This window comes from Sparus aurata, chromosome 22 (genome assembly GCF_900880675.1).
Source record: "Sparus aurata chromosome 22, fSpaAur1.1, whole genome shotgun sequence".
NCBI classification, from domain to species: Eukaryota; Metazoa; Chordata; class Actinopteri; order Spariformes; family Sparidae; genus Sparus; species Sparus aurata.
Genome location: NC_044208.1, coordinates 4,837,980 through 5,100,260, shown reverse-complemented (window position 1 = coordinate 5,100,260; position 262,281 = coordinate 4,837,980). Strand labels below are relative to the sequence as shown.

The 262,281-nt window shown below is 40.5% G+C and overlaps 4 protein-coding genes and 1 long non-coding RNA gene across 8 annotated transcripts; all 5 read left to right on the top strand.

Annotated features, from left to right (window-relative positions):
- Positions 1-1,278: 1,278 nt before the first annotated feature.
- Positions 1,279-3,692, top strand: LOC115573794 (uncharacterized). Its single transcript, XM_030404764.1, has 6 exons — positions 1,279-1,536; positions 1,630-1,725; positions 1,895-1,963; positions 2,056-2,115; positions 2,229-3,330; positions 3,603-3,692. Exons 5-6 carry the CDS (start codon positions 2,333-2,335, stop codon positions 3,610-3,612), a joined length of 1,008 nt encoding a protein of 335 aa, XP_030260624.1. The 5' UTR covers positions 1,279-1,536; positions 1,630-1,725; positions 1,895-1,963; positions 2,056-2,115; positions 2,229-2,332; the 3' UTR covers positions 3,613-3,692.
- Positions 3,693-3,754: 62 nt separating this feature from the next.
- On the top strand, positions 3,755-7,262 carry LOC115573793 (uncharacterized). The gene is made up of 3 exons (XM_030404763.1): positions 3,755-4,635; positions 4,722-4,857; positions 5,262-7,262. The coding sequence occupies exons 1-3, from the start codon at positions 3,784-3,786 to the stop codon at positions 6,323-6,325; spliced, it is 2,052 nt and encodes a 683-aa protein (XP_030260623.1). The 5' UTR covers positions 3,755-3,783; the 3' UTR covers positions 6,326-7,262.
- Positions 7,263-54,793: 47,531 nt separating this feature from the next.
- LOC115574183 (uncharacterized) lies at positions 54,794-64,889 on the top strand. Of its 3 annotated transcripts, XM_030405516.1 has the most exons (8): positions 54,794-54,861; positions 55,297-55,338; positions 58,025-58,131; positions 60,884-61,131; positions 61,745-62,667; positions 63,273-63,318; positions 64,371-64,524; positions 64,615-64,889. In XM_030405516.1, exons 4-8 carry the CDS (start codon positions 60,939-60,941, stop codon positions 64,745-64,747), a joined length of 1,449 nt encoding a protein of 482 aa, XP_030261376.1. In that variant the 5' UTR covers positions 54,794-54,861; positions 55,297-55,338; positions 58,025-58,131; positions 60,884-60,938; the 3' UTR covers positions 64,748-64,889. The 3 variants fall into 3 exon arrangements, with proteins under 3 accessions (XP_030261376.1, XP_030261377.1, XP_030261378.1); XM_030405517.1 differs by lacking the exon at positions 54,794-54,861 and having other exon boundaries at positions 55,193-55,338; XM_030405518.1 differs by lacking the exons at positions 54,794-54,861; positions 55,297-55,338; positions 58,025-58,131 and having other exon boundaries at positions 60,621-61,131.
- A 40,227-nt stretch (positions 64,890-105,116) lies between these two features.
- LOC115574188 (uncharacterized) lies at positions 105,117-108,813 on the top strand. The gene is made up of 3 exons (XR_003982440.1): positions 105,117-105,225; positions 105,906-105,978; positions 108,067-108,813. It is a non-coding gene; the product is annotated as an uncharacterized LOC115574188 (long non-coding RNA).
- Positions 108,814-132,870: 24,057 nt separating this feature from the next.
- Positions 132,871-261,613, top strand: lrfn2b (leucine rich repeat and fibronectin type III domain containing 2b). 2 transcript variants are annotated; one of them, XM_030405509.1, is made up of 5 exons: positions 132,871-133,354; positions 196,737-196,846; positions 212,319-212,418; positions 247,328-248,724; positions 257,228-261,613. In XM_030405509.1, exons 4-5 carry the CDS (start codon positions 247,349-247,351, stop codon positions 258,198-258,200), a joined length of 2,349 nt encoding a protein of 782 aa, XP_030261369.1. In that variant the 5' UTR covers positions 132,871-133,354; positions 196,737-196,846; positions 212,319-212,418; positions 247,328-247,348; the 3' UTR covers positions 258,201-261,613. The 2 variants fall into 2 exon arrangements, with proteins under 2 accessions (XP_030261369.1, XP_030261370.1); XM_030405510.1 differs by lacking the exon at positions 196,737-196,846.
- Positions 261,614-262,281: the final 668 nt, after the last annotated feature.

The following is a 262,281-nucleotide window of genomic DNA, read 5'->3' as shown; positions in this document are numbered from 1 at the left end:
TATAACAGTGAGATTACAATTGTTACTGTATAATAACCATTGTGTTTGGTTGTGCACAGGAAATATGAAGAGGTCAATTAACTTCTTCCCAGGTAGGATGAGGGTGTCCTTCAGGAAGGGTCCATCGGGCCACCTGCGGCAGGACCCCTCAGATGAGGCCATGAAGATAAAAAAAAGTCCTCTGCTTCAAGACAGGTCCCCGCCCCAGAGTCACGATACAGTGAGGACGAACGCCCTTACTGAGGTCTTTCAGAGGGGCGGTGATTCCTGTTTAGGAAGGTAGAAGAGGAGGAGAGAGACGGGACCTTCAACCCCCAGGGACACAGTAAGGACAGCCTGCTGTCATTTCTGGACTACGCCAGGAGTTTCCAGGAAGTTGTGGACCTGAGGGACTACCTGTTCTCCCGGAAGCCTGCAACACCTGTGGCTTCAGAAGGCGACAATGTGGTCGGCTTTGGAGAAAGGGCCAAGGACACCTGGAAGCAGATCTGGGAGAGCAAGGCTGATGGTTACGCGGATTTCATCCTCAGAGTGAAGTGCATCCCGAACAGCAAGATGTTCAAACTGCAGCAGTACATCAGGAAGCAGCAGGCTGCTGAGTCCTGTGCAACACCAACTGCAACCTCAACTACATCAGCTGTCTCCGTGCCACCATCCTTCACTATAGGTTAGTGGAAAAATATGCAAATGCCGATTTATGTGAACATGTCATTTACCTGATGCATAATTAAGGTTATTGTTTAATCTCTCAGTGATGGAGGAAGACGAGGAGCTGGAGAGGGAGATGCTGAATTTATCCCCGTCCAAATTTGACACTGATCTAAGTAGGTGGATTCTAGTTTAATAAGAGAAACCTGTCCAAATAATTGTAATCACTTCTTAAAACTCTCACTGTACATGATAAAATTGCAATAACATCACATGTGCTTTCAGGGCCACCAGCAGCAGTACCCAGAGCCACAGCTGTGCCCCCATCTATAGGTTTCTTCATCAGTGTGGATGGAGGATTCGGTTTTCACCAGAATTCACCTGCCATCAACTAGTTTGTTGTTTTGGCCGTGTTCTGGCCTGTTCTGATGTGTGTGTGTTCTTTTGCTCTCGCGCTGCCCTAAGGAATTAACATGTCGACGATGACGGTAAGTAGTTTGGTTTTTGCATGCTTTCTATTTCGCTGTCATTCAAGGATTTGGCTTGTGAAAAAACAAGCCACATCTTTGAATGTCGAATTGTGTTTTTTGATATGTATAAGACATAAGCATGGATGTCGTTTCTGTGCTTTACCTGTTTTTAGAATGAAAAAAATCATTGTGTATTTCCATATCAAAAAATATTCATTCACAATTTCATCAAAATATTCAGTCCTTGCTAGCAAGTAGCTCCAGAGAAAACAGGTAAAGACAGATTGTGAAGCATAAACAAACTTCAGTGTGAGGAAAGTGACACAGATTGTCTTTACAGCACACAGCAAGAAGCCGACAGCTACTGCCGTCTCTGGACCTGCAGAGCTTCGTGGCAATACTGTCTCTTCAGTGAAAGGTTGTTATATTTCGAATTCTAGATTTGAACCAGTCGTAAATATAATGTTAATTGTACGATGTTTCGTTATATTTTCTTCTTTTAATCTCCCAGCCACAGCGAAGGCCCCGTTGCCAGTCCCTCCTCAGCTGCTTGCCATCGCGCCACAGCTCAGGGTCGAACATCAGGAGCCCAATGTGTTGGGACAAGGTATGACACTTTCACATGAGCACTGCTTTTATATTTCACAGTATAACTCACATAAATATCAGTTTAGTCTTGACAGATAAAAATCACATTTTCTATGTATTTTATAGTATTCAAGTGTTAAGTAATGAAATGTAAGTTTGTCTGATTCTGTTGCAACAATTTTTTATAGCGCACAGAAAACCAGTCTCCCGCCATTCTTTAGAGCCTGGGCTCATAGCTGCTCCATCTCCTCCTGAAGGTAAATGTTTGTTTATAAAATGCTCTGAGAAGGAACATCTTAAGCAAATGTCACCAACACTTAACTTTGCTGTTTGTATCTCACCATCCTAGATTCCTCATCACAGATTATTGCCCCTGTGGAAGCACATAGAAACATCATCCTTGATGAAGGTATGAATATCTGTCACAATGTGTAAACCATAGCAGTCACTGATATAGAGCTCTCCTTCCTTTTCTCTTACTCTGTATGTACTGTAACATTTTATTGTGTTTGTGTTTAACAGCTCTTCCATGTCCAGTGCCTCACAGCAGGCAGCCTGCAGCTTCTGTCCCAGCATACGATCAGGATGTTGCACAGTGGAACTGCTCCCGCCAACAGAAGTTATGGATGAAGACTGAAATGGAGGCATTGGGTCTGTGGCCAGGGTCACGTCCAGTACGTCACCCCATGAACATGCTGGCCCTGTGGCGTTACCCACCTCAGCCTGAGCTCATTGACTCCATCACAGAGCTGCCATCAGTCAAGTTCTTTCAGCTTCATCCTTTTTTCATTTGGAAGCCGGAGCACAAGCTCATGGAGAGGATGAAAAACAACTACATCCTGCCCTGCCTTCATGGTTGTCCCACCCCTCAAGTAGCTTCTTCAGGCGTTGGGAGGCCCAGAGTCATCATCGGCACCGGCGGTCAGTACTACATATTGGCCTCACGTCTCACGTGCAAGGCATGTAAGAGGTACTGGCATGCTGACAAGCCCCAGTGGTTGGAGAAGTTACCAAAGCGCTTCAGCAACATTGTGCCAGCTTTCCTGACGCACAAAAAGGCCATCTGCAAATCCGTGATGGACGAGCTGAGGCGCAGTGGCAAATCTCCAGAGGACATGGCCAAGCAGTTGACAGAGGTGCTACATCTGAAGTATGAGAGGGCTCATCTGGCCTACCTGCTAAGTGTCCAGAACATCAGGGATGCTGAGGCAGGGGTTTATGGCCAGAGCACCATCACTGGGCTTCTCAGACAGACAGACACTCCTGCTCCGTTTGGCAGCTACTCGGATGCTGATGGCTGGTGTGGAGTGTCTGTGTCTTCACACTATCTCGTCAACTGCCTGGGCCATGAGTACCAGAGGCAGAAGGAGTTCCTCACCCTGCTGCTCCAGGGGACCTTTGGACAGGCACTCAGGTCAGATCACACCCGCAAAGTAGCTAGGAAGGTTGTGCTTTCATCCGGCACAATGTCTTCCTACGCTATCATGAACGAGAACTGGATGATCCTGAGCTGGGTGATGCTGCAGTCCGAGTGCGACCGCTCACTCCAGCCTATGTATGAGGGCCTTGCTCAGCGCTACGCTGCAGCTGGAGTGAAGAAGGCCGGCTACCAGTGGGTGGACAGGTATAAAGAACAAACGCCACATCTAAACTGTACCAGATTTGTTATACATCACATAGTTTTTATATGGTCTTTGTGTCAGCTTTCTTATTTTATTTGCGCAGATTTTCATTCTGTAATCTGAGTCCATATAAATAACAAACAGTATTAATAGACAGTGAAACTATAGCAAATTGTGTTTTTTTGTGAACATTATTATCATTTATTATTATTAATTTTGTACAAGAAATGTCAGAAATGTTACAGCTCTAATGACATTTCTTTATAATGTTTAGGGACTGCTGAGCTGCCTTCAAGGTCCTGGATCCTGGGGCTCAGGACCACCTCCTGTGGGACTGCTGGAGGACCACAGAGGCCATTGTTACACAGGCCACTTCTGGAAACCTGGAAAACACCTGTGCCTCAAGGAGCAAGTTTAATCAGGACATAACTGTCAAATTAGACTTGTTCCACTGCATGCGGCGCTTTACCAGGGAGTGCGTCTCAGAACACCATCCTCTGTTCAGCTCCTTCTGCCAGTTCCTCTCTGCAGCTTTTGTTATTGTGGACCAGAGTGACCTACAGAATCTAAAGGACGCTTACACCTTCTGTGGGATCTCTCCTGCTAATCCCACCAAGCAGCACATCAGGGAACACTGCAGGACAAAGGTGCCACAGAGCAGGGAACTGCTGCAGAGAGTAGAAGATGTTCTCCATCACTTCTACCTGGCAAAGGATGCAAGTGATGTCCTCCTCTTTAAGGCGTCCATGTTGAAGGTGTGGAGGATTCAGCGCATCCACATCTTGAGAGGCTGCCTGAGCGACCCTGAGGTGGGTGAAGGAATCCTATACAGGTATGGTGGCACCTTGCAGCTCAATTACACCAAGGGCGAGGGTGCAGCTGTACCTGTCTGGATCCCTGTGAGAGGCACCTCTCAGCAGGAGGGCTTCCATTTTCATCAAGCCCAGTGGGTGACAGGCAACCGGGTGTCCTGCGAACTTTTCCAGTCCCAGGCCATGACTGGAGTGGTCCGCTGGAACTTTAGGAGACTGGTGGACTTGAAGCAGCCTGATGTGGAGCTGCCAGCTGTGTTTGACCCCTTGTTGATTTTTGAACTAAACAAATGCTCTTCAAAGGTCACAGGAAAGGTCAAATACCCAGCTCTGCAGATCTCACACAGTGACACAGGGGAGAGATTTGGACTGGAGTATGTGGAGCCAGGCTGCCGTCCAGTTCTTTTCAACTGGGACAAGGAGACACAGCCACAGTCCTCTTCCCAGGATGATGTTTGCCACTCCTCTGCTGCTGTCGTGGACACAGACACTCAGGTAATACAGATGAATCACCTTTTGTCGATTCCTGACTGACCAACAGCCTGAGTGACTAAATCACTACATTTGATGCTATATTTTAGGAGACCAGTGGAACTGCTCAGGTGGATCCCGTGCCGGTCCTGTCTTCCCAGGAGTGCTCTGAAGCCCAGTCCCAGCCACCCTTGACACCAGCATCTGCCGCCATGAAAGCTGAGACGCAGTCTTTCATGGACACAGGTCATTCAAATTACCCACATCCCACCCCTCATACAGAACTAACAGTTAAACACAGGCATGGACAGTTAGGATGCAGTTAATATCATGATGGTTATATTAATATATTGTCAATAAACAATAATAAGTGTAAGTAATAATGAATGTAAAATGTCTTTTCTTATATTTACCTATAAGAAAAACACGAGTAATTCAACAAATTGAACCTTTAATGTTTTCTTTCTTTTTATTTAACTCGTCACATATGTCACACAGAATTGTTGTTGCAACTGCAAAAGTAAAACTTTTAGTGATCACTGTGTTCGACAGAACTGTGCCAAACATATTACTGCAGTATAATAAAAGTCTTCTGAAATGTGTCAAAAAACATCATAATAAGCATATGCTTGATTTATTTTATTTTTTAGGCCTTCCAGGGGTAGCACCGCTGCCTGTAGCCTCCTCTCCTCGGGCCACCCGCACTGGACCCATCAAGGCAGGAGGCCTTGTCCAAGTCCTGGACCACAGCAGGTGGACGGCACCGATGACAGCTGCCATTGATGAACTTTTGATTAAGCATAATGGAGCTAAAGGTCTTCTGAAGAGGGTCGATGCAGATTATGCTGCAATGGTACACAGGGCTTGCACTGACCCCAACAGCCTCCTGCATCCCACCACCTGCCAACATATCTCCAGATATGTGAAGCATCTGGCAAAACTGAAAAACACCAGCTCCTCCCTCAATACGAGCCCAGAGAAGGTTGTGGAGACGCAGCAGCTTTGGCAGAGTTTGACCACAGGCAGCCAAACTGTGAGTGTGCCTGTCACAACCCTGCCTCCCGCAACAGTTAACCCTCCTCCCGTTGCAGTCTCCCAGGACGTGTCACTGAGCCGTGCCACAGTGGAGAGGATTGTGACAGACATTCTGGAAAAACAACAACAACAGCAACAACAACAGCAGCAGCAGCAGAAGGTGACCAGGAAGTGTTTAGCCTGTGGTCAGCCAAAGTCACGTTATCTTGCTGATGGCTCTTCAGTTCATTTTTTTTTTCAAACATCAGCAGTCAGATATTTCTACTGCTCCACAAAGGTCTTCAAGACCTATGCACATGAAGGCCTCACAAACAGTCGCATGTCATTTGAGGATTTTGCTGCAACTCCATTTTTTGAGCGGGAGCTAGAGGCTGCCAGAAAGAGGGGTGCCGAGTGGAAAAGGGTGGCAGAGGAGAGGGCTAAGAGGAAGTCTGTAGTAAAGCTGCCAACTGGTCGTCTTTGCAGGTTCTGCCACCAGCCACTAAAGCAGGGTCTCGGCAGCCCTCACACTCATACCTGCTTCCCCGGCGTGCCAGGGAAGTACATCTACTGTCCCTCCAGAGTCTTTTCCTTATACAAGGAGCAGGGCATGGTTAAGGAGATGACTTGGGGAGACTTTCAACAGTCCCAGTTCTTTGAGGCTGAAAGGGACAGATGGGCTGCAGAAAAGAGGAAGTGAGACAGTGTGGAGGAAGACACTATTTACTGTATATATTCTGTTTATCTGTTTGAGCCTGTTGGTTTTGATTGTGTTTGTTTAATTATTAAGAATTCTGTTATTGTTAGCCAAGAGGTGGTTGAATGTTAACATAGGCTTTAAATACATCTATTAAATATGTTGTTCTACGTTAAAAAAAAATGTCCCGATGTCCCAAGGGAATCATACTTTTCCATCTTTTTTTCAGTCACTGATCAATCGGTAATCAATAAGCAGTGGAATGATAAAAATGTGTCAGATTCTCTGTGTTTATAGAACCTGGATGGATGTGACAGTTGTAGACTTTTTTAAATAAGTGAAGATGTGAAGAAATGCTCCTCACACGCCTTCACACAACAGCCTGCAAAATGTACCAAAGTCATGAGTTCAATCCAGGTAACATCCATTGATTTGACCTTACCCCACTTCTTCCAGGCTGGAAGGGACAGGTGGGCTGCAGAAAGGAGTAAGTGAGACAGTGTGGAGAAAGACACCATTTACTGTATATCTGTTTGAAACTGTTGGTTTTGATTGTGTTTGTTTAATTCATTAAGAATTCTGTTTTGTTTTTTTTAATGTCATACTCTGTATATGCAGTCAACATATTTTCATGGTCATAGTGGGAAAATGCGTCTGTACTCGTGCGGCACAATGTTTTTCCTGATGTAGGAATCAGCTTTGCCACAGACCACACACAGATTCTCCTTCGCCGTGAGATAATAGTCCTGTTGGGAGTCGGGATGTCCCGACGGCTCAAACAGCAACCTCACGGCAAAACGATCTTCACTCTAGAGAACTCCTATTCCTTTATCTAGGTACCATTTGGCTTTCTTCTTGTCGCAGGTACACAGAGGCTGGTTATCTGGAGCATGGAGGAAACAGTTATCATAAAGAGGACTTTTCCTGGCAGATCTGAAGATATGTGTAAAAATATTTGTTTTCATCAGTTGTTTTAAATAAATATCTTGAAAACATAATTCTGTCTTTCTTTACATATTAGTGTCTGCAATAGTGATAGAAAATAAGTGATAAAGCTTGCCTATTCATGAGCTCAGGTGTAAACATCTCTAAAATAAACAGTTGTTATCCTTCAGAACTAGTATTACTAGTATTTGGAAATTAGTCTTACTTCCATAACTAATTAAATGGTGGCAGCTGTTTCTTTCTTAATTGTTTATTTTAACAATGGTATCAATAATAATTACCATGATATTTTTTGTATTATAGATATAACAACACCAATAATCATTGTAATAGTAATATTCATTACTATTATCATTCCTATTCTTGTTGTTGTTAAGTTTAATTCAACCTTGACCAGCAGCAGCATGTAAAAGGACCATTCTTTTAAGTCGCATGATTATCTGTCATTTAATATCAAGTGGCATTATAACCATCCTAAAGATTTATTGTTTCACCATGATTTATCCAAATATCTGTGATCAAATATCTCAATAAATGTTAGAATGGATCGGATGTGATAGTTTTTAGTTGTGCACACACGCTGTAGCAAAACAAATCCGAACCAAATATAAGTGTTTTTGTTCGGACGAGGCGGGATGCGAACCCGGGTCCGTGAAGGTGGTCCTTCTTCGTTGAATCGGTCCTCTACGCCTATCCGCGGCTGGCCTTCGCGTGTGAGGCGAACGTGATAACCACTACACTACGGAAACTTGCAGGTGCCCTTTCTTCGCAGGTGCACGCGTTCATGCACCTCCTTACTGAATGGCACGGTTTGCGGCACGACACATTCAAAAGCGATAAAAGAACTTGAAGTCTTCAGTACTGTAAATTCCAGAGCAATAGCAGAAGGAAAATCTATGAAAGTTTTGAGTCTTTTAGTGAAGATGCTAGTGCCCGTGTGTTGCCTTCCTTAGCATGTAGAACATATTAAGGACGCAGTGGCAGCATTGGGGGGTTTTTCCGTGTGTTTTGTCCAGTGTTTTGAGTCTTTGAGTGGAGACGCTAGTGTCCGTATGTTGCCTTCCTGTGGAGGATCTTTGCTGCTGGAGAGGTGTAAACGACTGTACTCTGAGAGTCGTCAACAGCAGCTCCGCACTAACGAGTCAGCCTCCTTATGGACAGGTTTCAGACAGATCCCCAACTACAAAGCTCAAGCTCACCAAGCCGCTAACGACTTGCTCCGGGCCAATGACCATGGTGAGTTCTACTGCTGTCCTCCTGTTCTGTCCTTTCGCTTCCTGGCCAACAGGACCTCAATTGGGAGCATAACATCAGCTGAACATTAGCAAAAATGCGTCACTGTCACCTCAGCCCTTGCCGGTAAATCTAACCACTACACCATGGAAACTTGCTGGCGCCCTTTTTTCACAGGTGCACGCGTTCATGCACCTCCTTACTGAATGGCAAGGTTTGCGGGACGACACATTCAAAAGCGATAAAAGAGCTTGAAGACTTCAGTACTGTAAATTCCAGAGTAATAGCAGAAGGAAAATCTATGAAAGTTTTGAGTCTTCGAGTGGAGATGCTAGTGCCCGTATCATGCCTTCCTTGGCATGTAGAACATATTAACCCATTTGTGCCCAGATTTTCGGAGTTGTAAGGCATATCATTTGATCAGTTGAGTCCCTCTGAATCATGTTATGTATTTATTTTTTTCCATTTTGTGCTTTGTACAAAATGGAAAATTGGCATTTTGCATTTTTATGCAACAATTGTTGCCAGTAGTCACACAGCTTGTCACTAGGTCAAATGTCACCTAATAATAATATAGAAATAATAATAATAATAATATAGTAATAACAAAATAATAATATAGGCATAATAAATAACAAAAAGATGGAGGGGGGGTGGGGGGGTGTAAAACAAAAAAAAAAAATGTAAAAGTGTACATGGATACCACTGGATATCATCATCCCAGGAAGGTAGCTAATGATCATGGTTCAACCCTTGGTTCCCCCTGTATAAAATTCAAAACAACAAACAATTTGAACTGGTTTCTTTATTCATAAATAACCTTTTTATCAGATATACATCTCAGCAGTGGCGTGCACAGACTTTTCGAAGGGCAGGGGTGAAAATACAGAACGTTCTTGCCACTGAAGAGGGCTTCCAAGAGGGTACCTTAGCGCGCATTTTTGCCACCCAAGGGGGCAGTTCATCATGTTTTAACCAGCCAAGGGGGCAGTTTAGTGTGTTTTGCCAAGCAAGAGGGCACTTTAGCACGCGTTTTGGCTCCCAAGAGGTCACTTTAGTCCTCGTTTTTGCTCCCAAGAGGGCACTTTAGCGCGCGTTTTTCAACAATTGGATCACGAGGGGGTGGTGACTGCCCCCCCCCATAACAACAAAAGGTTTGAACACAGGCCTTGAATACCTGTGAATTTATTTAGCTATGAAGAGTATTCTAAGAGGACTAAAATGAGCCGTTGTACATCATTCTACAATTTGAAATAAGTTAATTATGAGCAATCCTGCAGACAGTGTTTTCCTTTAGTTAACGACAAGCTATGTGCCCACTGGCAACTTTTGTTGCCACTCACAGAAATAAACCCATGAACAAAAAAATATTCAACCCAGGTACAATTTTTTGGGGGAAGGTTACTCTAGAGACTTGAATGATTAAATAATTATACATATGTTTGGGGGGAAAATCATAAGAAATGTATGCAAATTGCCTCTTTCCAGGAGGATTTGCATCAACCACGTCTTCAGCCAGAAGTAGCAGGAAGCAGATGATGTCATGTGATAGGAAGCACTTGGAAAATATGTTTTATAAATCAAAACTTTTGTCTAAGTTGTCTACTAGCATATAAGTGGAAAACGTTGCACAAGTACCTTTAAGATTTGTTATTGTGAGTAGAAAATGACAGTGATACACTTCGACAACAATTGTTGCCAGTGGCAGGTGTGTTGCGTGTTGCAGCAGCACCTCTTGCTGCAACACGTAGCAATATAAAAGCAACAGAAAGTGGAGTGGAGCAGGTGCATTCAGGTACGCCTCAGCCAATGGGAGATAAGAGTTTAGGTTTGAGTCAACCTTGCAACCAGGTGAGGTTTACTGGACCACAGGAAGGGGACAGAGATGTCAAGACACAGGTTAGAGGGGCTGATCTTATCAGAAGTATGGGCAACCTCTACATCACTATCCTCCACTCTGCTTCCATACCAGATCAACAGGAGGGCCCAACAGAGGAACAACACCTGGAGGAGTCCTGCCATAACCAGGATAGTCAACAGCACAGGCAGGCAATGTCTGTAAATAAGGACACCTGATGAGCATGAGCTCTCAATGAGCTGAAATAGCAGGTTTTTTTTTGCTATTGCTTCTTAATAAAACTGATGTGACGAAAGATTGTGGGATAAGTCACGAAAAAAAAATAGTTGTTTTTTTTTTTGTCTGTAATGTGAAAACACAGAACTTATACTGTAAATATAAATCATAGTGAGAAAGTATGAAAAGAACTAAACATTACAAAACAAAGTCCATAAATAACAAAAAACAAATGCAAAAAGAACATATACAGAAAAGTTACAGTATATACTGGCTTGTTTATAGGACCCAAAAGTGGACACTAAGACAGGAAGATGAGAAAGAAATGTATTTTACATTAGTTTCCTGAAGAGGTCGAGGAGAGACAAAGCTAGCGGAATTGCAAACACAAGAAATGAGAATCTTAGATAGTAGCACTAACTGATAGCCCATGTACCACAGCAAGGAGACAAAACAATTGGGCCGCAAGTATAGAGAGTAGTTGAACCGGCACTGATGATCAGATGTGCTGCAGGTGTGTGAGAGTGAGAAGCCCCAGCCAGCAGGAAGGCCACGCCCAGCCTTTGCAGAGCACCCTGAGAACAGAAAAGCATATAAGCACACGAAACAGCCCCACAAAAAGTCCTAATCGTGACACTTATGACATCTACAAAGAAATGGAAGAATAAGAAATGACATCATGAAATTAAAAATCAGTTATGCAAGGGGAGTGGGGGGTATTAATACTAAGTAAATCTCTAAAAGGGATGAGGGAGGGGACAAGAATAAAATGACTACAAATCATTTTGGTCCGCACCCAAGCGCGATTGATGTGTTCACACCTTCACAAATGAACTGCACCAAGAGGGTAAATGCTCCAGGGTTCGATTCAACCGAACTAAACAAGGCAGGTGTGAAAACGCCCTTAGTTACAGCTGTAAGGGGAGTACCACAAGTTGTGCTGTGTAGTTGTAAAACTAATAGGTCACCTAAAGGCAGGAACACACTGGCCCAACTGTTGGACGTCTGAAACGTTTGGAGAGACTCAGACGAGGTCAGGAACAAATATGTTTGGTGTGTTCAGCTCTGTCGGAAGCTTTCGGGGCCGCGCGGACGTTGTCGGCTCCGATTGAGCATGAGCCATTGGATTCTCTGATTGGTTGTGTGCCAGCTGAATGGCCGTTCTGATAGGCGTTATGCTAGCAAATCACCGCGGTGTGTGGGAGGGGCGGAATACTGTGTGCGCTTTGTTTTTCTATGCACTTCGTTCCGTCATTCCCTGTTTTCATGTTTTGCGGTATTGGCTCGAGAGTAGTTGTTATGTCCATTCAGGACGAATTAATCTGTGTTCGTTTGGTAATGCCTCGCTGCATGTTTAGTATGCAGCTGTCTTTGTATGAAATAGTTAAGTTACGTTTTGATCGAAAGTAAAGAGAGTTGCTTGCATAAGCCTCTCGTTTACAACTCACAACACAAGCGCCACCCGCTTATTGCATCTCGCGCAAGTGCAGAACGTACACATTACTGTGGAGTAGGCAGCACGTTGAAGCGGTGTGTTCAACGCCGCTTTTCTGCCTAACGGATCAGACAAGAGGCAACGGAGTGGTCGGCGAGTGGTCGGATAAGACAGTTGGATGTCTGGGCGGTGTGTGGGGGCCTTAAGATGCGCACCTCATGGGATAAAGAGAGGCGGATGTGGATCATAATTCTAGGCTCATCTTGGGTTTCCTGCCAAAGCATTACACATTTAGGATCCAAGAGGGTGAATAGTTTAATCCATTCAGCCGAAGCTAAACTGATCTTAATGATGTTGGGTACTCACTGCCCTTCTCTCTACCTCTATGCCGTCTTTATGCCAAAAGTTCCGCTGGTGTCCCAGAATTATCAAAACTTAAATGTCAGTTTCCAAAATTAGCTGGCTCATTGCCACTCAATTAATTAAGAACATTCATGCTCCTCAAAGAACAAAATGCCTCGCCCCAAAGGCACTTAGAATAGAAATCATCAATGTGGTGTTTGTTTTGTTGCAGCCTCCAGGGAAACTATTGGGGCTTTACACTGTTTGTTTTTAAATTTACATTGAAAGCCTCAACAGAGCACTGTTCAGTATTCTCTTTTTACAACAGTGCTAAATCTATCTGAGTGAAAACATTGCAGCTAAAGCAGTGGAGGGTGTAAATAGAGCCTGTCCTCAGACAAAACACCACTTATGTTAAAAAATCTAGCAGGTAATTACGACCCATGTTGACATTGATAGTGAGGCAGTGACCTCTAGTGGCTGTAGTAGTTATCAAAGCTGTAGAGGAGGAAGTGAGGAGATGCTGTATTAGGAATGACAAGGCCACAATGGGAGGGGTCTAAGGCAATCTAAGTAACACTGACTTATATTATTCTGTTTTACCCAGGAAGAGGAAGACCATTATTCAATCAGCCATTTGCCTTGGAAATATTGTGTAAATAGTGAAAATTAAGACTAAAAGGCTAATGATGAATGATAAATCCCCCCTTTCCAAATGTCTCAGTGTGCTTCATGGCTTTTCTATGAGGTTTGTTTTCACTGAATGTAAACACCTTTGTAAATTGGTTTAATTAGCTGTTAACTACCTTATGCTGGCATTGTAGCATTAGATTGTGTACAGTAAATGCACTGAGTGCAATCTTTTGAATATAGACTGTGTAAATGAGAAATGTATAGCCAATCAGAGCAAATATAGTTATACTTAAAAAGAAACAGCTGGGGTGACTTCTCCATGAAAGAGAGACACACACAGACTGAGTGGAAAGTATCAAGATGGGCCATCAGTGAGCCTAAGCGTTACTTAAGAAGTATTCTAATTAGGGCACCAGATATAATCTTAATTATATCGAATGTATAAAACATACCTCAGGGTTTTCTGCCTCAATAGGCGTACACACCACAAAAAGTCAAACGAAAAGGTTTACATCTCTGGACTGGTTAAGGAAAGCTGGGAGGAAGGGCCAAACCCAAGTAAAACTGAAGTCCAGTACATCCTGGACCTTATAGCAGAACTCCACACACTAGGGCAGCTATCACTGGAGAGTTTCCTTAAGGCCCAGGAGTCAACAGCGCCTGTACAGCAGAGGAACGAGATTAAGATAGTTTGCACCAGGAGATAAAGTGCTTGTATTACTCCCATCAGAGGAGGCTCGTCCATAGAGGCAGAGGAGGTTGGTCCTCCTCTATTTTTGAGAGGCAAGAGGAAGATCAATTTTTTTTTTCTAAGAAAGTAACTGGTTGAAATAAATCATTACCAAATCTCAGTATCATTTATAAAATATCATATATATTATATCATAAAAAAAAGTTTCTTCTTTGGAAGAAAATCCACTTAAAATAGTTCAACCGTGACAGCTGCAGACGGAGGAGACAGAGCAGTCTGTGAGAGGAGCAGGGAGCAGGAAGGTGGGGGCTAGAGGAGGACGGAGGGCTTCTGTCCTCCGTGGGAGGGATCTCCTTCCATTCACTCAATGCATTTAGGATTTTTTCATGCTGATCTATGATTGGCTAAGACACGTAAAATGATGCACTAAGGGAGGACGTCCTCCCTTACCAATCAGCAACCAGAATACAAGATTGACAGCAGGTTGGTCCAATAACAGTTCCCAAACTTCATTCTCACATTTATACAACCGTAAACAAAAAATACTTCTATGTATTTTACAGCTTTCACTGCCAGCCATGCTCGGACAAGAAATATGGAGTTTTCAGCAATATTGGAATCGGTTTCAAAGGAAATATAAGCAAATTGCTGAAAGAAAAAAAACTGTTCGGAGAAATCAGAGAGAAGCAGTCAGAAAGATAATTCATAGTTTTCGTTTCATTCGTCCTGCTGGAGGACATGACGTTAGCGGCACGACCGGGACACACAACACAGTTGTTTTGGGCGATTGTGATGAGTGATGAGTGTGATGTTTTGTGCTGTTGTGAAACATTTACATTCACTGCACTGTTAGCACAGTGGGTAGAGCAGTTGCCTGCCACACAGGTACCTGGGGATCGAATCCTGGAAGGGGTATACATTGGGTTTTTTTTTTGTCTTGTATATTATTATGTTTTTTAAAGAAGTTTTGTAAGTCATTGTTTTATTGCTTATTTTTCATTTAATATAAGAAAGTAGGGATAAGTAGTTGACTTGTATAAAATAACATGGCACCGTGGACTGGTTTTCCTCCTGTCCTCCCCAATTTTTTCAGTCACCAGCCGCCATGGACTCCCATAATCCATGAGCGTCGACTATGACGTTGTGTATTCTGACAAGGGAGGGGCAACACAGATTTACCACATCAACCTACTCAAAGCCTTGAGTGAGGCGGAGCCTGTTGCCGTGGTGACAATGGTGACAGAGAGAGATGAGCTGGGGCCTGAGGTGCCAAAGTCCTCCAATTCTGCCTGGCTCCTCTGTGGTGACCATCTCACACCGTCCCAGGGAGCAGATGTTGCCAAGTTGCAGCAGTGTTAAGCTAATGTGTTCTCCCCCTGCCAGGACACACAGACCTCATACAGCACCATATCGAGACGCGCCTGGGTGTGGTGGTGCATTCACGGCCCTATCAATTACCAGAACACAAAAGAAAAGTGATCCAGGAGGAATTGGCGGCCATGTTGGAGATGGGGAGAATCCAACAGTGCCTGGTGTAGCCCCATGGTTCTTGTGGCCGAGAAGGATGGAACTATCTGGTTCTGAGTGGACTATCGCAAGGTGAATGATGTTTGACAATTTGATGCCTTCCCGATGCCACGGGTCGACAAGCTCCTGTATCGGTTGGGCATGACTCGCTTTTTCACGACACTGGGTTTGACCAAGGGCTACTGGCAGATTCCCTTGTTACAAGAGTCAAAGGACAAGATGGCCTTCTCCACTCTGTATGGTTTGTACCAATTCATAACACTTCCGTTTGGGTTGTTCGGGGCCTCGGCCACCTTCCAACACCTCATGGGCCGCGTGCTGTGTCTGCATGCTGCGTATGCAGGGGGCTGGGGGCTGTTTTGTCTCAGCAGGTGCAAAAATACCTGTGTCAGCAGAGGTGAGGAAGAGTAGGGATTGTATGAGACCATGAGTCCATGGGAAGACACTACCAGTTTGTTGGACACTCAATGCTTAGAACTTCAGATCAATTGTTCATGGACTTTGTCCATGTATGGTTAAGTGCTTTGAATACCGGCAAATAAAACTCCACTGCACTCAGCTTTGAAGACTTATGGTGACTTTTTAGATTTTTGAAACGTTTAAAAACCTTTTGACTTAACAAGAATATAGATGTCTTACCACAACAGTAACACTTACCTCTTGTCATCTTACCAAACTCCTCTGGCAATGACTTGATGGTAGTGGTGTGCAAATTGAGTCAGTTATATGTATATTTCCGATCCAAAATGTCTGTGTTCAGGGATTGATTTTCACATTAAAAGATCAATATTCAAACTCAATAATTTGGGGTATATGTGTGCTTGCAGGCACACATTAGAAAATAACTACACTAAAGCCCTATTCGCACAGGACTAGTATTACCTGGGGACCTCATGTGATTTATAAATTACCCTACTACGTCTGTGTTTTGTGCAGCGCATTCGCACAGGATAAGCATTGACATTATCCCCCGGATATGATGTCAAGGCTCTGCGTAACCTATGTGTAACATTCGCTTCCTGGACAACAAGAGCAATTGTTGCACAAAAAAAAAATGTATTATTATATTTTTAATATAATAATTATATTTTTAATATAATGATAACTGGTGAGCCTGTTGAAAGATAGAAAAATGTTCCTTACCGCATGCTGCCATGCATGTAATCCATCTAATCACCTTTCGAGCTTTCGCTCTTCTCATGGATTTGAGCTTGCTCTTTCTGCAAATGGGTATCCATGCTGTGTACCTAGATAAGCCTCCTGAATTTGCACCCAAAATGCTGTCAAATCTTTCATTTATAATTGTCAACACAGCCTCCATAATTCTCTACTGGGAAAAAGGCAGAAAAAAGGCGCGGGAAACACAAAAAACCTTAAAAAAATAAATAAAAATGACCCCAAATCACAGAGATGCCGATTCGCACGGGACTAAAATTATCACATGACCTCTGTGTTTGGCGAAATGTGGTAGGTAATTTGCGGTGGAATGTTTACTTTACTTTACTTACAAATTACGGAAATGGCAAATTCGCACGGGATTAAGATCACAGACGACCTCCGCAATTACAACAAATTACCAGAGGTCCCCAGGTAATACTAGTCCCACGCGAATAGGGCTTATCACTGGTTCATAATGTAGTTGAAATTACATCTGGTTGGTAAGAACTCCTGTTGCCTGTCACAGTGACCTGTCATGGCTCATGAGGGAAGTTTTTTTTATTTCAGCACTGAATTTCTTATGTGTGTGAGGAACTGTAGGCACTGTGGCAACACGACGGAAACACATACCTATGTGGTGGTCGGTAGCTCCATCGATCTTTGCTACATTCAAAGAAAATTATTATTTTTTTGTCTCTATACCCCCTCCTACTGAAGCATGATTTACCTACGATAGAGGGGCACTTATCCACATAAGGAAATGTGGGTATTAGTGGAGTGCAGCAGACTGCGAGTGGATTTCCACCAGCAGCATCTGCCGAGTGGCCATTCGGACCAGCGGGACCAAACTTGTCAGAGAGCCTTGGTTAACCCCTACACACTGTATCAAGATGGATAGGCACACCTTGTTCAGAGCTGACAGGTCACAGGAGTCTGGTAAGAGCTGAGGAGGAGGGGTCTGTGTTTACATAAATAACGCTTGGTGTTCAAATGCAATTCAAGTGGATGATATCAACCCTATTATCTGCCCAAAGAATGAACTAAAGGTATGGCAGGTGATTAATAAAGTTACAGGCTATATAGCAGGAGCGCCGCCATCAAGTGTGTGGCCACATTACCAGATGAAGCTATCTATAATTGTTAGGGCATTACACAACATTTAAAGGAAAATTAGGTTCAATTTTGCTATCATTTATAATTACTAATTACGGATTATTATGAGATAATGTGTAATTATATGAAATAATAAGATCTAATTTATATTAGATCCATGCGTGTGCACCACCCTTGTCGAAGGGAAACATAGCCAATACATTGGTTCAGTCTCAAAAAATTATACTTAGCTGTGAATTTGTAAATCAGATGAATTATTCATTTAACAGCTAAAATTACCATGACAACAGTAAAAGTCCAATGATTTGTGAGATTTTCTGAGTAGAGTTTGGCAACATTCACTCTTTATTTTACACAAATGACGAAAACATACATTCTACAAACTAAAATGAACTATACACAGATTTTGTGTGGGTGTCTTGAGGAACCGAACAAAATAGTTGGTTAGGGTTCAAGACGCCATTCTATGGCATTGACAAAGGAAAACTAAAAACAAATTGGCTGACCAAAGGGAACTACAATGTGGCCAATGAAGGGTCAAGAAGATGGCAGCTCACCATGTTTCTTTGATAAGAAAGAAAAAGAAACAATGGTGGTGCGCAGTGGCGTGCACAGGTAGACACTAGGTGGTGCTAAAGCACCTGCCCTTTGCCCTCTGGACCAAGCAAGTGCCCTTTTGAAAGTTATTTTTTTCTTTTTTATTTTCTTTTTTGTGGTCCATGCTGACATGATCATCTATAAGTGCTTGTCGATTAAAAGCGTGTGATAATAATTAGGGGTGGTGAAAAAAATAGATTATTGATTAATCGCGATTATAACATTGACGATTATGATTCGATTATTAAATTTCCAAAAATCGAATTTAAAAAAAAAAAAATATATATGTATATATATATATATATATATATATATATATATATATATATATATATATATATATATATATATTTTTTTTTTTTTTTTTTTTTTTTGAAATAGTAATACAAACTGGAGTCCTCTTAATGGCTTCCGCTACATGTTCCACAGTCTGGAGCCAAGATATGTTATTCCATCCTGGAGCTTTTTCACACTTAAATCGATTCCAAATCTTTACAAGGAGACAAAGCTTTCCGTGCAAGAGTCCCTCAACTCTGCTCACAGGGTAGCAATAACCTGCGATGCCTGGACATCCAGAGCTACAGTCTCATATGTGACCGTTACAGCTCATTATGTCAGCAGTTAATGGAAGCTAATGTTCTACGTACTTCAGACGGAAGCTATGGATGATAGCCACACAAGCGCAAATATGTGTGAGTTTCTCAAAGCAATGGCAGACGAGTGGGGAATAGAGAAACACGCCCTGGTTCTCGTCACCAACAATGCTTCTAACAAGAGTCCGGCTGCTGAGCTTGGCAGCTTTCTTTTAACAGTGAAACACTACATTTAAAACAAAGTAAAAAATAATAATTTTGATATTACAGTTACACTATACAATATTGAAGCTGCTGTGAGGTGTTACTCAAAAGATAAGTGAAATAATTCAGCAGCTGACTGATGTTAAATGGAAGATCAATAATCGTTAATAATTGAAAATCGAATCGATAATTGTCAATAATCGAAAATCGATTTGTAATCGAATCGAGACTTCAATAATCGGAATCGAATCGGGAAATTGGGCCGATTAACCACCCCTAATAATAATGCCCCAATTAATATTCCCTCCACCCTCCACCCCCCACCCCACCCGCACACACCTCTGTCAACGTGAACGCGCAAGAGCGGACACAAACGGAGGCGCGTTGTAGCAGCAGACAGTGCACAGCTGCAGCCCAAACACACCTCCTCCCCTGCCCACCAGCCAGGTAACACAGAAATGAATCGAGTCGAGTGTGTTGTTTGCCCCCTAAGCCTCAGTTGTCAGGCTATAACTTGCATTTATTTGTCTCTGTTGTGAAGTAGCCTGTCTTAACGCCACACAGCTGGGCATAACTTAGCCGACTGCTCACCTGCTTAACAAGCTAGACGCTACCCAAAATCAATAATAGATATGACGTGATGATGACCACCGGTAGAGTTTGTTATTGGTATCCTACAGCATGTGAATCTATCAGTATACTTACTTAAGATGAATATTTAGTAGGCTATTGTGTAGGTTTACATTAGGCTACATAATTAATGCTTGCAGTAATTTATTTGCTAAATGGCACAATTCCCAATTGCCTGCAGAAAAAGTAGCCCTGTGCCTTGTTGAAATAAAACCAAACAGTCTTATTCATAATGTTGGTCTCTTTTTATTTACCAATTGCAGCATGATGCCTAGAAAGGAGAGGATAAGAAAGGAAATGAAAGGGAGCTACAGCAGGCAGCCCAGGGGAGCAGCTCTCTGCTCTCCTGGATAAAAGCATTAGGGCTGAACGATATGGACAAAATTTCATATCTCGATATTCATGCCAGATATCTCGATATCGATACGATACGATATGACTACGGGTTCGGTGAAAACCAAGCATTTTTCAGAAAAATAAAGAGATTATTTTAAGCCATATACAAATGGTTGATAGAGAAATCTTTACTAAATAATTACAAACTCACTACAGAGACAAATATATTTGAAGTAACAACAGTAAAGGGAGGGAGAAGATCAAACGAACTATGTGCATTTTTACAAGTTGAACGATGACATCCTAATCTGGAGAGAGAGTGAAGATCGAGACTCAGCAGCTTCAGGTTATCGCTGGTAAAGTACCAGTGGAATTTAGAAAGACTAAGAAGTCAGAGAATTACCGGATCAAAACAGAGTAGACGGCAGCTATACGGTCTCAAATCCACAGAGCGAGCGGCAGCAGCGTCCGCTCCTGCTGCCCCAGCCAGCCCCCGCTGCCCCAGCCAGCCCCCACACACACATCTGCCGCCTGCAGCCGGGTGAGAGGACAGAGAGCCGGCGCTGCTGCAGGGGAGCCGCAGACTGTGATGACTCTCAGCAGCAGGAGAATTACAATATAATATATTTCTCGCCTTTCCCCTGATGATCTGAATAAGTCGCTAAATTTGTTGGTAGTCGCTTTTTAGAAATAAAGTCGCTAAGAGGGTCTGAAAAGTCGCTAAACTAGCTAGAAAGTCACCAAGTTGTGTGTGTGCGTCTCAGTCTCCGTCTCCCTCACTCCCGCCCTCGTATGTTTGTCATTGGTTGGCTTCAGCTGTCGATCCACAGCAAGCATGAAATAAGCTTTGTGATTGGCTGGCCTTAGCGGTGCATTCAAGGGCAATCGTAAAAAGGATGTTTGTTGTGACTGCCAGGGCTGTACGTGCAGGGCGAGTGGGGTAATCTATATCGTTTATATCGTTGCTTTTTCGATATGAATATCTTGAATGTTCCTATCTAGATATAGATACGATAACGATATATCGTTCAGCCCTAAAAAGCATCCACCAGCAGCAAGGAGGAAGAGGAAGATGAAGATGAAAGGTCAGAGTCAAGAGTCATGTTCACTGTTTAGGGCATTTTAAAGCTCAGATTTTAAAGTTGAACTGTTCCTCTAATTTTACTGAAATATCTTAAAAGCTGTCCACATTTTATTTTAACTACTGGTTTGGCTGTACTAAATTAGGCTATTTTAGCTAATTATATTATTTTGTACCAACAAGTTATTTCTATGTTACAAGACTTGCAGTAATCTTGTATTTACCTTAATAGGCTATATTCAACCTTAAACAATAGGCTATTACTAAAACTATTATTATTCTATTCTAGGCAGCAACAGCAGGGAAGCAGTAGGCTTATTCTTCAAATCTCGCACTGCTATAATAAGGCAGCCGTCAGTTCTACATACCGCATAAAGTGGCCTTATTTTTCACTGAGCACCTGCCCCCCAAAATGTCTGTGCACGCCACTGGTGGTGCGCACCATATGCTTCTTCTTGGCATGCTTGCAAAAATGGGCACATTTTTGAATACGTGTCCTACCAAAGCATAACTTGAAATGTGTCAATGTTTGATTACGCACTTTCTAATCTCGTTGGAGCTGTTGAGCCCAGAATGGTCAAGGAAATTATTTTGTCATTCTCAGGGCTGTCATTCTGACCGATAGCAGCTCAATACTGGCTCTCTGGGCAGTCTTTGCTCCTGAGTGTGGAGGCCTGGGAATTTCTGATAGACCGAGTTTAGTTCTGAGTCCATTTTGAAACCCTAACATCATTCAGAGCTTAAAATACTTGTAATGAAGTCACTACATGTTCACTGCAGTATGTTTATGTGTAATTAGAAAGCCTCAAGCAAATGTGCTCTGACTAAAGTTTTTAGGATGATATGCAAGTGACAATGACACTGTGACTCAAGATGTTCTCAGACCTGGTGTGAGACTCAACATGGTGATGCCCTGATGCTGAAATCAACAGCTCTCCCCAGCCGTAGAAAAGCAGAGGATTTATCAGAGGAGAATCCAATCTGATAGAACATATACATGCACTAGTAATGCGACTATCAATCAAATAATATAGGTGTTTTGACTATGAGAAATCCGATCCAGTCCGATTTTAGTCAGATTAAGGTGAATACATGCATCTTAAAAATCCGATCATAGTCGGACTAATCCAGTAATTCGATTTTCTTGAGTGTCATGTAAACACACTGACTGATTCACCCACTCAGACAAAACAACTTTTTCCAACTTCTACCCCGAGGTTAGTGACACTCTCATATCCCTCGAACATGAACTGTCTGCTCTGGATGCCAGGATTGCATTCATTGAACTGATACACTAAGAATTAAGGAGTTAAAACACAATTTAGTTCAGCTATGAGCAGATCTGTATATTAACTCGGACCATCCCTTCGACTCCACTGCACCTCCTCCTCCTCAGCTGGGTGAAGACACATCCAAGCCACCTGCCATTCACACCACGTCATCCCGTGGGCAGCTAACTTCGCCACCGACGCCTGAGCAGCTACAAATCCCACCGCTGGGACAATCCAGCGGCCCTCCTCGCGATCCGCGACCTCCGCTCAGGTGGACTTCCCCAACTGGACCAGGCGGGGGATCCTCCTGCTGGTTCAGCTACCACCGGCTCGCGTCCCTCGCCCACCGGGTCTCGACACATGGAGAGCGCACCATCCAGCCGGGATCCATCTGGCACAAACCTGGCGGCTCGTACCGCTGTTCCGCCTCCTCGCGCTGACGGGCTTCCCCAGCTGGACCTGGCTGATGCGGATCCATCTCCTTCGCCGTCTCCCCCCCGCTCCCTCTTCTCTCCTACCACTTTGATTGTGGGTGACTTCATTACCAGGTTCATACGCTTTTTCAATGCCATCACACACTGCTTGCCTGGAGCCACAGTCCCAGTCATCCTGGATAAAATACCTGGGCTGCTGAACTCACTCCCACCTTCTGTTAACCGGATTATAATCCACGTAGGTTCCAACGACTCCGCTCACGGGCAGAGTTGACAAAAAAGGATTTTAAAGAACTTTTTAGTCTTCTAAAAAGCTAGGGGAAGTCTGTTTTCATCACCAGCCCCCTACACTTGTCACGCCGCAGTACAGAGCGCTTCAGTAGCCTCAACTCCTGGCTCAGTCTGACCTGCAGAGCCACCAAAGTGTGTTTCATTGACAATTTTAATCTGTTTTGTAACCATCCCTCCCTTTACAGTCATGACGGCGCCCACCCTAACAGGCTGGGCTGTTCAATATTGAAGGCTTACTTACAATACCATGTACAGAATGCAATTCAGCCTACTCCTCATGACTGACTGTTTATACAACACACCCTCTCACCTGAATCTTCCTCTATGGTCCCCAAGAACGCCCACAGTTCCATTTCAGTGATTAGCTCCCCCTGCTGGCCACATCAACATTGGCAGCCAGCTTTTTTCCATGATGCCTCCCTGTTGCCACAGCCTCAGCTCCCTCTACTTGACATAAGGGTGGCTCTCTCTCACCCCCAATATTATTTTGATAGGTCTGCAAATCTGTTCTCTGTGCCTTTGCCTGTCCTCTCTGTCCACCGACCAATTACTCGGCGTAGACAGAGATCACAAACTCGCACCAGGTGTTTACTGACTATTCCCCTACAGTCATCTGTTAGGCACCCTGGCCTGTCACAATCAGTCCGGATAGCCTTGCTCAACGCCCGCTCCATTGCTAATAAATCTCTCATCCTCAATGAACTTTTCACCAGTGAGTCCCTGGATTTTATGTTTCTTACTGAAATGTGGCAAAGTGAGGGTGTCTGTCGGCTGCTCAGTTACTGGTGCGCCTCGCTTGGCACGCCATGGAGCTGGGCTCGCTGCTGTATATCGCAACATATTCTTGTGCAAAGAAATACATTTAGTTAACCACTCCTCCTTTGAGTCACAGATGATAAAGACTGGCTCAACTAATGTATTTTATTGTGACTTAATTTACCGCCCCCCCTGGCCCTGCAGGTGTCTTCCTTGATGATTTTACAGAGTTTTTAGCCTCCATAATTAAGTTGGAGAAGGTTTTAATCATTGGCGATTTTAACATTCACATTGATAAGGTCAGCTGCAACATGGCTGCCAACCTCCTGGCCATAAATGACTCTTTCAACTTCACCCAGCATGTCTCTGGACCCACACACACCAAGGGCCACACCCTCGACCTTGTCTTCTCCCTTGGTTTAAACATTGCCAATGTGTATGTAGAGGATGTGTGTGTTAGCGATCACAGTTGTGTTTTCTTTGACCTCACCTTTCCCTTGGATCCTCCTCCGAAAACGAGGGCAGAAAGGCGGTTTATAAATGAGGATGCTGTTCGGAAGTTCTCTGTCTTGTTCGACCCATACTCCCTTGTGGGATACAGTGATGCAGATGCTTTAATAGGGGCTTTTAACAGCCATTGCTCGGGCATTATAGACAAAGTGGCACCTTTGAAATTAAGCAATGTCTCACATAAAAATCATTGTCCGTGGATTGATGAACCTATTAAGAATCTCCAGAGAAAAGTAGAACGCCTATGGAAAGGTAGAACGCCTATGGAAATCAACAAATCTTGAAGTTCACAGGATTCACCTTAAGGAATTGAGAGCCTCCTTAAATGAAATCTTAAGAAATGCCAGAACACAATTCTCTCAGCTAATATCTTTGAATAAGAAAAACCCCCAAATCCTGTTTGACACCATACACTCCACAGTCTGCCCTACCAACCCTCAAATTCCTGTGTTTTCCCAAGCAGACAGTAATGCACTCCTCACTTTCTTTGTTGAAAATATCAGAGATATCAGGGGAAACACCTTACCACCATCTTGTTATGGGTCTGCCTGTGCGTTGTCACCCCCTCACACTTGGTCCTCATTTAACCCCGTGACATTACCTGATGTCTCTAACCTACTTGATAAAATGAAACCCTCCTCCTGCCCTACAGATGTCCTCCCTACAGCGCTGTTCAAAAAGTCTTTTAAGTCTATTGGCCCTTGTATTGTTGATGCGTTTAATTTATCTCTTTCAACTGGAGTTGTTCCCTGTGTCTTTAAACATCCAGTTGTCAAACCAATATTGAAAAAACCCAGTCTGGATCCATCACACCCTGAAAATTATAGGCCGATTTCTAAACTCCCGTTTGTGTCAAAAATCTTAGAAAAAGTGGTGGCAGAACAGCTCACTATACATTTAGAAAACCATGAGATCTTCGATAAATTCCAGTCCGGATTCCGTAAAAGGCATTCTACTGAAACTACACTACTAGTTTTTAGTGACATTCTGATGTCAGCCGACTCAGGGGAATACACTGCCCTGGTTTTATTAGACATGTCATCTGCCTTTGATACTGTTGATCATAATACTCTGATCAATAGACTCCATGATCTGGTTGGGATGTATGGTTCAGTTTTACAGTGGTTCTCATCATATTTGTCAGGTAGAACCTTTAGTGTTTGTGCGAACCAGATTATGTCTGATACCACTGAACTCTCATGTGGGGTTCCCCAGGGCTCGGTCTTGGGACCAATCTTATTCCTCTTGTACATACTCCCACTAGGAATAATAATCAGGTCTTTTAACAATGTATCATACCATTTCTATGCTGATGACATTCAGCTGTATTGTAAGTTTAAACCTTCTGAGCTCCATAAACTCTTTTCCTTAACTGACTGCCTGACCAACATCAAAAAACGGTTAAACGACAACTACCTGAAGCTTAATTCTGATAAAACAGAAACATTGATTATTGCGCCGGATGACAAAATCCCTCAGATCAGGCAATACATTGGTGATGTTTTAGGCTCATCTGTTCAGTCAAGCCTCAGAAACTTGGGAGTCATTTTTGATTCTGCAATGTCGCTAGAGCAGCACTCCAGACAATTATTCAGAAACTGCTTTTTCCACCTGTAGAACATTGCAAAATTGAGTGATATGGTGTCAAAAGCTGAACTTGAGATGGTTATTCATGCCTTTATCTCTTCTCGTTTAGACTACTGTAACAGCCTTTTTACCTGCCTAAACAAGAAGAGCTTAACCGTCTCCAGACTGTACAGAATGCAACTGCACGGCTTTTAACTCACACTCAGAAAAGAGAACACATCACCTCTGTTTTAGCTTCCCTGCATTGGTTACCAGTCCATTTTAGAATCAATTTAAACATTTTGGTGCTTACTTTTAGAGCCCTTCATGGTCAAACACCCCCTTACATTTCTGACCTGATTAAACTTCATGTACCTGCCCGTACTATGAGGTCATCAGGTCAGAGATTGCTGGTGGTCCCTTACACCCACTTTAAGACCAGTGGTGACCGGTCCTTTCAGGTAGTGGCACCCAAACTTTGGAATGCCCTGCCTCTCTCTCTAAGATGCTCCGAGTCTGTGGACTCTTTTAGGAAACAGCTGAAAACTTTCTTATTTAAGCAGGCTTTTGGTTAATATCTTAAATTGTTTTATTCATTGTATTTTTATGTTTTTACTGTTGTATTTTATTTTATTGTGAAGCACTTTGTGATTTTTATCTGTAAAAAGTACTATATAAATAAAATGTACTTACTTACTTGCTTACTTAACAGATCAGAACAAACAGTAAAAAAGCTCCATATAGTCACTCACAGCTGATTCAGTGACATTTACCAGGGACACTAAACAAATGAAAGAAACCATACTGGGCCTGCAACCGCAATCAATGTGCAGCATCCCAGAAACTCCATATTATTCCTCCTCCAACGTCCCATCCCACATAGTCAATCAACTCTCCTGCCACTGTGTCCACCTGTGCAGCACAAAAGGGCTGAAAACCCACATGCAGCCAAATTCGAAGCAAAATTCGAAGCAACTGACACCATGGCTGTACTAAAGCAACTGCTCAATAAGTCATAAGAATAACATATAAAGACACACCACAGTCTCCATGTAGGTTTACTACCAGAAATGTATGTACTAATCGCAGTCTAGTAAACTATAACTCAAGACAAAGAGGAGTAGCCATTCTGATTAGCCATACAATTCAGTTCACTCACAAAACCACAGGAAGACAGCTTCCTTGACGGTAGATGTAGGCTAGATCACCCAGACAAAACAGAATTGTATTACAGCAAGCAGTCGTATTTATGCAAGTAAAAACATCCAGATGGCGGTTTAACATGTGTCTGCTATATGACAAAGACTTCCAACAGTGACATAAATTACCCCACTAAAAATTACACTGCGAATTTAGAGAACAGAAAATTGAAATGACTTAAAAAACTTTTCTTATTGAAAGACTCAGAAACAATAACTACTTCAGTGTTTCCTCTAGGATTTTCTTCAGCAGCGGGGGCAGGCTCTCCGGGGAGCCGTGGCTGCGTAAACAAATGACACTTGACTGCAGATTTTACTTTTATGCCCAGCATAATCCCCCTTTTTACGGCTGGCATGGAAAATGGCTTTTTGCTAAATAAAATAAATAATTTCTTGATGGGGCTGTAGAATCAGTGGCAAAGTTTGCACCCAGGCTCAGAACAATGAATTTTTCTGGGTTTTTTATTGAAGATCTAAGGCTCTGTTGTATGGAAATTCTCCAAGAGGTGGCCCGCTGATGCTCAGCAGCATACATGCTGAACACAATTTTTTACCTAACCATCATGATTTGAGTCAGTAAAAGGCTAATGATAACTGACTAGCATCATCTTCATCAGGTGTCTTTCTCTTCTTTGAGAAATATTTGAACAAGCTCATCTGAAAATGCAGTCAGCAGTTACATCAAGGCGTGTATATATTCGCTTAACGCTATCAATTAATTTACTCTCGTTAGCGACACTCAGTTGAGTTGGCACCGGGCCCAATTAATTAAGCTACCGATATGTTACATAACCTTAGCTGGCCATCAATATTTTGCGAATGTCTATTGAACTTATAAAATCTATTATAAGTTTTCTTAAGCTACTTTGGAATCTACTCCAAAGAGTAGATACTGAGCAAGATAGTTATCTAGTTTACCTCAGCACTCGCGACACCCGACCCAGTGCAGGACTCTGCTGTGAAGTTGGATATATGATGCGGCGGTGGTGTATTTGGGACAATTGAAAAAAAAAAAAATAATAAATAAATAAATAAAAATTTGAAGGAGCGGCGGCTAGGATTTATGAGTGGCGGACCGCCACTCCTAAATGAATGTAGAGGAAACACTGTACTTTACATTACTACCTTATAGGGATACACCTACTTTACTCAAGTAAATACCTGACAAATGAAGTTTAGCAAAACAAGAAAAAATTTACTATTTCAGTTATTAGGGTATCAAGCCTCTATATGATCCTGATGAATTAAATTATGTATTTTGAAATGTCTACAAGCAATTGTACTCTTCTGATCATATTCCAAATATTGACAACATCCATACATTGTTACTGTCATGCCTCTCACTGGTTTTCTACAGAATCACTTCATTTAAAAAAAAAGGACAAAAAAAAAATTATTTACACTACTGCTCAATGAAAGTTGGATTTCACTCAGTTAAAATATCTCAGCATTTAAACTTTAGATAGATAGATAGATAGATAGATAGATAGATAGATAGATAGATAGATAGATAGATAGATAGAAAGAATTACTTTAACGATCCCAGATTGGGAAATTATTTAAACTTTGGGTCGTTGCATATAATCTGCAGCATTAAACTGATTTATGAAGGCCTGTCAGGTTATCTCTGGGTTTTTGACTCAGTTGCCAGTGGTGCATATGTGGGGAATTGCAAAGTGGCTCAAAGCAAAGCCCTTCTAGACAGCTTTTCCTGTACAGGGGGTCAGTGTGTGGAATAACAGAAAAAATTTATCACATTTTGGAACATTTCGAGTACAGGAACAACCGGCCTGGAATCTGTGAATAATGGATTTCAATTCATAACAAAAAAGTACTGAGAAGAACAGGCACGAGTCCAGATATCAAGAGGGGTTTCGGCCCAAGAAACCTTTTTTTTTCAACTCCTTTTCTTCTATTTTGGGTAGTTTTCAGCTAATTGTATAAGTCAACTTGGGTTACCTGGTACCTACAGTGTCAAAGTAAGAAGCATAGGGCCACTGACCAGGCTGCTGTATTAAGAATAATTTCTGCTCCATTTATCATAAAAATAGAAGTCCATTTACTGCCCACATACTTCCACACGTCCTTCACGTTGGTATGTATGTTAAGTAATACAACCACTTGACATTAGCTCAAAGGTCTCACACTGACTTCCACTTTTCCTTTGCCACCATCCAATCTCCTCTCAACTTGTCTGTAGAAACATTTGTCCCTGTGCCTGGGCAGAGTAGTTCCAGTATGTTAATACCTGCTCACCAGCTTGCACAACCTCTCCTTTAAAAAGTTCTGCCATTTTTTCGAACTTCTTCCTCTTGACCCATGGTTGTGTCTTGTTTAAATCATTTCAACACTGCCCCCCACCAGTACCAGACTAATTGTGCAGTAGGAATAGGAATGACATGAACGCCATATCCATACCTAATAGTGCATAAATAAGCCTTTAGACATGTTGGGGGTGAGAACAGATACGGAGTTAAAGGAGATTCAGGCAATAGGGGGATCCTGGGGGATCCTTCCCACTCCCCAAAAATGTTAATAACATGATAGAGCATGATGCTTTTTTATGCACCCTGGGATCTTATTTACATTCAAAGTACATGTCTTAATCATTGAATACATGACATGAGTGCCTAAAAACTGTAGTTTACTTTAATTTTTTTACATACATTTACAGCTCATGAGTGAGCCCACTAATGCACTGTTTCACAACAGAACATTCACTACTCTGCCTTCGATTAGTAGGCAAGTCATGGAGCTTGGTTGACTCAATTATGTCATGTACAACATATTTTGATTTCAAATTGATGAATGAAAATGTAATATTCACTTTCCTTTTAGCTCTGTCCACGATCTCCTGAGCTAAATGTCTCTCTTGAGCTGCTAGGTTCATCAGTCTCTGACTTTGAATGTCTTTTGTAGGAGATACACTACTTATACATTTAATTGTATTAATCACTTGGGATTAATAAAGCACTCGTGAATAGGGGCACCATCTTCGTTGACTAATCTGACTAATTCAGAGGAAATTAATCAAATTCGATTAAGTTCCCTTAGCAAATTAAACAAACGACAAAATAAACAGGTAACAGAAAGATGCTGAATCTATAATGATTAATGTAATGAGTTTATGAATGAAATATTGCTAAGGTGAAAATGCAGGTTGGTTGAAGCCAATTAAATATTAAGAGAATAATTTAATGCTAACAGAGCCCTCCCCAAATTTTTCCTAAAATCAAATAAATTAATTCAGAGCCAAAGGACACCACCCATATCATACACGTGAATCCTGCAGTATGAAGGAATGGATACTTGGCTGAGCGTCGGAGAGTCAGCAAGCTGCATGTAGTCATCCTCCAGCTGTCAGGGTCCGGGGACCAGGGACTCAGATGCAGACAAGGGATTAGAGGAAACAAGAGAATTTATTGAGTGAAACACAGAAATGGCTTGAGGCAATGCAGCGGTGGTGTCTGTGAAGGTTGGCGCGTCTCAGGCTCCAGGCTGGAGGTTTGAGTCGTTTGGCGAGGCAGGCAGGGTTCAGGCTCTGGGCTGGTGTCTGTGGCGAACACAGGAAAAACTGAATTAGCAAAACGTGCTAAACAAAGGCTCACGAGTTGTCAGATGGCTGGCGTCTTCTCACTGGAGTAGATACAACGATCCGGCAGGGTCTGGAAGGCTGCTCTGAGAATAAGTAGACGGGTTGATTGCCGGTGATGAGCTGCAGGTGTGTCAGCTGTCTCCTCAGTCACCACGCCCCCCTCAGCAGCTTCCAGAGGAGAGGGAGAGAAAGGAACACAGAGACAGACAAAAAGCAAACCCACCAGGCACACCAAAAGGACAAAAGGAAACACAACAACTACAATCACACGCAAACAGAGGCCAGGTCTAAGTCACGACCTGTGGGTCGTGACACCAGCGACCTTGGCTGTCCTTTAACTGAAGGATGGCAGTCTCAATCCAATACCAAGCTGGTGGCACAGCTTGGGTTCATTCGGGGCAGGGCCGGTTCGACTAGAAAAAAATGTTTTCGTTGGAAACCACTCACATGGTTTCGTAGTTCGGGTTTTTTGAAGTGGGGTCATATAAAGTACATATCTACAGTCAATCTGTTCTCTACCGTAATCACCGATCAGTGCAGCCTCAGTTTGGAGAAGTAGAGAGCAGCTCCAGCCCAGCTCCAGACGGGGTACAGAGAAAAAGCGAAATTTAACCACCTAAAACAAGACCCACCTAAGAAAAATCTATAACAGTTCAAGTGTAGGTTAGATAGAGAAAATTCACACCACTTTACATTGCCGTCAGACCGCCCTTTCTTTTGGCACTATATTTTCTCAACTGCAGAATCCCCGTATCCCTACGCGTTAGCGCAACTGGGCTTCACACAGTATTTCATCAGTCGCAGATCAGCTGTTTTCAGCGGTTTACGGAAGAGACAACAACAGAAAATAGAAATGAGTGACTATGACAGTGACGAAGAAATGCCGTTCACTGTGGGGACAAGAGGAACTTTTATGAACCAGAGAATACAGAAGAAGAACTTTTGCAGATGGAGACTGAACGGGCCGAAAGAGAAAGGGGGGGAACTTCTGAGGAAACCGGAGGCCATACTCAGGTCCGAGAAAGAGCCAAGGCTACCTGGTGGTGCAGCTGTGTAAACTGTAATCCCATGCCCACGGACCCGGGGAGCTACTGCTGCCATGAGTGGGACTTGGTTTCAACACAACTTGAGGATCTTTCTGAATCAGAGGATTCCAGCGCCTCACACACAGTCTGTATCACCAACCATCCAGAGTTCCCTGCCTTACTGAATCCCGGTGTCTTGCAGACCTTCTTCAGTTTTCCTAAGATAAACTGGAAAAAACGTCCCAGACCAGAGGGGCCTAATGACAACTTGTCAAGAAGACAACCAACGTTTCAGGCTATGTTTTCTTTATCGACGTAGATTACTTGTGTTAGCTTTTTGTATATGCAAACTGATCTGAATTCTGTTACATCCGCCTCAGCCACTCCCTCTACTTCAAGGGGTTAATTACCCCCTCCCCAGTCTCTCTCCCTGTGTGTGTGTGTCAGGTGTGCCGGAGACAGAGCAGAGAGGTGACCAACAGCTGCATCCCATCCTGCAATCAGCCGTCCTTCTTACGCTCAGCCCTGCCACCTCCACGCTGCCAGATCGTAGCCACTGTTAAGTCAGTAAACTGCGCTTCCAGCCTAGTACTTTGTTCCTAGCTCTGTACCGTCTGCTTCAGATTTTGGTCCCTGCTCTGCTCTCCGGCCCCCCCCTGACCCTCTGGACCCGCTTCCCTCGCCTGCTCTGTGAGCCCCGCCGTGGACCCAGCCTCCTGGACTGCTCCCCTCGCCTGCTCCGTGAGCCCCGCCGTGGACCCAGCTTCCTGGACTGCTCCCCCCACCCAATCTCCGATTCCACCGTGCTCTAATAAACTTTCTGGTTTGAACTCACCACCTTGCCTCCTGCATGTGTCCGCATCTGGGTTCCCTGTTTCATTGGCACGTAACAGATTCACAAATTCTACAGCCATTAGTGTACTGTGTTAACCTTAGCCTACAACATTTGACGTTGTAGTACACAACTGCTTCACAGCTTACCTGTGTCCAACTGATAATGATATGCCTACATATCAGCATCTACCAAATACAGATCGTGAAAGTACATACCAATTGTAACTACGTTATCCCTAGTATTTTATATTTTATATCCGGATATCAAACTGTATTAACAACATTTTGTATGATGAGAAATAACAGCACACTCTAGGACGTATATAAACGACTAATATTGTAGGGAATTTATCATGTTCTTCTGTAACCATTTTTAAAAATCACTGTTTTGTGCACATTAACTCACTATAATATTTGTGTTCTCTTTTGGTTCCGTTTCAGGCAATTCAGGCTGGTTGCTTACCGGGTTGTACTTGAGTGGGCCCTAAGAGGACTACAGCTTGGAAAAGGCAACAGGACAGTTTTACTATCATGTGTAGTGACTGAAATTAGAAATACATAGCCATCACCAAATGGGCAGCACGCTGGGTTCAAAGAATCCAAAGATGCACTGAATCTTGTTTAATTTTTGTACAACTTCTGATAAAAAAAATATATATAACACAGATCACAATGACCTTGATTTTTCTGATGTGCTCAACGCAAAATGTAAATCAACAACATACAAATAAAACTGTGAAACAGCACTTGATAAAACTTTATGATTTATTTACAAACACAGTCATCTTTTTATTTCCAACATGATGCAACTCAGCTTTGGAAACATGATTGATGTTGTGTCACCAATGAGTCTTTATCAGGCTTTGGAGTGGGAGCTGGTATGTTTGCTGGTGGATGGATGCTTAGCCGCTGATCGTCTTTCTTCAGCTTAGTGCCCCGTCTGCGCTGGAAGACACGCTCCACGAGGTCTTCTCTGAAGTCCTGACTGGTCGGCTCATATATCTTTCTGACCATCCACTGACTTGACAGCTTTAAATGAAAGACGGTGTATTTCTTTGAACCTTGGGTAGAAACAATATTGATTACTAAGTATGTTATTTCATTTAACTTGGCATGTTATTGATAACACAAAACGTATTGAATTACTGTTTTATATTTACAAAATAAAATTTCAGGACACAAAATTTTAGATTCACAGTCTGTGTTGCCGAAATGTTGCTTCATGGTCTTACCATCAAGGGTAGAAGCATGTTCCCGGCCAACATTGTAGTTGTGGTCCATGACACTGAGCTGAGTTCTGGCCTGCATCGAAGTGTGCTTGTAGTGCCTCCTCTTCTGTGCATACTTAAGCTCCTCTGAAGAAATAAAAGTGACCTCCTTGTTATGTAATTTTAAATTGTGAAACATTTTCATAGTGTCACAATTTATTTGCTCCATTGTTTTTTTGTTTTTTTTTGCTACCACATACTCCTACCCCCACATGACAAGAGTATTAGATGACTACTAATGTACTCCAGAATGCCCTACTATATAGTGTGTCACATAGTTACCTGTGTGCTTGAACAAGGTCATGTGACTCATGTCCTTCAGGAGGGTCTTGTCCATCACAATGTTCTTTAGGGCATTGTAGGCAGCACTTCCCTTCACCAGCCACTTCTTCTTCCTTTGGTCTTGTTCACTGAGGTCGTCATGCAAACAGCTGTACTCCTGTCCATCCTCTTCCCACTGGGTGACGCCACATATATGATGCAAGATAGAGGTCCATCTCCGTCTCAATTCCTGTTATTTCAAAGACATTGTATAACACAATGTTTTAAGACTTTTACTTGATAAATATAATCATACATAAAGAACCCTGAGATGTTACTTTACAAATTTGACGAAGTCATAAAAGCAGGCATCACCGTTTCATCACCCACAAGAACTGCAAGACCACCAGAAGTGATTTCTGATCGACTTGATCCATGCTTGCAATTCCATGTTCTCTCTTTTCTCACTGCTGCTCTTGCTTTTTTTCAGGCCTACATAAATAGAAGTTCAAGAAAAGAATATGTTTATATAGGACTGGGTCCATAGGCTGATATTTCATAATATCTACAAAATGTCAAATTATTAAAAATCTATAAATGCTCATTTGCGCAAGATAAATGTAAATTTCAAACATTTTTCATTCTATTAGAGTATTTTACCTGCCCTGCAATGTAATTACATTTCATAACTAAAACAGTCTACATGAAAATAGCTATTGTATGACACCAATATCATGAAACATTTGCCTTTGTTTTTTTATATTTTTTATATCAAGTACTTTTTTGTTTTCACTGATAAATTCGCATATTACATAAAGTTGGCTTAGAACAACACTGATCTACACTAACCTTTGGCTACATGCCATGGATCAAATTGATGTCTGAGGTCAGGGTAGGACTCCCTCATGATCTTCCTTATTGAAGGAGCACGGTCTGTAGTGACAACATCCACAGACACTCATAGGCTTGTAAACGATCCAACCCCCAGCGAAAGCCCACTGGCTCCATCATAGGTGAGCTTGTGGTCTCAGAAACCTGGACACAAAAAATAAAACAAAAATGCCAAAACACATCAATAATGCACCTAGGCAGACAAATACATATATCACATGTGAATCCAATCATCAAATCTGCTTGCAAAGCCACAATGAAATTAATTTTACCTGAACCAGATCAGACATAACTATCTTCTTTGTGGAGTCATCCATGAAAATGTAGCATGAATATTTTGCGCTGTAACCTGGGGAATCTGATCTGTTGGTAGAGAAAACACTGTTGTATTACAATAAATGAAATAAGCACATGATGTTTGCTAGTGCTGTTGCTTATACCCACCTTGCATCCCCACAGACATCAAACTTTCCACCGGCGCTTGAAATTTCCCTCATATATGTCAGCAGCTCTTCCTGCATTTCTGTATAGGCTTCATGAACCACTGGTATGAGGAACGCAGACCGCACTGAATAATAAGCTGTCTTCTTTGGCAACTGTGATTTCAAAACTTTAGCCCACTCTGAAATTTTAGTCTCTGTTGTGCCAGTGAAAAGAATGGCTGCTGAAGACAAGAGGTTGTTTTCTGGCATTCCTCTGACATCAGAACAAGACTGCCACACTCCATTGTTCCCAGCCAGACAGTGCGACTCTGTCCTTATCTTGGACCCGGAGCTGATGAGTTTCTTATCATTGATGACAACACCGCAATGATGACAATTTACAAAGAGTTGCAGAAGTTGGGGCTCAGCAGCTAGCTGTTCAATTTCTTCGGTCAATGGCTGGAGACAAAGATGGGGAGAAAATGATTGAAATAGAAATGTAATGTAACTGTATCATTATTGTGAGGGGTAATTGTTTGATTAGATGCAGCAAACTCATTTACACTCAGAATAGTCAGAATAATTATTAGATTGTTTTGTGGGAAAGTTGAAATACTTTCTTTTCACCAGTATGTTCAGTGACAATAAAAATGTACATTATGTATCACCTTCACAAGTTTTGTGAAGTAACAATAAAGTGCAAGTCAGCACCCATCAGCTTACCTCTAATTCAGACCTAACAGCAGGAAAGGCAAGGTATGCTCCAGAGGTTGATGGTCTTTTTTGGGGGAGGGGCTGTTCAGGGCTTGTTAGAACAACTAGCTGTGCTAAACTTTCCACCAGCACTTGAAATTTCCCTCATATACGTCAGCAGCTCTTCCTGTGGAGGCCTGATGGCTCTACTGGAGCCTTCTTTGGAGTGGATTGTAGGACCCCAGAAAACATTTGCTGTTCTTCGTTTACTTCTTCTGTTGTGCTTTGAGAAGTACATGCCTGTCACAGCAATATTGCACAAAATCATGAATGGGCCTAGTTCATTATGCATTTTTTAACAGCCTTTAGGCCAACATCTCTACAATAATCACAAACCAAAACAGATAAGTTATCCTCACTATAGCCTCTTCATTACATGTACAGTATAGCCTATATGTAAGTATGTGTTAGAAATCTGTGCTGCAATGGTATATTTGAAATTAGACAGGAAGAAAATCATAAGCATTTGTTTATTTGTTGTTTGATAATTCGTTTTATTTATTTGTAGGTCTTTTTGTGCCTTCTTACCTGACAGTAGGGTACAGCAGTGCTCTTCAAAAATTGTTTATGTGGCTTTCTTGGCAGTGGTTGTACATAATCCTCTACAGAAAAATGAACACTGCAAACACAGAGATTTCTCATTCGTGCTGTTGGCGTGCTGATGTCCATATTCAGTGCAACTAGCCACAGCAGTCTGAGGTCAATATCGACCAATGGTAAAGCACAAGAACGCACCATCCTTGAAGTCTTCAGAAAAGTTTGAATTCAGTCTCAGCTCGCAACTACACTTCACTACAAACTGAGGCTGCGCAGATCGGCGATTATGGTAGGAAACAGATCGACTATAGATATGTACTTTATATAACCCCACTTCAAAAAACCCGAACTATCCCTTTAAACAGCTGATTGCCATAACGTCTAAGTTAATGACGATGCTCTTGATGAAGATGGTGAATATGAAGAGGATCTTGATCTGTTGCTAATGAGTGGTGGTTGTTAGGCTCTGACAAACAAATTTAACTTATTGCTAAAATAACTAAAATATGCTTTTTCGGCCAATCGGGTTATCCTTAGTTAACTTGATACTCGAGAATTTCAAATTAAAGTTCATTTTCTTCAGTCAGATCACGATACTTAACTTGATAAAACAAATTAAAACAGAGCTTCGTTCTGGAAGAAACTTAAAAGTTGAAGGTGAAAAAAAAAAGTTTCAAAAATAATGCAGCTTCTCTTAAGAGTAATGTCTTGAAGAGAGTAAACTTGAAGTATAAAAAGAAAGAGCCTGTGCTTTAGGCATTAAAATACAGAAAAAGCTTAAAGTGATGAGTATCAAGAAGTATATAAAAAAGGTAGAATAAAGTGAAGGGGAGAAGTGAGAAGTGTAGAAGTGAAGTAAGCAGAGAGATGTCCCTCTGTTTTGTCCAGTCTGATAGCAGGCGTGACCCAAGGGGGCAGGGCTACCAGTCTTCCACTAAGAGTAGATAAGTCTGAAACCTCTAAACTAAAACATTTTAATGTTTAAATCGTGTTTCACCTTTCCCAGAATATCACCATGGCTTAATGTGGACCGTCTTAATACACAAATCACATGAATCATTAACATTCAAAAAAATAGGGTGGTAGAAATACATCCCCAGATCCACTTGAAATGATGAGACTAATCACATTTGTATTCAAGCTGGCAGATGCAGAACTGTAGAGGACTGGTTTGGAATCTGAAGTGCTGCAGGCGGCCACACATCTGTGGTCAACAATGGAACAGGAAACGTTTGCTGTTGTCGCATATGATGAGTTGCATGTTCAGTCCACAATTTGAAAGAAATGATACGCCCGCACATAAAATGATTGACAGCAGAAACACGGACTGCCGGTTTGATGGTTGGTAAGACCGTATCACTCCTCTATATTCCTTAGATATAGAAGGATGATTTTAGATAATGTATGTCACTTTGAAATTAAACTTTGTTGTTCTGCGGAGATATACTCTTATGGTGCTTTCTGCAGAACATAGCTTGACACATTCAAGGTCTTACATTAGGCATTGCCTGCATTGCAAAAGTCTAAAGAGGAAATGAAAGGACTGGTAACCTGATGCATTTAATTTACTTGACACTTTCAAAGCAGTCTGTCATTGAGCAGTGGCTCTGATGTGTTATTTGGCTCAGGGTGTATGTGCAGAAGAAACCAGTTAACATCAACTTCAAAGAAATGTGAGAAATTATGTGTATAATGATGCCTCTCACATTCAGATTCAATTCATATTACATCCCAGTTACAGATCCACTTCATCAGTACCATTTAAACCAGCAACGTTATTTGTGCTTGAGCTAGTGAGGCATAACGAATCCAGAATCACCTTTCATTTGGAAAAAAAAAGATATGAAAAAAAACACACAAATCTCAATTTAAAGTCTACTCAATATATTATCAGCACCGTCTCATCACATCCCTCAGTCCTGGGAGCACATAGATATCTGGACTATATGCTGCTGACTGATACAGTCAGTTGTGTAGCACTTACAGCTGCTGAAATGTGCGGATTGGTATCATTCAGGAATTGGCAGATTCAGGAAAGTCTATCTTGCTGTTTGTTGATATTAACGCTGAATATTTTTAGTCTTTTTATTTAAATGATAAAATAATTAATCATCCCTGGTAGCCTAATAGAAATCCAAAATAAGCAGACACACTTTCAAACGAGAGCTGAGCCCCCATAAAAGCATTAAAATCACACATTTGTAAGGGTCTTTGATACATTACCAACAAGCTGTTACACTTTTAAGCTTGAGACGAAGGTGAAGACCCAAATGCAGGAAATAGGGGAATAAAAAGCAAGCTTTATTAAACAAAAACTAAAATACAAACAAAACCAAAAGACCTAGGGGACCAGAAAAACCAAAAACAGATCAAAAGGACAAAAGTAGCGAAAAGCTAAAGCGCAACAAAGATAAAGTACAAATCAATGAAATAAAGAAGAGAAAGGAGAAACATACCAGGGCGAGACATGAGGAGAAACAGCTGGGAAGACAGGGCAGCGACACAGGAGCGCTGACCAGACACAGAGAACCAGTGTTGGGTATAGTTACTTTGGAAAGTAGTTAATTAGGTTACAACGTTACCATCAATTGAAAGTAATCAGTTACGTTACAAATAAAAAAAGTAACGCGTTAGAGTACTCATGCGTTACCAAAAACTAAAAGCCGTTTGCAGCGCCTCGCACATGCTGCAACTTAACTGACACACACACAGCCTCCTTTAAATGCACCGAGAAGTCGTGACAATGATGAATAACATCAGTCATCCAACCAAATTAACTCTGCAGGATAACAATAACAGGAAAGACAGTCAGCAATCTGCCACATAGCGTTTTATTAATTTTTTTTTTTTTTTTTTTGATCACAGAACATATGAATCAAAATTCACACCTACCCAGCCCAGGTAGCCTATATATGAGCACAAAAGATTAGGTAACTCCTGAATTATTGTTTAACCTGAATGCAGTTATGAAAGTGCATAAAGTGCGCTTTCTTGTAAACACAATCCGAGGTAAACAGGTAGCAGATTCAGATCCATTTAGAAATTAACGACCAGTCAACGATCTAACAGAAATTTTAACAGCTGCCTCTATGTCAAACAAAAATGATAACAGGCCGAATAAAATACCAGGGTGATAGAGTGGTGCTTGGACACAAGATGTTTTTTTAAATTTGAAGTGGAATTTTTTGCGGTCGAGAGAAGCTTTTCACCAACGCAGAGTGTGCATTTTACCGTTATGTTGTTCTTGTCCTTTTCACTGGCGAATTGAAAATAATGTGCGTACTTCCAGGATGCAAAAGCTGTCCTCTCTGCCATCTTGCCGGGGGTTCGAAAACACTCACACTCACACACACACACACACACGCACACAGGTAACGTAGGTCAGCAGCAGGGCACAGACGCATCACAGCGCTGTGCCTCTGCTGACACAACGCAGGTGGCACAGTACTGTCTGACAAAAAGCAGGCTGCAGTCGGGATTTTCCTTTCCTTATCTGGAGAAATTCTTAAAATAATGGATTTCTTTTAAAAAAAAATAACGAAGTTCCTGATTGCTTGACGCGCGAAACTAACGTGTTACGTTACACGTTACACGAAAAAAGTAATTAGAGTACTCTAACGTTCCCCACAACACTGGTAGAGACACAAACACGACTCACCCCCAATTTCCATTGGATACGGTCCGCTGCGTTGCGGCTCCGATCTGGTTTTGCAGTACGGTGGATAGCTGGCGTCACTAGGCCGAGGAGTTCCCGCGATAATCACATGATCACTCGTGACCGCAGTTATAGGTCTGTGTTATTTAAAATAACAGCACGAAGTGTTCCCGACCAAAGGATTAGCAGAAGAGCTTGTGTTTGTCTCTTTTTTGAGATTTTGTGTGCTGGTGTCAACACGGAGTGTTTTATTTTGAAAAGTAATCGGATGTTGTTTGTTATTTCGGCGCATGACTTCCTGTCTGCTCCATGCTAAATTCAGCTGAATTGCTGCGTCGTGCTCCGGGCTGCTGGAGCTGAGACGGAGCAGATACGCAGCGCAGTGGACCTGGTGGGGATTGACACACAGACTAAAGTGAAATGTATCTGCTCCACCAGCGCGGTGAAGATGCAACGCAGCAGAGACATATCCAGTGGAAATTGGGGGTCAGGCCAGACGAATAAGACGGAGTAACAGGGAACATCACGGAACAAACTGACAAACACCTGAGGGAGAACAAAGCCTATATACACAGGGACACTAACGAGGAGATCAATAACAGGTGAAACCCTGTTCTATAATATCCGCCAATACTGTGCATATAAATAACCACACATAATTTTAGTTTATGAGCATTTTGCCAAGTGAAGCAGTCACTCACATTGCTGTAAACATAGATAAGATGTTAAAAACCTGTTGACACATGTGTTTAATGCTGCATGATGGACGCATAGACTTGCAGATTTCAAGTTAGACTGTGGTTCACAAAATAAAGGTTGTCTGACAGTGTGCATATGCACAGATTTATGTATTTAATTATGTTTTGCTGCACATTATTTATTAGCCTTTGTGTATGGGTGTCCTGTTTGTGACCAAAACTCAGGAGTGATCTGTTTTTATGCAAGGTACATGAATGTCATAACTTACATCACTCAAAGCTAGGGTCTGTAATGTTGTTCAGAAACACATTTTGTTATACTGGGTGAAATGATCCTGCTATCCTGAGAGTAGTCAATACATTATGTATTCAGAAAAAGGAACGAAAATAATTGGACCTCTGTGGCAGCTGTAGGACTGAGAAAAATCTGACCAATCCGTGCTATCCGGCCCGAATAGCACGGATTGGTCAGATGCACAGATTAGTCAGATGCCTTCATGTCTCGTCCTCTGTCCCTCCCTCCTCCGCGTGTGCACACGTTACGTTTCACTGATGCCGGACAGATTCAGCAAACTCCTCTGCAGAAATACGGATTTGCTGGAGAAGAGGTTCATTTGGTTACAATGGCAGAGAAAATGCAGCCAGCGTTACTTGTAACAGCTCACCCCGCTAAAAAGGCAAGGAAAAGAAAAGCCTGAGGCAGAAAAGGCTGCCACGATAAAGGCTCTGGATAAAGAAAGAAGTCGGACCGAGTCAACATCCGTGCGGGGTTTGAGCGGTGGAGACAACTGGGGCATGTGAAGGGCTTGAAAAGTGATGCAGAGGTTGCTCTCTTTCTGTTGGACAGGTAATTATTTGCCAGATGCGCGTTCAAGTTTGTGGGGGAGTGGCTTTGGACGGAGCACTGACGGGATGGGGAGAGGGGTGGAACTTAGAGGAGGTGCCACTTTCAAATCTTGCTAGCTCTCTTGCTAGCTCTCCAGGATTGTAGACCCTAGCTTTAATGTTAAGTGAATCAAGTTAAGAACGTTATGTGACATGAGCGACGTCACTTAAGTCGAGACTGAATGTAGTTATTTTAAAACAAAAATATTATCTTTTTCTTAAACCTAACCAAACCCCAACTGTTTGACAACATTAATTAATGTCAAAAAGTCATAATACATCATAATGTGTGAACTGTTTGTCAGCAAGCTTTATTTTGAAAGTGTATTATTGCTAACTAGGCCGTGGAGCCCTTCAGGTGTCAAACTGTACGCACAAACAACATGTTCTTATATCCAACTCACTGAAAGCTTTAAACTCTACTCCCCCTCTACAGTCATACACTAAGCGTTGATCCTATATAGGTTTTATACCTTTTTCAAATGTGTTCCCTTTTCACAAAGTGTGTATCTGTTACCTTGTCTAGCCTGCTACTTAAGAGGTTGCAATGATTGGCAACTAACTGACCTCAAAATCCAACCAGACCATCTGCACAGCATTATGGTGCTAATGCAATGAGTTCATTAAAAAGGTTTATTCAGTGTAGACAAGGATTAGAGCAGTCTGCTTTTGGCAGAATCTAGCTCATCATCAGTGGGGGAGATATTTTTGGGCTCTGTTTCATAACAATCCATCAGTTCTACGCAGAAGGATGGTTTCCTTTATTCATTTATAGACTCCAGTATTGGATTTCTTTGTTTGATTTGAGACTCTGCCTTGAGTCATGATGATGGGGAGGTTATGACAGGTATTGCTTAAGGTAGATTAAAACCCCTTACTTTCCCTTTCTGCTGTGAAATGAATTATTCTCCATTTAAGTGCAAAGAGGAGACAGCCTCCAGTAACTTGAATTTTAACGACTAGTGGTATTTTTAGCTGTACCTTCATGAGCCTTACTTTGAACTGTTTTTGTGTTGAAATAACTAAAGCAAGATGGACATACCAGCACTAACAACATTTAGCCATCAGCCAAATCCTTCAGACATAGTTAAAGATAATAAAGGAGATTGAAGTGATGATAGAAATACATTATCATTCTTAAAGAGGGAGAGAGGACTAGAGCCCGAGATTCAGTGAAGTTCCCTAGCAGGATAGTTAGTGCTGCAGTTCACAGCTACAGGTACAGTTCCTGTCATCAACAGTATTTTTATCAGCAGCAGCCTAAAGCAGGGGAGCTATTAACAATTCAAAGAGGAACAGAGAGCTTGTTGGCTCCTCAATTTTCCATTATCACTGATCTGTTCAAGCTTCTAGAGATGGGATTTATGGCTCTTTGAGGGGAGCCAGATCTTGGTGAGCCATTCCTTTCAAATAGCCGTTCAAAAAACTGGCTCATTAGACTGATTTTTATATTTATGATGTTTTAAGAAGCCAGCCCGGTGGTAACTCATTTTATCTTGGAAATAATCACTGGGAGGTATGATGGGGTGAGATTTGGAACAACATAATACAAAATTAGGTATCCCACCAATATCTGAGTTTGAATTATTCTGAAATATTGATTATAACCTCATTTGATATGTGTGGACTAGATTTTAAAGTCTGATCTGGATTCATTGTAAATATTCCACAAGGTTGCGCCATATCACTCTGCTTTGACAGTGACATCACTATTTTGGATTTACAAATTGTTTGTATGTGTGTTAAGCTACCATGACTTGTTATTCATGTAACACCGTGACCTTAACACTTACAAATAAACATTAAAAACAGAGCAGGCTACAATGAATTTCCGTATAAAACAGCTTTTAGTGCAAACATTTACACACAATTTTACACTACTGTAATAAAGGCTTATCATAAGATTAAACATTTCACACAAGAATATTTTGATAGGAAAAAAAACACATTTTACAAAAAACATTTCAAGTATTAGAAAAATAGATAAAACTAGAACAAAACAACAAAATATTTACATACAGCCCACGATTACTACTAATATAAAATCTGCATATACTGGTAGACTGTCCTGGGGTGCATTTTGCTGCTTTGTAAAAAAAAAGTTTAACCCTGAGGAGGACTCTTGAACTGTCCTTGGGTGAATAGCAGCCTATACCTGAGCATCAGTGCAAATTCTATACAGTTATTATTTTTGTTCGAAAAACTTAGAAAACAACTTGCAACATGATACTTCAATTACAAAAAATATTTCAAGTATTAGAAAAATAGATAAAACTAGAATAAATAAGAGGAAAATATGAACATAAAGCCCACAATTACTACTAATATAAATTCTGCAATGGACTGGTGGACTGTCCTACAAGTGTGTACAAATGAGCTCCTTGTAAACAAATACAAAGCAGTTCCATACTTTGTGGTTTCTTCTACCTGTCCCTCTTGTCCTTTGGCTATTCCGGTGTAAGTTTAATCCATGGTCTAAATCACCGTGAAATTGTGTTACACTCCCTCTCGAGAGATCAAGTTAGCAGACCGCTAATTTACGGAGTTTTATCAACCGAGACAAATGTCCACTTTGTCCACATTTGAAGCAATGGTCACACTGTTCCCCTTTATTGGTGTCTTTACAGGTCTTGCAGGCGTCTCCTGCCTTCTCCCTGCTGAGCAGAGGATCTAGGAGACTCTTTTAATCTCCTCCACCTCTCCTTTTAACTGTTTTATTATGTTATTATGTATGTTATTATTATTAAGAGTTCAGACTCTGTATGAGTCAATGTTGGTTGTGTTTTGACTGGTTTACCTTTTGTGGATGTGGAGGATGCCCGTTCTTGACCACCAACTGCTCCCACTGTGGCCCCTGGGATTGGCTGTGCTTCCGCTCTGATTTCTCTCACTTTCAGTTCTTTACTGTTCTTCCGGAATTTCTGTTGTCTTTCCCATTCAAGACTAGCTGTCTCATTTGTCTTCGCAATCAACACATCATCAGTGACGGTTATGTCATCCAGATAGTTTTTGAGCTGGTATTTTACATTGTCACTAATGAGCCCTGTCCCCACTGCTCTAAGAAACTTCTTTTGCACCAATTCAGGGCTATATTGTTCATCTGCACCAAGTTCTCTCGATGCAACTAAGAGTCTCTCCTTTAGCTCTATTGCCCTGAAAAGAAAGTTCTGGGGCGACTCATTATTGTCCTGAGTGATGTTTATAAGGCGATGGTACAGATCAGTGGAACTATCTTCTTTGTAATGGCCCTTTAAAACGGTACACAGTTGGGAAAGGGTGAGATCAGATTTGATTTCCAGCATATCACGTAGGTTCAGGCCTGGGCTTATGGCTCTTATGACTGCTTCAATAATCTCTGCCTCACTATGATTTTTCCGTAATCCCATGTCAATCTGGTGGATCAAGTTAGAATATGACAGTTTATCCTTCTGTCCTCTTTCTCCAATTTGACCATTAATCTTAAATTCCCTTCTAATTGTCACTTCCTGTGGCTGGGTGACTATTGAGGGGGCTGGCTGCGGCAACAACACATTACTAGGTTGCTTTGTGGTCACTTTGGTGGTCAGCCTTGCCATTTCTTCCTCCAGTTTCTTTGTAGAGGCTAGGAAATTCAGTTGTAGTGCTTCATACTGTTCCTGGAGGCTGGCTAATGCAGCAGCAACAGGGCTAGTGCTATCCTCGGTCCTATGTGGTTGTTCTTCACCCTTTTCTCTTACTTCTTTAGCAGCTTTTATTAACCGGACCAGGAAATCAGATGCCACCTCCTCTTCTTCATCTTCTATAGCTGCATCAGCTGCTTCACTTATTAATCTGATCAGCAGGTGCTTTTTAGTCTGTTTTTCAGTGGAAATTTTTAGTTTGGTTTCAGTTACTCACACCACTTAGATTCTCTGGTAATTTGTGAGGATTTGAATCATGGATCTGATGTTGTCCACCTCTCACAATGAGACCCAGGTCTCCCTTGTAAAAGAGGTATTGGATTTCAGTGGGACTTGGTTAGATAAATGAAATGTCATCTGTTCTGTTCCATGTGTTAGTTTGTGATTAGTATCTCTTTTTCATTCATTCAGGACGAGTCTGATGAGCCAGAGCTTGATGGTGTTGCAGTGGGCCTCCTTACTGTCATCAGTGACCATGACACAATCCACTTCACTACCACCCTGTGAGTCGTCATTGAAAGGTATTAGCCAGGAAGCCAAAGGCACTTTTATAGCTGATAACAAAAGCTAATTTCATTAGTGTATTATTTATTATTGTTTTTGATTACTGATTATTTTACTGACTATCAGATTAGTTGTTTGGTCAATATCAGAAATTTGTGAAAAATATCTATTTCCTAGGGCCTCAAGTGACCAAGAACACATTTGGAAGGCTAGAATCAGAAGATTTTGAGTTTTTCTTCTTAAAAATTTTGCAAATAATCAGTTAATCTACTTCTTGCATCTCTACAATCTATTTTTTGTTCTATTTATTTTAATTTATAAATGTTTATTTATTTTTTTTGTTTAATTTTAACACTGAAGTGTGCTAAAAGGGAGTGGGCAAGAAAATACTGTTCAGTAGCAGATGTTCATGACTTTTAGATATAGTAAGTTTGTTAAATTCAGTGTAATTGAGGCAATCCATTGCCTCAAAAATTTTAACTTTTGAGTCACATGTTTTCAAGTAAACAAACTCAACATATGTGACTAATGTGTACATAAAACATTAACAACACAAACTAATAAACATTGAGTTTGGTTAAAATGGTGTGGTTGTGTACTTAGTGTTGATGTATCCATTTTAAGGTGTTAATTGTTACTGGAACTTCTTGTTGAACACATCATTACTTTAGTAAAAACAGTGTAACAAAAATATATAGTGTGTCAAACTATGTTGAAAAGCAGGAATTTATAGTGACGTTGAAATTTCAGCGTTGATTGGATTTGCAAAATCTAAACTAAAATCAATATTGATTCTATGTTGGAAAATTCACCTATGTTGAGAAACGTGATGTAGGAATGACGTTACTATTTCAACGTTGATTAGATTTGCAAAATCTAAACAAAATTCAACGGTTATCCAGCACTAGCACCTGACGTTGATTCAACTCGACGTTAAAATGCCAACTGGGACCTGGATTAATCAGTTTGTCCAATAATGTAAGACAGGAAGTAAAGGAGCCTGTTTAAGTTAAGTAAGGAGTGGAGCTCAGCATAACCCAACACTATTCAATTTAACCCAATTGCTGCGTTGAATAAGGACGAACCCCTTTTTTGGGTTATTTTAACCCAACAGGTTGGGTTATTTTTTTCGACCCAACTTTTGGGTTGAATATTTAACCCAAAAGTTGGGTTATGCTTAACTACAATGTTGGGTTATTTTAACCTAACTATTGGGTCAAAGAAGCGATAAATTGCGCAACCCAACAGTTGGGTTAAAATAACCCAACTGTAAACTACATTTACCTGACTTTTTGCGAAGGACATGTTGTTGGTGGACAACAACTTTCTTCGTCACCTCCGCCATTACCCTTTTCAACTCATATGTGAGTTTCTCGATTGATTTGGCCTTGAGCTTGCTCTCCTTCTAGAACGAGTTGCCCAGATGTTTGACGAAGCCAGAGACATTGAGTAGCATGTTCTTGATAGTTGTGGCTGCATATCCCTTACTTGTCAGGTAAGGGGGCCACCTATCGAAAAAGGTAAAGCAGTCACAACTCCTTGATTTATTGAAATCTATGCAAGACGAATTAAATAATAAAAGGGACTACTCACACACGCAACTTCTCCATGTTAAGGAGGAACAACATATTGTTCTTGCCAGAATTGGTGCTGCAGTTGGCAAGCATGTACTTTATAAACCGCAGTACATAACTGCGGGCCTGGCGAGCGTTGTTGCGATCTTTACGAGAAGTCCGCGGCCCAAGGCGGAACATCTCATAATCTGCTATGGCTTTTTCTGCATTAACGAAAACAGTATCAATTAGTCATCAAATCGCACAAAACTTCTATGTTCCTACAAGCTCCCAATGCTGAGTTAAAAGCATCTGAAATTGGCCTCCAGAATTTCATCTATGGACTTCCAAATTGCCATCTACCATAATGGGCATGTCATAGATGGAATTCTGGAATATGGGTTTTCCCTCACAACTCCTTGCATGAAGCACCTACAGACATGAGACAAGGCTTGAAAGGCAGCTCTTGGCATGACCTGTCAGAAAATTCACTTCTTCGGTTCCTACCACCTATCGTTGCCGGGTTAAAAGCATCTGAAATTGGCTTCCAGAATTTTATCTATGGACTTCCAAATTGCCATCTACCATAATGGGCATGTCATAGATGGAATTCTAGAATATGGTTTTTCCCTCACAACTCCTTGCAGGAAGCACCTACAGACATGAGACAAGGCTTGAAAGGCAGCTCTTGGCCTGGCCAGCTAGATAATTATGGTCCTATGTTCCTACAAGGTACCAATGCTGAGTCACAAGCAACAGAAATTGGGAAGAGGGAGAGACAAGAAAGACAAACTTACTATACAATGACTGCTGATCACTGAAGACCCGCTCTCCTTTCTGCGCTGAGCGGCCCTGGTGTGGTGGGATCTTTGCCGGCGCACATGGACTGGCCTTCGGTGTCCCTACAGCAGTCCCCTTCTGTGTCAGTCTAGCATCCAGCCTTTGCTCAAGAGCTTTGACCCTTTCCACGAGCTGGCTGCAGTTGCAGCTACAGTTGGCACAATTGGATGTGGTGGTCATCTCGCTCATTGAGGAGGAGGAGGTAGGCGGAATGGGTGGGTGGCAGAGCAGCATTGCCGATACCCGGCTCTCTGGATGTGGAGGGGGCGGCCAATTCAACAGCCAGAGGGGATGGAGAGGCGGAGTCACAAGCAGAATCAGTCGGTGAAACCACCACTTGCATGTCCACATCACTCGTGTCAAAGTCCTCAAAATCTGTAAATTATAAGAAACAATACATGAATTAGCCTCCTCTGCAAATTGGCAATTGGAAAATGGATTACTTGCATGAGCTGAATTTTGAAATTCTACTTACCATCTTTTCGCTGAAGTGAAATCCAAGCGTGTTGGGTCACAAAAGGTTTCCTATATATATATATATATATATTATGAGATATTGAGATACATTTTGTATTTCTCATATCTCAAACTAAAATTCCAATTTTCAATCTATATCACAATATTTTTAACTTACTACATAAAAGTGATATAAAAGCACAATTTAAAACTTCAAAAGTACACAAAGCAGCTGATAAACTTGTTTTAAGTCTACAATACACAATGTTAAACGTACAACAACAGGTTGAACATACTTTAAAAAGGGTTTTCATCAAAAATTTAGAGAGCTTGTGACGATCACTTACCATGCAGTCAACAGAAGCAGCTGTCTACCCATAATTCCTGTTTCTACCCATGACTCCTGTTCAGCCACTAACTCCACATTTCTATCTATATACCTCTACAACATAATATATTGGAATTTGGAAGTACAAGCTAAAATTACAATTTTCAATCTAGGTCAAAAGGTTTTTTTATTTACTACATAAAAGTAATCTAAAAAGCATAATTTACCACTTCAAAAGTACACAAAGCAGCTTATAAACTTGTAATAAGTCTACAATACACAATGTTACACATAAAACAACAGGTTGAAGATACTTTAAAAAGGGTCAAACTTACAGGGCGACTTTTAACAATATTTTTATTCAACACATAATAGAGATTTAAAGAAACTGATTTAATTTGATTTCTCTTCCTGTTGAAAGACAAGGAATTATACATTTAAGTCTAAATTTGGAAGGAGCTTGTTCAATGAAAAAAAATAAGTAAAACGATGTCTTACAAGATCTCTAAAAACAACATATTTGTATGCAATCCAGAATAATCATGAAGTTTATCAACGGTGTTCCATTGCGTACTTACATTATCTTGTTGTTTCTAACAACATTCAAACCAGAGAATTCTAAAAGGTTATTCAAGGAAATGGTGCCTTTTATTTGATCGCCTGTTGCCATAACTTACAGGGGAGAGTCAGAGAGTGAGGAAGGAAGTCAGCTAACAAGAATGAAAGTAACCTGAAAAAAACTTAAAAAAAAACATTACCTTTTTCATGAAAATGTGTGTGTAATCACTTATGGTTTTCATCAGCAATGGTGGTTGTGTAATGGTGTGTGCATCACCAGTGAAACAACGTAGGCTATTGCCTTGCAATGCTCCTACAAGTTTGATAGTGGGATCATTTGTGAATTGCATGAGTTGCATTGCAAGTGTTATTTGCCCAATTAGCCAGATTACTTCTTCAATTACATTACGCTCATGTTTATTAGTTTAAAGCTAGCAAACAATGAAGCACATCCAGGGTGTGTTTCTGTGTTTGGATTCAGTTAAGCCTCTGACTAAACTCAGCGCTCAGCATAGACTCTGGTTCTCGCTCTTCTTTTTCCCCTCTCTTCTCTGCAGAGATGGGACCAAGTCAGATATGTGCAAGTCTCAAGTAAGTCCCAAGTCATTTTTTCTTGGGCAAGTCAAGTCAAGTCACAGGTTATGTCAAGTCGAGTCAAGTCAAGTCCTGTACTAGGTCAAGTCAAGTCCAAGTCAAGTCACCTTATTATTGCAATTTTACCTGCATGATCTGATCTTAATAAAGTGAAACACAATATATAAGTAACTGTCAGTAAACATCAATGGCCAATGTGTCCAACCTGTTTAAAAAAATGACTGTCATGACTCTGGTTTTATGTCTTTGTATCTTGTCTCGTGTCTTGTTTTTCCCATGCCCTCATGTGTCCTTTAAGTTCTGTGTTTTTTCCTATGTTCTCTCTGGCTCCCTCTGTCTATTGCCCTGTTCCCTTCATGTTCTCATGTGCTCCTCCCCTTCGTTGTCTCACCTGTTGGTCCACCTCACCTGTTCCTCGTCTTGTCATCAGTGTCTGTGTATTTAGTCTCTGTGTTCCCTTCACTCCTCGTCTGGTCATTGTTCTTGTCAGCCCCTGTTTACGTCCATGCTCTCGTCCATGTTCTTTGAGTCCCGTCATGGTATGTTTTGGTTTTGAGTTTTCCATGTTTGATTTGTACTTTGCCTTTTTCTTTGCACTTTGTTGAACTGTTTTATTTTGCTACTTTGTCTTGCTGTTTTTGGTTGATACTTTGCCTCTTGCCCCGTTTTGTCTGCTCCTGTTTTTGTGTTCAGCTTTAAAATAAAGCTCGCTTTTTGTTTCCCCATATCCTTGCCTCTCGTCCGTAACTGCATTTGGGTCCACCTTCCCCTTTTCCATAGTCTTCCCTAAAACCCCGACCTGACAATGACAATACTTTGGATTTGCATTGTAATTACTGATATTCAGTAAAATACATAATGGAATCAAACAAAACAGAAATAACTTAATACAATTATTGATGGCTTTCAATCTAAACAAGATCACTTCTGCCTCACTTCTGCCAACAGTGTTTGAAATATTTTAGTTGCCTTGGAAATATCAAGAAAAAAGGCAAACATATAAAAATCTGAAAGAATAAATATATTCAGGGTTCGTAAGGGTGCTTGAAATCCGTAAAAGTGCTTGAGTTTCAATGTTGTGTTTTCAAGGTCTGAAAAGTGCTTGGATTTTAGTTTAAGTGCTTGAAAGTGCTTGACATTATGTCTATGCTAATGTCATATACTCTACGTCTTTCAAAAAATTGGGATCAGACTGGATAGTTTGCTTATAACAAGGAGAAATAAAATCAGTAAGAGATCCGTTTGTGGAGATGTTTCCTCCTGGGCTCCGCTGAGCCTCTCTGCTCCTCTCCGCGACCTGCCGGTCTGTGTGTGACCCCGCCCCTTTCGAAGAGAGACAGCAGGAGATGACAAAATGCCGGGAGGCTGTTGTTTTAACAAGCGTTGGCTTGAAAATAACTACAAACTATGGTTTAAGATAAGGACCGAATCAAAGAGTGGCGTCATGCAAGGTCTGCAAAAAAGATTTGCAGATTTGTGCGATGGGAGAGTCCAGTCACAAGAAATGTAAGTTAAGACTTTTTGAGTAACTTGGGCCAACACTGCACGTTAACACTTTATGTTAACCGCTAACGTTAGCTAAACCATAACACGCTAAATAATAATTAACACACCATTAATCACGTTAAGTGACCTCGTTAAGTTAGCGCCTGATTGTCTGTGTGTCGTTACACATGCAGACTGGTAGCAATAGAGAAGGATGGCTGAAGAGAAGGTCGAATTTGATGCACCAGAGCTGAAAGTGCCAGAGTCAGAAACTGACTGTTCAGTTTGTCTCTGTAACGTCACACCAGGCACTAACATACGTAAGAGCTTTAAGTGTGAAAAGGAAATGTTCACTTTTCTCCCAATTTCATGACTTACTTCTAATAAAGTAAGATTAGCCTACATTGTAAGGCCCTTTAGCTAATGTTTATGAAGTTTTTGTATGTTTTATCTGGATACAGACTGATGTAAAACAGATTGACGTTATGTCGCTGTTCTATTGGCTGATATATTATAGTCAGTAGCCCAGTAGCACTAACCTGTTGAGCCAATGATAGCTTACCTTGTTATTGCTAGCCTGGACGGGGATCTTGCTCACAATTTTTCTGAAAGACGGAGAATCCACTGTTGAAAGTGGCAGCATATCTTCGACAACATACTCTGCCACAGTCTCCTCACTTCTTGAGGTTCACGCATTGCAGAACGGAAGAATGTTTTTGCTGCTTAGTTTTTTCTCCGCTCTCATCCTCAGTTTGCTTTCTTTTGGTTACTAGCTTAATGTTAGTGTGGCACCGCTCTAGATGTTTCGTTAAATTACTTGTGTTGTTTCGCGAGGTAGAGAGATCTTTTGGTTTTGCACACAAAGTGCACGTAGCTATAATGTTCTTCACATCCTTGTCTCTGAGGAACTGAAAATAATGAGCGTATGTCCATCTTGCGAGTGTAGAGTGCAACTTGTCTGCTGCTGCAGTCGTCTTCTCCTCAATCAATAGTTCTCCAGCACTAACAGGAAGTTGTTGGCGAATTTGTATAAAAACAACACACCACTTAATTTCAGGTTTAAAATGCATTGTAACACGCGTTACTGGGATTTGTACCAAGTAAAATATTTTTTTTGTAATGCCTTACATTACTGCGTTACAGCAAAAAGTAATGCATTACAGTAATTGCATTACTTTTGTAATGCGTTACTCCCAACACTGCATTTTGAAACATACAAATTTATGTCAAAAAAGAAAATTACAGGGTGCTCTCAGGTCTCTCTTTGTCTCGGTGCGAGTGTGTCTGAAGAACACCAAGTGGCTTCCATTTTTTTGGATAAAACTTTGTGTTCTCCTTTAATTTCTAAACTTTTTGCTATTATGAAACATAATTTTAGAAGTTTACAGCATAACACAATGTAGGCTACATAATTGTGAAAAAAGTGAAAAAAAAAATAAAAAATGTGTGTATATATTCCTGTAGATCATGTATTTTACCCCAGCGACATGGTGCTGGAAAAATTTGAAAATGACCCTTAAAAGTGCTTGAAAAGTGCTTGAATTTGACCTTAAAAAATGTGTACGAACCCTGTATATTATAGAGCATCAGAAACATCTGAATGTGTTTCATCTGTATCATCTTGAGACACCAAAGCTCTAAACACTTCAATTTTAAACATTCAGTCCATAAAAACAAATAACAGCTAATTGTTCTTAGAAAAAGACTCCCTCACAGCGAGGATACAACATTAAACTTTGTTACATTTCACATGTTTCTGTCTGACTGCAGAGTCTATCAATAAGTCATTCCCTTTTTACAAGGTATTGCACTTGCTAAATATAAGACTCGAGAGGGTCCTGTCTGCAAGCCGAGCACGATGTGGCCTCATGATGACCCCACCATGGCTGAGGACCCTTTCCACAGGGGCACTTGAGGCTGGCACTGAAAGAGCTCTAGATGCGACAGGAAAAAGTGCAGGGAGGACGCCCCTGTTTGCATCCCAAAAGGACAGACAAGCCTGTCCACAACAAAGACCAAAATAGTTATTCAATTGTGTCTCTGGACTGCTGGGTGTGTTCTGCTTGCGACGTTTTCTGTACTCTGAGAATAACCCAGTGCTCTCTTCCTGCTGGTTCTCAACCTCTTGGAATCCAGGATGCTGGGGTGTTGTGTCAGGTGCCACCTCATGTAGAATCAGATCTAATAAAAACAAAGACAAAAAACAAGAGTTAATTTAAAAAGCAAGTGTGACAACAAGCCCATGATTGTTAGAAAGTGAGCTTCCTCATTCATCATTTCAAAGCTCAGTACGTTATGATTGCAGAAAAAAAAGCTCTAAAAGATTTTGATTCACAAAACATTTGTATAAATAACAATATGATAAATGTTTAATGTCCATAATTTGATAATGATAATGCAAAGACATGCCTAACTGTAAAGCATGTTGTAAAAAAAATACATTCACTGACCTTTCACCATGTCAGCAATGTCATTCTTTATGTCATCAGTGACGAGCACGTCATGCTGAAGCCACATCATGGAAAAAGTTGGGCCCATCACTGCTGCTCTGATGTAGAGCGGGTCTGCAAATGGCAGCTCTTCTCCTGGTGCCGCTGATAACATCTTCACATTAACAAATATCCCTCGGAATCTTTTCTTCAGAGAGCACTGCATGCTATGGATCATGCTTCCCAGGAAGCGCATTTGCTGTTTCAGTTTCTCCAAATGGTGGTTTAGTGATAATACACGGGAGGACAGAGCTGACCGTCACAATCTTCTCTCCCTGCACTGTAAAAAATGTCCGTAGAAATTACGGTAAAAAACTGTCAATAGCAACAGTAAAGTGTATATCACTGTAGTAAATACATTGAATTACCGTAAATCAAGAAACAGTAAATAACTTAAATTTTACAGCCTTACTAAGTAGAAAATACGGAATTTACTGTGAATGTTACACTGTAAGAAAAATCTGTGTATTAACAGTTGAATGATTGTACATTTTAACAGATATTGTCCATTAATGGGATTCACAGGTTTATTTCTGTAAATTTACATCCCGAATTGCATTATGGGATTTTGATCTCCCAACCAACCTCTCTTGGCGGTCATTGTTTGCAAGGGTCTGCATTTCGTTCGTGGTAAGGAAAAAAATAATTAATTAACAATACAGTAGAAATCAATCAATAATAAAGCAACTGTTTTATTAACAGTAGGTCTAAAGGAGTTGGAAAAGTTATATTCTGGAATAGTCAAAATACGGCTCAGATATCACGTTAATGTTTGCTAGCACTAACGGTAGCTCGCAACGTTAGTCTAACGTTAGTTATACTCTATTGTAAATTAAAACACTTGGTTTAATTATTTTAAATTTAGAAAAAGAGAAATGAATTAATTGTTTGCAAGATTAGAAACAGCCGCTTTGTAACGTTATATGAGCCTGTCTGTCGTGATAGAGATCGCTCGTCAGTTGGTCATCATCTGAGTTTACAGTATAATTTACAGTATTTTCTGTCAACCGCACGTGACGTCATAACTCAACCGCCTCCTCACTCACTGTGCGTCTGTCAACGCAGGTCCGTCAAGGTCTCACTCGGCCCTCTTCACTTCACCTCAAGGTAAGCCAATAGATTGAACTTTCAAAGTAATATTAAATACATAGGCTGTTATATTATATAAAGGTTCATGTTAGTAGATCAGAGTAAACGTTCGCTAAAGTATTTTACTATGGTCTCGCGACTAGCTAGCTACGTTAGCTTTAGCTAGGTTGGTCTGTTAGCTGCCTGTTGTCCCGTTGTTGACACATTACATTTTCATTTTGACCTATTGACCGCGGAAATATGGCTTTATTTCACCGGAGCAGACGGGTAAAGATTGTGCAGCCTCAGCTGACGTTAAGTTAAATAACATAGCAGCCTTAAACAAGAAAATAAAAATACGTCAGTAGTGTAAAGTAACACTAACGTTGCCATATTTTCCGGACTATAAGTCGCGCTTTTTTTAGTATAGTTTTACTGGCCTAGCGACCTATATTTAGAAGCGACTTGTATATCAAAAATATACGCTATGTCATCTATGACCACAAGAAGACGGCAGGGAGACTTTTATTTCTAAATCCTTCCTCATTCAGTAGCTCATCTTCATCCTCGTCACATGCAGTTCTCTTGCTGCGCTGTCAGACCTGGGTCTCTGTCTCCATTGCGCCGTAGCGCTTCACTCCCATTCGAGTCAGTTCAGAGTATTTTCACAACGTGCGCTGGTCTGTCTCTGTCTCTGTCTCTGGACATGGAGCAGAGACCCAGGTCCGACAGTGCAAGGCTGTCCCTCTCTGAAGCAGAGGATGAGGTCAGCTTCACACCTGTAAGTCTTAACAGACAGTCCACACAAGTTGAAGGAGTTTCGGATCAAATCCCCATCAGTTTGTTCCAGGACTGAGTTGTTTTTCTTTATCCTTTTTTCTTTTTTTAACCCAGTTTGTAGTGGGTTACTTAGTTCCAGCCTTTATTTGTTTGTGCACACAAAGCCCTGGCCATTATATGAGACCTGGCTATTAATTGAATGTCTCAAAAATAAATGCGACTTATAGACCAATGTAGGGCTGGGCGATAAATCGGCAAAATCGATTAATTCGAGTTTTCGGTTTAGGACGATTTAAAAAAAATGAAAATCGTGTTTTTACTTAACTTGCTCCGCCGCCACTCCTCATGGGTTCCCGTAGTTCATAGTCTGCTCCGCCCCCAGCATTGACTTTCCACTGATACACAAAATCAACAACGTGCAGCGAGCTCGTTCCTAACACGACACCGTCTCGTTAGTAGTTTGGTTTTGTAGCGTCGTAGCCCGAACAAACCACGGTCAGCTGCAAAGTTTGTTCAAAGGCTGTTGTGACTAAAGACAGCAGACCGACATTTATTTCAGCCTCTCAAACAGACGCATGTATCACAGTGGGACACTTGTTCACTACGAGAAGACCGCAGCAGCCCACAAATACCTGCTATACAGCAGCTAACATTAGAGGAATCATTTAATCATTGTGTCCAGTATGAGAAGAAAGGGTCCCGGTGGACAGTTGTTACAGATGCAGTCACGTTGCATATCGCTAAAGATATGGTGGAGGTTCATCCACACGCTAAAAATGTTCGACCCCAGGTTTGTGCTACAAAGCCACAACGGGTCATTATGTCTCAAGCCAGAGGAAGCAGACAGGCTCATCCTCCTGGCCAAAAATGTGTTAAAAACAAAGCAAGCACACATCTCATGTCCTGTACATCTACCAGCATGCAGTGTTTACTATGGAATGCATGCAGATGTTTAATTAAGTTTACATATCTTCAGGGATATAATATACTATTTGGAGACAAAAGGCACCTTTTGTAAAATAAAGTATTTAATAAAACTAATGTTAACACTTTATCAATACCAATATGGAAACTGATCTGTTTTTATAATAGCAAGCAATCTGACATGTTAAATATGTTTACAAAAGCATTTTATCAATAAGGGACACATTCCTTTTAAAAGGATGCACTTTTATTTATTTTTTCAAATGAGTTTCAAGCTGCACTCTTACAACAGCATGGCAAATTTGTTTAGAATCATAGCATTGAAATAAAATGCAATGCTTTTAATAATTTCTTTGTAATTTGAAATTTGTTCTTGAGAAGGATAAAAAAAATCGCTTAAAATCGTAAATCGAGTTTGGTGTGAAAAAATCAGAGATTCAATTTTTAGGCCATATCGCCCAGCCCTAGACCTGCGCGACCTGTATGTTTTTTTCCTCATCATGGCGTATTTATTGACAGATGTGACTAATACTCCAGTGCCAAATATAGTGCGGACAGAATACGGCACTCATTTTTACTACTGAATATCAGACTGGCATCAGAGCAGAGCATAATGTTATATTGGGCAAATTTTTATAAAAATGTATTTATTTTCTAATTTATTTATTTAAAATATTTTTCTTTGCAGCCAGTGCAGTATTTTCTTGTTTTTTTCTTTTCAGATAATTGTTCATTACTCATAATTGACGTAAAAAAGTTCAATTAATCTTGAATTTTGCCATAATCTGATGCAGTTTCGGGGCGGAAAATAAGGGAGAAGGTGAAAGAAACAACATTGGTGAAACCCTAATATGCTGCAATTCATTTCAAGTAACCTGGAACACTTTTTTTTGCAATTAAAAAAACCTGGTGCAGTTTTGGGAAAAAAATGTAATAGTCTGTGTTCAATAAAGCCAATATCAGTGTTTTCAATTCAAATATGAAAATATTTGTTGGCTAAAATTACTGTACTTGTTTTCAGGTGAACATCTACCCAACACAAACCTGCCACCTGTCAGTGTGCAAAAGTTCTTTGGACGGCTAAACCACGTGGCACCCCAGAAGCCAATCCATTGTGCCTCAGTGCAGGTACCATATGGAATACGAGGATCTTTCCACATTATTATTACTTTTTTCTTTTTGAATAATGGAGTGAACAGGTTTTGGACTCTACCATTGACACTACCTTGGATATCATTCTTTTTTTTTTTTTTTTTTTTTTTTACACTTGCTATGACACTTCATTGTGGTATCTGTGAGTTCACATGTGCCTCAGTGTCTGCCTATTTAAAACATTGCAGGACCCATAGAAACATTAGCCGGGCAGTTTTTCCTTGTGGTTTTCCAGATTGTGGAAGAAGCTTTACCTCTTACAATTCCTTTAATGTGCACTTGACCAGAAATCACCATGAGGGGAGGAAACAGTCTTTTAATCGTAACATATCTGTACAGTTGAAGTGTTCTTGGGAATTTTGTGGCAAAGAGTGTGGAAGCATAAAATGTCTTGTAGCTCATCTTAAGTTTCATATGAAAGAGGGTCTTGAAGTGACATGTCCTTATAGTGGATGTGGAAAGACCTTTAAAATCATATCTACTTTTACATCTCATTTGTCAAGATGTCATAAGCAGTGTGATGTTACACATATTTGTCAAGGTCATATCAGTGAGACAGAGTATGTACATACTGATTCTGATAATGGGCCAGGGTCATATATTGATGATGAAATCCACCATGATGATGGAGAGAGTGCAGCAGGGCAGCAAGATAGAGATACTAGCCCAGGGTCAGCCGAGGATAGATACACCGAAAACATGGCTCTTTTTTTTCTTGGCTTACAAGCCAAGTATCTTGTCCCGGCATCTACAATCTCAAAGATTGCAAGTGAAATGAGAGTGCTTCAGGACATCCAGCATGAGTTTACTATGGATTTGTTTTCAAGAGGTCTCCAAAAATATGGCGTACCTGATGAGGCTTTACAAAATCTAGGGCAACATGTATATGAGCAAAGCCCAATGCAGAACACACTACATACAAATAATGGCAGCTTAACCACACACCACAGAAGACTTCAGTATTACAGGAAAGAGTTCAACTTAGTTGAACCTGTACAGATACATTTAGGCCGTGATGACACTGGCAAACAACGACATTTTCATTATGTTCCCATCTTACAAAGCTTAAAAGCTCTCTTGGCAAATGAAGGTGTGCGGCATCAAGTGCTACATCCCATACCTGCCAATGAAAACATGCTACATGATATTGGAGATGGGCATGTCATCAAATCAAATGTTTTGTTTTCATCTGATCCGCACGCTCTTCAGGTCATGCTGTTTCAAGATGCTTTTGAAGATGCTAACCCCTTGGGGTCTGCCAGGCAAAAGCATAAAGTTCTTGCGGTGTACTACAGTCTAGCTAATGTCTATGCCCATAACAGATCCACTGTTGATTCTATCCAGCTGGTATTACTTTGTTTGGAGAGGGACTGTAAATGGTTTGGACCTGACACAGTTTTTGACACTTTGATGTCAGACTTGGGTGACTTGGAGACAACAGGCATTTGTGTTGAAGGGAAAACCTTCAGAGGCAGTATCGCCTGTGTTATAGGAGACAATCTTGGGTCCCACTATCTTGGAGGATTTACCGAAAACTTTAGCAGATCAGAATATTTTTGTAGGAATTGTCATGTCAGAAAAGCGGACTTTCAAAGAAATCCTCTTTCTACAGCCACTGAGAGAACACCAGCTAGTTACAGTGAATCATTGCAAGAGTTGCAAAATAACCCCGATCTGAAAATGCATCAAGGCATCAAGTCAAACAGTGTTCTCAACAAGCTCACACATTTCCATGTTTGTGCACCAGGACTCCCACCTTGCCTTGCCCATGATTTATTTGAGGGCATAGTTGACTATGATTTGGCGATGTACTTGCAGTTCCTAGTAAAAACAAGGAAATGGTTCAGTTATGATGTACTTAACAGCAGGATTGTGACCTTCAAAGGAGAGAGTAAGAACAAGGCCAATGTTTTACCTACCAGTGGGACAAAACTTGGCGGGCATGCTGCCCAAAACTGGTGGCTGCTTAGACATTTACCAATACTGTTAGATGACAGAGTCAGAGACCGCAAGGATGAGGTCTGGCAACTCATACTGCTTCTGAGACAGGTGGTTGAGCTCGTGTGTGCTCCCACACTATCAGAGTCACAGGTTGCATACATGAAGGTGCTTATTGAGGAGTACCTGGAAACGAGATATATCCTCTTCCCTCTTACACAGCTAAGACCCAAACACCATTATCTCTTACATTACGCAGATCTCACACTACAGTTTGGACCTTTAATTCGCACATGGACAATGAGATTCGAGAGCAAGCACAGCTATTTTAAGAGGTGTATTCGAGCAAGTAAAAACTTCATGAACATCTCAAAATCCCTCTCAGAGAGGCATCAGCTACTGCAGGCCTACCAAAGCTGTGGCAATGTGTTCTGCCCTGAGTTGATCATGTCTGACTGTACAAGGTTTTACTCAGACTTGTATGATAGTCAGGTTAAGGGTGCATTGACAGCGTTTAATGTCTCACATTCAAATGCAGTTGTGACAGACAGAATTACTGTACGAGGCACATGTTATGCAAATGATATGCTTGTCATTTTGAGCTGTGAACTTGGAAATGTAACTGTCGGGCTGATTGCATGCATTGTGGTGAAAGAAGAAAAGTCAGTGCTCCTTGTGCTTAGACAGAAAAGTGCAAGCCTTGATCCAGATCGTGGTGTTTTTGAAGTAGAGAGTGTGGGGGGTCCTTTTACTTGCAAAAGAATTGATGAGCTTCTTGATTACTTTCCAGTCAGGCATTACCATAGAGGTGGCAGGCAGCTGTTTGTACTTAAACACAGTCCACCATGGAGCATGTAAGGCACACGATCAGAAGAACACTGCTTTCACTGGAAGAAGAGCAAGTGGACATTGTTATCACAAAGTTGATGGACCTTGGAGTCACAAATCTTGACGACTGTACGTTTTTAAAAGCGGAAGACTTGGATGGGATTTTGCCACCAATACAGTCCAGGCGGCTGATCAATGCATTCTGCTCAGGTACTTTGTTTCTGTTGGTTTGTCTGTCTGTCTGTCTGTCTGTCTGTCTGTCTGTCTCCCCTCTCTTGTGTCTGGCTATCTCTGTCAGTCTGCCCCCCGCCCCTTGTCCGTGCATTTCCTCTCTCCCTCTCCCAAATTGAAACATGTATGTTAAACGAACACACACACTCCCTCACACACTCTCACTCCGTCACTCCCTCACTCACTCACTCACTCACTCACTCACACAAATTCTCACACTCTCTCTCACACACTCACACAAATTCTCACACTCTCTCTCACTCACTCACACAAATTCTCACACACTCTCTCACACACTCACACAAATTCACACACTCTCTCTCACTCACTCACACAAATTCTCACACTCTCTCTCACACACTCACACAAATTCTCACACTCTCTCTCACTCACTCACACAAATTCTCACACTCTCTCTCACACACTCACACAAATTCTCACACTCTCTCTCACACACTCACACAAATTCTCACACTCTCTCTCACACACTCACACACTCTCTCACAAAATGCCAAAACTGGGTTGAGTCTGCCTCACAAGTAGTAGGGCTGCTTGAATATAGTAAAAATAATGTTCTTCTCTTCTCCTCCAGTTGGTCCAGTTCCCAGTGGATCCAGTTCCACCGAGCATCCGATTGGGACACTAACAGCTACGACACACATGAATGGGACACCAGCTACAACACATATGAATGAGACACCAGCTACAACACACATGATGGGAACATCAACTATGACACATACAGAGAAGTTTCAAATCCCATGGCAGAAGTTCCCAGTTAAAATGATGACTGCACTGAAGGAGAGGAGGAGACCACAACCAAAAGATAGAAGACACATGATTAGGATCATCATGGAAGACATGATGGCTTCTGACATCAGGCCAGGCAGAAGCAAGTTGAAGCAGGTTGCACAACAGCTGGTTGAGAGATACCCGGATTCCTTCTTAGATAAGTGCGGGACAAATGTAGTGGGTCAAGGTTTTGCATCCCTCGTGGTACAAATGGAGAACCGAGTAGAGAATGTCAGACGGCAGTACGGTGTCAGCACTAGCTCTGAAGGAAGACCTAAGAAAAAACTCAAGTCATCAGACTATTATGGCTGCAGTAACTGGCAACCTGTGGCACCAAATGGCTCTGATGATGAAGAAAAAAAGAAAATGCTGCAAGATGCATATAAAGAAAATCTTCTATCTGAGATTGACATAAAGAGGGTAATGTCAGAAACATACAGCGCCCAACGCATCACTCTGAATAACCAAGACAACGTAATCAAAGTCATGGAAGAATGGCCGTACTTGTTTGAAGCCACCCATCTACTCGACCACACAGAGAAGTTGATCGGATTTCCTGTCCAGACGAAACTGCTGAACCAGATTGAGGAGAAGGGCAAGACCATCACTGAGTTCCTTGTTAGCAAGGGAATCACGGGAGTTACAGCAGACCCATTGAACCTCCTCTGGGGCCTGATCAAGTACCTTGGAGAGGATCCAAACGTGTTGCTACTAAACCAAGAAGTGAGTACAGCATACATAACCTAATTTATTTTAGATACAGAAGAAGGGGAAGCTAGATAACCATGTTACCACTCTTAAGCATTAAAGTTATAGTTGTTAATCCTGTTGAGATACATGATTTGTTATACTGGGAGAAATGGTCCTTCTATCCTGAGAGTTATCAATACCTTATGTATTCAGAAAAAGGAACAAAAATAATCAGATCTCTGTGGCAGCTGCAGGACTGACAAAACTCTGACCAATCCATGCTTTTTACTCTAAAAAGGAAAAACCAATCAGATGCCTTCATGTCTAGTTCTGTCTACGCCAAATCAAGCTGCCATCTCTCTCCCTCCTCCCATGTGCATGACCAGAGTCTTCACCTTTGTCCGCAAACGGGAAAGTCATGGTTTCAGAGAGAAGTCTGAGGAAAGGGGCTGGGACTTTTGACTTGTATGTTTTCAAAATGTAGCTAGTACTGTTTTTCCAGGCTCGCCAACCCTACCTTTAAAAGAAGCTTGATGTGGTTTCGACAGTGTCTTCAAGAATCCAGTATGCACTGCACGGAGTACGCCCTATGAGAGTGTTTATTTACCATATGACCATTCTGTCTTCACTTACAACAGGATGCCTCAAGAGAACTGCCAAGCACGCCATGTATCATCATCGTAGGTAAGTATGTTTACAGTATAGGTGTTGTATAGGCTGTTTATTTCATTGCTCATCTTAAATACTTATATCAAAAAACTGAATGTGAATCACGTAATTTGAAATTTAAAGTGAAACTCTCGCCAAAGAGCAACCAAGGCTTGATTTGGGATTGAATATGAGTCGAACCTTCGTGTGAAAGCATAATTAGGACTAAAGAGACACTTTTAAGATTTACCGTAGTTTCGGTTTTGGGCTCGTTAATTTTGAACGGGAGTGCATGGGGCATGATATGCTAGCATCAAAATCTCTATTTTTAGAACACTAAGAAGGCTCGACACAACATGAAACTTTGCTCGTAGCATCACCAGGGTCTCTACTCATGAACAAGGGCATTGAGAACGTCGATCCCCGAGTGCGACCGGACAGGCATGCTTGAGGAGCGGTTCACCATTACTCTCCTGCCTGTCCGATCACACTCGGGGATCGACACTTTTTGCCTGCCTGACGGCAACGCGCAGGAGGTGCAGCAGCTAACGTGAGTAGTTCAAAAACCTTCTTTTTCATAAACTCTATGTACACAATGTTCTCAATGCTCTTGTTCATGAGTAGAGACCCTGGTGATGCTACGAGCAACGTTTCATGTTGTGTCGAGCCTTCTTAGTGTTAGTGCTTATAAGATTTTGATGCTAGCATGTCCTGCCCCATGTACTCCGTTTCAAAATTAACATGCCCAAAACCAAAACTACGGTAAATCTTAAAAGTGCCTCTTTCGTCCAAATTATGCTGTCACACGAAGGTTTGACTCATATTCAATCCCAAATAAGTCTTGGTTGCTTTTTGGCGAGAGTTTCACTTTAATCGGTGAACTGCAATAACTGCATTTGGAAAAATTTATCTGAATAGCATAATTTTTAAACAGAATTCATTTGCTCTGAAACCTTATTCAGTTATGGCAATTCAGATTTGCTTCATGTCATTCAAATTGAGCAATATAAGTTTTTCAAATTCAGTCTATAGTAACATGCATCTCTGCACATAAAATGTGTGTTGTCTTTTTGTATTGTATTTTGCAGATGAAGGACAGTACAAGCTGGCAGTGGATCAGGTTATTTTTAACAAGATCATTAGCTGTCCACTGGTGGCCTTCAGCTGTATGTTCAGCATCTTTTATGTGTTAAACATAAAATACCCAAAAGAAGCAGCCCTGACACTGGAGTTCATCCAGAGGTATGTTTTGGCAATGCCCATATATCGTGTACTGTACTGTACTTAATGTTGCAATACCAAGTGGCATGATACATTTTGTGTTTGCCACAGGAGCCTGCTGGGTATCAATCCAGAGAGAGGATCAAAGGCTGAAAAAAAAGGTGCCAAACAGTACAATGTCCCCCCAAAACTGCTGCGATTCCTGTCGGATCTGAACGACTTTACGAATCCTTGGAAGATATAAAGGTTATTACACACTCTTCTTTGTTACTAACACACTCTCTCTCTTGTCTGTCTCACTCAAATCTTTGGTCACGAGTCTAAATCAAGTTTCAAGTCCCTTAAAAATTAAAGCCTTGTTGTAATGAGCCTTACGGTGGCCGGGAGGTGCAAACCAAAATTACAAAATGTGAAACAAATCTACATTTCAGAAAACAAATTTACATTTCAGAAAACAAATTTACATGATACAAAACACTTTTACAAACGCCGAAACAAATTTACAAATAAACATCAACCGGAAAGGGAATGTACCAACTCCGGGGTTGAACCGGAAGTAGTTCCGACTAAGCGATCTGATTGTTTAACAAGACATTTTGACCGTGCTCAAATCAGCATGACAGCACGCCTGACTCATTACTCAAAATATTACTCCGCCAGTCTGTGGCAATAGTGTATCCATCTCCATGGCAACATAGTAACTATCGGAGCTGGTACGGCTTGAAATTCAAACTTTCTGCCGTAAAATATGCAGAGGAAAAGTCTAGAGAAGCAGTCGCTAGACTTTTCTCTGTCGACCCCAAGAGAGTGAGAGATTGGCGATAAAAAAAAAAACGGAGCTGTCGGAGGAGGACAGCAGCAGGGCCAGGCTGCCGACTTTTCCTCTGCATATTTTACGGCAGAAAGTTTGGATTTCAAGCCGTACCAGCTCCGACAGTTACTATGTTGCCATGGAGATGGATACACTATTGCCACAGACTGGCGGAGTAATATTTTGATTAATGAGTCAGGCGTGTTGTTGGTACATTCCCTTTCCGGTTGATGTTTATTTGTAAATTTGTTTTGGGACTTGTAAAAGTGTTTCACCACTTGTAAATTTGTTTCGGCATTTGTAAAAGTATTTTGTATCTTGTTAATTTGTTTCCTGAAATGTAAATTTGTTTTCTGAAATGTAAATTTGTTTCGGTGTTTGTAAAAGTGTTTTGTATCATGTTGATTTGTTTCCTGAAATGTAAATTTGTTTTCTGAAATGTAAATTTGTTTCGGTGTTTGTAAAAGTGTTTTGTATCATGTTGATTTGTTTCCTGAAATGTAAATTTGTTTTCTGAAATGTAAATTTGTTTCGGTGTTTGTAAAAGTGTTTTGTATCATGTTAATTTGTTTCCTGAAATGTAAATTTGTTTTCTGAAATGTAAATTTGTTTCGGTGTTTGTAAAAGTGTTTTGTATCATGTTAATTTGTTTCCTGAAATGTAAATTTGTTTTCTGAAATGTAAATTTGTTTCGGTGTTTGTAAAAGTGTTTTGTATCATGTTGATTTGTTTCCTGAAATGTAAATTTGTTTTCTGAAATGTAATTTTGTTTTCTGAAATGTAAATTTGTTTCGGCGTTTGTAAAAGTGTTTTGTATCATGTAAATTTGTTTTCTGAAATGTATATTTGTTTTCTGAAATGTAAATTTGTTTCACATTTTGTAATTTTGGTTTGCACCTCCCGGCCACCGTAAGCCTTCCATCATCTGCTGCGATCCAGTTTGCTAAGAATACTGCACAGTAATATCAAAGGAATTCAAAGCATTTACTGTATACTGTTAATACTGTATGCTAAATAGATAAAGGAGTGATAATAGGCTAATACTATTATTATCACTCCTTTGTCTATAGCATACAGTATTGACTAGTTTTTTACCATATGCAGGCATGTGATTTTTCCGGAAATCCGGATTTTACGATATGAAAATGTGACCCTCGCGAATTATGCAAATCCGCTTTGACATGACCGTTTGCTGATAACTCATCCCCGCATGTTTATCTCAGGTTCCTCACCAGCCATCTTCCTCCCTCCAGCAGGCAGCCTGGCCCTGCTGCTGTCCTCCTTGGACAGACGCTCAAGCTCTGTTTTATTTTTTTGCCAGTCTCTCACTCTCTTGGGTTCGACAGAGAAACATGTAGTCTAGCTATTTTATGTGCACTGCTGATGTGATGATTTATCTAAAAAATAAACCATTAAATAACCAATGGCTTCCTGTTTTTGTTTTGTTTTTTATATAAAAAAAAACCCCCAAAAAAACAGGACATTATCCAGTATAAAATGGTCTTAATAGACCAATTTAAACTGGATAATGTCCTGTTTTTTTACAGTAAATGTTCAGTAAATTACTGAAATTAGATTTACAGAAAAAGTTTTATTTCACTATAAATACACAATTTAATAACAGAAAATGACCTGTTTTTCCACTATAAAAACACCATTAAATGACCACAAATATCTTGTTATTTCACAAGAGATAAACATTAAATAACTGAAAATGTCCTATTATTTTGCCTGTAGTTTATTGTTAATTGACGGTAAAATTCTGTTTTTTAAGACTGGTTAATTAATGGCAAAATTCCGTTTTTTTTATTAATGGTCAAAGTCCTGTGTAATGAGCTGCCAGTACTTTTACTGTTATTTTCCGGAAACATTTCTGACAGTGTATAAAAAGTTTGCTAAATTCACGGTAAAATACCGTAATGTCACAAGTGTGTAATTACCCTAAAATTGACGGTATCATTCTGTCTGAATTACAGATTTTGCTGATGTTTACGTTTAAATTTACGGTACACAACCATTAAATCATACCATCATTTGTATAGAAAGTAGAATGTTAAAAAGTATGGTATATTTAAGCAATACATCAGGACAGGCCGTGGTATGTGCTTATTATATCACAGTTAAGGGGCATTGTTCAGGCCGACACAAGCACTTAATGCAATAGAAAACTATACATGTTGTATTATTGTCAAAACACAGTGAATTAAGAAAAGATTAACTTTATTGTCCCACAGGAAAACATAGGCCTACAACAATCGTTAGAGTTTAGCATATAGAGTTTTATTGCAACATTGTTAACACATCCTTTTTAAATAATATGGAAGCCCATTTCCGCCACTTGATGAAAAAAAATTATGAGATACTAAGTCAAAATTATGAGATAGCTAAGTCATAATTATGAGATACTAAGTCAAAGTATCTCATAATTTTTGTCAAGTGGCCGGAATGGGCTTCCATAAAATAATAGTATATTTTATTTTATATCTTTCTTTTGTACAGTGAAAACACAATTTCTTTTTTATTTTATTCTTGTACATGTCCTTTTTTTATTATATGTAAAACATGACAATGAAAACGTTGTTGTGTTTGTAGTTGTTCGTGTCAATAAAGCTTTATTGAATTGAGGAGAGAGACAGAGAGAACGACAGAGAGAGAGAGAGACAGAGAGAGCGAGAGAGAGAGAGAGAGATGTCCATGGAGTTAACGGAAGCTAGAAATTTTGAATTTCAGTTCACCGCCATTTCTTCGCGCCCACAGGAGCAGTGTTTGTTGTTGTGACAGAGAGACAGACACACAGATAGATAGATAGATAGATAGATAGATAGAGACAGACAGACAGACAGACAGACAGACAGAAAGAGAAGAGAGAGAGAGAGAGAGAGAGAGAGAGAGAGAGAGAGGACCGCAAGTTAACGGAAGCTTGAAATTTCAGGTCACCGCCATTTCTTCGCGCCCACAGGAGCAGAGTCTCTTCTTCAGGTAAGCACATTCACAGCTCATTGAGACTGTCTGATTAACGTTAGCTAGCCGCAGAGCCACGTTAGCTCTTATTCGTTGACTTTCAAGCAGAGGAGTTCAGGTAGCTATATCTTAAAAGTTGCTGGACATGTCACTATCTGCTTTTTGCAGAATAAAAGAGTCACTTAAGGGCTCTGAGAAGTCGCTAACGTTAGCTACAGCTAACGTTGCTAATGCTAGAAAAATGTTTAGCTGTAACTTCTGTAGCAAGTCGGTTAAGACTTTGATAATGGAGAAACTGGTTTACTCTTAATAAAAGATGATACAAGGAGACTTGGATGTATTACGAAGGAAACATTTATTGACACTTGATCTAGGCGAATTCAAAGATAACATCACAAGTGAGAATGATGCCTTTAACACCTTAGCCAAACAATTTTTTAACAAATAATTTCACCTTCTCCACAGCACGGTGCAGCTGGATAATGCAAGGCAGTCAACTTTGCAGGAATGCGGTATGGCCAGTACTCTGATTCGGCGTCATCGTTATCAGCACTCAGCTTCAGTGAGTACATTTAAATAGATTGGCTTCTGAACTGGTGCTGCCATTAAATGTTTTTGTTTCTTCATACCTGTCAAATACTTACATGGCCACAACAATAATTATGTCTCCCATATATGTCTACTACCCTGTTATCTGGAGTTCCTTAAGGGTAAATCCTCAGAACTATCCTTAAAAAAATCAAAATCACTGATTCGATGTCAAAACCAAAGGATTGTGTGTTTTCAGCTGTAGTCTCCACAGTTTCTCCCTCAATCTCTCTCAATCTATTAGATCTGCTAAATCTGTTAACTGTTTTAAGCACCTCCTGAAATCATATTTATAGGATGGCCTTTTTATGAGATTTTTTAAACCTACTCTTCATTCACCATTTAATTTTTTTTCTGTTCCAACTTCTTTAATTAATGTTTTGTTTTTTGTTGTTGTTGTTGCGGGAAGCACTTTGCAACAGTGTAAGTGCTATATAATAATAATTATCATTATTATCATTAACAATTTTATCTTTGTTGTCTTTCTTTGTCTGGTTGCAGAGAGATTCATGCCAGTTCACAGTAAACACCTGATTGAAGACTGCTGGTGAATTTTCAAGCAGGAATGATGACAACACCTGCCCAAAGTTCCAGTTTCCTTAACATTGTAACATGTCTGTATGAGACTCTGTCCCACCTGTCTTCAGTCAAGTCTGGACCCAGTGACTCAAACACCAGTCTTGTCAAGGCTAATTAGAGGTAAGCTATGGTTTATGTCAGTGTAGCAAATGAGTAGATGCAAGCACTCAAACTACACTCAATCGATCTCCCTCAAGTGAACGGTACCAACAGCTTCATACAAACATACAGTAGAAAAAAAAAATCAGTATTATGGACAGGATTCAGGATTTAGGCTGCAATTCGACAAGGGTGAAACAAATACTGATGATCACTTAGTCCTGAAAAGTGACTGTTTCTACTTTTCACACTAATACAATAAAATAAATGAAATACTCCTGATGACCTGCAAAACTATATTCCAGAGTGCTGGTTTCATTCTATGTATAGCTCATTGGAGCTCAGTTTAACAGCAGAAGGCTGAATTTATCTCTGTAGGCATCATGCTCAGGCACTGCATCAATCTAACCTTTGCTTTGTTTCTTTTTTCTGGATGCAGAGAGGATCATGCCAGTCTACAGTGGACACCAGATGGACAACACATGAGTCTTCAAGCAGAACTGGTGACTGCTGAATGCTTTAAGTTCCAGTTTCTTGAACACCATGTCCATGTTAAGAGCCCTCTTCAGCCAAGTCTGGACTCAGTGACTCATTAGTGTTGATCAACACAGGGCAAGTGGCTCCTTTTTTCATGACGTTTATTTCTTCTACCATGGACTATCCTTCATATGTATGGACACACACTGTCTTTTGAAGATGTCAACACTGCCTTGTGAGTATACTGGACAAGTTCTGTTTTTCAAAGAGAATGTGTATATGCAAAGAGAGGTTCTTAAAGTTTATCAATTATAGTCTGTACTTTGGTTTACAATGGGCTTAATTGGTTATTTCCTTTATAATTTACCATTTGCATTTGCTGACTGTAAAATCTACGCCAACAAACTGTAATTCCATGTGTGTTGTACCATATTTTTTACGGTGAAATTCTGGCAACCACAGCTGCCAGTATTTTACCGTAAAGTTGAACTTTGCAATAAAATACCGTAATATATCTTACAGTTTTACCGTGTTTTTTCACTGATGGACTGTAATTAGGTTTACAGTATATATGTTATTTTTAAAAGAATTTACCGTAAACAGGTTTATATGATAACTGTTATTTTTACAGCAAATTACCGTAAACAAATAACAGTTCTCTACTGTGAAATTTACAGTTACATTGTGACCGTATTTTCTACGGTAAAGTTCTGGCAACCACAGCTGCCAGCATTTTACCGTAAATTCTACAGAATTTTTTGTGGGTAAGATCGGTGGCCTCGGCAAATGGCTGTAGTACATCACAAAGCTCCTTTATCAGATTCCACTCCCTAACTGAGAAGACCAGCTCGTTGTGGCCTGTGCCCTGCACAGCTCCTAATGACTGAATGACAGCACTGCTTTGACTTGGCGGAGAGTTGAATTCCACCGTGTGTTCACAGCAGCAGGGATCCCTCGCTGCCCAAACTTATCTTCAAAGATAAGAGACAAGAGAGCTCAGTTTGGAGCATTTTGCAAAGGTGCTGTTCATGATTCGTGCATCCTTGAGGCCATCACCAACAGTTAACTGCAGCGTATGGGCAAAGCATTGCTGACGTTTAGGGCTTCCTCTGTTGAGCTTCTGGTCCACGGTCTCCCATTCACCTCTGGATAGGTCTTCCCACAACTCTGCATCATCCAGATTGTCGTCATCAGTTACTTCACCGTCTTGCTCTTTTGGAAAACACACTGTAAATGCTCGCTTCAAATTTGCTGCATTGTCACAAATAATAAAGTCAAGTTTTTGTCGGATGTCATAGTCATCACAAATGGAATCAAAGGCTTCTGATATCCGTTCCCCTGTGTGAGCTCCTTTAAATCTACTGTAGTATGAATTCAGCTGAACTCCCTCAGATGTTGCCAATACATGGCCAGTGACTCCCAAAAAGCCACGCATTCTCCTGTCTGACCAAATATCCACTGTAACTGATACATGGTCTTCACCAGCAAGAAGCACTTTTATTTTCTCTCGGGTCTCTGCAACAAGGGATTATATCTTTAAAGTTATTGTCCTACGAGAGACAGGCTGGTACTTGGAGTCAAGAAATGTCGGAAATGCCCATTCTCCGTGAGTGAAAGAGGCATGCTACATCCTATCACCAGGTCTGTTAGAATGGCATTTGTTATGGCTTTCTGTCTTGGATGGTTAGCAGAATACACTTCCTGAGGACGAGACTGAAGGAATTGAGAAATTGCAGGCTGTGTAGAATTAGTGCAGACGTTTCTCGTCTTTTCATACTCTGCATATCTGTGAAACAGAAGCAAAAACAAGAATGGGATGTACTGTATGGTCAGACAGACATGCAACATACAACATAAGTGGTAAAAAAAAAAAAAAAAAGGAAATGTTCTTTGAGGCTTAACTGTAGTTGTTATTTATTAACTTGCTCCATATGAAATCATGTTTACATAATTCAGTTTTATCCTCATATTCATTGCATTAAAGCTATATATACACCTCATTTACTCAGCTGTTAACCCAAATCAACTTCATATGCTGTTTTTAACTAAAGGTTACTTCATTTTAAAATCCTATTTATTTCATGTACTGTTTACTGTTTAAACATATGTATTCCATTTTGAATTATATTTACTTACTTTGCTAAGTTTTAAAACCATATTTGTGTCATGATCTGTTTTTAAGTAGTATCTACTTTATTTACTAGTGTTTTAGCTTGTAGTAATTACTCAATTTAAGACAATTGCTTCATTTAGTCCATCTCAAACAGTATTCATTCAACTTCACAACCTTAGTTACTACTACTACTACTACTACTACTTTTAGGTGACTTCATCGCTGCAATATTTACTTTGCAGGGATGACCCCCGCGTACGCGCGCGCACATACACACACACACACAGAGGTAGCGGCCAAAATCATGCAGGCGGCCCACCATTGCTTATGATTCGGTGTTGGTGGGCTGGTATGTTATTTAGCTCATTTAACCCTGTGTTGCTCGTTTGCAAGACGTACCGCCAGTCTTGTGATGAACCGGTCGGAAGGTTCGCTCACGCTGTCTAGGGTTAATAAAAAAAAAAACAAGTTCCACCAAACCGACCCTCCCCACCCCCACCTCTGTATCATATCAAGCTAAAGTTAGCTAACTACCAACTAGGCTAACAGGATAATATTAGCTAAATGACAAGCACTTACTGGGCAGAATGGCTCTTCAAATGACGAACAAAGTTTGAAGTTGTCGCTTGGCTGTCCGAGATGTTTATGTCGCATGTCTTGCACTGTGCTGTGCGTCTTTTGCTGTCAAAATGGTAATTCCGAAAGCCGAGACGATGACTCTCAGCACCCCTCCCGCTGCCATGTTGATGCAGATCTGATATAAGAGGGCGTGTTGCTCAAATAAACATGTAAGGTACGTAGAGAGGGCATGATTGATTGACAGGGTAGTGATCCAATCATGACAATGCCATTTTCAGCTTGCGCTCCTATCGGGTAATCGATATATATATATTTTTTTCCTTTTAATTAATGTATTGATTTATATTCAAACTGAAATCGTGAACTGAATAACACTCAAGTCATTCAAGTCATTGTGTCTCAAGTCAAGTCCCGAGTCATAAACTTCCAAGTCCGAGTCGAGTCTCAAGTCTTTTGTTTTTTCAAGTCAAGTCACAAGTCATCAAAACAGTGACTCGAATCGACTCGAGTCCAAGTCACAGTGACTCGAGTCCCCATCTCTGCTTCTCTGTAATGTTACATTCATGCAGGCTCCAGTCAGCAGTCAGCATTACAGAATGTAAACACCTGGCGATGGACGTAATCTCTGCAAATCACTGCTGCTGTCAGGTTGATAAACTGAAATGAAGACAAATCCACTTTTTAATCCTAAAAGTAAAAACTAATCTTTGAGCTCTCCTCCTATTGATCAGGATCAGAGCAGAATCTCATGTGACTCTGGGTATTAGTTCATCTGGAAGGTCTGGCTCTACAACAGACTCTGTCCTCGATAGCTGGCCAGACCTGAGTGACTGAGCAGTGGCTCTTTGAGTGGTCAGTATACTGGAAAAAATGTAAATCTAATCAACTTCATGGTCATTTTGGAGGCTGTTTTTGTTGCTGTTGAATTGTATTCAATTTTTTTAGAGGTGTTGCTCTGTCACAAAGGATTTGCAATTACTGTATAGGGCAAATAATTAGTTTTCTTCGGCTCTGGGCGAAGCTGGTGAACTATGACTTTGACAAGGATCTGTAGAACACTTTCTATCATCATCCTCTGACAGGAACATGAAGTCTAGCCCTTTTACACATCATTATTCAGTCTACTGAACCCTCCTCCTCCATTTCCATTAATGGTCTCCTGATGACAAGTTCTCACATGGAGATCCTGCCAGCCAGCGACCGTCAAGAGTCAAGCACTGCAGTCAGAGTGTGATTTATTTATTAATGTGTTCAACTCAACATGAGCAGTTGTGTAATTGTGCTTTCAGTGCATTCTCATCATTTTTTTTCCTCCACTTGGCAGCCGCTCTCAGTCCTGCTTCTGGCAAGTTGCCTGGCTGGGATATTAATGTTTTGTGTGTATCAGTTTGACTAGGACCAGGAATAGAAATAAAGTATTTACAATGCTAAACATATTAGACACTATTCTACTTTTGTTTCAGTCATGGGAGGACAATACTTGGATGGACCTGTCAATGGGTACCAGGATAAATACATTTACTGCCTGAGAATAACAACATTTATATCAGTCTTGTATGAGTACAAGAAGCACATACACCATTGTGTTGAGCCTTTATATTAGTCTCTTCTATGATATGGAATCAATTACTGGCTGCTTTGCCATGTTAATGGTTCCTACATTGGCCCAAAGATCTCAACATACTACAGTGTCAGTAATCACAAATGATTACCCAAATCCAAGATTCGATTTGACTTGTGATTTTAAGGTCACTAATTGTTTTCTCAAATCTGTCCCAAGTACACCTCTTCCCAGAGTCAATAAAGGATCTCTGAAAAAGAAAATTAACCTGACATGTCTGACACAGTAAGAACTACTTCTAGTTAGTTGATCATCTTCGCAAACGTGTTTTTCTAAATATAATATCAAACAATTGATCATCTTTTTCATCACTGTACAAACTCAAATACTTCAAAGTTATCACACATACTCAGAGTTCATATTTGGCAATTATGCTTAAAACGATGATAAACATGTGTGTCATCGTTCCAAAAATCTCTATTTCTGCCAATCCAGACACTGAAAACAGACTTTCTCAATATCTTCACTCTGGAAGGAGTTTACCAAAAGCTCAGTTTTTAGTGACCTGAAACAGCATTTATGTCTGTACGTAAGGCTGGAAGGCATAGAAAAAAAAAGTTTAAATAATGTTTCATGTATGTGCAGCCTTAAATGTGCAGTTTCATTACACAGCAACTTTAAACTTACTTCAGTAATGTTACTTGCATTTTCCATTCTACTGACAGCTTAAAGCAATTTGCAAAACTTGTCACATTCATCAATTCACACACACATATTCCTATTGGCACCATGCAATGTGCCACATCTTGTGATAAGAACTAACAATCTTCTGATTACTGGATGACCTGCTCTACCTCCTGAGCTACAGCTCCACTTCCTCCAAGCTGGTAATCAATTTCAGTACCCAAAAAATGCAGAGCAGAGGCACTGTGAGTGTTAAATTATGTGACATATTTAATATACTATGTGCCTCCATCCCTGTGTCTCATACCCTTTTTGCACAGTTTTTTTCTTTTTAAATGTATTTATTTTAACCAAATTAAGCTTACCATACTTCAAAATATGGTCCGCTTTATGATATGCAGTTACTAAGCAAATTTTGAAGGTTCACTTTTAAATCAGGGCTGACATATCTGATCTCATACTGTGTATAGTTATCATATAGGGATAATTGATACTTGTTTTTATGAGTAGATTCTGAGGAAAAGTCAAATTACTTCACACCATGTTGACCATTGATTTATTTAGGATATACTAAAGGAGATTCTGCTTCCTGCATTTGAACTGAACTTTGGTACTTGATGTGATCTGTGAGTTGTAGAACGTGAATGCTATTCTACTGACTCTGAAAAAAATAAAATAAAAATTGGGGCAGTGTCCACCAGGCCCCTTTTTCAGTCTGAAAGCACTTGCGGGCTGCTGAGATGGAGCGCTTTCATGCTGTAAGAAGAGCATTGCATGCAGGTTTTATGTCTATGACAGCATCATCCTAACAAGAAAAGTGCAGCCTCTCCTGAAAAGTCAAAATATGTTCAGTGTGAAGGGCCTGAAGTAGCTTCACTAAAATGTCAGAACAGGCTTAAAAAAGACTGTGTACACACACTTGCACATCCACTGTCGCTTATTTGCATTACAAAGGAAACCAACGAGCTTATTGCTGGGGAAGAGGTGTTTATCCCACTGACTTTTACAAAATATGAACAGGAAACTGAGTGTAAAGATAGACTATGAGGATGAGAGAATCTTTGGTATAATTCTCAGCTGTAGTCACATGACCATCAATGTAGATTTCAATGATTTGGACAAATAAATTCACTGTAATGTGGAGCTGTTTGCTTTGTTTGTTGAGTGGAACTGTGTTTTGACATTGAGGGGTTTTACTTGCTATTCAATGTTTTCAGTTCCATCAGATACTTTACGCTGTATATCAAATGTATTCCTATGGCTTCTAAATCAAGTGTCTTATAACATCTAGAGCAGAAATCTGTATCTGTGGTTCAGAGGCCGCATGCAGCTTTTTTTGGCCCTCTGCAGTGGCTTCCCCTGCTTTGACATTTTACATGGAATTTTTTTTTCATCAGTGCTTTAATCCTGCAGAGATTCTTACATTCTCAAGTAAAAATGTGTAAAAATGCGCAGGCAACACACAGAATTGTATCTGCTCGATCAGGTTGTCATTAATTGAATGATCCAGAGTTAATATCATTGTGTTTTATGCTAAAGCCTGAGGATTGATTGCTGTATGTGGCTGAGGATAAAAAAAAGAAGGATTTGCTCACACTGCAATGTTTTTCTAAATTTATTTTTGCTGTTTTTAAATCTAAGCTGCTGCTATGTGATTTAATTATCGAATGAGGCTTCTTTTTATTTTGTACATTTTCACAAACACAGGGAGGACTTAAGTAGGTATGCATATATAATTCTTAATTGCTACTCTATTTAGTGAAGGCTCTTTTATTTCATAAATGTTCCAAAAACATGGCATCATTGCAATGGAAATCCAAAGCCCAAGTACATATGTTAATATATATCAATGCTCATTTAGCTCTGTTAATGATCTTTATAGGCTACATTTTGACTTTCTAGGCTGCATAACCTTCATTCTAAGGCACAATTATGTTCTAGACATATCTTTTTGGTAGTAAAGGTTGCTGACCTAGAGGGTTGGAGCAATGGTGTGAATATAGATAGACAGTTTAGAGGTTACCAGTCATCAGGCTAAAAATGTCAAGGTTAGTGTTAGAGAAAAGTTAATGGTGTCCATTCAGTGCAACACATCCATTGCATTAGTGAAACATATTGGACTTCACATGACCTCGATTTTTTACCAATAACAATATGACCCACTGTCCAAAACACATCAGCCTCAACTTAGTCCAGGGGCAGCCCTGCACAGTTTAAATTGTGGACCAAAAACACTCCCAGCTCCGCCGTTAAATCACACACACTACTCAAAACTGCACATTCACACACACACACACACACACACACACAGAGAGAGAGAGAGAGAGAGAGAGAAAGAGAGAGAGAGAGAGAGAAAAGAGTGATGGAATGCATTTACAACAAATTACAACATACAGTAGATGTTAGTGGTATAACAGGGGTTGCTCCAAATTATAATAATATCACTGATGAAATGATCATACATTACACAAATGTACATTATATATACCTCCTGGTGTATTTAAATACATAGCAAATATAATTTCATCCAAATGATCCATTTATCCAAATGTGATCTACAAAAAATACAAAATAACATAAAGCAAATGGTTAATCTCAAAATATTTCAGGCAATTTTTACTTTCTCCCTAGTTTCTACAAACCAATGTGGAACTTCCCGGAGATTGCACAAGTTAACACACTCACTTAGTCACCTTTTAAACAGAGTTAAATACAATTTAAACTGATCCATTTCTCCAGTAACAAAGTAAAAGCATTGTGTGGTTTTATTCACTCGGACATTATCATGCACATGGAACAAAGTTGTTGTGGGGATGCATGCTCAAAACAACAGGACCCAAACTCCAACAGTGCCTAAAGCAACCCATTGTGTTCAAATATCAACAAATGATGCTTGTTGTTTATACATGGATATTTTACAAGCGATACTGTATGTCTATTTACCTACTACTTCACACGACAGGCCTTGACACTGTTGTCAATGTTGTCCACACCATGGACTGCGGAACGCATCTGAACAAAAAGAGGTCTTAATTTCAAGTCGCGTGGAGGGGTTGGGGGGCATATGCATTGAAACAGACAATATTACTGATGTATTAAATAACATTGCGGAGCACTTTTTTTTATTCCGACACCACACAGTCACATCTACAGTCCACGCGTGATGAACGCACACATGCTTGCTCAGTTTAACCCCTCTGATCCCACTCTAACATTCACACACAACAGGCCAAGCCTATTTACACATAAACGCACAGATGAAACTATAGCAAACAAAGTACATCCAGTCCAGTCCACAACCACAACTCATCTTGCTGCCTTGAATCTAAATCAACATAATAGTCATTATCATCACAAGTCAACACTCATATCAGACTGATGTGCAGAGCCGCACGCACACACACACACACACACACACACACACACACACACACCCCAACAACAAAATAAGTGCAGCTGCGCAGTTAAATGAAAAGTAAGCAACACAACAGGCCTGCGCCTACTGCAGCCATACCACAGAAAATGACATGTAGGTTATGTGAAAAAAACTGACATTCGTTAGTGGTCTTTGAACTTCCCGAAGACCAGTCTGCGTCGTTCATTTTGCTGGAAGAATTCCTTTGCAACAGCAGTCATGTCCACTTGTGCCAGAACATCCTGGTGTATGTAGCTGCACATCAAGTCATTAAGCCTTATCTGTGTCATAGTTGAACGCAGGTATGTTTTGATACGGCGAAGTGTTGAGAAAGATCTGTCAGCTGATGCTGTAGTGACTGGGATCGTGAAAAACAGTTTCAACAGTTTGTGCACATAGCATTCATTGCTTCATTTATAAGCCTTACTGATGTTTTTCAGACTTGGTTTCAATCCCTGATGTCTTTATGGTGTCTGGCAACATGCTCAACTGTGCACGCAAACTGTCAAGTCAAAATACTCTGCGTATAAGGACATAACAGAAGACGGGACGGGAGCGTCACCTGTTTGCCAGAGGCCGCTGCGACAAGCAGCTTTTCCATGTCCATCACAACCCCAAAATCACTCTGATCAAAACGACGACTCAGTTCATTATTCAGCACGTCCAACACCTCAAAGTATTGTTTTTTTGTAATACTCTGATGGGCTCTGCTTGGCTTGGCTTGAAGCCGGAGGAGAGCAGCTAGCCAGGGCTTGCAGGTCGTTGGAGTCCGTGGTGGAGATGGACGCTCCGGGTTTGTTGTTGAGGCCACAGTGGAAACTTGAGTAGTTTGCTCATTTTGTTTTGCCTGTTTATTTGTAAAAAGAATCAGATATTGACTTCTGTCTCTTCATTGTCGCAGCCTGGTAATGCAGCCAGTGGTTTGGCAGATGCCTGCCGTTAGCTCGCGATGACACTCACACATGATGTAGTTGATATACAATGCACACTAATTTCAAATTAAAATGCAGCAGTCAGTGGGAGTTTTTTATCGGCAGCAGTTGGTGAGAGTGAGTGAAGGTGTGTGGTGACTAGTATTGTTTGGCTCATAAAAACACTGATACAGCTTAGGCTTTTATTCATATAAAATAGTTTGTCAGAGTACAAAAGTTCCCCAGGCCGTGGCCCCCCTGGCCCCCCGGTTCCATGGTCTATGGTCCACACGTAAAACAGGAAGAAACACCATGAATCAACTGGAGAGATAACAATAACATTACTCAATACTACCACCTTGCGACTATAATCCGCAACAACAGGCAAGCCTGTGCCTATGCACTTACTCTCTACTTCATCTTTTTCTCACATTTAAAGAATGTTAGGCAAAAAATTAAACAACAAAAACACATGTATTGAACATATGTATATATTTATGGACCCTCAGAACTAAACCTAGATCAGATAGATCAGACCCACTTAGAGTGGGAAATCTGATTTACCAACCAGTTACATTGTTAATCAAAACAAATTTAATGCTGCAATGTCATGCTGTGCAGGGTCAAAGTGAAGTCTGAGCAGGTTGCAGTAGTCCAGTTGGGAGATGAGTGACACAGTTGGGTGTCATCTTCATAACAGTGGTAAGAGAATCCATGTGATGTGATTGCAGAGCCCAGTGATCTAGTGTATAGTTAAAACAAAAGTGGTCCTAGCACTGAGCCTTGAGGGACACCAGATTCCAGAAAGCAGGGTTGGCCAAGGAGCAATTCCTTGTGACCTGAAAGGTGCAATTTTTCAAGTATGATGTGAACCAGGTTAGAGCAGAGTCAGCTATGCCAAGTTCAGCCGGGGTTGAGAGGTTGATGACTATGTCAAACGCAGGAGATAGGTCGAGAAGAAAGAGGACAGTTGGTTGTCGATGCCGCATTTCAGGGTTTTTGAGAGGAATAAAGAAGAGATACAGGTGTTTAGTTTCGGATGTCAGCTGGGTCTAGGGTGGGTTTGTTAGGTATGGCTTTAATGTAGCTGTCTTGAAAGGAGCTGGAATAAGGTCTGGAGTGAGGGAGGAGTTGATCAGGGTGGTGAGGAATGACAATATGTCATTTGAGATCAAGGGTCAAGGGAGCAGGTGGTTGCATGGTTAGATATAACTAGTGTGTGAGCATCTTCAGAGGAGAGAGGGCTGAAGCAGGTAAGGCCATACGAGGTGAGGGTTGGGGAGGTGCTTTCTGGATGGGCATAGGAGTAGGGGAGACCGGGGTTGGTTGTAACACTTTTTGTCTCAGCTCCTATAACTTGCAAGAATGTTTGCGGTAGGGCACTCAAATTTTGACACAAAGTACTGCACTACCAGGGTATGTTGTAACACAACCTGGGGTCAATTGTAACAGTAAGATTGAATAACTACAAACTGAGACCACAACACAAAATATGCATCCATATAGGTTTATTGTGCCTGTGCCAACACTAAAGCATCTTCCTGTGCTTTACTAAGAAGAAAAAAAACAACTCATCACTGATGGCTGAATGAAGAACAGTGCCAGTGGTGTAGATCCTAATGTTAGAAGCACTTTCTTCAAGAAAGCTTGTGATGAATGTTATACACTTAAAAATGGAAACCTTCAGCAGGAGGTCAGAAGTAGCTCTTAATCCATGTAAAATCACAGGAAGATGTTTTGGTCCCCTCCAGTTTTTACTAGGGGTGGGCAGATCGATCCAAATATCGATAGTATCGATACCAAGGTGAGTATTGGTATCGGATCGATACCAGCGTGATGAGATCGATATTTTTGTTGTAGTTTCTCTTCTATAAATTCAGCAAATCACTTGTATTTCTTCCCAGAGTTTGTGTGAGCGCAGCGCTCCTCTTCACCTCTCTCACTCCGCTCACTCAGGTTCACTGTAACTGTAACTCAAAAATATATACTTATATTAAGATATATAACCTACCTCAAGAATATAATAACCCTTTTGTGTATCTGTTGAAGGAACATTAGTATTCCTATTTAGGCTACATGCAGGTTAGAGATTTAATATGTTAAATAAAGTACAAAATCATTAATTGATCAGGAATTTTCAAGTAAAAAGTATCGGTATCGGTATTGGTATCGGCAATACTGGCCCTGTATTTAAAATTTGCAGTATCGCCCACCCCTAGTTTTTACTGTCCAAAAACAATGTTATGCTATAGTAAACAGAGACACATCAAGCACTGAAGCCTGTTTCCCTGAGTTTAGACCCGCCCACAAGCTCCTCGATTGGCTCTGCCGTTTCTTGTGTGATTGGCAGTCCCCGCTGTCACTCCATCTTGCTTGCACACCGGTGTGCTAGCTGCCCAGGAGTCCTTATTAATCTGCCACATCTGCCTTGGTCACGTCCGCTAGAAGGATTGTAATATCAGAGGTTTCATTTACATTAACGTTTGAATCGGTGTCCATGTGCGTATGTGCGTGCGAGATTGCGTGTGTGTGTGTTTGGTAATTAGGTGCAGCCAGGATGTAAATGACCAAATAATAGCCGGGGCATTTATTTTTTTCAGTCACTTAACAGACCAGGCGTTTATTTGTTTCAGTCACTTAACAGACGTTTAATTCAATAGTTGTCTTCTGCAAGTGAAGTTGTTGCGGCGGAGGAAATGATTCAGCCAACCAGCACTCGTAGCAAACTCCTCATCTCTGCTGTCACTCGGTGGCGTACATTTGTTTCTCCATCACCCTCATCATTTTTCGGGACACTCTCTCGTGGCGTGCCCGTTTGCTGATAACTAATTTCCGCATGTTTATCTCAAGCGCCTCGCTAGCCTTCTTCCTCCCTCCACCAGGCAGCCTGGCCCTGTTGCTGTCCTCCTCGGACAGACGCTGAAGCTCCGTTTTATCTCTCACTCTGTTGGGGTCGACAGAGAAATGTCTAGCGGCTGCTTCTCCCGAGTTTTCCTCTGCATATTTTATGACAGAAAGTTTGAATTTCAAGCTGTACTTTCTATTTTTTTGCTGCACTGGAGCCATGGCGAACATCAATGTGATATTGACTGACAGAAAGCAGCACAATACATGAACAAGGCGAAGAAGAAAAACGTGCAGTGTCAGTGGACACGTCTTCTTCCTTGATTTAAAAAAAAATTATAAATAAGACCCGGCATTTATTTGGAACCGGCGGTTATTTATCAAAATATACACCTGCACCCTGCGTTTAAAGGGGACCCTGTGGTTAATTGAAACCCAGCTATTATTTGGTAATATACGGTACTCAAAGAAATGCGTTACACCCATCCTGCAACACATTCACTGGCTCCCAATAAAGCAGCATAATCCACTTCAAGATCCTCCTCATCAATTACAAAGCTCTCAATAATCTTGTAAAGTGTCTTCTAGTTTTATTGAAAGTACCTTTTACAGGTATGTGATACCATCCTGGTGCATGCCAAGGAGCGGTTCTCCTTCACCCAGCACCTCATCAGCGCAACACTGTTGCACGGGGAGTTGTTCCCACAACACAGTGTGAACTTCCCAGATACAGCGCTTGAAACAACAGTGGAGGCGTACCGCATGTTGAACAAGGCCAAGCTCAAAACAGAGCTGTCCCTCATCTATGAGAACAGTGAGTTCAAGGCTTGCAGTGGAGCAGTGCCTCTGTACCAGTTCTTCATGGAGAACAATCTTTAGAGCACTTTCACAGAGACTGTCAGCCTCCTCAAGATCCTCATCACCACACCCATGACAACAACTGAATCCGAGAGGTGCTTCTCTACTCTGAAGAGGATCAAGACCTTCCTGAGAAACACCATGACACAGGATCGCCTGAATGCTCTGGCTATGCTCTCCATGGAGAAGAAACTTGTTAGGGACATTCCTGACTTTAATAATAGAGTCATTGAGAGGTTTGCTACACAGAAGGAGAGAAGGGCAAAATTCCTGTACAAATAAGATGAGACACACACACACACACACACACCACAGCCCTGACCACGTATCTTTGTATATAGTTGACCTTAGCATAAGACATCAATCAGTTATGTATAGCACTCTATAAATTCCTAATATTTTTATAATATATATTATTGTATATATTTCTCAGTCATCAATGAGGCTTAACACTTACTTTTTTACTTTTACTTAACATTTAGCTTGATCATAAAATACTGTACACTATTCTTCCAGTCAAAGGTTTGAGTTCAGCCATTTGATATCTATTTCTATATTATACATACATCCTTTTATACAGTGTAAGATTTCCTAGAAACACTAAGTAAATCTATATAATTTCATGTTATTGTATATAGTCCACTTTCCACTCTGTTCTCATGGAGTGCCTCTTGCGTTGGCTATTTTCTACTAACAGCACTGTTTCATGTGCTCAATAGCCAGCTATCCACCTCTGCCACAAGGAGGCACTGGTGTAAGTCAACAGCCTTTCCAGAAATATGTGTAGAAATAAATAATTCAGTTGTTTACGAGTTCAATTACAAATGGAAAGCTTGTGTTCGTGCAATATGTTGTTTATGTTTTTGTGTTCGAATGCCTCAATGCCTCAACTTTTTGATATTGGCATTAAATAATTGCTGACTATTTCACAGAGCACTGGTTTCCTGTAGTTTGTGTTCAATTGTATTGGGATGGTTACTGAAACTGACTGAAAATATCACAGCCCCACCTAGAATATTTTTCACCGGCCGCCACTGATGGCAGCCTCTCAGCCCATGTAGATTAAAACACACTAGACAGTGGACACTGTCGCCTGTCTTCTAGCAGCTTTTAATTTATTGCAGAAATATCTTTTGGTGTTTTTTGGTTGACTCTTTACCATCTTTACCAGTTATCTCTCAGTAGCAGGTGATAGTTTCTGTTTTCTGATCGTGGTAGTGACCCAACTGTGCCATGCACTTTATACTTACAAACAGTTGTTTGCAAAGTTAATCTTGGGACCTGTAATTGCTTTGAAAAGGCTCTAAGTGACTTTCCTGACTCGTTCAAATCAATAATGTGCTCTCTCAAATCGATGCTGAGCTCCTTCGTCCTTTGTTTCATTTGTGGCTGAGTCTTGTGGGTGTATCAAACAAGCACTATTAAAAATGGCCCAGAAAAGTCACTGGCTTGTTCACACTTTAACATACTGTAGGTAATGCGATCATACATTTCTGTCTTACCCAGTCTTCCATATGTGGCAAGACTGGGATTGGGGCTGTGCCCATGATGGGTCACAGGAAAAATAATGTGTAAAATGAAATTAAGCAAGTTTGACAAACCAGTTCAGAGACAAATAATTTATAATGGTATTCCCAGAATAGTTGTGCATTCCCTTAAAACATATTACATACAAAGTTGTGTGTCTTTTAATACCTGTTACTGTTGTTGGAATGTCATAACTTATCTCATAACTATCTGCTTAAGTTCCAAGCTGTTTTCAAATGGATTTTCTGAAAGATGCACTGAGAAATAAATGGGACTTTTACTTGTGGAATCCAGGTCGGTCACTTTTCAGCTCTTTGCTGTCTCCTATGCTCCAACAGAGACTCAGCCAACTCAGCCACCCCAAAGTAATTACTCACCTGTACCTGAAGAATAGAATAGACAGAATAGAATAGATGTGTATCGTCATTGTTTCAGAAACAACGGAACAAGGGTTCTCTACATGCATCAGCTCAGAGCTCTTGTGGCTCTCCATCCTAAGGGGACACTGTCACATCCAACATGGCCCCAGAGTCTGAATAATGGCCCATTTCAGCCCGAACAACTTTATGTAGTTCACTGCTGACTTTCCTGCTGTGGTTGTTAAAGCCAGGACTGGACCCAGGGACTGCACACAAAGCCACTAACCTGCCTGGACTCTCCCACCACATGTGACCAACATGTTGACAGCTTGATGCTTGCAAGGATGCATTTACTTGTTCATAAATGGTGATGGACTTTTAATCAAAGAGCTAATTGCTTCGCTACAATTAATGCACAGGACTCATGTTGAACAACTGAAGTTGGTAAACCATTTACCCCAGAAATCAGCAGAGCGCAAAACAGTTGTTCTTTATCAAACATAGTTCATTAGGCTGAGAGCAGAGACAATCTGTGAGGCCAAATTAAAAAGTAACAAGCAGCAGTCAGATAGATGTACTCAGAGGAAGGATAGTTGCTTTGTCAGTGCTTCTCAGTTCTGACTTTATATGGTATTCGCTGCTTCAAAATCTTAATGTCAACAAATGGCTGCCCACTGTCTCTCCACTTTGAGGATGAGCAACTGAACTGTGACAAGATGTCAATCAGTTGCAAGTCTTGACAGTTAAATAAACTGAGTATAAAAAGTTGATCTCAGACAGAGTGATAAACAGGGGAGAGGATTGGATACGTTGTGTATCTGCTTGGACCTTAAAAACTCAGATGTTTACTCTTCAATGGCCATAAAGGTGTCATTTTTTGATCATTAAATGCTGAGCTCACCTAATGTGCACACATTTGGAGGACTGTGTTTGATCTCTAATGTAAGGCTATGATTTGTTCTCTGGACGCTTTATAGCTTCAACAGTTCAAGGCCAATTAACAACACATGTGAGTAAAGCATACAAGCAGAGAAGAGGGGACATAAGATTTTTACCCCCCCAATTTTCAGATGTGTTTAAGAGACTGGGTCCTAACACGTCATATGTACTATGTTTACTTAGAGCCATGGACATACTGTATATACATAGATGCTTCAGGATCTTAGGATGGTGATATCTATTATTTAATTTTTTTAACCTATTCACCCATAGTGTCTCACCTTAAACCACTCACATTCCTAGTGACCTTCATTGCACTTAATGATGTTGACCTCTTAGAGTGCTATCAATGGCATAAATGAGTTCCTCATGCCCAGAAGCTTGGAAATACATATTTGGTTTACATTTCTATCACATTTAGATCCTAAGATACACACATTTACAATTTTCTGCATGAAAATCAAATATTACAGAGGTCAATGACCTCTAGCTGACCTCAGAGGTCAAATTGAGAATGCCTCTACATCTTAAATTAAAGCCTAGACCATCAAGAACAAACCCTGAAAGTTTCACACTTCTTTCACGAAGAGCAAGATTATTGATCTTAACAGCTCCACTAATATAATGTAGATTAACACCCGGGTTACACTAGCTGTCGGACAGCCCCACAATTTTCAGGCGAAATCTGCAATAATCTTTGTAAAAGCTAACAAATTAAAGACCACATACATACATGGAGCGAGAATTTTGAAAATAAAGTGGCAGCCAAGTATTTGTTCTCGTAGCCAGAATAAGCCATGCTATCAGGAGTCGACGAAAGGTCTGAACAAGTGAGTCTTGAGTCATTTGCGGAAGATAGCAGGTGACTCTGCTGTCCTGGCATTGGTCGGGAGTTCACTCTACCACTGAGGTGCCAGAACAGAGAAGAGTTGTGACTTTGCTGAGCGACCTCTGTTTGCTCTCAGCGATGGCCGTACCAGCCGGCGAGCTGATGTAGTGGAGGGCGGCTATTGTGCTGGGTCATGTGGTCTGACCAGTGTTTGGAGGTAGACGGGTGCAGTTCCATTTATTGTCTTGAATTGGATGCAGACCACGACAGGAAGTCAGTGAAGGTCACAGAGGAGGGGGGTCATAAGGGAGAATTTGGGTACATGAAAACAATGTGTGTTGCAGCAGTTTTATTGCGGAGCCTGGAAGTTAAGCCAAGGGCAAGCTGCAGTAGTCCGGGTGGGAGATAACCATCGCTTGGACTAGGAGTTGCGTTGCGTCCTTTGTGAGGAAAGACTGGATCCTGCAGATGTTGTAGAGGGCAAATTTACAGGATAGTCCGTCGTCGAGGATTACACGCAAGATCCTCCGAGAGATGAAAGTGATAGTGATGTCCTCGACAGCGACTGACAGATCTATGCAAGGGCAGTCTTTCCCCAGGAATTTAGGAGGCGTTATTGTGAAACTACATGTGTTATAGCTACCTTGGCCCTGTGCACCAAGGTAGCTATTACACACTTTCATGTGAGACAATAACCAAAATAAACCACCAAGTTCTAAACTTTATACAATACACAAGTATTATAAAGATTAACAGTTAGACTTAAAAGATCAGATGTAATATTGCCCCTTAACTTGTTATATCACATTAACCAGTTGTACAGGTATACATATATATTTTTTTTTATAATTCTATTTTTTTGTTGTCAATCTAACCCATGACAACACATTAGTTAAGGTTGTAAAGGCCATGGCTGTTGGTAGCTGTTGTTGATTTTATTCATATGCACCAAATTGGAATTTTAATAGGTTTTTGTTCTTCAGATGATGAGGCTAGCTAGCTAATATGTTCTAACATCACTTGTCACTTGTTTCCATAGCAACAGTTAACATCACGTAATGTGAATACTGTAGAGTGCAGGTTCAGGCTACATTGTAAATACAGATAAGATCCCTTGTATTCAGCATAGTATGCAAGGCTCTTACTCTCAGTCTGTCAATGGATCAATGCACGGAGGCTGGAAGACTTGATGGACGATGGCCTATTAAGTCAACAAAAAGGACAAATGTAATGCTAATCACATATGTAGTCACAGCAGCGCTATTCTTACCCAGCCCTGCTGCTGCTGTCTGCCCACACACACAGAATGTAAAGAAATAAAATGTGTTATTTTATCTGACTGTGTCCCCGTCCTTGAAATGGATCAAGGGGAAAACCCCTCTCCCCGACTTGTTGAATTATGAATTATATCAATTTTGGCAATGGTATAGTCTTTGTGAATTCACTACACTCCTGACTGTTGTGCAAGAAATTAAGAAATTGGTACAAGGAAGGTGCAACCATTCAACACTATCACTAACACTACAGTGATGTAAAAACAGAATACCAGCCTACTGAGAAAAGATATTTTTATAATTGTTACTCAGGTAACAAGCATGCATATTGATCAACACTGAGACATCAAAAACTGAGGATTCCGAAACCGTATTGAGGGAAATATTGAGTTTCAGTGACTGTTTTTGCTCCATGGTTTCAAGAACAGAACAGTAGACCGCTCTCTGAACAGTGCCTAGAGTGCAATGTTCCCTTCATCAGCCACTGACTCTGAGTGCTTACAGTTGTCAGGCAGGTACTGGAAAGAGGACTCAGAAGCAGAAAGGCGAACGGTTCAGGCAAGCTTTATTTCGGACAATCTGTCCTCTCGTCAAAATGAGTGACAAAATAAGCAGTCTGTGAACACTCTGTATGTCTATGGGCGGGCAAAACACAAACCAAAGTGAAAGAAAAGAAAATCACTCACAAGGAAAAAAATAGAACTAATGTCTACGCTGATTTAGCAGAATGAATCTTATGAAACTTTAAACAACAAAAATTCACTCACAACGAAGAAAATCAAATGACTATAAAATTTAACTACTCTGCACTATGGCTGAAAAAGGTACAAAATAAAGGCACTCCAAGGGAGGTAATCAAAAAGCCAAAAACAGAAATCTAGCTCGAAAAATAAGCTGACCAAAATAGTGCAAACAAAAGATCACTCTTTCTCAGAGGAGAACAGAAATTCAAAATACAAACTTGGTAACTTGACGTGGCAAGACTATGAACGAAGGCTGGAGGTACACGGACGGTGACGAACGAAATACTCTGGCAACGAGGACAAGGGAAGACAAAGACTAAGTACACATGAGGAGGGATGACACAGGTGGGAACAATCAGGGATCAGGGAAGACGCCAGACCGGTGACACAGGAGGAAGGGCAAGTGACCTGAAATGAGAGGAGAGTTACTTTTCAAAATAAAACCGGAAATTCACAAGACAAAAAACCCAAGACAGGACACCCCTCACCGCGGTGTGACAACATGTCGCCATGTTTAAATATGAAAACTTTTAATGGTAAAATTCTTTCCTTAAGAACATTCATATTGCACATTAAAAGTATGCATGCATTAAGGAGTTTATGATAGTTCACTTCAAACTATTGAGCAGCTCAGGGATTAAAATGAGTTAATCTGGGAACAATTCTGCTTCAAGCTTTGTGCTTATCTCCTCCAAGTACTCCTGTATCTAATGAAGTTATACATCCTTTGCAGTCTTCAGGAGCTGAGCACTGTGCAGCCAAGGCTGAGCTCAGCGGGGTTGTCCTGTCATTAAAACCACAGGGCTCCTATATTCTCTTTAACTCTGAAACCTCCTCATGACTGTCTTTGCTATTTCAAACTCCCTCAGTCTGAGTTACATTGATGTTAGATTTTCACACAGTTAATATAAAATTAAGCTCCTGTATCACTGCAGCTTTAGTTTCCATTTAAATCACCTGCTATGAAGAAGGATAAAGGCCACTGCAGGAAATACTTCCCTAAAATCTATACCTACAGTATATACCAGTCTAATTTTGATTGAATGAAGAGCTGGTATTAGGAGAAGTACAATTTTTTGTAAGAATTCTCAAAATATAAATATGTTAAAACAATGCACTTCTCATTTTCTTTTTCTCCACTTCTCCCCTGAAAATGATATGATCTGTATTAAATGTGTAGAGTAGAAAAGCAACATTTTATTCTAAAAAGTAGGTTTCCATTTTGATTCCAGTAAACTGTCTCTGCTGAAACATCCTGAGTATTTTTGTGCTTAGCATTAAACAGAACTGATGAATGGACTAATGTAAAGGATCTGATGAGCTCATGGAGTGAGAGGGGAGAGAATAATCGTTACATCTGGGTGTAAGTGCTATGTGCATTGTTCTCAAATAACAACATACTGTAGGTCAATTTAGTCTATTTAGCCCTCTGAAACAGTCATTCCATCTTGTGTCAAACACCAAAGTTTGTGTACTAACTTGACCTGCTTAGGATGAATGGTAAAGCTCATGGGCGAGCAGCGCAAACATTTGCCCTTTGTAAATACATGACTGAACAATGACTGCCTGTAGTGACACATGTTGAGCATAGAATAGAGGAGTGAGATGAGATTCCAAAATGCCTCAGTTTCTGTCTCAAAAAGATCGATATTCTTGTCACTCCTGACCTTCACTGCTTTGCTATGTGGGAACTTTGGCTTCAGACTGCTGCACAGTTGACAGTTTGATCAAGTCTGATGAATTGAGTGTTGAGCTGAGGTGCTGGCCTGCAGGCTCACAGGCCCTCTGTGGAACTGCTCTGTATGAGGACTGTGGGAAAACTACTGACTGTTGCCGGGTCACCACACCAACCTAGGAAATTGCTTTGGTGCTAATGCTGTTTTTCAGATTCTGAGGGTGGGGAGGCAAAGTTGTCTATTTCCGCTTTAAACACTGTGGGTAAATTATTACCATAACACGTTTGTTTTAGTTTTTTCCTCAACATAGTGAGGTTAAAAGCAGGAGAGTGACCTTGACACAGTTCTTATGCAACTATGAACGATCTAAAGCTCTCCATACTGCAGTCATTAAGCATGCCTGTCTGCCTGTGTAGCATATGTAATATGAATCCATAAGAGTGGAAATCATTGAGCCATTAGTGGTGCACAGTGTAAGTCAATGATAACAAACATGTATTCTTTGCAGTTCAGCATCAAACTCCAGATATTAAATATTACCAAACTGAAAGATTTGCATTAAGGAAACTTTACATGATCACTGCATATATCTGCAGATCATTCAAAATTATTCATGCTTCATGTCTTTCATTCACTGTCAAAGATGTGTGCTACATCTGCAGCTGCCATGGAAATGTCACAGTTGAAATATTTGAAATGATGAAAATCAGGTGCGCAGAGCCAAGTGGCTAGGATGTGCAACGTGCAGTGATTACAGTTTGTCTGCTAAAACATTACATGGCCCCAAGTGTGCTAGTGACATTGAGCACAAACTTATTTAGAGAATGTCACCATAAAAGCAGACATGATGCTTGAAACAAGGAAGATCTTGAAACACAGGGACCCTCTTTAAGACAGCTAATCCGGTGATGCAGGGCATACTGTACCTAAGGGCATTAGTCTCAACCTGCCGGCCCCGAGGCCACTTCCTTCTTGAGGTTGTAATTTCAGGCCCATTGAGAACTGTAGTTTGTGTTTTTGGATGTGTTCAGGGCACACAGAACTTGGCTCTCCGCCGATCGGATCGGACGATATTTTGCATTTTGAGCAATTTGTGAGATCAGCGCGATGTCTTAATTCACCGATCCGATCAATGACGTCATTGTCGTGTTGAAACTTTTTGCAGATGTTCCCGTTGCATAGATTGCAGATGGCTTTTGTTTTGTCTGTCTCATTTACTCTGAAGAAGTTCCACAGCACCGACACGTTTGTTTGCTAGTGATGATGTTGCTAGCTAATGATTCAAGATTCAAAAAACTTTATTGTCCGTCACATAGTGACAGGGCTCAAAACATAAAGCACACATTTAAACCAATGAGAAAATGAGTGTTTGTTTTGCTTTTAACAAACGAACAAAGCAAAAAAAACACGTCTCATTGGTTGAAATGTGTTTTCTGTTGAACACCAGTTACACCTGCATAAATCATTAATCTGCTTTATCAATTGAAAATAAAATCCATACTGGCTGACCAGAAAAACACACACATTTCCTTATTGCAAAAGAAAACATATTTCAGGAGGAAGTCTGTGTTCAAAGTTAAAAAGATAATATTTTAATATATAGGCTATACATCCTGTTTTTCTGTTTTGTTTCTACATTAATATGTAGCAATTTTTACCAGCTCAAGAAAAATACATTAACGTGAGTAATTTATTTACAGTTTGTGTGTGTGTGGCACTTTTGTTATGTTGATTTTTCTATTGTATTTGTGTTCTAACACTGTGAATTATTCGCAAAAGTGCCTTCAGTTTATCTTTGTTGCTGTTATTGTTATTATTAGCTGACAAGGCCAGTGTCAGTCACAGAGTTGTTGCAGAGGGACAGGATAATGCCAGTCTTAGGAGTGAGGAGGAGGAAGAGCAGGGATGTGATTGGACAAAGATAAAAAAGCAGGAAATTATACGGACCGTAGCAGGGGGGGGGAGTTGGGGGGGCTGGTATGTGACGCTGTTACTGTGATGATAAATGACCCTTAAATATTGAATCTGTGTCTATAATAACTACATCCTGACATCTGTCTTGGTTCATTTAATTTAACCTAAAATTTGGACAACTGACTGCATATTATATGAATCAGAAACAGAAATGCTTTACAGCAGCTCCCATTCAAAGTCAAGAATATGCAGAAAAATAGTAGTCGTAATAAAATTGATTACATGTCAGGATGTGGTTATTATAGACAGATTCAATATTTAACTGTCACGTGTCATCACAGTGACAGCGTTACATACATTAGCAGCTGTAAACACATAAAAACATTATAAAACACATCATGTGGTCCCCTCACACTGCACGTGACCACTGACACTGCACAATTTCTTTCTTCGCCTTTTTCACGTATCGTGCTTGCTTTCTGTCAGTCATCACACTGATGATCGCCATGACTCCAGTGCAGCAAACTTTCTGTCTTAAAATATGCAGAGGAAAACTCGGGAGATTCAGCCGCTAGATGTTTCTCTGTCAACCCCAAGAGAGTGAGAGACTGGCAAAAAACATAAAACAGAGCTTCAGCGTCTGTCCGAGGGGGACGGCAACAGGGCCAGGCTGCCTGCTGGAGGGAGGAAGACGGCTGGCGAGGAGCTTCAGATAAACATGCGGGAATGAGTAATCAGCAAACGGGCACGCCATGAGAGAGTGTCCCGCAAAATGACCAGGGCGATGGAGAAACAAATGTCCGCCACCGTGAGTGACAGCAGAGATGAGGAGTTTGCAGCGAGTGCTGGTTGGCTGAATTGTTTCCTCCGCCGCACCAACTTCACTGACAGAAGACAACTATTGCCCAGAAGGATGCCAGAGATTTCACCAAGAAGCTGGAGAGGTTTGTGACATTTTCATCCCGGATTTTTGTGAGGAGGGAATTAAACGCCTGTCCCAAATAAACACCTGGTCTGTTAAAACCTATTGGTGGTTAATGGCAGTTAGGGTCCGCCGGTCCTACCCCCCCCCCCGCCAAAAAAAAAAAAAAAACGTGATTGCATGATTCACAAGGGTCGCATTTTCATGTCGAAAAATCGCAGATGAGGAGGGACAGGAGAAGGAGGAGCAGGAGGAGATGGAAGAGGAGGAGGAGGAGGAAAGTGGAGCAGGAACCACCAAAAAAACAGTGCCAGGTACAGGTGCAGTGTGCAGGACTGGGTTGGCAATAGGTCTTTGCATAGAATTATATTAAGATGTCATATGTTGATGTTCCAATTCGAGTCACACAGAAACAATAAGCCCATCCACTCCAGCAGTTATTATAGTGCAAATGAAGTATTCATGTTAAAATTACGGTTCCACTTGCATCCGTCATGCGATCGGATAAAAGGCCTCTCCAAACCAAGCTCCCGGGCTGAATTTCAACCCCAGCCCGCCCCTGGAGAGAAGGTAAGACATTCAACCCCAAGAACACCATATCTACTTATGCTGTGGGGGCTGTTTTGCTGCCAGTGGATTTGCTGTTCTAAAGAAAGTAAAGAGAATAATCAAGAAGGAGGATTATCTCCAAATTCTTCAGGGAAACCTACAACCCTCAACCAGAAGATTAGGTCTTGGGTAGAGCTGGGTGATTCTTACAGGACAATAACACATCTCAAACTCTCAAACACACATCAGAAGTGTAGAAGGAATGGCTGAATCAGGCTAGAATAAAGGTTTTGGAATGGCCTTTCCAAAATCCTGACTTGAAACCTATTAAGAACATGTGGACTGTGCAGTAGAAACAAGTCTGTGTCAGGAGGACTGTATATTCCATATAAACAAAAGTTACAAATAACTAGTGTGAGCACTCATCAATATGAAAGGATGTCATATGTATTGACTACTTTGGATTTATAACCCCTCCCTGTAGATAGCATGTTTTTGCATGACTTAGCACTCAGTGAAGCCCGAAAAGTGCATCCGCTCTCACTGACGGGTGAGGCTGTCAATTTTTCGTTACTAGCGTTTGAGATAACGATTGTGCCAGTTATCTTTTACCAAGACAGAATTGAAACTGATGTGTAACTTTCTTGTCATGTCACTTCTTGTCATCTTTTCATGTTCTTGCTGACTGTGAACATTTAATCCTGTAATGGTTATGTATGACTGCAGCGATAAGTGGAATGATAAGAACGAAGAGGAGGAGGGAACACAGTGTCAAGGTTGGCAAGGGTAAATGGACATTTCACAGAGTTAATGTTTTAAAAATAGTACATATTATTTTATACACTTATTTACTTAATATTTCTGAGCTATATACATCATCATTCACTATATTATTAGCTAATCCAACACATTTAACCTTGTTATCACTTAATCCTTTTTTCAATGAACTTTTTATCACATGTAAATGATTCAGTAGTTGTTACTCAAACTCCTAAAAATGTACTAAAATCTATTCAATTATGTTGATTGTTTACAGTGCTACTGACCTCAGTTCATTAATATTTCTTAAATCGAAAAGAATGGATGTGCTCAGCTGCTTAACATCGGTGTCAACTGATGAAGATTAGACTATTATTGCCCCTAAAAAAGGCAGGATGGAGAGGGTAGCAGAGGACAGGCCTGATACTGAACATGATCATGTGGGCATCCTCATCTGGGGAATCAACCACAACCTTCAGTGCCATTGAGTCCTGAGTAGCTTGTAGATAATATGGGACGACCTATGGAGGTTTTTAGGACAGATACTGATACTGATTATTAGAGACCAATTACCGATATTTGGAACCACTAGTCAAGAACCTAATTACATTTTACTGAAGTACTGTACTTAAGAACAATCTTAATGTACTTATCTTAAGTGAAAGTATTTTCTTTTTAGGCTATTTTATGCTTCCTCTCCACGGCACTTATTTGATATATTTATCAGCCATGCCATTAATCTGTCTGTCCCTAGTTGATAACCTAACTGCCTCACTGAGTATGACAGAAAAGAGGAGCTGGATATCATCCACAAATAAATGATAAGTAATCTTGAATATGTTTATGATCTGTCCAAAGAGCAACAAATATAAAGTGAATAACAGGGCCCCAGAAACGAAACCTTCGGGACTTCACACACGGTATGCCCAACCCAAGATGTAACCTTGTTACAATGGTGTTTAAGTTCTGCAAACATAGCCCTGCTGCAATTTTTTCAATAAAGTTTTCAGTATTTTCTCAAATGTTTCCAGGGATGTCGCTAAAGATGCAGACGAAGGGAGAATTACACAAAAAGTCCTGTCAGTGATGTCACCCAGTCAGTCGTATCTGTCAGCCTGCCAGGCTTTGAGCTCTGTGCCTTCGCCACCCTGCCACCCATCCCTCTCACACTCACTCTTTCACTGCACGATATCTGCTCCGCTAACAATTTATCAAGTCTCAGACAGTTGACAAAATCCAGCATGCCCAGGCAGGCAGTAGAGCTGATGAAAAACGAGGTGATAAAAAGCTATGTCAGGAAAGTGGGTCAGACTGCTCCAGAACACAGAGGTTAGTGCATCTGATGGTTCACACCGCTGATAGGCCTCATAATTAATGGACCTGTCGGCTTAATGCTGTTTGAGAGATTTATACAGCGCACTGATCCCTCTATAAATGATCCAGCACTTTCCCAAAACCTCACACATCACAGTTCTCAAAACTGCTGCACACCTTTCCTAATCAGTCAACTTCAGTGAAATTACCTCTTCAAAAAATCATGGTTCCTAAAAGCATACAGTGCATTATGTGTTTCATCATCACCAAAAGACAGCACAGTGCCTTATTAAACATTACATATAGAGCAAGTAGACAGCAGGTGCTGCACTATGCTGCACATTGAAATTCATGTGATCAGTGTTTAAACAGAAAGGATATTTATGTTCATAACCCAGAGTTATTGCTAACTATCTCCACCACAGATTGCAGTCGACTGTGCCCTGTGGTGTGGCCCTTAGTATTTTGTGGTCAGGGTCAACTATACGGGGTGGGGTCAGGAGGGATACATTATCAAAAGTTATAGTTGGGTAAGTTAGAGACTGTTACAATTAATGGCCAATCACGCATGGAGTCACACTAAAATGGCAAGCAGACTGTAATTAAAAAGATGGAGCTCCAAGCCACACTGCAGTCAGTCTTGTGACAAGGGGATGATGTACACAGCTGTAGCAAGGTGTTAGAGAAGTCTGTAACACCATAGATGGCAGTGGTATGAATAATATCCTGCATCTTCCACCCAAAAGCCAATCATCTGCTTCACAGGTAACCTGGTAAAGATATAAGCCAGTCTCATTGTTGCACGGATGGAAGCCCATAATTAAGATTCACTAGAGTTTCAACTGATTTGATATGGCTGCAGACAGACCTCTTATAAGCATGGAAGAGGAGGATAACCTGGTAGTAAACAGGAATACCAAGCAAGGAGATGTCTTTCACAGACATTAGATACGCATTTGTTGAAGTGTTCTTTTTGAAGTGCCACTCTATATTGAGAAGTTAGCATTGTCAAACAATGTGCATGAGCAGTAGAAAACTGACATGTGGGGAAAAGGTTGACTTAAACCTACATTTTTTGCTAACCAGAATTTGCTTTGAAAATCTATCTGATGTGAGTCAGCACAAATGTTCATGGACGAGATAATGTTTTGAAGTTTTATTAATTTTATGTTTAGTCGCTCTGTCCCTCTCCAAGAAGTCATAGTGACCAAATTAAGTTACCTATCACGTAAACTTGTATATTTGCCTGTTTTGAACATTGTTGGAAACATTTGAGATAATGCAACAAAGTACGTTGAACAAAGGTCTACTCATTTCCAGACATTTTAATGGTGGAATCTACATAATTGCATTGTGTCTTAAAGCTTTAAAAAAAAATTGTGAAACAACAATTAACAGTTGTTTCAGTCATTTGGAGATGTCTTTCCTGGGCCTTAAGTCACTATTCTAGCTGACACATTTTGCTCAGCACACAGCGATTTTCAGCAGCAGATCCAGGCTGTTGCGGTTATCTGATGACCTGGTTGTAATTACAGCTGGGACAAATTAGCTAAGTACAAATCTTGTGTCAAACACTAGAATTTGTATTTGTCTCCATACACTTCTAATCCACATCCGTCACTGACCTGCTACTTCCCAGAGCTGCAAAGCCTGACAGATTTTGACTGAGGTGAAGATAAATAGGAAAACCTGGAGTTATCTTTGGACTTCAAACAAAAACAAAAGAAAAGAAAAGGAAGTGGAAGTTTCTGTGATGGTCTTTGTTAGGTTTAGACAGTGGGCACAACAGAGAGGGCAACCTGATCGTGTTCCATCAGGGCTTATTTGAAATCTCCTGTCTAAAATAACAATGGAAGACAACAATAATGAAAATCCCCGAAGCTGTCTTCTCTAAGGACTGTGTTTCCTCTTACCATAGCTGTCACTGTACTTGTTTGTTGTGCCAGTTTCTGAGTCTGAGGCCTTAAACTGCCAGGGGAGAAAGAGAGGCTGTGGGTGCCAAATTATCAAGAATAAAGCCCAATCCAGAGCTGGGCAGGAAGGGTGATCGGTGCACTCCGTCCTGGTCAACCTCTCCCACTGATTGTGTGTGATTATTTGTTTGTGCCAGAGGATGGAATTACCTTCAGCAAGACAAGCACAGGTAAGTTAGTGCTGAACACACATGCAGCCACCCAAACCAGCTCATTTGAGGTAATAAGATAATATTAAAAATCACATTTTACATGAATACATCTGCTTTGCTTACTATTTCATAGCAAAAAAAATTCTATCTACACTCAACAAAAATGCAAACACAGCACTGATCCACTCCATGTTCTTTAGGGTATCTCTGACCAATAAATGCATATCTCTAATCCATGTGAACGCTATAGTTCAATGCCTATTAAATGTCTTTTTTCAAGCTAAGCTGCACATTTGCACTTTTAATGTGCCTACAGTGCCCTTTTATTGTTATCAGGCCAAAGCAATCATGCTTTTTAATCGCCATCTTGCTATGCCACGCCTGTCAGGTGGATGTATTACAGTGCCTTGCAAAAGTATTCACCCCCCTTGAACCTTTCCACATTTTGTCAAGATCATTTTTGGGGGATTTTATGTGATAGACCAACAAATAGTGGTGCATATTTGTGAAGTTGAAGGAAAATGACACATGACTTTATTTTGTTTTTTTACAACTACATAACAGAAAATTGTGGTGTGCAAAAGTATTCACCCCCTTTACTCTGATACCCTTAAATAAAAGTGCAACCAGTTGCCTCCAGAAGTCGCCTTATTGGTAAATGGAGTCCACCTGTGTATAATCTAATCTTAGTGTAAATACAGGTGATACATAAGTGAACAAACAGCATCATGAAGCACAAGGAACACACCAGACAGGTTAGGGTTGAAGTTGATTAGCATATGAAAAAATATCCCAAGCTTTGAACATCTCACAGAGCACTGTTGAATCCATCGACTGAAAATGGAAAGAGTATGGCATAACTTTAAACCTACCAAGACATGGCTGTCCACCTAACATGACAGGCTGGGCAAGGAGAGCATTGATCAGAAAAGCAGCCAAGAGGCCCATGATAACTCTGGAGGAGCTGCAGAGATCCAAAGCTTGGTGGGAGAATCTGTTAGACATGCATTCCACAAATTGGGCATTTATGGAAGAGTGGCAAGAAGAGAGCCATTATTGAAACAAAGCCATGCAGTTTGCCACAAGCCATGTGGGGGGGCACAACAAACATGTGAAGGAAGGTGCTCTGGTCAGACAAGACCAAAATTGATGTTTTTGGCCTAAATGCAAAACGGGTATGCAACTGCCACACAGCTGCAGGCCCAGTTACGAGATGTGAGGGGTACTATATATATATGTATATATATATGTATATATATAAAAAATCACTCTTCAGGAGTTGCGAGAGCTCTCTTTTCAGTGATTCTGTGTGCTGTCCCATCTTCACTGGGTGCAGATGGCTGTTTCCATTGATGAGTTTAATGAGTGCCAGAGCAGATGTGGCAGGTGTCACTCATAATATATATATACAGTAGGGCAAAACAGTATTTAGTCAGCCACCAATTGTGCAAGTTCTCCCACTTAAAAAGATGAGAGAGGCCTGTCATTTTCATCATAGGTATACTTCAACTATGAGAGACAAAATGAGAAAAAAAAAAATCCAGAAAATCACATTGTCTGATTTTTAAAGAATTTATTTGCAAACTATGGTGGAAAATAAGTATTTGGTCAATAACAAAAGTTCATCTCAATACTTTGTTATATACCCTTCGTTGGCAATGACAGAGGTCAAATGTTTTCTGTAAGTCTTGTAGGAAAGTATGCGGTCCTGACATGGGCAGCACCATAAATATATGATGTAGGAGACACTGCTCACACACTACTTTGATATATATATATGATTATTAATCACTAGCAATTAATATTACACTCGTTAAAGGGGCACCACCTCCGTGTTTAGTTATTGGAATAATCCGGAGGACATTATTCCAAACACTTAACTGTACAAGTTGGCGTGGACAGTTAGAGTCCATTCAAAATCAGTTTATTCAATATCAATCAATATTCAGTCTCAATATTCTGAAGTAGTGAATTCTTTGCACGTATCCATCGGTTCTCCACATTAAAATTAAGTTCCAGACAAAGACAAACGATTATATGTTTATTGACTAAATAATTTGGGTAAAATAAAAGACATGACAATTTTAGACGAACAACAGATAACAGAAAATGTAAAGACTGCAATTAGGAAAGTAATAAAGTCGTGTGACCGTCGGCAGATGGTAAAGTTAAAGGGTCGGGTTATATATATCAAATATTACGGGAGTAATTCTTAATACTATGAGACCCTAATCTTAATTCTCTTAAGTTCATAAGATAGAAGTTAGAACTTAGACAGAAGTCAGAACCTGAGACAGAAGTCAGAGCTTTAGACAGAAGTCAGAACTTTAGACACCACTCATTCTCACGTGTGTGGATCCAGCTGTATGAAGACGTTCAGCCTGTTTTGTCTGGGCGTCAGGAGGCACTGAAGCTTGGTGTTCTTGAGAGTTCTGGGTTGGACTACGGCACGGCGCGTCGGTCCAGTAGCCAGAGGGAAGGCCGGTACTCTATTGAGGAACTCTTGGTCCGAAGGCCCAGCGGGTTTTCAGCCTTGGGAGCGCTGGGGGCAGAGTCGGTCTCGGCTGGGAGCACACAAAGTCTCTTTTTGTTAAAGACTCTTTGCAAGGCTTGCAACGTTCTTCATCAGATGATCACAGTCTTGAAAAAGACTTTTCTTGGTGGTTTCAAATAGTGGTACTCAAGTTCTGATTCTGAAACTAATTCAACTTCTTCTGAATCAGGCGGTGATACTTTAACAGTATAAAATCAAAAAGAAAATAATCTGTTCTATTAAAAACTTGAATAAAAGTAAATACTTAAAGTAGGGATTCAATTCGCTTGTCTTAGCTTGTTGCAAAAATAAAAGTAAAGATTACTTTAAAAATAAAAATAAAATAAAAATGAAAACAAAGAAGAGAAGAAAGAAGAAGGAGAAGAAGCAGGGGGAGAAGAGGACAGGGAGAAAGCATGTCCTGAGAAGAAGAGAAGAAGAACATGAGAAGGGGAGAGTGTCTGTTTTTATGACCTGCAGCAGGGGCTGGCTGACAGTGTCACACCTCCTGTTATCTGAGTTGAGGCTCCCAAAAGTTAATCTAACTATACTATATTGTATTTAACATTTTGAAATCGTGTTTTAACCTTCCCAAAACTTCACCATCTTAAAAGTCGAATTTTTGCCTTTGTGAAAAGATGCAACATGATAATGATCATTTGTCATTCAAAAGAATTATAACCTGATTAAGACATGAAGCACTTAAGTATACAACATATGACAATTAGGTATACAATACACAGTAGAACCAAGGACTTATACATATTCCTTGTAGTTCTATCTTTAACAAGACATATCAGACATTTAACTGGTAAATAATACAAGTATTACACAAGGAATGATGATCTTCAAATCTCTCCTCCATCGACAAAGGGGAGGGGGTTTCTGTTGACCTCAAACTTATTGAGTAATAAACTTCATTTGGGCTTCACAAGAATATAAGAAAGATCTGTTGAATGACCTTCTTACTCTATTTCGGGATCCGTTAAATTTAAGAAATTGAGATGTAGTTTATTTGTTATTTAGGACTTTTGGGTGAGAACAGAAGACTGAAAGGGGGGAATGGTATGTCAGACCCAGGAACAACAACGGTCGTAAATAACAGTTGGACATGTGAGGAGAAGAACACACAGATTAGGTTTCCCATTAAGCCTTCCCCCACTGGAGAATGTTCCAGAGGGAGAGAAACGTAGCTTAGTAAAACATCTTAAATCACCACATCTATGTTAGAAACCAGTCCTTCTTCCTTTTGGTGTGACCAAAGAAAACTCCATCGGGCTTGACCTTGTATGACCTAAGGAAAAGTGGTTCATCTTCTCTGGAGGAAGGCAAACAGACCAGATGTGCTTTAGTCATTGTAAATTACAAAGAATATCTCTGGTGATCTGTTTATAGCAAGATAAACAACATTTTCTCACTTTGTGGAGAGGAGAGGATTTGCCAGGCCAGGATATGGGGCTGTCAGTCCCATATGCTGGAAAAAGGAGTCGATTTGGGTTAAAGGTAATCATGGCCGAAATGAGACCACTTTAAGATGCAGAGACAATGGCTTGTGTTCCTACAGTCTTCACAAGGTTTTCACACACTGTTGCTGGTATTTTGGCCCATTCCTCCATGCAGATCTCCTCTAGAGCAGTGATGTTTTGGAGCTGTCGCTGGGCAACACAGACTTTCAACTCCCTCCAAAGATTTTCTATGGGGTTGAGATCTGGAGACTGGCTAGGCCACTTCAGGACCTTGAAATGCTTCTTACGAAGCCACTCCTTCGTTGCCCGGGCGGTGTGTTTGGGATCACTGTCATGCTGAAAGACCCAGCCACGTTTCATCTTCAATGCCCTTGCTGATGGAAGGAGGTTTTCACTCAAAATCTCACGATACATGGCCCCATTCATTCTTTCCTTTACACGGATCAGTCGTCCTGGTCCCTTTGCAGAAAAACAGCCCCAAAGCATGATGTTCCCACCCCCATGCTTCACAGTAGGTATGGTGTTCTTTGGATGCAACTCAGCATTCTTTCTCCTCCAAACACGACAAGTTGAGTTTTTACCAAAAAGTTCTATTTTGGTTTCATCTGACCATATGACATTCTCCCAGTCCTCTTCTGGATCATCCAAATGCTCTCTAGCAAACTTCAGACAGGCCTGGACATGTACTGGCTTAAGCAGGGGGACACGTCTGGCACTGCAGGATTTGAGTCCCTGGCGGCGTAGTGTGTTACTGATGGTAGCCTTTGTTACTTTAGTCCCAGCTCTCTGCAGGTCATTCAGTAGGTCCCCCCGTGTGGTTCTGGGATTTTTGCTCACCGCTCTTGTGATCATTTTGACCCCACGGGGTGAGATCTTGTGTGAAGTCCCAGATCGAGGGAGATTATCAGTGGTCTTGTATGTCTTCCATTTTCTAATAATTGCTCCTACAGTTGATTTCTTCACACCAAGATGCTTACCTATTGCAGATTCAGTCTCCCCAGCCTGGTGCAGGTCTACAATTTTGTTTCTGTGTCCTTTGACAGCTCTTTGGTCTTGGCCATAGTGGAGTTTGGAGTGTGACTGTTTGAGGTTGTGGACAGGTGTCTTTTATACTGATAACGAGTTTAAACAGGTGCCATTAATACAGGTGACGAGTGGAGGACAGAGGAGCCTCTTAAAGAAGTTACAGGTCTGTGAGAGCCAGAAATCTTGCTTGTTTGTAGGTGACCAAATACTTATTTTACCAAGGAATTTACCAATGAATTCATTAAAAATCCTACAATGTGATTTCCTGGATTCTTTTCCCCCATTCTGTCTCTCATAGTTGAAGTGTACCTATGATGAAAATGACAGGCCTCTCTCATCTTTTTAAGTGGGAGAACTTGCACAATTGGTGGCTGACTAAATACTTTTTTGCCCCACTGTATATATACTGTATATATATATATATATATATATATATATATACATATATATTATGAGTGACACCTGCCACATCTGCTCTGGCACTCATTAAACTCATCAATGGAAACAGCCGTCTGCACCCAGTGAAGATGGTACAGCACACAGAATCACTGAGAAGAGAGCTCTCACAACTCCTGAAGAGTCATTTTACCTCTGTTCAAAGCGCACCTCAGTGGTCTGTGTTTTATGGATTAATTGCTTTGAAATTGTGAGTGATTATTTTATCTGAATAAATATGTTGAATGCTCTGTAATCATGTTAATTGAACATTCTAACAGAAAACTGACACATATTTGAACTTATATTTGTGATGTCCACAGTCAGAAGTTTATCTTCTGCTGACTGGAGTTGGAGGGGAAATTTACTGTGCTTTACTTTTTTTAAATGTAGTGTGACAGAGAGGAGAGGGGGGGAAAGAAGAGGCAGAACCAGAAGCCCTTTTCAGACAGAGTTTCAGCATTATTGCCGCAACTATTTATTTTTTTCTCTTTTATTTTGAGTGATATCAAGTGAAGGATATATATAGTTTTGAACGGCATCAGAACATCACACCCCTGTCCTGCACTCACGGCTTACAAACACAGAGGTTGATTCACCTCGGCTGCTACTTAGTTACAACCTCTGCTGGCAGATCAGAGGTGAAACAAAACGGTCCCCCTATTTTGCCTCTGTAATTGAATTGTAATTGAAAGTGCAGTGTGAATGGGACTTGAGTCTCTGGTGAGTGCTGAGTTTCATGAGAGACTGACCAGAATTAAAAAAAGGTAGGCACAGCTAATGTACAGTATAGTAATCTGGCTGTGTGGGGTGAATAAACACCTGTGTGAGCAACAGGAATAAACACAAGTGATCCATCAAACTTGTGCAAGCAACACAAGGATACACCATTAAAGAACCACCAGTGCTGATGGAAATCTGGTTTGACTCACAAGGTGACAGACAAGGTAATGGTCTAGCATATTCACAGTACAAATTGTGTAATTCGCAGACTTCCTTCCTCACTCTCTAAATCTCTCATGGAAGTTACAGTGACAGGTGACTAAATTAAACACAGGGTTACCCAGAGTAAAAGAGGATTTTTTCTGGTTAAAACATCGTCGGAAACATTTGGTATGATGTAAGTACACAACTCGAGTAAATACATATAAAAAAGGTCCCTGAAGACATTTTTCAAATATATGTTTAAAGTCACAAAAAATCTATAGACTAAAAATTTCAGGTGCATGGAGGCTCAGTGTTAGCACGTCTCCCAACTAGAAGTCACACATCTGGCTGACTCTGTTATTTAGAAACAACAACCCTAAAAAGGAGATACTTTTATAAATCTGTTTTTTAAGGAACATATTTTAAGACTTTCGGTAGCTGCTCATTTGTATAAACACATTAGCAAGCGAAATTATTTACTGCATTTACGGCCAGCCTTTGAATCATATGAGTGCTCATATTGTTTTTGTCATTGTAACTTAAATTTAATATGGCACACTAAGACTGTATTAATCATGTCACCAGCTTACACTGAAAAAAGTGAAACAAAGCTGTTTTTCATTTAATGTGTTTGTTTTCATTCCAATGAATAAAAAAAATTACTTTGCTCAAGTAAACTAAACTTTCTTATTGATGTTTATGGTTGAATCTATTTTTTTTACTTTACTTTAATGTAAACTGACAGCGATGTACCAAACTGATTTTTTTTATTTTAATCAAAGCATTTTTATTAGACTGAGCGATTCGCGCATGCGCATTCTTTAAAAGTTCTGGCGGCAATTGTACTTCCGCCTCAGTCCTCCATCGCAGAAGACGTCGTGCGAAGAGAAAAATATCAGGCCCACGGCATTGTGGCGACGTTAAGGTAAGTCATTACGATTTTTAAAGATGACTGGGCGTAAACTTTAGCCCCCAGACAAAGAGTCTGTCTTACGTTTGTGCTTTTGTGGGCAGTTAATCGTTCTGCTAGGATTTGCGCTGGGGGGAGGGGGTTCGCCGTTGTCGTTGGCGAGGCCGAGCGGAGGTCACCGGAGCTCCGGAGAGGAAGCTGGCCGCCATGGTGCGTGTGTGTGGGAGCAGCGAGCTGCTATCGTTGTGCTGTGTGAGGGCGGATACAGCCGGGGCAGGAGGTGAGTGAGTGGGAGCAGACAAGCAGGTGAAAGTGGGATAGGGGGAGAGAGGATGGTGATTAAGAGAGGCAGATAAGCTATTTTATTTTTGAGCAAATGTTCTTGTGTTTGACTTATAGCTAGTGGAATAAATATTACTGGTACTGTGGTGCTTACTGTGCTATTGTGTTGTGTTTGTGTGTTGCTTACTGTGCTGTATTTTCTCTTTTTGGTAAAGCTAAACTGAACTAAGTAATAATGAAGCAACATAAGTTACGTTTTGTCAGGTATTTTATTTCATAGGCATTGTAAATCCGATTTAAAAAGAACAGAAGGCATAATAATGTTTTGTCAATTTTAAACATGAATTAGATTCATGTTCATGGGACATTGAGAATATCCAACATTAAAAGGTTTTTTTCTCTTTTAATTTAAGGAGAGCAGCCACAAGATCCACTGTGTTCTGCTGTGCAACCACCAATTTGGAAGTCCCTCGTCTTATTGTAGTGGTAAGTTCAATATCATGAGGGCATTTGTGATAATTAGATCACTCTCCTAAAACCGTCCTCTCTTCTGCCTTTTTATTTTTCCTCAGTTGTCCATGTATGTGGAAATGTAAAGACTGTGAGAATTCATATTCAAGAAGATCAGAACTTCTGAAACATTATAAACTTGATCATCATCATTATGGGCGGGGCCGTGCTTACCCCTGTACTTATGAGAATTGCCCATGCACTTGCAAAACATGGAAAGCTCTGCTGACTCATCTAAGCAAATGCCATCCTACTCAAAAATCCCCACAGGAAGATAGCTTTTCAGCATTCAAGTGCCACATCTGCAACAACAATCAACTTTCTACAGAGACTGATTATTTTAAACACATTGGGACACATTTAAGAAATCGTGAATCTGTTGAATGCGTTTTTAATGATTGTTCATATAAAACAAATATTTACGGAGCTTTTAATACTCACAAGTGGCGAAGACATAACCCCCACACAATTCATGATTTTAAGCCAGGAATAGTTGATGGACCTGTTGGTAGTTCTGCTGTTGAAGAATCTTTTGAAAGCGGTGCTACTGTACAATCTGATGATGATATAACATCTGAAGAACTTACTAATGAAGAACCAACAAATTTGACACAATCTATTGAAGTGAAGTTAGCCTCGGTCCTGCTTAAGTTAGAAAATTCTTTTCTGGTGCCAAGTGCAGCTGTAACCGAACTGCTTGATGAGTTACAATATTTAATTGGTACTGCTTCTGTCCCTGTCGCCCAGAAGACTCTACTGGACTCCTTAAAAAGTAACAATTGCATAGTTGATGAATCTCTTGTAAAAGAGTTAGCGACTGTACTTTGCACTACAAATCCCATTAAAGCTGCAGTAGGGAAGGGCGGTCCTCTCTCGACTGCATGGAAAAGGAAGGCATATTATAGAAAAAACTTTAATGTTGTGGAGCCCATTGAATATTTTTTAGATCGTAAGAATAATAAGACTTTTCAGTATGTGCCACTACTCAAATCCTTGCAACTTTTAAACTGTGAAACAACACTAAATAAGGCTATACATTTGAAGGAAAAACATCCAGTGCAGAGTGATAAACAAGTATACAGATCATTTTGGGATGGACGCCTCTGGAAAAGTAATGCTATTCTATCAAAAGAATGTGCAATTTCTGTGATTTTGTATGTTGACGACTTTGAAATCTGCAATCCCCTCGGGACATCCCGTAAAAAACACAAAATCTGTGCCTTGTATTGGATTTTAGGCAATCTGCCACCTGGTTGTCACTCCTCATTGTCCTCTATCTATTTGGCTGCATTGATCAATAGCAGTGATGTTAAGGTCTATGGTTACAAAAAAGTGTTGGAGCCTTTGATTGCTGATCTCATAACATTGGAACAACATGGGGTTTTTGTGGAAAAGCTGGGAAAAACTTTGAAGGGTACATTGCAGTGTGTTTTCTCAGAAAGCTTCTTTCTGAGAAAATATCCGCCGGGCCTAGACACTGGTGGTGGTAGGGATGATGCCTCCTGACATGGAAACCTCTGGTTGAAGATAGAGATGGTCTATATCTTGATTGGGGGGGTGAAGGGATGGAGGTGGGTCGAGAAATGTTGTGTACTGGATGAGGGTAGAGAGAGAGAACATCACAACATATGACATCTTAAGACTGATTGAAGGAAGAGGGTGAAGGTGGAGAACTGTGATTGGATGTAGGTGGAGCCAGAGGAGTCAGATTTTGTCCTAAATTACCCATTTAATTAATCAAAATATAGTGAGAGTTCCAGCAAATATGATTGAAGAATCTAAATCCACTGTTATACACTGGAAACAATTATTCAAACTACTCAACTATTACACTTAAACATGCATTTTTAACATTTCAACTCCCTATTCATCACCATTCATCCTTTACTGTAGCTTACAAGTTCTACTTTTCAGCTGTTGCGTCAGCCTTGTCAGCATTGCTTCAGCAGTTTCTTCAGTGGATTCAGCATTGCTTCAACAATGGTGTTCAGCATTGACATGCATTGTCTTCAGGAAATGCTCTTTCTAATTGTCCTCATTTGTTGATTTTTTTTGTGTGTGCAGGATATGCAGGAAAATGAAGCAGCCATGGCAATCGTCAGTGGAAACGAGGACATTAAAATCGTCATTGACGGAACAGAGGTCCTCAGAGAGGTGCCCACAATAGCAACGGCTGTTGCTATGTTCTTCGGACTCACCTACACTCTCAACATAAAATATCCAAAAAATCTGCAGTACACCCTTGAGTTTGTGCAAAAAGTCCTGATGGAGCTTGGTGGGAAAAAGATGTCCCCAAAAATTCATAGGCTGAATACCCAGCTTTACAGCCAAGAGTAGGCACAGTTGAGTTCCACTGTCTGGCCTGATTTAATGGCATTTCTACAACCAAGACTTTGTACCTTTTTTATCTGAGGTTGTTGTTTGAAACTTACACTAGCATAACTGCATTTCTGCTGCATTATTGTAAAAAGAATCTGCCTAAGTTTTCACAGGCACTAGAGGGCATTGTGCTGAAAATGTACCCTTTTATCTGAGGTTGTTGTTTGAAATTTACACTAGCATAACTGCATTTCTGCTGCAGTATTGACAAAATAATCTGCCTAAGTTTTCACAGGCACTAGTGGGCATTGTGATGAAAACCTGGAGAGCACTGATTTGTTTATTACACTTTTTATTTCAAGGAATTGTTCCTTGATGGAATGGTCACTGTTCAGTGAGAAAAAAATGTTCAAATGCTGTTTGTAACCATTATGGTTGAGATGTTGAAAAAAAAATCTTAATTCAACAATAAAATTTTGTGTTGAAAAGGAATGGCTTCTGAGTGTAAATCAAAAATGTATTAAAAATATTGTTTTTTTAAATTCAGGTCTATAAATATTAAATTATGATGACTTAAAAATTTTATTTGAGACAACTTAAAAAAATAGTTTGCTCCCATATTCAAAAGTTGTTTAAATGAATTTAAAATATTCAGGTTGAACCAAGTATATTATTTACATTCAGTAATAAAACCAATGTATTTATTTTAATTTAGTAAAATCTGAAATAATTGCTTTGGTTCAACCTTCAGAAATGGGTTTACATGAAGTTAAATATTTCAGGTCAAATCAAATGAATTATTTATATTGTATGAAACTACAATATTAGGTGTGATCGATTACCTCAATTTTTTTAATTTGAGCCAATGTTTAAATTTTTTCAGTGTACTTATGTTGCGTTTACTGTCATTTTTATTTTATTTTTATTTCTTTATTGGTGAAATTAAGTGACAGACAAGGTGACATGAGGGACAAATACATCACACTACAAGGACTACAAGTACAGACAGTGGACATACAGTACAGATAACAACAGAAAACAAATACATCACACTACAAGGACTACAATTACAGACAGTGGACATACAGTACAGATAACAGAAAACAACGTAAAGTTACTTTGATATGTATATAGTTAGTAAAGGTGTGAGTGTGTGTGTGTGTGCGTGTGTGTGTGTGTGCGTGCATGCCTGTGTGCATGTGGATGAGAGGCAGATGGTATGGTATTATATACACATATAATCAGTGGTGTAGTGGGGATTTTATCAACAAAAAATGATTTTAAAAAAACATGTTATTTTAATTAGGTCACCCGGATAGACCCAAGTAGCGAATGCTTGAGCCATATATCGTTGCAATTAGACGGCTCTCCTTCTCTCTCTCTCTCTCTCTCTCACACACATACACACACACACACACACACAGTATTGGGGAAACTACTTTGCGAGCGTAGCTTGTATGTAGTTCAACCTGGCAGTAGTTTGAACTAACTACATTTTTATCCCTGGAGAAAAAAACTGCTAAAAAAAGTAGCTTTAGCAACTACTTATATTCATTGTACTCATTTACCTCAGTGTTAAATAAATCAGCATATGGTGTACATATGGTGTGAACACATAGGTCGTGTCTTTAGATGCATCTATATCCAACATGTACATACTCAAAGTTGGGCTGGTGCATCTGGGCGCATCGGGGATAGCAGGAGGGTTGTCCATGACGTGCTTGTGCCATATGAGCACTGCCTTCCTTGGCACAAAGACCCACCCACACTGTGAAGCATTCGAGTACTGCCAGGGCAAGCCAATCAGAGGCAGTGTTGGCTTGGCATGTTACAACATGTTCCATGCCTTTTTTCAAAGAAAAATAAAATACAATTTATGTTATATAGGTCTTTTTTAAATAAAAAATATTTCATGTTATTGGCCAAAATTGTAGTTTGTAAATTGAGAAGTTAAACTACAAAAATGACCCGAAAAGTTGTTGAATTACTTGACGCAGCCCAAAATATGAATGTAGTTTAACTTCCAGCAAGTTACAGCAAATTGTAGTCAAGCAATGTAGTTCAACTACATGTAGTTTACGTCTCCCCAACACTGCACACACACACACACACACACACAAAAACACACACACACACACACACATGCACACACACACACACACACACACACACACACACAGTCATTATGCAGACATAAATAGAGACAAAAGGACCCTACTCTTAGCAACACTGCTGGAAAGAAAAGTGAGTGAACAAGTCACCAAAGTCAGTGCTTGTTGTCAGAAGTGCCCAAGGTCATTTGCATGTGGGGTCTTTTCACAATTTTTTAATTTTCAATTTTCCATCCACTTGTAAAGAACATATATATCATGGCAGTCGTCATTTCCAGTGGTTTCTACAGCTGTCATGTTTCTGTGATGAATGAGTGAAGAACATACTGCTTTTTCACAAAAACATTCATGAAGTTTGGTTCAGTAATTAATACATTATAGGTCTTTTGAAAATGAGACCAAACCTTCTGGCTCAGAAATATACATACAACAAACTGAATATTGGTTTAAACATTTCTCTGCCATTTTCACCTCAGTTAGGTGCTTTTGATAGCCGTCAACAAGCTTCTGGTAGGCCTCTGGTTGAATTTTTAACCAATCCTCTCAGGGGAATCTGTGAAGTTCAACTAAATGGCTCAGATTTGTTTCTTCAGCACAATCCACCTGTTCTTGATGGGGTTCAAGTCAGAACTTGACTGGGAAGGTCATTACAAAACCTCAATTCTAGCCGGATTTAACAATTCCTTATCACTTTTGATGTGTGTTTGGGATCACTGTCCTGTTGGAACACCCAACTGCACCCAAGAGCCAATCTTCTGGCTGATTTTGGACATAGTCCTCCATCATCATTATTCTATTTACTTCCTTAAGAGCAGCAGATCCACTGGCAGCAGAGTTTTCGTCCAGAAGGTTTTTTCTTTGTCCATGTTATCAGCAGCAAACTTCAGTCAAGCTTTAAGGTGCTGTGTCTGGACCAAGGGCTTTTTTCTTTGCATGGCAGCCTTTCAGTCTATGTTCACGTAAAACACACTCAACTTTGGACACTGTCACCTGTCTTCCAGAAGCTTGTAATTCCTTGCAGACTTGCTTGTTGGTGGTTTGTGGTTGACTCTTGACCATCCTGACCAGTTTTCTCTCTGCAGCAGGTCATAATTTGTGTTTGCTTCCTGGTCCTGGTAGAGACACAACTGTACCATGCACTTTATACTTACAAACAGTTGTTTGTACAATTGATCTTGGGACCTGTAACTGCTTTAAAATGGCTCCAAGTGACTATCCTGACCTGTTCATATGTATAATAGGCTCTTTCAGAGCTCCTCAGACTTTTCCGTAGTGTTTGTGGCTTAGTGTAATGGGTGTATCAAACAAGCCCTATTAAAATTGGCCAAGAAAAGTCCCCAGCTGTTATCAATCAGAATCACTCAGAAGAAGTTAAGAGGCTATGCTACAAAGAACATTTCATTCACACATTTCTATAATCTCCAAAATTGATTTTTGAAATAACTGTATGTTTATTTTAATCCAGCAGATTTGGTCACATTTTCTGAAGACCTATAATACATTCACAATACAATACATGTGTTCCACTCATTCCATCACAGAAAAATGAGAGCTGTAAAAATTGGAACTAAAGACTGTCATTATACGCATGGGATGGAAACCAGACTCCATGACAACCTGGAGCCCTCTCAGACTTTATTAAATTATAAAAAAACATGGGTTAATGCTTAAAAGTAACCAATAGCCAGCTGATTGTTTGGCTATAAATATGTGTTCATAAACTTGATGTTATATTTTTCTCTATCTAATGTTATATATTCGACTAGGATGGTGCAAGAAAATAAAACGTGTTAATCTTTTTATTATTTTTATTTTTTTCTATGAAAAATAAGAAATTGCTAGGAAATGTTGGTAGGAGTTGGAGGACCATTACAGCGTTAATAATACCCATCCTCACCCATGACCCAGGACTGCTTTTGTTTAATGTGGCTCATGAATGTTTGGACAGCCCCTGTCTGAAGATTTGATGACAATCAATTGATGGTAAGAACAAACAACATACTTTTATTTTGCTTTATTTTATTTCTATTTTTGGGGTTTATTTAATTGCAAAGATAATGTTTTTTTTTTCTCAGAAATCTGCTTAGCAAATCTTGCACATTACATGTTACATGTTATCTTGTGTAAAACTCAGAATGTTTTTTAATTTTATTTTGGTGATATAGAAATAAATTATGGATTCATCCCACAGTGAAAACCACAGTTTGTCATGTCATGGAAATGTCATTATCTTCCAGTATAGCTCTAACAGGGTAGCTGTCTATTTCAGAACCATGGAGAGTATCTGAGTGAACCCTCTTAAGCCTGTGCTGTTCAGCACCAAGGACAGCAGCATACTGCAACACACTTTAACCATCATGTCAAGTATTTGCAGAGATAACATTGTTGTTACTTTACATCCCTCCTCTGTGGTTCAAACACGCTGATGAAAGGGCCTGTGCTGTGTACGGCTCTACCGGGCCTTTGAGCTGCCAACCAATCTGCACAGCTTTGAGTCAGTGGGCGGGTTTAATCTCAAGAGTCCCTCGCTGTTCTTTCACAAACCTGCCGTTGCATTCCAAATAGCATAACATAGTTATTACTTGCTTAAAATGGCTTAGGGCACACTCCCTGTCACCACCCCGACTCAATCCTCCCTACATGTTGACTTCCCATTGTTTGTTCAGTTACAGCAGCTAAAGAAAGCTGCGTGCTGGAGCCACCTACAGCAGTGACATTTAGCAGAAGGTGACATAATATTTCCTGTAAGTGCCTAGTCAGCCATCCTCAGCCTCAGTCTGGACCTTGGTCATGGTACAGATGCTTCATGGTAAAGCAGAGCTCATTCCTGCTATGTGTGGGGGTGAAGGTGACTCAAAAATGGACAAATAAATTACGGCACAAATAAATGTTCATCATGACATGTTTTTTTTTTTATTGAATTTTGAAGTTTTTTTTTTTTTCTTTCCAGTAAGTAAATAAATGTGCCTTAAACCAAAGTTACTGTAATTTTTTATTGTATTATAATTTTCCTTATTCATTAGTTGAACTTACGTGGAGCAGGAAGTGTAGTTATTTAATATTAAACCCCTTTTGGTATTTTGATAATCAGAAAATCAACAAATTGATAATACACAAATACAAGAGTAATTCTACCATCCTAATGATTTAAATTTATTTTTAATTTCACAATCTGTAAGTCTGGGTGAAAAGAACACAAGACATACAGTGATCAAGACAAACCTGCTGCCATTACAGATGTTTGGAACATAGCACCTAATTTACAAACCAAGGAATTCATTCATTCATGTTTTCACCTGTATTTGTTTGACGGCTGGTAGGTTGGTTTGACAGCAGGATCACACAAAAAAATCACAGAACAGATTTCCACCAAACTTGGGTGGAGGATGGGTCTCAGTCCAGAATAGACAACACTAACTTTTAGTGCAGATCTAGATAAAGGGACAAACCCAGGAATTATTTCTCACTTTCTCTAACATTGTGTCCCTTTTTATCAATCTGCTTTTCTTCCAAATCACAGCAAGTGGACTGTGGGTCCATCTGCAGTGTTTTGTTGTCCTGGTGTTACAGATCGGGTCAGTCTCAATTATGGTTAAGCAGTCATGTATGGATGGTTTCACATTTAGAGGGCTTAAAGGGCTAACAAGTCTGATATTGGATTAGGTTTGATTGAATTAAAGGGGACTGTTGAGGCTTTGTAGACTAATGCACTCTACTGAGCACGATTTTAGTTGCCATATGTTTCAACTTTAAAATCCTGCAGGCTTTTAGGCAAGGGGATTTTACATTGGTGGGGACATAGCCAGTCATGACATTAACTCTGTACAATGCATTACCTACTGTACATAAGCAGTCAAACATGCATTTAGTATAGCACCATCTCAAATTTACCTGTACCCCTGAACCTTCCCTATATGAACTACAACCTGGCCGGGGTTCCTCTGTCACCTGATAAATAAAATATTGATACTATGAGCAGTGACACAGCACGACTCAGTAGTATTCACAAGGCCTCCTTTTATATTTTACAACTAGCTAAAACTTAAAATTAAATTAATCACCATGTCCTTATTCAAGTTCACCTGCTGCTGTGACCCTGCCACTCCACCTGTCTGATTTTGCATTCATTAGCGGCAGCCTATGAGGGGGGACTATTTTCCTCAGGTGTCTTACACTTTGTTTGGTGAAATAGCTTCTAATGGCTTCTACCTTTCTTTTGCCCGACATCCTCGTACATGTGTGTCAACCTCCTCTTGTCAACACTGGCAAAGCCTGCGAGTGAAACAACTTCGGCAGCCTTCAGGGAGCTAAGCCAATCAGAAAACAGACCTGTTTCAAAGATGTATTAGGGAGGCTGTGCCGAAATAGGACAGGATTTAACCCTTTGTGTGCCGCATGAGGCGCATTTTTCTTCCCACCTTCAACCTTAATATTGTTGTGCACATTTCAGCCATCGTTTGAGATTGGTACGGACACTTCCATACGGTCCATACGCAATTCTACGCCTATGCTTTTAGGTGTTTAACTACTACAAGCAGTGTCAATTCACATATGTTTGTGTACTCTACACTCCTCAAGACTTTGAACTTCTTGAGATGCCCTCATGAGACAGTTGGAGATCTGAAATCGTAATTATGCCAATTGACTTCCATCCAAATTTTTGTGTCAATTATATTTTGAAGGTCTATGATCATTTGCATTTACACTGCTAGAGAGGGCGGTTTGAAGTTTCCACCTTTCCTTCGGCATGATCTAAATGCCTTATGATTGTGATGTGATTTACACACAATAAACCCCAGTAGAACCCAGCAGAACTGTTTTATTGCTATTTTTAAACTATTAGTACAACCCCACACCCGCTACTTTCAGATTCAAACCAGCTCCCCCTGAGCCACAGCAGCACAGTGAGCTAGCAGCTCTTCAGTTAGTACGCTCACTCATCAACTTTAGCTAATAGAGAAGTATAGCTTGTAATGTCAAAACCAGACATGTTTGAGCCATGGGCTCCCATGCCAGATTTCTTGAATTTTCTGTGTCGTTGTTGGGTTTTTTTTTGACAGGGTGTTGAGGTTTATGCAGAAATTACTGTAAGCTCAGTGGCTCCCAGTGAAAACAAGTTCTACAGGAATGCTGATGTAATGGAGGAGAGAACCTAAGCATGGTTATTATTGATGATACTGATGCTTGGTTGTGGCACCAACCTACAACTGACACTTTTCAGAGCCTGGATTGTATTTTCTGGACTCAAGAACCCACACAGTGAATAAAGGACAAACTGTTTTACTTTATATTACTCGGCAGAACTAAATGAACATCAGTGGACATGTTGTGTTTCAATGATTATACAAAAAAAGAGTTGTAAAGTTCTGATTTAACATGTCTATTTTAGATGCAAGGGCAACACACTGCTTAACAACAAACTGTTTCGTTACGTGAAGAAGTAAAGCATATTTTTACAAAGCATGAATCATCATTTTGTTGTATTTGACCATAAACACATTTTTCAGTGAATTCATTTATGTAGCCCCTTGCTTTCAACTCAATTCCAAAAAACGTTTTAATAGATTTTTTTTTCTTTCATTACCTCAAAATATTTCTAAAGGGTACATGACAATGTTAGGATGTGTATGGTAGATTCATTATGTAATTTTCTGATTCTTTTTGAGTAGCTGGTACCTGTAGACTCTTTGAGCAGTTAATGATGCAAAAATTGTTAATAGGTACATGTCTAACCAGAAATTGATCATAGCTTGTCAGTAAAGCAAATGTAAGATACAAATGTCAATTCTGCTGGAATAGTGTATGTGTGTCTGGTTTGGTTGTCATAAGCCTCCTTTACTGTGCCCTGACCCAGAGGAAACGGAAATTGGAAAAGAGATCTCAGTAGTGTCTCATTCATTTCTCCTAGACAACTATGAGATCTATGTGAGACCAAAGTGAGGCTGTGGATGATTTCTCTTGTTTCTCAATTGTTTCTCCTGAGAAACAGGTGCAGAAAATCTCAACTTGGGCTCCCTGTAAGTTTCAAAGGAGATCTCATCAAGCTCTCAATGAAGTTTCAGAATGTCTCCCCAGTGCTGGAAAGGAGTAAGGTTTAAGTCTCATGTCTCACCTGTTGCTCCTAAGGAATTTTAGGAGAAACAAATGAGAAATGTTTGAGACCAAAAAAGACTACAACGAGACTGAAATGAGAACTCTAGTTGAGCTCCTTTATGGCTCCATAGCCATAAAGGAGCAAGCTTTGAGCAGTAAAATTTTCCTCTGGGGAGAGACAGAGAAAAGTCAAGCTACTCCTTTTACAAGAATACTAAAAAGGATGGACCCTGACATTTGTATTTTACTATTTAATTTGCTGCGTGTATGTATATATATATGTGCATATATACATTTCTTGGATGTTGTCTTTTAATGTAAGTGAAAACCAATTTCAACAAAGTAATGTCAATTAATTCAAACTAGGGATGTCCCGATCAAGTTTTTTTTTACCCCCATCCCGATCTGAGTCCTTTAATTTAGTATCTGCCGATACCGAGTCCTGATCCGAAATTTGGCCTGAACTCATATTTTCCTAGATAATACAGCTGCATTAAGAAAAAAAGTACCTGCATCCAAGCTGTTCTTTTATAGGTTTTTTTTTAAACATTTTTTAAACAAAGTATATACTTTCATATGGCTCTGTCTTATTCTGCATATGCTATTACAACATTGGCCTCCACCTTCCTTGTGTTGGCAGGTGAGTCTGTGACGCTGCACTGTGACAGCAGACCCTCGTGTACAGCCAGCTGAAGTGTGTGTGAGCCGCAGCCCACACTTGGTACCTCCATATCATCATTGCTTTTCCATATTCCTTACATTGTCACGTAAAATGACGTGGACGCGTTGCTTGTCTGTGTCACACACGTTCAGCATCTCCTCGATTGCCTGTTTTACATGCTCTGCTGTATGAGACCCACCATACTAGTGTGCATACCAGCGTTGTAACTCGAAAGTAGAATCAGAGTGATGTAATGCCGAGATGGTAGAGAATAACAGGGATTCAAAAACTCCAGATGATGAAGAAAACCCTGATCCTCCAGCACGGAGATGAGATGGTTTATCCAGAGCAATTAATTTAATAACCTTCTCTGTAATAATTTTGGCCATGTCACTGTCTCGAGGATATTTCTCTTTCCTTTTGAAAGTATCTCAGAGTGTTTGCTGCTTCAGTGTCTTTGCCTGTATTTCTTGAGTGAACTCGTTGTGTTCTTTGAGTGTTTGTTTTTTATTTGCCATATCAAATGAGTAGTATTAAATGCACCGCTTTTGTTGCCCTCTCATGAAACGGTCGTACATATATATATCCGATCCCTGATCGGGATGTAACGTCCGATTCCAATCGAGTCTGAAACCAGGTGATCGGCCCCGGTTTCCGATCATGTGATCGGATCGGGACATCCCTAATTTAAACTATATATAAAATTTTAAAGTTACTGACCTCATTCAACAGAAGTCTAGCCTATTGGTGCTAGTATAACGACAAAAAGACACCTGTGTCTGAAGGTCCAGTCACTGGTTAATCAGTATTCATGGGTACAATAACACCATGAACACAAAATAACACTCCAAGCAACTCTGTGAAAAGGTTAAGGTATATGTCAAGGGATGGATACAAAAACATTTATAAGTGACTAAACATCCCCCAGAGTTCAGTTCGAGACTAGTGAGGGAAGCCACCAAGATACCTATGACTACTCTGAAGGAGTTAAAAGCTTCAGCAGCTGAGATGGGAGAGACTCTGCATACAACAACTGTAGCCAAGGTTATTTACCAGTCAAAGCTTTAATGGAGAGTGGACAAGAGAAAGCCTGTTGAAGAAAGCTCATTAAATCTCCTCTACAGTTCACCCAAAGCCATGTGGGAGGCTTCAAGGTCAACTGGAAGAAGATTATTTCATCTGATTAGACCAAAATAGAGCTTATTGGTGACCATGAGGCATGGTGGTGGCAGCATCATGTTATGGGGATGCTGCTCAGCAGCAGGCCCTGGAGGGTTTGTAAAGGTAGAGGGTAAAAGTAATGCAGCATGAGAAATCTTGGAGGACAACCTGATTGAGTCTGTAGAGAACTAGGACTTTGGAGAAGATTTATTTTCCAGCAAGACAATGACCCAAAGCATACAGCGAATGCTCCACATAAATGGTTTAAAAACTAGATGAATGTTCTGGAGTGGCCGAGTCAAAGTCTAGAACTCAATCCAATAGAGAATTTGCTGCTGGACTTGAAAAGGTCTGTTCATGCCTGATCCCCATGGTACCTGACAGAGCTTGAGCAGTTTTGCAAAGAAGAATGGAGGAAATTGCAATCTCCAGAAGTGCAGACCTATCCTCAAAGACTCCGTGCTGTAATTGAGGTGCATCTAGTAAAGACTGACTTGAAGGGGTTTGTTTTTGTTGTTTTTTGCAGATCGGGCTTGGTACGAGTTGTTGATTAGCTCATATCTTAATGGGTTGGCTGGGGCAGTATGGAATTAGATTTGTGCCAAAAGAAACAAACAAAACTTCTTAAATGTCAAACAAAAACAGGAATTTGAGAGAACATAAAACTAATTTAAAAAATAAAACTTAGAACTATTAGTTGTTGACTGACACAGCTCAGTACCAATATGTAGATAGCTAGCGTGTTAAATGACCCCGGCTTTAAAACGGAGAGAAGAAGAGATGACGAGGACGACAACGACACTGAAGAACAATATATGTATGTCATAACTACTTACATTTCACTTGTTTTTCTCGTTGTGGGTTGTTACTGTTGTTCTTCATTGTCGTCGTCATCATCTTTTTCTCTCCGTTTTAAAGCTGGGGTCGTTTAGCGCGCTAGCTGCCTACACATAAGTACTGAGCTGTGTCAGTCAAAATCTAACTAGCCAATGGGGACACTCTGCTGAAAAGGCCCGCCTACCCGAGAGGTTTGTGCCAAAACTGTACAAAAGTCAGGAGCAACGAGAAGAGCTGCAGAGAGAGCACAAAGCTGAGAGTCAGCGCAAAAGTCTGAGTGGAGAGAGACCAGCAGAGAGACCCGTATACAAAATAATGCATTATTAGAAGAGTAAAAGACCAATATTTTACACTATTTGACAAATTATTTGATTGCAAGTTCTAAGTTTTATTTTTGAAATGAGTTTTATGTTCTCTCAAATTCCTGTTTTTGTTTGACATTTAAGAAGTTTTGTTTGTTTCTTTTGGCACAAATCTAATTCCATAGGGCAGGTTGTCCGTCAAAATGGATTGGGTGGGTGCAGGTATTCAAAAAACCTGACCCTCACATCACTAGTTTCCACAGTTATTCCAGTTGTCCCACCGTTACTTAGGGATTGTGACCAAGAAAAACACTGAAGTTCCTGTTTATGTTGTGCAATAAAATGTCCATTGGCATTTTAACATAAATACTGACTTTTTCTGATCACCAAAAATTAGCGTATGCCTTCCTACTTCCTTCCAGCAAAATAAAGTTACTGATTGTCTAATTACCTGTAAACCAGATTAAAGTGTTGCTATATGTATAGTCCTCTAATGTGTTGCAGAATAGTTACATCTTAGTTTCAGCTTTTAGATTTGTCTGTTCCCATCTGTGTTGTTATGAGTCAGTGGCGGTAAAGACGTGTATGTTTCCCTGATGAAAACATCAATGTTCTCATCAACTGTTGTTCTGCTTGAGGGGAGACCGCATTCCACAGCAGGAGCTGTCAACTATTAACAAAACACCTGCCTTCCAATCAAATTATTTAACGGATGGCTTCAGCTCCTTTCGCCTCAAGGCATGCTGTGAATTCTGGAATTTATTTTTGCAGTCTTCATCGCTTCAGCTTGGAGAATTCAGTAGCTGCCAGCAGTTATTGCTAAGAGGAGACATTCCTCATGTCTGAAGCGATTTAAGTTACATTGACATTCTGTTTCATTTTACATTGCCACATTTTGTCTTATAACTGTTATTTTTTCATGTTTTTTGACAAAACAAGTTTTGCCAATCACAGAAAAACAGTCATGAGCATTGGAAAAGGACGCAGCGGACTTATAGATGACCACTTCCAATGGCATCTTGCGCCTATTAAGCCTGACCAGCCCATCCGGCCCAGGGAGGAGCGGAGTGCAGGACTACAGCTGGATGAGGAAAGCTGGACTCTGTGTTAACATTATTGATGCTTGATGGTCACACGCAGTCAAAGTGGATGGACAGTGTTTACCTGATGTTTACCTGACTTTTTTATATCCAACCCACTGATGGGCAGTAACGCGTTAGAAGTAACGTGTTACTGTAATCCGATTACTTTTTTCAGGTAACTTGTAAAGTAAGGGATTACAATTGCAAAAACAGTAATTAGATTACTGTTACTTTCCCGCAAGCAGGCTGCGTTACTGCGTTACTTAACCATGATTTTTTTGTGAGACTGTCTCGTGAGTGACAATGACTAGGGGTGGGCGATACTGCAAATTTTGGTATCGATCCAATACCAAGTAAATACAGGGCCAGTATTGCCGATACCGATACTGATACTGATACTGATACTTTTTACTTGAAAATTCCTGATCAATTAATGATTTTGTATTTTTGCCTTTAATTAGTTGACCATGATTATAATAATGATAAACACAGGACAAAGATTTTAGCCAAATAAGAAAATTATATTTAACATAATTAAATCTATAACCTATCTGCATGTAGCCTAAATAGGAATACTAATGTTCCTTCAGCAGATACACAAAAGGGTTATTAAATTCTTGAGGTAGGTTATATATCTTAATATAAGTATATATTTTTGAGTTACAGTGAACCTGAGTGAGCGGAGTGAGAGAGGTGAAGAGGAGCGCTGCGCTTAAGGACTGAGAGAGACGCTGCGCTCACACAAACTCTGTGAATAAATGCAAGTGATTTGCTGTATTTATAGAAGAGAAACTACAACAAAAATATCGATCTCATCACGCTAGTATCGATTCGATACCAATACTCACCTTGGTATCGATACTATCGATATTTGGATCGATCCGCCCACCCCTAACAATGACGTATGTAGGGCTGTTTGCATTCCGGCGCCGGGTTTGCCCAGACAGTTCTCTGGATCTAACAGAGGCGCAACTTTCACTCAATCACACTAACGATAGGTCTACTAGCCACTCAGAAATACGTCGGGGGCGGGCCTTGGCCAAACAGCTTGATCCAGAAAGCAGTCACTGTTGAATCTGGATTTTCTTTACTGGCAACGAGCAGTATGGAAAACCAGTATCAATTCAGAAAATCTTTTGAATCGATTCAGGCAAGCAGCGGCCCCCGACCACCCACTGTCCCTCGCCGGACGCCTCTCGGTCCCCGCATCCAGCAGCTACAAAGTGTACCATGCAATCCCAGAAACAATGGCACTTTCTCAGCTTAACTATGGTTGCACTATTTTATAACTTAACACATCGTGTGCCTTTGTTTACATTTCAACTAGAGCTTCCTAGAGGAAAGATTTATAATTTAAGATTACTCTTTTGAATTTGAAAATTATCAACAGGTACTCTAATTAATTATTTGTTTATTACTGCTTATTACTGAATCGACACTGAAGCATTTAAATCAATATTGAATCAAATTGATATTGAATCGAATTGCGACCTGAAGAATCAAAATCGAATCGTGAGGTTCTTAACAATACCCAGCCCTACTAGAAGAGGTGGGTAGTGATGCAAAGCCCTTTGGGAGCTGGTGCCACTGTAATACTGGCTCACACTGGGTTTGTTTATCTCATGTCTGACTGCTGTCCATTTATTTCCCACTGCCACGAAAGGTCTATTGCTTTATAGCGTATTCAGGTTGTGCATTATGTTTTTGAAAAGTAACTTAGTAAAGTAACTAATTACTTTTGAAAATAAGTAATCAGTAAAGTAACTGGATTACTTTCTTGGAGAAGTAATCAGTAATCAGTAACTAATTACTATTTCCAAGTAACTTGACCAACACTGATCCAACCACATTATGACCATATTGTTGTTGGGGGTTTTGTTGACCGTGATGCAAAGTCAATAGAATAATAATGTGTTTATACACTGCCTGGCCACCACCTAGTTTAACTTAACAGATAGGTAAGAGCCTTCCATTGGATAATTACAACAGTGATTAATATGTTCCCGTTGGCAACAAGTTATTAAACGCTAACTGATGCAGTGAGGATCTTCTCATTTCTTCAAAAACGTTGTCAGAAGACATATCCTGGGATCATGGAAAAGATATTACTCTATTTCAGGGTCAAATTATTGGCCTGCATCAAGCAAAGAAAACAACTAAGGAGTTTGCTGAAACCACTAATATTGGGTTAAGAACTGTCCAATGCATTATTAAAACCTGGAAGGATAGTGGTGAACCATCATCTTTGAGAATGAAATGTGGTCGGAAAAAAATCTTGATTGATCTTGATTGGAGATCACTTAAACGTTTGATGAAATCCTTAAAAAATCAACAGCAGATCTTACGGCTATGTTTAATAGTGAAAGTAAGAGCATTTCCAAATGCACAATGTGAAGAGTGAAGAGACTTGAGGGATTGGGACTAAACAGCTGTGTAGCCTTAAGAAAATCACTTATCAGTGAGGCTAATTGGAAGAAAGAAAGGCTTGGAGCGTAAAGATTGGACTCTGGAGCAATGTAAAAAGGTCATGTGGTCCGATGAGTCCAGATTTACTGAGTTCTAGACTGATGGGCACATCAGAGTAAGAAGCGAGGCAGATGAAGTGATGCACCCATTATGCCTAATGCCTATCGTGCAAGCCTGGTGGGGCAGTGTTATGATCTGGGGTTGATTCAGTTGGTCAGGTCTAGGTTCAGCAACATTATGTGCCCAAAACATGAGATCAGCTGACTACCTGAATATATTGAATGACCAGGCTTCCATCAGAAGATTCTTTCTTCCCTGATGGCCCAGCATATTCCAAGATGACAGTGCCATTATTCATCAGGTTCAAATTGTGAAAGAGTGGTTCAGGGAGCATGAGACTAATTTTCACACATGAATCGGCCACCACAGAGTCCAGACCCTAACCCCATTGAGAATCTTTGGGATGTGCTGGAAAAGACTTGACATAGCAGCCTGACTCTCCCATCATCAATCCAAGCTCATAATGCAACTCTGGACGCAAATACATGTTGTGACATTGCATGAGTTTAATGAAACAATACTTTGTCATATGCATCCCGGAATTGTGATGTGTGACTTTTTTTTGGGCCGGGCAGTGTGTGTGTAAACTGTATATAAATAACTCTTTATATGTTGTGTGTTTGTATAGCCTGGAGAGGTTATACAGCCTCTGCTGTATAATGACTAATAAACCACCTAGAAACTTTTAGGTGACCTTCATAATCAATAATAAACACTATTCCATGGAATGATCATGATCATCCTTCGAAGAGGCAGTCTCATGTGGTGAAGTTTGATGTTATCCACCCCAACCTCCTCCCTATAGACAAGCAACAGGGTCACACTACACTGAACACTCTGGTTGAATGACCTGCATCCATCCGCCACTGAAAAGCAGAATACATCGCATTTGATTCAGACAGCACTGCAAGAGATTTTTGGGCTTGCCTTTGAAATCTTACATTACTGTTTTGGTGTTAAGTCATTTTTTATTCTCCTTAGACAGTCAGTCACTGTCAGTCTCTATAGTAATGTGTCCTAGCATGCTCATCTGTCTGTTCAGTATTATTTGTCATGGTGCTAATGGATCAGAGAGCTGATCTGCTTCTCAGCTCTGTGGTATTACACAAAGCAGATGGTGGATTTATCTGACTAAGACATGGTACAGTAGTGCATTGTTCAGGGCACAGGGAAGGCTTATGTTCTAATGCATGGAGAAAGGAGATTGGAGATCCGGATGGGGCATAAACCAGCCAAATGCATGGCTGGTAAGTTGTTCAACCTGACCTCTGAGCTGTGCAGAGAGCATTAAATCGTGTGCTCTGATGTGACCTCTGATTAATCCTCAGCTCTGAAAGGCCTGGGCTTTTCTTTCCCAGTGCCGTCTCTGTTCACAACTTCAATCTGTGGCCAGGGAACAGCTGCCTGCAAACACTGTCCCCTTCCCGCAGGAGCTATGTTCCGAAAGCCAGCCTCACTTTGAAGCTACATGGCCGCCAGCCTGCTACCTCGCTGCTCATGCAAAACAGGGAGGTATCCGTCCTGCAGGCCATCTGCGGACACCTTTGTGTTTTTCATAATGGCTCCTCATAGGAGTCTTTACAGGTTAGGCAAAATATATTAAAATGCATCCAGTATCCACTGGCTTGTTAATGGATATAAGTTAGATGGAAGTGCAAATTTATATGTCTATTAGATGCAAACCCAGTACCCACTACAGTCTGAGTCTCCAAGGGCTCTCAGAAGAGTGCTGCAAAACGACCCAGATCTACAGTTAATTTCATCCTCTATTCATTCCTGATGGGAAGTTCTTTGTTGATATGATACATAATGTCAGCAAAGCATTTGCATTTGAAAGCAAAGATGTATATCATGGGACTGATGACAGTTTCTAATAATGCAGCAAAGTGAGGGTATGGACGTGTTATAGAGGAGAGGAAACAACACAGATCTGCATGTTTGTCACGTTAACTAGGGTTTGGGCGATGTGTGCTAAATTGACATAGGACGATGTCTACAGTGAAACATTTTGATGGACGATGACATCGTTGTTCATTAATCTGAGGCAGCACGTCCCCTCAGTGTTGTAGTAAGGCAGCAGTATTGGCTCACCAGTGTAGCTGCCACTGTTTCCCACCTTTGCTCTGACATGAATCTCCAACTGTCTCACCCTGCTGAGAAAACTATCTCCCGTTACCACGGACATACATCCCTGTAATAGCGCTAAAAGAGCCCACCCCCTCCTCAGTACCACATGTCCGTAACTTACCCTTGTTCAGTCTCATATGCATAAAACAATGTTAGTCGGCTAGCCAAGGAAGCTAAACTAAGAAAACTGTGTATAAAAACTCATCTACATCAGCGCTTTCTCTCTCTGCTCTGTGTCTGAGTCTATACAGGTAGCTCCGATTCTTCTTCTTTGCCTGCTTGTAGGTCAAGGGATGTTGCCTGGTTTGCTGCATGGCATTACTTTTCTTTTTACATTCCTTCACTCATATATGTCAACAAGTTTAATGACTATGTACACACACAATCATGTGTCATATTTATTGCTTATCAGTACTTATATATTCAAGTGAAGTTTTGGAAATTCAAAACAATTAAATCTATAGCCAACAGGTGAGCTCATGATACGTATGCAGAAGCTTAGTCAGTGGCCTTAAGCTTCAAACTATGAGCTCCATGCTCAAGATAGCAATAACAGATATTGTGCTGTCTGGGTGAATACTTGATTCTGATAGGGTTGAAGGTGTGAATTAACTTTTGATATATGGACACCCCTGGAACTCAAGTTGTTCCAGCGATACGGTTAGTTTACTGTTATAAATGAATGCACTTGACATGGCTGGTTAGCTAATTTGTCTTGATTTTTAAATGCTGTGAAGTTAGTTTAACAGTTTGTCGACCTTACGCAATGTTATTGAATTTTGCTAGTGCAACATTAGCTTTCTGGCTAAAAGCTGAGCTGAAGGATTCAATGAGCTGAGTGGACTAGTTCATCTCCTGTTGGTAAGCCATATCTAAGGTCTGTCTCATTAACTGAGAGTAGTGAACAACGTTTCCATTACATAAGAACCTGAAGGGATTGTATTGACTGTTTCAGCTATAAGTGAAACACATTTTTATATTTATTTTATCTGCAATGAGATAAATAATCACTGAATGGGCAGAATATTGGATCTGACAATGAGCCAGGCTGGTAATTGATCAACCCATAGTGAATGTGTAGTGTGTCTGTGTCCGAACCTCTATCATTGTCATTTTTATCAAGTTTTAAGCCAGATTTGTTCTCTTATCCTTTGGATCTTCCTTTGTTTTATTTATTTGTTTCAGCATAGTAGAAGACTTTAGTGATCAGAATGCTTATTTTTTAAACGAGTTTCCCAGTTAGGAGAGCCTGCCACAAACTGGATTTGCCTGGCTTGTTTTCAGTATGAAAGCGAGGAGACACTGGGTGTGAAGTGGCTACAAACTGCTAAACCAAAACCTAATCTCTGCAGCAGGTACACTTGTTGGGCCCATGTCAGTACATTTTTTTATGTCTGATGACCATTCTGAGCTTCTGCTTATTCCATGATGATGCTGTGGGCTCTTGATTGGAGCCCTGGTGGTCCATAACTGCCTGAACACTCATTGCTAGCAGCTGCTACCCCCATCATTTGGCCTATTTGTAGGAAAAGTACATTTTTAAGTCTCATTCCCAACTAGTCAAATACTGACACTTTGGGATTGTACGACAGGTCGGCTGCCATCCAAAAGTGTGAGTATTTGACAATAATTGTATGTATTGTTGTGTTTTGTTTTTTTGCTCTTCTTCAGTTTTCTGTTGTTCCTCCTGTTTTCTGTGCCAGCCTGATTTTCAGTCCACGCCTGTCTTGAATTAGATTAATTTGTCCAGCCCTGTTACCTGAGTTGTTCCCCAGTCAGCTTTTGCTCCACACCTCAACCACATCTCCCTCATTAGCCCTTCCCTCCTTCCAGTATTTTTCTAGCTTTTTCCAGCTTTTAAGCCCCTTCCACATTTACAGTGTTTTTAAATTTCCTTCACCTGTGTTTCTCCGCCCTCACTCCAACTGCACCCATCCCCTCTTCGTCCTCCTTTCTCAGTTAAGAAAATAGATATACCATTACCAAGGTAAAATGAAGTGAAACACATTCATGCATCTTTCATAACAGTTACAATTATGCAACAAAACATGGTGTAAAATATGTAACACTTCAAATGTAGTTCAAGTTCTGTTCCAGTTATGCTCTCAAAATCTGTTCAGTTCAAAGAATAAAAGATCCAACACTCCTTTGCTCTGGCAGAAAGTTTACCAACAGCCCAACTGTAGCATTCCCTGGCTGGCACAATAAAGATCAGCTTGTGTCTCTAGACTCGTGGTCCACGAGTTTTGTTCACCATTTTGTGTCCTATGTTGTGTGTGTGTTGTCTTCAACTCTTTTAAAAAGTATTTTTCTAGTTAATTTCCATCTCTTCATTTGACCATAAAGCTAGCAGTCATAACAGCTAATTTTGCCCCAGTTTGGGAGCCAAGAACACCATGGAGAGTGTTGGTGATATGCTAACTTTAATAGATATCCCTGCAATAGTATACATAGGACATGACATTAAAACTGTTGTTTTTTTTCACATTCTGTTGATAATGTTAGTTTAGAGTTTTTTGGTTTTTTTTAGAAAGGTCGAAGCAGACTCTCGCTGCTGAGGAGACTCAGGTCCTTTAGGGTTTTTTTCTTACTTATTCATATTCATACACTGAGTCTGTTTATTTTCAAACACTGTATTTAACCACTGTATTTATTTATGCATCCAACCTTCAACAAGGCAATACTCTGACACTTTATTTAAATGTGCATTATTTACATTTAAATGCTTTCCTCCTGTATATAATAAATCTTTTTTATCATTTTTTATTATTTTAAGTTGTGTACTTATTGTATGTCTGCATGTCTGTCTACATGCTACTGTGACAATTGAATTTCCCTGATGTGGGATGAATGAAAGTCTGAAGTCTTATCTTATTGTATGTTTCAAACTGAAACATATACATATTGTGCCTTTAACTAAAGTTTAATCTACTATAAATGTATAATTTAGTAATAATGGTTAATGGGTTATCAAAGCCTTTTCACATTATGAAATTCATATTGACAGGGCGCAAAAGATCTTCATATATTTTGACAGTCAATACTGTGTCTCTTTTACTTTTAGATGAAAGTACCATCTTTATATATATTACATCATTAAAACGAACAGAACATTAATGCTGTTGACAATAACATCAAGTTCACGCGGGACGATTTCAGAGGAGATAGTCTGCCCTTCTTGGACTGCAGTACTTGCAATATTGATTAGGTAATAATACAAACTAAGAAATATTAATAGTTTTCCATAAGTGAATAAAACAAGCTGTTATCATAGGAAAATACATTCCCCCCACATCATTGAAAGCTAGAAAGGTGGTTTAGCTTATTTTTTTAACCCTAATTTGATGACCGTTCTATAGTTGCAACTGATGTCTATAAAACTTTGCAGTTACTTAATGAATAGTTTATAAACTACTGCAATAACTAGGCCCAGACTGGGATCCCAGATCACCAAGGGGGAGTGTGATGTATCCAAACACATAATAAATGTGCTGTAGATTAAAAAGCTTCTGTTATTTCATGTTCTGTGGTATCCTTATTCAATACAGTTATATTGATTATAGTAGAGCTGTGGTGTGGTGAGCAGAATAAATGTTATATACATATATATATATATAAAATACATAATCTCTTACTTATTAAATACATATTACCTATGTATTTCTCATATACATTGAAAGAAAAGTTTTTTACAAGAGATGTGTAAATAGATGCAAATGAAGATTAAGTACAATTTACTTTGGATTAGTGAGTAAAATTTAAGACAAAGACAGAAGATTGCAAGAGTGGGTTACTCCAGTACTTCTGATAAGAGCAATTCTTTACTGCCAACAGAGTTTTCTGGAGAATACCCTGTGTTATAAGAATTTATGTCTGGAGATTTTTAGTGAATTTCACTCGTTGAATTTTTACATTGCATTTGTTTCCCCTCAGGCAGATCATTTTAAAGACCTCGCTGACCATTGTTATTGTAACTGATGTATAAATGTAGAGGTTTATATTTCCCCAAATCCATTTTTCATGCGTGTTTGTATTATTGCAATTTCTTTTATTTGTTCAAATCTACTTCTATGTTTATTTTGGGGAGCTTTTATTTTGGTTATTTAATTTAATTTATTTAAATTTATTGCGGTAAATTGTATGTTTGTTGTGTGACCTTTGACATTTCTGTCATGTCACTTCCTGCTTCATCACTTCCTTACTAAGTAAGGGTTAGATATTTATTATTATTATTTCGGAGAGTGCAGCACTTTTATGTAGCATGCTAAGTTACCAAGTTACGTTAAAGCAGCATCACTGCAGTTTTTCATGCAGGTTGCTGTGTTCCCGTTTTTTAAAGGTGTGCTTAAGGAAAGCTGTACAAGTAGTTGCTGTACTAATTTTGATGTGTACACAGGCATGTGAGCTCCCTTTATGTTATTTTTTTATGCAAATTTGTTAATGAAATAATACAAAAAATGCTGCTGATGGATAGTAGAATATCTGAAGGATTTGCTTTATTGAACAGTTTTACTGATTTGATTGTTTTATTTATTTAGTAGAGAACAGTGGTGGTAAAGGTAGCAGCTCACTCGGTTTCCAGAGCCTGTGAGGAGAGATGAGCTTAAGGAAAGCTGTATGAGAAATTGCTCTGCTAATTTTGATGTGTTTTACACAGACTAAATCCCCCCAGTCAGCAAGGCAGGAATTGTCATTCCGCATCATCCACAAACACAACGGAGAGCTCGTAGCAAACCGAAGTGTCAGGCCAGAGCGGCTACATTATGCAGGTGATATTCAATTATACATTTCAACCTCAAAATGTCTCAAAACTCTTGTTTCTAGTTCCATAAAAGCTTGGATGGCTAATAATTAATTACAGCTCGGCATTGACAAATATGAACTTCTTATTTCAGCCCCAGATAGTGCTATCCCAAAGGCGATGGCATGATTTTTTTATGGGTCAAGCCTTGAGTCTAGATGAGCATGTAAATGGTTTGGCTCGTTCCTTTTTTTACCGGCTGATTGTGTAATGACCTCAGATGGAGATGGTTTTTCATGCACTCATGGCTCAAGTACTATGACTCTCTTTTCATCTGTCTTAGCAAGTCATCCATAAACCGCTTACAGTCCACCAAACGTTACCATGTAGCGCTGGTCTTCATATCTTTACACATGCTGCCTATCCAATTCAGAATCCACTTTAAGTTCCTGGTAATCACATTTAGAGCCTGCAATAAAGAGCGTCTGCGGTCATATAATACAACAAGGATATTGAGGTCAAAAGGTTAGGGTTTGCTTCTGTTCCTCACTCCAGGCTGAAGACAGAAGTAGACTGTTCTTTTGAGGCAGTAGCTCCTACACTCTAGAACTCTCTCCCTTTGGACTTATGTTCTGTGGAAGGCATCACCAGTGTCTCTTCTTCCTGAGATGAATAAAGAAGGTCCATCTGTCTCCTCAGATTCTGGTGAACTTCTACCGCTGCACCATCGAGAGCATCCTTACCAGCTGTGTCACAGTATGGTATAGCAACTGACCTGCCTCTGACGGGAAAGCACAGAAGGTGGTGAAAACTGCCCAATGCATCACTGGTTCCTCACTCCCCTCCACCAAGGCTCTCTCTCTCCCTTATTTTCTCCGGTGTCAGCGAAAGGCGCGTAGCATCTTCAAGGACCGACCACAGACTGTTCACCCTCCTCCTCCACGTCTCTACACACCAGCACCAGTAGGTTGAGGGGGAAGCTTTTCCCATGCGTCTGTCACCCTACTTAAATCCACACCCCGGTATCAACCCACAATCGACCCACAAACTGCTGTATCCAAAACCAAACCACAATCATTTGACAATATTAATAACAACATAAAAGTCATAATAGATCATAATTTGTGAACTATTTGCTCAAGTTCTATTTTAAAATTCTAACCAGCCACTGACCAAGCTTCTGTTTGACAGGTAAGGAGGGAAAACGTGCTGGAAATTCCATACTGGGCTGAAGATTTTATAAAAACACGAGTCTGGGTGGTCAGATTGGCAAGAATATTGTCTATCGTGGTCGAAGCAGAAGCATATAGGGGGCACAGGTTTTGGTTTAAAGATAGCCCATTTGGATTTTACACAATGATTTCACTGTGCTGCATGAGTTCACAGTGAATACAGACAGCCAGCCAACACCCAATATATGAGGTTTGATGGTGACAAACTATGACAACTACACTTCAATCAAGCCTCGCTCAGGCAGGAGGATTGGGTCTGTGTGCACTCTCCTGCTAGAGTGCATGGACCATGGCTGTTTGTGTAAGAGCTTTCACATTTTGTGGAACTCCATTCAAAGACTGAGTCCATGGCAGGAGCAGCTGGGAATTCACTGATTCCTCTCTTCTTGCATGGTTTATCGTAAATTGAAGTGCATTAGAGATTAGCTTTCACATTCAGTCAGTACTGCCGGGACCACATACATTCTCACAGTACAAGACAAAGCTCTTCTATTCGCACTACTCAGAAGCTCCATTTTCTTCTTGCTGGTTTGTGGAGAAAGTGTTAGCAAAAATAGCTACTGCTAGCAACCTGGCTGCTGTCCAAAGCTAAAAACTAAGCAGAAGAATCCCAGTTTCACCATAAACCCTGATCTCAGTGTCATGAAAAGTCAAAGTAAAACAGCTGGTTGTGTTAACAAGTCTGCAGGTTTTGTTACTTATTCATTTTGGAATTAAAAAAATGCCGATTCTGAAGCTTTTCAAGTCCCAGTGGTAAGAGATAAATACATGTCATCGGTTTAACAGGCTTTGACACAACACCGGAGCGCTCTCCATCGAGCAATTGCCTGTTGTCACTCTGGTTGTACCCTGGCTTCTATCAATCTCCCTCTTGACCTTCTTTACCTCCTCCATTAGCAGGGTTCCTTTTCTTCTGCACTGTAGAGTTTCCAGAGTAATTCCAGTTGTTCCGCCGTTATCTGCGGATCGTGACTGTGAAAACAATGCCTCTTCATGTTTTGGTTCTGTAATGGCACACAACTTCCTCTGTGCTGCAATTTTGTCCTTCATTTTTGCAGAAACGAATCCGCGCAGGGCGCAGTGAATGTGAGGTTCAAAGGGAACTGATTTTAACACGAGTGGTGTAATTTTTCTCTGACATACGTATTTACTTCAGAATGAGAAGTTGAAGCAAAAAAGTTGAATGATACTGTAAAACTGATTGTATTACTAGAGCAGTAATCCGTGGTATGTTATCTGTATTTCATTTTAATGCCTATCAATATTTGTTGTTGATCTGTTTGTGTATTAATGATCTACAAAAATTGAAATCATCAGGTTGAGAAAGAAAATCAGCAGTGGCTCAACTGCACTGCTCTGTAGTATATTTAGCTGCGTGATACAGCTAAGCTCTCCACAGCTGTGGTAAACGATTGATTAACCATGGATGAAGCCATTATTAGCCTAGTGAGTGCCGTTTGATAAAGTTCTTAGCTCCCCAGTTTCATCCCGTTTTGCGCTAACGCCATGGTTTCGTTGAATGTTCCCAGCATCATTATACCCTCATCTCTTTTACAAGTGTTGCTGCTGCTATTAATACGCTCTGTGAGTGTGATATTAACGCCCCGTGCCTGCATTTTAAATGTGTCACATGTTCATGAATTTCCAGTCCATCTGCCGTCTCCGTGTCTCTGGCGTCAGCACGTGGCGCAGTCAGTCAGCGCACGGAGGAAACTACAGACTGCAGGTACATGCAGGCGGAGCAGAACGCAGACTCCAGCGCTCAGCGCGGAGATTCCTATTCCGCTCTGAAGGATGTCTCTTCTGTGCTGCCAGCGTCAGTGGATATGTACTGAAACAGACCAGACTGACTCCGTCAAAGTTTAGTCATCATTTTCCCTGTTCTCAAACTTACAATAGCCCACATTTGGAGCTAACCGATGCGAGGAGCCGGTGGAGTTGCTGGCTCGTCGGTCGTGTGTTCAGAGCGACCTGAGCGCGGCGGAGCGGTGCGCGCCACGCTACGTTTGCAAAGAGCGATCCGGCTGTACCGGGAATTCAAAACAGGGAATGGAAATTACAAAGGGAAGTGGAATTAGTGCTGAAGCGAAAACTACAATCCTTGATTATCGATTGCATCTCCTGGACCGAGAGACCGTGTGAAAACGCCTGATACTGGAGGTAAGAAGTCGCATCGAGCCACAGTGACTCCTCTGATAATCTGTACACATCCTCCTGTGGATGTCAGCGCGCTAACTTCTCTATACATGTTGAACTGGAAACACATACTGCTGTGTTGCCTGTGCAAGCAACCTACAGAGATGTTTCAGCAGGGAGTCCGTGAATGTAACACGCTTCTCTGCGGGTTAACTGGACCAAACTGTTATGTCATTTTTTTGTCTGATTCCGCTGCTTTTCTATTATCTGTTCGTCTGTTCCGCCTTTATCAATGTGCCCTATTTAGCTCAATGGAACCGCGCAGCGGTTAGTTTCCCTCCATGCAGGATCTCGGGCTGGTGTTACTGTACTGTGGGATCAGAGATTCTCCAGTGAAGATACTCGCTACCTTCCTGCTCCACAACAGCTCCGCTATCTCTCATTCAAATCAACTTGTTGTTTCAAGACAATTTAAATACAGTCATCATCATGTGTCAACTTGTATAGCCTCTGAGTGTTTTCATGTGCAGAGGCAGACAGTTGCACCATGAAGAATACAGTCCTAATAAATTGGAAAAACTCACAAACTTGTTCATCGTGTCTCTTAAACGATCAAATCAGCTGATTTAATGGTGCAGCAGGGGAATGAGCCTTCTGCTTGATCATATTTGTGGATTTGGAATTGGATTCTCTATTCTAGTTTTGTTATGGCTGTGGGGGCTAAGAATTGTGAATGTGTTGCCTTTATTGAGACGCCTCACGGTTTGCGACCTTGACTGTTCCCATGCTTCCTGACCAGGTAACCATGCGAGTGGTGGGGGTGAGATGAATAATGCATTGACCTTTACATCCCACTCAGTGATGGTGAGGTAGCCTCAGATTGGGGCCGATAGCTGGAGGTTGTTTACTGGGCTTCAGCTCTCTGGTGGAGGGAGGAGGTGCATTGGCAGGTTGTTTGGATTCAGGTGAAGTAGCACACCAAGCAAGGGAACCTCCAGCCCTAATCCTACTGTCTGTTAAGAGATGACCTTTGCCACATGCCGATTAGAGCCATACTCTAATTGACTTACCATTAACCCTTCCAGCACATATTTTGCAGTCATGCTAGAGGTGGCTGAGCTGCAGGAGCCAGAGCAACACCGTGTCCTGATTGTTGTGGGGGAGGGGGGCATTAATCTACCACGTCGTCCATTATTGAGTTCCCGGACGGGACGCCACAATGAAACTGTTAATCCCTTAGTAATCATAGCTTAAATCTGTCAGAGCTACCTCACTGGTGCACTAACTGGAATATGAGCGGGATGCTCTACTGCATGATGTATGTCACCAGGGACCAGAGTTATTTAGTTCCTTTCCTCATATTTCAGTGTTGCAGAAAGTGTCATGTCAGAATGAGGAACTGGTTTCCTGTTGTTTCCTGTCCCTGCTGTAGTTCCATCTCATCACTCGTAATCTCGTAAAGAATGGTCTCAGTGACACTAAATTATATTCACTGTAATTAATTCCTGCTGACAGTATTAGTGCCCCTCCCGAGAGGAGATGGGTTGGCTCATTTTGCTGCTAAATGTCCTGTGAGCTTGGTGTTGGCCAGGTTGGTCTTTGGGTTCTCAAATAATACCTTCTCTAAGCAGCCCCTGGGCCTCTCAGCGGATCTGCTGGCTATAAATAATGGCACATATGTCTCCATGCTCTTGGCTGACGTACACTAAGCCCCATGCTGAGCTCCACCGAGACCAGCAGAGAGCTGCGTCTCAGTGTTGGCCGAAGCCCGAACACAGACTATGGCACACCTAATGCTCTGTCCACATCCTCCTCGGCAGCATTCTAATTTGGTTCCTACCTCTCATCTCCTTCCTACCTCTCTGTCATCTCTGCTCCTTGGCACTCGTTCTGGTCACTCACTGAATCAGCCTCCACCTCCACCTCCTCTGCCTGTGCAGCCTGAGTAGAGATGGAAGGGCAGCATTAGTAAGAGCTTGTTTCTTTAACAGTATCTCATGTGCTGTGAGGAGTCCAATCACTGTGAGCAGCCGGAGACAGCAGCAGCACTCTGGGACAGGCTAGGACCGGTCATCGAGTCATCTCACAGAAACAGCATCAGATTGTTAAACAGCAGTACCAGGGTTGCCTCAGTGATGACAGGTTTTTAGCGCCGATGACTGTTGCATAAAGATCGACAGATCATTGTCTCAATGCCTTGTCACTGTCATTGAGGAATTCCTCTTTAAAAAGATACAGGTTTTATAGCAACATCTTGACTTTTTCTGTTCACCAAAAATAATGATTCCAGATTTCGACAAAAAGTACCAGCCTTCAGTGATTCAAGAGATAGAAATTCAGTTTGTCCCATAGTTCAGTTTCTCTCATCTGTCCAGAGTGAACCCTCTTCACAAACAAACCAACACTGTGTTCCAGAAGCAACTGTTAAATCTACTAATTACATATTACACTTTGCCATCTCTAGTAGGTTATTTCTCGATTCAGCCTTTTAATTCTACTTACTTCTCTACCTTATTTTAGTGTTTCCTCACAAATTATTTGAATCTGCTCACCTTGATTTTCCCTTCACTTCCCTCTCATCTCTGACATCTCCTTGTACGTCACACATCTTTTTATTAAGTCAGACAAAACACACAACTCCTAAACTGGAATAATTTTACCAGGAATTCTGTTTTCACAACAGCTGGTGAGCCACATGTAGTGGAAGCCTGTTGTTTATGACACAGGTTGTGACACAGTCCAATCCAATGTGGTACCGAATCAGGTGCACTTAGAAGCTTATGCAAGTACATTAAACAGGAGAGGTGGCATCACAATCGGTGTGGATTTACAGGAGGGATGTAATAGGGATGCAGAAATTCTCTATTCACAGATGGCATTGTTCTCTCAGACTTCTAAAACTATAAATGCTACAATATGTTACCAAATATACTTGAGCAGCCGTTTTTATACCTAGGCAGCCCACCCAAGAACAGTCGGTGTGTTGGAAACACGATGACGTACGTGGGGGAGAGAGCATGAAAGATCAAAAACTCAATATGTGGCGGCCAATTTTTATTTTGTGCCACAAATAAATGAATGTATGGGAAACACAGAGGACAGCATGGCTAACTGTACCAGCAGGGCTCCATTTGACTTCAGCAAAAGTGTATTTTTCTCTACATTACATTTGACTTTGTGTTTGAAAGTCAACTTTTGCCAGAAAAATGTCCACAAACTGCTGCCTACATACTCACACATGAGAACACAGGTGTGTGATACACATTCCTGCTTTCAGTGGGAAACTGTACAGTGTTTCATGATGGTTCATTTAGAAACAATCTGCACAAAACATTTTAGAATGCTTTTGTTTCTAATCACACTTCCACACAGAATGGAAAGCTGTTTGACTGACCTTCAGTTCCAGCCTCACTTTGTTCCAAATCTATGGTTCAGTCTCCTGAAATTCTCCTAAATTAAGTCTCTTAAAAAGTGTGTTTGTACCCCTCTGAACATTTTTTAAAATGTATTTTGGAGAAATTGGAATGTTTTCACTAATAATGTTTATTCCCGTCCAACATGTAGTGGGTGTGTTAACAATGCTCAAGACTTTGACGCAAGAGACTAGGCTTTGTGTCCTGTCCTGCTGTTGGATTGAGGTAACCAAGGCTAATTCAGTGTCGACCGCCTCAACAACTAGAGGGTAATATAGGACTCAGCTTTGCATGATTAAAAAATGATTGCTTTTTTATGTCAAGAAGCGGGCAGCTGTGGGAGCTCTGCTAGTAGTCCTTACAGAAGCTTTATAATCCAGCTTTGAATGCGAGTGCTTGTTTATATTCATATAAATCCAATATTGAATGTCTTCTGTGAATATATTATCTATGTTTCGATGATGAAAAACTGTTAGCATGGAAGCTGACTGTCCATTTTGATACTGGTCATTTTCTTGGAAACGTATGAATATTTTTTTAACCATAATACCTAGAAAGCTGATTGTCTTTAACAAAACATTATTGTTTGTAAAAACACCCACTACATTTAGGACGGAAATGAAAACATTATCAGTGACAATGTTCCAATTTCTCCACAATCTATTTTAAAAACTGTTCAGACACACTTTTTAAGAGACTTAATTTAGGAGAATTTCAGGAGAATGAACCGTTAATTTGGAACAAAGTGAGGCTGGAACTGAAGGTCAGTCAAAATAGCTTTCCATTCTGTGTGGAAGTGTGATTAGAAACAAAGGCTTTCTAAAACTTTTTGTGCAGATTGTTTCTAAATGAACCATCATGAAACACTGTACAGTTTCCCACTGAAAGCAGGAATGTGTATCACACACCTGTGTGCTCATGTGTGAGCATGTAGGCAGCGGTTTGTGGAATTGTTTCCAGCCACAGTTGACTTTCAAACACAAAGTAAAATGTAATGTAGAGAAAAATAAACTTTTGCTCATGTCAGATGGAGCCCTGCTGGTAAAGTTAGCCATGCTGGCTATGTGGCGCCCTGTGGCCCGGTGTTGCTTTGATGTCACAGTTAGCTTGACCTGCTGTTGTGACGGTCAGTAAAGGAGCAGCCACTGAGTCAGTTACAGCTGCCAGGCACCGGGGTGGAAGGAATAAAAAGCTGGCAGTAGAAAGGGCTATGCACAGCAGGACTCAGCTCTGTCTTGTACCGCCACCTCCCTCCCACATGAGTCCTGATGTCAGACTCTCATTTGTTGCACTGTCCCCTCATTTGCCATCGATTCTGTCTCTCGCTGAAAATCCCTAAAGCTGGGATTATATAGTCATGCTTGCCAGTTCTTCAGCCTCAATTTTTTTTCCAAGAAAAGCCGTATAAGTGGATATGTATGAGAGTGTAGTGTTCATACTCCTGAGAGATCTGCCTTGGACTGTGTGTGTGTGTCCTTGGCAGGCTGGGAGGAAGTAACATACAGCATGCCAGGCCTTCTGAGTCGTCTCCTAGGTGGCGGAAGCCTCATTTGGGTTAGTGGTCTGTCGTCCATATGCCCTCCACCTGCCTGAATACACACACGACCGACTGTGTGAGATTAGCATTTCCTGCTCCAGTGTGCACAAAGGATTACACAGTCCTCTTTCGAATGGGACACTAACAAATACACTCTGTATCTAATTGATGTCCACACACCACCTGAAGCTCAACCTCAACAAGACTGAGGTGAGCAGTTTATTCGATCACTGTGTTGGTGTTGTTCCTGGAACACGATAGTTAATGTTGTTCGAGAGATATCTTTTTTTTACTCACTAAAGAGCGTCAAAGTCCACTCTGGGCATGTTCACTTATTCTTTCTCTTTTTTTTGGTTTGTTGGTTAGGATTAGCCAACAACAAACCAGATGTTTTCAGCTGGCTGGGGTGATCTTATAGCAAGTGACTCACCCTGATCTCGTAGGTGAGGTACCATTAGCATCTGAAATTGAACAAAGAGGACTGGTGTAATTTCTCTTGAGATGAGATGTTTATTGGATTCACTGCTAAAGTACTTACTTTACTCACCTGTACTTGCCTGAATATTTACATTTTGCCAGCTGTGAGGACACAGTACCACCCCACAGTGAAGGAATATTTTGTCCACTTGTTAAGATAGAATTAATTTTACACCAGACAAAAAAACCCAGTAATTAAGATCTTGCATTGTCTTTAATCTGAATGGGTAAAATCATGCTTTGACGTTTGTTAAAGTCAAGGCAGCAGGCGTGTTAATACGTTTAATTATAATAAATTATAGATAAAAAGAAGCAAGATGTGTCACTTCTTAGCCATTTCTATTTTCAGCTGGGGAAAAAAAAAACACAATGTGTCTAATTCAGAATGTTACTTATATTTTAACGCCCTCTGGATGTAGGCTGATGTCAATATAACCTGCCGCTTTCTACTGTTCCATGTTTTTAATGCATTTGTAATGACGAATGTAACACAGGTCTGTGCCAGGCAACCATACGGGGGGGGGAGGCAGGAAATGAAGCCCTGGCGCGTTGTTGAGCACAGGCCTGAGGGACTGCTGTTTGGCTATGTGAGTGCTGACCTATCAGAGTCAGGATTGGGTTGGCCATACGAGAAGGGATCAGAAATCATGAATAAATGAGCAGTGCTTTTGGCAGTAGTCCCTGCTCACAGACAATCAGGATTCAGAGAGGATTATGTCTTATACTACAGTTGACTGGGAACACATTGACTGGGACCATTTACGAAATCAAACAGTTCAACATAAAATGTAATTGAATCTCTTCAATTAACCCATCATTAGCTGAATAGGTCTGTGAAAGCATCTTATAATGAGACGTACTTATGTTTGTTATTTGGTGATTTGCATGTATTTTGACAAACTCCTCCTACAGCTTTGACCCCATTAAAGCTGCAGTCTGGAGTTTTGAGAAAAAAGTGGCCAGAATAGTTGAATGAGCACAGCTCCCAGATCCCTCCTTCTTCCTCTCTGATGCGCTGCAGCCCTGCCTTCAAGCCCCTTCAGGCTTGTAACCACTGTAACAGAGGAAGCCAGATAACCAAGATGGCGCATTCAAAATAACAACAACATATGCCCTGATTGTTCTATTTCTGATCAATACAACTAAATTACAATGACAAGAGCCTCATGTCGACCACTGCAGATATCCTAAATAAGAAACAATATTCATCACGTCATGTTAGATGGAGTTACCAGCTAATCATTACCCAGTGCAACAACTTTGCCATGCTGCCTCTCTGAAGCATGAGTAACGTTATTTCTCTAAACCAATTCAACCACTTGAGAGCGTACTGAACACAAGCTTAACTTTATTTGCCTGGTAACTTGAAAGACAATTTACTAACCAGTAGCCATAACGACAGAGCTAAACACCGGAATTAGCATACAAGCTAACAAGCTAGATTTACCAACAAGCTACGTAGCTCGACTGCAACATCGTACGGCCATATGTGCTATTGCGAGTATTACTGTAACCGCCACCGTAGTCTTATGGTTAAAACATAGAATGAAACATATATCAAGCAGGGGTCCTTACTTGTCCAGCAGAAAAGCAGCAAAACCCGCATCGCTCTTGAGTCCTTACAAATCCTGCAGCTCCCTCCACCTCTGAAATGACGCTCTGATTTTTCTCCTTGTTTTCTCTCTGGCTCGGTCCACTTCTTTGCTTTTACACTGCTTATTATTATATATTGCCATTATTATGGTGTGTGCTGAGTGTGTGTTATGTCCTGGCCATGACACTGCATAGTAGGGCTGCTCGATTATGGCAAAAATCATGATCACGATTATTTTGATTGATATTGTAATCACGATCATTAAAGACGATTATTCACTGATTTGAGAACAAGCACTTATTGAACTTTGAACTCTGGTATTTCTTTTAACACGATAAGTTTGAACTGAAAAACAAGAAAAATGCAAATAAATACGAGAAATATATATCAATTAAATGAATTAGATAATATGTAAAAATAAAAAATACACTATCCCGGTGCGGCTCGACCATAGGTCCGTTGTGGTGGCAAAATATAATGCTGTAGACACTTCTCTTGCAACTTTTCTGCGACATTCGTCATGAAGTGCGGGCAGCACAATTCTGCTGACAAGGTGACGTGATGGTAACACATACCGCTTGTCCAATGTGTTAATCAGTTTATTGAACCCCGGGTCGCTAACGGTGTTGATAGGGCACATGTCTTTGGCAATCATGTATGTGACGGCCTCCATTATTTCTTTATGCCTGTGGGAGCTGGGTGGATATGCAGTGGCTTTGTAAAGGGTTTCCTTAATTGAGGACTGTGTGGCGGTGGCAGGAGTCGAGGAGCTTTTTATTTTTGAGTTTTTTTGTTCCTTCACTACTCGGTCATGTATTACTCTGTGTGTGGACTTTAAATGGTTTAATAAATTGGTCCTGTTCCCTTTAGGTGCAGACACATTCGCGTGACATATCTTGCACAATATCTTCGTTTGTTCTTAGTCAGACTCCTCGAAACCGAAGTGTTTCAACACCACAGAATTCGCTTTACCTTTCTTTCCGACCAATGGCTGCATTTCTGCCTTCCTCTGCTGTCTTCTTTTACACGTTTTTTCCAAACACGCACTGGCAATACACACCGGCGTGACTGAAAGCGAAAACTTTCAGGCAAGGGGCGGAGCTGAATGCACAGGTGGAGATGGAAGGGTTCGCTGCATTTACCACACAAGACACCGCGTGCGGCAGAATGATCGTTTTATTACGACTATCTTGTTTTCATGATCGAGGGAAGCCAAAATCGAAATCGAAATTGAAATTCAATTAATCGCCCAGCCCTACTGCATAGGCGCTTTCCAGAAGGCATGGAGGGCACTCGCATGGCCTTTCTCCTTTTGTGTCATTTTATTTTTCTTTTATGAAAACCTATCTGTAACAGAAGGGTCCTCTCAAATCAGATTATCCAGGCTGACAAGAAACCCTCTTTGTTTCTTGAAATTAGGTCACACAACTGAGGCCGAAAAAAAATGGTCAACAGAAAAGCTTTTGAGATGTCATCTTCTAATCAGAATATGCTTTTCTCATCGGAAATACGGTTGTGCTCTTAAGCTTTAAATAGATCATGAGGCTGTGGCTGCTCCCTGTGTGAACATTCAGAATAAGCAGCTTATTCCCTGGCTGCAATTGCTATATCTTAAATTTCCAATATCTACTAAATAAGCTGTAGTTTTTGTCTCTGTGGGTAGCCCCTGTGGCCAGTAGGATACAGGGATATGAATATATATACTTTGAGCCATGTGTCTGAGTCAGAGGAGCCCTTTGTCAGCACTTTCCACAATGTGGCCTTGAAACGCTACACTCTAAGCCATCAGATTTACGATTCCTTCCATTGACCTTTGTCTGATTTTTAATATTCACTTTGCATTGGTGGCCAGAAAATTGTTGCCAGTCTACATGGGGAGAAAAATGGTAACAAATTTCAAAGCAAAAGCAGAAGATATGAGAGAGGAACAATAAAAAAAAGTAATGCTATTGAAAAACATTTCAATAAGTGCAGGATATATTCTATAGCAGGGGTGTCACGATCGCCATTGTAAGTTGCATATCGATCGAAATGATGTCACGATCTTGTCCTAAATCAAAGGTTCTCATTTCTTGTTCTGATAGTTCCATCAGTTCAAGTAGTTCATTTAACCCAAATTATGATCTTTTGCTCAACGTAACCAATTACTTTGTGCGTAAACTTAACCAAACTGTGACACCAGTTCTCAATGTTGAACTGTTTGTCATCAAGCTTTATTTTAAAAATGTAACCTGATGTTGCATGTTATGTTATGTAAGCCGAGCCTGGACCAGATTAGTTTCCCAGCATAAGTTGCCATAGTTACAGAGCTTGTACCATGTTTAATTTGCTGTATGGCACCAAATCAATGGAAAAATGAGTCTAGACTAACCACAATAAGCCTGGCCTACTTGGTAAACCTGATTTATGGAACTGGCTTCGGGAGTCTCTGATATAGCATGGAACAACTAGTAAAACAGACCAACTGAAGAAAAGTTCCCCATGATTGGTCATAAAAGATACTCTAAATAAATGACTGCATGCCTGCTTCAACCGCTCTCAGAGGTTCAGTGTTTGCATCCAAAGCAGATAATGAGTTCCTTACACAAACATGCTCAGTATGGTGCTGTGGAGTATACAGTATGTCTGAAAAAACAAGGTGTGAGTATTTAGCAGCAAGAGCTGAAAGTCAAGAGACGTGGAGGGAGGCTTATGCACGCAGAGAGCAGGACATGTGGAGGAATAAGAAAGAGTGAAATGATTCTTGTTTGGGTTTTTGGTATTGCACAAACAGACCTCCCTTTCCTCTTTGTTAGTGTGCTTATCAGAGGGTTACTGTGTCACTGTTGTGCTGCAGCTGACCTGCTGCCACTTACTGCACCGCAGCCCTTGAGCCAATTAGAGGCTCCACTCGTCCAATCTTGTCTCCCTCCCCTGCCTCTGTCTTCCCTGCATGCTGAAAGCCAAAGCCTTAAAGGGAGGATGATTTTACTTTTGTGTGTGTCTTCCCGGTTCCACATACTTTAATTATCTTAATAGAAAACAGGTAGATTGAATAAAAAGCCCACTCTATTTGCTTTGGTGGAGCCGGTTCTTCTCGGGGTCTCTGTTGTTATGTTGTTCCTGCTCCCTAATGAATGGAGCTCTGTCCCGCCACTGCCCAATCAGCCAGCTGATTCCCTGCTCCCTCTCATTATACACACACACACACACACGCACACACACTGACGTATTTAATAGAACCTGCCACTGGGGTTTCTGGTTATTTTTAGTCCTTATTTCTATAAACTGTCCCTTGATAAGAGGGTGCAGATTAGCACATAGTGCCGACCTGGAACAATGTCTAGAGCATTTAACAGCATCACCCTGTTTTCCACTAACACCCATTTTTATCAGTGGCATACGTCACGGTCCTAAACTGTCCCTCCTCATTTGATGTGAGACATAATTAATGCCTCCCTCTCCAGAGATTCACACCACCCAACCAGGCACTCGAGGGGAACAAACAACAGTGCTAGCAGTGTTACTACTTTTAACCTATTCACTCTGTTTAGACTTCGGGAGGGGAGATCATCAAATAGGAAGGGATGCATTCCACAATGTTAAATTCACTGAGTCACTGAAACAGTGGCTTGGGCTTTTGTTTACCTTAACTTCAGAGAGAACCTGGCCCCCCAAGTTCTGAATGAGTCTGGTTTATCAGTAGTATTTCATGATATTTTAGTAACATGCCTTCTTTTTACACTTACTACTCGAGAAATGGCTCTTTCCACAGCGCTAATTCCATCAACAACCAATCATGCCATGCTCACAACTTCTCTTTAGCAGAAATGTTTTTCAGACCACTAATTTTCGTCAATCTTTTTAATGTGAAATGTCTTCTTTCTCTGTTAAGCTTCTTTAAACTCAACACTACATGGAGAAGTTTTCATTTGTTCATTTGACCAATAATAGATAATTGTTTTGAATAGCTGTAACTATAGCAGTGCTTTCATACTGCCTCTGGACCGAGTATTACCCTGAATCACTGTGACTCATGCTGTGTCTGGCAAACATTATTTATCAAAACTAAAGTTAATTAAAAACAGAGGTTATACATCAGCAACATCACTAACAAAAAGCAATACACAGATGTAAGGGTATTGTGCTGTGGAGGTGTGAATATTGCCAGAGGACAACAACATGATGCAGGGGAAATGCCAACTGAAAGAAGGCCATTGGCAAGCTTTTATAGCTCATAGCCAAGGGGAGGCTGAGCTGCTGACAACCCTCCACTGTCAGCCAATTGTTTACTAAGGCCTGACTCTACAGTGTATGACAGTCCACTAGACAGTGGGAGGGACATCACTATTAAATGTCTTCCACTGACTCATAGGGAGTAATCCTGCATTTCCTAGTAGGCTTTTATTTTGAAAACTGTGGAAGTGTAACATTGAATGAACTAACAGCAGAGTATACATGATTGTCACTAATAACTTGAATCTAGTGAAGAGTATGACCTGGCTATGTTGTGGTGCTGTAGCTTAAAGGGACATTATGTAACAATTTGCAGCAATTTACTCACGTTTTGTGGGTTTGTAACGTAATGTGAAAAATGAGACCTTCCCAGTCTCCATTAGTAGTCTGTACAAGCCTGTGGATGATTTGTTGAAGTTGTCTTAAGTTGCTGGACTGTGGATTTCTTTGTGAAGGACTCGGGTCAGATTTTCTGAGACAGTCTAAAGTGACGTTACTTGATGCACATTCTGAGTTGCTCGTCTCAGTGCCGCTTCTCTGTTTCGCTAACAGAGAGCGGCAGTAGTTAATGGTAGTTTAAAAATCCAGTCCGCCAACAAATGATGGCTTCCAGCACAACACAGAGTTCCAGAGAATCTCTAGTGGAGATGTGAAAGCAGAAATGAATGGTCAGTTGTAATGATGGTCCTGGAGCAACATTAGTTTTGCTATTCCAGTAACACCAAAAAAACCTAAACAAAATCAGATGATGCATAGTGAATATAACTCTGTGGTACCAGAATGTGTGCTTGGAAATGTGAATAATGATCACTTCGTTATGTGTTATCTTACAAGTAATAGCTTGCTGGTCTTTATTGCAGGCCATGCAGAGATGTTATTGGATGTCTTAGTTATACTGCCCTGTGGTTTAGACTCAAACTTGACCCTGATATTTGAGTGAATGTCTGCAAATGATGCCTTAACAGTGACCACTGATGTGCTTTCCTTCAGTTCTTGCCCTGATGTAGTTTATGTGTGTGCTTCTTCAGCCTTAGTTACATCCGAACAAGCCTGTCCGTAATGAGGCTTACATCATGTTTGGATGTTGTTGGCCTGCTTCATCTTATCTCCTTTTTTTCCTTTTCTTTTTTTTTATAGTTGCTCATTACAAACGGGGCTGATGCAGGCAGACCTTCAGAAGTCCAGTTTACAGACTGAGAGAATTTTAGACAACTTAAGCAATGCATCATATTTCATGCTGCTAATGGTGTATGTAAAAAAAATTGCTCACAGTTTCCAGTTTGAAAGCCTGTGGTATGACATGAGCCTAATGACCAAGTGTTATGTGGGAGTGCTAACTCCTCGCTAGAGCGTGTTTATTGTCATTTTGCTCACACAGATGCATTGTGTAATTGATCTGATCACTGCATATCTGCTGACATGAGAGAAACCCTGAAAAGAGGACGAAGGAGCCCACGGGACTGGAGCAGCAAAACAAGGCTTTGAAGTGCAGCTAATGGTGGAGGAAGAAATCAACCTACATACTGTATAGTACAGTACAGCAAGAGTACATGTGACTGCTATTCATGGCTCACTGCAGTGTGTAGGCTTGTGTTCTGCATCTATTATTCTGACGCTAGCAGATGAGCACAATAGTGTTGAAATCTTATCACTGTTTCATGTGCACTCATTTACTCGTCGATGGAACAGAAGATGTGTTTGTTCCACTGCTTTTTAGAGCTAAGGGATACATTTGAGTTCACTACAGTATATCAGTTCTCACCACCAACACTAGAAAATACCTCCAGTTGCCTACACAATGAATAATGAATGATGTTGGACACAGTCCTAGGCAAGCTCTCAGCAACACAAATAACAACTACAGACATTTCCTTTATTTACCTCAATGAAAAGACACCTAGACTTTAATTTATAACTGTTTATATGTAACACACTTTAATTAAAGCTCAAAACATGCTTTATTTAAAAATCTGTATGGATTATATCAGATAATATCAGCCAACAGATGTATCGCTCCTGTCCTGGTTATCTATCTATCTATCTATCTATCTATCTATCTATCTATCTATCTATCTATCTATCTATCTATCTATCTATCTATCTATCTATCTATCTGTCTAACACATCAGTCAAGCAATGATAGCCACGGGAGCTTTGTATCACTACAGTGTTGGTAGTTTGTGGTTTGAGTTGGTCTATTTTCCCTTCACCCAGAGCCCCCCACTCTTTCTCTTGGATTGAGTGAGGGGCAGTGCTATAAACTGTGTACCAAGATTCTGTTACTGCACATCTGCCATATATTTTCAGAAATAAAGGATACAAATGAATACAATACAAAATTAATTCGCAATCGCTCAATCTCAATTCTCAATAAGGGGAAATGAGTGTCACCATGCATAAACGATAAACAGCAACTAGGACAATAATATAAAAGTCATACATATCTCAAGACAGTACAAAATAATGGGAAAACATATATTTTAGTGACTTTATACAGTCTTGTTTGTTCCCACCCAGTCATCTTATGGTTCCCTGTTTCAAAAATGACTCTTATCAAAACCAAGTTCCACCCAGCTGGCAGTACGTCACCATTAGCATAGCGTTTATTGGTCTAGAGAGGAGCAGTGCATTCTGGTTGTTGTAGGTCTCTACCTTTTCATATAAAGGGAACACCAAAGCCCTTTTTTCTGTTTTTTTCTGCTCATGCAGCAACCGTTATCAAATATTAGTTTTTCTCCTGCCTAGTTTGTAAATAACAGAGCTCTAGTTAAGGTTGAATGACAGTCACAGCACTATCGAGCTCGATGACCGTCCATTAAAAGTAAAAAAAAAAAAATGTCACCATTGAAAACTGAAGCCTGACTGCATAGACATGCTTAACAATTCTTTTTTATAGTAAACATGAGCATGAAGGTTTCCAACCTTTAATTAAATCATTTATGAACGATAACAGGTTTTTGTTGTGTATTTTTCTTTAACCTAAAATTGCTAAACAGTAGCATGTGGGATTGTGTCTTTTTTTTTAAACACATCATTTATCTGATGTCAAATACAGGAGCACACATGAACACATAAAGCATCCCCTCACACATCCTCCCTAATACTCCTCCTCGTGCATCTCTGACTTGTTGTTCAGCATGTTTTCCAAATTACTCACTAACACTCTGGTATGGAGAACAAAATGTCTGTGAAAATTATCTACAACTCAGATTTTTCATGGATGGATCAGCATTCCTGAATGAAAGCACCTGCACAGAGTAAGAGTGAGCAAAGATCTGTCATCTGTTTCTGCTGCACCTGCTCTCAGTGAGCTGACATTAAAGGACTAAAAGATTCAGTGTATTATTTGACTCAGGGATTTTGTCACACTTTTAGGGGGAAACTAGATGAGGACCCAAACGCAGACACGAGCTTTTAATAAACAAAGCTGAATACAAAACCCAAGAGAACAAGAAAACCAAAACGAGTCACAAGGACAAAAACTCAGTAGCAACTTAAGGCTAAAAAAATGTGCAAACAGACATGAGACACGAGGGAGGACAAAGACTATATACAGACACACTAATGACGGGACCCTGGAAGGAGGAACTGAAAAGCTAGATGCGACACAAGAGCACAACATTTTCAAAATAAATCAGGAAAAGTAGGATCGTAACAGAACCACCCCCTCAAGGGACATCCACCATATGTCCTAAAAGGCCAAAGAAACCAACAGAAGTCCAAATGAAGCCGGGAGGGTGAAGGGGTGTCTGGAGATGGGCCAAAGTCAGATTGGGGGGGGAGTTGGGGATGCGGGGCAGTAGCCAATCAGAAGCCCTGCAGCGAAGGCGGCAACCCTCAGGAGGCCGCCAGCGAAGGCTATGACCCTGTGGAGGCTGGAGGCAAAGGCCGGCTAAGTGGGGAAATACTGCTGGGCGTTGGCTTGACAGGCGATGGAGACACACTCGGGTTAGTCGGCTGGAGCGTGGATAGAGACAGTCCGGCCACTTTCGGCCTGGATGCCGGAGGAGAACTGATGACTGTAGCACCACTAGCAGGGGCAGCTATCAGCCTGGGAGCCGACGGACAGACACTGGCAGCTGTTGGCCTGAGGGCTGACGGAGGTTCAATGGCTGGAGAACCACTGGCAGGAGCCGGATTTGGCTGGGCGAACAACCGAGGAACAGGATCAGAGGTCAATCGGGTAGCCAACCGGGAGCCACTGGCAGGTGTTGGCTGGACCATCAATTGGGGAGCAGGAACAGGCGCCGGCAGGACCGCTGACTAGAGAATGGAGAACCTCTGGCAGATGTCGACCGGGCCTCCGACTGAGAACCACTGGCAGGTGCTGGAGTTGTCAGGAAGCTAACCGGCTGATGGCTAGCTAGCACCGCAGTTGACGAGAGGCTAACAGGCAGATGTCTAGCAGCTAAATGGGAAGAACTGCCCTGCAACTCATCCACAAAGTCTCTTTACGTCCAATACAGTTCCCGCGGTACCCTGAACCTCCCTCAGTGAGGGCCTATCAGGCAGTTTCTTATCAAAATCAAGATGGCCTGAAGTGCGTCCATTAGATTTATCCTGCCCCCCAGACAACAGATCATGTGTCCTGAATGCCTACAAGTGTGCTAATGTGTGCTGGGTCCATAAGTATGGTCAGTTCGGTCTGTTACACTTTTAGGGGGAAACTAGATGAGGACCCAAACACAGACACACAGGAGGCAGGAATAGGGGGAAAAAAACAAGCTTTTAATAAACAAAGCGAGTCACGAGGACAAAAACAAAGTAGCAACTAAAGGCAAGCAAACAATTGCAAAGTACAAATCAAAACTAGAAACTAGAGGAACTAGTGGAAATGAATGGAAAAACACTGGAAGGAGGAACTGAAAAGCTAGCGCGAGACAGGAGGGCAACATTTTCAAATAAAACAGGAAACCAGAGAACATAAACTGGAATCATAACAGATTTGTTGTCAAAGCATCTGATAAGGGGTTTGTTTTAGTATCTTGTTTTACTTGAGCTATGTCTCAAATCACATAATCTTCATCTCAAATAGCGACTGGGATCCTCGCAACAGGACAGACATACATGCCTTTAACTTAAACATGAGTATGATAGAGACAGACCTTAATTCTTCTACATACTGTATGTGTGTGTGTGTGTGTGTGTGTGCGTATACCGGTATGTATGTATATGTGTATGTAACATGTATATTCTATATTTATAAAATGAACATCTACTTTGAAGTGTTTGTGATTGCGTTTATTCTGCTGTTTGATGTCAGATCTATCCATATGCAGTGAAATATGTTAATTGTCATGCTAATACATTTATCATGATTCCTTATGGATATTCTTTTGCTGCCCAGAACTACATTTGTCCCACATTTGGTGTCACGCAGCATTTCTCACACAGCCACTTGAGCATTTTCTCTGACATATTAGTGAGGATGGTCCCTCAGATTTGTCCCTTTTCTCCTCATGTAGTGGCCTGCCATCCAGCCCTGGGTTGGCTGCCAGCCTCCTGGATTGGCCCAGATCTGCACAGTGTGTTTAATTCTGTAAATGAAGGATCAGAGGGGGAGAATTACAGTCTGCATGTTGATATCTGATATAATTTAGGCCAGGATGGCTACAGATATACATATGCAGCAGTCACCAGTCAATTGTGTCCTATGTTATATAAGGAGGATTAGATGCATGATGTGGTTTGTGTGTGGATGTTATGGTATTAGGGTATCTGGAAATGCATTTTTAAAGGAGCAATTTAAAAGAGTGTATGCATGTTAAACATCGGAGGTTTCATTTGTGCACACAGAATGGGGCCTGAAAACCAGCACATGGGCCGTCTAAATTAATAACGTGTGGAAATAAAATCAGTGACAGCTGTCAGACAATCGTTACACTCCATATCATCACTCATTGTGATTCCTTATCATAATGCTGTCTGCATTCATTGTAACTAAACTTCAGTAAATAAATACATACATAAATACATTTTTCACACTTCCACTTTTAAATGGTATTCCAGGCTGAGGGATTGCACTGATAGTCGCAATCATTTTGGCTGGTGGAACAGTCAGTCTGATAACTGTTAACATAGAAATACTGCAGTGCCACTCGATCAAACTTTCTTTGCATTTAGTCTGAACGCGCCATGAAGGAACAATCAATCAGCGGCTCTTTTCTAGGCACTGATGAGGAACTTTGCATTGACCTTCTATGGTTGAATGTGGGTTTGTAGAGGGCAGGATTAGAGGCAGATCTATGTGCGAACATTCCCAAGATGATTTTGGATTTATACAATTTCAGGTTTTTATAAATCGGAATATTTTGTTTTGCATCGCCACATTTCCCCCATTTGTAGGTATGCAAACAATAAATGTGGATTCTCTGCAGTGTTTTATTAAAGAGGCCCTAGTTCACTGTCACATTCTATATGTGAGATTTGAGCAGTAATAGAGAGTAATGGCTTCCTGACAAGAGAATTAAGTCGCACTCCCTTCTGTGTTTGTTGTAGTTTCTCTGTTCTTTGTTTTGATATCTGGTCTACCACGCTCATGTGGAGTGTGCACAGACCCCTGTAGGAGGGTACCTTCCTATCTACCTATGGAAGAAAAGCTGGCGAGCAAGCAGCCTCTATCACCACAGCACACCAACAGCTGTTCTGTGCATCTGATGGGGGCTGTGTGTTCAACATAATAAGCCAACGCATGCGTTACTGTTGCCTCCCTTGCATGGGATAGTGGACAAAACTTGTCAGCTGCATCTTGACCGCCAAGGACTCTGAGAGGAGAGCCAAACATACTGATGGTTTTGCTGCTGTGTCCCACTAGATTGTATGAGCCACATTGTGAAGTTGGTGCTCACCCTCTGTGTATTTAATTGCTGTATTATATGTTATCAGTTCCCTGCTCCTTGAAGAACAAAAGAGGAAGCAAAATATCCAGCTCGGTTTAAAGATTGAGATTAACATATCAAATTGTGGTATTTTCCAACTGACTGCAGGGAAATTTGTCTTCCCTGATTAAATCTCACCACATTAAAGTCGTCACAGCACTCAAAGAGCAAAAAAACACAACCTAATGAATAATTGTGTCATATATCCCGTGGCTATGTTGATTACAAATTACTTAAGTGCTCCTGAAGACATGCAGTGTGTTTTATTAATGACTAACAGACTCAGTGAGGACCAGTCGCTGTTAATGTGCTTAAGCAGGCCTTTGAATCAATTGTGACTCATGAGCAGTGATGAAATGCAGGAAAATCTACTCAGCATTTCCAGCCTCTTCCTATACTCTCCTTATCAAATATTTATCATTAGTATTTGGAACAATGATCCCTGTGTACAGCCAAGCACTTTCAGCCCTATTTGTATACTTCTCAAATGGAATATTTATGACCCTTATTTGCTTAAAAATTAAGTGCAGCTATCCTGAATTGAACCCAGATTTAACAAAAATGCAGAGGTTTGAGGGCAACAGCAGGGGAATACAAATCACTTTCGTACCTCTCAAAATTGCCCGCTGGATCATTTTACCTGCTGTGCTGGTTTAGTCTTATTAACATTAATAAGCACTTTTAACACTCTTAGAGCTGCAGAAGTACTACTGGTCATAATATCTTTTTAAAACACAGCCATTTTCTTTGGACATAACAGTTTCCTTCAGTCTTGCAGCTTGATTAGAGGCTTCCACTGATTTGTCTCTCATATGGAACAGCATGTATTACAGTATGTAAGTGTGTGGAATCGATACCGATTACATCTGCCTGCTACCCCAATGTGTCACACATTTGGTACACGCTATCACTCCAGATGCCCAGTATACATTAAAAGACGCCCAAGCAACGCGAAAAAAAAACCCCACAGTGTTTGAGCCTGTGTGCTCAGAAGCGCTGAGATGAAGCGTTTTGTGCACTGAGAAAAGAATTGCTGCATGTGCATCTCTGTGACAACACTAACTTGAAACTACCGCTGTATGATCGACACTGCTCCTTTGTGATTTCCTATCTTGTTTTTGATTTGACGTTGGGACATCAGAGCGCGTGCGGTGCTTGACATGATCTTTAGGAGACACAAATTCAGTGAATATTATCCCCTTGGCCATGATTTTGTAACACTGATTGGAAATCTTGTAAATACATGTATTCCAAAAAAGTGTGATGGCTGAGAATAAAACTATCATATCATATCAGTTTTAATGCTCGAGACCCCCAAACAATTACATTTTTGTTGAATGGCAAAAACGTAGCAATACATTTTTAATCTCTATGTGAACCTGGATAATGTGTGACACCGCTAGCTTGAGTTGCCCGTTTTGGATAAATCTGACCTGACACCAGCTAGCTCAGCATAAACACTGTGCATAAATTGTATTTGAATTATAATGACTTTTCTGTTATTTTACATCGACCGTATAACAACATTAAAGTTGTGTAAAGTTGTATCACGGCAATGCTATACCACTACGTTTACTGTTACATGCCTCAGTATGACCACTGGGACTAGGACTGTGTTCAACATCAAGTGATACGTAGAGTCAAGAGTCAGAGCGTAACAGGTTTTGTTACGACGATTAATTCTGGAGAACATCCAGTGATAATCAATTCAGCCTTTCAGCGGAAGTGGGAGCAGTCAGACACCCACAGGGAGTCTTTAGATGATGACATGACTCACAGCTCGCTGAAATGTTCCTGCCTAATGTAAGCATGATTCTGAGATGAACTCTTTGTCTAACAGTCAGGATGTTTCTGCAGGAAAAATGTTTTCTGGATTGAAAATCTTATGTAAAAGCTTATATCAGAAAGTGTTGTGGTTACTGCACTGCCTCAGTCTTTTTTAACTTTCACTTAAGTCTTAAATGTGATCCTTTTTGTGATAGTATTGTTTGACTTTGTGGTAATATGCTTTTATGTATCATTAAGATGTTTGATTTGAAAAGTTGGTTGGTTCATTGATAGAGAGCCATCTTTTCAACAAAAACACTGTTCTCTACTGCATTATATTTTAGGGATGTTTGAATATTTTAGGACAAAATTAACTTTGAAAGAAGTAACAGATTAAATGATTTATTTTCAGTGTAATAAACAGAGTCAGAAGTACCTGTTGTATCTGCAGGTATTAATTTTAGGCTGCTTACAGCCTCAACAGTCTTCACCAGTAAATCCTCTATGTAGCCTGAGAGGTGAAAACAAAGGCAAATAATAATAATAATAATAAATAAAGTAAAAATAAAACTACAATGCACTCGCCACACCTCTCACTCTTCCATTGTATCACATGAATCGAAATGAGTATTGGTATCTTGAGTGAATGATACATTGAATTTGAAACAACAAAAGTGAGGCTGGAAAAAAGAAAATGCAAAAAGTGAGAGGGAATTTACCCTCGTCCCCAGTAGATAAAAAAACCATTAGACATGTTTGATGTGATCTCATGCATACAAGCAGTCGTCAAAACTGTCCACCATCTAATAAAAAAACTTCCTGGAAGTTTCTTTTTTTATATACATTTGGTAGGTTTGTTACTTGCCTGGCGAAATAGAGTCCGAAGATGTTTTCACCAATTAACTTGAAATCCTATATACTACAGTCAACATATCATTGTTTTTGAATGTGGCTGCTCATGGTCTTTCGTAAGTATGAAAATTCGACAAGAAATGTTGTATTCCATCAAAGTGAGCAGTGTATTATCTTTGTTTTTCTTTGGAAATTGCGCTGCTGTTCTTTGTAGCTGCAGCTAAAATATTAATAGTTGTGAGACTTCTTTCATGTGGAAGCACAAGCATCCGGGGAATGAGAGACATCACAAGTGATGTTGTCAGAAAATACAAAACAGTAATGAAAAAGGTTTCAGTGGATGTTAGGAGAAAAATAACCTAATTTTAGTAGTTTGCATTTTTGTCACTTGACCTACATGTTTGTCAATAAAAAACAATAGATGTCATGTTTGATATGAACATAGTTTAAAGCTGTAGCTTGAACTGAATCACTTATGCTCTCTTTATTTTCTTGGTGCCCTATTTGTCGGAAATTAGTTAAAACATGCAACATATGTTTATTTTTTTATTTTTTTAGCCAACATATGTGTTGGCTAAAAAAATTGAATTGTTTCTTCAAAGTTCCACTTAATGTGTGTATTGAGTCTCATTTGTCTCAGAAATGTGTGTACCGTCTCAGACAAACAGATCAGTGTACCTATGCTCCCCTTATTGTGGAATCTCTGCCTACAGAAAGCAGGTCATGTTATAAATAGCATTTAATACCATCCTCTGTACTTCTGTGTGCTTTAAATTAGCAGTGTGTGTGCATGTGTGTGTGTCTGCATGTGCATGTGTGTGGGTGTGTGTGTTTGTGTGTACACTGTGGGTCCACAACTGATTCAACTGTAATTAATTAAATTATGAGTGGTAGGACTAATTTGAGATATTAAGTCTGTCTGTCTGTCTGTCTGCCTGTCTGTCTGTTTGTGTGTCTGTCTGCCTGCCTGTCTGCCTGTCTGCCTGTTTGTCTGTCTTAACCTTAATTACAGGACTGCATTGACAATATTATATATGACAATATTCCTCAAGTTGAGACATACTATATTGGAGAACACTGACCTCTCAGTAAAGCTAGTGTGAATGGAGTGTCCTGCTGACACGGTCCTCAGGACTAATATAATCACTGATTTAACCCTCTTCTTTTAAGCCCCTTTCCCATCTAAAATTAGAATCTTAAGTTGAGACCCTCATCTGTTGGAGACTGGCCCGCAGAGACAGGAGAGAGTTAATAAAGCATCAGGAGGTGCAGGTGGGGCCACTTTTCTGGACTATTAACCAGCAGTTTGTTCCCAAAAGTCATGCAGGTAGCTAGCTAGATATGCTGCCATGACACTGCTGCCTTTTCAGGTTAAAGTCAGTTTTAACCTGAGTCAGTTCATTAAAAATGTTCTGTGTCTGAAACCTCAGTATTCATTCTTTGATTCCTGAATTGATTATATATTACAAGCGCTCAGTCTGCTAGCTTGAAGTTAACACATAATGGGAATTCACAATAGCATTGCTTCCGTGATAAAAGTATATGTTCAAACTAAACGTTTAGATTCACATTATAGGCATATACAGTATTTAATATGCTTTGGAAACAAACTGTAACTGCTGGATAATGACCAATAAAGTAATTGATTGTACTCCCAAATGTCCTGCCAACAGATACCACCATTAAAGGGAAATGCCACCAATGTTACATATTAAAGCATGTTTACAGGTCTTGGTACAGCCCACTCAGTGGGTAATGTACGTACCAGATGTTAAGAAGAATGTTTGGCTCACTTGTTTTTAAACTGTCAATAATGCGACCAAGAACAGTGTAATGTGTTTTGCTACTTTTTTCATAAATGCAGTTGTACTCCCTAAGACGTGTAAACACACTTCAAAGTGTAAAAATGGTGGAGTTACCCTTTAAGAGAAGCTATTGACGAAGCTCCGCTGTCTTGATGCAGTTTAATAATTTAGGGGCTGTACAGCTGCATTGGAACATAAAGATCCTGGAAAAATAATGCACCACTCAAGCTTCCACTGAAGACACAAAAACATCAGATTTTTGAAGAGGGATGAGGAGGCTGTAACCACCCTCACATTAATACATGAAACAAACAGAGATGCCAAGTTACATCCCATTCTCCATGTTGTTTTTGTGAGGCTTGACTGGAACTGTGCTTATGTCGTGGTACAGTTTATCAAATCCACAAAACCACAGTCACTGGCTTGGCAGTCTTCTTGCTTGACTCCACCACCGTCCCCTTCTTCCTGATATGACAGTCAGCTCATATACAGGCGCTGTGAACATTATATAACGCGTCCTGTAAACTTGTCAATATGGTTTGCATGGCATACAAATATGAGCATGTCAGTGTTTTGCAGAAATGGAGCTGTACAATTAGCGCCACTGACTGTTTATCATGATGAGTAAAACAGCCTGTTGTATTAATAAGTAGGAAGGTTTTCTTACTTACTGATCTAGAAGATCAGAACTTTTTTTTATTTTCTAGCACAGTGAAATTTAAACTTATTGGGAACAAATTTATATGCAGATGTTTTCATTTTTCTTTAGCCATTACACTGTGAAATCAGTGTTTACTTCAGAATGAGAAATTAAAGCAAAAAGTTGTCCATTAAAGTCTTTCGAGAGCATTTTTCTCCAGTTGTTTTAATAAACATGATCTAAACCACTCTTTTATGATGAAATACTCATTTCTGAACTTACAAATATATCTTTAGTTTAAGTATCTTGCAATCAAAGTCTCAAATCCAAAGAAGAATTTCTCCATGTTGCAAACTGATGTATAGAATATAAGATACTGTGCAGTATGTTACACTTCCACCACTTTTGATGTTGGAATCACAGTTATAGGAGCTTTCAGGCCTCTGCTCTGAGAAATGGGAGCAGTGTGGAGAGGCAGGCAGTAACCTGCTCTTGGTGAAAATCTAACCCAATTTGGTGTGAAAGCACAGACGTGCCATCTGATGAGTGCTTCTCCAGGTGGATTTGGGAGATAAGAGTGGATGGATGCTGTTCGAAGAAACATCAGACTGCTGGGATATAAAAATATGTAATATAAATAATACAATTGTTTTTTTTTAAGTTAATTTCTATGACTTATTATTTATTAATGGTCTGTAGATTTTTGCATATTGGGACTACAAAATGTATCTGGTAAACCCTGTTGTAAATGTGCGTGCGTGTGTTGATGTGTGTGTGCGCGCATGTGTGTGTTTAATGCTTGGAGTGTGCGTGCTTAGTTGATGTATACGTCTTAATGTATGTGGGTGATCTCACCTCAACACCATCAGCATGCGACTATTTTCTACCTATATTTAAATCTTGCTCTGCACCATCCAGATTTTTGCAGGCGAGAGTTAGATGAATTCTCATAGCTGGCGGAAATAATTAAAAAAATAAATCCACAGCTTGGGTGCCGCGTGACTCGGGGGACAAAAACGCATTAACGCGTGAGGCTGGAAAAAGTTGGAGTGGAAGGTTTTTAGCACAGCTCTCGCTCACACTGACATTGCGCTCCTGTCTTCTCCTGTCTCTTTTTTTGTTTTCCCATGAAATCGGCTGAACTGGTCGAACTAGGTTAGAACTAAAAGGAGCTGGATAATAAGAGGCATTTTGGTCTCCCCATTTAGGCCTCGGTCCCCCCTGTGCACTGCACAGCTGATGACACCAATTCTAAGATGAGTCGTGCTTCTCAAAGAATGTTTCAGAAATGGGATCAAATTATACAGTGTTAGCCAGTTATCACTCAGCCGTCCTACGCTTCTAAGTTTGATGTTGTAGCCTCTCTAGCGTCTCTTCTTGAAACAGTTTGCACTACATAAGTGAGGTATTTACATCACTAATTTATGACTTAGCGTTGTTATTTAAACCCAAAATATGATCTTTTCCCGAACCTAACCAAGGAGTTTTTGTGCCTAACAATAACCAAACCCTTTACTCACATCACTAATAGTTCAAAAGTCAAATTTGGTCATACTATACAATACTATACTTATTCTTGGAAATCTAAATGGATGTTGCATATACCATGTTATTGCTAACTGGTCCCACGGAGCCATTCATATACAAAACTGACACTGGAGATGGAGGTAGGGGGTCCTACTTTAAAGACCTCTGACCAAGTTGTGTACTTGTTGAGTTAGGAGTGAGAACATGTTGACAGTGTTACCCAGCTAAAGGTCATACGGGACCAGAAACCCAAGCATCCAGATGTTCAGGTCTCAGACATTATCATGTCCGAGACCTGAACATCTGGCTGTTATTATAACAAATACCAATTATGGCTAGAGCCACACAAATGATCTTTGAGTGTGAGGTAAATGTGGTGGAAATTCTTATTTAGAAGTAAACAAATAAAAGAGGATTCGCAGAAGGTTGTCTTTCTGTAAGGTTATAGGCTAATACGTGAAATAAAACAGTGCAAGGTAACAATAATACATGTGGTTAAATACAAATGATAAATGTTGCTACTACAATAAACATGTTCAGAAATGGAAACATCTATTGAGCGGCTGTGGATCAGGGGCAGAGCCAGCGTCTTGTTTTCAGAAGGTTGCTTGGTTCGATTCCCCTGGTCTGCATGTTGAAGTGTCCTTGGGCAAGATACTGAACCCTAAAGGTAAATCTATTTGTATGATTGATATGATGCAACATTAAGACTCAGGCTGAGACAGTTAGAGGGCTGTAATGGGAGCCTTTTTGCCAGGGTGCCTGTGAGTATGCCACTTATGAAGCAGTGCATGAAATATATGCAGCTCGATTTTCCCGAGAGCCTCCTCATAGTGTGTCTGCCAGTGGATGTGAACACATTCAGGTCTTTCTCACACAGTTCATCTCTTAGGGTGCTTGTGAGGATGGAGAGCAGTGTGATGTGATGATGTGTGTGTGTGATGATGTGTGTGTGTGTGAGTGAGTGTGAGAGTGGGTGTGTGTTGGTCCCTGGATTTAGCCCAGCAAATCAGATCAAGTTGGCATGAAAGACAAATAGGCCTCAGGAATTAGTGTGCTCAACCTATTTAATTGCAGCTCTCTCACTCTAACAGGTCACTGCTTAGTGAAGAAGCTGCACACACTTCTGGAACAGCCATAACATTCTGCTCATGGTGGTTTGGTGTCGCTGGTGCACTTGGTGTACTGCCCCACGATGAGCCATAAACATTTTTGTAGTTTGCACACAGCGGTAACACCACACAGCAACTTCCCTACTCTTATTCTCTTATTACAGTAATAATGTGGTGATGCCAAGGACCACAGGCCTCACTAAAAAGCCTCTAATTAAACACTTGTAGTGAATGACTGAAACTACTGTGAAATAATGAATTCACTTTTAACCAAAGTATGAAAAAAGAAAAAAATCAATGAGAAAAAATATTATTTTTAAGAATCCTCACTTCCCTCTTATTGTGCTCATTAGTCATGCAGATAGTTTAAATTTTTACACTGTAGGTCCAGCTGACATACACCAGCACTGTACTGACTTCATGTTGTGAGGCTGATGTTTAGCGACATTTAACTTTGAACCCACATATACCTTCACAATGTGCATTCAGAAGGACTGTGGTATTAACTTCGGATAGAACTTATAAGGAACTTGAAACTTTTGTGAATCTCAACTGTATGCTGGCATCAGTGCAACAACATGATTGTCTGATATGACGATTTTTTCTGTAACTGCACAGTGTTTCATCAAAGCCAGTGATTTCTGCCTGAAGAATATACATGGAGCACTTTTTAGACTTACATAGAGTTTAAAATATTCTCAACCCCTCAGTGTGGAGTTTGAAGTAAAAAGGATCTTGGACCTGTGTGAGGTAATCATCAGATCAAATCAATCATAAGAAGCATCTATTATTTCTAAAATATTACCAGTGTGTTTTCTTCCCAGATTTGCTTTTGGGGAAGTAAAAAGAACATATGCCTGTACAGATATTGCAAGCTGGATCCATTTATTAGGGTATTTCTATTCTTACAGCTTATAGATATATGAAGCTTTTTTTAAACTCTGTTCAAGATCAAGTTTGTGGGATTTGGTGGCATCTAGCTATGAGGTAGCAGAATGCAACCAACTGAATACCCCTCCTCTCACCCTTACACACAGTGCTCACTATAAATATAAAAAAACACTAATTTCCCTCGATGTTTGGTTTGTCTGTTCTGGGCTATAAACATGGACATCGAAGAGGACCCGATGCCTAAATTTAAATGTAACAGACTGCTTGATAATATCCTACATCCAACAGACATAAAGCAACATCAGTGCGTAATCAACTTATTAAACCACCTTATAGTGTATAGTATATACATTCATAATGCAAACATGTTTTCAGATGTAAAATACATGTTTGTATATGATATACACACTTAAATTCTCACTGTCGCCTGAAACATCATCTGCTCTTGAAATATGGGATGCTGTAAAATACATGCTCTACAGGAACATATGGGGTATTCTGTTTTTTTTATTTATACATTTTCAGAACTTGGCGGGGGCACGACCAGGCTAGAGCCGGAACTGGTAAAACAGCACAGTGACGATCGCGATATTATCCCGTTCGACAAACTATGATGTGAGCATGTAAGAACACATTTGCACACAGCCTTAAAAAGTGCCCTGCCCCTTTCTTGTTTTTGCTTTGTTTCAGTCTGTAGCTGCCAGTGACAAAGTTCATTTTGGCCCGTCAAGAATGATTATCCTGCATCACGCTCAGATTAAAACTTAATGTGTTCTTACCGGCTGGCTGCTTGTCAATTGAACGGCCAAAGCGATAGGAGGCAGTGCAGTGGAAATCTAAGTGGATCTGCTCCCTCTAGTCTGAAGTCGAGAAAACGCTCGGAGCCTTTCCCCACGTCAGCCACAGACACTTGTTTGCCCGGCAGCCAGTAATACATTATAAGTGCCAACAACCTCTCTGCTACTTTCACCAGGTACCAAAGCACTGCTCTTCGTCATGGCTTTTCCTACAAGTTGTGTTCTTGTGTGCATCCAAATTTCCTCCAGTTAAAATCCGAGCTGCAAATGGATTCATTAATCATACACAAATGCATCAGTCACTTCAGAGTGAAAATCAGCAAGCGCGAACACATGTATTTGTCTTAGTGACAGTACTGCACAAAAAGGGAAGTTGTTACTTCATCATCAGCTTTCACGGCATCTTCTGCTTGATGTGCAAATCCCCCACCGATGTTTGAAAGCATCCATCGGGCCCTATGATTTCCGTGATCACAGGATTTGCGGACGGAATCGCGGAATTGGCCGATTAAAACGGAATCAACTTTTTAACGTGGAATATCGCGGAATTTGACATAATTTCACTGACATGCTGTTTTCACTGTGGAAGAGGATCGTATGTCTGGGGAAAACTGCACAGAGGGAAGCAAATCTGGGTGGCACAACAAGCCCCCTCCACAGACTGAGCTCCCCCGTCAAAACAAGTGTAAGGCACTGCTATGTCTTCCTCGGCGAAAAGACTGAGAAACTTGACATTTACCCCTCAGTACAGAGCCAAGCAGTTTCCGAATGACTTGTATGCATTTTTTGCAAAGAAGCAGACCTGAGAAATCATAATTAAAGGTTTAATGCATGAGAGTTAGCCAGCTGTCCGATTCATATTATCTGCATATCACCAGAGTGACTGTTAACTGCTGCTAACAGGAGCTGCTGTTAGCTAGTTAGCTCCATTAGCCACAGCCCTCTTAGCTGACTCTGCCTGGGCTGGGAGCTCAGAGGACAGGGGACAGGCTTGGTGTTTTCACTGCTAGCTAGTTAGTAAGCTAACTTGACATAACTTCACAAGTATAATTTCTCATTTTGTTGGTCATCTTTGCTTTTTTTTTTAAATATTTACAACTTAAATTTTCAGAACAATTTTGGTATGCAAACATTTACTGGATATCTATCGCGGATGTAACTGTGAAATTATTATTTGATGAATATAATTAGTGTCTAATAAGCCCATGAGGGCTGGGCACCAATCATGGTGTTTGACACTTACAGTTTTTCTCAGTTGCTTTGGTGCTTTTCTCACATCACTATGAACATTTGCACTGCAGTTAGTGCATTTCTCAAAACAATTAGTGCAAACTGCAAAACCTAGCGGATAACCTGCAAAAGCACGTCACTTGCTCAAAATTGATAATCCATTCCTCAAAAGCAAGTATTCATGTCAATGAAACTGCCAGTGTCATCAAAATGAGAAGTCTTGACACCATCGTTTATGAACAAGACACTCAAATGGCTTTGTCATGTTTTCATTATGACAGTTTATTCTCTCAGTGTTTTCCAATGCAAAGAAAAGGTCAGAACTCGGTGACACTACCTGAAAATGCTCAAGACAGCACTATACACTACTTGTACAGCCATTTGAAAGCTACAGTAAAGTTACACATTGCTGTAGTTAGGGGAGTAAGTAAGTACAAGACACTGAATACGTACGTTTCACATTTTTACTGTATATGCTCTTTGCAATTCTACAGCATTGTGCAGAAGAAAAATACACTACAGTCACTTATTTAGAACAAACATAAGAAACACCCTTTTGGTAGAGCTGTGCACAAATGTGAACAATATAACAGTACATATTGTAACTGAACATAGGTAAATCATTGTGGCACATCCAGACAGCCCTCTTCCACCTCTGCGAGGATGTCTTTCAATCCTATGTTGTGCAGAGTAAAATTACAGTAATGTACAGTAAACATGAGATATTATGAGATGTTGGATTACTGTCCAATACTATACATACCTGTTCTCCCTACGAAATGTTTGAATGATTGAATTCACAGTGGTTCTTCCAACATTTGGTTGCACCCTCCGACCAGCCTCAGCCATTGTGAGGCCGTGATTGACAACATGGTCCACAACTGTAGCCCTAATTTCATTAGGAATCTGCCTCTGTATTTGGCCTCTTCTCCCTCTTCCCCTGTTTTGTCCCCTTCCTCCCCGCATCCTCACCCCTTTTCCACGATGCTGACCTTCCATTTTTGTGTCACAGAATTGTAGAAATGGTACACACTATGTCCTGCTCGGACATAGTCTGTTCACCAAGTGAGGGTTCATGGGATTTATCCCTGAGTGGCTGTGAACAAGTGACTTGTCATTGGTTACAACTAACACTTCACACACCTCCTCGTGAGTGAAAGCTGAAGTTCACCTGAGAGCAATTGTTCAATTTAGGAGACATTTCCAGGAAAAAATGATAAAGAATGGTATAAAATTTGCTTGACAGAATTTGATAACTAGTTCAACAATTTTGGATGTAATGACTCAAGCAATGAAATGAAGACTGTTTGTTTTATTGGGAGCGACTATTCAGCATCCATAAGTATAGTTCATTTTGACTGACATGACATAAGCAAATGATAATGTTATAAAACCGCAGAGAATTGTATGAAAGTAACTGATACATGTCCAAAAGCATGTGCAATTTGTTCAGAGGAAGGAGAAACTGCTACTATGATGTGCACAAATGACTAAATGTTGTGGAGGTTGAACTAATAGTTATGAGAATTTTTATTCTGATCTGAGAAAAGCACCAAAGCGACTGAGAAAAACTGTAAATAAACCAATCAAAAAAAAAAAAAATACTGGATCTGCCTGAGAGCTGACCATATTTTTATTCAATAAAACCCAAATGAAACCCGTAAAAACACGAAATATACTACTGTATGAAGACATCATGCAGTCAAAATGTTTTTGATGCACTTTAATGTACTGTACGGTACAGTATTAAGGAAATGTGTTCACACCTCAATAAATTTAAAGTGATTTCTATTTAATCTGTGTACATTTTAGTCATTTACATTAAAAACACATTGAGACACATTAAAACACATTAAACACATAAAAAATGGTAGTATAATAAGAGTAAAAGGTAAAAAAGAAAACAGGATTCCCCAAAATTACAACAGAAAAAACGGAATTCCCAAAAATTAAAACTGAAAAAAGGGAATTTGGGAAGAAATAAAACTGATTTTATAGGGCCCCACATTCATTTTAATGTCCAGCTGCCCATACAGTTAGAGTACAATCAAATCAAATTCAAATCAAATCATCTTATACTTTCCAGAGAGAAGCTCGAGATTGCCTTGCCTTGCCTTTGTGTGCTCATAGAGATAAAATGTATCTGCAGCAACTGATTAACTGTTTCGCCCACAGTTTGACCTCTCAGGCTTCCTACAAGCTTACTTAACCCTCTGATTAGTGGAGTCTGCATTTTTTGATTATGTAACACCTTATTATGTTATTGGGAATTTTCAGGTGGGTAATTTATATAACTATCATGTAACTGTTCATTTACAGTCCAAAGTTTTACATTCTGTGTTTTAAAAATTGCAGTTAATTTCTTATTGATAGGGGATTTTATTTTCATGCCTGATAACAGTACCACTGGCCATCTTTTGTTAATTTTAACTTCTCCACAAAGTCTTTACATGTAGTAGGCTGGTGTGAAAAAGTATACTATTTTATATTATTACATTACATTAGTAATACATTATCAATTTTGAAAATAACAAATAACCCACCTGAAAATGTAATATGCATAACTATTATATATTAACATAGCTATGCCATTACCACACCAAGCACTGCAGTATTGTTCAAGTTATTTGATTTCTTGTGTGTTATTACATTTTTTATCAAGTTCAGTGCACATTTTATGACATATTCAAGCATTATGATATTTTAAGGGAGTTATTACATCGGTAGTGTGGTTATCAATGTTATAGCAGTTCCAGCAGAATACTGACGGGACCATCTACGCTGCAGCCATTTTGTGTTCCTCACACAATTGGTACGGAACCAACTCTCAGTTAGTGAAGTCATATTTCAAAAAGATTTAAAATCTACCCATTTCTATTTTATTTCCCAGTGATTCAGTCAGATCATTTCCTAAAAAAGCACACAGTAATGTAAACTCATTATTCTACACCCCTCTTTCTCCTCAGGCCAGGCTGTTCTATTTGAATATAAGTGAAAATGAAAAAGGCCAGTCAAAATAAATGTAACATGTTTCAGGAATACTGTGGTAAAACCCACAGAAAACCATAAATACAACTGTTAGCCATACCCAGTTTTGTTACTACAATAGATTTTGACAGTGGTCACATCCTGCCACATACTAGGTAGCCACGAGACTACACCAACAGTCTGGTGATTTGTAAACACACTTAATGATTAGTTGGCTGTAGAGCAGCAGGGTGTCCAATTCAGTCCTGCTGTGAGATTCTCTCCTTTCTCTGGATGCAATGCACATATAAAGAGCTGTTGACATCAACATACCTGAGCCAGACTGGAGACTCTTTTGAAGCACCTTCAGAGGTTGACAGGCAGAGTAGAGATGTCAGTGGTGTGGCAGCAGAGTCAGCCTGCTTGAGTGACTGTGGATGGCCCTGTCAGCAGGCAGCCACGCAGATCATCATGATAGTTCTTTATTTCCCAGCCAAAGGCGTATATACTGGTCCAGACAGGGAGGATGTGACACAGACACACTGGCATTTGAGGCTGAAGGGATGCATTCTTTGAATCAGCTGTCACTTCTAGACCTTTTACCTTTCAATATCCAGTGGTTGGAAGAGTGTAGGTTAGCTTTTGTGTTGTGTTGTGCTGTATGGATGTGCATATGGTTTAAAGTACAGAGGCCCCTGTGAGCTCAGCACACTTAAACTTTGGAAAACATGTTTAAATAGCCAACTCACAGGCAAATGAAGACAACAGCTTTACCATTTTGACAAGACATGTACAACGTTTAGAGGAGGTTGCAGTGTGTTGATCTTTATGAAGTCACAGTGTTTTAAACTAACTGAAATCTTTTTCTTTTCAATCTTTTATTTTATTTTTATTTTATTTTATTTTCTGTTCTGGAACATTTTATAAATCAAAGGAATGATAGATCCATTGGAGCTCTACAAACGATCAGATTTTTTATGTTGCTTTTTTTGTTTAGCTTCAGTCTAATGTTGTACTTGGTTTTTTTGTTTGTTTGTTTTACTGACAGTTCACTTGTTTTTGTACTTTCATTTCAGCTCATAGTGGTGATTAACCTTTAATTGACATATCAATGGCTTGCATGGTCTACGGTCCATCGTTAGTAATCATGGATGAGACTTGAGTTGCATGTTGCAGCAGAACTTTCAAGAAAACTTTGTTTTTTGAATCTGTTAACAATTGCAGATATCAAGGAATTATAGGCTACAGCCTGATTCAACAGTGCTCTGCAGAGTGCTGGATTTTGTGTCTTATGTGTGAAAGACGATAAGTCCTACCAAAAGTATGCAAAACTTTCTTAAAGGGTTTTCAGGAGATGCTTTGGGACTGTCAACAGCTGCTGCAGCCTATCATGAGTCAGTGAGAACAGACAGCTTCAGATGTGTGCTAGCAGTAGCCCTCTAATCCACACAAGTGAGGGGCAGTGTGTGAGGCATTAGTCGGACCTGATGAAGGAGAGGCTCTTACAGGCCAAGACGGCCGTGATCTAAGCAGGCAGCCAGCGAGGCAGCGGATTGAGGTCACGTCAGCCTATCCAGAGCCTGCACAACTTAATGCGGCTGGCTGGGCTCGTTTTGTGGACTTGTGGTGACTGGATCGTTTTCATGCTTGGCTATGAAAGCTCACGTTTTTTAATACCTTCCTGACATATACAGCAACTTTCACAGGAAGCATGTGAAATAGCAACTTTTTCAGGGTTTGATTACTCATCATCATGCAGTTTCCAAACGCCTGCAAACATATATTTTGCTCATGAACAGTGAGCTAACTGCAGAGCAGAGGAGTGGGACATTTGTTTTTGTGACAGTGATATTACATTTGCACTTTTGGTTGACAACCAGAAGCCAATCAGGACCCACTGAGCTGCTTTGTGTTGTTGTTTATCCCTGCCAAAGAGCTGCTGTGCAGGCTCTCTGATCATCTGACAGCTTTCAGAGACAAGAGGAGGAAGATCCGCTGAGATCACTGCCTGTGTTCCAGCAGAGCCCCAAGAACCCATCCTGTGACGCACCAGAAGTCACCAATCCATTATTTATACCCTTTGAGAACATCAAAAAGGTTTTCTTGGCCATGTGTCATGGAGTGTTTATTGTATTCAGGAGTGCAGTCCCAAAGGATGCTTCGTAATCAATGGACCTTGAAGTCCTAGGGGGTCTCACTACCCTTTAACCTCTGCAGCACTGGAATGGAGGACGGATTTCTGATGCAACTAGTTACATTTTAAATAGCTGTTATCTTTTACTGTCATTCTGGGTTTAGGGTTAGTGTTAGGTTATAATCACTCACTAGTTAATGACAGGAATTAGCTAAATTACAGTAAAAGTAACTACAGAGCAGGTAATCCCAAACACCCCTGGCCTTTAATAGCATTACTGTGAGGGGCGTGTTTGAGAGACTAAGCCACTGGCTTAATGTTCATCGCATTTTCTTGCATAGAAAATAACCCTCCTGAGAGGGACAAAACAGACGAGAAAAAACTGAGAAATACATTCAGGATCCTTAAATTGTACATTAGAAGCTCTTGAGAAAGCCGACTGGAGTTGCTTACCGACAGCATGGGGTCAATATTACACACTGATGTGCAACCTCTTATATTCAATCTGTAAACTAAACACGAGGCTTCAGTTTTATTACTTTAAAAGATTAAATTAAACGCTTTAGTGAAAGGAGGGCGTCACTCTGATAATCAAGGTCCTCGGGCGACTTTCTCTGATTGACTCTGGAGTCTTTGGCAGCTCTGCTAAACATCGTTTCACTAACAATACCATGCCACAATTTAACGTTAAGGTAGTTTATTTGTAGGTGGAAGATTTTGAAGAGAATAGGAAGAAGGGGTCGCCCCCCCCCGAATGGTTCCTGTACTGGAATGGCCTGGGTTCCTGTTCTGGAGGATCTTCTTGCCATGGGAGGTCGATGTCAGAGGATAGTGGCGAAGGGAGAGGATCGGTAGGGGAGGGTTATAAGAACTTGAGACGAACGGGAGAGAACTGGTTTGGCTTGCCTATATAGATTTCACAGGTGATTGAGTCAGGGCGAATAGGTGGTTGAGTTGATGAGGAGCAGGTGGTTTGATGAGACTAGGACGGTTAGGTAGACGAGTCACAGGTGGTTTGGATTGGCTGAGCCTGGGTGGCAGTTCAGCAAGGAGGAGTGGCGTGGTCCAGTTCCTGAACCTTAGTCATAATAAACCCATGCAAGCCAGCAGCACCGTGAATAGTCTCTGAAGCCCGAGGCAGTGCAGGTGTCACTCTGACAGAGAGCCTCATTAAAAACACGATCCCTGTAGAACCACTCTCGTCCACGGTGAAAGAGCCGGCACCTGGTCACTGTGTCTTTAAGCTGAATCGATTTCTGTTGCAGCCGACCCATAATCCCACTGCACGGCACACTGACTCCGCCCATGGTGAGCTGGGTGCTGCATACAGACAAACAGCCCACACTCTCTACTGTTACACTGTACTCCAAGTGATGATTTTATATTCCTTTATACAATATGAGCAAAATATATCAAGCAGGGGTAGAAGGGGTGGTAATAGGATTATTGATCAATACTAATGATCCAATTACTTCCGCGGGCTGTAGATTGTCTGCTGTGTTTGATCTACACGATGAACATGCCGCTTTTAGTCCAGTAAGTAATTTAACAGTATTTTTCATGACGATGCATTTTCTTATTAAATATTGCAGTTTGTACTACTTGCCCCTGTTAAGCTCAGGTCAGTGTAATACAAAAAGGGGGCAGAGGAAGTGAGTTGGTTGGATCTGTGCCACCAAGTGATACAGAGAAAGGTAATGTTGATGTTGCTCTTTCAACTAGTTCTTGTTCGAGGTCATTAGCCACCTGTGGACATAGCAGAAAGTGTTTTGAAAGAGAATGTTTTATTGCTTATGAATAACAAGGTTGTAGAGAGAAGTGCACTCTAGCAGACTCACATAGTATGGCTAAAACTACAGTATATGTAGTTACATAGGCTGTTTTCCTAAGGACATGCTATGTAACAGATAAAGTGTTTAAACACTTTAACCCCACTTTTTATTGTTTGTCTTTTCTGTACAATAGCCGTCTCCTTGTACTGTCATAAAGTCTTTCTGGTGTGTCCAGTCATGGAAAATCTGTAATGAAAATTGAAATGGGGTCTATGGTCCTTTAAACTTCATTGTTGTGGAAGAGGTGATGCCCTGTTTTCCCAGGAACAGTGTCCAGCCGACACTCAGGGTGCATCATGTAGATCAAAAACATACGTCAAGAGTTGGAATTTGCAGCTTACAACAACTGTGTCCATCTCATCCACACTCATCCACCATTTTCGCCTCTGTTTTACTGTCGCTGTGTTGCCAGCTCTGGCACAGGAAGATGATGACTCCATTCTTTATCTCACATACGAGGCTTTGATTGGCTCACTTTATTTTCTCCAAATGGATAACAACAGGATGGTTGGAATTATGGGCTGTGGCGAAGTGAATAGTAGTTAGAGACAGTGAAGCTTCCTTTCTTATTTCTCATTGCTACCCCTGTACAGATAATGTACTCCCATTCTGGTTCTACAGCACTGATTAGGCCTTGCAGAACTACAGTGTTCACAGACTGTGAACAGGGGGGAAACCATTCAAGGGCAGCTAATGCATTTGTGTGCCGTGCATATTCCCGAGAGGGCACGTAATGTGTTTAGCATAAGAAAACAACAGGGAACACAGAGTATTGTTCTGAGCTCGAGCTGCACAGAGCGTCCAGTCGGACGATGTGTGCTGATGCATAACCAGTTATCCTGTGCTGCATACTTTACCTGCTGGGTGTCTCCAGCTCTCATACAAAAGAGGATGTGGAAAGTGTAGGTCAGCACCTTTCTGTTCAGTGATCAAAGGCCCTGCTGTGGACCTTAAAACCCCAACATCTATTCCCCGAAGTCCATAGATGATTCTGATTATGAAAGCACTCTTTTCCAAGCTAGAACATGTTAATAATTTACAGGATATTCGCATGGACTCACTAATATAAGACTTACTGTGTTCTCCCATTAGTGCTTAAGTGGTTGCCGTCTTTTTTTGACTTTATGTAAAGCAGTGGATGTACAAAACATTTTGTCTTCCTCTATTGACTGGATTCACCTTACTCTCTCTAAGTTAGGCAGAAACGCTACAGTGATCTCTCTTCCTGCGAATTCAAAAGCTGGAGCACGAGTAGTAGGTCATATACAGCAGAGTGTTGTGGCTTTACATGTGGGAGTGTGTGGAGGTTGGGAGCAGGGCAAAGAGGCTCGACAGTGTTTGTGAAGGAACCGATGAGATTCTGATCCCCCACACAAATTCACAGAGACAGGATGTCTCTCATGGTCATGAAATATGTCATTTAAAGACTTCATATACTGGAGCAAGATGAAGTAGTTAATTGTTCATCTTCCTGTGTGAACTTGGCGTTATTCTCCACATCATTAATGTGTTCTGTGAAGGCTTCCACGTCCCTTGCTTTCATTTTGACCCAGGTGTCGTCCACATACCTGAACCAGTGGCTTAGAGCAGTTCCTGTAAAGCTAAACAAGGCTCTGCTCTCAACTTCCTCCATGTAGAGATTGGCCACTATTGTGGACACAGGCAGGCCCATGGCACAGCCGTGCCTCTGTCCATAAAAGTCTTCACTGTATTGGAAGTGGTCGTCAGACAGAGGTCAAGTAACACACAAATTAGGGCTGGGCGATTAATTGAATTTCAATTTCGATTTCGATTTTGGCTTCCCTCGATCATGAAAACAAGATAATCGCAATAAAACGATCATTCTGTTGCACGCGGTGTCTTGTGTGGTTAATGCAGCAAACCCTTCCATCTCCACCTGTGCACTCCGCTGGTGTGGTAGTCCGCTGTGTTTAGCACTCCAGTGCATCTCCCTTTGTTAGCCAGCAACATGATGATGTTCCAGTCTAGTTTTGTATTAGGAAGAGCAGCTGATGCCTTCAGTGTCTGCCTCTGTGTCTGCCAGTTTGTTGTTTTTGATGACTGACTGTGTTGCTGTGATGAAATCTACTACCGGTATCTGTTCTGGCGCTACTGCAAAGTTCAGTACTTTGGCATGGACATCCTTCTCTGGTTGGGTGAGCTCTCTGTTGGACAAGTTTTTCACCCACTTCTCTTGTATGTCCGGATGTGCTGTGTTGTTGATGTCCTCATTCCTCCAGGTGAGAGCTTCTGTTCTATGCAAGTTGCTTTAACGTGCCTGTAGAGTTTGGAATTTGCTAGTCTGCCAATTCTTTCCCTTAGTGTGTTGTGATGCTTGTGCCTTCTCGACAATCTTGGAGACATCTTCCAGGACATTGCTTGGTATTAGTGATGTTAGTTCTTCAAATGTCCGGTCAGTCATAGTAGTGAATGCATGGATGGTGAAATTAAGCTGTTGCACTCTTTCAAAGAGTAGCTGGTTTTGAGCCCTCTGAAGGATCGTTGTGGCCCTGTGTCTTTTCTGCTGGAACCAAGGTGTAAGCATTTAATGATGTCGCTCTGCACAGTCAGGGCACTGTCGTACACACAAGTATGCCATAGATGGGGACTCGAGTCTACAACACTTATGTTGCCTCACACAGAAACTTGCTATTTGACTCACGAGCTTGGACGCATAAACAATCTTAATTTCAAATCCGGCAAACTGACCACATGCACTCTTGGTGGATGCTGGAATGGATGGGCCGAAGGGACAGGGGAGGGACGTTCTGCTGTGTGCAGTGGAGGAAACTAATACAGGGGATTGTGATCTACAGTTCCCCCCCTTAAACATGTTGACTTTTTTGGTTGTTGCAGACCCTCCTGACAAACTTCTTATTGTCCTTCTTGGGTTGGGCTTGTCCTCTGGAGCCAGTCTTTGCTGCCTCCGGTTTCTCAGAGCGAGACAGAGCAGACAGACTGGGTGTCCGAAATGTGGGCTCTCCCTTCCTCCATGAGCAGCCCAGTGGCATAACCCACCTTGCCAAAACCGTTAGTTTACTTTAGTCAAAGTACATTTTCCTGTGTGAGGAGCAGTCCGGCATGCAACCACCAGGACTGTCTGCTCCGCCTCGTCCAGAAACACAGCTGCTAGCTCGCTTCGCTATCTGAAGGTATGTTTTTTTTCTGGGCAAAGTACAGCTGGTAGTCTGCTTTAGCTCACTTATTCAAGATGCAGGATGGTGTATCCTATACGGTGCAAGCTGATAAAAAACAACAAAAGAAAACGGATGTACAGTATGCAAAATGCATATGGTGCACATTGTTTTCTTTCAGGACCACCAGTGTGCTCTTGGCCTGTATTGATAATGATTCAGATTCAGTAGCAGACAGGAAAAAAGCTGTTGCAGAGTCTTCGCTCAAGAGAGATTGTGCTGCCTGAGCAGGTGTATCCCAGGGGATACTTACCCATACATCTTCATAAGCATCAGTGCAGTGGGCCCTCCAGTTTCTGTGCCGCTGCCAATTTAATTGAATTAACAATGCTGTCCAAGTTATTTATTGCAGGCCAAACCTTGACTTTTTCTCATCTTTTGCAGCAGTGGATTTGACTTGCAAATCTCCCTGTACAACAGTTTTGTTTGCACTCACTGCAGCCAATCACCTCCTTTTAAATAAGCCCTAAGTATTGTTACTGTACAGTCAGGTTTTTTTTTGATAGTGTTGTCTTTTTATCTTGAACTGCTAAATTGTGTGATGTAGTATGATCCTAACCCTTTATAATATATATTTGTTATACAAACATAAACTTGTGACATTGCTAGAGTTGTATTTGTCAGTTCATCTTCCATACATGATATTTACACGTCTCTGAACAGTATCTACCTGTGACATCTTGGAGGATAAATATTTTAAGAAAAAGTATACTTACCATAATAACAATACCTGAATAATGCAGATTTAAATGTTTTATAAGGGCAGACACTTTCACAGGATAAAGTTGTTGTTTTTTCAGAAATGCCCCAAGCAAGACTTTTTTCACAATTGTGTCAAAGTATGTGACATGAAGAACTTGTTACCCTCGACTCTACCTCATCACATCAGTAATAGTTAGTGTGTCCATCTTTTTTCTGTAGACATTGAATTTGACATGCCAAAAGTCATGGTGGTGTAGAGTTAACATGGCAAGTCCAATTACGACGTCAAATCATGATATTTACCAGTTCAAACATAAGTGCAAGGCCTAACAAATGGGTGCAAACCAATGAACAAAATCCAAAATGGCTGACTTCCCATCTTGTAAAAATATACTGTATATTACTGTATGTTTATATTGCGAATTGATTCTACTCAACTTTGTAAACATCAAGGAAAGGGTGTCCTAACCCTGGGGTGTCTGGGCCCTTAAAATAAAAACAAAATGTGAGGGATGTATATCAAGATTGTTTTGTGACTGTGGCTCAGGAGTGGAGCCAGCATCTTGTCATCAAAAGGTTGCCTGTTCGATTCCTCTGGTCTGCATGTCGAAGTGTCTGTGGGCAAGATACTGAACCCCGAATTGCTCCCTATTTGCTGCTCGGCACATTGCATGGCAGCCACCACCACCATCGGTGTATCAATGCATGAATTAAGTCACTTTGGACAAAAGTGTCTGCTAAATGCCCTAAGATGTAAATGTTATTTCTTTATTTGTGAATAATATATGATATTGAACAAGTAAACAGACAAAAAATATCAGTGGAATGAACAGTCCATGATAAAGACAGTATGTCATGACAAAGAGCGAGCTTGAGCTTGAGGGAAATATATGTCCACATGTGTCCACAGCAGAAAGCTCTGGGTCTGGATAAGAAGTGCAAGTATGACATAGGTGTAATGGGAGCCTATCAGTGACGGAGGAGGGTGCATGTGAAAGACCGCTAGCTCTCCTTGAGTTTCACAGATTGTGATATCAGCACTGGGAAGCACATACAGGGTAATAGTGTTTGCTCTGCCCCAAGGGAAAGATTGCGTATCACAGTAATGAATTGCAAGGGAGACAGCCCAGTGGGGCCTCATGTGAGCAAACATAATGGATATGTATTGTGTTTCCTTTAGGCATGTGGACTCGCTAATTGGCAGATGGATAGCTAAATTCTAGCTCTTTGTTGTAGACTGTGCAAACTAAACCGCATGCTGTCCTATACTACTCTGGTTCCTTTTGGCCTCATTTTGTCTTTAACCATTTTGCTAACATCATATGAGTTCATTTTATCTATTTGTTTTCCCTACTGGGGACAGCATGACCCTAAAAAGTATGAGACCCTTATGTAAAAGTTGTAGCCTGGCTGATGGGAGAAGACAACAATGACCTAGCTAATGTGTCAAAAAACTGCAGATACATCTCACGAGCCCTTGTTCTCTAAACAAGTTTGTTTCTGCTCCAGTTTTCTCTACTAAGCAAGAGTGGACCTAATGTAAGAACCACTCACAAGAACATATTTATTGTGCTTTACAGTGATGGGGCAGAAGAATGTCCTTATACAGCTTGTCCAGAGTAATTCAAGTCTCTAGAATCCCCCAGAACCTAAATCTTTGGAAAAGCTGTTATCTACACCCATTTTTTTAAGCTGTAGTCTTTACTGTCGCTGCTAAGCTAACAGTGTAAGCGTGCACCAAGTGAGCGCAGGAGCTAAAAATCATTTCTTTTCAAATCAGTTTGGGCTTCTGGAGGCATGGGTTACACGTGATAAGATGTATGGTGTCATTTTATATATGACTACTAAATTTTACCTAACTTTCCATCAGCATGTGGCGGAATATACTGACTGAATTTAAATCAAATGATGAACTTCTTCCATTAAGGCCAATGAGAAACAACATATTTGGTCATTCAGTTTGGATGCACCTATTTGTTGCACTAATATGCAGTAAGAGGTCAAAGAGGGCTGTGCCACACAGGGACCCTGTATACAACCACGCTGACTTTGCTCTGCTGCTCCATCCATCCAACACATAAGTCCAGAGAAAATAGTGGATAGTTTAATCGTAAATAATGTTAAATAGACTGTTGCCGCCTTACCAATGCAAAGCTGTGACCTATAGTATGCACACAACTGAATCACCTTTATTTCTGCATATTCAGCAAAATACGATACACCTACAACTGCCCAAACATGATGAGTCCATCCTATTTGGAAATACTCTCCATCACTCTTTAGTCAGTGGACTATTACAAATAAAGATTTGAGGCATTTATGAAGCACTGAGCTGTCTATTAGTTCTATTCTAACATGTGACGAGACAATTAAAAAATAGCTGCAGCTGTAGGCAGTGTTGTAGTCAAGACCATCTAAACTGAGACCAAGTCATGTAGCAGACCAGTGGGAGCACCACACTGCATTATTCACAATTAGATATGGAACCTGCAAACCAAATGTGTGCGTCTGATATATCAATATCAGAAGAGATTACTAATACAAATGATATTTACATGTTTTATTCTGCAGTGCAATATATGAATAGGTTTTTGTATCATACAACATAACATATTTGCTTTCATGTTGTATCATTGACCTGCAAGTCGATTTGTTATGACGCGACCTGTGAGTAAACGTCAAGGTCAGAGGGTAATCCACAGCTGCACATTTGCCACACCCCCTATGTACATCTTAATCAGAAATGCATGTCAAAGGCCACATTAAAGGAACAGTTCATCCAAAACTGAAAGAAGTCATTATCTCCTCCTCCCATGCTAACAGAAAGTCAGGTGTCAAGTCAAGTTTTGAAGTAAAAATAGCAAAACAGCATTGCAGCATTCTCCTAAACAACTATAGTAGCTGGGGACTTGGTTGGAATGGAATAATAACACCCCCCCCCCCCCCAAAAAAAAAAAAAATCATCAAATGGCTCCATACAGCTTGTCCGCTGTAATCCAAGTCTCAAGTAGCCTTGGGCCTCATATACACCCACGATATGTGGTAAACTCATACATACATACACCTTGGAACTGATTTCTGCTCTAGAAATGATGTAAATGTTCCAATGAACTGTTCCTTTGAAGTTTAATCAGTTGCAAGCCTCAAAAAGGAACAAAATGTGACTACTGTGCTACAGGCTGCTGTGATGTCACAGAACTACAGGCAGCTGCATTTGGACACAGTTAAGCCAGTTTTCAGTGGTTATTTTCAAACCAGTCTGACTGGGGATGTGTGCCCGTTGTTTTGCTCTGTCAGACATGAGAGCATTTCCGTACTCTCATTTCAGCTTGTTAACGCTTATTAGCACAAATCAAAACAGACGCTATACTTGTGACACAAGCATCAACATAATACAGGCCTGTAGGGCTCCTAGATTATTGTCAGTACTGCTGAAGTATAACATTTATACTTAATCTTCTGGCCCTGTGTCTAAATGCGCTCACACAGTGCATAATGCCAAGAAAAATGATGTGTTTCATCAAATGACAGAAAATGATGGGAACTTGGAGACCACAGGGACCAAACAACATTCTTAATAATCATAACAATAATAATAATGATGATACTAATAACAATAATAATAATAACAACAACAACAACAATAATAATAATGATGATGATGATGATGATGATGATGATGATAATAATATTAATAATAATAATAAAAACGACTACCACTAATAATAATGATACTAATAATAACAATAATAATATATAATATCGTGAACCTAATATCTATACTGCAGATTTTTTTACTCTGAGAATTTTAATACATAAACGACTGTCTGATTTGCATGAGAAAAAAAACACATAGTTTTTAGATATATGTTTTAACATATGCCTTCACAAAATGTCTTACCCTAAGTCAGTTTCTCCTTCATAATTTGAAGAAAAGAAAACTCTGTGCAGAGTTACTTTCTCAAGTGTTTGACATCATGGTGTTCAAACACTTTAAAGCCAATTACTGTAAAGCATTTCCTGAGGACACACACAGCTGTGTGTGTCAGCATGGACCCCCTAATCAAATTTAAAAGTGCATGTTGTGAAGAAACGCTAGACTACACTTTACAGCTATAGTGAGAACAATAAACCAAGCAGCCAGGTCAAAGTAATAACGATCACATCCCGCAGTATAACTCACATTTGCAAACACAAATTGTCCATTTCACTTAAGCACCTCAGTGTTAAGAGAGAGCATACATTTATAGCATGGCTGGCATCAGAGGAAATCAAAGATGTGAACGTGGCAGTGGGGCCAGAGAGGCAAGGTTGTTTTGGAAAGACATATTTTGCAAATCTGAAGCAAATAAAAGCAATATCTGGAATGCAGGAGTCTGTTCTGTAGTGAACATGACTGAAGACACCAAGTTCGCATTCATGTCTCGGGTTGTTTATTTACATAGCATTTAACTCAATTGTCATACTACCCTGTTGAAAGGAATATCTTCACATAAAAACAAACAAACCAAAAACAAAAAAACCAACGCAAAAGCACTAATTACACATGCATTGTTAAATTAATACTTTGGTGTAAAAGCTGCCTTTTAATCACTTTTTAAAGACATTCGCTACAGACAATGCTGATGTATCTTAATGTTGTTGAACTGATTTGGCCTATATCAAATCCTCAGTCTCTCTGTAGAGAACATTTTGGCTTAGGAACTGAATCTGGAAACTCTCAAAACCTCATCATGACAGTATATGGTCAAAATGTTCAAAGTGTTCTGTATGGATTTAGGTAGAAGAGGCCTGTTAGTATATTGGTACTTTGTCTAGTACAATTGTTCTTTCTTCCACTGCATCATGATTTAATACCATAAATTATCAAATCAAAGATGGAAATCATTTTTAAATGATCATGACGATCAATGAAAAGTCACCAATGAATAAAGGCTGAATTAAACTATTTAGGAGTTTATACTCCTATACCCGCTCTAATTCAAGATCATGCACCATTGCAGCACTGTTTGCAATACTGTCAATGACACTCACCACATACTCAGTTCTCTCTGACCAACAGTCTACCAGAAATGATGGGCAGTTTTGTTTCTTTGAGGATCAAAAATTTTAAAAGTTGAATTGACTGGAAATGAAGAGTGATTTAAACATTTAACATGGTGAATATGTATGCTTACATACAACTCTGGCTGTATAATGACTCAGTGTTACATCATGCTTAGAGAAAATGTTTTTTTTAACCAAATCAAACAAAATTAGACCAAATTGAATGATCAAATGAATATTGGCAACATGGGATTTGGAAATAGGTACGGCCAGTAGTGTATGATGTGCATGAGTGAAGACATCACCAAAACCAGAATTATTATGTTATTATATAATTTAGAGCCAAAAACATACATTTGTCACTTTCCATGATGCATGGTAGGTCAGGACTAGAGGGAACTACATTGAAAAAGAAAAGTAGAAATACAAATGTATGAAATGCTGCTTGGTTCAGTGTGAACAAACAAAGGTGGTGCAAAGGCGAGCCTTTGTTGTGGTTTTATTGCAGAGTCACTTTGTGGAAAAGGCTTGTGATTCAGCCTCCTGCAAGGGAGATTAGGTGGAGAAACCATCAAGATGACACAGCAGGATAAAGAAAGCTTGAAGATCTTACCATGGGTCATCACAGTATGCACCTCTAATCCAAGGAACTTGCAGGAACAGATGATGGCTCATGTGACTGCGGTAAAGTAACTTAAATTAGCTGATATTGTCATATTGCATTGTACCACATGTACATGAGTCCCCCCCCAAGACATCTTGGGACGTAAAGGCAACTACTTATTGGAGCAAAATAAAGAGCAATGCATTGATAATGTGCGACTCATGAAACTATTATATCATACATTTACTCACTTTGAGTATATCCATTTTGTGCTACTTTATACTTCTATCTCAGAGAGAAAAATATATTAGTTTTACTCCAAAACATTTGTCTGACAGTTTTAGCGACTGGTGTCAGTAACTAAAGTGCTCCTTTATGTGTTAAGAAAAACATCATCTTCAGCTAAATTCACTCTGAATGCCTCATCACAAAGCTGAAAATCGGCTGTTTTTCTGACTTTATAGAGATATGTAGTTCTAACAGGAAAGCCTTGCTACAAACATATGCTCATTTTAAAGAATATGATGCATTGCTGTATATTAAACTAGTCAATTAGATCATACTAAATGGTATATGAAGGAATCAACCTTGAACACCCACAGCCGTAAACTGACATACACATTAATCCAGCAGTAATATCAATCCACTGACATCAGACTAAAGATAAAAGACATCAGTCAGACTGAAGGGTTTTCCTTTTAAATCCATGACTGATTCACTCCTCTGAGTTGTGGTAACGTTAGCTATGTTGACTTGACTGTGGTTTTAGAATTTTTGGGAACGCTCAATGTTTCCAACCGTAAAGCAATATTTTAGTGGAAACATGTTACGCTGGGTTTTTCTTTCTAGACCCAAATGCAGAGATTGGAAGCTGTGGTCAGGGTGGTAAAGGAATTTATTGCAGCACAGAGAGCATGTGGGAGGAGATCAGTGGATGAGCTCAGCTGGCAAGGTAGCAGGCAGGCAGGCAGACAGGCAGGCAGGCAGGCAGGCAGACAGGCAGGCAGGCAGGCAGGCAGGCAGGTAAGCAGGCAGGCAGGCAGGCAGGCAGGCAGACAGGCAGGCAGGCAGACAGGCAGGCAGGCAGGCAGGCAGGCAGGCAGGTAAGCAGGCAGGCAGGCAGGCAGGCAGGCAGGTAAGCAGGCAGGTAAGCAGGCAGACAGGCAGAGTCGTCCGAGAGCAGCGCAGGTGAGAGACAGGTAGCAGGAAACTGGAGCGGAGAGATGCTGGAGCTAGCTAAACACTACAATAGCTTGAGGCACTGAATATAGTCACCATAACTGGCAAAACAATCTGGCGCTGGAGTGGAGATGAAATCGGGGTTCTGTGGCAGGGGATGACAAGACGAATGATTGCAGGTGCGCCCACAGGTGCAGACACACAGGGACACAGGAGCAGGATGGGGAAAAAGAGAGGGGGGAAGACAGACAGGAGGAAAGCATGAAAAAAAACCCAACCCCGACTGCCACAGTAGGCCGTGACAAAAACAGCTGTCAACTTGTTAAAACAACCTCAGCAATGAAATACAAAACGTCCTCTTTGTAGCGTCCATCTTGTTATCATGGTAAGAGCTAATGGAGCGAAAGAAATCAAAAAAGTCTGAAGAAAAACTTGACACCATTGGAGAAGTATGTAAATTGATGAAGATTAATTGCTGAGATGTGGATTAGATAAGTATATAATCCTTCCTACTCCTTTCTGGGAATGTTAATGCCAGCTAATGGAATAAACTTTGTATCATGCTTTTCATTTTATTTAGCTTTTTTTCTGCTTGATTTAACTTTTTGTTTTGTTTTCAATTAGATTTGAATTCATTCATTCTTTCATGTGAACGCCACCAGTTTGTGTGTGATGAAAACACATTAGGGTAAGCCCTAGGAATTCTATCAGAGTGGATAAATGATGAAAACTGCCCTAAAGGAGCGTACATGACTTGCTGCTTAGAATAACTTGACTCAAGTATTCAAGAATAGGACACACCGTCTTGAAAATTAGTATAGTTTGATAAATTACAAAAGAAAATCTTATCATGATGATAATCATAAATTAAGTATTTTCTTTTTTGTGGCTCAAGGAGGGCAGCCTCACCTGCCTCAGACTGTGATGAATGTTTCCAGGAGTTTGGCTAATTAATGTACCATTTCCCTTAACCTTCTCTTTGATTTAAGTCTGATTATTCTGCTGCTCATCTTTCTTCACTTCTTACTCCTTCATTGGTTGTGTTGATCCGGGAGCGGTGGTTTCCTGCAAATCAAATTACAGCCACTGGGTGGAGCCACAGAAAGTGGATTTTTACACAGCTGACCTGTATCTTATTCTACTGTCAGACCATGATGACGATTTTAGCAATTATGACAAAAAATAGTTACAGACTACAGCTTTAACTTCTTGAGTAAAAACTTTTCGTACCCAGGCTGAAAAGTCTTCTCATGATTAAAGCTAAAACAGAGCTACCATCGGGGCCACACTTTCTTGCTCAATTTGTCAAAAATGTTATTATGCGTGACGATCCCTCAGAGAAGCCTGACAGCTCAGGATCAAGTGAAAGTTGGGAGGCGGTGTGTATAGCCCTGTCAGAGGTATGAGGATCAAGGTGTGCAGTGCTGCCCAAATATTTCCCCTGCAGCACTGTCACTCATTACAGCTCCTCACCTGGCCTTAGACTCAGACAATCCTATTAGCAGGAGCAGAGAGTGGATGGGGTCGGGCAAAGACGTAGTCTCATCTTTGTTTTAATCATTGGACAGAGTCTGTGATTGCTTTCTACCCAGGTGGACGTGTCCAAAATCCTGAATGGGTGCGGCCAGCCATTCACCAGTTTACTTTGTGTCTCTATCTGTGCTTTATTCCTTTACCAAGGTTGATGAGTCCCTGTGGTTGAATCTGCTGTCTCCACAGACATGTGGATTTGTTCTGTAACATAGTGTGCTGCTCCTAGTATGCTTGCTTTTGCAATAATTACCAATTGTAAGATTGCAGAGGCCACCTGTCTCTGTGTGTGGTGGTGCTGGCTAATGTGTTAGTCAGACAGAGCTGGGGTGTGTAAGCTCCTGTACCCACCACAGCTATTATATGGTTGTGCTTGGCCTCCCAGAGATGGAGAGGTGGGCCTGTTTACAAAGCACAGATATCTACTCCTGGAGCTCTGCCTCAATCATCTGTCTGTGGCTTCACCTCTAATCCTTATCTGCCTTTAACCTCACCTCCACCTTCTCATCCATCTCATTTGGAAAATGAAAAGAATGTGCCGCACTCGGGTGAATTACAGATTACAGTTAGTGCCTGGGGAAATTAAGACCTGCTGATTATTTGTGCATGCTTTGTCAAAGAGCTATATCACTGTTTAAATCATTGCTTTCCATTTGTGTCTGTTTATAATGCAAAGTACCTCAGCAGCACACAATGGGAGGTCAGAGTGCGCACTGTGACAGTGTGTACTGTGATATGATATAAATCTACACAGATGACCCCATTCTGTCCAACACATCTTTATATTTAAATGACTGAATAAGTTGAATGTCAGTGACTCCCAAAATGACATATCATCACCTCATTCTGTCAAAAGTGGGTTGGGTTCAGGCCAGAAAATGATTTAATTAGGTTGAGATAAACATTGTTTTATGGGTTGAAATAACTACATTACTTATTTAAATTCAGTTATGAAATTACCTACGTCGCATACATAACTTAAGTTACATCATGTAGAGTTTTACATAATTCTACATAATGTAAACATGTTATATCACAGTTCTGTGGTATGTATATATATATATATATATATATATATATATATATATATATATATATATATATATATATATATATATATATGTATGTATGTATGTATGTATGTATGTATATATATGTATGTATGTATGTATATATGTATGTATGTATGTATATATATATATGTATATATATATATATCAATATATATATATATATATATATATATATCAATGCTGGGAAGTTAAATGATATATACTGTGTAAAAGACTTGAGCCTTTGGGCATCTGTCTGCTGTGTCGAACTCATCCTGAGAGATTTTAGTTTAATGTTTTCAAACGATGTCAAGATTTGTATGAATGAAGATGAGAAATTGTGAAGTAGACTAATGAGCTAAAATGAAAATAATAATAATAATGATAATAATAATAATAATAATAATAACATGATCAGCTGTCCATGCAATAAATGGACAAATGAAATAAAATCTGTTCTTCAATGAACAGGATCATAATAGCTCCATTAAAAGATAGCATCCCTGGTTGCCAGACTGAGGGGGAGGTGTTAACTTTCTAATTAAACTGAAAGAGGCTTTATAATGTTAGAAGTTTACACCTGTGAGGAATGAGAGTAGAGTTTGATATTAGAATGATCATGATTTGGAATTCAATTTCAACCATGCAGTATAGCATTTCCTCTACAACAGTATTTTTGGCGTTTTGATGCCAGGGCTCGCACCCACACATGCAACATGAATTCACCCTGTAGCTGTGATGCAGGGCTGCCCTGGCTGCATCCTGGGTTTTGCCCTACCCAAGATGACTGTGATTGGTTTGAATAAATACAAACAAGCTTGAACATTTCGAGAATTTCGAGTTCATTGAAAACCCAGAAAAACAAAATGACTTATTGTAATGGATTCTCTCAGTTCTCTGTCAGGTTGGCATTAGTTGTCTGCTGCTGAAGAAATGCTGGCTAACACTCTTTGGCAACAGTTTTATTAATTTGGTCCCAGCAGAGATTCAGTTGAGCCCTGTGAAACAAACACAGCAAAGGCTCTGGTTGTTGATCTGATCCAGAGGAGACCAAGCTGAGTCACTCTGCCATTGGTATGCCAATGGACTATCACCCGCCCACTGTCAGCATGGCTGGAGTCAGCTGGCCTGCAGAGAGCCTAGGTGTGGATATCACTCTGCTGCTGAAAGAGTGCAACCATCTGGTGCTGCATATGGAGCCAGTCCAAAGCCTGGACGGCAAGCCGTGAACCTCAGGGTTCCGACTCTGTTAGACTCCTACTATCACGAGTTGTCTGTACATGCTGTTGATGTTCATACCAGTTCTGATGTTACTGTACTCTTCGGAATTACATTAACATTGGATGATTCTGTGCCTCGTAAATGACTTCCATTGCGAACATTTAGCACCAGTGCAGGAAGCAGTGTGCCCTGCAAAAGGTAACTGTGGAGGTTGCACACTTTCATTCAGTCCCGTCCTAAATCTTCAATCAATGTGTGCCTTCTTATTAACTGTAACCATAACCTCTCCCTAATATTAACCAAGTATTTTAGTTGCCTAACCATCACTGTTGCTTAACCATAGTCCCTTCTCATAGCTGGGAGACACACACACAAGCAAAGAATATATATAAATAAATAACTATTTTGCATTAAATTAACACATTAGGTGAAGTGCTGAAGTGCCCCACCTGCTCTGTGACACATTTCACTGCAGAAAAGTCTTAATAATTCCTTGAGGGGGAGTGGGAGTTGTCTCGGACACACATTGCGGTGAACACTGACTCATGGTGAGGATGCAAAAGGATTTAGCTTTGCATCCTGTGATTTGTTGTTTTTTGTTTCCTGTCATGTCAGCAATTTCTGTAAAGGCCCTTGTGACGGATTTGTTTAGTTAAAACTACTTCGTAAATAAATTTGACTTGACGTGCCTTTCGTTTTAAGGATGTTGTGAATGCTGTAGTTGTCAAAGTATTGCTGGAATAAATTACAGCTTTATCTTCATTCCCACTTGGCAGAGGGGGAGTATTTCCTAGGGTTTCCAGGAAGGTCTAATGCTGTAGTGGCAAAGGAAATGCATTGTTGCTGAGTGATGGCATAGCTTTGTAATGGAGGGGCTTATGTCACAGATTAGTGTGTTATTAGCAGTTCATTCCCACTCAAGCATCCACACCTGTGAGTGTCTCCAATGGAAGCTCATTAATGACAGGAAAGGATGAAAGTTAGCAGTGGTGATAAAATAAAATGGCTCATAGATACTTCCAGACAGAGTCAAGCTTTCAAGACAGCAAGTCAAATGAGTAAAAAACTATGATAGGATAGCAAATCAAAATGTAACATTCTCAATAATTCAGCTTGAAAAAACATTTTTATTTCAAAATAAGAAGGTCCTAATTAGGGCTTTATTAAGTCAAAAATGTAAAGTCAGAATTAAGTCCTCAGCGGTTTGGAGAAAAATCAAAATCCGATCCTCTGTTTCCTCTGCTCTTCTCTGTTCTGATCACTCCAGCCTGCAACAGTTGCAGTGCTGCTGTGCTTAATCATATGCTAATATCATGATATTGGCTTATTTTTGATTTTATTATTTTACATTTTTTTTATTTATCTAAAACCATTTTGAGTCCAAATTTTAACTTCTGTTATTCTCTGAGGTGACAATGAGTAATTTTGCAGTCTTGACTTCACATCTATTTTATTTTTATTTTTGGCATGAATATATAGATGTATGTGGTTAAGTGAGAACCAGAGGACCCACAAGTTGAGGTCTCCACATGGCTGCCTATTGATACATTGCATTGCTGTAAATTTTTAGAGTGGCAGTTAAAATGTTCACGTAGGGTTGGGCGATAAAACAATAACGATATCTATCGCGATAGACACGTGGTCAATATCAATAGAAAATATGTTTGATAGAACGTTCAATAATTTCACTGAAATCTGTTAGAAGGCCCAGTTGCTGGACGAGAGGTTTATACACGTAACTCTGTTTACTTTCAAAACGAAACTTAACAATTTCAGACACAGACACAGACCGTAGAACCACCGTATCCCTACGCATTAGCGCAACGGCCCAGTTGCGCTACTATAGATATGTACTTTATATGACTTCAATTCAAAAAACTCGAATTATCCCTTTAACATATTGTCAAGCAGCAATGTCAGCTTCTACACTATTTTGTCTCATGTCTTAGATTCTGATTCTGAAATCTTGAAAATGATCTTTTTTTCCAAAAGTCTCACCTGTAGTCACCATTTAAAGGGTTATTTTTCTAATTTTTCTAATTTCAAATGGGTAAAAAACAAATCAATAATTATCGATATCGACTGATATGAGACACTTATATCGCGATACATTTTTCAGCCATATAGCCCAGCCCTACGTTCACAATCTCCAAGCACCTCTCTTTTACTCCTCTTTGTGGAATAAACATATTTGTTTCAGGATTAGTGTTTCTCTCTATCACAGGCACATGGTTTCATTGTATGTCTTTCATTCATTTATCCATAGCTGCTTTGCATGCTGCAGAGCGTGCACACGTCTGTGTTTTGTTTTCTATCTTTTTAACCTGTCATCCTGCGGTTTGTTCATGCAGGAGGATACAGACATGAACAGCTTCCTTCTAATGTCAGCTGGAGCACGAGGAGGCACAGCAGAGTAGAAATAGGATCTTGTAATTGGACGAGTTTGGGTTGAAGCCCTTATGTCGCACACTGAGGCCGACATATTTCCAGTTCTGTGAAAAGAGGAAATAGAATATTCAGGATCTTGTATCCTGTTAATCTTGTTGCTCATGAAGCACACACACACACACACACTGCAAGCTTCAGCTGCATGTGTCTTTCCACTCCACTGGTATTTAGAGCAGGATGACTTAGAATGTTTTCCAGTTTTACCTGGGGAAATGACACCCATTTCAACAAATCAAACATGCGTGAATTGGAATAGAAACAGAGCCTTGTGAATGCTCTAAAAATAACTTTTCTGCCTCTCTCAGCCTGCTTTACATTCATGTTTTCGCATGAATAAATATTAGAAACTAGGATGCGTACACCTTCATTTAAATGAAAATAGGGGAATAGTTTAACAAGTAGTGTGCAGTGAGTAATGAGGCAGGCCTTTGATCACACCGATGACTTTATGTGGATATTTGGTGACATTGGTGCAGACAGTATTTACCAGTGAAGGACAGCAGAGATTGAAGCAGTCTGTGCATGCTCACATGATACAGTAGGGTGGGCTTAAGGACTTACTCTGTGCCTTAAGGGCTTGTGTAAAAGTTAAGCCCCCCCGACTCAGGAGCCACACTACCCCCTACTGGTTTAGGATTACCTACCAGGGGCTGTTGCCACTGAGTGTGCTTTTGTGTTTTCAGTCCAACACCAGAGAATCTGGTGTCATCTATAAGCCCACTTAATCAGTGAGGGAAACTAATCTGTGATATCAGCTGAAAATATCTGAGCACACTGTCTGCAGGACTATATCACTGATAGTGTTACTACTGCTACAAATACTTCCAGTCGCCCTCTATTACATCTACTTCAACTACTACTTCAAGAAAACAGTACTGATTATTTTATTGCCATTCACTGTTCACTACTACTGGGCGTTACTGCTACCACTGTTACAACTATTATTATTCCTGTCTGTAGATCTCCTGCTACTACTAGTGTTGCAACTACTACTATTTTACCCCTTCTTACTGGTATTATTACCATTGAATCTACTACAATGCAGATCTTCTGCTAAAGATCTCCATGATTACAGCTAGTGGTGCCAAAAAATACATTTACCACTACTATCATAAAAACTACTGCAAGCACTACTAGATTTACCATCAATACTATTACTACTTTCACTCACCACTACTACTTTGACTAATTCTACAACTACATATATATATCTACTACTACTACTATTACAGCTTTTAGTATTCTTACCACTAGTGATAATGCTAACACTGAGCTGGGATTTCCACTGGTTGCATGTACATTGCTAAGCGGCTCCGCTGCGGGTTTTTTTGCAACGTGTGATGATGTCCGTCAATCCACACCGGCTGCGTTTTGAGCGCAGCACGGTGCAGCACTGCCACACAGCTGGAGTTGTGAGACTGAGGAGTCCCCGCAATAATTCCAGATTCATGCGAGACCGCAGTAATACGTATGTGTTATAAACACAACAACAAACAGACAAAATGTTAGTGTTCCCAACTGAAGGATTAGAAGACGTGCTTGGATTTGTTTCTTTTTTGAGACTTTTGTGCTGGCATCAACACGCTGGAGTTTTATAATGGAAATTAACCGGATGTTATGTTGTTGTTTTGGTCTCCGAATTCCTGTCTGCTCGTTGCTGAGTTTGGCTAAATTGATGCACCGTGCAACGGCAGAAGAAAGATAGAAGCCTTGTGTATGTGCTATGGAAGGGTTGAGGACGGACCGAACACGGATTTGGTGGAATTCAGGGGTAATAACACTTTTCTCTCAGTTTACAATTCCATTTGCTAAAGTATATCCAACATCTACAAAATCTTTGAATCTTTTGTTTTAGTTCCTTATATGATCATAATTTGGCTTTTTTGTTTTACAAGTACCCTTTCTAATTATGCACGCTCCATGCTCCTTAGTATTATTGAATTATATATTATTATATTGAAGGGACCATGCATGCCTGCTGCACTGTGCTTCTAACTGCTGACTGACTCAGTGACATCTGCCCAGTCTGAACACAGCTTCCCTGGAGCAGCTGGAGCTTAAATGCACTATTGGAGGTGTTGATGGTTGTTGGATGATGGACAGAGAGCGTCACTCATTCACCGGTCTCGCACAGACACACTGGCTGCCTTCCAGTTAGAGGCCTTGGGCTCAAACGTTGGGGCTGCCGTCAGAGCGTGGGGCTGTGTAGAGGAAAAAAAGCTCCTTTAAATGTCAAAGGGTTTTCTCGAACCAGCATGTGCATGTACATGCAGTACAGGAAGTCATTTCCTGTTGTTGTTTTCACTTTGCATTTTCTTGCTGAATGTTTTATTCATTTCCTGCCATGTTGATTAAGTTAATGAAAGGAGAGACGGGAATTGAACTCATCATGTTTTATGGATCAAAGACACAATGAGGTCTATGCCTCGTCGCCCATGTGTTTTTCTCCCAATTAGCCGAGTGGCTGACAATGCTTGGTGGAGGCCGGGCTTCTGCGGCTGATGGAGATCGATACGAGGCATGAGAGGAACACCTGAGGGAGTTTTGTTCATCGGGGTGTCAGAGCCATCTCCCAGCACTGATATTACACAGCCAACATGTTTATTATCATCCCCAGCAAATTCTCCCATGTTAACTCATCCACTTTTTTCCCAAAGTTCGATCAAAACATTCCTTCACTTATGCTGTTTCCCACAGCGGCCTTGAATTACATCAAAGCTATGTTGTTTTTAGACAAGCTTCAAACAAATTAATGAGCTGATGTTGTCAGCTAATTAATATTAGCTGATACAGTTTTTGTCTGCATGCAAAAGCGTCACGCCGTATCTCGTATTTCTTTCAGTTCAAAAATAGCCCGGAGTTTATTATTGGAGGGCAGGATCCCAGATAGTGTTCTGTGTGACTGCAGTTGTAAGCCGTTGATTTCATTCACTCGATTGTTTATGAGTGTGGCTCGATTGATTCAATTAGCGAGCTGCACTGCAAATGAGCCACCTCCTCAGAGAGAAGGTCAAATGCTAATAGAGTAAACTGTGTTTTCTCTGTGAGGGATCAAGGTAATTTACTTGTCAAAGTACAACATGAAAGTGTGCAGTCCACTTCATGCCACACAGAAGTAAAGAACATAGACCGCTGATTCAATTTAGAATATGGTAGAATAGGATGAAATAAAATAGAGCAATGTATAGAGTTATTTCGGCTCATAAACACGTATACACCCAGGAAATAGTATTGTTGTGTCTGTGTGAATGAATACAGAAGCAACAAGATGGTGATGACAATCTGTTTTTAACCCTCAGATTAATAGTTCAACTGGTTAACACTATCAACAGATTGAGAATGCTGTGGTGGAGACCGAACCGACTACACTTACTAACATCTGGTTTTCATCTTTAATTTGAATGGGTACAGTCTGCATTCACTCCCGGATCAAAGAACTCTGCAGCAGTCATGGATGTTCATTGGCTGCAGCTATGATCAGCTGTGGAGGAAACACAACACCTTGGTGGCCAAGCTAATTTTCAACCCTTTTCCAGTGTGAAACATTTTACACAAGCCTGTCTGTAGTCTGGTAGTACAGCAGTAGATACTTGTGTATCTGTTGTCAGATGGCAGCAGAGTGAACACACTGTGTCTGGGTGGGTGTTGTCTTTTAGTATCTTTGGGCTCTGTGCAGACATCTCACTTCACTGATGTCACTGATGCTCTGTAGATGGTACCAGCGAAGTTCCAGTGGTTTTAATCAGCCTTTGTCTTCCTGACCTGGGCCACAATGAACCATGGCAGATTGTGATGTTTCCAGTCAGGATGATTTCTATTGCTCATCTGTAAAAGTTGACTAGAATCTTGCTCCGTATTTTAGCCTTCTTCAGTTTCCGAAGAAAGTACAGTGTTTTCTGTGCTTTTTTTTTTTATCTAAGATGGGCTCTCAGTGATGGTATTTCAAAGGAACCTGTATTTGTTCACCTGCTCCACCTCAGCTCCACTGATGTAGACAGACAGTGAGCTCCTTGGTTTTGCTGTTGTTTAGCACTAGATTGTTCTCTGTATATCACTCTGTAAGATTGTTGATTTCCTCCTCATATGAACTTTCATCATTGTTTATAATGATGGTGGTGTCATCCTCATATTTCACAATAAAGTACTCCTGAGGTCTGGGAGTGCAGTCATGTGTGTACAATGTGAACAGGAAGGGAATGAGCACACAGCCCTGGGGGGCTTCGGTGTTGAGCATTAACATAGAGGAGGTGTGACTGCCAATCAGTATTCTCTGGGGTCTGCGTGTATGGAAGTCCAATATCCAGTTGCAGAGTATTGTACTCAAGCAAAGAGTGTTTAGTTTTCCAATCAGCTTCATAGGTGAGCTCGTCTTAAATGTTGAGCTGAAGTCAACAACCAGCATCCTGATGCACCCGTTCTTATTCTCCAGGTGTGTGAAGACTGAATGGAGGGCAGTGCATATGGCATCCTCTGAGGGTCAGGCTGGCAGGGATGTTATCTTTGATGTGCTGGAGAAGCAGTTTCTCAAAGCACTTCATCAGGATGGTGGTGAGAGCCACAGGGTGGTAGTCATTAAGACTAGACACAGCAGACTTTATTGGTACAGCTGTCTTGAGGCAGCCATCATCTCCTGTGAGAGTGAGATCTTGGAAATGTCAGTAAGAACATCAGCCAGCTCATCAGCATGATTTAAGTACATGGCCAGGTATACTATTTGGAGCTTCAGCCTTATTTGTATTCACTCTCAGCAGGATTTTCCCACATCCATTATTGACAGTGGCTAATAATGTTCATGTGGTGACGGGTTGCACTGAGTGAAATTGGACCAGACTAATCCAACAGGTCCCTATACCTAAACAAATGAATAGTTAATTGCTAGAGATTTCTTAAATGCCATATATCACTGCTAACCCTGACCTCAGCATTGCTATTGCATTCTGTGTCCTGAACTACTTGATATGATGGGAGTCAGCAGAGTGACCTCTGCTGTCATCAACACAAACATCCAAATCCAAAACATTTATCCTAGCTGGTGTGTAATAAGAAAAGCTGTCTTTCTCTCCGTGAAGGTGCTTTCTGCTTGCTCTGCACCTCAGTGTAACAGATATTTGAATTTAGACTTTGGCAGCAGCAGCAGCAGCAGCAGCAGCAGCCCAGCCATTCTGTCTCAAGATTAGTCAGTGTTTGCATGTAATTACAGAGTACATCACACCTCACCACTGGGCGCCTTCCTATTTTAAAGTGGTAACTGTTACCAATATACTTGGCTGGATGTGAGTGCACAGTCAGCGGGAAGCAGCCAGCTGAGACCGGCTGCCTCGCTGCAGCTCTCAACTGGGTCATGGAGGGAAAAAGCTGGGGGTGAAATGGCGTGTTTTAATAAAGCAATAACTGTAAAAGCAAGGCAAGCGGTTATTCATGGAACCAAGATACTTTTATTGTGCTGTACTGTTTGTACAAACGTGCCTGTGCCAGCAAATTTAGTCATTTAACACAGCACAGCATTACATAACCTCCTGCCGTATTGTTTGTTGTCCTTTTAGCTTCATGTTCCAGGAGGACCTGTGTCATATTAGGATCACATTTAAAGTATTTGTGCAAAACCAGAAAGGGGGGGCATTTGAGGACAGTGTAATTAAGAACTTTTCGATCAAAACACGGAGAATGATTCACTGGTGGTAAAAGCAGTAGGAGTGTGAAATTTAGCGTGGATGCTGCTGTCTATGATCATCCCTCCATTTAGTTTGTCACCGAAAACATGGTAACATAGGTAATTAACTGTAAGAACACACTGGGATGATTGTAGTTTGGAAAATAAAAACAAACCAAATGTCACAGTAGGAGTTATCTGAATTGATTTATTAATGAGCAATTCAATTTCATGGTCATGCTTTATTATTACACAGCATCTTGCGTATAGTCAGTCCAATCAGTTGATTAAAAACCCAGTCTCAAATGATAATGTATAATAGCTACGTTGGTCCACAGGGCAATATTAAGTAGTTTCACAATGACGCCTCACAGTCCTCTCGATTATGAACCTGGTCGTGCTCTGGAATTCTCCATCACTCTAATATATATTACTCACTATTTGTAGATATACCATCCATTGAGCTAATACAGCAGGTCTAATATCCAGGCAGATTACATTTATATGGATGATTGAGCACCTCTAAATCTAGTGCAAATATACAGTGCCCTTTATTTCACGAGGTGGGAAGTATGGGTGTGAAGGTCAAGGTGGAGGAAAGGCACGTAGTGAATCTGCCACTTTTAACAGAGGGGACACAAACACACAGTCAGACCAGTAACTGAATGCCATGCAAGCTTAAATTAGATAAAGCTAAAGTCCAAATCCATGAATTACAAAAATAGAAGAAACAAAAGGCAGATACCAAAACTCCAGAAATCTAAAAACAAAAGCAAAACAGGTACAGAATAAACCAGGAAAACACAAGGACACAGGCAGCAAACGCAGGTTATACATGAAGAGAGGACAGGGAACCAATGAAAGACACAGGACTAATGAGGGGAAACAGACAAACTGACAAAGAGAGCAGGGAGCACATAGACTGTATATGCAAGGGAGGTAGGCATATTGGAAGCAGGTAAACATATCAGGGATGGGGCAGACAATCAAAGGCAGGAAACACGGACAACAGGAGGTAATGAAAAGCAAAACATGACACGTGAAGGCAGAACTTCAAAATGAAACAGAAAATAAGAAAACAACACACTCAGAATAAACTAAAGAGGGGATGAGGTGCAGATGGAGTGTGGCGCATAAACACAGGTGAGGGAAATGAATGAGAAAACACTAGAAAGAGGGAAGGGGCTCATAGAATGGAAAAAGCTAGAAAAACTACAAGGGAGATTGATTGCAGGTGTGAAGAAAGAGCAGAAAGTGAAAGAACTGATCAGGTGTCAGGGCTGGGCTAACTCATCTGATATAAGACAGGTGTGGAGGGACAATAGAGCACTGGGGGAAAAGGGGGAAAAATACACCACAAAACACACAAACAAATATACAATGAAACTAAAGATTACAGGACCATGACACAGTCCATCGCTCAGGTAACCCTAACCCCTCTAAAACCTACAACAATTCACTCAATTCTATTTTAGCTTGAAGGGGCAATTTGTAAGATTTGGCCCCGACCTGGCCTGTCTCCTAATAACACTTTGTGCCTCAGGATGTGAAAGTCTTGAGAGCCCCTGTAGTTTCAGCCAGGGATTCAACACATTTCACAAGCCCTTTAAGCTTATACCTCAATAAATTAACAAAATCAACTCAGAACATGTCATGTAAGGAAACAATGTATATTCTCCTTACCAAAGAGAGACAAACAACAATACATTTTCAAGACGCTCAATAGCATTGCGACTCACCATAACACTAAATCAAACTCACCAGAACAGTCTTAGTTTGTCTTTATACACTCACCTCTGGTTTGGTCCAAAAATAATCCTCAACTCACAGAGTAAGATGTGAAAATATTCTGGCTCCACAAGCTGTTGATGTCTGGCTATCTCTGTCCTCTCTCTGTGCTGTGTCATGCCTCTCCTGTCACTGCCTGCCATGTCCTCTTGACCCTGGACTCAAAGTCCTGGTCAGAGCTGCTGTAAATCACCTCAGTACTGTAACTCATGTCTTCAGACTGGCTGTGTTCAGTCCTGGTTCAGTGTCCAGCGGTGTTCACTCTCAAGTTGTGGTCCGGGGTTTCGGTCCAGGCAAACTCAAGGGCCACTTAGCTCCACAGCTAACTGAGCTATGCGCTAACTAGCTAACGGTAGCAAGTAAAAAAAATAAATAAATAAATACTAGGGCTGTCAAAGTTAACGGGTTAATAACACGTTAACGCAACATCCTCTTAAGGCCGTCAATTTTTTTAATGCGTGATTAACGCTCGGTATAAAAAAAAAAAGAAACGTGCATTTTTTGATTTATGGCCGTCGATGGCATGTAGTCTTGATCCAGAAGATGGCAGAAGAATAAGAAAGGGATTCAGAAGAAGAAGAAGCAGGGTTGGCGTTTCGGGAAAAACACGGAAGCGAAAGTGAAAGGAAATGGAGAAACGACTTGTGAACGGCAAATTTACTTTCAAAACACTGCCAGATGGTTCGGTCGATTGGACAAAAGTTATCTGCACTTACTGTCTACATGAAATGAGTTACCACTGAAGTACGTCGAGTCTCAGATATCATTTGCAAGCCAAACACATGGCAGATGTAGAGAGCCCCCCCGTCTAAAGCAGACATCACCATGTTTTGATCCCATTTAAGGTGAGGGGATATTTTTGGAGCCTTTTATTTGAAGTGCATGATTTGAAGTGTTGAATACACATTTTCATAAAGCAAGCATTTTGCCCTTTCTTATGTTGTTAAAAAGTATTAAGAACATGAAAAAAATACACTGAGGTACATTTAGAACAGAAAAAAATGTGCCAAAAAAATTGTGATTAATTAGCGATTAATCGCGAGTTATCTATGGACAAAGTGCGATTAATCGCGAGTTATCTATGGACAAAGTGCGATTAATCGCGATTAAAAAAATTAATCATTTGACAGCCCTAATAAATATGTATTTGAGCATAATCCAGAGTTATGAAGAATGGTCTTACTTCAACAATCTTGCGGGGGGGTAGGGTTGGATTCAGACATATGTGTCTTTGTGTGCGAGGTTGGATGGATGGAGCGGGAAAAAAGAAAACACAAAGAAGGGAAATATAATATTTTTATGGAGAGAAAGCAAATGGGAGTGAAATGTGAGGGAACAAAAGCTGTGAGTGACAGAGTGAGAAAGGTATGTGTAGACAGAAAACTAGAGCAGAGCCTTATAAATGTTCCTGCAGCCCCATGATAGAGGCAGCTGCTACAGTCAGTTTAACTGCTTTGCACCCAAGATTTAATTCTGATTGTCAGCATTAAGTAGTTTTGAAATGAAAGCTGACTAAATGTCTTCAACCGATTAATTGTACAAGTCACTTTGAACGTGTGGTAAGAATGAACATGGCCTCTGTGCGCTAAACAGTATCTACAGAGTTGATCCTAGCATCTGCTATATGACCTAAACGAATGTGAATGTGAAGATGATGGCATTGCTTAAATAATGTCCAATGGGGCTCTGTGATTAACTGGCTACCTGTCCAGAGTGCACCCTGCCACACACCCAAAGATTGGCTCCAGCCCTCAGCAACCCTGCATAGGATGAGCAGTCATGGATGGATGGATGGATGGATGGATAGATGGATGGAAACATGGGCAATCAGATGGTGAAAATGTAGTTGATTCAAAAATTGACTAACCAAAACATCAAACAAAGTGTATAGACTGACAGTTTGTTTCAAATCCAGATAAAGTGGAAGCGAACCAGGCCAAAGACATTGTCATATCAGATAGAACCAATGACAAGCACTACAAACATAAAGGCTAAGTTGTAATAAACCAATATCAAAAAATTGTTTAGTCCAGAAAAAAACAGCTCAGGAACACTGATTGGAAGATATTAGTTAACACTGCTGCTAGGAGCACTTTAACTAAGAGATTCTTTACAAATGTGACATTGCACTTGGTTTTCCTCATTGAAATGAAACTCAAATTACTCAAAGGGTGGGAATAAAATAAATCAGATGTGACGTCTTCAGACCTGCTGTATCTGCTGGAGACCCAGGTGGTCGATGAGAGGTGAAGCGGCTGATGAAATCAGCGGTAGAATAATACAGACGAAGGGATGCTGCTCCCATAGTATTACAGCACATTACATAGCCTACACTAGTGCAGCAAAGGTACGGTGAAGATTTGCCTGCAAACATAATTTATCATGAAATATGGAACAAACAGGAAAGAAAAGCATCTACTTGAAAAAAGGTGTGAGAATCTGCCAAGTATAATTCATTTAGATGGATAGAACTGCCCTTTAGCTGAACAACCTTTCACCTCTTGTGGCACAAGCTCTCAGCATTGCCTCCACCTTTATGCATAAATGTATTTGGAGGCATTGTTTGAATGAAGGGTCTTCATCAGGGATGGACAGACTGGGAGGATCGCAGTTCCTGCTTTTGTTGTTCGATGATTGAAATTGATAGCTGATGTTGGTCGCTTTTCAATTTACAATGGAAGTCGATACACCCTGAGTAGATATCATGTGAAAGAGTTGGTTTGGATTTCCATGCTTACATGCCTTGTGCGCTTTACAGAGTCATGGGTTGCTGAAATGATTCCTCCTCAAATCAATTCTCCTCATCTGCTAACAAAGTCATATATTAGTGCACGTCCAATAGAAGACATGGGGGAGAAAATACAAGATCCATTGTGAGCAGAGTTCCAGTTTCAGGCGAAGCTAACCTGAGGCTAAAGTAGCGCTGGCTAAAAAATGTTTACTGATGAACTGATAACAGACGTGGGATTAAAGGTTTGAAATGAGTTTTATAAGTAAGCAATAAGAACCTAATCACATGACACACTAAAGTGAATGAACTAAAGTTCCAAACGACTACAATACAGTTTAAACAAGGGTTTAAACAGCTAGATACTCTGATCAAGGCAGGTTAGTATTCACAGGTTTCAGAGACTGCACACACACAGGAGATCTGCTCTGAGATGGATGTACAGTGTGATTAACCTTACCCCTCATTGTGTGAAGCTAGGGATTTGTGGAATGCTCTGAAAACGGTCGCGACCACAGCTCTAGTATTGTTTGGAGTCTGCCAGATAGGTATGTAGACAGTGGTTGATTGAAAGTCCTCTGTCTGTTTGCCCACAGGAGGTTGTGGCCGTGAGGATGTGTTCGGACCTCCAAGCACTGCAGAGGTGTGAAGATGGAGTGCTGACCTCAGGTGGTTCTTCCACCACATAATCCTCACCGTATTCACTGTGAGTACTTCATCCAGTCACTGACGCTTTTCGCACAGAGATGTCTCTGCGAAAGTAAAGTCATAGAGGAATTCACAAAATGTCAGGGCTGAAGATGAAGGCAGATATTGATTAAGCCTCTGGAACTAAAAGGTCGTGTCATTGAAAAGTCTGATTTTAACAAGTAACTCTCAGGTATAGCTGTGTCTGTGAAGCCATTTTAAAAGTATTGATGTACAATTAGGAGTCGCACAGGTTTGCAAAGTGCACAGTATCTCAGCTTTATCAGCAGACACACCGATACTGGACCCTTCTGCAAAACTCAATTGTGATCAGTGCCAGTCAATTTTTAATTTGTTACATCCAGAAGAATTGGGGACGGAAGGGTGGCTGGTTCAAGTCCAGCTACGGACTGGTAGCTGAAAAAGTGCCAGTTCACTTCCTTGACTACTGCTGAGGTGCCCTTGAGCAAGGCACCAAATCCCCATATGCTCCCCGGGCGCTGTGTGTGTGTGTATGTACTTACAATATATGCAGCTAGTGATGGGTCAAATGCAGAGAATAATTTCCCCTCGGGGATGAATAAAGTATATAAAAAAAAAGTGCACACTACTTCCTACCTTGCCGCTGATCACTGGCAATACAGGAATGATTGTCTTCCTTTCTTTCAACAAGGCCCTGGTCTGTATTCAAATAATGACATATCATTTTCATTTTCTGGGCGCGGCACATTTTCTCTGGACAGCTGTCTGCTGCCAGCTATATGGGAAATAGGCCCTGAAATAGTAACTTCTGGTAAATGTCAGCATGTGTCCGCAGGCTGGAGCCAGGCCATAGAACCAGTTCTTCAGTGAGGACACAATATGAATCGGACAAAAATGCAGAATATGTGAATGTAACTCTATAGGCCCTTTTTGTGGCAATTACTTTGAATTTGGTGCATTCCTCATAACTCAAATGTCATGCACCAGTAATGCCTTATTTGTATTCTTATTCTCTATAAACAGTTACTTTGTACAACAAAACAAAGGCAAAATAATCATGTTTGTTTAATTTAATGTTTACGCCTTAAGCTATGAAATGTAGGAATTGTGCATTAAAATGCCTCAAAGGAACTTTTGTTTTATATGTTGTTGAGTCTTCTGACATCATCCCAAATGTTTCCAACAATGTTCAAGCCACAGAAATCCACAAGTTTACTCAAAGCAATGGTGTGTTTCATTTAATCGTCTGCAATTTAAACTTTAAATTGAATCTGTGAATCATCAGCTGGTTGTTAATTTAGCACCTAACACCTTACAAATAATACAGATCACAAGGTCAGAATACTCTTTTGACAAATATGCCTCATCTATTTGCAGACACTCATATTCTGGAACTTCCAACCCTGAATCTCAAAGCATTTCTCTCAGGTGTCTTCAACACATACAGAGGATTCTACCAGTTTAAGTGAAATGACACTGTATTGAAGCCACATGACTGAGAATAGTTGTCAGTGTTGTTAAAGTGAAGCACCCAGCTCATCAGTGAGGTGGTCTTGGACAGAGCAGAGGGCTGGTATCATTTAGATCTGCCTCTAGTGAAGACACATACAGTAATGCCAGTTCTATATTTTATTTCTGCCATTTCTGCCTGCTTTCAGGAGAATCTAAGATTAATATTTCAGCTATGGGCACACCACAGCAAGAACACTTTGTTCCTTGAAAATTGACTTTTGAGAGCTCTTTTTCTCAAGAATTTCGCTCACTGACCCCAAAATGTCAGCTCTGAATTGATTGCTTGGGCTGACATGTTGAGGACAGGCAAACAAAAGTGTCCCCTTACAATGGCCATGTCTGCTGCATAAAAACACCAGTTTTGGACGTCATTGTGAGAAATGATTGGTAGTGCATCAGAGTCACGCAGTCTTATGCCTGTGTTTCAATGCTAGTTTCAGAGTTATGTCATGTTATTTAAATAGCTAATGTAACTGCGCCCAACCGTGTTCCCCTGGGTGTATTGCTCTTGAAATGAGGTGTGGTACATTGATGCCGAATTGTCATATTGAGGCAGCAGAAAGCAACAGCGCCATAGACCAACAAAAAGATGGTCTTAAGTCAAAGGCACAGTCTGTTTCCTGCTATTCAAAGAGCGCATTGCTCAGACATTAAGATGAGCCTACACAGGCGAGTCCACACCACGCGTACACTCTTGACTTTATGATTTGAGATGCTGCTTTCAGTTATTTTAAACATTTCCTTGAATGCAGTCACCGTAACAAATATCATGGCACATGATATTTATTACAGTGTTGGGGTGGAAACGTTCCAGAGGAAACAGAACTAAACTTCTACTCAGGAGTTTTAATTAATCACAGTTATTAAGCTGTTCCTCAGTGCAAATATGCATATTAATGTAGAGATACACGTGATGTAATGTCATTAATATTTTCCTCATTAAAGACATATTTCACCCTCTCATCCCAGCATTAATGATCAGGATGATAACTTTTTATGACCCAACCTGCCTGATTTCCGGATTGAGAATTGTGCACACACAGAGGGCCACACAGCAGCGCTCCTCCTCCTCCTCAGTTTGATATCAGTTTATTGTTTCATATGCAGTCTAACAGAGTTGTTGATGGGACGGATGATTGTGAGATGGCAGGTCAGAGGGTCCAGCAGCCGAGGATCACATTCCTGTCCCTCACTGAAGATGATTGCTACTGTTATATAGCAATACTCCAGGTCTTGGCGCACCTAGCTCTTAAAGTGGATGGGAGACAACACTCAGACTGGTTTGATTTATGTTGCGACCAAAACACACCCCCATGACTAATTCCGAGTCTAAACACCACCTCTTTGCATTCACCTCACTTTGCGCCCGGAATATCTGATGTTTAATTCCCCAAATGGATTTGTATAAACCCGAAAAACATTTGTGCCAGGCACCACAGTCCATTTAAATAGGGCCCCATATCTTATTATGTGAAATCAGATACATTTTTCGAGCATCAGTGTTGTTTTTGTTGCATTTGTTCTCAGAAATTAGGAAATTGAAATTTGGAGACCAAACTAGAAGTCATAACTGTATTGTAGGAAGTCAGATATTTGCTGTTACGTATACAACATCCTGTGAAAATGCAATACTTTTGAGCACAGAGCTGTTTCATTAAGATTGACATTCCAGGGACAGCAGCAAACCCCAAAAAAACGATTTCTTGCCAGGTTTCAGCTTGTTTCTGACATCACAATTGGTCCATATTTTCATGGTGACGAGGTTACAACAGAATGCTGCCCTGCAACAGAAGTTCTCAAACCTTAATGAATAATCAGTGATTAACCGTAACTTATCGCTGCCGCACAAGAATAGAAAGAAAAAAATAACTATCAAAGGAAAATGTTATAGTTATGCCAAGATTTTTTTCACATTAAAACACGTTAACATTTTGTAAGAAAGTGAAAAGCTTCATGTTAAAACTGACTATTTTGTATGATTTATTCTCATTTCACTTTATTACAAAGTAAATGATCATGTTTTAAAATGAAACTTAACACATTATTAGAATATAAATGTTTATGTTTTGCTGATATCCTTTATATATTATATAAATATCCATTGAAACTTGGTTTGTTTAGTCACACAAACTGAGCGTTTGAAATTGAAGAGTTTCAGGGAAGTTGCTTACACATTACTAGTTACTTTTATTCGAAAGTAATAAGTTACTGTACAGTATTGCTGCCTGTTATCTAGAGTAATGTGTGAATGATTAACCTCCTTTTTTGCTACTTTTACCAGAATAAGTGCAAAACTACATTTAGGCATCATGAAATGGAAGTAAAGCTCCACTTACTGCTGTTCATATCAAACCCAGTGGGGGCACTATTGTAGAGTGCAGATCTGGTCCATTCATGTATTAATGCAGTGGTTATCACTATGTATTAAAATCACTCACTTATATTACAGTAGTATGAAGATGATATAGAATAATGTTTTGTTCAATCATTTCAGATAAGCCAATCACCTTGGACACTGGGATGGCTGCTTAATGGCGTATGTGCTTCCTTAATAATGAAACCTTCATTTTTCCAGGAAGAATCCAGCTGGTGGCAGACTGAATAGTGTAGTGAAGTGAGACTTCAAGTGAGCTTATAGGAATCTATACAGTGTACAGTGTCATTTCTCCACAGCCATTACACTGTGACACCAGTGTTTACTTCAGAATGAGAAGTAGAAGTGAAACAAATGTAATTGCAAGTTTAAAGTAACATACTTATGTAACATTTGACTTTTGTAGCTTTTGTAGATTTCAGAAGTTGTGATTGGCATTTTCATGTTTTGATTTGAAAATCAATCACCACAAAAATATCTGATAGATTAATTGTTAATAAAAATCATCAATAGTTGCAGCACTATTTCTTTTTTCCAAAATAGTTTTCCTTTAACAAAAAGAAACCCCCTTAAATAATAAACGTTGTCTAAACATAAACAGCCTGAAAAAGGAACAAAACTGTTAAACTCTAAAAGCCTTCACTTAAAATAATGTCTGATCAAATAATGTAAACAAGTGTAACAATCTAATCTAACTATTCATCATCAGTCTTTGTAGAACAGTTTCCGATATTCAGTGCTATGCACACATTTCAGTTTGTAGTAAAAACATACTGAGGACCAACAACCTGTATTTCCTCTGGGCCCTGCAGACAGACTACTGGGCATTTGATAGGAAGCATATCTTGCTCTAAGAGGTGGCTTCAAGAGGAATGCCTCCATTAGCTTACCATTAGTCGAAATATTATGCAGAGTAAATGAGTGTATATTCGAGGCGTGAGTGTGGAATTTGTATTAGAGCAGGCAATAATTCAAGTGTGGAGAAAAGCAAGAAGCTCTTACCTACTGATTAATTTTTCATTGTTATGTGGTGCATTCAAGGACCAAATGTTGCGAGAGAAAATGAGATACAGAGCAATTTATTATTATTATATTTTAAGAAGGAGAAGAACATGCTTTATCTTCCTGTGGGATGGTCGTGAGGTGAACTAATAAAGAGGGTAATTGTTGTTCTGCTATTAAAAAGTCAGAGAATATAATCAGGGTATTCATCATGAATGTTCAACTCTAAATTGTGTTTTTTTTTTTTTTTTTTAGCATAAATAAAACATCTTAATTCCTCATCACAGATCAATTAAATGTGCTGAAAGCCACCCAATCACAAGGATCAATGTTGGCAAAGTGCCTTTCTGCAAATCCACAGTTAAATTCCAGTGTTAAATTCCATTTTTTAATGCACTCACACAGCCATCATGAACTCTCATGCATGGGCTTGGAATGAAGATTCATGTTGTAAAGAAATATTTTTATTATTTGTTTTAAGAGAGGAGTTATCCAAGTCAGAGTCCTGCACGGGTGAAAAATAATGTACTGTGTCGGACACAGATGCGGATCGGGTCGGACGCCTAAAGAGGCGGGTCGGGTTTTACGATTGCCATTTTCAAGGCGTCACTTATCATCAGTCATTATTAGCGACACAAATGATAAGCATTTATATTTCATATAAGCTCATTAATGCGTGCTTGCGCCCTCCCAGAACTCCCATTCCCCACGCTGGCTTACTTTCACTTTTAAAAATTGCGTCCGTCCAATTTTCGTTCGAGCGTCGGTATCAATTTATACCGGGTCGGCTCGAGTACAGAATGTAATTTGTGCTACTGTCGGAAAACGGGTCGGATGCGGTTATAAGTAAGACGGGTTCAGGCGGGTTTGCAAAATAAGACCCATGCAGGACTCTGCGTGCTCTACTGACCATTTTAATCCTCTAGCTAATTATCAAGCTAAATATCCAACATGCTAGTTAACGTCAAAGACTGTGGTGGAAGACGACAGTAAAATATTTCCTTTCTCTAACACTAGATTTATTTATGCCTGAATTTTTAAGGTGTGGCGGCTTTTATTTTGCCGTGGCGGTGCGCCACAGTCAATTACATGTAGAGGAAACCCTGAATTCCAACTTTGTTCCTCATGTTCATTTTTAAACATGTTTTCTTGTCATAATACTGTGTGGTTGGTTTAGTTAGGTTCAGGTACAACAAAACACTTGGGATCAGAAAAACAATATGTTTGTTTTAAAATATCTGTTTTTTTGTCAGCACAAATGAGGCAAGAAATGTCTAGCGGTGTCATTAAAACCAATCAAGTGGTGTCACACTTACAGATGCTGAGAGGTAGACTCAAAAAGACTACCTCTTAGACTCCGATTGGTTGTCTCTAACCCAGTGAAATCACTGGATGCATGTCTGTTGCATAAAAAAACAGTAATCTATCAGCATGAGCAGTTACATTTATATAACTTTGATAACAAAGAAGAAAAGGACATATGGTAGCCTTATAATCTTTTCATACCCCCTCTCTGGGAACCGCACTCTCTCATACATGTCAAATAATGTATGCCTATGATACAGTAAGAACAGCTGATTTCACACTGAAATAATGCTTCAGCTTCCAACATTATTGCTCCTCCTGGTGGATAGATAAACCACTGCAACTGGTGGGGCATTACCCCCAATTTCCACTGGATACGTGTCCGCTGCGTTGCAGCTCCGATCCGGTTTTGCTCCGCCGTCCGCCGTCCGGCAATCTCCACCGGTTGCGGTTTGAGTCCGCTGCGGCGCAGTACGGTAGACAGCTGGCTCACGAGGCAGAGGAGTTCCCGCGATAATCACATGATCACTCACGACCGCAGTTACAGGTCTGTGTTATTAAGAACAATAACACGAAGTGTTCCCGACCGAGGGATTAGCAGAAAAGCTTGTGTTTGTCTCTTTTTTTGAGATTTATGTACTGGTGTCAACACCGAGTGTTTTATTTTGAAAGGTAACCGGATGCTGTTTGTTATTTTAGCGCTTGACTTCCTGTCTGCTCGGTGCTAAATTCAGCTGAATTGCTGCGTCGCACTCCGGCATCCGCCAGATATAGAAGTCCTGCGTATCTGTTCCGGAGAGCTCCGGACTGCCGGAGCTGGGACGGAGTGGATACGCAGCGCAGCGGACCTGGTGGAGATTGACACATTGACTAAAGTGAAACGTATTTGCTCCGCTGGCGTGGCGGAGACGCAACGCAGCGGAGACGTATCCAGTGGAAATTGGGGGTTACAGTTTGGCATCGCTTTCACTACATATTCGGGGGGATCTCATTCCAGCCATGGACTCTTAAAGGAGTCATCACCTAGAAATCGCAATTTCCCTCGTTAAATCATGCATATTGGTGTTGGACCTCTGTTGAAACTTGCCTGAAAAGCTGGAGTTTGAAAGTTTCTTATTTTTTTTGCTTTGGCTCTTTTTCCGAACAGGAATAGCGCACAGTAGTGCGCGTTCCTAAAGCATGAGATTTTGACTCTGCTCCTGTGGTGACGTTACCACAGGAGGTTACTTGCATAATGCATCAGCTCACAGCTGTCCTCAGCCAGAGTGAGCACGCAGAATCTGCTTATTTCTCTGTCATTTTCACGCCATACATCGTGACCGCCAGCATTAAAACTCAGGTCTTACATGTAAAACACGAGTGTGAAAAGTAAGAAGGTAAAAAAAGAATTCACCATTCAGAGACGTCCTGCTGTAAACGTGTCTCTTCCATTGTCTCTGCCTCTTCACTCTCCCGTTTGGTTTCCGACTCCGGCTCGTACATAAATGCCTGAATTCCGTAAGGTACGTCATTTAGTGTGTGCGCCATGACAGGGGGCTGTTTATGTTTTGGAGTCTGTGTGTGCATGCAGGCTCGCCCCCCATTCCGGCTCTGTCCTTCCTGCGGCCAATCACCGCGCGCCTCATTACATATTAATACAATGCACATCCGAACCGGTCAAAACCTTGCGCATAATCTCGCGTGAGAAAGTCGCGGTATGAAAAAGTGTCAGAACAAGCTCTATGTTTGATTTAAAAAAAAAATAAAAATTCTAATAACTTTTAAGAATTGATCCAAAGTGATCCAAGAGGGACTGGATATGTAAAAAACCAGGTGATGACTCCTTTAACAAGTCCGAGCATGGAACCATCCCGCACTGGTCAGGGCCTGTTGTGGAGGAACGGGAAGTTTTAAGAGGCTTCATCTGTATGACACGTTTTGTATGTTAATATGGTATGAAGCCTATGGCACGTATGAATCTATTTCTATCATTGGTTTGCAGAAAAGTTAGCTGTTAACATTTTATACCTGTGACTGGGTTGAAAAAAAATTAAGGATATGGTTTTATGGAAGTCATCAAGGACGTGACAAGAAAAGCGTATCCAACACCCTGTTACGACAGTTGTCGTCTTTGGTAGACAAACTTCATTCCTGATTTAGTATGAATCAACACCGATCGTCCTGACAGACAGAGAGCCTAATTTTATAGAGCACTTCAGTTCCAAAGACAATTAGGCCATTGTTGTTTAAAGGGACAGTGTGTAACGATTTAAGTAATTTATTAACTCAAATCAACGTCTTCGTTCATAAGTAAGTCCTCATTAGTGTACAAGTACCTCTGCCAACAATCTGACTTATCCTCCTGAGCGAAGAATTACCTATCTGAATATACATAGCACGGGCAAGCTCTATGGAGGCCGCCATGTCTTTCCGGTTTAAAAAAAAACTATGGACTGCCGAGAGGAACACAAAGCACTACGTGGTACTACGTAGTAAGGCTAAACGCGTTTTCACTCAGAGCTAGCTTGACTGCGGAACTGAGAGGGAGCTTTTTAGTTATAATCTCTAGTTTGATAGCCTTAATATATAACTACATCTTTACCTCATTACTTGAATCAGTAGAAATACTCGACGCTTTTGGGAAAGAGTCCATATTTTGAAAATGAGTTTCTTGTCCGTCAGGGCCACAATAGCTTCCGGAACGTCTTCAACGTCTTCAACGTCTTCAGAACGGGAGGGGTGAGTAAAGGAGTGTTGCAATGTAGAACCTCACAGCTAGATGGCGCTAAATACTTGATATATTACACACTGTCGCTTTAATTTGTTGCCTAATATAATTTTAAGTTTTTTTAACTGTGTATAAAAAGGCTGTATTATTAGAGTAGAACCTGCAATCCCGCACTACTCAACAGACTGTGTATTCAGGAAAAAATGGGTATATTTCAACCTGACATATTTTCCATCGACTCCGTGGCTATTGTGACTTTATGGGTCATGCAGCCTTTTTTACTTACTGTTGCATTAGTACTCGTGCAAGGTAGCACATATCGGGGTTAGCCTGCTCCAGCTCTCCAGATTAACCTGATTTTCACATGGATCAATTCAAGTGCATGTGTCTGAGTCAACTCAAAGGAGGCTCCTGCAGCTCACCCCGATTTACTTCTGTTGCATGAGTCTTCTTTTCTCTCTACAACAAAGGTTGGCAAGTGCAAATGTATCACAATCCATAGATCCACAATAGCCACATACACTGCCAGGCCAGAAAAAAAGTCGCTACCTGGATTTAACTAAGCAAATATGTAAGAGCCTCCTATTGGATAAGTACTGCATGGGCGATTATCTTTCAGCTGGCAAGTAGTTATTTACCCCAACTAATTTATTTCTTAAACAACCATGTCTAAAGACACATGACTACCTGAATATTCTGAATGACCAGGTAATTCCATCAATGGATTTTTTCTTCCCTGATGGCATGGGCATATTCCAAGATGACAGTGCCAGGATTCATCGGGCTCAAATTGTGAAAGAGTGGTTTAGGAAGCATGAGACATCATTTTCACGCATGGATTGGCCACCACAGAGTCCAGACCTTAACCTCATTGAGAATCTTTGGGATGTGCTGGAGAAGGCTTTGCGCAGTGGTCTGACTCTCCCATCATCAATACAAGATCTTGGCAAAAAATTAATGCAACACTGGATGGAAATAAGTCTTGTGACATTGCAGAAGCTTATCGAAACAATGCCAAAACAAATGCGTGCCATAATCATAGCTAAAGGCAGTCCAACAAAATATTAAAGGGTGTGACCTTTTTTTTAGTGGCAACTTTTTTGGGGGGTCAGGCAGTGTATATGGGAAATGCGTACCAACTTATGGGAATTACCAATGTGTGTCATCATCGGGTTCAATCAAAAAAAAAAAGAAAAAGAAAAGGCCTTTATCTGTGAAAATCAATAACAAACAGAAAAGAAAAAAATCCAAAAAGAATTGCTGTAAACCCTAATTGAAAAAAGTATTACTGGGAGCTGAGCTCTTGGAAAATGTGTTCCCCTATTCAACAAAATGTATAACAGAAAATCTATTAAGGCTTTCCATCAGACTCATTATCTTTCATCTCTTCTAATTGACTTATAAAAAGCCTCAGAGTCTTTCATCTTGATAACCTAAAGCTAATGAGCTTTGCAGGTGTACCATGGTGTAATCATGGAAAGTAGGTTATTAAACATTTTGGTGCAGCAGTGATTTTCTGTCTGAATGGATTAACTTCATCTCCGGGAGGGATCTGCTCACATAAAGGCCTCCCACAGCACCGAATGCATTAACACACACACTCACGTGCATACATACATTTAGTGCTGCCTGCTCTGTCTAATCAAACTTCATTACAGGCAGGATATAGTGCCATGCCCTGTGCCATGATGGTTACTGGCTTGAACACTGACACACTGAAATGGACCCTTTAAACTTTCAGTACACCAAGTGACAGCTGGACAATGTGTACAGTGTGGTTCACAATGAAAAATAGTTCTACAAAACACATTTTAAATTCTTGAAAACCAGTGTTTCATGGTACAGTATGTATTTCTAGTGCCAGGCATTCCAGGGTCATTTACCATCACTAATCTAAATGGCATCAATCCAGTAATCAAGGCTCAATCCCTTTTTTCCCATTTTTACCCGTGCCTCCTTGCCCGTGGAGCAGCGTTACAAGGGGTATTGGTTGCAATCTCACCCTATGAAATGGGACAGCCCTTCAAGACTCTCATACATTATTAGTTAACATATGTGTTGTTTAAGTCAACAGAAGAACCTGGGTGTTTCCAATATGGCATCTTAAGCTTTGGATTTCTCTCAGCATTTTTTGGTATTATCACAATGCTATCTGATGGAGATGGAAAATCTTGGACGCTCATAATTCGCTTACATCAATTAAGTCTTCAAATGCAAACTAGCACAGCTTTATATCCTGGCCACTAGTGATGCTTTATAGGTTAACATTAGCAACCTTTGCTCCTACCCTGAACTGATATTAGAGGAGCGTTACCAAGTGCAGGAACTTCACTGCTGGATTGTAGTTTCTGTTGTCATACCCTATGCATGGGTGGATTCAACATTAAAAGAAGTCAAAACTGAGGGCTGCCATTCACAAATCAGTTATAACAATGTAATATTAGCTAGCTAGCCAGTTTGATGAGAAAACATCTGTGAACTGGCCCCTGATTGTTTTGTGATTCTTATTAAGAAAAGGACCATGATTCATTAAAACGGCAGATTGTTCTGATAAGCCTCAGTTTGAATAGTGCCTCTGATAATTCAGTTTGGCGGACCCTGCAGCCCTAACACTTCCCCCTAGCCTTCTATCCTAACAAGAATCAGGAATCCCTACCCTTAGACATGAAAGCGCAAAGCAGAGGAGTGGGGTCAAGTGGTAGGTGCAAAGGGTGTTTTGGGAATAGGCCAAATTTTTACATTTAAGTGATTTTTGGACTTATGTTCATTGGAACTGAAGTCCAGAACCCATTCCAAAAAGTACACTTAAATAGCACCATCCATATACCTTTTGCCATACATAACATATGAGAATCACCAATCTTAAGGCTGTGAGGCGTTCATAAACTGAAGCTTGAACTGCGGGAAGAACATGCTTCACTGAGCTCAGATCAGATCCCACACAGGAACTGATCTCATTTTGTGCTCAGTTGCTCTTGTGCATGTTCAACACAGGTGTGGTTGGATAACAGCAGGCCTCAACACACTGTCTCAAGTGACTCCACTCATTGCGGTCTGATCTTGTTTTTTTACTGAGTTAAAGATTTATCTGAGTGCCTCTTCTCAGCACCACTATTTTATGGGTTAGGGTTACACTTTGCTGTTACAATCAAGATGACACATTCACATTCCGATCTTTTCATTTTGAAACTGACAGAAGCTAATACTAAACAGAATAAAAAAAGGAGGTGTGACCACTCAGCTGCTGCAAGTTGGATAAATATGCAGATGCAGGCTTCATGAGGCTGGTGTTTGACAGGTTGACTGGATGCTCACAACCGATTTACATTCTGTAAATGATTGTGGGATCAGGCTGCCGTGTCAGTGCATCTCATCTGCCCCTTCTCCCAGACAGGATTTGCAGATATTGACACAAGGTCTGCCTGTGGTTCTGTTCTGTTCTCACCGAAGACTTACAGCTGTTGAATGAAAAAAACAGCCCACCCTACACAACGCTGTCTTCTGTTTCCCAAGTCGGAGAGCTGCCAGAGGAAAAATGTTAACAATCAAATCCCTTCCGAGTGCATCGGTCGGTCAAATTCACATTCCTTGAACTTAGAGGGTACAAGAGTAGGGTTGGAAACAGATCAGACATCTCAGCTTACAGCACTAGGAAAAGAAATGAAGCAAAATCTAGCCTCATAATTCATTCTGAATAGGAACATGTTCTAAATAGCTCAAACGTGAAATGTGTAAATTAGCTGCAAATGTCAGTGCAGTACCAACCAGAAGCCATTACCATTAATCTCCATCCCAGCAGAGCACAGAAACTAGGTACAGGGACACTGGTGTTACAGGAACTGATCTCAGGAGGGTTTTCCTGCACTGCCGGCCAATACTTTATTACTCATAGCTGGACAGGAAGCTATTCTAGCTGAACATTTAATTCTTCTTAAAGTTATTTTTTCTGATCTGCTGTTTGTGATGGAGCAGTATGTGGAACTTTCTGTGTGTCTGACTTTGTCTGTGTGTATATGTGTATATAAATCTATAGAACCTATAACTACTATGATGTCATCGCTAGCCCACTGTTGAAAGCAAACCTACACAACTTAAGTTTATATGTAATAGCTACAATTAAGCCTTACAAAGCAGTTTCTGTCACTGGCAGCACTGCAAGTAGCAGTACTTCTATATTTGGCTCTTGTTCAAATGACACTCTTGACTTTGTACTGTTAAAAGTTAGCATTGAATGTGGTCCTTATAGTCCATAATGCAGCAGCTTGGTAGGTAGCCTTAAAGCTACAGTCTGGAGTTTTGAGAAAAATTGGACTTTGAAGCCAGTATATTTGAATGATACAGCTCCCAGGTCCCTCCTAATTCCTCTCTGCTTTGCTGCAGAAAGTGCCTTCAAAGCCCCTTCCCACAGAGGAGCCTGCTGTGCAGGAGCAGGCTTGTGAGACATTAACAGTTAACAGAGGAAGTCATGCTATGCGGAGTCGAGGTGAAGTCTAAACAAGTGGTTCTTGAGTCTTTTGCGGAAGATGACAGGGTGTCCTGACATTTGTCTGGAGTTCGTTCCACCACTGAGGAGCCAGAACAGAGAAGAGTCATTACTTCGCTGAGTGACCTTTGTTTGCTCTCAGTGCTGGCGGTACCAGCCGGCCAGCTGATGTAGTGGAGCGAAGTGCTTGCACTGGGTCGCATGGTCTGACCAGTGTTTGGAGGTAGATGGGGGCAGGTCCGTTGAAGGCCTGTACCATCGTTCTGAATCGGATGCAAGCTGCAACAGGACAGTGGCGGTCATGGAGGAGGGGGGTCACATGGGAGAATTTGGGTAGATTGTAAATAAGGCGCACTGCAGCGTTCTAGATACGCTGCAACGGTTTAGTCACAGGGACTGAGAGTCCAGCCAAGAGGGAGTTACAGGAGTCCAGGCGGGAGATTACCAGCGCTTGGACAAGGAGTTGCGACGCATCCTTTGTAAAGAAAGACCGGACCCTGTGGATGTTGTAGAGGGCAAATCTACAGGATCGGGCCACAGCACTTCTGGGGGTGCTAGATAGTCTGCCAACGATTATGCCCAGGTTCCTAGCAGTCGATGAAGGTTAAATGTGAGAGCATTATATCCCTGAGATGAAGAGGAGTTCAGTTTAATGAAGGTTGAGCTTGAGGTGATTTGCAGTTGCCGAGATGTCTGCCAGACATTCTGAAATGCGTGTTGCAATGTGGGTGTTGGAGGATGGGGGAAAAGAGAGGAACAGTTATATGCTGTCTGCATAACAGTGGTAAGAGAATCCATGTGATGGGATTGCAGAGCCCAGTGATCAAGTGTATAGTGAAAACAAAGTGGTCCGAGTACTGAGCCTTGAGGGACACCAGTTTCCAAAACTTACAGTTGGATTTTCAAAATAAAGCTTGCTGAGAAGTATTTCACATCTTATGACATATTGTGACTTTGACCGCTATTGGATGGTTAAGTTGGTAAGGTTAAGCAACAAAACTACTTAATTAGGTTTAGGAAGAGATCGCACTTTTGGTTAAAATAACTAAGTTCCGACTTTCAACTCACTTTAATGTCACTCTTGAATCTTCATCACAAACAGGAACAGTTCTCCAAAGCGAACAACCACCACCCCAACAAAGACTTTTCTCATTCTTTGTACTACTACACTAGAGGGTAAGAAGTGATGCTGGAGTCATAACTACAGCTGTATTTATAGCTCTGGCAGTGAGAACAGGTGATAGGACAAGTTACTTAGCAGCTAATGAGGAAATCATTCCAACAATTTACCTCACACAGTCCCTTGTGTTGTTGAAGGACACTTCAGCATGTGGTAGAGATGGGGGGTCCAGCTGGCCCATCTGTGATTAGTCTGTGATAAGTATCTGAGTGATAAGCCATCCCAACATGTGAGAAATATTTACTCATATTCCCCATTTTTTTAATCAGTGCTAAAACGTGGTTGTTGCATTACCACTGATGTTGAAAATTTAAAGTACAAACAGACTCTTCCAATGTGTAGGTGATTTGAGGACCTGGCTGGCCTGACAGACTTTGATTTGGTACTTGATTTTACTTTGAACCCACCTCCTGATAGAAGTCGGATAAACTTATCAGCTTTCTTGAAACATAATATGTGTTCCTTTCCTACAAGAGAGAAAGGAGAAGATTTTTATCTTTTGTCTGTGACTTACATTTGGAGCTGGAATATAGCTGCCAACGAAACATATTTTTAACCATCTCTCCTGCTGTGCTCTGGATTAGCAATTTCTCCTGTTAATGTCACAATTTTATAGTGCTAAGAATAAAATGGGTGTTTCTCAGTTTCTGAGTGGGATACATCTAATGGTACCTGGTAACCCAACCAGAGCTGAGCGTGCACAGGAGACCCTGTCTGACATGCATCTTATAACTGTGCTTGCTCAAGCATGTTTGACATTTAGATTGGGTTAGAATAAGAGTTTTGTAAATTATTACAAAAGAAATTATCTCTACCATGTGAAACACTCATATGGTCCCTTATGTGTTTCTGCAGGGTGCCATTTGGGCCTGCATGCCCGACTGTGACTTTTTCTGTGACTAGGCATGTCTCAACTAAAAGTGTGCTGTCATCCTGTGTTCTCCAGGTCATCTGTTTCTGTTGGTGTGGGTGTGAGAGACGTGGAGGCTGTGATTAGCGGGCTGAGCCCGTGAGTGAACCTATGGCAGAGAGACAGCACAGTGCAGGTAAGAAGTGCCAAAAACACAGAGAGCCAAACACACAATCTGTACCCAACTGCAAGACAACAAAACCGGACAAAGTGTACAAGGACATACCTGGGGAGGGAACCTTCTGTCGCACGTTCAACATGACTATCTAAAGCCTTAGAGGTTGACGCACCGATACAGTGAAAAACACACAGATTCTAACAACATTACAAGTTACAACCTACATTTATTGTCATTTAAAAAAACAAAAAAAAAACAAAAGGGTTTTAAAAATCAAAACTATGTTTCAGTCCTGTGTGCTTAATCAATTTTAAAAAGCGTGTGCTAATGATGAGTTCAGGAATATAACAGTCCAGAGAATGAAGCTGCTCTGTAGTCTGGTGATATGACAGCATACTTCTGTATCTTTTGTCAGATGGAAGAAGGGTGAACAGACTGTCTGGGGTGGGTGGGCTGATATTTTGCCAGTGTTTCCTTGTGTAAAAACTATGTAATGGATACATCCTCTCTTAATCATCGGCTGACCTAGTATTTTGTTCTGAGGGAACCCAAAGTCGAATAGGGATCATCCTTTGAGGAGCAGTATGGTCGTGTATTTGTTTTGTATAAATTGGAATTTTGGCTTGCTGTTAGCTCCAGGACAAAGATCAGATGGTCACCTCTCATAAAAGATACCCTATTAAGGGTTTTCTGTTTTGTTGTCTGATTTTAATAATCTAATGGTTGTGCATCAGACAGAATGCCAAAACTCCCATTGTTTCTGGCACAGTATCATCTTGGACTGAGCTGCTGAGCTGGGATTGACCCTTGGTGCACTCCCTCTGATTGGTAGAGCTGACCACAGGATGCAGGTACATTACATCTGATTGCTGGCGCCGACTACAGACTTTGTGACATACACAATCCAAAAAGCTGCAGTGAAAATACTGTGAGAAAAAGGGGAAGAGGTAACAAGCATGGTCTTCAGGCTGTATGAATAAACAGCAGAGGCTGTACTTCAATAAACCAATGTTTGCAAAAAGCTTATTGTCCATGTCAGAGGGTGGAAAACCTTCTCAGTATTTTAAGCAGTTCTCCTGAGATACTTGTTGCCTCCTCTACCAACTAAATTGACTTCTCTGAAGTCATACACACTGCTGCTGTATATAAGCGTTACTATAGGAGCTTATGTGCAAGTAAGAGTGGAAGAATTATAACTGAAGACAATTAATACATTTGAGCAGTGAAACTGGAGCCGAAGCAGGTTTGGATGAGCAGCTGATGCATGTGCTTGGAGCTAGGATCAGTGCTGCAGGAGCTGTGTGGGGTTCATCATTCCTCAAGTCAATCCACAGATGTCCTTAGCAATGACAGATGCTTCACTTTAAAGGCATTGCCAGCAGATGCCTCTTTCATCCATGGAGGGCAGCCATGCATCACCACCAGTCCTTAAACAGCAAATCAATCTGTTGCAACCAGGTGGGACATGAGACCACCGGGAGTGACAAAGGACAATCAAAGAGCCACCACAAGAAAGCTGAAGGCAGTGCTCATTCATTCACTGGAGGCACACCATAATTAACTGTATTCGTGCATATGTGCATGATTGTGGTGTATACGATGGGCCGTCAGGGACATTATTCAGAATTACCTCTCACACACACATGTGAAATGCTCTTACATACACTACTGAAACACCTGAAAAATGATTCACTCACACACACTACTAAAAGGCTCTGACACATACAACTGAAACGCTCTCACACACGCTACTGAAATGCTCTCACACACACTACTGAAACGCTCTCATACACACTACTGAAACGCTCTCACACACACTACTGAAACACTCTTATACACACTACTTAAATGTTCTCGCACACACTACTGAAATGCTCTCACATATACAACTAAAATGCTCCCATACACACTACTGAAATGTTCTCGCACACACAACTGAAATGCTCTCTTACATTCACAACATTTTACATAAACTACTAAAAAGCTTTACCACATACTAGTAAAATGTGCTCATGTACACAGCTGAAATGCTCTGATATAGAATTGTAAACTATAACAGTTCAGTAGTGAATATGAAAATGACGGAAACAGGAAGACTCCACACAGGGAAATGCATGTGCTTTTGCTGAGTTTGAAGTACTCTTGCTTCAGCCACAATGTATGTTTATCTGATACTCTTCGTTTATATATATATATATATATATATATATATATATATATATATATATATGTATATGTATATGTATATGTATATATGTATATATATATATATATATATATATATATATATATATATATATATGTATATATATATATATATGTATATATGTATATATATATATATATATATATATATATATATATATATATATATATATAGGTCCCGACTTGCTCTGACGTCATGCACTGGCCTGGCAGCAATAACCTCACGAAATTGAGGCGGACACAGTTTTCTGAACCTGCGTTGCTCTCCACCCATCTAAAATCGATTCTGCACACAGGACTGAAACATAGTTATGTGCTTGTGTTAGAGTACCTTAGTTTTGACCATAAAGTACAGTATAACCTCTCTGCGACTTCTTGTGCATGTGAGTTTTATTGTCCAGATGGCATGTAGCCAACTGCACATGTACCTCTGAATGTACTGACCCTTGCGTCATTTTGTAGCCTTCTTTACAGCCCTCAATCGGAAACTCGACAGCCTGATAAATGGAATGAAGCAGACTAAAGAGCTGTAAATGTTATATTGCAACTAACAATCTGACAGCGAACTGGGCAGAGGCATAAAAGTATTAGGCACAGCTGTTTCAAAGAAAACAATACAACACAGCCCTTACAGCCAGTTTATGAGGTTTAAGATTGCAACTAATGAACCTCTAAACTATGAGAGAATAATGGGAATATTTCCCTGAAGTTAATGCTGTCCTCTCTGCCGTCTCACTACATTCAATTAGATAGCTACACATGCGCAGTGACTGTAGGTTTACCTTCAGCTGACATGCAACCACCAGCTGAGCAGCAGGACATAAAAAGAAACAGTGACGTGCTTCAGTGATTTTATTTTATTTTTGGGGAGACAAATGGAAAGGACAAGACAGAATTTTTTTTTCCAGTTATGGATTACTTTATGAAAAACAATCTAAATAATGGATTACTTGAATTGCAGAACTAATGTGTTATGCAATGTTGTGGATTTTCTTTAAAAAAAAGAAAATCACATTAAAACATGTTTTAAGTCATGGGACTTTGCGAAATCTATAGCTGTACTCCAAATAATTTTGTAGTTATGACTTTTTAATGAATGCCCTCAGAGCTAAACTTCATTTTTGTGTTTCTGTGTATGTGTATTCTAAACCTCGCCAATGTCTTATGTTTCACTGGAGTGGGTTGAAATTTGTCCCAACCCCAAAGATCGGGGGGCCCATTAGCTCAGCTGGTAGAGTGGGCTTCCCTTGTACAGAGGCTTTGTCCTTGCTACAGCACCCCAGGTTTGAGTCCTAGTCTGGGGCCCTTTGCTGCGTGTCACCCTACCCTGCATCCTGTTTTCCGTGATCTCTGAAGCTGTCCTATCAATACAAAGGCCCAAAAAAACAAGAATGTATATCAAAAAAAGGACCCCAAAGGTCATTTGCAACATTGATTCATTTAAATAGGTATTGCAAAATGGATACAGTTATCAGATTAATAACAATGAAACCTTAACTTTACCCAAATCTCCAAACTGGTGGAGATATGAATTTTCATTTCAAAAATGTATATTTCCACTGGCTCCATATGAAGCTTTGTTTTTGCAAGATATGTGTATCTATTTTCAAGCAAGAAAAAAAAACATTTAGATGTGACAGAACAAGATTAATACTACTCACAATCAACATTTGGCGGAAATAAAGTGAAGACTAGTGAAGATATACATTTTCTGAAGAGAGATTCTTTTTGTGGGTAGAAAAAATGATTTATTGTTATTAATTTGATTCATGAAAACAATGACCTATTTTCACTCTGATGCTTCTAAAATCTTTTCAGAGAGATTGTCCTGGGTGTTTTGGATGTTGTGCAGGAACATTATTAGGAATTAACAGAAATTCAGTGAGAACCACTTCATCAGTCTCTACATCACTGAACAGGTTAAACCATATTTATTTCAATTTGTGAATTTGAGTTGTGCCTTTCCTCTTGGAGAGAGTAAAATTTCCTACAGACTGGATTTCAGGTATTTTTCCAGTCATTTTCTTTCTGCCTGGCCCTCTTATCCCTTAAGAGCCTGAGCAGTGACTGCAGCTGAGTGGATCAATCTATGAATTGCCCATGAAATTCAGAGCTTTCCCTGGCTGAAATCCCTCTGATTACATTTCACGGATAATGTGGAGATTTTAACGCACCACGCTGAGTGTACACGATATCTGGCAGACCTTCCAAGTATTGAGTTGCATCCCCTTATGATCAACTCCACTTGCTTGAGGCTTCAGATCTTTTCAGATCACCTCGTTCATCAGTTCGTCCATAGCTCCTATTCAGGACTCATGCAAATGGGATGATGAAATCAATGAGAAATCAGAGTTTGCTCTTTAATTGACAGTCTAACTTTTGGAATGCTTGTCTTTTTATCAGTCATTTTACTGAACTTTAGTCCTTGTGTAAAAGCAATTTGTTTTAATTGTTAACTCGCAGAAATGGCAGCAATGCTTCACCACTCATTAATTACAAATTGCAGAATCATTTGCAGTCTTGCAAGGCACATTCTTATATGTGTGATACAAGTATGCTGTTTGTTCTGATGTCGTCAAAATGCATGTGAAAGAAATTACAACCATCGTCACCTGAACAACTAGGTAGACTGTGACACTAGCTCATGTAGACATTTCTTGTGAGGTGCCAACCTCTAGACATGACAGAGTCTGTATGGAGAAGAGGTTTGGGATGAAATGTCTGTCACTGTCTGGGCTGAGCACTGTACTCATCAGGCAACTCAAGTAGTGCTCAGCCCAGACAGTGACAAACAGGGGAGATAACAGATCTGCTGTATGGATAAGACTAGGGCTGTCACCATAGAAGATTCTCAGTGGATGATAGAAGAATTCACAGTAACACTTTTATTGTGATATACACAGACATTTTTTGGGGAAAAAATGCTGACAGTCGAATTCATCTTAATTTTTTTTGTGTGTGTGTGTGTGTGTGTCAGAGTCTGTAACAGTGAGTTAACCATCCTCATCAAGAAAATATGGACTAAGTGTTGAGTTTAATTTAACAGTGATAAAGAAAAAGTAAATCAACTTTTATTTATACTCTCATTAACAATGACATCAAAGTCAAAATAAATCAAAGAAAAGGCAGTCAAGCAATTGGCCAGTTAAAACTATTTAAAATCATTATGATTTGATGCAATTTTAAATGATTGGAGTGTAAAACATGATACAGTAATGTAAAAGCTCTAAACTTTGTGACAATGGGGTTTCATTTTATAGAACATTTGACACAATTAAATGTAGTGTTAAACAGTCAGGATTAAAATGATTGAATGTTAATATAATAGTTATATGAAGGGGGAGCGGATCCAAAAACATGGAGGATTCTCAATTCACTATGAATGTGTAATAGCTTAAAGCTATAACAGCTTACAATATAAGCCTCTTTCAAATAAAATCATTCCTTGCTCTGCAGCTGAAGGCCATTAAAATAACAACTTCAAAAGCTCCAACTTCCTGTAAGAGCTAAGGACCTCACATGGAGGCGTGTACACACAATATGGTGTAATGTGCTGATGTGAAGGGAACAGAAGAGTGGTGTGGGGTACTCAGCGGACCAGATCACTGAGGCAGTCTGGCATAGCGGCAGATATGTTCTCCCTCTTCAGGAACCACCATATGGAAACATTGTGTTTGCTGGCCTGACGTTATTCCAGCTGCCCTCTTTATACTGCAAGGAGTACACACAGACCACGTTGGGCATTGTCAGGACACGGCCAAATGGCTAACACTGGTCTCTTGTTAGCTTTGAAAAGTTAATAAATCAGATCATTTTACAGTCTGCTGACTGCCGAGGCAGTGAGATGTAAAATTTAGCATGGTGACAACAACAATTGCAAAACACACAGAGGATGTCGCAGCACTTTGGACACGCAAAGTGGCTTGACCAGGACGTGCTTAGAAGGTCAACAAAGTCATTGGCTGTGTTTGTGTTGTGTAGTTTACAACTAACACCTGTCACCTGACTGGCCCTACAAGAATGTACACATCTACAAATTCATTGTGATTGGTCAGAACTGCTGAATAATTCAAGATGTCTCCAAATACCTTCAGCCACCTGTCTGACAAATCACCATGTTGGCAACTGCCCTTTAGACTGAGACATGACCCGATGATAGTACGATAATAATTACCGCATGGTTAATGTTATGGAACGATCGCTGATTGGTAAACAGAAAGAAGAAAAAGCAATCTCTGGTGTTAAAGTGATGTTTTGACTTTGTGGCTCTGTAACAACATCATCTGGCCTCTACTTTGCTCCAGTTATACTTCCTAGGGTCATTTCATGGCACCGGCTGAAACGACTGACACTGTTGCTTGACGTGGGAGGAGCAAAATAACTTCAAATGGACTACAGCTGTCTGCTTGGTCTGGGTATCATCGGATAATCTGTAATTCAGTTGTAATAAACAAAAGCTTGAAAGCAAAAACAGAAGTGGTCCGTGTATCACTCATTCATTTGATATTAAATTGAGAATCCAAAGTCAGAAAATGAAAAATATATTTGTTTTTAAATTACTTGTTTGACTTTTGATTCTATGCTCAGATCAAAAACAGAGAGTTAAACAGGGTTAGGGCTGCTTTTCTTGAATTATACTCTCTTTGCTGGAGAATTGTCTCTGGGCCAGAGCGAGTGGAAAGGCTGAGTGTCTGAAGAGTGGGCTGTCCTTTGGCTCTGTACACTACATAAATGTATCTTGTTATTTTGTTTCCTTACTTATAAGAATTTCCCTTTGAAAGACGATGGGAAAACAAACATCTTTTTTCAATCTTGGGTGGACACAGATAGAGAACAAATGAACCAAATTCTCACTTGTTTTTTCATTTTTCCTTTCGCCAGATCGGATTGAATAACTGAATGAATGAGTGCTTCACGGACCCACATGAACCCTTCTTGCTTTGAACATGGTAGTGGCAGATTGTTGTGGTCCAGTAAGGGCCTGTCGTTTACTTATTGTTTTCAGATTACATCCCACCTTACAGGAAGTAAAGATAGCAGTGTGACCGCCATACATCTGCTTGCTTTCAAAATGGTTTCATAGAGCTATGCACTCACACAGACCCCCCCATTAACCATTATTACCAACCCATTTTGGATTATAATTTGGACATTGGAGTTCTTGCTGGCATGGAGTTTGGACTTTGGGAATTTGGGGACTTTGGGCGGGGAGGCTTGACCCTCTCAATCTCTATTACTGTATTGACCCGAATATAGGACGACCCTGATTATAAGACGACCCCTCTTTTCAAGACTGATCTTTAGAAAAAGACTCTGATAACCAAAATTTGTTTCTCAATAACAAACTCACATACCCTCCTGTCAATCTCTTGGAAGCGGCCGCTTAGAGGACCACGATAAGCTTTTCTCTTACGGTTAGCATTTTCAGACGATCTTTTTTGACCCGCCATCTTCGGACGTTAACGTTACACTCCGTAACTCCATCTTTCTTGGCTGGCTGACAGTTATTTGGCGCCTCCGCTGCATTGATCACCACTATCTTAAAATTAGCATCATAGCTCCCCCTTTAGATGTCTGTTAACTTGCCCCACTTTTGATCCACTTTGCCCCCGAAAATCACAGCGTCTCTCCATTTTTCATCTCCTGTCACTTCTTCTCCGCTGTGATTGACAGATAACCCCAGCCACAGTGTCAGTGACCTCTCTACAATAAGCTGGCGCCCCCTGCCGTTGCGGTCGCGTAGCGACCCAGACAACTATCAGCATGTGTCAACGGTTAGACCCCGATTATAAGACGACCCCACTTTTTCACGTTATTTTCATCGAAAAAACCTCGTCCTATATTCGGGTCAATACGGTATATAAGTATTTTAACCAGCCTCAGTTTAGCTTAGTAATTGAGATAAGTTTGAGCTGTATGCTAAGAGGAGAGCTGTCGTTAACGGGCGTGGCTGGTGGCTATCTGACTCAAGGGCTATTTGTGTCAGGTGCCACACCAAAGGAAGCAGGGTAGACGGCAGTGAGAAGCTAGGTGAGTCACCTCGCTACCAGCTTAAGCAGTCCCTCTTTAAATCCCATTTTAAAGTAACACCTCGTAGGTTTAGGGACCTAACCCTTTATAATGGAGAGCTGGTCCAGTGCCTCCTGGACATGGGTAAACATGGGATCTAACAACCCACACAACATTTATATCCTTCATTCCTTCCATAATCATCCAAAGTGAATCAGTGAATGTTGTGGCTGCAGTTGTTTTCATCCTGGGCGAAGCTCTCATATCCCATCTCGCTCTCATTATCTGATGGAGGAGATATATAATCAGAGTTGCCTTAAACAGTGTTATCAACAGAGAGCTCATTACTGCAGGTGTCCTTGGGATGTTCTCATTGTTTTCCCAAACCAACACCACAACATCAGAGGGTGTTATCAGGATTAACATGACCTCTCCCTGCTCATTGTCTTTTAAAGTTTAAATGTTTGTTTGCTCAGTTGATTTTGGCTTTCAAGGCACTGCTTGCAAGTTTATTTTCAAAAAAAAAAAAAAAAAATCAATTACAGTCGTTGTGTGTATTATTTTTTTTGTTTTTTGAAATTATGAAGGGCTGTTTCTCAGCCAACTTACACTTTTGTAAGTTGGTTGAGAAACACAAATGTAGGCCTTGGAAGTGCTTTGTCTTCATGTGTTGATGTGTAAAAAGCGTGTTTAAAGTATGATACTGTGCCTTTACAAACAGCTCTATACACCCACTGGATTAGTTTTTCAATGCCAGCAGCGTTGGTAGCTGCAGGGTCTGAGCTCTGTCGTTCATGTGAAAATTTTTGCACTGCCAAAACATTTTCACTCGATCAGGCCAAAGAATTAAAGGGAAGTTGGTGTCTCCTGCGTCTTCAGTATGAAATCATTGTCAACCTTGAAACGCTAGTTTGACAAAAAGCTATTGTTCATGACCTCTCTCTGTTGGTCTGTGGTATCAGGGGTGGATGTGGTTGGATCTGAAAAAGCTGAAAAGGTTAGTTTAAAAAGTCCACAGAATTCAGTAATAATAACATTGCATCTTGTGAATCTGCGAATATGCGGGCATTAATCAAAGAAGTCAATCAGCATAACCCCCTGACCCAAACCAAATGAATAAAGTCACATTTTGTCCTGTGTTGTGATGGAAAATATAATATTAATAAAATGTTTAATAACAGGTGAAAAGCATTTAAGAAACATAGTACTCAGAAAAGTGAAGACTATGTAAAACAAGGCAGATTCAAGATACAGTCACGTGACAGCAGCGTGAAGCACAAGCTTCACTTGTTTTCAGGCAATAAAATCCCCGGGTGAACTTGAACTGCACTAATAACAAGTGAGATTTTCACACCTGACTGATCATATTTTCACCAGTTTTATAACAAACTAAAAGTGAAGCTGTCAAAACTGTGAACAACTTGTTGAAGTGGAGGTTTGTCGGTCGTGTTCAGGGAGGCAGAAACGTAATCCCCCCCGTCTTAATGCAGGCAGGGCATTCAAGCTGAGACAGAGGACGAGGGGGAGAGCAGCATGATAAACATTCGCTGCACTGGAGGAAGCATTCACACAGAACAAAGGACAGACCCACCCACTCTCCCAAGCCAACTCTAACAACCTCTTCTTTTTCTCTGTCTGTCTCATACATGTACACAGACACAGTTCATGGGTGTTTTACATGACTGTGTCTCACACACTGCTTCCATGTGGGCATGAAAATAAATTGCAGGTGCAACTGTGTTAAAAGGAGATTCCCATCAGCCGTGTCCAATGTGAATCCAGATGCAGATAGAAGAAAATTACTAATGGGAGGAGGAAGAAAATCACTAAGCAGTAACACGTTCAGCTATTACTTTATGTTCCACCTCTGAAATAATGACGTTTGTACAGGTATTATAACCCTGAGTGCCACATTGGTTAGCCATGTGATGCATCAAGGAAAGTCATTTGATAGCTATAGCACAAGCCCGATGCGTACATTTAATATATCATTTGGGCAGCTGATGTATCACTGCTTGACACCTGGATGTCTACACATCAGGACTTGTCACCCACAAATGACACATCAGACACTGCTGGTCTGCCAACAGTGGGCTGATAGGCTGGTAGGCAAGACCAAAATAAAGATAGTGGACACATGGATTAATGTTCATACAACCTACAATAGTGATGAATCTATATTTCCCACTTTAACGCACCACCAGACAGGGTTTCCCCTCCTTTTTATCATAGCCACTGAACCTTTTGCAATTCAGCTCAATTCTGAGGCTCAATTTAAGAGACTTCTGAGACCTGGAGAAGAGCAAAAATTCTCCAGATACGCAGATAATTCCATTATATTTCTCATTTTCTGGGCTCCCTCCCATAATTTTCAGTATGCTCCATTTTGAGAAATTCCAGGCGCTAAATTAAATCCACCCGCATCTCAGTACCATTAGATGTTTCACAATCCCATAATACACTTTTTGACAAAGGACAACTTTTTCTATTACATCAGTATTTTCAGTTTGAAAAATGATATTATGAAGCCACTAAACCCCGGCAGACCCCAAAGGTAACAGTTGTGATGTGTTACTGACTAAGCAAAGCTTAGAATAGAATAGTTCTGCATCTTTATACATTTCCTGAGTAAAAGTCCTCTCCATATGTCTTCTTATAGTCTAGTGAAGTAAAGGCTAATAAAGGCTGGATTTTAAAAAAAGATAGATAATTGTTGAATTTACTGTAGTCTAAAAGCCCACATAAATATTGTGCAAATTTCCATCATGATCAGTGCAACAACAGAGTCACGTCATAGGCCAACTCACCACAACTCACAGAGTTTCTCTTCTGAGCCACCATAGCTGCATGGCTGTAGGGAAAGCAGGAAATGCGAAGGCATAACAAAGATGAGGCTCTTGGGAATACCAACAGTGTCCCTCAACATAATCTGAATGTACAGAGCAGAAAACCTCCATGTGACTACCTAACTAACCATCCACAAAAAAATGCATTTCTGATAATATGAACAAGCGCATCATAACTTAAGCAGGGAGCTTTCTTAACATTTCCACTGGCAAGGTTGTGATACAAGAAAAGAGGACTCAGTAAACATTGCAGCTACTTAACAGCCAAATGTTTGCATTGATGTTGTGAGCCCACTGACATTAACAATTAACTCAAAGCACCATTGTGCCTTATTACTTAAGTATGTCAATCTGAGAGGAGCTGCCAGCATAACTGTCGACTCTTATAGCTCATCATTTTGTTATTACAGATGTTTTCATTTGTGTATTTGCAACTTCTCCAGTGTATTATTATTATCATTATCATTATCATTATTATTATTATTATTATTATTTTATTATTATTATTATTATTATCATCATCCTTGCTATTGCTATTAAGATATCATCAAAGAAATGTAACACTTCTGAAGAGGTTTTAAATGTAAAGCCTATCAGGAACAGGAGGGATCATGTCCCAGGAGTTGGTTTTATGGATCATTTTTGCAGGAAGTGTTTTTTTTATTGGTGAGTGATGTAATTATTACTAAAAGATGGCCAAAACATGTAAATAAGACACACATTGTAATAAACCATGATGATCCTTTTGAATGGTTCCTCAGCTGTGAGTGTGTACTTTACTATATTCATTTCATGTAACTATCTCGCATTGTGTCGCCACCAGTTAACCAGGTCACACACCGCGTGGAGCCTTCCTACAGTGCTCAGTGAATATGAGCCTTTTGGATTTTGTCTTTCCATCCATCTTCCCTCCGAATCCGAAAGTACTCCACTGCAGGCTGAGCATCAGAGACCTGACAGGTCCCAGTGGCGCCTGTCTCAACCAGTATGCACACAAGCTGAAGATAATTGTTGATAATTGCAGAGGGAGCCATTATTATTCAGTATTTGGCCCTACAGCACAACACAATGAGTCACTGTGTGCCAGGGAGCGGAGGGGGGTTGGTATCACTGGGACACCTGGAGAAAACAAACAGGGATTTGGGCATGCAGGCTGCCACAGCTTGACGGCAACAGAAATCCGTCGCTCCAGAACTAACGGATTGATCTGCATCAGGCGAGACGCAGGAAAGCCTAGCAGACACTGGAGAAACAGAAGGCACTTATTTAACCATCGCCTGTGCTCGCCATCTGTGCTTCACTGATGGTTGACCTTTTGCTGCTTTCTGCATTTTAAATGAGCATTTTCTTTGGTCCACCAAAAAAAGTTTGTTAGCCACATAAATATGTCCTTTAACATGTTTTAAGTTTTCATCTAATTGCACTATAATGTTTTGAAATGTTTATTATTTGAGGACAGTCATAAAACATACTAAAGCAGTTATATTGCTCCTGCTGCTGGTTTAAGTGATAGTTAGGGTCTTTTGATGTTTGATTGTATGAGGATCTTATCCCTGGTCAGTGAATTACCTGCCTTGATTACCATCAGCTCTACACCTGTGTGGAGGAGCAGCACGGACTTGAGGTTGAGGGAATGTAGTGCCAAAGCAAAGGGCTGTCTGTAAATCACCAAAAATGTTCAAAATATGTCTTACACTTAAATGAATGGTGCTGGCTGTGCTTTAAAATAATATATTATGTTACAATATTACTGTCTGCATAAAATAATATATTACTTATTACAGTACGTTTGAGTTACATTCAACAAGTAACCTTTATAGAACAATGAGCCTCGATTTTTTTTAAATAAATGAATGTCCTTGGACACAGGGGTCTGATATATTATGTGATAGGAGTAAATATTTAAATTTTAGGCTTAGTCAAATAAAACACAAAATACCTATATCTTCTATAATGTAGCCTACAATGACATGACAAGACAGAAAATCCTTTTTCTATGCCTTTTTGTTTTAGTCCACAGAACAAGGAATGCCTGGACATATGTGATTCATGAATGTAAATTAAAGTGTGGTGTGGATGGATTCTGATAAAAAACCAGAAAAGACACGTCACTTTGGTCAGATTGTAATAAATTACTGAAATATTATCGGCAACACTGCTAAAATAAATTGTACTACCATAATACGGTACTTTTGTAAAACGTTAACCCAGCACTGCAAATGGAGATACATTTTTAGGTGTGTGCTGACGGAAGCTAGACAGGCAGGAAAAGAAACCATTCCCTTAATGTTATGTTACTTAAAACCTTACTTACCAATATGGTGTTGTCACTTCCAATAATCCTGCCACGTATCCATCCATCGATTCATGAGTTTCACTGTAACTTTTCATGGAGAGATGTTTGGTACCACAGTTTTGATTAAGTTAATAATAAAGATTGTTCAACTTTGCAGTGTTACATTAAAAAAAAAGGAAATAAAAAACATTTAAGTCCGTAAATATTATCTATATATATGTGTGTGTATATATATATATATATATATATATATATATATATATACACATACATAGATATATATATATATATATATATATATATATATATATATATATATATATATATATATATATATACATACATATACATATACATACATATACATATACATACATATATATATATACATACATATACATATATATATATATATACATATATATATATATATATATATATATATATATATATATATATATATATATATATATATATATATATATATATATATTATTATATCGGCTTTTAAAATCGGTCGACCTCTAGTCTAATGTGATGATGAAGACTTAATTTAAAGTGGTCTTGCCATCATTGTTCCTGTTTAAGCCAACACAAACACAAATTGACTGGCGAGTCTTCTCTCACCACTGATTTAAAAGAAAGGCTTTTGATGGGAATCTAAGGATGTGGAAACAGTAAACTCTGCCAGTGTGTGTTTTCCTGCTTCAGTGTGTGTATCTACAGCTCTTCATTGTCTTCCTCTTGTTTGTTACTGCAGAGCTCAGCCCAGAATGTGTATTTAACATTATGAGTGGAGATCTGAAATGAACAGTATAATGGTGTTTTATCCCCATGCAGTCAGCGCTTCCTGGCTAACTACCCGGCTGGTTGCACAGCTTTTCGTTACCCTGATGACTTCTATGACAGTATAGAGTGGCACATAAATTATATGGAGGAGTGTTTATGGAGGAGCTATGTATGCTCCAGACAATTTATGCCTCTTTGAATTTCTCTCTCTTGCATTACATTTGCCAGAGATGCCAACTTCATCCGGACAGGCTATAGTTCCCCCTCAAGAGAAAGAGCACATTATGGGGGTTGTACAGAGTACAGACAAGATATATTCACCCTTATTGATATTTAATTGTGCTCTAATTGGTCTCATTACAGGTTACCATGTGTTCTGTCTGTACATTTTTACAAGGTAATTAATCCCTTTCTTTTACCATAAGTAGCTCAAAGCCTGGGCATGAACATTTCCCTTCAGTGCCCTGTGAAGCATCTTAACGAAAGCAAACTCAACAAACACTGAACAGTGTAAAGTGGGTCAGCTGCTCTGCACGGTTCATGGTCCACAGAAGTCAGGGTCCCTGTGGAGGATTGCATTCATCTTAGACTCATCTGGAAAAAGCTCCCTGTTGGTTCACTGACAGCACAGAGAGAGCTGCAGGAGACCAGTTTACAACACGTCCTGTCATGTCTCATTGTACTTTAATGGTTGTGGGGAGTGCTGTGCTGTATTTAGCTCAGGCTGTAATATATATCTATATCTATATCTATCTATCTCTATATATATCAATCTCTCTCTCTCTCTCTCTCTCTCTCTCTCTCTCTCTATATATATATATATATATATATATATATATATATATATATATATATATATATATATATATATATATATATATATATATATATATATATTTCACACAACAGAAAAGACATGCTGAACGTTTGCACTTTGTCATTTCAGAACTAAATACCACATAATCAACTGGTAACTGTCATAATAATAAATCTCACCAGGGTTATCGGCTTTATGTTCCAAAGCCCCACATCAGCCTTTGAGTTGACCTGCTATTTCCCCTCCTGTTTCTGTGCTCAGATGGCAAGTTCTACAATCTGGCTTCTGAAATAGCACAGCAGTGGGTGAGAGCTGTATAGAATGAATGGATTTGTTAGCAGCAGTAAGACAGCTATTATTGTCATCATCATCATCATCATCATCATCATCTTTGCCACCATGGCTGTCATACCAATATCTGCCCACCATACTGTAATCACTTTTTTTAAAGGTATTTAAAGGGTCTAATCGTCTTCCTCTGCATGTTGTCCTGTGCATCTGTGTACTGAGTGATCACTTTATGGTTAAAGGAGAGAGAATAGAGGGTTCATTTCATTTTTCATCAGATGAGGCACCCAGGTAGGGCAGTGAGCCTACTTTGTGGCCACATTAATATGAGACCTTAAGCAGCCGGTCTTAAAATCCCAACTTACACATCGAATATTAAATATCTTTTTTTAGTTTCTAGATACCATGCAAGTGATCAACTCTGACACTATTTGGTCTCTGCAAGGTAGAGCTTTATATAAAGCAATGTCTTCTTATCAGCATGCACATAAATCAATGCAACACGTTCACACTCCCAACAGCATCAAACTTGGCTGCTGTATTTTACGCGTGGGGGGTTGGGCTGATTAAGAGTACTCCCCATTTTCAAGCAGGTCAGCGTCGGCATGGCTGCTCAGATGAAACCACTCTTTGAGTTTTGTTTGAAGACTTGCTGCATAGTTTGGAGTTGATTCAGCAGTAGCCTCCATATGGACGTTGTAGTTATCAGCTTGCCAACTGAGCCAATGTGTGCCCTTCACATTCTGCTGTTTGGTGTGAATGTCTGCAGCAGAATACTTTGAAACGCCGTGCTGTCATTTGCACGCTGCAAATCATGCTGTAGTACCAAAAGAAGTACGATCCTTTCAAACTGTGATCAAGTGTACATGAGAATATTGTGTATGTGTGTATGCCTGCCAGGCTTTTGTGTGGGAGGATGTGGGACATGTCTGACACACACAGATAAGAGTAAAGTTGGCAATCTCTAAAATTACCAGGCAGTTATGTTTTTAAGCAGCAGGCAGTGTCAGCTCTGTGAGTGAACGAGGAACAATAGGCTGACCTATAACCCAGTAATAGAATGTGTAGGATGATCGCAGTGTGACGTGTGTTATTCAGTGTTTCTATATTCAGTGGCAGAGTGGGGTGGAGGTGACAGTGGAGGAGCAGTCGTTGTTGTAAGGATGAAACGGGGATGTACAGCTCGTCCGGTCATGACTTCAGCAGCATACAGGAAATAGTCCAGGAAGCTTTACGCTGTGGATGGCACAAAAAAACTTTCATTTTAATGAGACTGACCATTAACACAACATCGATTGATTGACAAAATCAATCAACAAAAAATTATATTTTATATAACACCTGTAGTAAAACAATTATTAAGGTTACTGACATTGGTAGGTTGAATGCATATGTTGTAGTTTTCACCAGAATGACTTGTGCATTTGAATAATCTCAGTTTATAATTTAGCTTTTGAATATTGTGTTGTTATTGGCTATTGGTTTCACAATGGTATTGGCAATAAGTACACCTAAGGGTTGAAGCCTGGTACTAGTAGACAGCGTGGGGGCCAGAACTGTCCAACAATCAGCTTATACTATGGTTAGGGATGTATATTGTTAAGGATTAGCGATTCCGATGCTTTATCGATTCCTGTTATTGATCCGGTTTTTTATCGATTCTCTTATCGATTCCCAATTAGGCTGAAAAACAAGTAGTACATGAGTACAGAAAAGAATACAACCTGGTTTATTAATATAAACCTTAATTATTCACTGCTGAGAATAAACAATACTCAAATGAGTCCTCAATAAACAAATAAACAATACTCAAATGAGTAAAATGAGTCCACAAGTCAAGTGGCTATTGGCTAAGGATAATTCCATAGAGGAACAAGAGGAACAGCAAACAAGAAACGGGCTGGGCTGATTAAATTAACCTCATTTTTATCATTATCACACGACGTTAGCCAGTTGTTTAATTTTACCTGCTGTGCTAGTGCTCGCACTGATGCTGCTAAGTGCGTCAAACACACGGCATTGCTGGAGTATAATGCCGTGTTGTGTGGCCAAATGCTTGGACATGTTAGTTGTATTACTGCCTTTGGCGCGCAGATCCCTCTGACAGGTATCACAGGTGACAATCCCTGAGGTTTCTCCGCAGTGCATCGCATGTAGCAGCTTGTGTGTGTGACGTCATCGCAAATTTGCGAGTAGGGTACGTTTGTTTACAGTGGCGGCACAGCCCGGGAAAAATCAATAGTGGAATCGTAAAGGGTTTTTGTTAGCAATTCCAAAGAATCATTTGACTCAGAACCGGTTCCCAAACGAAACCAGTCAACGATGCGCAACTATGGTTACTTGCAAAAGAAAAAAAAGATAAGGCCATACATGTATATTTTCATTTGTTGGCAATCAAAAGATAAAGCAGTAACTTTTTTTCCCCAGCAAGACCTTGGTGTTAGACTAATGGCATCAGACTCATAACCATCCTATAACGTTCTTATGCAATGGAGGCCCTGGTCACCACTCAAGTAAATAGGATGAACCTCAGATATGACTAAGCAGCAGAAACTAGTCAGCTCAGGGTATGCTAGCAAGATTCTAAGCCTATAGCATTGTGTACAGTTGACAAAAAGTTGATCTAATTTGTCAGTTTAACACAACTCGCTAGCTAACCAGTCATGTAATGAACCCCAAATTGATATGTAGAAATGTATGGACAAATGGCAGCCCACGTGTGCTGTCAGCCGCAGCCTGGAATAGCAAGCTGAATAGCCAATTGGATGTGGGACTTACCTTTCATACCAGTATGCTCAGAGGGACAGTGTAAGCTTCCTCCTGTTGTGTGTTACAGTTCCCCCCTGTGGTGTTATGAGGATGATGTTCCCCTATTTTTCACACACACACTCACGCACACACAGGATTTGGGGCATTAAAAATTGAATGAAAAAATATGCGCTACACATTTTTCAATTCAATTTATAATGTCCCAAATTCTTTGACGATTACTAGCTGTAGAGGTAAATTTGGTTGTAGTTTTTAAGTCGATTATTAATCAGAGTTACAAACAGTTGAGTGCCTTTTTATAAGACTTACTTATTGAATTGGCTATCTTTTCCCTTCTTCAAGGATGGTGCCCCGAGGTGACCTAATGTAAATTGGATCATATTATTTATCTTGATTAATAATTTTCCCTGATGATTATTAATTATTATTGATAGCCAAATGTGATCTCCCTCTTAATGTTGAATAAACACTACTTAATTGTGCCTCGTGTAATGCAAGGCCCATCATATAATAGAGGACGTTTAATATTACAGCGGACAATTCAGCACCTACAAGGCAAAAGCATGTAAGTGTTTCATGCACAACTTTCATGCACGGCTCTCATTACAGACCTACAACTTTCTCCTACCCCAAAATTAGAATTGTTTCAGTGAACAGATATTAATGACAGTGGAAACCGACTTTAGATGTGATTATAGGGTCTTTCCATCCTGTATGTGGCACTTATTATAAGTATTATTATACACCCGATGCCTTTATTGATTATTTTGGGCATATTTGCATCCTAAAGCTTGTGCCTACGACGGCAGAGTGAAAACATTTGTTTCTGCTCAGACTAACAGAGCAGGGGTTCTTAGATTTGTGTCAGCGTCTCGATGTAAATATTAGTTTGTCTCTGGACAGTGGAGAACTGCTTTATTCTTTTATTTAAAAAAGTAAAAGGAAAGATTTAATTGAGCCTCTTTTTTCATCCTTTAGAGATGTTGGCAGGCAGATGGTTCTCCACAGTGTACTGTTTCTTTGGAAGATAATTCCACGAACCCAGCTCTCTATGCTCTCTTGGGCTCCTCATATAATTGGCCTCAGAGTCCAGCAGCTGGGATGTACGAGCTTAGCTGCATGCATAATGTATGTGTGTTATGACTCACTTATAGATTAAAGAGCCAGAGATTCCCTCCTTGACAGCAGAGCAGTGCAGGGCACATCATGAACAGTGAGAAGCAGGTGAGAGTAATGAATATCAAAGTAGGGTGATGAGCAGAGTGCGGTCACACAGGGGTGTGTGCGCGTGTGTTTTTGGCTTCAACACTGCAGGTCCATTCACAAACTCAGAAACTCCAGAGCTGTGTTCAGCGTGCAGATAATAAATATTCAGGTCATGTGGTGGAAACAAAGCCTGTTGTGTCCTTGAATTTCCTGAAGCCTTACTGAACTTGTGATTTACATTCTACAGTTTTGACATTTGGCTGATGCGATCATATTGAGTTACTTACAATGAACGAGCAGTGAATTTGGAGTCAAGTGTGCTGCTCAAGGACATCTCACATAGGACAACTGAGTGTCCAGAGATCAAACCAAACTTTTTAATTCAATAATGGACCTTTTTTTTTTTAAGTGCAACTACTGTCTACCATACACCCATCAGACACACAACACTTACCCAAACACAACCCCCATGGCTTTGGCATTACCTGATGGCAGTGCCTCCTAGCAGGACCATGCGCCCTACTAAAAATGCATAAAACTGCCCAGGAACGGACCGAACATGACACAGAGCTCATTGACATGGCCTCTAACTCCCTCAGACTGACAATCAAGCATCTGTGTGACATTCTGGAACAAGTCCTATGCATGGAGGCCCCACAGTGGCTCTGGATCATTTCAACAATAATAACAATAATCTTGCCTTTGTTGAGCCGCTGGGGCTTGTTCAAAATTACACTTCAGGTGTCATCTGCATTCTTATGACACACAGCACATCTTCACACCGGATCAACTGGTCAACTGTGAGCATCACCCAAAATACGTTACAGTATATCACCATTCTTCTAACAACATATCCACGCAGCTCAACAACGACGCACCTTAATTGTACAGTCGCAGTTTGGGAAGGTTTAAACACTGAAAAAACTACTGTAACTTTAGTTACAATTGTACCTTATTTACTAGCATATATGCTATATTATGTCCATGATGTAACTTAACTACATTACCGAGTTAAAAAAACTCCCCACTGACCTGGTTTCACATGGAACTAGAACAGCGGCCTCCTAAATAATTCTTGTGCTTCTTTCACCTGATCAAGCATCCTGTCCTCCTACCTGTACAGACTTTTAAAAACTTTTTACACAACTTCTCCTCACCTCCTCCTTCGCAGCTGTAATAATCACTACAGCCGCTAGAGGTTGCAGTAAATATGGCTCATAATGAGCTGCTTTTATTTCCAACAAATGTGGTCTTTTTTTTTTCTGATAAGCATCTGAACTATGGCGCCAAGAAGCAACGTATACAAACTGAACAGCAATGGGTCCAGTACTTACCCTCGCTATAAAGAAATTATGACTTTGTTCACCTCCAATGGTTCTGCTTTGGAGGGTCTTTTGTTCATATTGAGTTACTGTCAATGAAAGTCGACACTTCTTGCACAAATGCTTTGCACATTAAAAGCCTGCCTATGCTTTCCTGGCAAGTTTCAATGTAAAACATCTGCAACATGTGTTGAGCTAAACAGGGACAATGTTAAAGTGATTGGATGAATTAGTTAATGAAAAGTATTTCTGCTGTTCTTGTTTATTTGTTCCTCTGCAGTTAATTTGATATCGGCTCTTGTATGCTGTGTTGTGGTTTCAATTCATGGGATTTTGAAACCCAATGTTAAGATTTTGTAGACTCTCTAATATTGCGTGTTACTTGCTGTGAGCAGGGTGTGGTGTGTTGCCCTCTACTCAGCTGCCCTGGCATTTGAGGAGACTCCTGTCATTGGAGCCTGTTATATCTCCCAGTATTGTCCCTGGAGAGGCATGACCATGAAGGTCAGTGATCTGTGGCACTGTGATCTATAGTGCAGGGAGGGAGGTTAGAACCTGCTCTGCATTACAGCAGCAGAAGAGGCACTTTCATCCTTTCAGATATGAGCAGAGGGCTGCTTTCTAAAACAGCTTTTTTGTATTTGTCAGAGTATTTGCCATCACATTTGCACAATTGATACCCTAATCAATATTTAATGAATGTCTTGAACTGCAGACTTGTCAGTGACAGCGTTTGGGGAATCCTCCAAAGCCCTGAAAAGTAAAGACAATAAATTTTTTTCCCAAAGGCTTTTATGATAGCAATACTTATTATTTTTTTTCTTTTAATTAAAAAAGATTTTTAAACTAAAATAAGATTTTTGCTTGACTTGCAGAAGTTTCAGCTTATCATGACCAAATGGTATTGATCCTGATGTGCAAAGACCGCTGAAAGTTCATTTTCATTGTATGCCAAATTACCATTTGACTTACCGATGGAGCACTTAAACAACGCTGTGTGCTGTGATCACTTGTTCATTAAGAGCTCTGTGTTATGGTGGGCTTTTGTTTGGACCCAAAGCGCAGAGATCAGAGGGTGGAAATCAGATTAACGGTGTTTATGTGGGACAGACTTCCCGTGGGAGTAGCTGACGAGGAGAGCAGGCAGGCAGGCTGGGTTGTCTGGTGGCAGCATGGAGAGATCTCAGTGGAGCAGGAGGCAGAACAGAGAGGTGCTGACACAGACACGCACACCAGGAAAGGAGTAGGTGGGGGAGAAGGGAGGGGAAGAGACAGAATGGGGAAAAACAAAAAAAACAAAAACCCTGACTTGCACAGCAGAACCCTGACACTGTGTGTGCATCTCTGTCTGGCACCTTCTCCTCACTGAGATGCGTAGGTCATGGCTTCTGTAAGTTCTTTGGGAACTGAGGGCATATATTCATGTTTTACTTATGTTACACCAAAAATAGAAAAATGACAGATTGCATATTTCTCTACCAGAAACTTGCGAAAAATGTGTTAAATTATCGAGGAAATTCCTGTGTTTGTTGATAAAAATTATAGTCTCAATCATGTTGAGATGACTCAAAGGAGTTATGTTTCGTTCGCTGTCTGTCTCCAGCAACTGTGAAGATGATGTAACACTGTTGAGGGGAAACTTCTGTTATCCAGCTAGCAGCAAAGAATGTGCTGAGATCCCTGAATGCCACAGCATTGCAAAAAACAATTAATTGTTTACTCACCGTTTTGTATCTGTAAATACAGATGTAAGCCCCTAGTGTTCAGCATAAGGACATGCATAAATAGAGACGCTACCGCTAACATGACATAGCCTCTTTGAATAAAACAGGACCAGTAATGCAGCAACAGATAACTGAGGAGGTTGGCCTTCCTGGTTCAGCCACTTTTGTCAACTATGATTTTTTAGACAACTCATGAATCACTGATGTTTTGCATGTACTCTGTACGTTAACAGCTAGCACGCTACCCTTGTAGTTAACTTGTGGTCAACCTTTTCACTCAGCTAATTTCTTGATGCTAACTGAAATCATTAAAAGTTAACCTTTTCAGTTTCCAATATTAGAAAAAAAAAGGAGGAGTTTTTGCAGACACATCAGCGATGACTGGACTTGACTATGCAAATGCCCACAGAACTACGTGGAAACAAGTCTAAATTTAACAGTTGGATGAACAATTCTGATTGTCCCGTTTCTGATTGCCACATGTCATGACTTACTATGACAAATGTTACCAGCTGATAGAAGTGATGTTCTGAGCTACAAACTACAAAGTCCAAGCTCGGAAACAAACCTGTAGAACAGGTCGAGGTGCTGTCTCACTGTTATTCTGCAGTCTTTGTTCCAAACACTTTTTACACTTTGTCTTTCTTTTTTTTTCTTTTTTTTTTGGCTTTTCAGTCCAGGCTGGTGCCATTCACAGCTGTACTTGTTGAAGTTTCTTCATGCGATTGTCTGCAGAATGTCCACAATGTGTCCCTTGATGTCGGGGCAGCGTTTTCACCAAAGGGAAGCTTGGAGCTCTGTAGAAGGGAAAGAGTCTTTGTTGAGCCGCTGGTGTTCTCTGGAAGCAGGGCGGCCTCGTGGTACTGCTGTCACACCAGAGAGGAATCTTACAGACTATTCCGAGCACTAAGCAAGAAGGTTAATTAGCCAGACAATAGAGAAGCAATTTCATGATGTCACTTTTGCTTCCAGCTGAAATTATGAATCTTTTGAACGGAGCCTCCTGGAAGCAGGGTTCAGACCTGCTGAACAGAGGGAGGCAGACACTGAGCTGCCACAGAACCAGCTGTGGGGTTATTAACAAGAGGAGCTGGGGCTGTGGAATGACTGCCGGGGTGTTTTTCTTTCTCTTCTCTCTGGTAGTTAGCTGAATAAGCTGATCTTTACCCTGAGTGGCACTTACCAAATCACTCCCTGTCACTTTTGATAAATGAGATCTGTGTAACTAGAAAAAAATGCACACAGCCAAGTGGGAAAGCTTGACATGGCACTGCAGCAGAAAGCCACACAAGTGGACTGCATCTGCCTCAGAAATAATGTGTGTGCACGTGGAGGCCTGGGTGTGTATGTGTCAGGTTTGACGTTGACACAATTATGAGTGAAACACGGGCGTTAGCATCCATATGTAAGCTTTTTTAAATCTGTTATCTTTAGATTTGTAAGATATGTTCAGAATTGAAATTTAAAACATTCAAAATTAGACAACCTTTAGTATCAAAGTGATGTCTACATCATGTGTTACAGAGATGTATACTGAAGTTAGCATGCTTACCAGCTAGCTCCAGCCCATCCTTTCTCATAAGATCTTACCTAAGGAGGAGACGGTCCAACAGTACAGCCCTGTAGTTTCAGCTGGGAGATGTCTGCAAGTGGCCAGTTTGCAGTTTCACAAGGTCTCTTAGCTCTTAGTGTAATAAATAACCATAATAAACTCACACAATGTCAAGAAATTAAACCGCTTTTGGATTTAGTTTTTCCTTAGTAAATACAAAAAATACTCTCTCTTTTACTGAACTAAGACGAGCTTAATCGCTCTGTTAACTCATTGTAGAAACACACTTCATTCAAACTGGACACAGACGAAATAAACTCACCAGAACAGTCTTTGTTGCATATGTGCATGATACAAAGAACATGATATTCTTCATCTATTGAAGTTGTTTTATCTCAAATCACTGTGCAAGCTCAGTGTCTTTCCTTATTTTTTTTTCAATGAGGGGAATTAACATTTTTCCATGAATAATATGTTGTGCATCACTTCACTATGTTGTACTTCTGGTGCTATATTTACATATTTAAGCAGCTCTCTGTTTGTTTTGTATATTCTGGTGATAATGAACCTGTGTTGGTGGAATGAAGAGATTCATCTCCCTTAAGTGTTTTTGGATGCCAGGACTTACAAATGTCAGTATCAGTCAATAGCTGTGATTTTTACTGTCTTTTTTTTCCTAAATTTGAATCATGTGTTGCCCTGCAGTGAGCTTCAACAAACCCAGCAGACCTGTCATTCTTTCATTATCTACTCTCTTCTCTAAACCTCAGCCTGCGGCCACCTAAGTTCCACCTCGCAGGTCAAACCTTGTCAGGCTAACATTAGAACTGTCTCTGTTAAACTCCGCTCTTACATTCATCCCCTTAAGTACAAACTCAGTGTTACATCTTGCAGACTCTGCATCCTTCTAAAGACGACAGGCAGATTTCTGCAGAAAAGCTACTTAGAGCTGTTCACAAAACCCAGCAGAGGCAGAATGCTAATAAGAGGTAGTCTGCCATGTCTTAGAGATTAGATTGAACATCAGGGCCTGATCCTGCCTTTGTAGCTGCTCCCCAGCCCAGAACATACACACATCCACACGTGTTGGTGCCATACAACCTCTTTGGTGCAGTAGCCATGATATTCTTTAACTGCTGAATATAAGCAGAAAACACACATTTAGTGCAGGATTGTATTTTGAATGCTGATATAAGGCGCAGTGTTTTTAAAAAGCTCCCAACAGCATTAATCATGTGACACTGTAGAGAGCTGTTGTGAGTCATTAACTCAACGTGCCCACTATATGGCATATGCAGCACATTGGCTCTAACAGTTGGCTCTCCCTTGTGATCTCATGCCTTTGAACGTCGAGAGGATTTTAGCAGTTTAAAGAAGACATGATAAGAAGAAGTGAATCACCATATGAAAAGCTTTACTGGATCAAAAATCCGCTCTGCTCTGGTCAGATGTAATTGGCTTAATTGCTTATGGCAGTGTCACTGATCGTATCATAGCGCACATAATCTTTGATCTTTGACCGTCTTTCATAAAAACACTGAAAACAGGGAAATGGTGGGTTGTACAGGTTACAAACATGCATTAATTGAATGCTAGACATTTTGTTGATGTTTCCCTCTCAGACATGTTATAATCTGATAGAACTCGTTTAACCTTGAGGGATGTAAAGTCTACTAGTCTCAATCAAGCTGAGATGACTCATAGGAGTTATGCTGCGTTAAAGATGGAAAGCCACGCCTCCTGAAAACAGCCATGGTCGGTTAGAAAATGCACCATTTTCTCTCTTGTGTCAGAGGATTTGTTGTGGACCTCCTGGACTTTCTACACAGTGAAGGTAATTAAAACCAAATATCAAAATCAGTAAGAGTAAGAGATGGACTGATAATATGCTTTATTTTTTATGGAGCTGTCATCCAGTTCGTCTGCCGGTAAGCAGCTCAAGCGAGTTAGATGCTAACGTTAACATTAGCCCTTAAAAAGCTTTTAAAACCTTGTTTTGTGTAATGTGTGTTTCATGATATGTGTGCAAAAGATGCGCTGCTGAGTTAATGTAAAAGTCTCAAACTACTCCTTTTCTCTTCTTTTGATTTATGACTGCATTTTAAAGTGGCTGATAATTAATTAGATGGTGATCTTCAATTCGATATTTAGTGATTCTGGAACTGGACTTAGATTGTTGAAGCCTAGAATCAATTTTATCTTAATTTCAGGACGAGATCTGTGGGTTCTTTCCTCTGTCAGTCAGTGTGGTCACTTCAGGGACTATATGGATTAGATGGAATGACAACATACGCCAACAAAACTTTCAGCTGATATGGCCTGTGAGTGCTGTTCATGTTATGTTCCTGTATGTGCACATTCCTGACTCTATTTGACTTAATTGTTGAGTGCCAACATTTAATTTCATCTTGTTTTATTTTGTGAATTTGTATTCTACAGGTCTCAGGTCACGAAGCTCTCATTCAGTGATCTATTGAGCATCCCACAGTGGGGATACACATTAGGAAAAGACAAAGACACCAGTGTCTACCTTAACGAGAGCCTAATCATCTGGTGCAAGAGTAGATGTTACATTTAACAACACTGACTGTTGGCATCTGAGAAAGTTTAAAATACACATTGTATTCCTTATGAGACAGCAGTGGTTGATATGGCTGTAAGATGGAAACGTTTGGTGATATAGATAATTGGTGTCACCAGGCTGACACACTTTCATCTGAAAGGTAGGGTTTTTCTGAGCTGAGAATATTTGATATTTTATGTGATTTCTTTTTTTTTTTTATCTTTGCACATTTAATGTTGCAAATATTTGCATTTTATCCAGGTTTTGGAATGAAGGTTGTAACTGTTCCATCATTTTCAGCGGGGAAAAGGTGTTTAATGTTAAGAATGATCAAGAAAATTCAACTGGAAAGTATTCATTAAAATTGCAATTGTTTTATAGTTATTGTCCACTAAGTAAATCCAATGCATTATTTTTCTTTTTTCAGTGTAAAAGTAAATATCTTGGTACTTCACTGTATACTTGAGTTTGGGTTAGACAGCATTTTCTCAAATTGAAATCATTTGAAATGGCTTATCAAATCTTTTAGCTTTAAAGGAGCACTCCGTACTGTTAGTGAAGAAATGTTGAAGAGAATAAAAAGATCTTCATTGGCTGCTTTTTTTCTGCCTAAACAAACCAAAAAAAGAAACTCTTTGTTTTCATGACTGAATAAACTGAAGGACAATACAATCGTATGCTGTTTTACTTTGTTTATATGTGTCCGGATCCTGCCATCTTTCTAACCTCAGGCAGTGCTGTGGGACCTTTTTCCCTCTGAGAACAGCTTGTTTTTTTTTACTACTATACATATTTCTAGGTTTGTATTATTAGCTTATTATTATTGTCTCCAAAACTACATAGTACTCATTTAAACATTGTTACTAAAGTGGTAAAATTCAAAGATTCAGTGTGGATGTGATCACCTCATTGGCTGAGAAGACAAAAACAGTTCAGTTTGTGTTCGTGCAAACATGTTTCTGACACTCTGAAATAAGGGGGGCTTTATTTGGCAGAAATTCCAACAAACTGATTCAGTTGTAACTATACACTAAAGCGCTGTATTAACTGGGTCAAAGCACAGGTAGTACTGGTAATGATGTGTTGCTTTGTCCAAAGCAGGGCTGCCCAAAGATCATTATCGTTATTGTCACTGAGTGTTCACCACCTGATATCATCCAGTCTTTTACCCAGTGAGCTACATCCAGAGGAGAATTGTAGACACCAATAAGAAACCTGCAAATGAGTCAGTGACAAGACTGGCTGTGAAGAGAAATAATAAACCAACTGGGAAGCACCAGCATCAGCTATGCACTAATGAGAAGGACTCTTGTTCTTGTGATGTAAGGCCAGGGAAGAACATTATTCCCCCACATCTCAGTGATTATTTTTCATGAGTGTGTTGCAGAAAGAGAAACAGTAATGTGAGGGAGCCTGAAGGGCTTTGTCTTCACTGGCTTAGGACGAATATATGAGTGTTTGCTGAAAGTGAATGAACAGCTGTGTGCAGCACAGTCATGTTGGATCTCGGTACTCATCAGGTGTACAGAGGTACGTAAATACATCCTCCCACCATGAGTTCAAAAACAACTGTCAGCCTTCCCCACCTACTCATTGCTTCTGTATGAGCTAACTGCTAGGATCCCAAACTGAAATGATGCCTCTACAGCAGGCCTTTTCAGCTCCTTTATAGTAGAACCAGATTTGGTCAAATAAAAAAAAAAGTTTATTGCCAAAGGGCTGTAAACATTATACTCAAAGGTACAGGAACCAATCATCATCTTTGACGTGGGTAGAGTTTGACTCCCTGGATGTTGGATTTGACTTAGCTTCTGTACTTGTGGTACAGAATAATGCAAATATGGCTTCACCAAAAAATGATAGCATCAGCTGTTTGTTCAAGTATTTAAAACAAAATAGTGTTGTGTTGTTAGATAAGATTGCATCCAAAAAAAAAAAAAAAAACTCTTGGGTGAACAAACTGAACTGAATCACTTCCTGAAACAATCTGTTCATCAGTCAGTTCTGTGGACTCTCAGTTGCAAGCGAATGTGCAAGGACACACACACACACACACTCCGTGTTGCTCACATGATAAATGATGTGTGTTCCGAACAGCAAACACACAGCTGATTCAGGCTGCTATTTGGCTGCAGTGATTCAACAATATTTGTCTCGGGCGTAGATGGATTCCCCCTACTCCTCTTTCAAACAATCTGTCTTCTCTGGCCAAGATGTTTACATTATTGGCCTCAAAGGAATGCTTTCCTCCCTCAGATGTAAGTGGACAGCAGAGTCTTGACCTGAGGAGTTGGCCCTCATGTGTTGTGCCATTCATTCATGTAGTATACAGTATTTATCACCCACCTACAATAAAGTACTGAGCTCTCTCCCAGACAGCTTAACAACCTTTCACACCTGGGCTCACCTAGCCTTAGAAACCCACATGAAGGCCGGTTTGACCAACGACCCACACGTGGCCCTAACGTTTCGGAAAGGCAGAGCTCACACATGTCCTTAACGACTCTGTAAGGACACTCCCACACAGAGTTTAAAAGCCTGACAACTCCTCTCCAGTTAGTTAGAACTGAAGAAGCCTCTTGGAGGAGAGGTTTAACGTCTACAAGAAACTGAATACAGCAAATACAGCACCTGGATTTACCATGACCTGAGTGACTGAGAACCGTCATCAACATCATGATGTATATATAGTGTATTTAAGAATTTATTTTAAATTGCGACTGCTAGCGAGTACACAGTGTTGTTACCAAGGCAGAAGCTCAACCTGCACTCGTCCATTGAATGTGTTGAATGGGAAAACAACTTATTAGAGCCAATTTACACTTCTCGTTAGGCTGTAAATAAAATTACACAACAAAGTGCATAAACACCCAAAGTGTGTTCCTTTATGCTACATAACTTACTAAGGTAACATGCAGTCTCAGTCAGCAGTTGTCCACTCGCCGTCCCCGCAGCTGCAGTTCAGCCACTTTATCAGCCAACTGGAATACAGTTGTCCATCTCCCTCTTCTTCTGTCTCATCATAATTCCTTTTTTCTTTGCAAAGTAGCTCTCTGAAGACGTTTGTTTTAGACTCATTTGAACTAGCTTGAGGGCTTATTTTTTAGGGTATACCGTGACTGAAACAGGTACGTGTCAAGCGTGCCAACAGGAACAGACGGATGTTGTTAAAAGAGAATCCGTTTTTCAAAATAAAACCACTTTCCGAGTATGATCGTCAATATAACGGAAATGAAATAACATATTTATTCTTTCTCTGCGGCCCGGTACCAAATGACCCAGCAACCGGTACCGGTCCTAGGCCCAGTGGTTGGGGACCCCTGCTTTACAGTATTATATCGCAGTCTATAATCAACAGCTGCTGTATGTGGAATAGCATATACCTATACATAGCCTAATTTCTAAAAATGTTCTTCCATCATGATACTATAGCCAGCTATGGAGCCAACTCACCTTGCACAGGATTCAGTTGTAGATTTGCTGTCCATACATATCTGCTGCTAACAGTTTAATCAGCCATTGTAGGTGTACTGGAATCCACTGATGCTGTTCCACTTTTTCACCCATTTGCTGTTTCTCAAGCTGAATTCTCCACTGGCTGCTGCAGAGTGCTGTCAGACAAACTGCAGTTCTGTATATTTTTAGTCCTGCCACATTTTCTTTTCCTCTTTACTATTCACACTCAGGTGTCTGTGCAGACTCTATGCCCTCAGGAACTTAGGCTGAAACTATTTTTCAGCTTGCACAACAGAGCTGTGGATGAAAGCTGTGCATGTTCAGGAAATTCAATATTTACATTCTTTCACAACGGAATGGATGGAGTATTGCAACTATTGGTTCTCAAATAGTAAAAGTATGGGCCTACCTTTGTTCAGATAAGTGTTGCTGTGAAGTGACTCCGTACCGGTCACTTCCCATCAACCTCTGGAGCCTGCACAGTGGTGTCCGTCAGTAGCTTTGATGAGTGTTCACATCAAGGCCTTCACTGATTACTGCTGTCCAGGCTCTGCTCAACATACAGCAGAGACACCCGCATGGCAGCAATGCTTGACTTGTCAAGAGAGATCTCATTTTGGTAACTCCCTGACCTCCACACCATTCATCCTCTACACAGTGCCCTTGACGTTGACCAGATGATTTACTAAACTGCTGATCTGCTCTCTGTGATGGAATGCTTCTATTTGTGTTCCCCAGGCTCTGTGAGCACTGTCCTAAAGGACTCTGCACTTCATTTGGAGTGTACCATAGTCTTGGTTTAAGTCAACAGCAAGTATATTAGAGACAGTTTCACTGTGTTCATCTGATATTGACGTGATGAGATTGCATCACTTGATGACACATTTGCTGTTCTATACAGCTTGGTTGATCTTTTTAAAGAAATGTCTTTGGTGCACAGAAAGCTGTGCGTTTCATTTATAGACCAGCAGCAGGTAGGATCACATAGCAGACTGTGTAAACAGCATGAGGACCTGTTCCCTGTCTTAGCCAAATTTACAAAATGGAGGTTAAGTCAAGGAGGAGGAGGAGCTGCAGTTTTTATACAAAAGATGTTTCCTCATCTCACTCAAGCACATTTACAGTACTTAGCTGTAGCTCATGAGGTAGAGCGTGATGTCCAGTAATTGGAAGGTTGCTGGCTAGAGCTCTAGCAGTATATAGACGTATCCGTGAGCAAAATACTCAACCCTAGATTTCTCCTGAAGAGCAGGTCGGCACCTTGGATGGCATCCTCTGCCATCGGTGCATGAATCACAGTTTTAACATTCACATGCGTGTCAAGCAAGGCTAGTGCATCTAGAGATTGAGAGTCTTATTTCTGACATTCGCAGTTCTCCTCAAAAGAGAAGAGTTTCCCTACAGTTTTAATGTCTGTAGAATATGTCACAGACATATAAGGGGGGTTACACACAACAGGTGAAGAGCCATGTTTTTCCTACGCACTCTCTTATTCCTTTTTGCCTCACTCCCTCTCATTCCCCCTGTCTCGCTCTTTCATTGGGGTAAAGGGAAATCACGGCATCATCTATATCACTATGTTGTGTGTGACGTAAGCTAACTACATAAGTGAGTTTAAAGATACGACATAATACCGTTAACTTTTAATTGCCGTTAACTCTGGACAAAAACAGTGGTCTCCTTGGTGAAAGTGCTGAGTTTTTTTAACCCAGCCTTCCACCCCGACCACCGACCTATTGAGACTTTTGTGTTCTTTATACTTAATCACTTGATTCCTTCCTTTGTTAATTACTATGGCTGAAGAGGTCGCCACCAAACAATGAATATAAATATAGGTCCGAAAAAGCTGCTTGACCAGTCAACCTGGTGAGGACAGTCTGGTATGTCATGTCCCATGCAGCCAGAAATGAAAGTCACAGATCGTGATGAAGACTAGAAAATCCCGGATGTGGGGCAATAACTGCAATGTTTAATTCACTTTTAAACATCAGTTTGCAGAACAAACCTTCACCCAAAGTCATCTTATATGCATTCATAGTCCTCCCTTTTTCTACATCTTTCAACAGCATCTCACAGCCTTCTACAGAAGCAGTTTTCTCCATTGAACATATCTCAAAGTTAAAATCTGTTGTACATTATGTTCAACATGTTTTATGTTGCATGCAATGTGCTATATATATACAATGTACTATGCTTTGTAGAAAAGTACTACAGTTCCTTGTCCCAGAATAAACACAGAACTTTTTTTCATTTGTCATTGTTCTTATTGGTGTTAGCCCTCACCGTCTTCCTCATCCATTCCTTCATCAGCACTGCCATCAAATCCAGTGATGCTTACTTTGACAGAAAACCTTTAGTTGAAGTTGACTGAAATATAGATAGTCCAGCTCAATACAGAGATATGATTAAACAGAGACAATATCTGGCAATGAAGTGGTGTATGTCTGTGTGTTTGGCCATCTGTGCGTGTGTTTGTGCGCTGCATGTGTGGGTGAGCGAGCAAGGGAAAAAAGGAATAATGTCAGTTTATACTGGAAAGCATGCTGTTCTTTTTATTCCATGCTGTTTGTCTCAATATTGTGTAATGTTGTGCAAAATGTTGTGCAAATATGCACAGCTGTATACTACATTCACAGTCTTTTATCTTCCAGGCTGTTGTCTGTGAGTCATTACACTGAATGTCACAGAGATTATCGCATGTGCGAAAGTGCATCCATTAAATTGCAGATGTGTTGTTGTGTCGTAGGCTGGAATGAGTGGTTGCACTCTGAGGCCTGTTTTATTTGTCGACAGACATATACATATTTATGACTATAAAACCAATGTTTAACGCAGCAGTATGCCAGCAGCCCACTGCTACACTGTCTATGAGCATCTCCTGTCTAATGCACTGTATTCCCAGATCACAGGGCTACATTATGACTGCAGCATTATACACACTTGAGTGCACCAAGAGAAAAAGAACCAGAGTCACATGAGTGTCGGGATCCATTATGGAGTAAATTATACAAGCCAAACACAGGATATATGCCATTAACAAGTAGATGGTATGTTGTTTTGAGTAAAATGCCATTGTTGTATGGCCATGTTTTTTTAAATCACTTATTTCTGCCAGTGAATGATTGTGATGCATTTCCAAATGCAGAGATTATTGATTTTAATTCATATTTTGTTTTTTCATACGTTTTTGAGGGCCTCCTTGCCCCTAACAACAGAGTTACAGTGGGTAGCGGTTGAAATCATTGAAAAAACATCTAAGCTCATTCATGTGAGCTAGCAATTCATTCACAACATCGCACTCAATCAAGACATACACAATTACTACACAGGCTTTCTATAAACTGATCAATGTACAAGATGTAAGGTTAGAGTTAGAATAGTTTGTAATGAAAGTGGGCCTGTAAAGACGGATCAGTGAGTAGATGAGTCTCTGTGTTCGTTGTGATGACGTTTTAATGTCCGCGACAACCTGTGTAGTCTCATTTAGACACTTGTGAGCAACCGCTGTTTTAACACACAGAAGAGCTTTATAATTAAACTGTGGGACAGTTAATGATGTATTTTATGTTGAAGAATTAAATCTGTAAATATCTTCAGCCTGTGGTAACCAAACACCTTATTTCAGACAGTTGACGACTATAGCCTCTAATGGGATGGGGCCGATGGGTGTACTCACTAGAGTGACTTCAGCCCTAAGGAGTATAGTCACACTTTTTTATCTGATTAATCATGCTTCTGTATCACCTGCTTGGCTATAAGGTTACTGATCACGTCCAGATAATTTGTGTACCTTTTATTACAATTATGTAACCTTTCACTTCTCACTCATGGCACTTCAGGTCAGTGCTATTTGCTGCTGTGACTGTACCACTCCAACCTTTTTATGTGCTAAGCGTTGGTGGTTTATAAGCTCTACCAACACAGTCCTATTCTTTATCAGTTGTCACATAGAGCAGTTCCTTTCTGTTGAAATCTTTATTTTCATTTGCTTTGAATTATCAGTTGTCTTTAGTTTCTTTAGTTTAGATTAAACTACCAATAAAGTGGTCAGGCTATTAACTCAAGGGTCATTCAGAATCACTGGGCAGTCTTGGTAATGTTTTTTTGTAAAATTGTAAAACACTTCCTTAGTACATACACAGTTGTCTCAACCAGGGAAGCTTGATTCTGTGATGGGCTATTTTCATGGCAGACATTCCGACTTGTCAAAGTAAGAAAAGCACAGGTGCAATATTTGATAAATAACATTAATTATGGCTGCAATTCATTTAGATGAGCCAGCTCCAGGGCTCTGGTGAGCTGGCATGATGCATTTAAAATGAAACCACTCAAAGATGTCTTAGTCTGACTGAGGAGGAAAGAGAACAAACAGCTTCAACTTGACCTGCCTTTAGGCTATTTTAATATACTTGAATAGCCTGGCTTGTAGCTGGGACCTAGCTTTTCACAGTCCAGGCCGACTCAGCTGTTAGTAGTGCTAGAAGACCCCGTAATAACATGCATCAACAGAGAGGTTTTATTTCTCCTCTGTGGCAGTATACAGACTTTCTATTATGCTGTAACCCGAGAGAATCTACCATTTTATGGCTGACTAAAGTCACTCATCTACCACAGGGGCATCCAGGGGGGCATCTAAATGCACACTTTCACTGCGTTTTTTCAAACATGGAGGCACCAGGGTGGGTAGTCGACCCCCTTGAGGCCACAAGTGCACATCAAACCAGCTTTACTATGTCTAAAAAAAAACAGATATGTGCAGTTACTGCAGATCCCCCTGTGAGTCTGCGACGGGAAGATAAGATAAAAGTTTAATGATTCCTGAGGGCTTCAAATAATTATTTCAAATGAGGCAGAGGGACGTTTAAAGTGATCCCATTTAACAGATGTTTTTGGGAAATGATTTAAAAATTTTATCATTCTGGGTAGGACATAGTCGGGCCTGTGGCTCCATTTCAGATCTCTGTGCCCGACTGCCTCCTGTGGTCTTTCAGTGGTGCTGGGTTGAGTTAATAATTAAGTTTGAATGATGATAATGGTCATGAGTATTACTTTAACCTAATTTTATTTTTTCTGTTTCTCACACAGGTTCATTTGTATGACTCTACCATGGACCACATCATCTCCTACCTGCTGGTCCTGGGAGCCACAGTGATGATCACCCATGCATGCCCTAAGTACTGTGTATGCCAGAATCTGTCCGAGTCCCTGGGGACATTATGTCCCTCCAAAGGTCTCCTGTTTGTGCCTGCGGACATAGACCGAAGCACAGTGGAGCTTCGTCTTGGAGGCAACTACATCCTCCGCGTAACGCAGCAGGACTTTGCCAATATGACTGACCTGGTGGACCTGACCCTCTCCAGGAACACCATCAGCTACATTCAGCCCTTCTCTTTTGGTGACTTGGAAACACTGCGCTCAATTCACCTGGACAACAACCGCTTGACAGAGCTGGGCCCCGATGACTTGCGAGGCTTGATCAACCTGCAGCACCTCATCGTTAACAACAACCAACTTGGACGTATTCATGAAAAGGCCTTTGAGGACCTGGCACCTGCCTTGGAGGATCTAGATCTCTCCTATAACAACCTCATGTCCCTGCCCTGGGACTCAGTCCGCCAGATGATTAACCTGCACCAGCTGAGTCTGGACCACAATCTGTTGGACTTTATCCCAGAGGGAACTTTCACTGACCTGGAAAGGCTGGCGAGATTGGACCTGACCTCAAATCGCTTGCAGAAGCTACCCCCGGACCCCATTTTTGCCCGTGCCCAGGACTCAATGATTATGACTACACCTTATGCTCCCCAGCTGTCCCTAAGCCTGGGCGGGAATCCATTGCACTGTAACTGTGAGATGCTGTGGCTGCGGAGGCTTGAGAGAGATGACGACCTGGAGACTTGTGCCTCCCCTCCTGCCTTGAAAGGTCGTTACTTTTGGAATGTGAAGGAGGAGGAGTTTGTGTGTCAGCCACCTATGATCACCCAGCACACCCACAGAATGCTGGTTTTGGAGGGCCAGACGGCCAGCCTAAGGTGTGAAGCAACTGGAGACCCTTCTCCCACCATCCACTGGATCTCCCCTGATGATCAGCTGCTTGGGAATTCCTCCCGAACTGCAGTGTACAGCAATGGCACCCTAAGCATCACCATAACCACCTCCAAGGACTACGGCACTTTCACCTGCATTGCCGCTAACGTGGCTGGAGAGTCCACCGCCTCTGTTGAGGTGTCCATCATCCAACTCCCTCACCTGAGCAATGGCACCGGGCAGCCAGCACCACCAAAGTCACGCCTCTCTGATATCACAGGGAACACCAGGGTCAGCAAAGGGGCTCCGAAGAGCCAACCAGAGAGGACTGTGTCTGTCTCTGAGGTTACGGCTGTCTCAGCGCTGGTCAAGTGGACAGTGAGCAAGTCAGCCCCAAAAGTGAAGATGTACCAGCTCCAGTACAACTGCTCTGATGATGAGGTTCTCATCTACAGGTAAACACTTTTTTTTTTCAAGGTGTAAGCACAGTTCTTATATAATGCATGTTCCAAAATGACAGTAGGTACTTGGTTGATATGATTGGGTTTATTTGAAATGTGTAATGTTTGGCCCTGTGTCCACATAGCAGTTTTTCTTTTTTCAATTGTTTCAAATGAGGTAGGCGGCCGTTCAAAGAAAAGGTGTGCTCTGAAGTTTTTGTGTGGCTACTCCATAGTTGTAATCTCTCAACTTTTCAGAGGTGCTTCATCTCAGCGCTCCTGAGTGCACAGCCACACTTTTCTGCCAAAAGAAATGTTCACACAGGCCCTAAAAGGAGTCTCTTGTAGTGATGAAGCACAAAACAACAACAACCACCGTGACATGTGGCCAAAATAATGAAGAGGCTGCTCTTTTTAGTGAGCACCATTTGAAAATGCAGTTAATTCAGCTGAAATGTTGATACTTTGTTCTGTTTCACCCCAATTGAAAGACATGTTCTACATTCAATATACCACTGTGTGAGAAGCTGTCTGAAAGAGCCATCTAAATTGAAATCGCACAAATGTGGAAATTACAATATGAATTTTGGCAATGTAAATATTTGTACACTACTTGCACAGCACTCATCGCTGAAAGATGAGGAGGGAACGGTACAGACAGAACAAGTCATGGCATCTGAATGAGAGGCTCAGCACTAAACTAAATATAGAGCATGTGTTCTGATCTTAAACAAAGACAGATGGGTTTTGATCAACATTTTGAATGTAAACATTTAAGGAAAATTACATAACAGAGCAACATTTTTATGCAAATATTCAAACAGAATACGAACTGAGAGACACAGCAGTGACAGCTGTTGAAAAGTCAGTTCTTTAGACCTCATTTATAAACACAGTATAGGTTGTTTTAAAACCAAAAAGAACTTAATATTCATTGAATACTTGAACCCTTGTGGGGTTTCAGATGGAGTTAACTGAATCAAGGAGCACTGATACGTTTAACTTGACCAAACCTTCAGCCTGTAAAGGGCCGATCAGAATACACATAAAATGGCTGAATCATCATTATTGGATTCAGTTGAAGGTACAAGCCTAGAAACACAAAAACTCACTTCCAAATACAGTGCAGTGCAACAACAATGCATGTTTTATATTCGCTACAGCTGACTCACACTTGCAGTGATGGTATACTATGTAACTAAGAACATAACCCAACTACAGTGTCTGGATAATTATACTTTACTTTTTTAACCATTGTGGTTCTCTGATGGTTTGGTTTTTGGAAATCTTTGAAGTAAAAGGTTTTGTGTATAGATGATGATGTGGCTAATTGGAAGCCATCAAAGTAAAGGGAGAGACCTTGAACTGAACTCTGCTGAGCCCCACTGATCATGTCTGATGAAGATGTTGTGAATAAGAATGTGACACAGACAAGAACTGAACCAACAATTGCTTAAAGCCAACCCGGGACCTTAGCTGATCAAATAAGATGTCAGCAAAAACTGCACCGAATCCACAGGGATTATAAGAGAGCTTTTATGCTGTCATGAGAGCAGGATTCTCCACCTTAATAAGGACAGCCTCTGTGATGTGCATTGTTCTGAAAGATGTCTGAACGTGTCACAGATTGATTCATTAAAGCCTAGTTGAATTAAAAAAAGTTATGTGGAAACAAGTCTCTGTAAAAGTTAAGAATAGAAGTTGGTAAAGCTGCCTGTAGCTGCTGGGAAGCTGGAGACAACTTAATCGTTTCAGCTGTGTCTCAGTGGTATGCAGAAGAGGTAAGAGTTGTCAGCTGTTTCCTCTTCAAACATTGGAGCTGTAGGACAATGTTATCACTGCTCCACTTTCCATTATTGGCACATTGTTACTTGAACTCAAGATTTACGTGCTCCTTCATATGGAATGGGTAAATGTGAAGGCCTGAGGGCCTGGAGAACTTATTTTAAAGGAGAATAGTCTATCAAAAAAATGTGCCATTGTCAGGCTGAAATGAAAGCTTTTCGTATTCCTGAAAAGTGTACTAAATGTTCCAAAATATATGACCAGTTTCCATGCCTAGTACTTCAACGAACTCCTACAGTTTTAACACCACAGACTTCACAATCACTCAGTGTCACCTTGAAGATGAAAAGTTTTCAAAAGTTTTCGCCTCCGTCATTACCTGGTGAGCCTGGTGGTATGGTCCACTTTGATGCTTCGCCATGAAGCAGGAAGTCCTTATAACTTCAACACACAATTTCCCATCTACAAAAAATTGCTCACACACGTAGAGGATGTCACCCTGAATACGTCTATGCATCAATACTGTGTCATATCCGTAGCGCCACCCACTGGACACAGGAAGTCAGACAAACATCATCCGATTTACATGACATTTACTGCTTGTTTTCTAGACATCATACACTAAAAGATGACATGCAAGTAACAGGTGAGCGCAACCTCCGATGGTGCCGCTGCCTGTCATGCGTGGAGTTATCACTGCTTGCAGCTTTAATTCATCTCATATCTGTTCTCATTTTCTTTCATATTATTATGTTTTACCATATTTTTTTTTAGGTTTTGATTTTAGCACTTTGACATAATTTTAGTGTCGCTAAAAGTGTGCCACTTAAAAGGGCATCATTTGGGTTAATACCTCCGTATAAGCTTAAATACTGTACAATCTAACAAATTATGTGCTGGCACAACGTAAAAAATCGATGTAACAATTTGCATGGATATTTTTAAGTTATTTCAACTTAGCCAGTATTGAGTACATGCCACAAAACTTCTCTAGTTAGGCCAACTCAATTACTTTAGTACAAGCAACATGATTTGCCTTGTCCTCTACAAGCTTATTTAAGGTGAACCGACAAAATTTGAATTGTGTTAAAATTACTCCTTTTAGTTATTCTAACTTATTTCTTTTCCTTTCATTCTACTCAGAAATGTCCATGCAAATTCTTACCTTATTTTTTTTAGTACAATAACTTATTTATCTAATTCAGAATAAATCACACATTGAAATTCCAGTTTTATGATCTAACTGCTTATTGAAACACCAGTCAGCATCTCACTTACAGTAACAGGATTGAGTGTTTATTGAAATTTTACCAGTACACAAAAATGTAGCCATCATAAAATAAATCAGGAAACTTACAACATAAAATAGCACTGTAAAACTGTCTCAGAAAGATTGAACATTTTTACAGTCATTATCTTCAGCATCTTCACTCACTGCACCCTCACAGGATTGTCCCCTCTTCAAAAGCTCAGGCTTGAAGTCATCAATAGTGTGAGGAGTGTGTTTCCGGCTCCTATGAGAAGCAAATGTTCCATAAATGTTTGTTTTGAAAGGACAATTTTCAAAAACACAACACAGTTGCCTGTTTCTTTAAATGACGGCCAATATGCTCAAAGTATTCTCTTGCTGTTAAGATAGTGTTTAAGGGCCAACATGGACATTTAAATTACAGTACAGTGGACAATGTCACCATCTCACGGGTGGAGTGACAGGCGGGTTCGCAGGCTGCCCCGTGTTTTAAATGAGCAACAGCACTCCCAATAAAGACAAGGGACAGATTCTCCACCATGACCATGTCTAAGTCTATAATGCTTTAACAGATCTGCCTTTCTTGGTGTTTCAAATCCGCAAATTTGACAGGCCCACTTTACTTCAAAAACTAGCGGGCTGGAAGGCTGTGGTGCCTACAACTTGTGTATATAACAGTACATTTTATTTAACTATTTTTGATGATTCAAGATGAAAAACAAGAGAAAATGCATGCAAATTGCTGCAATTAAATGGGCAGTGGGCAATTGCACACTCCTGCTGTTATAACAACTAGCTTCATTATGGTGTGACCACTCCTGTGGCGTCTCAACAATATTTGCTTTGTCGACGCTGTTTTTAGACTGCACTTGCTGCTGCAATGGCTGACTAACAAACCGAATGTGTGCTCAGTCACCTACAACAGCCAAGCCATGAAGCTTTTGCTGCTCAAACCTTCAACACAACTACAAATTTTAAATACATTTGAAAGAAACATTAATAATAACTTCTCTGAAAGTTAAAACTACGGAAACCCAGTGCCAATTAACACCTGCCACCATAAAACAAAACTTAACAAACACTAATGTTAGACCAAATTACTACCATTACTGCTAGCTTACACATTACCACTGCTGACCGAGAAAAAGCTTCCAGTGTTGTGTAAAACGATTTCTTGTACTGTCTGCTGATGCAGTAGCTGTTGTTGTGTTGATTTAATTTATTTTAATTTAGACCAATTTATCAAGTTAAATTATAAACTCATTATAATGTATACACATAACAAACTTGTTTTTTATGCAGAAAAAGCTCTTGATTTTGAGCTATACTTACAAAACCCATGAATCATTTCTTAGAGTGTACTTGATTTCTTGATTACTGTACATAGCTTTCTCCTTTTTATGGATTAAATATGGTGTCTTCTGCATATCAATAGAACATTGCATGTAACCAGGCAAATTTGCAGCGTTTCATCCAAGTTATTTTAAGGCCATGTGGGGATTCAAAATTTGTTTTACAATCTTTAAATCTCATAACTGCAGTGTTTCTATTACATAAGATGGTAGAGGTTATGGAATTTATCGAATAGAAAAATGCAAAATTATTGAATAATTATTAAATGATTTGGTTAAATGTGTTGAATTTTAAGTTATATTCTACTTTAAATGTAAACATGTATTTTTGACTTTACAAATAAGGACAGTCTATCACGAGCCTGTGCCACAAAGCTAATATAAATTTGTTATTGAATTAATTTGAATTAAATTACACTTTTTTATTATTGTAAAATATATGATCCACAGCACTTCCTCTGGATGCAGTGGCAAGATGTAGGCAATATTTAGTTTCTGTTTTTCTCATGCTACTTCAGCTAGATAAAGAATCATGTAAAAGCAATGAATTGAAACATAAAATAACACATCCTTCCCCTTGTATATTCTGGGCTTAGACTCCATCCAAGTCTGTTCAGTAGTTTTTATGTAATCCTGCTTACAAACAGACAAACCCGTGGAAACATTTGCTCCTCAGTGGAGGTGAAAACACCTCCTTGCTCAGTTCAGTTCACTCAGGTCACCTGTCGTGTTTTCATCTTGTTAAAAGAATGTATGTAGCTTTCATTGTTCATTCATTGTGATGTTATAAATTTCAAAAAACTTTTGACGTTTTCCTCTTGTGGCACAGTGAACATTTCCCTTCATGTCATGCTGCTGTTACTGCTATGTACCCACAGTGCTGGCTGCGTGTTTGATACGACTGTCATCACAGTCGTATCAAACAGAGACTGTGACACAGATCGTGGGCCTACGGTGGCACCAAGATTTATCCATTACAGCCTGATGGAGGTGATGTTTTATTGCAACCAGGAGATATTTAAGGGTGTAGACACCGGCAGAGAAATGTTACAGCCCATTGAAGCTGCAGAGTGAGAGTGAGGAGCAGCCGGGGAGAGGCCATTAAGGACTTTGATTATATAAGCACACAAGCATTATATTTTGCAGCATCAGCCCAGTGCTCAGGCTGACACAATGGGGCAGTAGACCATCTGGCATGACCTTGACTGTGTTTGTTCAGAGAAAAAGAAATCAATAGAGAAAATGAATAATGTCTCAGCAGTCCTTACCAGCTGGAAAAACGAAACAATCCTGAGCCATGAAATAGTGCAATGGTTGTGGACAGGAAAAACCCAGCCTGGAGTGAAGATGCATTTGTTTTGTCAGCTCTTTCTTTGAATCGAGAATATATGTAGAAAACTAAAACTGTGACTGACAAGTCTTAAGCTTAAAGAAGCCTCAGCCAAGAGCCCATCTCCTTCTTCAGCTGCTCTCCCATTCTTCTTCTCTCTCGCTCTTTCTCCCTGCTTTTTTCACTTGATTAATGCAATGGCCTCTCGCCATCATGGGGAGCAAAGCAGGCCACTCGACAAATTGCCTTTTGCAGCCTGAAGGGACGGGGAAAAAAACTTTTATCTGGTTGTGATAAGCGTGGGCATAGGTTTCTCTGGACTCGGGCTTTATTCCTATGAATTAAAATGAATTAGCCAGCGTCTATGCAGACAGCCTGAAATCAATTAGACCCAGACACAGCAGAAGCAGCACACAGCTAAAGCATCACTCAGCTAAAGAATTTCACTCCCAATTGTGGGCAGCCAATTATAATAGTGTAATGAAGTGTAGCACAAGTTGTTGGAGAAGTGGAACTTTTGATTGGAAAACAGCCTCCTTTGTTTGAGCTGTGGGGACTAATTGGAATGAGGAAAACACTGAGGTTCTGATGTTTTTGGGTCCAAACCCGTCTATGATCCTTGTGGCATGTCAGGTCAATGTCCCTTTGATGCGAGATCCATCTTGTCAGTCACAGTGAACACATGAACGAAGGCACTAAATCTGCAGCTCGTACTTGCATCACATTAAAGATGTCAGGTTACCCATTTCTGCACTGAATGAGGCAACCAATGGTGTGTACCCACTCATTAAGTCACATTATATCAGTATTAGGGGTTTAACGATACACAAAAATCACGGTTCGAAGTGTACCTCGGTTTTGGGGTCCCGGTTCGGTTCATTTTCGGTACAGTATGGTAACTAATTACAAAACATAAATTTGCTTGTTGTGTATTCAGAACTTTTGTAAACCAACAATTTAATGTATGATTATATAAAATATTAAAATACAATAAAAAAATAGAATTTTGTAAAGTGCTGCCTGGTTATAAGTTAAATTAATTGTTCTCAAATAATCAATATATATATAAAATAAACATTCCAATGAATAAAATGTTCTCAAGCAAAAAATATATGAAATATTATAAAAATAAATTCCTCACAGCTTGTTAAAGGCTTTTAACAAAACTTTTCCACAAGTTCCAGCATGTAGCCCTGTTCAGTTTTACTCAACATTCATATTTTTTGCCAGAAAGATGAACTTGTCCACATTGACTCCACCCATGAGTTATTTGTGAGTACAGGCTTTCATTATGAAGATATAAGGACAACATTATGCACTTTTGGACGATTTATTGACAATCGCGTTTTTTGGAAAGGCATCGACACAGTCACCTACACTGTCACTGTGTGCTCTGTAGCACTCGTCTAACAGTGGTTTGCAGGCCACAGCCCCCGGCATCTCCGCGTGGAATAGTAGTGTTCAGGCCACGTCAAAATGAATGTACATATACATGACTTGGATCGATGAGCAGGGCGATGGGAATATTTCTCCTGGTTAGCGGACATGGCCGAGGACCCCTCTCGGGATTCTCAAACCACACCTCCAGCACCTCTGGGACCCTCACAAGTAAAATGACCACCAGTTAAAGTGTCACACCAGAAACATGTCTTTCTTGTTGCAATATTTAACCAGGAAGCCGAAGTGCTCCCAAGCAGGAGACTTTAGCCTTAAGGGAGGGTCTTCAAGCTCTGTTTTCTCACTAGTGTTAGCCATGACGTAAACGGGCTGCACGTGCAGCTGCAGGCGGAAATTTAACACACGCCACTTCTGTTCCATGAACTCACCCGTGCACAGCCCTGTACCAAACCCAACATCCTGTACCGCAAAGGCTCAATACAAATACATGTATTGTTACACTCCTAATCAGTATACTTAAAATCTGTACTCAAGTACAGTTTCTGTTTCTCTAAATCTCCAGTCTGAATGAACTCCATTTTCATTGGCCCATCTGTGATCCGATGAAGATGACATGTTTGGATATTGGTTCAAATTGTGCTCTGGACTAAATAATGATTTGAAAAGTGAATACTGTACTGAGTAGGACACATGGTATAATTCATATGAAAGTACAATTACAGACTCGTAGTGTAGGAGCATTTAATCCTCTGTATACACACAAAAACACACATCCACACACACACACACACACCTGTGCATACAGCATTGCAGCTCTCCTGAGCTTAAAATCCCTTAGTAACACCTGACACACTCCGTTGTCTGGTTGTTCCTACCACGAGGACTCCTGACACATCCCACCGGACCAAATCTATCTCGGATCAGCTGATGCACAATGTGCTGCAATCTCCAGTTGTTCCTGCCTTTCCTTCATTTTCTTCTTATTTATTTATCAGCGCTCGAGAGCTCCACTATCAAATGGAGCCTCTGTTCAGCGAGACAGATGGCTCTGAAAGATAAAGCCAATTACTGTTGGCTGTCTGTTAAAGCAGAAAGAGGAGAGGCAGGAGAGGGAAAACTCCTGGGAATGTAAATGGTAATGCTGCCTCTCTTTTAATGAAGAAATGCACAGTGAATAGATCTCGCCTCACCTACTGCAGCAGTCTCCATGTGCTCTGTGTGCCCTGTTCAGATGCTGATGGCTCAATCATTAAAAGTGTTTACTGTAGCCCTTCTCCAGGTTTTTACAGTTGCCTCTGTGTCTGTGAAAGAGATAGGAGCTGATGCTATTACAGAGGAAGGCTTCTTTATCTCAATACAGTAATTAACCTGCAGCTCTTAATTGTGTTTCTTGTCTCTGTTCAGGATGATCCCAGCCTCCAGCAAAGCTTTCTTGGTGACAAATCTGGTCTCAGGGACCCGTTACGATCTGTGTGTGCTGGCCGCCTGGGATGACACCGCCACCACGCTCACAGCCACCAACGTTGTGGGCTGTACGCATTTCTTCACCCAGGACGACTATCCTCAGTGCCGGTCTGTACCCAGTCAGCTGCTGGGAGGCACAATGATCCTGGTGGTCGGGGGAATCATTGTGGCCACTCTGCTCGTGTTCATCGTCATCCTCATGGTGCGCTACAAAGCCGCTGATGCAGAACCTCTGGCGGGGAAGCTGACCAGTGTCAGCGACACGCACTCGCAGACCAACGGTGGACGACTTGGGCAAAATGGACTTCTCATGCCCCAGCCCCAACCTCAGTGTGAGCCAAAGGTCAAGACTAAGGTGACTCTGCAGGACGAGGTGGTGGAGTTCAAATGCGGCTCCCTCCAGAGCAGTCTCACCTCCTCCTCCTCTTCCTCAGGCTCCGTGGCTGAAGGCTCATACAGCCCCAACAGCACACTTGCCAAGATTTGGAGGTCAGCTCCCTCAAAGCCCCGAACCAATTTAGACCAGCTCCTCGGGGCCTTCAACTCACTGGAGCTGCGGGGGGCACAGGGTTGTGACCCGGGAGCCTCCGGTAGTGCTGCAATGACGGTAGCTAAACCCCACACAGACAGGGAGCCGCTGCTGGGCCGGACACTGGACTCCAGCCTCAGCCGGCTCCTAATGCTACCTCTGGACTCCAAACCAAGAAGGAGCCAGTCCTTCGACATGGGAGATGTAACAGGCACTGGGGCCACTCAGCTGTGCAACAAACCTCGCAGGATCAGCAGTATCTGGACTAAGAGGAGCCTGTCTGTGAATGGCATGCTGCTGCAGTGTGAGGAGGAGGAGGGGGACACAGGAAGCAGCAAGGGGACAATAGACAGTGCTGACTGGGTGATGGAGAGTACTGTCTAAGACAGATGGAGGACCATCACATTGTCAAACACTGCTCTGATGAACAGCCAGTAGGCTAGCCAAGACAGACCTTCTGGTCTCAGAGCCTTTATCCTGCGTGAAGCATAACCATTCTCTACACTCCTTCTCCAGCACTCACTCAGCTGAGACAGGAGTAAGAGTTTTTGCTGTCACAGCCAAATACAACCTTAAGGGATGAAACCTTTGAAATGTTTGCCTCACACACTGTACAGAGAAGGATGAAGACGGTTGATCAGCTGAAATGAAATGTCAGTTATAGAACATGTGGTCGTGCCCATGGACGGTTTTTAAATTGTATATATTCAAAGTATGTAAAAAAATTAAAGTTTTATATTTTTTGTTTTGCTGGTCAAACACAAATGATCCATTACAGGTCTCTGCCTTGACACAAGAGCAGGGTGTGACCAGCACACACTGAAATCTTTTTATTGTAAATGTATCCTCATGTCATTGACTTACTGATGCAGTTTAACCTTCTCTGACTGAATGGTGCCGTATATATATATATATATATATATATGTGTGTGTGTGTATATATATATATATATATATATATATATATATATATATATATATATATATATACATATATATGATGTTTTGATCCATGAAGACTTGAGAAAAAAGATTTATTGACAAAGTTGTAGGTGATTATATTTACGTTTCTATACAGAGTATATATTTGAGGGGTAACTCAATCATACTGTATGCTAATCATAACAAATTTATGTGAGTGCATAAGTTATGAAACCAACTGTCTCCTAAACTATGGCTGTACTGTATGTAAAGACTCATCGTTAAAAAATGCCAAATTACTGAAGAGGAAACTGATGCAATGGGTAAGGATGTTCCACAACAGTTAGGGCCTGTTTGTGAACATTAGATTTAGCTAAATAAATGTTTTTTATGAGTTTTAATGTCAATAATTTCAAAGTTTGGTGTCAACATTAATGCCTAGGATAATTCTGGTTTATTACAATTTGAGTCATATTATTGGCAAGTTGTAGCTATGATTCCTATAAGCACTATTAACACTTCCTCAGCAAAGCCAACAGACTGCGTTGTTCAAGCCATTGTTGAAACCTGGCTATATGACGTCATCAAAATAACAAAGCTTGACAGGGAAAGAAACACGAGCAGACCATCACACAGACACTTTTCCCACAAGTTCCCACCATCTTATAAGGACACTGGACCACAGAACGTTTGCTATCAGGCTGCAAAGGAGAAACACTTCTATAGCTGTATATAAAGCCTGTTGATTGTATTTGATTAAAATTACAGAAAATACATGTAATCAGATTATCAGTGCATTTTGTAAAAATCTAAATGATTATCAGGTTTTCAGCAGAGTTGCCAACTTTCATGCCCCTTTTTCTCACAGGGAAAAGCACATTTAGAAGTGATGACGGCACAGAAAAGGGGACAGTGACAGCACAGAGACAGACAGAGTCAGCAGTGTCCCTGTGTCTCATCTGCACCACCGGGCAGGCAGGCAGGGGTGACAGTAACTATGGATACGGACACAATCTCTGATTAAACTTCCCAATAATAGTAGGTCTGGTCACCTGATTCAGCTTCTGGTGTCTGGAGGTTGGCAAGTTTGCTGATCAACCAAACGTAGTGTTTTCGATGACCCCACCCCCTGCACCAGGTCACCTTTCATAAAATACATCAACTTCAGCGGTAACAAATTTCTCTCCAGACTACACAGAAACGTTGGCTGCTCTGATTTGAAACTATATTTGAGATAAAGGAGACTGGTAACACTAATAGCCATCATTGATAAATGTATGTCAACTTCAGTTATTAGACTGTTAACAAAAAAAATGAAAAGCTCTATAAATATTTGCTAAGCAATTGTAAAGGTTTATTAACATCAGTTGTAACTTTACATCAAACAATGTCTTAATATATGGTTTATAAAGGATTTCATTGTTCTTTAACAGTCAAATAACTATTAACTTATACCTAATAGTTTAATCAACAATACATTTACAGTGCAATAATGGCAGCTATTGCAAAGTGTTATATAAGTGTTATATATTATACCGCATATTAAACTCTTTAAAAGTCTCACAACACCACTCTGGTGTCAGAGCAGCTGCCAGTTCAACATCATGGCCACCATTACCACTGTCATGGTTGGAATTTGTCTTTGAAGCAGAAAACATTGCGACATTACTGTGCATTTGGCATTTAAGTACATAAAAAGTAATGGAGAGTAATCAAATTACATTACTTAATATTATAATATTTGGATTAGGTTACTGAGTACATTACTTTCTGACAGGTGATTAGTAACTATGGGAACACATTATGAAAGCAGCCCTCCCATCCCTGTACTTTAATGAATTTGATCTTGGGTCAGTCAGTGCTGCACCCATCACTCACCGTCACTCCACTAGCAACAAACAAAACAGAATGTTACAATGAGTGTTACAGAGAGGCTAATCTGTAATCAGAATAAAACACAGGCTAACAAATGGGGCATTACAATGGGGCTGCAAAATACAAACCGCAAGTGTCGCAACCGCAACGTACCTCTCTCTCCTGCCATGTTCTCTTTGGACCCAAGTTGTATTAAATCAGAATTTCCCTTCACACATTTGCCCCCTCTCATGTTAAAGGAAGTAAACATCATGGTTCAGTATCTTTAATCTGCTTTGTTTATCAGGATTGTAAATGACTTACATCTTTCAAAGAGTCCCAGAATGTGTTCTGACATTGCGCTTTCAGTCTTGTTGTTTCGAATAAACTTTGTTCAAATTGACATAAAATGTTGGAAACCAGATCCCTCCATGTTCACCGGGTAATGTTCACAGGATTCCTACAGATGGCATTAAACCATGTGGAGGAGATATGGGCTTAATAAGTGAACATAATAATGAAAGTTCAATTAAACATGTTGTTTGCTTTATTGTCAGATGTTGCATGTTTGTGCAGAACTGACCCATGAGACAGTTTAGTCCAGTGTGTACACTCTCTTCTCCCATGTTGACTGAATTACTTTTTGTGATAATTCTGATATGACTGCCTGTGTACAGTGTCTCTGTATATTGGATGTTTTTGTACCATATTCAACCTGGAATATGTGCAGCAGTTGAACTTTACAGTAGAGGAGGTGTGGAGCAGCTGTTCACATTTCCCACCTGAAGCTGTAAAAGATGTTTGTGTGGTCAAATTGTTGTTTTTGCTACTAAGACAAAACTAAAATTCTCCTGAGACAGTAATGTGATGTAAGAGCATTTCCTCTAGGAGCAGTTGGTTTGAATGGCGACTGTAAATAAATAAAAAAAAGTCATCATCAAGGTGACACAGAAGCCCCGAGCAGCAAGTGAGGAAAACAAATCTGGTGATCCATTTTGTCTGAATTAAACCATTTTCCTGTGTTTATGACAACAGGTGAAAAAACGTTTTTGCCGTTGAAAACGGTGTGCACATTTTTCATTTTCCGTTTTTATAATTCCTGTTTTGACCACAAGAAGCTGAACTGCACCATGTTCTCACACTGTCATTGTCTTTTAAGTAGTTGTATTTTTCACATTCATTCTGATCGCGTGACTCTTGAGTTGCCTTTTTCACATTAAGCTTTTGCAGTGTTTCTTTGAAGTAATAACTAGCTTGTGACAAAGTACATCACTTTACTTACCACTGTTTTATTATAAGGACATTTTTTGCACACGTATCATCTCTAGATGTCTCCACACCCTACAGTGCCTCAACACAGCGAGAGCTGTGAGTTGTTACCACTCAAACGGATTATGTTAAAGCCACAAAGTGCAGCTCTGGCCCTGAGGCTGTTCATGTTCTGTTCATCCCACCCTCCTTCCACTCCACTTGTCAAGTTTCTGCACCAGCACCTGTCACTCATATTGATGAGCTTTCAACCTCCTGAGCCAGAGCCTGAGTACCCTGCAACTGTAATGCCACCAGAGGCACGGAGGAAAACATACACATACATACATACATACATACATACATACATACATATATGTACATACGTCATATACGTATCAACACTATGTATATATATATATATATATATATATATATATAG

Bases quoted from the DNA above. Each gene is read 5' to 3' on its own strand.
- LOC115573794 (XM_030404764.1), top strand. From the start codon at position 2,333: ATGAAGACTGAAATGGAGGCATTGGGTCTGTGGCCAGGGTCACGTCCA.
- LOC115573793 (XM_030404763.1), top strand. From the start codon at position 3,784: ATGCGGCGCTTTACCAGGGAGTGCGTCTCAGAACACCATCCTCTGTTC. The intron at 4,636-4,721 runs GTAATACAGATG...GCTATATTTTAG, and splicing joins TCGTGGACACAGACACTCAG to GAGACCAGTGGAACTGCTCA. The intron at 4,858-5,261 runs GTCATTCAAATT...TTTATTTTTTAG, and splicing joins GCAGTCTTTCATGGACACAG to GCCTTCCAGGGGTAGCACCG.
- LOC115574183 (XM_030405516.1), top strand. From the start codon at position 60,939: ATGGAGCATGTAAGGCACACGATCAGAAGAACACTGCTTTCACTGGAA. The intron at 61,132-61,744 runs GTACTTTGTTTC...CTTCTCCTCCAG, and splicing joins GATCAATGCATTCTGCTCAG to TTGGTCCAGTTCCCAGTGGA. The intron at 62,668-63,272 runs GTGAGTACAGCA...CACTTACAACAG, and splicing joins TGTTGCTACTAAACCAAGAA to GATGCCTCAAGAGAACTGCC.
- lrfn2b (XM_030405510.1), top strand. From the start codon at position 247,349: ATGGACCACATCATCTCCTACCTGCTGGTCCTGGGAGCCACAGTGATG. The intron at 248,725-257,227 runs GTAAACACTTTT...GTCTCTGTTCAG, and splicing joins GATGAGGTTCTCATCTACAG to GATGATCCCAGCCTCCAGCA.